Genomic DNA, 236570 nt, shown 5'->3' on the forward strand with positions numbered 1-236570 from the left:
TCAGACATTCTGCATTTCTCAAGAACTATTCTTATAAATCACTTTGTGCCATCATTGTTAACCACTTTGTATCCTCATATCACAGTCAACTAAAACTATCTATTATAAAGACTAAAACTAGTGTAAATAGATCACTAAAATACACTTCACGAATCCAGTGACCAGTTCTTCTGTGGTGTTGGCTGTCTGATAAAGGAACTGAACTAATCCAGTTCTGGATCCAAGGCCCGGGCATTTAATATACACTAATATAGAGACTTACTGGTACTACACCGGTTATCTAATAGCAACAGATATTACAAAAATTGATCAGGAATTTATATTTCAGAGTAACTTGAAGTGAGGCTTCAGTGAGTGTAAAGTTATATATATATATATATATATATATATATATATATATATATATATATATATATATATAACTTTGTTGTTGAACAGTTAAATATATATTTTTTTAGTGAATGTTAAAAATGTTCTGTTACTTCTATTTACAATTTTTTTTATTGTATATTATATTGTATATATTTTTTTGCCTTATTTCTTTATTTTATTTAGAAAATTTGTAATATCAGCCATTTATTGGCCATTGGTTATCTTTTTTTATATGAAAACTAAAAATTCATACCGAACAAAAATACTAACAAAATTAATATTTCCATTGCAGTTCATGTCAAAATTACAGCATATTTTTTTTAAACGGAGTACTAATTTTGTAATCCCGGTGTTGATCCATTAGTATCACTTCACATAATATTTGATATCACTTCATCTTTATTCATAATCATTTTCCTGATATTAATATAGCAGCATAACAATAGCCCTAAGGTCAAACTTTCAGTTTAGATTCTTCCGTTTCCCGCCTGGTTGATTTTTGGGATGGGCTCAGACCCATATCCTGTCCTGAGTGTTCGAGCTTTGCAGTCACGCAGAGCCATGTCTGAGGTTAAACGGTCAGCGCAGCCCGTGACTTTAAATATTTCTCGTCAGAAATGAATCACTGATTGAAATTTAGACTTGTACAGACCAACTACCCTAGGTAACATGTCACTTCCTGTCTACTGTATGTATCATTGCTAGTGGGAATCTAATAACAGCAAGTCATTTCTCTAATTCTTGTTTTAATTATATTCCCCAGTCCCCACTCATTAACTGTGTAGTTCTGCACTCGTTTTGTGTTTTCCTGCTGAAATGTGTTAGAAATCTTAACCTATTTTTATATTTATCTGGTTTGTTTACTCTTAGGAACCTGTTACCCATCAGCCACGTGTGTATAGAAGACGGTGAGAAGCCCATGGTCCTGTTGCCCTACATGAACTGGGGAAATCTTAAGCTTTTCCTGCGCCAATGTAAGCTTGCTGAGGCCAATAACCCACAGGTAAGACTTCCACAAATGTATTTTTTATTTTATTTTTAAGTGACATAACTGATTATAAGCTTGACCAAGTCTACCTAATCCATTTATGTTTGTATAATCAAAGAGTTTGATAGAGATCCTTCATTGCTCTGATATTAATTTAGTTGGAAAAAAAACAGCACACTTATTTTACTGGTTGTTTTAACATGCAACATTTAAACTGCACCGACATTGCACAGGGTGATTTTTGAACAGTGTGAATTCAGCTAATGCTACGTAGCACAATGACACTCCTCCTGCTGTCAGCTATAAATCAGTCTGAGGCAGGTGTTTATATTAGAGACCCTCCAGCAGAACACCTGGAGTGTTCAGATTATCCTGATTTAATTGCCTTCTTCTAAACAGTGAATTCATTGTGCAGATCCTCTGTCAACATCGAGTGCACTTTCTATGATAGGTGCTTTACAGTAGTTCACTGTTCACAATCGAGCCTTTGTGATGTTAACCCTTGGCGCCCTTTCATTTAGCTGCCACTGAACCCTCTTCAAAGACAAGATTACATATATTGGATCAGTCAGACCAGTGTATTTTTAAAATTGTTAAGCTGTCAATTTTTCCTCTTCAAGACCAAGCTTGTTGTGACAGTGTTGTTAGACTTCTTGCCTCAATGCACAATTGTCTTTTTTCTGGAAAAGCATAAATCATGTAAAATACCATGCTATATTTAATACCCTGCATTTTGGCAGTGAAAGTGGGTGATTTATTTGAGTATTTACTGCCAAATTTTCACCTCTCACCTGAACTTAATCTTAGATATATGTCTGTGCAAAACTACATACTTTGAAAATGGCTCTGTCTGAATGACTAGTCAGTCTTAAGGTAGCACTGTACTATTAGGCTGGTTAAGGGTCTTGTACCCTGTCCACCAGATGCTGATCAAACATCTGGACAGAGACAGACTGAATGGAGCAGTATGCAAGAACCCAGAGAACTGTTTTTATGTTAACGCCCTAGGAAAGTGCAACATTGTGTTCTATTTGCATGACTGCACATAGACCAGAATTTAATAAATAAATTTTTTTCTTTTGTTTTTTATCCGCCATCTGTTATCTAGCTTTCTTTTTTTTATTCTAATTATTATTTTGCAAGTAAAGAATGTCACAACGATTACAAGTGCCAAATACAAATCACTTGGACAAGTGAACATATAAACTGATAGCTAACATTTAAAGATAATTCTGATAACTCCTGTATATGTATTTTTGTAAGTGTTAGTATGTGTGTGTGGTCATTGTTTCTAGGTGTGTGAGGAAGCATACAAATCATTGCACATATTAGAGGTTTTGTCCTGTTCTCAAAACAGACTGTTTACATCAATTTCGTATCATAAAAGTAGATGCAGGTGCATTTCACCATAGCCACGAGCTTCAGGACAATCAAGAGTGTCAGTATGTGAGTTGCATGCATCTTATTTGTACTGCACTCCAAACGGCATAAATCAGGGTTTTTCCTTCATTGAAAATTTTTTGGCGGCCGCCAAAACTATTTTTTGTCCCGCCGAAGCCTTATTTGATCTGTAATTGGGTTTTGAGAGTGAAGCTGGCTACTGACTGAGTGATGGAGAGAATGAGCACAGCGCCCCTCCCCCGTGTGTGCACTCTCCGTCTTCAGTTCTGTCTTTGCTTACTCCTCGCATCAAAATCTACTCATCCTAAGGTCGGAAGACCGAATCCATGTTTCACGTGGTGCATTCGAAAATATTTTTGGCTGAATTACCGCTGGGTCTGAATTGCAGTCAAAAGAAAAGTTGCCTTATCTTCTCTTACAACTTGAGACAAGCATTGCGCACATGCAGCTGACATAACTTTAAATAAACGCAAAAAATAATGAAATTAGAAAGTGTGCGTGCTTACCCCCATTTAGCAAGAGTGTTTAGTAAAATTTAGCCTTAATAATCCTCAGTATGTATAGGCCTAAGACAATGTGCAGTTAGGTACCTATAAAACCATTTAGTTTAAAGAGCCACACAGATGGGAAATCAAAAATTACCTGTATTACAGTGTATGATGTAGCTGTCCATCAGTGTAAACAATGAGCAAAGTAATTAAACCAAAAAGTACACGATTTATAAAATTATTGGCTTCTAAAGTAAGGAGTCGACTCTGAATCGCTGAAACGAGTCGTTATAGATTTCAAATCTTTTGCCCATCTCTATGAACGTCACTAGAACACTTTGCATAATAATCTCCGCCTACTGTCTTGGGAGAAACAAAACTCTGACCTGCCCCACCCCCCACACAGACGCTCTGGTTGGTGTGATAGCATCATGTTGAGGAGACAGTGTGTTTTTAATTGTAAAGGCAAGTTTGTTTTATTTTCACTGCCAAAGAATGAAGATCAGAAGAACCAATGGCTAAAATTCATTTTCACCACAATACCAGAGCAGTACAACAAATCCCTTTTGTTCTGTTCACAACATTTCACTGATGACTGCTTTTCTAATCTCGGTGAGTACAAGGCGGGATTTTCAAAGCATTTGGCCATAAAAGAGGGTTCATTACCAACTTTATTTAGACCAACGAGCATCTCCAAATCACAACACGAAGTATGATTATGAAGTTATGTGTTTGTTTTCTCCCTAGCGTCTCATCAGTATGTGTGCTGTCTGCAGCCTTTGTTTGCACTGCTGATCTTTATTTACAAACACGTCATTAAAATGAAGTGTAACAGGTGCTGCTAACAGATATTCTGTGATAAAGAAATTCATATGAAAACAACGCGATGTCCGTTTTTCATGTCTCCCTTCATTATATCTAATGTAACCACGCCCCCGCGCTGAACGTGCTATTCAGATTCAAACTGAAGCGCGCGGCTTGAATACACCCACACAGAAGAAAAAGCAGCGAGACTGTTCAAGCTTTTTATTTTACTGTTAGCTTCGCGATGAGAGGAATAAGACATAATTCACCCCAAAAAGATGCTAACGCATTGTTTACCATGAAGTTGTGTGCGGAACAACCAATCAAAACTGACTATGTCAGTTGACCAATCAGAACACAGTATGCTACCGAAAGGTGGGGTTTAAGGAAACTGAATCTTTTGAACAGCTTCGCGCGAACCGTTTGGGGATCTCTGAGAATTGAGGTAATTTTTAGGGGTGTGCCGGTTTCAGAATTGGTGATGACGGTTATGACGTGAGTCAAAAGTGACGGTCCATAACATAACCGTCGGGGGGGGGTGATTAGTGGATCTGCCGTAGAGTCAATTGGTTGTTCTTGGAGATAGCGGGTTAACTCCGTATCAGCGCCACTCTGATCGGTAAAGCGGCAGAGATTTCAGACCTCCGTTTATTAAGGAGATCTGTCACAAAATTCATCATCCGCACCAACGTTTTTTGAGCAAATTTCAAAGCCGCACCCGCCCCCCATCCACTGATTGTTTTGCGATGCAATGCTTTCCTGATGCGAGCTGCAAAAAAAGCCATTGTCTGTTTTAGAAAGGATGCAGCAAAGATATTTAATGCTAATGTATGAGGCATAGGCCTACGCTGAGTTTCATTTACGATGAGATGTGCTCTAGTTCACAGTGCAGTGCAAGTGAACGCGGCGGGCTGCTGCTTCCATGTCACGGTTATCATTGTCTGCTATATTTGCTTTTTATTTATCAAAATACATGCAATTGGTTGATGAAACATTTATTAAAATTAAGATAAAATTTGTACAAAACGAAATTCGTTTTTAAGAAAGGTTTTCTACAAAGCAAAATTTTATGAAGTGGTAAATATCATGTCTGACGATTTACAAAACTTCATTAAGTGATAAAAACCATGTCTCCCAATATATTGTGCATCTTATGATCCTATCTAAAAAATGAAAATAATTTTTGATAAAAAATGTTTGTAAAAAATATTTTAATGACACGGTTTTGGCGGTTATAGAGTTCTAATGACGGTGTTCAACTATAACCGCCGGTTTCACGGTTATATACTAACCGTCACACCCCTAGTAATTTTAAAATGATATTTTGACAAAATGACAATGTTTTTTAACCTTGGATGGATTTAAACCTATTGTACAGGACTTATAAACAGTGATAGGAACAGGGTCGGCGCCACGAGGGGGCCCCAGGGGGCCTGGCCCGGCCACCTAGGTTACTGTGCCCCCTCACCTCTAGTCAGCACACCACCCTGATTCGGAGCGCGATTTCAGCCGTTGAGACTCATGCTGTGTCTGAAATCGCTCACTCATTCACTCATTCACTAATCCCTATATAGTGTATGGCAGTTGAGTTCACTATATGCTACCGTTCGGACATTCTAGCTTACTGCTCTGCGCTTTGCTTCTTATTTCTGTACTTTTCTCAGATTTTTCTAAGATTTTTACTTCAGCAGATCAGCACAGTGCTCAAACAACAGATTTTTGGCACAAACGCTAAAACTAAAAACACTGGGACTGGAATAATACTACAAAAAGAAGACTTTGTCTCCCACTGCGAACAGCTTACATTCCAGAGACGGGAAAACAACTGCCTACATTCAAACAGAAGAGAGAGAAAATGCCTCCTGTTGGATCTACTTGTTGCATGAACTGCTGCAAACTTCTACAAAGGATTGTGATTCTTTAAACAAAGTTACTTTCTGGACTTCCAAAACAGACGGAACACTTAGCAGACCATCGTCATGGACCCCCTCAGCAAACAGCCGGTGAGTCCCATGAATCTTCTGAATCTCAACAGTTTATACCAAGTGTAGAGGAACAAGCCGTATTTGATCACCACACTAATCGTTGGCACAAACAGGGAGCAAGACCCAAAGGAACACGAGACATCAGATTGTCACGAGTTTCTCGTATTGCTGCCATAGCTTCCTCTACCCCAGATTCGACTATGACAAGGCTTGTAAATACTGGTATTCTACCACCCCCTATACATCTGGAAAACAGATTTCAAGCATTAATAAATGTGGGTGAGGAATTCCCAAATGTATTTAAACATGGATCTGATCAGCCAGCAGCAAATTGCTACTAACAGGCGCTCAAGGACGAGCAGACAGCGGCTTTCAGCTCAGAGCGCAGCCGAGCCAAGGACTCTGATAGTGGGTGACTCTGTTATCAGAAACATCCGTAGCAGGACTACAACAACATGCTGCCTTCCTCAAGCAACGGTCTCTGATGTGAACAAGGAACTTCAGAACATTCTGATGAAGCACAAGACTGCAAATCAAATCATCATCCATGTGGGGAAGAATGATATTCGGAAAGAGCAGTCAGAACTCCTTAAGAAGGACTTCGTTGAACTCTTTGAAACACTTCAAAGACTCGAAGTTCAGTCGTTCATCAGTGGACCACTCCCAGCAAGGGGAACAAATATGTTTTCACGGTTGCTTGGGCTGAACACATGGCTACAAAGGAGTAAATTTCATCGACAACTTCAATATTTTCTGGGGCCATAGACAATTGTTTAAACCGGATGGCCTCCACCCAAACAAACTTGGTGCAAGAGTGTTTAAGGACAATATCTACTTCTCCCTTCGTCATCCTTCAGCAGAGTGTGTCAATCCATTCAGCACACACACACCGGGTCTGAGTCATCATGTGGGGTTGACATATCACACAAGGACACTGATAACACCACGCAGCCAAAACAAGCACTGCTGATAGACACCATCCCTGCTGAGCCCTGCCCACAGAGCTCCTCACAGACAGACTGTGATGTATCAAAACAGCTACAAGATTCACCACCCAAGTAAGACTTTCTGGAAAACAGCCAGGGAAGCCAGGACAACACATCACAGCCACCGGAAACACCAGAGACACAGCCCATCTCACCAGACACATTATCACTCTCTCCAGCATCTCCACTTCTGTGCTTCTCACAGAAAATGGAGGAATTGGTTTATGTTGGGACTAAACTCCCACTCATTCGCTGCTAGCCCGCAGATATCAACTAAAAAACGGCGGGCCCCCCCAACCACCAAAGCCTGTGGGCCCTGTTCCTATGAGAGCTCTCCGACCGCTGCCACAAGCCAGGGCCCAAACCCTCTATCTGCTGAAGGTGAACCAAAAACAACTGATAGCAGCTCTCAGTGATATGTGTCGAGTCCCCGCTATAATAGCAGCAACATTGACAAATGCCTACTGAACAAGCGGGAACCCAGTGTGCCTGTAGCTTTCTCTATTTCAGTTTTATCACGTGATAGAAAGTCTAAGGCCTTCTCAAGCCGAAGGGCAAACTCATCTAATCTGCGGCCTATTATGCATCAAACTAAGATTGATGTAAAGACACAAAGCACTGCCATCAAGCTAGCACTTTTAAACATTCGCTCACTAAAAAATAAATCATTTCTAATCAATGACTTTATAACCACAAACAATCTGGATTTTATGATTCTAAATGAAACATGGCTAGAAGACAGCTGCAGTGCAACAATCCTAAATGAAGCAGCCCCTCCTAACTTCACTTACATGAGTGTTTGCAGGACTGTTAGGAGAGGTGGGGGTGTAGCTGCTCTATTTAAAGATGTCTATCAATGCAAGCAAGTGTCATTTGGTCAGTACTTGTCTTTCGAATATCTAGGGATTGTGCTGAAAGGTGCTCCACGCATTCTGTTTATTATTATTTACAGGCCTCCAAAATACTCTCCAGCCTTTGTTGAAGAGGTCACAGAAATGTTATCAATAATTTCCTCAGAGTTTGACTGTTTTGCAATTGCAGGGGATTTTAATATTCACATAGATAATGCAGAAAAACAAAACTACAAAAGAAATGATAACGGTTCTAAACACCTTTGACCTGATTCAGCATGTGCATGGACCCACACACAAAGGTGGACACACTCTGGATCTAATCATCAGTAGGGGTCTAAACATTTCATCCATTGTTATTAAGGACGTAGCACTATCTGATCACTTCTGTATTTTCTTTGATATATTGATCTCTGCTACCACTGAATCTAGATCTGCCTATGTCAGAAGGAGATGCATAAATGAGAACACAAGTGTACTATTTATCGAGGCTATATCTTTAACACCAAGCATTTCTGCAGACTCTGTTGATATCCTCCTTGATTCCTTCAACTCAAAAGTTAAGAATGTTATTGATGATATTGCACCAATAATAGTCAGTAAGAAAACAAACAGACAGAAATCAGTTTGGAGAAGATCAACAGCAGTTCAGACTATGAAAAGACAATGCAGAAAAGCCGAGCGGATGTGGAGGAAGACGAAACTTGAAATTCACTATAGCATCTATAAAGACATCCTTCATGCTTTTAATGTGAAACTAGCCACAGCTAGACAGAACTTCTTCTCAAACCTTATAAACAGTAACTTAAATAACACTCGTACTCTTTTTGCCACTGTTGAGAGACTGACAAACCCCCCAAGTCAGATTCCCACTGATATGCTATCAGACAGCAAATGCAATAAGTTTGCTTCTTTCTTTTCTGAGAAGATCATCAATATCAGGAAGGTGATTAGTACATCATCAAGTAATGCAGAGATCAGACAGATTCGGCCAAAATATCAAAAAGATACTATGTCTATTTTTGAAAAAATTGATAGCAAAATTCTGGAAGACATAGTGCAGCAACTAAAATCATCAACCTGTTGTCTTGACACACTTCCCACATCTTTTTTCAAAAGTGTGCTTGACTGCTTAAAAGCAGATCTCTTAGAAGTGGTGAATGCCTCACTTCTTTCTGGGACATTTCCAAACTCCCTAAAAACTGCAGTTGTAAAGCCCCTCCTGAAAAGGACCAATCTTGAGAACACAATTTTGAGCAATTTTAGACCAATATCTAATCTTCCTTATAGAAAAGGTAGTTTTTAATCAGCTGAACAAATACTTAAACTCAAATGGATACCTGGACAATTTTCAATCTGGTTTCCGACCACATCACAGCACAGAGACAGCACTCATTAAGATAATAAATGGTATTCGCTTAAATTGTGACTCTGACAAAATATCGGTGCTGGTATTGCTAGATCTCAGTGCTGCGTTTGACACTGTCGATCATAACATACTACTAGAGAGACTGGAAAACTGGGTCGGGCTTTCTGGGATGGTACTCAAATGGTTCAGATCATACTTAGAAGGGAGAGGCTATTATGTGAGTCTAGGAGAGCATAAGTCTAAGTGGACGTCCATTGCATGTGGAGTCCCACAAGGGTCAATTCTTGCACCGCTCTTGTTTAGCCTGTATATGCTTCCACTGAGTCAAATAATGAGAAAGAACCAAATTGCCTATCACAGCTATGCTGATGATACCCAGATTTACCTAGCCTTATCTCCAAATGACTACAGCCCCATTGACTCCCTCTGCCAATGCATTGATGAAATTAATAATTGGATGTGCCAGAACTTTCTTCAGTTAAACAAGGAAAAAACTGAAGTCACTGCATTTGGAAACAAAGATGAAGTGTTCAAGGTGAATGCATACCTTGACTCTAGGGGTCAAACAACTAAAAATAAGGTCAGGAATCTTGGTGTGATTCTGGAGACAGACCTTAGTTTCAGTAGTCATGTCAAAGCAGTAACTAAATCAGCATACTATCATTTAAAAAACATCGCAAGAATTAGATGTTTTGTTTCCAGTTAAGACTTGGAGAAACTTGTTCATGCCTTTATCACCAGCAGGGTGGACTATCGTAATGGGCTCCTCACTGGCCTTCCCAAAAAGACCATTAGACAGCTGCAGCTCATCCAGAACGCTGCTGCCAGGATTCTGACTAGAACCAGAAAATCTGAGCATATCACACCAGTCCTCAGGTCCTTACACTGGCTTCCAGTTACATTTAGGACTGATTTTAAAGTACTTTTACTCGTATATAAGTCACTAAATGACCTAGGACCGAAATATATTGCAGATATGTTCACTGAATATAAACCTAACAGAGCACTCAGATCATTAGGATCAAGTAAGTTAGAAATACCAAGGGTTCACACAAAACAAAGGGAGTCTGCCTTTAGTTACTATGCTGCCCGCAGTTGGAATCAGCTTCCAAAAGAGATCAGATGTGCTAAAACACTAGTCACATTTAAATCTAGACTCAAAACGCATCTTTTCAGCTGTGCATTTGTTGAATGAGCACTGTGCAATGTCCGAACTGATTGCGCTATATTTTCACTGTTTTATGTTTTATTATTATTTTTATGTAAAATCATTTTCTAACTGTTTTTAAATGTTTTAATCATTTTAAAAGTTTTAAAAATTACTTGTTTTATTTTTGTTATTATTTTTCTTCATGATTATTTTACTTTCTTTTATGTAAAGCCCTTTGAATTACCATTATGTACGAAATGTGCTATATAAATAAACTTGCCTTGCCTTGCCTTGCCTATATTAGGAGGGAGTGAACAAATAAATAAGTGAACAGATTTGGACAGTAACGTATAGCCTACACTGCGAGTGAGACTTGGAGCTGTTGCAAAAACACTGCCATATGTACTTTTATCTAACATGTACCTAATTTTAGACAATAATAGTAGTGGACAAATGTAGGGAATGAAATAGTTCACTCAGAATTCGTACAGCACTACAAAATGGCTGACACCCCATATAGTGCACTATATAGTGGAAAGGGAGTGGTTACCCTTGCAGAAAATTTAGCGCTAGAAGTGCTACACAGATCAAGATCGGGCAGCCGCAGAGCGGGACTAGGCTTGATCTAAACTAAATGGTCCATTCCCTTTTTGCTTAATATAAAAATGCTCAAGTTTTTACAAATTATTTCATAATATGAATAATGTGTAAGGATTATTCAATTCAATTTGATGACATTTTACTATAGCCATAATCTACATCTTTAAACTTGAAAGGGATTTTTTAAAAAGGCAATTAAAACAGTTCGACTAAAGAGTCGTAATATGGGTTTAAATAGCCTGGTTTTATTTAGACCTATTTTTATTTTTTTTAAATGTCAAAAAAAGAAAAAAAAGACAAACAGCTTTAATTTTGAGATAGGCCTATCATTCAATGTTCAATTTTAAGTTAACGCAACCTTTAATTAAATCGTTGCCACCCTAGGTTATTTTTTTGCTCAATCCTGCCAATATCACTCTGCAAGGAGAGGATACAGACCTTTTAACTGAGATGAAACTTGTATCTTCACCTGCCGAATGTGTGCGCAATCTCCGCAGCGAAAGTGAATTCTGCATTCTCTGTGACAGTTACTGCAATCACTAAAAATACACCTGTTTCAACAAAACGGAGGCAACAGGTAAACAAGAACCTGACTGAATGTAGTTGAAAAAACAACTGGAGCCAACATCATTGATAAAGTGGAGCTACGCAGGCTGTACTTCAGTGCTTTGGATCAGTGGCGTAGCCACCTAAAAATAGATACAGAATTATTTTTTATAGTCTCAATAAAAAATGTTTAATTAACTTGGATTCATGATTGTCACGTGACACACTGCAGCCACAATCACTAACAGATGTATCGCTATTCGTTTAATTTAGTTTTTCATTTTTTATTAAAATATATATATATATGCGAACTTGCTTACCATGTCAACTATCTGATATTCCGATTCTTCTTTATAAATTATCTTGATCTATAACTAAATGAGCGCTGCAGTTCAGAGTCCTGTCAGCCGGATTTAACGTACAACACTTGAATTCCCCAGTTTCTCCCGAAATACATGAAAGTAAGTGGCTGTTGAACTGGACTAAGAATAGAGTAAACTGTATTGTTCTGCTATGTGTCTGATATGAATAAAACACGTCGGCTAATTACATTTGATTAGATAGTTTTTGCTGCTTCCATAGACATCAGTGTGTATTTTACAAACTACCAATGTATTGTTTTTCTAGTGATTATGTATATTTAAATGTATGAAACCAAAATAAACATTATGTGGTTGAAAACACTGCATATAAATTGTGATCTACGACAAGCGCTGAGCGCGTCCGTCTCTGGCTCAGTGCCAGCCAACGCGCGAAAGCTGTTTGAATCTGGCAGTTCTGTGGCGCCACTGAACATTCTAAATCATACTCTCAGGGGCACAGAAATAAGAATCCAATATATGGTGCAATAATGCTAAAAATGTTAAAATGTAATTTACATTTTAAGTTATTTTTGTTAAAATATATCTGCCGTGGAGGTATGGCCCCCTCGTTTCGTATGTCCTGCTAATTTTATTAAATTTTATATGGTAAAAAATAACACTATTACACCTTTTAACGCTACGTTTTCAATTGATATGATTATACTAAAATAATTATCAGGTCTATCAAAAAATGATTTTATCTTTCTAAACTATGGAAGCCAGTCATGGAAAAAATCGCAGCTTTTTTTTGTAAAGAGGGCAATAAAAGGATGACAATAATAATTTTTCATGAATAAATAGGATAAAAAAACTGTTGCTTTTAGTTTTTTTTTTTTTTTTTTTTTTTTAACCGAACCATTTGGTTCACCACACATGGCTCGTGCTGGTACCGCGTTTCAATTTAAATTTGACAAAGCATCTGTAATATGGTTTGCTATAAATAGCACGTAAAACAAACTGGGTTAAACTAATATATGTTTCTGTTGATGGATGCGCATTCTGGATTCCCAGACATTACAACAATAGTGATGAGAAAAAAAAACTAGAAACATAAAAACCCTGTATTCACTCTTGATCAATGTGAATTACTGCTGGAATATGAACAGTCATTTATTCCATAATCACCCGGGTGCTGACAGCGCGCAAGCACAGATGAGATCTGAACAGCACATGTTAATGTGTTTAAACTAAACTCATTTAAGCTTTGTCAGTTTAAACATTTAAGAGCCAAAGGACGTGAGCTCGCGCGCGCAGTGAGAAGAATTGTGCATGTGCTCCGTGCAAATATTAAGATCCCTCTGAAGTAACTATTGCGTTTAAATGGACAAATTCACACAAAAAATAATGTCAAAATGCCCATCTTGGTAAGTATCTTACAGCAGATATCGCTGGCTGAACGTATGCCTGTTGTATCAGTGCATTCTCTTAAAGTGACAGTCTTTATATAAATCGAACAGCAACAACAAATAAATCACTCACTGTTCTTGATTAAAAAGCTTTTATAACTTTAATAAAGAACAATATTTAATTTATACAGTCCAATATGCAATGCTGTTTTACATTTGATTACTTTATTCAATTTCTGTTCCTAAAAACTTATGCTAGACCTGCCCAAAAAAAAAAAAATGTAAATCACTGTTTGTATCTTTACTCTATTGTATTTATTTGTGCTGTTGCTTGTAGTAGAATATATATATATATTTTTATTATTATTAGAAAGTATAGTTTTTCCATAAACATAGCACATACCGAACTGTACTGAAAACCGTGAAACAAACCGAACCGTGAAAAAGTTGAACCGTGCCACCCCTAGTTTCTTTGTATTTATTTTAAATTTAACATGTATTGTCAATATTGGGCTTGCGGATCATGTGGGTACTAGGGTACTCTTTGCTGTGTGTGGATCACCATGTCGGTCAGCCACCATCGAAGATCAATTCTGACCCAGGAAAAACCCTGATAAATGAAAGCATATCTAAAGTAAAAGACTCAAATATGTGTCTCACAGCGCATATTATGTGCAATGAGGCTTGCCGTGTTTGTCTCTAGCACACACAAGTGACATATGCAGAAAAAGCTCTGATTTAGAAATAGAGAGTGCTTGAAGCAATTTAGAAGTGCCATAGAATGTAAAGATTTACTTTTATAATGTGTTTGAACACAGTTGTGTGTCCGCAGTATTTGAAAACGGCCTATAATGGAAAAAATCCACCACTCATTTTTAGAATCCCAGTAAATCATAAAAATCTCTCAAAATGAGCTTTTCCAGATTTCTCCCTATTATGACATCATACTCTGGAAAGCTCCCCCCCATTAGCATAGACACTGCCCTGAGTGAATAGCAGCAGTCTGCCATTACTGTTTCCTTGCTGTAGCTGCTGGAGGTACAATGTCAGTGAAAAAGTGGCATTACAAGTGTTGGGATGCACTAACGAACATAGTCTCCATAGACCGCTGGTTAACTATCATTTTCCTGGGGGTACATTTTTTTTTTTTTGGTCCTATATGATTGTGCTTATCTTTTTTTTTTTACGCTGGACTGCCTCACAAACAAGTTGTGCAAAGGTTGCATATGAAAGAGGGATTAATACCAACACTTTGTGCACATACGTCCAGACTACAGACAAAGCATCATGCATCATATTTTGTTTTCCAAAAGATCTTCTTGGCTCTCTGTAAGGCTAATGTTGCTAAAGCTACCACTGTCTCTGCCTGTTTTCACTGATGCTGCCTTCTCATGCTACCAGAATGATCGTAAATAGGAATGTAGTAGTTAAAATTGCTTTTCGAACCAATATGAATTTGGTAACATGGCCACACCCAGTTAAACTGTAATACACAGGTATGCCAGAGCATGAGCTCTTGAAGCTCCGCACTTTTCTGAAAAGTGAGGTGGGAGCACCAGCTCATTTGCATTTAAAGGGACAAAAACATACCCTAAAAGTGCCAATTGCAACAAGATATAAAAAATGATCTGTTGGTATTTTGAGATCAAACCTCACATACACACTCTGGAGACATTAGAGACTTATTTTACATCTTGTAAAAGGGCATATTAGGTCATAATATGGCATCCTTTTAACAGCATTTAGTTATTTTTTTAACACTGTAATATTGGATATTTATAATTATCAGCTAAACCTAAATCATTTCTCTTGAGTGATTTGCAAATGGGAATAAATTACAATCTTGACATTTCAAAGAGGGTTTAGCATGTTGACAGAAACAAACTTGCTGTCAACTACTGGCACATTAAAGCACACCCTCTCAGAGAAGTTACGTGTCTAAATCAATCCCCCTTAAGGCATGACAGCTTTAAAAGAAAAGGTTGAGATTTACAAAGCAACTCTCATTGACCCATCCCTACTTCTACATGTACGACATGTATTCTCTCTTGAGTAAACATTTCAGTCTAATCACTCTAACCAGATTCGCACTGAACAAACAGGAATGAGCATGCACCATCGAACTCATCTGACACCTGAGTTTGTCATGCACTGCAATTATTTTGTTCTAAAGCCTTGGGTATAGTTCATCTTAAAGGCCACTCATCATGATATGTCCTTGTCAGTTAGCACCCAGGGTTTCTTGTTGTGTCTAACTGAAGATAGATTATACAAGGATGCCTGCAGTTGAGCCACTCCCTCTAAAGGGTTTATGTTTAGTGAGGTAACTGTCATTACATCAGGCTTCAGACTCTTCCAACCAAATGAGATTCAGCAGAGGAACTTGTTGCTCCAATCAAGTCTGGTTTCCTAAGAGGTGAACCATAACCACAAGCATCTGTTTACCCACTTGTCATGCGTCTCACTTTTTGTGTCTTTTGGTTTCTCTTGTTGGACCTCTCTTATTAAAATGTACTACAAATTTAGTCCACTCTCTCTCTCTTGTGTTACCCACACAGGCAATCTCTCAACAAGACCTGGTCCACATGGCAATACAGATTTCATGTGGGATGAGCTATCTGGCACGGAGAGAGGTTATTCACAAAGACCTGGCTGCCAGAAACTGTGTGTAAGTTCCATTTTTACCAAATTTTCTCCCGCAATTTACCATTTTACATCAACTGCCCTCAAATGTCAGTATGAAGCTGCACCAAGTTTTACATATTGGTATTGGCTATAAAAAAAGGAAAAAAAGAATATATATTAAATTTTTTTTAGATGTCTTGTTTTTATTTTTAATTCTATACTTATTTTTGTAGAATTGATAACAGTATGCAGGTGAAGATCACAGACAATGCACTGGCCCGTGATCTCTTTCCTATGGACTATCACTGCCTCGGGGACAATGAGAACCGGCCCGTTCGCTGGATGGCTTTGGAGAGTTTGCTTAACAATGACTTCTCTAGTGCCAGTGATGTGGTAAGAATCACTGCTTCTTTATGACTTTTTTGAAACAGAGTCTTTACATGCACTCACATAATATTTTGCTTCATACCAGCAACGGGTGTTCTCTGTTTTTCTTTTTCCTTCCTTTGGATAATTTGCCTTTTAAAAGCATTTTGTACCCTTTTAGTATTGTCTTATGGCACTGGTAATATCTTTATTATTTTTAAGATACGTGACTGTGTCCCAGATCCTGGTAACAGATTTAAAATTGCATAACTTCTTTGACGTCATACGGTCTGCTCCATCATGCATTGTTACTGCTGACAATTACAGTAATCATGCTTTAGGTGCCCATAAACTTGTTGAGGCCTGTATTGTCAGCTGCATTCAGCAATATCACAGTGAACACACATTTGAATTTCCCTAATATGTTTATATTCAGAATAATAGTCCTGTAATAGGTGTACAATCACATTTCTGAGAATTTGGCAAGCATATGCACGCAGTGCAAGGTAAATGGAGAGTTCACTCAAGTGAAATTACCACCATTTACTTATTCTGTTGTTCCAAACTCCAAAGACTTTAGTTTATCTATGAAACAAATGAAATGTTTTCTGTATCTTTGTTGAAAGAACATTAAATCAGAAAGTTAATGCTTCACAGAGTTCATAAAGACATTGTAAAAAAAAAAGAAAAAAAAAGAATAATGCTTATGAATTGACACTTTATATGGTAAACTGATTTAATTTAGGCTTTTATTCACACATAAATATGGAATTATGGATCAATGCACATACATGGACCACATCAAATATGATAACGAAAACTTAATATGCATTCTTGATGCATGAGAAGCAATGATGATTATTCTTATGTATGATGCAAAAACCAGTAAGCTTTTGCATCAAGCAAATACGGATTAAACCACTCTATTACCATCAGTTGCTAATATATATTGTTTTGTTGATGCTTATAAAGAATCAAAATTTGGTGTAATGGACTTTCAGTGCAGGGACAGTAATGTCTCAAAAAAAAAAAAAAAAAAGTGTGGTGTCAAACCAATATAAAAGTGAGTAAATGAGGACTGAATTTAGGGTGATCTATCCTTTTAACCAAACTCAACCCTGGCACATTTTTGTATTTGTGGGAAAAGGGAATGGAGGAGAAAACTTTGCTTGCCTGGCAACACACTGTACGTTCCCGTCTGTCTCACTCAAAGTGCCAAGGAAACAACCCACCCTAGACAGTCAGGAAGGACTGAACGCCGCCTGGCTGCCTCATAAATGACATACCAGACCAAAACCTGTCAGTGATCTGACCTCTGCATCCTTTCAATCTAACAGAACAATAGTAGCTGGTGCTCCCCTTATGCCAGGAACAATTATTAAAGCGCTGTTTATTAGAATACAATAGGAGTTGGTGATGAGCAGTGCCCTGGTATGGAAATTTACTCATTTACTAGGATATGCAGGAGATTTGTTTACCGTAAGGGCCGGTAGTGCAGGATACCACCCACCCATTGAGACTTAAGCCAAAATGCTAGATCACCAGTGGATGTCAACTTTGATCTGCGCCCAATTTTACCTTCTCATAGCCTCTCAACAACCAACACACAAAAAACACATTAAGTGTGGAAGACAACATCCTTTTATATGTAAAGAAGCCTGTCTGTTTTTAAATGTCTAGAAAGAAAAGATGGGCATGATTGTCTTTTAACGAATAGGGAGAATTTATTTCAAGTGCGTTCTGCAGTCAAGTGTGTGTTGCCCTCAAGCGCAAACATGATTTTTTTTACAGTACTTTTACTGTTTAGCATTTTCCAACACCTCTCCCTGAAGGGCATACACGTATAGAACTGTTTGTAAAGTAATGCAGCTTTTTTTATTCATTGCTTTTTGTATCCAAGATTATTGACTGCCATCGAATCAGCTTGATTGACTTGAACATTATTTATAATAAGAGCTGTAATTACACTAATTTGCAGTTTGTTTCATAGCTAATGATGTAGAACAAAAATCTTTATGCATGTTAAATGGGCATGGCGGCTTATTTATTAGATGTGAAGTGTCTTAAATGTCTCCGTGAACAAGCTGAGATTGTGTCCATGGAAAGAATCCACATTTCCTTCTTTTGTTTTAGTGGAATGCTTTGTTTCCAGAAAACTTCCAGTGGCCCTAAAACGGCCTAACGGGGCCCTCATGGCCCAAACAAATCCAGATAGGGGCACTTTTTTTCTCTAATATTTATATGCATTTCTGCAGTTACATAATTTGTCATTATTCTCTGTTTAAAGGAATGCTCTGATATTTAAAATTCTGACGGATGCAGATAAGCCAATAATTATTTATTCGATCAGTTTTATATTAAATTTTAGATGAAATATAAATGGATAATAATAAGAAAACCACTTAAAATCGTCATTTTTATTATATAAGGATTATATTTTGAAATATTAATGTTTTGATTTAAAAATGATTAAAGCACTAATTGTTCTTAAAGATGTTGTGAACATGAAATCTTTAAAAACAGCATTTTAAAAAACAAATGATTGTTATTTATTAATTTATATATGAAGATTGGGGAATTCGTGGCTTAGTGGTTAGAGAGTTTTACTCCTAACCCTAGGGTTGTGGGTTCGAATCTCGGGCTGACAATACCACAACTTGGGTGTCCTTGAGCAAGGCACTGAACCCCCAAACTGCTCCCCGGGTGCCGCAGCATAAATGGCTGCCCACTGCTCCAGGTTTGTGTTCACGGTTTGTGTGTGTTCACTGCTCTGTGTGTGTGCACTTTGGATGGGTTAAATGCAGAGCACGAATTCTGAGTATGGGTCACCATACTTGGCTGAATGTCATGTCACTTTCAAGATTCTAATAGAAATTTCTTACTGCCTTCAAATACTGATCTGTCAAAACTATTTGTTTGTTTACTAAATGTCCAGTGATCTCATTACTTGTCGAAAGGGAGGGATCATCTTTCGGTTTTAATAATTGTGCATCACTCAGCCTGCTCTGAGCTCTTGTGTGTTGCTTCCTTGCAGTGGGCTTTTGGGGTTACTCTCTGGGAGCTGATGACCTTGGGACAGACTCCTTATGTTGACATCGACCCCTTCGAGATGGCTGCCTATCTGAAGGATGGCTACAGAATAGCACAACCCATCAACTGCCCCGATGAACTGTGAGTTTGTTCAAACATTTTACTTCTGTATTTGAATCAATTAAAGAATAACGTGCAGAGTTAATATTGCAAAATAAATAAACTCTAATGAACTTGTGTTACTGAGTGACTGGCAGGGCTCCTAAAGTATCAGTAACAACTGCTTTCTTAAATCTTGATTAATTTGTAAGGAAACCTTTAGAAAATGTATTGGACAGTTTGATCCGAATACAACAAGTCCATACAATCTGAAACTTATCGGCATCCTGCAATAGCCAGGGAACCGGAGCCGCGGTGAGCGGACCAGCCAGGAATTACAAAGCAACAAGCGTTGTTGACCATGTCAGTGACCCAAACACAGCAAGATTAATTGTCTTGCGTGCACTCGCCGGAAAACAGTTCAGAGAAGGCAGGAAAAGCTAATCAGTATTGGATCACAGTTTTGCACTCTTTCCCTCCAGAGAATAAGTGATGAATATATATTCTGGGGCTTGCCTTGTGTGTTGGAAAGCCTGAATAGCAACTGAGAGATAAGGCGATTTTATACTTTCACTCAAGCCCTTTTCGAACGTTGAAGCTGTCAAATGTAATCTAGACCAATAAGACTCCTCAAGACCAGCTTTTTCTTCTTTGATCCATCTGCTACGGCTTCAATCAGTCACCGATCTGATAAAAGTAAATGTTTTGTTCAATTGAAGGTGTTCTCTCTTTCAGATTTGCAGTGATGGCCTGTTGCTGGGCCTTGGATCCTGAGGAGAGACCAAAATTCCAACAGCTCGTCCAGTGCCTCACTGAGTTCCACGCAGCTTTAGGGGCCTACGTTTAAACTCGCTCAAACCAGCCGAGTTGTTGAACAGCACTATTCCAGAGAGTGAAAGTGAATGCAGTGCCTTACTTAATAAGAAAACCATTACTAACTTTTGTGTTTCATGCGATATGGAATGTGGCTTGGTTTGGAGGTCCGTATCTTTTGTATATCACACCTGCGTGAATATTGAGGACTATTTCTGATTCTCATGAATATCATCCAATCTTCTTTGGAATGCTGGTATTAGGGTGTCCACAGGAAGCTGCTGTTCTCTTTGTTTCACGAAGAAGCTTTTTTTCTTTTTCATAATAATAGAAATTACAAGACACTGACCTAAAGGTCTGGTAATTTCCTTTTGGATATTTTAAATATTGCTTGGAGTAATCTGTACATAGATTTTCAAAGACTTCAGTGAGAGAAGCTTTATCTCCACTGCATTTGGTCTTGCATTTATTTGTTTTAAAAAGAGAGGACGGGTCTCCACTGCATTAAATGTGCAGAACAAATGCCTCATCCTGGGCACGGCAATTGGTACGTAAACTAGATTCAGAAAAAGGCAGGTTTTTTATCCTTTTAGGACTAAAGATCATGGAGCCCTACAGCTGACCATAAGCTTTACCTCCTTAAATTATGAGGTGGTCATGGAGGTTTGAAGCAGCATGTTGGGATCCTGCAAGTCAAACTGGACTTTGGTACAGGGTTTTTTCAAATTCCTAAAGCTTTTGATGTTTGACTGTTCTGTGTCAGAACAATGCCTTCCTTGTATGTTTAAAATCTGTATGAATACATGGACAAGAAAAGAAACATGAGTCACTGTGAATATTTGAAGTGTATGGTCTAGACTCCATTTTCAAATCCTTTGTTCTCCATCTATAGGCTCTTCTTTCTATCCTTGTGATCACTGCATGTTGACTTTTTTTTTTAAGGGTTTTGTGTAAACTGAATTCATACCTATCAATTAAACGAGGCCTCTAAATAAAATGAGATCTCAGTTTTAGTGTTGGTGTTTGTTGCCTTTTATGTATGATTTGATCTGGAGGATGGTTTTAAACCTATATGCAAACTTTTTTCGACCCCTCTTAATACTTCATACAATAGATGCATCTATTTTTAGTGATAAGAGCTGTTGTGAACTATTCTGAATGGAAAGATTTAGCAATAGTTCCCCCTACTCTGGTGTCATAAGTGTTATGCATTTAATATTTAATAACATTGTGCAAATGTTTATCTTGAGAGAGCAGCCAACAGGCTATCAGTAATTTGTGGGCTGGCAGACTACATATTTGTGCAATCTTTATTTTTATTTTATTTTTTGAAGCTTAACTACTGATTCTATCAGTACACTATCTTTTTCATAGCTGAAAATGTTTTTATTAAATGCATGATGGTACGTTTCATTGCATTTCTATTGACATTTTAATATTAAAGTACACATTGTATATACAATTTTAAAGAAATATTAGCATTTTCTAAAGCTATGATATAACTTGTTTTTTTATTGTTTTTGATGTCATGCAAAGAATGACATTTTTTTTAGAATGCTGAATATGCTTAGACTTAAATTGGAGTAGTGGCTTAGAAAAAAATTATCACACACTAGACAGAGTTTTTTTCTGGTTCTTACGTGCTTTATTCTGTATAATATACAGCTTAATCTTTGCTAATGGCAAAAAATATTCAACAAATGTGTTTTAAACTTAAATGCATGCACACCTATCTACATACAACTTAAGCACAACATGCTCATACATCACTGTAAATGTAGCAATATAAAAGGTTAAATAATGTTTCCTTATATATATATATATATATATATATATATATATATATATATATATGTGTGTGTATGTATGTATATGTATGTATGTATATGTATGTATCTTGTATAACTGACCTGTATTTTCATAACCACTCCTTTTCCATGTTGAGATTTCAAAAGAAGGCACTGTGGGGAGTGTTTACCTTTTGTTCAGGTACCTTACAATAAGCTTTTTAAAAAAATGATCAATTGTGTTTTAAGTAGATCTCTTTGTCTGCTTGTTCTAGAATTTCTATTCTTTATCCTATGATACCAGTTTCACAGCATTATTTCTGGTATAGCATTTCATTTTAATGGAGCTCTACAATTACACTACAATGACTCCATTGTTGAACGAAAAATCATGAATCTGTCTTTTACACCTTTGTGTCATTCCAAACTCAAAGCTTTTGTTTTTCTTTAAAACACTTTTTTAATGATTTTTTTTTTTTTTATGAAAACAGATTTCTGTCTCTTCATTAAAACACCATTCCACCAAAACATTCAGTCTTTTAAAGGTCACATATTGTACACCTTTCTGGAGTTTTATTTTAGGTCTTGATGTCCTTAAGAATATATATCTGTGGTATAAGTACCTAAAACAATCTCAATATATTTTTACAGTTCCTTTCTCAGGAGGTCTGCTAAAAACAGGTTGGTTTTGGACGGTCTAATTAATATTCATGAGTGACGCTCAGCCAGGCCAACCACAGGTAACTAGGGTCAGCCAGTCACAGCGCTAGCTGGAGGCAGCAAAACAAAGGGGAAACTGGAGGCGGCCCATTCAAGCCAGCGCAGATTCGACTACGCAAGAAACTTAAAATATCACATTATGATGTTGGGTGCCTGAATCTATGTAATACAACCTCAAATTAGAAATTTGATCACATATCTGCTACCACTGACAAAAAAACAGCTGTTGTTAAACACAATAAAACAAGCAGACTGGACAGAAATGATCGTCAAAAAGCTTGTGTTTGCAGCGCACAATTATTAGAAAAGGTAGTTCTGACGTTAACTTTTTACGGAAGTCAACGGTTCATGAAAAATCACAGCTACTTTATGCAGGCTGTGCATTTTTAATGTGGACTGACTGTTTTGAAACTTATATGGTAGTTAAATAGCCCCTAGACTTCAGTTATCGTGAAAAAAGCCAGGAAATTTCAGTTTTGACAATATGGGACCTTTAAACGTTCATAATGAGATTGTACAAGAAATTCAAGTTAAACAAAACTTCATTGGTTCTTGGACATCATGCAAGTACAATCAATCTTATGTTTGCCATATTTTGTCAGTGAGGAAAATGTTTCCTTTTCGATACTACACTCATACTGCGCCTTGCTAGATGCATATGGGGAAAGCCTTTTTTCTCCTGAACTGAAGTCTTTTTTATTCATGCAGTGAAACAGCAATTGGTTCCATTGGTTCATGCAGTGTATTAAAAATGAACCAATAGCTAGGCAGCAGGGCTGCACAAGCCTATAGCAACAAAGCCCGCAAAGCGGGGCATCTGGCTATATAGACGGGCATTTGCCACAGGATTCTCAGATTTCTTCTTCAGCGACGACTCTACGTCTCTATGCTGATCTGAAGCCGCTCGCTGTAGATACGCCTTCGCAGCTGGAATTGAGACCTCTTAGCACAGATGACCTGTTTTACCGCTGCTTCGTGACACAATGGTTCTTTTTAGCTCTTGCTGGACGTGACTACCCTTCAGCTGGACAGGCGGCTCTGGTACTTCTTTCTATGGTGGTCTTCCAGGTCTTCCAAGCCGAGATCATGGTCGAGGGATTTGCCGAGCACTTCATGGAGGCACAGAAATCACCTCAAGCTATGCAGCATTTCCTGCCCAAGCGCTCCAGGTCCGCTGCTGCCTCTGCTCGCCTTAAGTGTGTGCCGACTCAGCAGCCAGTAAAGCCAGCGCCTGCAGCCCCCACTATTCAGCCCTCTGGCTTCGAGCCTTCCGGAGTGAGTCATAAACACAATTTCAGAGGCTAGAACCCAGTCTAAAAGACGCCTCTATGCCTTGAAATTGTCTCTTTTTTTCCGCTTGGTGTCTAAACCGTAGCAAAGACCCTCATACTTCTGATTTGACAGAGGAATTGTCATTTTTTGCAAAAGCTGCTGGATAAGGTACGATCCCTATCCACGCTCAAAATCTATGTGGCAGCTACAGTGGCCTCTCATGCCCCTATTGCGGGCCAGTCAGTGGGCAGAAACCGATTTCTAAGTGGTGCCAAGGGGCTGAATCCACCTAGTCCCCCTACAGTCCCTTCATAGGATCTCCCCATTGTGCTGATGGCCCTAAAAGGCCCAGCTTCAAGCCGCTACAGTCTGCCAACATTGGATCGCTATCGCTGAAGACTGCTCTGCTTCTAGCACTGGCATCAGTAAAGCAATTAGTAGACCTGCAAGTGCTCTCCATTAGCCCTGCCTGCCTGGAATCCGGGCCTGATGACACTAAGGTCGTCCAGAAACCAAGGCACGTTTATGTACCTAAGGTTCTCTCTACTATGTTCAGAGCATAGGTCATTACTCTCTCCGCGCTTTCTCCCTCTGAAGAGGACAGAGTTATCTCTGCTCTTCCCAATCAGAGCTCTGAGAATCTACCCGTATAGGTGGTAGGAACAACTCTTTGTCTACTTCAGTAACCACACCAAAGGACTTCCGATGATGAATCAAAGACTTTCTAGATGGATAGTAGACGTCATCTCACTACCGTACTCTTCTTTGGGCCTTCAATGCACCAATGGAGAGCAATCCTACTCGACTAGAGGCATCACCTTGTCCTGGGCATTTTACAGTGGTGTGTCCATAGTGGCTATTTATGAGCCGACCAGCTGGGCCTCACCATCCATAATTGCAAGATTTAATAACCTGAAAGTTCCAGCCTTGTATGCCTGGGTCTTTTCCACTTGAAAAGACACATGCTGCGTAAACCGATCTGGCAGAGAGTCCTTGGCCATATCACACTCAAGCTCTCTAATATTAGTTCACCTGTTAGCTCTCGATGTTACAGGAGTTCTCTGGGACGATTAACCAGGCTTGGTGTGACTCCAGAAAGCTTTGCCAGTCTTTGCCTTGAGTTGTTGTTGTTCTTGTTAACTTCTCTATGGGCATTGGATGCTTATGGAAGTTTGATACTTTGTCGTTCCACTACATAAGCACAGCATGATTGTACTGTGTTCCTATATGCGTCTAGAAAGACGCAGTACGAGTGTAGTTTCAAAAGTGAAAGAACTCTGTTACTAAACGTAACCTCGGTTCCCTGATATATGAGAACGAGTACTGTGTTGATATCCATGCTATGTAGCTGCACAAATCAGTTGTCGCTTCAGTCGAAGTAAACGGAGAATCCTGTGGAAAATGCCTGCTTATATAAACAGATGACCTGCCCATTCTGGTGGGATTTGGCAGGCTTCGTCGCCATAGGCTCCCTAGCCATTGATTCATTTTTAATAGACTTCACAAACCAGTAACTGTGCAGTTTCACTGTATCTCCGGGAACTGAGGTTACATTTAGTACAAGAGTACGTTTTAAAGGGGGGGTGATATGCTATTTCATGCATACTGAGTTTTTTACACTGTTAAAGAGTTGGATTCCCATGCTAAACATGGACAAAGTTTCAAAAATTAAGTTGTACATTTGAAGGAGTATTTTTGTTCCCAAAATACTCCTTCCGGTTTGTCACAAGTTTCGGAAAGTTTTTTTTTAGAGTATGGCTCTGTGTGACGTTAGATGGAGCGGAATTTCCTTATATGGGTCCTAAGGCACTTCTGCCGGAAGAGTGCGCGCTCCCGTACAGCGAGGCTGAGCAGCACAGACATTTCACTGATCAGAGCGATTCACTGATCAGAGCGAGAGCATCGCGAAAAGTCACAAAAGAAGTGTGTTTTTGGTTGCCAGGGCAAGACAACCCTGCACAGATTACCAAAAAAAAAACAGCATTAAGGGACCAGTGGATGGAGTTTATTTTTACAGAGCATCAACGGAGTTGTGCAAGTGTTTTTGTTTGTTCCCTGCATTTCGAAGATGCTTGTTTTACAAACAAGGCCCAGTTTGACGACGGATTTGCGTATCATTTATTTCTTAAGAATGATGCAATCCCAACGAAAAAGGGTCACGATCGTGTGTTGGAACCGCAGTCGGTGAGTAAAACTGCTTCAAATATCTCTGCCTCCTTGTTAGTGCATCCCCTCCCATGCCGGAGACCCGGGTTCGAGCCCCGCTCGGAGCGAGTCGTTGCTGCTGCTGCTTTCGTTCAGTTTCAGCCTCTGGATCTGATTCTGGATCATAAATAAACGGCTGAATCTGACTGTAAGCCATGGTTTGTTTTGGATGATGGGTTTTCCCTCACTGTAATGTCACAGCTTCCACATGCTCTCAACGCAAAAGCTTTTTGTTGTTGTTGTTGTTTTTGAGCAAAACATAATGACTATCATTCTTTTTTTTTTTAACCATGATATTCACCCACTAAAATGCCAGTGTAATTTTATATATATATATATATATATATATATATATATATATATATGTATATATATATATATATATATATATATATATGTATATATATATACCTTGATAGGCATATTTAGAACAATAATAATTTAATGACTTGTTAAAAGACTATTTAAGGTTAACAGATCAGTCTCAGAATATTAACTTACTCATATTAAATTTTACATTTTATCACTATCCTTCAAACCACTAGGTTTTACCCATTTGTCAAGCAAGTGAGGTTTTGTAAGGAAATTAAATTCTTTTATATATTTTAGGAATACAGGTCAAAATAAATGTTTCATTTTTATATAATGTTATGCTGAAATGTGTTTTTTTTTTTTTTTTTGAAAGTATATTGTTATTGTAATATTTTTGGTATTCTATATAAGTGATCCTCAAATCTGGCTCGCGAGATCCACTTTCCTGCAGCGTTTAGCTCTAAACCTAATCAAACACACCTGAGTTTGCTAATCAATGTCTTCGGGATTATAAGAAAATCACAGGTAGGTTTGTTTGATTAGGGTTGGAGCTAAACTCTGCAGGAAAGTGGATCTGGCGAGCCAGAATTAAGGATCACTGCTCTATATCATTTAATTATTTTTAATAATATTGCTGAATAAATTACAGAAAAAGCAGATGTTGAGAAATTACAAGCATTTTATTGTACTGCTCTGATGCTCCCTTCCATGCTTGTTTAGTTTGCCACTTCGCATTTGACATACTTGGGCTCAAAAATAACTGCTTGCTGTTCTCTGTTTGCCAATATGACTTTATTGGGATGGGTATTTTGGGTGGATAGTCCCCTCAATGGCCCTGTTCAAAAATGGTAGTAAGCTGCTAATGACAACTACAATCCAAGTTTGTTTCCCTATTGCTCTAGCTACTGGATCTTTGGTGGTGCCTAGCAACTCTAATAACAATAACATAAAAAAGCATCAAAACAATATCTATACGATGAATTCTATATCAGAATTTGTTACTGAATAACTTCAGCCTATACTGCAGGCTATCAATCAGTCACCTACATAAAAACATCAGCTTGACAATTACAGTTAAAAACTATTTCACTTCTTAATGTTATCTCAATTTAAGAACAATAAACTCGCTCTGCTGCAGCACTGTAGTTAAATCTGTTCCATCATTTAGAGTGGTGGTGTCTTTTCAGAAGAGTTGAATTAAACTTTCATTAAATGGATTTCTTTTACTGTGTTTTATGAACTTTTTGAAGCATTAAACTTTTAGGGGGATTGACTGAACCAAGAGACAAAAATCTTAGGTTTAATTAAAATATCTTTAAGATAAACCTGAGGGTGAGCAATTGATGATGACAACATTTTCTTTTTTGAGTGAAATCCATTTTTTTCTTCCTACAGGACACAAAATATATCCAAAGAAGTCCAAAAACATGGGCCCCACTGACTTTTGTTTTATTGTGCTCCGCCGAAGAAAAGAAGTCACAGGTTTGCAACAAAGTGTAATAAATGACTAGAAGTAAATGACAACATTTTATTTTGGGGTAAACTACCCCTTGAAGAGAATAGGTCCGTCATAATGGCAGTCTAATTGCGTCTTGGAAACTTGTCAGAAAAAGAACAATGTTACAACAATGAATTTCAATGAGATGTAGCAGTGATGTAACATTTATGGCCACATCAGTGAGATCTCTTGTGCCAAATCTTACTCATTTCCAAGGTTTCACTTTACTTTACTACACAACAAGTACATTAGCACAATGAAGACATGAGGCCCAGGGGAAGGCCATTAGAAAATGTGAAACCTCTAAAGGTAAAATTAAAGAACCTTTTTCAATATACATTGCCATTAAGAAAATGTCTCATGCTTGTTTCAGGTTGTAGGACTGCAGTGATGGACAGAGACTCACATGGGCTTCGGTCATAAACGTCAGTATGACACAGCAAGCATTAGAGTAGGAGTATTGGACTTGGGTTTGGTCATAATTCCAATGCAGTTTCTGTTCCGCATAATTTTTCTATTCAGCGTAATGCATCCAAGCCTTAATTGTGCCTTGGAATGTCATTGTAAATAACTCCTGCTCCAAAAACTATTGAAGATTTGCTACTTTGAGAGCAGAGGAGAAAAAATCACTGACGCACAGATCACTTCATTTTAAAACTCACAAAGAGAGCTTCTATGTAATTATTAATACCAAGTCCTTGTGAAAGAACTAAATGATTGTAGCATGCATATAGCAACAATTTGTCTTAACTCCCTTAATAAAAAAGTGATTTGGATTTCAAATAGATAATGCAGGATAAGGTTTTGGGATTTATATTGCAGGTGTTGTATTAGCCTATATTAATACCATTATTTGGGTCAGTTTTGCCACGTGTATGTTTTATTTGAATTAACATAATGTATAGCCTACACAGAGTAAACAAAAAGTTGTAGGCTTACTACTGTTTAATAAGCATTATTATACTTCAATAATGCTTATAGCATATAATTAATGTACCGTATTCAGACATAAAGAAAAGCTCATTTACAATAGCTTTATCAGTGTAATACAATTTTTACACATTTTAATGTGTTCACAGATCACTTGTTTAAACTTATCTGCTACCCTTTAACTTCATCATTTTCATATTTTCGTCGTATTATTATTAAATGCGTATTATTTTATAAAAACTCATGTCAAATAGGCCGATCATTATTACAAATGTTAGTGAAATAACGCCATGCTTACAAACAGAAAAGCTAAAGTGTTCTACTCCTGTTCTCCTCCGGCGTCATTAAACTGTTAAATCCAGTTAAATGATTTACAGATTTCTTACCGAGTGTGTAATAAGTCCATTGAAAAGGAGGAAATGAAATCCGTTTCTGATATGTGGAGAGATTGGGGTAGCTATCACCAAAACAATCGCGCGTGGGGGCAGTGGGCGGAGTCTGTGAACACTGGGCGGAGCTCGTGACATCACTGATAATGGTCATATAATCCCCCATAGACGATCACCGATGTGGAAACGTGTCTAGTTCATCCTTGTCGAAACAAGCCTAACAACCAACTTCACCTTTTATAGGAAAACATGGACATATACGCCAAAGACATAAAGAAACCCAAGCCAGCGTTGTTTTGTAACATAAAGGTAATTTGTTGTCATTCTTTTATGGTTATTGCTGAATATTATTAGTTTATAATGATTATCCAATATTCATACTACAATAATTGTAAGTATAATATATTAATTTAATATTAATTATTATTTTTGTTTAATGTCATTTAGTATAAGCTTATTTTTCTCTCTTTATATATATTTTAACTAGACATTTTAAAAAGCAATTTGCAGTGCACTTGCTGTTGTTGCTCTGTTGATAGTGACGTGACAGTGGAGGTACATTATATTATTATTTATGCTATCGTGACTTTTATTGTCTTTGGACTTGGAACCTGAACTTATAAAACTTATAAATCCAACCACCAAGACAAAGCGTGCTCATCTTTAAGGTTATAAAGTTTTGATGGTTCCAATCCTGTAATTTCTTTTTATCTTCATTTTGAATATAGTATACAGTTCCCTGGAGCTAATTCATAATTCATTATTTCATGCTGGTGAATTTTCTGTCTTTCATTTGTAAAGCCCAGTTTGTTGGAAGCCCTGGATGTTTAATTCAAGGTGTTTGACAGCTGAAACCGGTTTTGCTGATTGAGACTGTCAGTGCAGATAGACTTCTGTCATCTTGAGGCAGCTGTGGAGGGGTTAGCAGTTTAGGATGAGGACCTCAGCACAGGGTGCAGTACTGTATATCAGATGGCTTGCCAGAAGCGATGCTTAGTTGAAGTATAGCATTTACCGCATTCAGTCCCATTTACTCTCAAACCAGTGTCTGTGGAATGTAGGGGATATTAGACAAAAAAATATGGTTCTTTCATCTCTCACATTATGTCTTCTGTGATTACATTGTTTAATTATGATGTTTTTGTGTTTGGAAATTGTTTGGATAAAGATCTCCCTGACCACAGACTGTTGTGGTGTCAAAACTATTTCATCTTGGCTTTGCCAGAGAATCATGGATTTATTTGTAATTGATATCTGTTCATTTTCCCAAGGAGTATTTCTTTTGTTTTTGTTTTTTTACCACGATACACAGATCTTGACCAACATGAATTATGTTTACATGCACCCAAATGATCCATTAGTAATTGGACTCATGCCTCAGTAGGACAGAAAAGCCTTCATGTAAACATCTAAATCAATTTGACTGCGCTGAATCTAAATTCAATTTTAATTGGATTGAAAAGGGTGTTGTAGACCTAAAACAATCCTATAATTAGGAAAAAACTATGCATGTAAATGCTTGAATATAACTATCTTCTCAATCAGATTCACACTTACCTTGCACGCCTGCATGATTCACGTGTTTAAAAGAGCCCTTTAATTAAATAATCTGTTTACATATGGTTCACTACTTACACATGTGCATATCTTTATTTACATCTTATGAACCGATCAGTAAAGGAGACTGATTTTGCTAGATATTGCTTATAAAGAACTCTTATCAAAAATAATACTCATGGTAGGTTCAGTGGCATTGTTGCAGCTTTGTTCACAATGCACGTATATTGCACATGTAAACCAAACTATGAACCGGATTGCAGAATCTGAAATGGAAAGTTAGTGCATGTAAACATACCTGTTTTTTGCTTGTTGCACTTCAAATTCATGGTGATCAGGTGACTTTGCAATTAGACATTATAGAAAATTCCAGAAAGTTTGTCTGGAATTGCATTAATCCTTAAGACTCATACCTGCTCATTCCTCCACCTAAAGGAATTGTCTGCGAATCACCTCTGACAAACCAGCCCAAAGGTTGTTGGTCATATTAGACGAGAAGAAAAAGTGTTTTTTCACACCTAGTTCAGATCTGTTTTATGTAATGAAAATTGTTGGCACGGTACAACAACCTTAAGCAGAAACGATTCCACTGAAGATGGTTGTTCGGAATCACAAAAGACAGTTTGACATGACACAGATGCAGAAGTGTCTGCATAGTTTTCTTTTCTCCATTCTATGGAATTCCTTTTCCCCCTCTTATTAGGAGCTATCTGTTGTTGTGGACATTTATTATAAGTGAATGAAAGTACAAAGAGAGAGAAGCTTCATACACTCTCTAAAATCAAACTTCTGCTTCTCTGTGAAACTCCGCTTTTATGTAGACTTTATATATTTGCATTAAAGCTGTGAGAGTTTACAGGTATGTCTAAATGGATTGAGTTTGTGTCTGTGTGACCAATGAGGCATAACTGCACATATCTGAAATGGACAGGTTTTGCATATGTTTATTTTGTTCATCTGGGTGAGTCAGGCGGTGATGACGTATGTTGAAAGAAGGTGTAGAACACGCTGTTCTGTGTACTTGGCCTGTGTTTACAATCCTTACAATCCCCTTTTAGATTTAAACTGATTTAAAACTGACAGGTAGTGCTGATATATGACATGCAGTAATTTGACTTTTTAGCTCTTTTTTTTTTTTTTTCAAATGTTCTGTATTAGCAGGTTACATTACAGAAACATCTTAGCTGCTAGGCCGCCATATTTCATTTAAATGCAGGATAGGTTTTCAAAAGAACAATTTCTGTAGAGCCCGTCATTAGAAATTGCAGAGAGGGAGTGTTGTTTATTTGGGCTACGGGTCATTGTAAGATTGCAGCTGTTGAAATAAGTCAAGTATTAAATAAAACTGTCACATTTATCTTGCATTTTTGCTTTTATTCTACCAATCAATTGATTCGCTCTTGGCAGTATGCACAATGCAAAGGTTCATTTACTCTTTACTAGGAAAAAGATTGGTCGAATCTGTGTTGCATTAGGGTGAACCAGCTTGTTTCACTTGATTTCATTAAATCGTTGCTGACAACCTTGAGTGTACCATTAGCAAGCTTTTCTTTGAAGCCATTCAACGTGAAAATCTGTGAATGTAGACATAGCTAGCAAGTTCATTGTTTTCTCAAACCTGGACTTGAGAGATATGATTATTTGTAGCCATTATTAAATTATGCTTGTCATCACTAAATGTTTTCTTGTAAAATGAATAGAATATAGAAATGGGTTGTGCTAATTTCAACCCAAAGTGAAAAGGCGTCTGAATGTCGTGTTATTTTTGTGGCCGTGGTGCACAGGGTGGGCAAAAATGATTGAAACATTGGGATTGTACTTTTCGACTGTTTAAGATTTATATCCTGAGGAAATCCGAAAATGTCTGCTTAATGGCTCCTGTAACATGTGATAGCAGAGCAGAGATGCATGTAAAACATCAAACTTCAAAGTCTATTTTCCCTTGATTCTCTTTACTCAGCAGGACTCTTCATGCAGCACAATGGCTGCTGAGGAGGGGGAAAAATCCAGGTCTGGACAGACAACAGGAACTACTTTTCAGCACGTTCACTGAATCTTTCACCACTGGTTTTCGATCTATGAATCTTTGAATCCCTCACTGTTTCCTTATAACATTACGCCGGGTTTATGATGTCAATGCACTGATGATTCAGAACTAATGACATTCTATCGAAGTCCCCTAAAGGCGCGTAATTAAGTTCACTCGGCGGTCATCTTGCTCTTTCTGTTTTGGCAATAGACAAACAATTTCCTATTTTCTTGAATAGGGAAATGAAAATTTGAGTTGACCACAGTCTCTAAATCTGTTTGACATGATTACAATTAAATAATATAATGCAGACAACAAAAGTATAATATATTTGGCTTCTTAAAGGAATAGTACTTGCAAAAAGGAAAATGTTTTCATCATTTATGTCGTTCCAAACCTGTGGAAGTTTTTTTTTTATGCTGAACATAAAAGTAGATATTCTGAAGAGCCAAACTATCGTTGGTCCCCATTTACTTCCATAGTAGGGAAAGAAATACTATTGAAGTCAGTCCGGACCTACAACTGTTTGATTATTAGCTTTCTTCAAAATATCTTCTTTTATGTTTAACATAATAAAGAAACTCATGTAGATTTGGAATGACATGAGGGTGAGTAAATGCTAACAGAATTTTAATTTTGGGGTGAACTATTCCTTTAAATCATGCTTGTGAAACTATATTTTCCAGCACTTGATCTTAACCTAGGGCCTGGTTTTTTATCAAAAAAAAAAAAAAACTTTCAATCAAGATGTAAACTAAATATGTATTTTAATGCATTTTTTAATGCATAGTTTTATTTAAAATAAAAAGAAAAGAAAAGAAAAAAAAACATGCAATTCTTGAAACTTCAACAATATTTGTGGTTAATCTCATACTGTATATTGACCCTGTTTTTGTTAATATTTTTAGAATATATTATATAATAATTTTAATATCTGAGAACCACTGTTTTACGGACAAATGCGATAAAGAGTAAATGAAAAAGCATTTGATTCTTCCCCCCCCCTGATTTCCTAGAACGCGTAAAGCAGCCTGCCAGGGCTTAAATGCTTGAGTTAACAGTATGACAAATGTCTGACAATAATTTTCTCTCACACATGGCAGGATTGTTTTATATTTGAATTATTCTTCCAAAATTCCAAAAACAATTCGCACATTGCTTCAATACAAAACAAATATTTCAGCATGCTTGTGCTTACCCAAGGCTACGTTGTAATAGTTATTCACGACGCAGTGACTGATCAAATGCGTGCCAGCTCTGCAAAAGATTTATGACTGCTTGTGGAGAATTACACATCAATGGACCTGCCAGCTGTAATTTGTGTAGGAACGTGTCAAATTATTCCGTGCATATGCTGTTGCTTGCACTTTTGTTAAGACCTATTATCCTGCAATACAGGTCTGATCATAGTACACCTACTGTACCTCAGGGACACTTCTTGAGTAATAGCCTCTGGAGACAGATTGCTCATAGTGTAGTGTTAGTTTATCAGAGAGCCTTGAGAAAACAATAAAAAGAGCAATCTGCTTGAGCTGCCCTGTAACTTTATACAGTATGTGAAAGGTTCCAGACGTGGCTAAAGCATGTCGAATAATTCGAACAGAACTGAATGTGGAACTGGCACTGGGGCAGAAAGAGGCACAGAGCTGCCATTCAAACGTCTAACAAAGGCATTTAGTTGGGCTGCTTGAGTGGGCACAGCCTATCAAAATATTTCCATAATTAAAAGCCCATTCGCTGAAACACAAGAAAGAAATCGTAGCAACTGTGTCAAAAGCAGCTATTATGTGTGCTAACAAACCATAAAGCTGAAGATTTAATGGGAGCATTAGCTGTTCTAGAAGCTGTGAATAAGCATAGTGCATTGGCCTGCAATGGTTGAGAGCTGAGGAGTGGAGGAGAGGGATTTATGTCTTGTGTTTGTTTAGGAAATCCAGTCCAAATCTCTACATGCCCCATCAGATTGCTTCATGCCTCTGAGACCTCTGCGAACGTTCCTCCGCTTGTCTTCATGACGTCTTGGGCACAAAAAAAGGATTATATCGTATGGGAGCAGCTGCCTCACTCTCATACACAAACAGGGAAATGTTCCAATTTATGAGCTTTTATCTCCACTGCATTTGGCTTGTCGCCAAGAGCCTCTCTCTTGAGAGAGAGGTGAACAAACGCTGCTAACTCTCTAAACAAACATTACTATCAGTGCATTTGCCAACCAGTACAAGTAAACATGGCTATCTCTATGCTTTTTATGCTGGGTTATGCATACTGTGCATCTCAAAAAAAAAAAAAAAAAAAAAAAAAATGAAGGAATTCTTCAAAGTTTAAGAGTCATGGGTGATTTTCAAAACATTAGCTGGGAGGATTGTTAATACATTTTACACGTATTTCAACAGAGTTGGACATTGTGATTTATCGCTATATAAATTAGGTGTTTATTTAAAATATAGATACTATGTACAAAAAAGGACAGGTACTGTAGTGTACTGTGAAAAAATTATAATAAAGAATACTGAGATTAGTTATACAAACAAAACAAAAAAAATTTAGTTTATGGGGGTTATGATGGATATTAAGGTTGCAATTCCCCTTTTGTTGCCAGTAGTTGGACGGAAATGACACATTTCAATTAACTTCAATAAGTTTTGTTGTGGAGTTTCATTTTGCGTTGGAGTATTTGGCTGCTCATAACCAGTCTTAAAGGGTTAGGTCACCCCAGAACGGAAATTCTGTCATTAATTACTCACCCTCATGTCATTCCAAACCCGTAAGACCCTAGTTTTCAGAACACAAATTAAGAATTTTATAAAAAAAACTGAGAGCTCTCTGACCCTCCATAGACAGCAATGCAACTGCAATGTTCCCAGGTCCCGAAAGGTAGTAAGAACATCTGTAAAATAGTCCATGTGGCAGCAGTTGTTCGCTATGAGAATACTTTTTGTGTGCAAAGAAAACAATAATAACATAATTTCTTAAACAGTTCTTCTCCGCCATACTGTCTTCTACCATTTTGGAGAGTAGACCTACCCCAGAACGTAATCAGCATCGTTTATATTCAGCATGTGCACACTTTCTACTGAAAGTAAACAATGGACTTATTTTCCGATGTCCTTGCTACGTTTCTGGACCTGGGAACATTGCAGTTACATCATCATGATCATTACATTATCAAAAAAGGTTGTTGGTTGGATTTTGAAATTTGAGAGTTGTGCTAAAAATGCCACAAAAAATGATTTGAGGTTGTAGTAAATTGTAAAAGGGTGGGGTTTAATTTGTGTAAATCAGTGGTTCCCAACCATGATCCTGGAGCCACCCCAAAAATGCACATTATTCATGTTTCCTTAACCAAAAACATGCAAGATGTGCAGTGTTGTGGGGACTCCAGGAATGTGGTTAAGAGCCACTGGACTAAATGTTTAGAGAAGTGTAATTTTCACTGGAAGTTTGGTTTGACATTTTAATTGCATAAAAAAAAGAATAATAATAAAAGTGTCACTTACTAATGGAAAGCAGAGACACCACTGCTCCACATTTTCTTTGTTTTATCACTTATTTGCACAATAAGGAGCTTTTGGGGCGATGGCTGCTTATTGATAGCCGGATGAAGACAACTGTGTAAATCTTGAAGGTGTTTTTAGGAGGAGCTGTACGGTCTGAATTAAACTGTACTGTCTTTTCCATGTGTTTTTTTTTTTTGGTGATTAGGGACATGTAACAAACCAAACACAAGTGAATTTAGATATATTTTGAAATCAGTGTGGTTAACCTTCATGTGTTGAGGTGAGGCAGTGTAGATCAAAATCCCAGGTCTCACTGTCTGTAGAGATATACTGTAGTAGGGAGCTCTAATTTTTAGAAAGTTGTTCAGCTCCAAATGTGCCTTAACTCCCTTTTGAAACAGTAGCAACAAACTGAGTAATGTTCCTGTTTAGATTTTAGAACATCAAGTTCCTTAAATCACTTGAGAACTTTTAGTACATTTGAAAAATGTAATTATTACGCTGTAATCGTAACCCTTATGTAGACTTTGTTGCTCTCTCTTCCTGCAGTTCTTTGTGTTGTGTCATGGCCTGCTCCAGCTCACTCAGCTCTTATATAGCTCTTACTTCAAGAGCACCATCACCACGATCGAGAGACGCTATGGCCTGGACAGCGTCTCGTCCGGAACCATCTCTTCCCTCCACGAGGTACAGCTCACATCACAGACAGTCGTCCAGAGTCATCTGAACTTAAATGAAATTTTCATTTTTCTGTTCTTCTCAGTTAACTTGTTGTTGAATATCAGTTAGTGTAGTCTATTGCTGTATTGTTTTAGGGTGACATGGTGTGTAAGGGTGCACAATATTAACATTCTGGCTGATATTGATAAGCTGATAATTCATGTTTATGTTTATGACCGATAACCGATAGCTTAAAAGCTAAAAAAAGATTAAAAAAAAAAATACTAAAAGCTAAAATTAGTCTCTAAAGCTACATTAGATTAGTTAAATTGGGCATCACAGCTTCATTAGTGCAGTATGAACACAAAGAAGATATTTATTTTAAAACTATATAATATTTTTTTAACTAATTTTAGGTGAGAGTTAAATGACAGCAAAGGTAATATAAATGGGGTACCTACAACATAATATCCTATCCACAGGTATCTAATATTGGCTAATTAACCAATATGGTACCATTATTATGTGCATTCTTAATTATGTCATATACTGTACAAGGAAAGGGCTGAATACTGTATATTAGGTACAGTATATACATATAATACCAAATGTATGTGTTTTTTTTCTTTTCTTTTTTGTTTGTTAGGTAGGGAACACAGTACTTATAACGTTTGTTAGTTACATGGGTAGTAGGGTTCACCGACCTCGCTTAATTGGACTGGGCGGCCTGCTAATGTCCATCAGTGCCATGATCTTAGCTCTACCTCACTTCCTGTCCCAGGCCTACACCTTCGACTCTGTCCTGCATGGTAAGTGTCATTCCAACCATTAGCATCCCTGTTCATCTCGATAGAACCATATGAAACCAATTAATGTGAATGTATTTGGAAATCTTACATGCCTCTTGGAATGAGCTCTGCATTCTTTTTCTCTTCATTTTCTGTCTTAGTTTGTTTTTTCTGCATGTTAATATTGTTTCATGCCCCAGAGTAAAGGATCTTAGACTCTAAGTTCATCAAAATGATAATATGACTATATTAATTTAAAAAGGCTAAGGACACTTTGAAGAAAACCAGACACAACAAAGAGGGGATCTAAAATAACACAGCTGGATGATAAACATCAGCTTAGACATAACAGGGTAGGCAGGTCTACAGGAAGTTGCAGCGGAGAGACTCCATTTTGATCTTAGTCTCCCTTCTTAGACAGGGTTTAGCATTAGTTTGAGAAAAAAAAATCATGAAGAAATAAAAGGATTGAAGTTGAAAAGGGAATGGATGGAGAGAAAAAGGGAAAGAGATGAGGACAAAGTAACAGGCAGATCCTGTTAAGATAAAGCTGGCTGATTTCTCTCTGAAGAGAAAATCAACCGGAATTTACTCCAAGAGATAACCGTTATCTCCCTTGACTTCCTTGGGCCTTTAATTTTTGCTTTATTCTCTCACTTCCCCTGCTTCTTCCTGCAGATACTGTCATTTGGCCATACACTTTGCAATGCTATGAAAAGCTTAAATGAAATATGCAGCCACTTACGTACATGTAAGACCTTCAATGCATACCTCACTCGTGTTTTTATCTTTTACTCATTTTCATGACGCTCCAAACCAATTTTGACAAAAACAAAACGAGTTGTATCATAGACGTTCCAAGCTTCTTAATTGCATACAATTAAAGTGAATGCTGTCTTGTCTGTTTATGGTCTACATCCACTTTGTTGTATGGATAAGAGTAGTGCTATCAAATGATTAATCACAATTAATCACATCCCAAATATATATATATATATATATATATATATATATATATATATATATATATATATATATATATACAGTACACATATACTGTGTATTATATTAAACACAAACTTATATTTAATCATGATTAATTGTTTGAGAGCATTAGATTTGGGCAAAATACCTAACAATATACTCCATTTGTGTTCATAAAAGTTTGAAACATTATGAGGTGAGTAAATGTTGAAAAATTTACCGTCAGGAGCACCTTCACCCCTCAAGTTCACACTTAAAATGCAGAATGTTTAGTTTTTCAGTATTCCAGTAAATGAAAATTTCTAAACACAGATATTTGGACGGATGATGTGAACTGGTGGTTAGGATGACTATGGTGTATTTCTTTGTCTCAATCCCACAGCGAGCAAACAGGACATGTGTTATTTGCGTGCGAATGCAACTTGTGGTCAGGAGGATTCACGGAAGCTTGGGGACACCAGTAAATTCTGGGTGTTAATGGCTACAGCCCAGCTGCTGTTTGGAATCGGTTCTGTCCCCATCCAACCTTTCGGAATATCTTATATAGATGACTTTGCAGGAGTTGGGAATTCTGCTCTCTATATTGGTAAAAAAAGATCATTTTTTTCATAATGTTATTTGAACTTTAAAGAACCATAAAGATTAATGAGGTTCCTGCTGTTGCATGTCGCAGCTATTCTCTTTGCTGTGTCGGTGTTTGGGCCGTCCTTTGGATACCTCCTGGGCTCTGTGGTTTTGCGGATTTATGTGGATGTGGACAGAGCCAGCACAGGTTGGTTTACCTTTTAAGTCACAGCAAGAACTTAGTCCTTTTCTTTATGTTATTGTTCAGTGTAGTCAGCTGCGGTGTTACATATTATGTTGTTTCTTTCATCTAGGGGCGGCATTAGAGTTGACCCCTACTGACCCTCGATGGGTCGGTGCATGGTGGATGGGTCTGCTCATCACTTCTGGAGGTCTTGCTCTCACCTCAATCCCTTACTTCTTCTTTCCCAGAGCACTTCATGAAGAGAAGGTTAATCACACTTTTGAACATTTCTTATTTTTTACCAGTGTTTAAATAGAAATAATAAATATTATATTTTAGATATGGGGGGTGTAATCTTTAATGAACTGAAAGTTCAAAAGAACAACTTTTCCTGTTCTTTGTTTGGCATTACTGTCACGTTTGATTAATTTAATGCAGTATAAGTATACAGTACGTGTAGTATACCTCTTTTATAAGATTTTACAGCTGTACTCTATTCCTACTTTTTGTAAAGAAGATAAAATGGGCCCTAATCTTAAAATCGTCTGTGTCACAACCATTATATCTCCGTCGATCAAACTCTAAAAAGATGTTTGGGAACTTTAGGTAATTTCCCAAATCTAAATCATATCTGAGCTACCCACAGCAGAAAAAAAATGTGCATGATGAGCAAAATGTGTGTATTATGTCAACACTATCAGTGTGACAGATCTTCTGTCTGACAGTGGTTGTAGTTCATTAGGTGCAATAAATCCATTCATTAATCCAGTCCAATCCATTCCAATAAAGTTCTATTTTTGCTTTTCTTTTAGCATTTTTGTCCACTGTGCTTAATAATTACAGATAGTTATTTTGTATTTTCTTTATTCTGTATTCTGAAAGTTTTTAGGGAGAAATCCCAATAATGCCTCCAGCTGGCATCCAGTCACGATCAATTTAGATAATCTGTGTTTGACAGTATGAAACTAGTGCACGGTGCATTTTTTTTTTCTACATTCTCAGTGAGAATCTGAGATTGTTACCATATTCCTGAAATCTCATCACAATATGCCATCTTCTTTGAAAAAAAAAAAAAAAAGTGGTAGAATAGGTGGCAAAAAATTTTTAATAAATAAAATAAAACGTTCTTAGTTCAAAATATAAGCAGATGAATAATTAATCACTGTAAAAATATTTTTATTTATTTATTTACAAAACAAACGGACCAATTCTTCTTTTGCAGCCTTTTGTATTGTCAAGTGACATCTTGAAAGAAGACCCCAAGAAGTCAGAGGGCTCCCTGCTGGATTTCTTTAAAAGTGAGTCCACTCTAATTTCTTAATTATTAGATTTACCCATTAGAATAAGTATAGTTAGGCCATTTATTTGTATAGTAATAGCCATATTTTACCTACAAGTAAGAAATAAAGTTGACTAGGGCGATTAAACTTTCTGCACTCCTGTGCCATACGTGTGCTGTTTGTCAATGTCTTGTCTCTTGAGTCATACATCATGCTCCGTTTGTTAACGTAACAGGATCTGACTCGTTCTTATGAAAATACAGACCTCCAGGGCATGATTTGTAAGCAGCTGGTTTATGCATGATCATGTCCTCATTCATGTGTATTCAAGGCAAAATTGATTTCCTGTTTCAAAATAGTTGCTCACTTGGACAATCTACTTTTATTTTTGTGAGTGTTTAGATTTGAGTTCACACACACACACACACACACACACACACACACACACACACACACACTGGTTTCTGTGTTTTATGAGGACATTCCATAAACGGACATTAAGGGAAGTCGTGGCCTAATGGTTAGAGAGTCGGACTGGCAATCGAAAGGTTAAGAGTTCTAGTCTCGGTCCGGCAGGAATTGTGGGTGGGGGGAGTGCATGTACAGTTTTCTCTCCACCTTCAATACCACGACTGAGGTGCCCTTGTGCAAGGCATCGAACCCCCAACTGCTCCCTGGGCGCTGCAAGAAGAAATGGATGCCCACTGCTCCGGGTGTGTGTTCACAGTGTGTGTGTGTTCACTGCTCTGTGTTTGTGCACTTCGGATGGGTTAAATGCAGAGCACAAATTCTGAGTATGGGTCACCATACTTGGCTGAATGTCACGTCACTTTCACTTCACTTTTTTTATTTTAAGGTCCAGTTTTTGCTATTAACAAACCTTTTTGGCCAAAACTATAACTTTTGCCTCAAACTAATTTGCTGCTTATTAATAGTCAGTTAAGTATTTTCAAGGTATTGGGTATGATCTGGAATGTAGAATATGGTCATTGAAAATATGTGCTAATATGTGATAATTGGTCCATATACTAAAGTGTTACCAAAAGGTTAAATTGGCATTGTGTTTTTGCAGTGTTCCCTAAGATGTTTGTTAGGCTGCTGCTGACTCCTGTCTTCATGCTGCTGGTTCTGACCCAATGCTGTTTCTCCTCCGTGATCGCTGGACTTGCCACCTTCCTCAACAAATTTCTTGAGCGCCAGTACAGTGCCTCTGCGGCCTACAGCAGCCTTCTGATTGGTCAGTCAACATAATTGAATAGAATACATTATATATTGACTACAGGTTTCAGAGAAAAGTGGCAATAGTCTCAGACATTCAGGTGTACAGTATTGTATTTGGAATAGATGTTTTCGTACTGAGGAAGATCCCTCATCTGTGAATAAATCTTTGTTTTCTCTCAGGTGCTTTAAACCTGCCATTCATTGCTGTGGGGATGGTGCTCGGGGGTCTGATCATGAAACGTTGGGGGTTGTCGTTCAGAGCCATTCCACGCTTCTCTGTTGTAATGCTCACCATCTCCATCTTCTGCTGTTTACCCCTCTTCTTCATGGGCTGCCCCACACAGGATGTTGCTGGTGTTTATCCCATTAAAGGGTGAGTTTAACACCATGTTCTTTTGATTTAGCTGACTCTTGTACATTTGTATTTATTTATTTATTTTGACATTCCTAGATAGAGTTAAATAAATAAATAAGTCTTGTCTGGCACGGGTAGGTGAGAAACCTCAAAACAGAATGTTCTCATTTGTTTGATTGCTTCCATGTTTTTGGAATATTCTCTGTCTAAATAATTAACTCTCGGAAGACTGATTGCACAGACAGTCCATCTGGAGAAACTTGAACTTAACTGTCTTGCTTAAAGGCATTGTGATAAGTACATTTTTGGCAATTTCCCTCATCTGTTAGATATGCATTTGGCTGACACATCCAAAGCACCTTACATTGCCTTCGAAGTATACATTTTATTGAATCATGTATCCCCTTAGAATCAAACCCATGAGTGTGGTAAGCCACATGCTCTATAGTTTGACAGACAGACACAGAGAGAGAGAGAGAGAGAGTAAACCCATTGAGAAAAGAGCCATCAAATTTTGTAAAAACACTAAAAATTAGCGACCCCAACTCCTACCATTTTAAAGCCATTAAAAACCATGAAGTCAACCCTGAAAAAAGTCCTCTGATTGGTCCTGAAGCTGCAGAAACAAACTAACATGACTAAAAACAGCCAGCATCAGGACTCTTGAAATCATCATCTTCAAAATTCAGCCCAAACCAATTATAAAAGCACAAAAATATAATTATTTTAACATATTGGAAAGAAAAACAAAGTAAACTTGAATGTTATTTGGCCCTAAAAAGAGACTACACAACTGCAGATTATCTGATAACAGTGAAAGACTGTAAATTAAGAAGACAAATGACGAGGTACAGACTGAGCAATCATACTCTGACTACAGAGACGGACAGATATCGACAATATTGGCTGCCCAAAGAGAGCTTACTGTAATCATGGGGAAGCAGAAACAGAGCAGCACTTTCTCACCAGCTGCCCCAACGATGAAGACATTAGAAAGATATTCTATCCCAAATTTGAAACACTTCGCCCTGACTTCAAAACGTTAAACAAGAAAACACAACTTTATTATTTATTATGTGAAAAATAAGACTGTATCTTACTAGCAGCAAGACACATTGATGCCTGTCACAAAAGGAGGAAGGACTCAACAAATCAGTGATGCAGCCACAAACACACACACAAACACACACTCACACACACACACTTTTGTTTTCGTGAAAAGTGGGGACATCCCGCAGGCGTAATGGTTTTTATACTGTACAAACTGTATATTATATGGTCCTACACCAACCCTACACCTAACCCTCACAGGAAACTTTGTGCATTTTTAATTTTACTCAAAAAAAATCATTCTGTATGATTTATAAGTGTTTTGAAAAATGGGGACATGGGTTATGTTCTCATAAGTCACCCTCTCCTTGTATTACCTGTGTTATACCCATGTCATTATACAGAGTTGTGTCCTGATATGTCACAAAAACAAGAGCACACACACACCACATTGAATTTTAAGTTTTTCATACAATTCTGAAATGTTGATTCGTTCTATTTTTAAGTGTATACATGCATGTTTTTGCTGTATATATATCTGTTCTAGATTCAATGTAAAAACTATGCTTTGGCAATATATTGTAACAACTGTCATGCCAATAAAGCACGAGTTGAGTTGACAGACAGACAGACAGACAGATAGATCTTTATATTAGTATCTATCAATAGGGTATGTAAAAGACAACCGGTTCTCACAGACCCTTTAACACTGTTAAGCTAAGCCTGTTCTTTGTCTTCTGTCAGTGTTTGGATTCAGACCATTGTGTTCTAGTGAGTGTTTGTATCTTCAGGTCCAGTGAAATACTGTAATCAGTTGAGCGACCACACAGGGGTGAAACGGCATGGGGCACAAGTCATTGAGAACAGCGCTTGTACTCTGAGCTTGAGTTCAGATCATCGTATAAAATGCTGTGTGTGTCCTATAGTACATATCTGAACACTTTTACTGTGCCAGCTGGGAGGAAAGGACATAATCTTTTTCTCTAGAACACTGTGTGTTCAAAATGGGGAACTCTAGTGACTTGATTATGTGCCATGAACTTTATGAACATACTCCTATTATTATGTCATTATTGTGTGAGAACAGTTACACAATTACATAAACTCTGTAAAGTTTACTCGGTTAAATGGTCTACATCCTGAACCCTGACCAATGTTCTTATCAGACTTGACTGTGTCTGGTTGTTAAAGGAACAGTCCATTGTTTTTTTTTGCTCTCATGTTGTCACAAACATTTAATAATTCTTCAATGGAACACAAAAGATGAAATATTAATATTGTGCTTGTTGATTATTCCAGTGATATACATAAACACAGTAGTCCATACCACTTGTGTACTGTATATTCCAGTCTCTTGGAGCTGCACAATTATGTTACGTAATGAACAATATGACATTTTCATTACTGACTGATAATCTTCCAGTCCAGTGAGACGTTACCTAATATAAATGGATCATTGAATTTGAGAACTGAATCAGTTTGATTCATAAACAAATCATTCAGACAAGGTTTATGAACTCACTCACCTAATTCATTGAAACAATATTTTAATCACTTTCTCATTAACATGCAAAGGACAACTATATTTTTCAGTTTATAAAGACTTATAAGACTAAAAATATAGTCATGTGGACCATGTTTATAGTGCAATTTTTGTAATTTTTAAGCTTTACATCCCCAGTCCCTATTTATTTTATATTAAAAGGACTGACCAATATTTCTCTTTTAGTGTTCTATACAAAAAAAAAAAAAAGTACTGTCATAATTTTTGAGTTCAAACTACTTCTTTAAGATTACAAATTTATAAAATGTTTCTGTCTTCTGCAAGTAGAAGCTACATTGTGTCATTCTTCCCGGCAGGTCTCAACCGTCCTGTGATGCCAATTGCTCCTGTCCCAAAAGCGCCTTTAACCCAGTGTGTGGGGTAAACAACGTTGAATACATCTCACCCTGCCATGCTGGCTGCACAAACTTCACCATGGATCCCAAAAACGCATATAGAGTCCAGGTAAATAGATCTGACAACCAAAACAGAAATTGGTCATGAAATTTCCATACCATTATCTCAAAGCAGAGCAGAGCCTCTGCATAGATCTTTCCATCTAGACCTTTATTTCGCTCATTACTGAAGCTGGATAGCGGCTCAATGTGAGTCTCTGCTGTACTAGCAACACTGAGCAAATGACTGGTCATGGTCTCTTAAAAAATCAATGGGCTGAGTCCAATCAATCTCTAATTAGTAATACTTCCTGAAGGAAGTGCTTTGGGGACTCGGAACAACTCTAATGTGTTAAAGCTTCTGTATAATTGCCCAGCAAGAGACTTATAGGAGTAATAGCTGATTATAAATTATTCTATATGACACAGCACATATCAAGGTATTTATAGTGAGAAATAGACTTGGGCCTGGACTCCCTTGCTTGTTGAATTTAACAAAACAGGCAATTGAGGACACTGTGTCATTGGAAGACAACAGTTAGTTGTTGTTCTCTTTATAATAATAGTATCCTTTAGCGATCACTTGTAATAATGTTTGTAATGAATGAATGTAAGCACTAATGCAGGGTTTTTTTTTCCAGCTGGTTTTGTTAGTGTTAGTTTGTTAGTGAAATGTATTTTTTATTGGATTATTAGTTTCTTATATTATTATGCAACAAAACATGTTTGCCCTTGTTACATGAGAACCTTTATTTACTGAAGTCTGAGTCAGATTTCCTTTTACCTTGTGTAGGTTTTGACATCACGCTATTTTGTGACAGGTGAATTTGTGTAATATGTTGTATGTTAATACATAGCCTTTTACATTAAAAAAAAAAAACAATCTGGAAAGCATTTTCCCATGAAAAGCCTTTTTTTTTTCCTTTTTTTTTCCTTATAAATTAATTGGTCAGTTTTCGATTCCTATTTTATTTTTCCTGCTCTCTGTGACTTAAGCAGACCTGTGGATTTGTGTGTGTTTCTCAACAAGAAATAATTATGGTGACCAATATTTTTCATTCAATCAGATTTTTGTGCCTGGATGTTTGTTCTACTTATAAATGCCAAAATCTTCTAAATGTCATATTGTAATGACATCCAATATCCCTCCACACACAGACTTACAGTAACTGTCAGTGTATTCCTGGTGTGGCCACAGCCAAGCCTGGCCCTTGTGCCAACAGCTGCCCTCACTATCTCCTGCCTGTAATGCTCCTTATATCTCTGGCCGGACTTATTGCCAGCCTAACACACAACCCCATCTACATGATGGTGCTCAGGTGAGAAACAAACATGCATGCCAACATACAAACATCTAGTGTGAGAACTTAATATACTGTATAAGAAATCTCCAGATAGAGCTTTTATTTTATTATTTTATTTTTATTAATCTTATTTTACCCCATCTTTATCTACAGGTCAGTTCCTTCAGAAGAGAAGTCCTTTGCCATTGGGGTTCAGTTTCTGCTTCTGAGGGTTCTGAGTAAGTAAAATACCAAAACACACTTTTTTGTTGTTTTACTTTTATGAATTAATTTATTGTGAAATGCAATTGAAATGATAAGTGCAGACTGCAGTAAGTATCCTGAAAAATCCTCGAAACAAGATAAGTGCTAATACACAGAGACGAATCGAGATCAGTGCTCAGTGTAAATCACATTTTAAATGAGTCTCAGATGAGGAGACATTTCTGTGCAATTGCTGTAAGTACTATAGCGCCCCCTTCTGGCGATATAAGTGCATAGCTACTGTGTTAGGGATATAATTAAATAATCAATCTCGTACAGTTTCTAAATCTGAGAATATTGTTACTAACTATCGATGCCTTTTTTGGTATTTTAGCATATAGTTTATACATTTGTTTACATTTGTACTAAAATTACGATTTTGTTTCTCTCTCTTTGCTTAGCCTGGCTCCCAGCTCCTGTTCTGTTCGGGATGACCATAGACTCCACGTGTATCAAGTGGAAAGTTGCTTGTGAGAAAAGGCAAGGATGTGGTTACTATGACAACAACCTCCTTAGAAACAGGTAAGAATATGTTCTATTTTCTATTTCTATTCAAAGCATCAGGAAGGTACATTTGCGTCAAATATCTGTCGCTTTTTAATGAAGTGAGTTTAAACAAACGTACACTCTGCATATATTTGGCCAAACTATGCTAATTAGGGTTGATTAACTGATTAGTAGCACTGATGATGATCATGATGATCTGTTGCAGGTATCTAGGACTGCAGGTGGGGTATAAGACATTAGGCATTGCGCTCCTGGCATTCATTGGCTGGAAGATGCAGCGGACCAGAGAGTACAGCTTCGAGAATAAGCTGCTAGAGGGACCCCTGTGATGCCTCGACTCTGCTAAACCCATCCCAGCTCACTTCTGAGAACCCTCTCAGTGAGTTGAGCCCCTGGATATTTCTTGTCCGAGACCCCTCCTTCTAACACCTGGCTGGAAACGTGATGAATTCAGCTTGGACATTCTCAAGTTGTACACTAACTTCTTGGGCATTTATTTCCACCTGCATGTAAGTGGGGCCACAACTGGACAGATTCAGGGATTTTCCACCTTCACACTTATTTTGGTAGTAATAATTAACTACATATAGCGCATAAAACAATTTATCATACTTATAGCCACAGTGCTAATCAACAGATTATTTAGGATTGTGGCACCTTTAGGGAGGTCACAAAACAAGAGGAATGTCTATATATTGTCCTTATCTTTGGTTATTACACAATTTGATAATGATTTAAAAAAAAAAATCTTTTTTATTTTTTTGAAGACTACAGTATGTGAAGGATGTGGGTCGCTCTTTAACCTAATGCACACAGATACACGAGTGTGTCGAATATCAAAGTGTGTGTGAGTAGAGGTGTGTAGCTTCAAATAATGATAGTTGCCTGAGCAGATTTAAAATGTTACTTTCAGATGTGAAGACATTTTGAAAATAGGCATCAGATGTTTGTAAAATATATTTTTATACCTGATATTGTTGTTTTATTATACACTTTGTGCATACTTTTTTTTTTGTGCCACGGTTCTAAATACATTGGATAACATAATGAATGAGTAATAAAAAAAGACTTTCTGATAAGTCTTTATTATTCAATATGTAACATGTATTTACCAATGTATAAGTTATTTCAAATATAACATTTGTTCACAATTTGTTGCTTTTTTACTTTGCCATTTGGCTGATCTTTAGTGAAAGTCCATTTCTGCCACATAAGATATATATATACATATATAGAGAGAGAGACGATAAATATATATATATATATATATACACACACACACATATATGCGTGTAGACTTTTAAGTATAGACTTTTTATCTAATCATTATGACTTAATGACATTTTGTCATAATTTACTTTTTAATCTCATAATTTCAGCTTTTAGTCATAATTGACTTTTTCTTGCAATTTTGACACTTCATCTCATGATGATGACTTAATATCTCATAATGTCAACCTTTATCTCATAAATATGATTTTTTTAATGTAAATTGTGAAAAGTCGCAATTGTGATTTGCTAACCCATGATTTCAGTGCATGATGTTTCGACTAAATAACACTATGGCACAGCTCTCTTTTCTTTACATATATGGACAAATTTATGAAGCTTACAATGTAGTAAATACAGAAGAAAAAAAGTATTTTAGGATATGCACACATTGCATTTGGTGATTGTCCAATTTCATCTGATATTATACTAGATATTATTTATCATTAATGTTATTAAAGTTGCTAAGTTATGTAAACAAATTTGCACAATTCTAAATTATTCGTAATTGGTTAGTTATTGTAATCTATTAATTTTCTCTTTTATTAGGAAAATGGGAATTCTTTCCGAGTACCCCCTGGTTGGGAATTACTGATCACATAAGCAGATTTTAGATTACCAGCCCTGAGATTTACCACCTACTCAACCCCAAGCACTAACCAATAAACAAATAAATCAAGCAAAGTCAAGATATGCCAGTAATAGCATAGATAGATGGTCTATCAAAAGCAGACTCTCCAGAGCTTACGGTGGGCGATACAGCATGACGTCATGTGCTTTTGCTGATATAGCATGACGTCACGCTCCGTGGGTTGATACAGCATCACGTCTTGTATGTGCGCGCGAGAGAGAGAGAGAGAGAGAGAGCGGGAGAGGTGAGGCCGCGCATGCGCAGCAGCTACACAGCCTGACAGCGGATCCAGTGCAGCATTCCCGTTTCCAAACGCACAGGAGCGCCGCTTTTTCCATCGCGCTGCCCCATCCAGACGTTCACACCGGTGGGAACACGCTGTTAAAAAACAAGCCCTCAAACATGTCTGTGAGTAATGACTTTGGAAACCCTTTAAGGAAATTCAAACTCGTCTTTCTTGGAGAGCAAAGCGGTGAGTGTCATATTGGGAAGTTTGAAGCATTATTATTGATTATTTACAGGCGTCTGTATACACCTGCTCGACTTGAACATGATGATGACATTTTCTTAAACATCAGATTCATAGGCCAGTGGATCTAGTGTGGCTTGTTATTTGATCTGTTATGGGATTCAAATATTTAATTTAATTAAAGTAAAACAATTTCGGGCAAATAACCAATCAGTTATTAAATTATCAGCCTTCCTGTGGTTTTGTATTTGTTTCCTTCAGATATTTATTGCTTAAATGGCAAATTGGCCATTTATTTAAATGTATTAAGCGTCACTTCAGCTGATTATCAAGTTTAAAGCTATTTAATTAATTTTTATTTCATAATATTATGTTTTTTATGTACAAATATAAACTATTGATGGAGAAAACTGAATTTCATGAATTTAAACCGTAATGGGTTATGTACTGCAGTCAAACATCTAAAGTCTTTGTTGTTTTTAAAAATGTGCAAGCAAGATAGCATAAAAGTTTCATAAAGGTCCATTTGATTGCATTGAGATACTCCAGCATTGTGTAAAATGTAGCTTGTGCACTTACAGAACAGAATTAATAAATAAATAAATATTCTGGATGTTGAGACACACCCAGTGTGTGCCATTGAGAGAACTTGAGTAGCTGCAGCCTGCAGGCTCTGCGTGGTATTGTTTCTCTGTGATGACAGTGATGACTAGGTCAGTTATCCATTGGGATGGTTAAATGCGTCCTAGCATTGTGAGTGATGTGAGGAGCTAGGTAAGTTAATGTTTAGCAGGGCAACTCGGCTCTGATTTCCCCTGGCATCCTGCCCCCTGTCGTCATTCAGAACCTCCTACCAGATGAATTAAGCCACCAGAATGTCTTAGCTGTCCTCAGATCTGTGGGACTTAAGTCTGGGATTGCTCTGCAGAGAGTATGATTCACACTGTGCGAGTAAACAATGGATGCTGCCATGGTACGGAGGCACTGCTTCTCTCCAGGGATTCTGATCCCGGCTTTATTTGCTTGTCTCCATCTGAAGCCTTTCAGAGATGTTGTGAAGTAGCAAAAAGACCCTCCTCACAGCTTTGTGTGGATTTCTCTTGTTGATCCATGCAGAATGTGTATCAGCTTGTGGATCGGTTCCAGACGTTACTTCCATAAACTCTCAACTTGTTAGGCTGTGGCTGCAGAGATTTATCAGTAAAACTAGAGAGAATGTTTACATATGTACACTGTACTGTTTAAAAAGTTAATTATTTTTTAAATGATGTCTTTCATGCTCATGCATCACAAATACAGTAAAAAATTTTTTTAAATGACTATTCTATTTGAATATATTTTAAAATGTCCTTTATTCCTGAAGCTGATTTTTTTGGTAGCCGTTGGTAGTGTTGGGTAAGTTACTTTCAAAAAGTGATTAATTACTATTACTAATTATATAATCGGTATTGTTTACAGATTACTCTGTCTGAAAAGTAACTTAGTTATTCAATAAGTAACTTAATTATTCAAATTGCTTATTGGGCTACATCTTCAAATCCATATAAACCTTAATAGAAATTAAACTCTTTATTCTTTCAGTTTGAGTCAAACATAGAATAATTTAGCCTTTTAGCTTTAAAACAACTGTAATACTTTTTTATTATCATTATTTAACCTTCTTTGCTTAACAAATAGAATTACCCTGAATAACAACATATCTGAAGAAAAAAAAATTCAGAAAAGTTAAACAATCATTTCAGATACGGGACTGTACCTCACTTTAGTTTCATACAGATTACATAGTCAGAGCATATTTGTTTTCAATTTGAATTTGTTCATTTAAAAGCAGACCCAAGCTTTCTATAGACATATTTCTCATGTCTCTGTGTCAAATATTCACTGAGTATGTGATGTGTAGAGAGTTGCTCACAGGGACCTAGATGGCAGAAAGTGCACCCTGTTTGTTTTGTTTAATTTGCAAAAGCACAATGTTTTGTTATTGTCAGTATACACAATAAAATTGGGCACTTTTTAGATTTGATAGATTTTAATCTTATCTGTATCTGAGTATTTAAGGTTTCTCGGTGAATCAGGAAATGCTGAAAGTGAATGCACAGGCATGAAGAGGGTTAAAGGCACAGCATTCAATTTTATCTTTAGACAGTCTATTTATATATTTTTATATTTCATGATCGGCATACAAAAAAAGTGCTGCTTATGTTATATATTGTCACCAAATATTGGATTCAATCTTTTTATCAGTTTGTTTTGTTTCTTGTTTTAATTTCTTATTTTATTAGCACGTTTTGTATTTCTTTTTGTAAATGACTGATTGTAGTCCTCATTGATCTGAGCTTATGCACATATCAGTTTTTGAGACAATATTATCAAAATTATTTGCAAATCCATTTTTTTCTCACTCAAAAATGTGTTTAATCCCAGACCAATGACTGATATCTGACCAGTCAGTACCCCCGCCCCCATAAATGAATAAAATAAAAAAATAAACCACTATGCTAATTGAAAGAAAAAAAAATTGCCAAAAAGACTAAATGCAAGATTTGGTGATAATATATCATAATGAGATTTACCAGCAGTTTTTAAGAGGCCAGCCATTTTTTACTATGTACACCAAATTAGGTAAAGTATTTTCGGTACAGCATAGACCCTAACAACCTTTTGTCTGTCAATCATGACATGCTTAAACACAGGCCTTTTTAAACAGCTGATGTGCTGGCTTATAGTTCGAGCCATCTAGCTTTAGAAAGCCTGCAAGACAGCTGCAATTACTGCCAAAAGGCTTTAATGTGTTACCTGTGACTTAAGGGAGAGATAAGCTGAGAGGATTTGTATTGACCAGCACAGTCAGTGAAGTGTGTGTTAGCCAGTATCACTGATAACAACAGTAAACTACAGTGTACTTTTACTCTGTCTGACAATATCAGCCATGTTGCTAATTCATTGGTTTGCATCTCTGTCACTGATTTAGGCGGAGGTAGTCTCTGATTACAACCTTTGCCAGTAAACAGTATGTCAATAATAATATGTTGTTGATGTTGAGGAAGGGCAGCAATGTTTCATTCCACATGTTCTTTCTCTCTGCCTCTTATTTCCTTTAGAGACACTTAATGCAACCATTTATGGAGCAATTTGAGACATGGTATTGATTTTTCTCTTCAACTCTTTTTGCCCTTTCTATGTACATCAGCACACATCTGAACAAAGATAAGAGAAGTTGTCATTAGAAGGTTAATGCATAATTGAAACGTACATACACCACACATTACTGGATTCCAGTTTGGAGCTTGCTGTACGATCTAGTTCAGTATTTTGCTGCTTTAAAATGAAGTTATTTACTCATCCTCATGTCATTCCAAGCTTGTGTGTTCCACAGTGTTTTTTTTGGGCAAACAATGGCAAAGGGGTTTAATGATGTTTTGGATCTCATTGACTTTCATTATGTGGATTTTTGACTTCCCCATAAATTTTCCTTAAATGGATTTAAAAACAAAAATGTTCCTTTGTGTTCCACTTTAGAAAAAAGTTTATTAAACATTATTTCAGAATTTCAGTTGTGTGTGTGTGTGTGTGTGTGTGTATATGAGAGAGAGAGAGAGAGAGAGAGATACCTTTCCCTTTTAGGAATCTTGATTTAGTTAATTTATTGATTGATCCTTCTGTGTAAAACATCTGTAATACAAATTTGCATAAATCTTTCTCATATAGGGATATTTAATTGTGACAGTCGGAGGTCAATATCAACATAGCACCATACAGGTAGTCCATATGACTGGACTGCACAATATGTTCTTTTGTCTTTTGATCAAAGAATGCATTTCATCTTATTCTTCACCTCCACTGCAGCCTTTGAACCAAATATGGCTCCTATGATTCAAAAGTAGAACATATTTGCACATCACTATGCATTAGACTAATTCCATAGGGTCTGATGCCAGTGCACACAAACACTGCAAGCTGAATGCTGTTGAGTGCACATTTCACCTATCTGCCAAATGTGTCTAAACATATATTCCTTTGAGTGTAAAGCATAATGTTTTCAGGCTCAAGCCTGCTAATGTCAGCGTATTTCTTAATTACCACACACATTGCAAATGCATAGTCATTACCAGCAATCAGTGCTTGAAATATATGCAAGTCCTATCTGGACTTTGAGTGGCCAGTTTGCACAGACAGCATTTTGTTAAGCAGGTGTGGGTTATACACGATTGAGATTTTTAAAGTGAAGGGAAGTAAATGTGGTGCGTGGATGGATGCAATATGGAAACAAATATAGTGTTGGGACTGCATGTGAATGAAGATAATCCAAAGTGTGGAAAGGAGAATGCTGCCACTCATGGATCTTATTTAAATGGCTCTGGATTGGGAAGGCTTTGTGAGAAGCTGTCCAAGGTGCTGAATAACCCTCTTCCCCCCAACCCCCCACCACCCATCCCAACTCCCTCTTCAGGACACATGAGAGCTGTTCTGACTTTAGCTTCCTGGTTGGGGTCGTAGAGAAAGGAGGGCTCTGAACTGATCTCCAGTCATTATGAGGAAGATAGTGGAGCGTTATCAGGCTGCAGCACACACTTCGCCATTTCTGAAATCTTTCATGTCTCGTTTTTTAATGTCCTCCTTGTTCCTGACATGTTTAAGCTGGGCAAATGCAGCTAGTTTGACTGGCTCCATGTTGGTTCACTTGCTGCATGTTGAATATAATTGCAGTCGTGAAACCTGGCTGATCAGAGGCTATCATTTATTAATGGGAAGGGCACAGGGCCGAGGGAAGCTGAAATAGCAGAGAGAGAGAAAAAAAACAGTCACTATTCACCATGTTTCAGCCCACAGAGCTCTGTTACAGCTGTCTGAAGGAGTGTCATGTGGGAGTTCTGTATTGTGTTGGTGGCATTAAGAATCCCAGTGGTGCTTGTCGTCTTCACACAATGGAGTATGGGAGTCTTTACCACCAGTCTGAAAGATATGAACAGCAAGAATGCAGTCTGAATAGAGATTAAGCTGTATAAAAAAAGTGTATTTTTCATAATTATAATAAAAAACTAATACTACTTGGTGTGTGTGTATATATATATATGTATATTAGAGATTAGACTTTAAAGGGGGGTGAAATGCTCATTTTCACTCAATCTCCTGTTAATCTTGAGTACCTATAGAGTAGTACTGCATCCTTCATATCTCCAAAAAGTCTTTAGTTTTATTATATTTATAAGAGAAAAATAGTCTGTGCCGATTTTTTTTTCGGAAAAACACGAGCCGCTGGAGGCGTGACTTGTGGCCACTTGTGACAAACCGGAAGGAGTATTTTTGTAACAAAAATACTCCTTCAAACGTACAACTTATTTTTTGAAACTTTGTCCATGTTTAGCATGGGAATCCAACATTAACAGTGTAAAAAAACTCAGTATGCATGAAATAGCATTTCACCCCCCCTTTAATGTATTCTTGCTGGATAAAAGTATTAATTTATTTCATCGACAACAAAAATAATATTAACCCCTACATTTTAGTCTACTTGGCACATAGAAAATAATAGAGGAGATAATATTCATAATGTATTGAATGAGTGCAGAATGAATCGGTCTATATATCTCATTGGCCACATTGACATTGAGAAATCAACATATTTACTTAAATACCTTTTGGGTACTGGATTAATTCGGCAAGTCCGATTTTGTAATTCTGTGGTCTGTGCACATCGAGGAAGTGATCTCTTGCCAACTTCCAGTCTCAGAATAATGAAACAGACTATTGTGAGAGCGTGTCACACTGATTACTCACATTTATTCATAGTTGTCTTACCAGGAGGCAGCCTGCAGTTTGTTATCCCACATACATCCTTCCAAAATATCAGCTGTTTATTGGTTTGGATTATAAATCAACACTCACTGGTTGACTGGCTTGAGTTGATTATAGTACAGACCACAGTAAATGATGCTAAAATGTTTCCCACTTAACTTTGCTGACTCACTGAGGCAGTAGCACAGGCTTGGATCGGCTCAAACACGTCAATCATCATGTCTCCAGGCAACTGTGTTCAGAGAAAATGAAACAGTACACTCACACAGCAGGCCAGGGTTAGTCTAATTTATTCTTTCTATTGATTCACTCTGACGTTTGCTCAAGAATTTTAAGATAAACGCACCGAGTTAAACCTAACCTTCCTGAATTTCTTTCTTCAGATGTGGTGAAGGCAACATATTAACAAAATCAGCTTCTTGTTTTCCACTGTGTTGGAGAACATTCAAACTAATAAACTCAAATGTTGGTGTACTGTATGTAACCAGCTGTTTGATGTCAGAACTTCTGGTTCAGACGGTTTAAAGTCCTGCCACTCATTGCATTATCTACCAAACTGGCAGTTAGCCTTAGTTTTATTTGCATGATATAACAGTTTAAAACTTCCCTTGGTGTTTTTAGCAGTGCCAGAGCTCCCACATTCATGCTAAAATGTCAAGATTATCACAAAGACTATGAATTGTGTTCGACTCAAGGTTCTAAAGGACATCTTTTGAATGGATTATGATTACGTTTATCTTATTAATTCCACTTTATAGTCATATTAGTTTTCCCCATCTCCCTCCAGAGCTCTTTATGCAATGTGGTAATAACTAAAACATATACTCTACTGTTAAGTTCTTAAGTTAAGTGAATATTTTTCAGCAAAGATTCATGAAAGCGATCAAAAGAAACAATAGAGATATGTATAATGTTACAAAAGATTTCTCTCTCAAATAAATTGACTTCGTTTGAAATGTATATTTATATAAGAAATCCTGGGGGAAAATGTAGCATGGTTTTCAACATTGATAATAATAAGTAATGTTTCTTGAGCACCGAATTAGCATATTAGAATGATTTCTGAAGTATCAAGTGACACTGAAGACTGGAGTAATGGCTATAAATTATATTTTAAAATATATTCAAATTTAAAAAGTTATTTTGAATCGTAATAATGTTTCACAATATTACTATTTTTACTGTATTTTCTATATAAATAAATGCAACCTTGATAAGCAAGAGATTTCTTATAAAAACATTCAAAAAGCAAGTTTCTGACCCCCACATTTTGAAGGATGGTGTACAGTGGATGCAGTAATCTGAGAAAAATCTGGGATTTATTGATTGATTCATTGAAAGAATGAAATATTTTTTTTTAAATTAAAAAAGAACTCATTTGTATTTAAAATCAGGATTTCTTTTGTTTCTCTTTTAGCACAATATGATCGTTGGAACACTCTCAACTCATGCTGAATAATTTAAACATTTAATTTGTTATGATAATAATATGTAATTCCAAATTTCATTATTTATTAAAATAATTATCATAAAATAAATAGTCAAAAAAATAAAAAAGCTTTTTAACTAGTGGTCTCCTTTATATCTGTGGAGCTCACCATGCATGCAGAGAAGCAAACTTTTCAAATCATCACTTACAAAATTCCATGTTCTCACTGATCTTTGATCCTTGTTTCATCTTCCCATCATATCTTTAGGTTTTCTTTTTTTAATTAATTAATTTATTTATTTTTTGCATCTTCTCAACCATGTGCACAAATTATAAATCACCTCTTGGTGATGGGTTAGCTTTACAAGATCCACAAGCGCTCTCTCTCTCTCTCTCTCTCTCTCTCTCTCTCTCTCTCTCTCACACACACACACACACACACACACACACACACACACACTCTCTTTAATGTTCATAGATGCCCTCTTGCATCCTAATGAGATTCACAAGCAAGTTTTCTTTGTCTCTTCTGCTCTCTTTCTGTTGTTCACTGTTTCTTCCTTTCTTTTTGTGCTCTTACTTTCCCTTGAATATTTTTTCTCTCTGCCTCATTTTGTTATTTAATGCTATGAATTATTTGAGAAAATGGCCTCTAAAAAAAGTATTCCTTATTTTTTATGTCTGTCTAGGATCAATATGGCTTTGTTGACTTGTATTCAGCTAAATCTGATAATGAATTATAAATGTACATTTACTATATGCTTTATGCCACCAGAAATGATATAATGTAAAAATGAAAAATGTCCCTCCTATTATTGCTGATTAGAAATATAATAATGACATAATCTTTACAGATTTCTATAGACAATAGCTGTTCAGGGTACTGCCCATCGAGTGAACTGACTTGCCTGAACATCGATGTTTATGAGTTATTCCAACATTTTATTTTTCAGCATCTATATTGAAAATCTTTTTTACAGCACAGTAACAAATAGCCTTACACGTAGCACAGAAAAGAGATGAAAAGCAAAGGCATTTTTTTCTTTCACCTCGTAAGATATAATCTAAAATGGAATGCATCAAAATCTATTTCGCAGCATTGTACTCCCTCATGTTTTTTATCCTTGATAAGGTCAGCTTGACCTTAAACACATTCCGTTGCTTCTCCCTTCCATGCTCAGAACAAAAACAGTCATTTATATTTCAAAGAAGAGGCGATCACTAAGTAGAGGCGATGAGCTCCATAAATTTATGATTACAGTTTTTTTTTTATAGGATCTTGATGAGTTATCTTACGTGGAAAGATGTCAAGACATGCAGACGCCTCGCTGGGCTTCTTCCTGTGTGCAGGATTGATGTTACTGGATGCCATCCCTCTGCCCAGTATTCCACAGAAAAATATTTATACACACCTGTTAGTCAAGCTTATCTGAGATTATACAGAGTTATGGAATTTACACAAGCCTGGTTGAACTAAGTGCACTTCTGGAGATTTTCTTTTGCAGCCTTACATCACAAGGAGAGAATGGCAGTGCATTAGCCTTTCTTGTCTCATTGGCAGCTGAACCCAAGCTCTGGCACTTGTTAATTTTGCAGATGGCAAATATACCCAATTAAGTCATACTTCAGCACCATGCATAATGAATAATAATGGGTTTAGTAATGAGTTTTGAATGTGCTGCGTTTGATGTGTGTGGTGTGGTCATGTCCACATTTAGTCTGAGGTGCTACTTTGTTTCCTATACAATGTGGACGGATGCTGTCAAGCTTCAAAAATGATGTAAAACAGCTTGTCTTCTGAAGCTTTATGTAAATAAAAAGAGCATCTTTCTTTGATAATCTGCTAAACTTCTCCTTATTTGCTTCTCAGAAGAAAAGAAAAAGTCATATGGATGTGGGTGAGTAAATGATGGCACAATGTTTTGGTTGAACTGTTCCTTTAAAGCCAGTTGCTGACCAAGCCCATTGTGGAGCAGTGTATTGATCCTGAGATTGGGGTCAGGGACTGAATAACCAGGGTGAGGCTTTCTGTGGAGGCGTCCTGAGGCTGTAAATTTTGAGGTAAATGTTATTGGCGAGAAGGGGTGGGTAGTCTAGCCTATCTATTTTTTCCTAGCAGGATCAGTCAATTTTTTTATATTTGGAGCTGTACTAAATTGATGTGGATAACCAATATACAGATTTACCTTCTTATTCTCATTATGTAGATGAACTAACCTTTTGTGTGCGTGTGTGTGTGTGTGTTGTTTTAGCATTTATAGTCCAGTCCACATATTATTCATAAAGATTTTTATTGGTCAAATATTGATGAAATACCATGCCTTAGTAATAAGGAGTGGTACAGAGACTGATTTGAGGTTTGTTATTTCTGGTACCTGAAATAAGTAACTAGTGTTGGTTTATATAAGGTAAGGTTAATTAATATAAATGCATGAAATTCGTATAGGTTTTTTTTTTTGCACAAGATATTTATATTTGCTACCACTGTTAAGTTTGTACTGCTTGGTAAAATGCACAAATATGAATTCAGTTATTCATTTAGACTGGAATTAGATTCTATTCTATTCTATTCTCTTCTATTTGGTTCTATTCTTTTGTTTTTATTTGAAATAAATTAATGCTTTTATTCACCAAGGATGGATTCAGTTGATAACAAAGACGTCTATAATATTAGAAAAGGATTTCTTTTTCAAAAAAATACTATTATTATTATTTTTAATGGACGGATGGATTTTTATGTACCTACCTACCCATTTACCTACCGTAGAATAAACTCTGTTTGTCATTGAAAGTCAAATTCATTAACAGAGCAGGGGCTTGTCATTTTTGCAAAGTGCTTTGGACTTTCTTTTTTCTTCTTTTGCATTCACTTCACTCATGAAGTCAGAAGTTTTTAGGCCTGGAGCAATGCAGTCGAGACTTCTATTCAAGCCATGTGACAAACTCCCCCCAAACTCAGTGATACATTATGGGGTCAGTCTGTAAGTCCTATCAGGTGCCCTAGAGACACAGCTCGAGTTGTGCTGATAAAGCAGCACAGCGCTGCTGGACTGTTAGCCTGAACAGGAAGAAGTCCCAGCTCACTGCCGGCAATAACTCACCAACCTGCTTCTTAACATTTAAATGACTGTGTCTGCAAGGGCACAGAGTGTTGAGAATTTGTATGTTGGGCAGGAGGAGAACAGAGGGTTGGACCTGCGAATCCTCATGCATCTGTTTTTTATTCTTTTCGAGTCTTTTGTTGTTTTATATAATTTTTTTGCAACACTGAATAATCCTGGCAGTGCAAATACATTTGTTGCTGTATGTCAAGTAAAGCTCATTTTATTCTGAATAGAGCTCTGACATTTCACTCTGCAGTAGAGACAGGCCAGGTTAGCGAGATGCCGAGTTAAAAGAGCCATTCCATCTTCAATACAAAGGCATTCATAAACCTGCATTGTGAAAGTGTTCTTGGCTTGTGAAAGTGAAGGGAATGCATGTGTGCATTTATTTCTTTTAGTGGCATGGGAAGCTAAAAACTGCTAGAAGGCCAGGATTCACACTGGCTGGATCTAGAGATAACCCTGTCTTCTTCATTTCACATCTCATTGCTCCATCCGTTGTCTTCCTGTCTGATGGATTGGAGGAAGCGGATACCTGGCAGCTTTGATCTGCTATTGATTGACTCAGCTGCCAAGTAACGGCCAGTAATTGATTGCAAGCTACACCTCTCTTTTTTTTCTCGTACGCCACAGTGCTGGTGCTGCCGTCTAGAGACAGATGTTATACGACTCTTATATGGTCTTGTACACACCACCAAAAAAAGGCACTGTTGATTTTTATGTCTTTACTGTGTAGTTTTAAAACCTAAGACGTTCTAAAAAAATGTATTCAGAATATGGATGAAGAAACATTAATGTTTGATGAAATCTCGTAGTATTACATTTAGATAAAGTCAGCAATAAGAGCTGGAATAAAATCTGTTGATTTAACACATGTGGGTTCATCGTTTAAGACTGATACGCAAGCATTTATTAAAATCTTTGCTGGAAAGCTTGATATTGGAGTGTGCTGGGGATCATAAATCTCTCTCTGCATAATGTAATTGCAGGAATGTACAATATAGGAAGAGGCGAGTGAATTTATGAAACATAATTAAAATGAGCCGCCATATGCCTGTGTGCAAATCAGTGAATGTGATGGTTTAACCTCTTTTCCTCACTGTTAGTGGATTTCATGAGCACCGAGTGTTTCCAGGATGGTCCAAGGTTTTTTAATCAAAAGTCTTGTTTTGATGATCTCAAACTCATTTTTGTTAATTTTAATAAACTTAAATTTTATTAAACTTTAGTCAAGAGCTCCAGTTTTACTGTGCTTCTGTGTAGTACATATAAATTGTTTGTTTGTTCGTTTGTTCATTCTCCACTTCTGTTGTCTGAAGGGCCGCATTCTATTGATTTTAGGCCTTAGGCAACATTCTATTGATTTTAGGCCTTAGGCAACATTCTATTGATTTTATGGAACCAATTCAGTATGACTGCATAAAAATAACAACAACAACAATGATAATAGTTATAATTGTTAATCAACAGTTTATTGTATTAATTTATGGACAATAAAACAAATCTATGAAGAAAACATTAGCATTGGGCTGTAAAATAATAAAATGAGTATATCATAATAATAATAATAATCATTGTCTGTTGTAATTTCTTTGCTTTCAAATGTTAAACCATAGCACTTTTCTTTTTGGCAGAAATCCATAGGGAGACCTTAAAAGCGTTTATTTTTTCACAACAGATTTATAAACAATTTTTATTACAAGTTTGGGAAGTTGGTGAGTGGTTGTTGTGTATTCAAATGCACATTATAAACTGACATTGACACTGAAAGCACCAGACTGTGAGCTGCGCTCGTGTAGAAGAACACAGTGCCGCGCTTCACTCTGAAACACATGTTGATGGTGCTATAAGCTCATGCAGTGATGACAGAAGTATTCAAATTACGTATTTAAGAACACATTCAAAAGTTTTTTTTTGTGTTTTTTTTTTTATTTAACTGTAATTTTGTAATTGTAATACAGTCACCCCCACCAAGATTTTCTCAGAATTTTTTATTTCTCAGGATGAAATCTGTTTAAATACAGAAAAAACCCACCCCTCTGCAACTGCAACACAGTTTTAATGCTTTTTACACTAATAGCAAATGCATTTTAAAAGCAGGTTCTCTCTTGGGATATTTTGAGGGATTTTTAGAAAGAGGCAAAGTAATAAAGCAACATAAAATGTTTTTGTTATTTGAAAATAAAACAAACCAAAATATAACTTTGACAAAATGGACAGAATTTTAGCCATTACTGACAAGCTTTTGGACAGGCGTCATCAAAATGAGAACTATTCAGATGGCTGAGCAGTATCCCAGAGCTGCTGTCATTGTTGAGGAAAAGTGTGATTTTCCCAGCATGGAGCTCTGTCTCACGCCAGTGAATCTAGCAGGATGCTGATGTTTAGTTTCTCGTTCTTCTGGCTTCTCTAGATCAGCCCTCCATCAGTAAGTCAGCAGGGCCTACCCTTTGCTCACCTCCTTTGTTTTCTTTCTCTGATGCTCCAGACAGTCTGATGAACTCTCTTTTCCTCACTCCAGGCACAGTGAGGTGCAGTGCAACTCTGAGTCTCCAACCGGTAACTACATTTCCACCACAGAAATAAGAGATGTGTTGCGAGAAAATAGTTGTTTACTAATCTATCATGACTATTTGTATTCCATAGAAAAGAAAAAACATGAAAAGGGTGATGTTTTTAAAGATGTCTTGGTTAATATATTAAACTTGAAACCCCAAATTCTAAAGTCTGTAGCCAGGAAGACAGTTTCAAACAAATGAATACTTTTATTCACCAAGGATGCATTGAATTGATCAAAGGCAACAGTAAATGCTTTTACATTGTTGTGAAACAAGTTATATCACATATCATTTCTGTTCTTTTAAACTTATATTTTAATAAATGTTCTATTTTCGTATGTCTGTTGTTTTTACGGAATGTCAACATTTGTCTTAGTAGTGTCTATTTCTATTTTAGGAAAACATCCAAGGCAAAGTTAATACCTAAATGAACCGCAATTTAGAATTCCTCTGGGAATTTTTAAACTGTGGTAAGAAAAAAATAATCTGTGTACAAGAAAGGGGAACACATCCTCTATTCATCGCCCCATTCTGTGTCGGTACTCACTGTCGGATGCACCTCATAAAGGTGTGTGTGTGTGTGTGTATGTGTGTGTGATTGAGTCACAGCTGTGCTAAACTGCCTTGATGGCTCAGATTGACTCGATGGGTAATTAACACGCTCTAAAACCAACTGGGACTGTTAGCAAGGAATCAACTAGAGACAACTGCAAAGAATGTTTATTATTTCTCCACATGAAGCTCAATATCAGAGCACGCACCCACAGTCTCCCTCAGCCTTCATTTTCCTTCCTTTTTATCCATGATAATGCATTCAGTGCAAGGTTTCCCTTAGAGGAGCGGGCAGTCTTGTTTTTTTTTTCATGGTTAACTGGGGTTTTCTTGTCTTTTTATTTGCCTTATCTTCCACAGGCCTAATGAAGAAAGACCTGAAAGGCAGCTGTAATGTGTTTTCCCCTCATTCATTATTAGTGAGGCTAATAGACCAGCTATCATTCTTTCACTGTACTCAAATATGTAATTGAATTCCCTGGATCAGCATGCTGGTCATCTATAACTTTTAGGGTACTCTTCAGCTTTAATGTACCTCAATGACAAATTGTGTGCTCACGCACCAGTGGCATAGACTGATGTGCTTTTCAGTGAGCTGCTTTTTAGCAGTGACCCACACGATAGAAATCCGTGTGCAAATTTTCTTTTGAAAGTTTCATTTTGAAATGTATTTTTAAACCAGTCTTGACACAAAAGTGGTCGAACTGAAATAGATCTCATCACATCAGAGAAGTTAGTGAAATTTTTAACATTTGTGGGGGTTATTGACATCTATTTTCTATTGAAGCGACATGTATTAAAGGGAAGTTCACTTAAAAATGTTAATTTTGTCATTAATTAATTAACCTTCATGTCATTCCAAACCCTTAAGGCCCTCATCTTTGGAACACAAATTGAGATATTTTTGATAAAGTCTGAGAGCTCTCTGACCCTCCCATAGACAGCAAGGTTTCTACCACAACTGAGGTCCAGAAACGTAGTAACGACATCGATAAAATAGTCCAAGTGACATCAAGGGTTCAATCATAACTTTACAAAGCTACGAGAATACTTGGTGTGTTTAAATAAAAAAAAAATAACGTCTTTATACCTTCTGTAGCGACGCACCGCCATTGTGGAGAGAATCAAGCATTTTTTTCTTCCCGCACAAAAAGTATTCTCATAGCTTTCCTAAAAATTATGGTTGAATCCCTGATGTCACAAGGACTATTTTACTGATGTCCCTTTTCCTGTTCCTGGACCTTGATCAGAGAGCTCTCGGATTTGATCAGAAATATCTTAATTTGTGTTCAGAAGATGAACAAAGTGTCACATATTAGTAATCACCTCAATGTGGGGCAAAATTTTATTTGTTTCATGTGTTTGTAATTGTTTTATGGTGAAACTTTTTGTGCTGAAGAAGAGATTTTGCATCTCAATGGGACTATCCTGGTAAAATAAAGGATAAATAGAGAAATTTAAAATGCATTAGGTTTGTGTTTACACAGCAAAAGAAACTAAGCAGGGTCATAAAGAAAAGATATAATGACCTTTCCATAGAATATATATATATATATATATATATATATATATATATATATATATATATATATATATATATATATATATATATATATATATATTTTTTTTTTTTTTTTTTTTTTTACAAGCAGGTGTTTTTTAAAATTATCCAAACGGACTGTATTTTAGCCCAGACCCTGCATAATGAATTAAAATGCTACCTGGATGATTTCCATCTCAAACTGGGATCTGTGCGATGGCAGAAGTTGGCAGCCTTGTCAGTCAGTACTCCGAGGGTTTCTGGTTCTCGGAGCAGCAGTCATTAGACACGTACACATGATTAATGTGAGGCGTGACTCGGCTTCTTCTGCTGCCTGCTGATATTGACGGGCCTCTGACACCAATTACAGCCGAATAATTAGTTGATTGACTTGCTGTTTGGGAATTCTGTTGCACATAGCACAACCAGTGCACTTCACTTGAGGCCTGAACACAAGATGGTGATCATCCTGTGTTGAGGAGTGTTTTGGACCAACTAATCCAGGTGAACACCAGACTGGCTTTGCTGGGAGACCACCTAGACTGGCTTAATGGAGAAAAAAAGGGTATAAGCCATTCTAAGATGGTTTTCCTGGTCAGGCTGGTCTGGTTTGCTGAAGTTAGAACAACTGGTAGATCAGTTTAAAAAGCTATCTATGAACCACTCTTAAGGGTATGATATGAATATTCAAAATAAAGTACTACCTGCAGCCTGTGTGAATTTATTGATTTAAATGCATTTGTACAATATTTTTATATCGAAAAAGAAAAAGAAAAACTTTTTATAATATGAACCATTATAATAAAAACCTTTATAATTTGATCTTCCTGGTCAGGGCAGTTTGATTTGCTGAATGTAGACAAACTGGGATAACATCTAAATTATTATTATTATAAACCACTCTTAAACTGCTCTAATATTATGAATATGATCTGAATAATGTATATGGCCTGCTGTGTGTAAATGTATTTAAATAAAAACACGTTTGTACAATATTTTAATAGCATTAAATGAAACAAAGTACTATTATTGCAACACACTAAACTACACCCACTATTATTATAATAACAACAAAATAAAATAATAATTTATTATATCTATTATTATAATATTATTAATATCAATAAATGCACTAACATGTTGTTGGTGTTAATAATATTAATAATTCACAAAACCTATTCACAAGCAAAAAATAAAAAATACGGTTGTGTCCAATGCTAACATATTACAAATGATCTTTTATTATTATTATTATTATTATTATTTGAGTATAACAAATATTCATGAAAAAGTATTGTGTGTATTGATAGCCTGCCTTGTATACATTTTTAAATAAATGTTTGAATAGTAAAAAAAAAAAAGAAAAGAAAAAAAGAAATACAAATTAATTACTGCTAACCAACAATTCTCCAGTGAATAATTTGCTTAGAGTAATGATTTGTTGACACAAACCATTTGAAAGTAGTGCTCAGTGCTCAAGTATTATTAATGATAGTCACTCTTAAAGTGTTCTGACTGACCTTCATCCACCTTGTTACCTTGATAATGAGCTGTAGATGGTGTGCCCCGGTCAGAGAGCAGGAGATGGGTTCAGCACAGATGGGGAGGCTCCACTAGGGGCGAGGAGGCCACCGCTACACAAGGAGGCCATTTACACGGTCTTGGCTGCAGGGTTGATTCTAACAGATGGAGCTTAGTTCAACAGCAGTGATTCTCTGCATAAACTAGACACAAACTAGACAAGACTAGAGTTAGCTCTAGAGAGTCAGGGAAGAGAGCTCGAAGAAGAAAACAAAAAGGAAGAGACAGAGATGCAATATTCAGCACCGCTGCACTGAACGGGACGTCACTTTCTATGACGCATGGACTCCAGAGATATGGAGGAGGGCTTTAATCGCACCGCAGAGCTCTCCGTATAATTACCACCCTGTCTGGGATGCATCCTGTAATTTGATTCATGTCAAAATCCTGACAGATATTTTTGCTGTCGTCAGTTTGAGTTGAATGAAAAAGGACATGACGATTTTGGGTCTTATTAGAAAGAAAAGAAAAATGACTTTCATATCTAATCCTTCCTGTGTCATGCCCTTGGAATGTGTCCTTTATGCATGACACACTCAGCAGGGTTGTGCTGTGTGCAGTTTAGGTGTTCTTTTGCTCGAACCTCAGTTTGCCCTTGTTAATTAAATGTGTGGCCACTTCTGCTGCCAAATTTAAAATGAGGGAAGATCATTAATTCAGCTTCAGTGGGAGTAGAAATGCTCCTCTGCCCTCTCTCTGCATCTCTTTAGAAAAGGTAAACATTCATGCATGTCTGTTTAATGAGAGTGTTGTGTCATAAATGATAGAATACCTATATATTTATAATACTGGCACTTTCATTTATCTCAATGATAGTTATTCAGTTGGTACACTCTTAAATCTCATTTGAGAGTGCTGATATGGTATGACCTTTTGCTGTTAGTTCAGTATCACATTTGTTTAGTGATTTCTTTCTTTTTTTTAAAGATATTCTTAAATGGAGGTTACATTGTTAAACCAGTTGGTGGCAATAACTGAATCATTCACAAATGATTTGTTCAAAACCTTACTGTGGCGAGTGGGGCGGGGCCGAGAGGCGTGGGAACGAGGAGTGAGGCCAGGTGTAGTGATTGAAGATGAGCTGCACCTGCGCCCCACCCCTCGTTCCCACGCCTCTCGGCCCCGCCCCACTCGCCACACTTACAAATTAACAGGGTCCCTATGCATTGTACAGTGCACAATTCTCTGTTAATGGGATATCTGTTGAAGTTCATTTCATTTGGCAAAATGCATTTGTTCAGAACACGCAACGTGCAGCGTCATCTGTATGATGACATAAAAACGTAATAAAACAATAATACATGTAATATCAATGACCATACTTTTAATTAATATACATCTTTATAAAACAAACCCATGTATTAATATAAACATTAAGTCATTATTAATTGAATTCATTTAAAATATTATGTTTGAGAGCACTAAACTAGTGATAAATGTCTGTTGTGATGTTTTAATGAGAAAGAATAAGCATAATTTGGTTATATTTATCTTACTTAACTGTAATAATGATAGTTGCACTGTAACTGTCACATCTTGTGCACTTTCACTGCAAACAGCTATGTATAAACCTCATAAGGGACTAATTAAACTCACAACAATAAAAAATCACAGTCTCAAAAAGTGTTTACTTCAAGTGTTTATTATAGTCAAATTTCTTGCTGTACTGGGGTGATATGCAATAAATGGCGGGTAAATTTCCCTCTCCCCTTCATGCAAAGTGATGTACTGGTGTTCCCTTATTCCCAATGCCATTTGCAGTGCCCTTTCAAACTGAATGTGTGCTCCCTTCGGATTACAATCTCACTTAATGACGGAATACCCTGTGAAGTCCAGTTCACACTTGTGTGACACGCTCTGGAAACTGGTTTGGTTTCATTGGGAACTGTTTTGTTGAAAAATATCACAAAGACTTTAATAAAAAAAAAATGGAATAACCTAGAATGGGAAAAAAAGTTACAATTACTATTAGTTCTACCAAATTAGTCATTGATAAAGTCATTAATGACCTAAATGTTTGCTATTTCTATTGCAAATCTATGATTTTTATCTCGCATTCAGAGTTATTCGGTGACAGTTTTCTTTTTATTTTCTTTTTTTGCTTGTTTCATATTTGGGCTTTTTTGTACATTATTTTTTTGTGTCAAAAATAAACAAATATTGTGTCTAAAATGAAAGTTACACAATATTAAATTGTTGTTTATAGAACGCTTGCCTATACAGTATGTATTTCTATATTCAAACTGTATTCATACAATTTATCTTCTATGTCTGAGAAGCCATCAATGGAGAATATGAAGTTACCCCATTTACCTTCCACACATTCTGAATTAACTGCTAAAACCAGAAGCTAGAATAGCACAACATGAGACATGTGATTTGAAAGACTAGTTTCTGTGTATTCTTGCAGAATTTTCCTTATTTTAGTTGTTGAGTTTTACCATCAGAACTTGGGTTTCATCATTTACATTTGTAAAGTAATGGATGTTGTGTTCCAGACAGTGATACACTGACTTGTGCTGTTTGTTGTTTTTTTATCTAAGCTTTGCATGTTGCGGCCACTTTGCTTTATCAGAGCGCCGCTGGTGTCAGCAGGAAAGTTTCATGCTCACCTGATCTCATTGGACACGCTTCAAGGGTTAGGCTTTACCGAGTCTTTCAGTTTTCAGTCAGGCAGTCACCGTGGTTGAAGGGAATCTAATTTAAACATTGAAACATTAAGCCAGCCTCTTCTGGCTGACTGGTCTCAAATGGCAGACATATGACTCCCATCTTCACTCTCAAGGCAATCACAACCCCCTCTGGAGTCATATATTTCAACTCCGTTGTCACTGCTTTGGTTTGTGTTTGTAGAGGTGCACAGTGCCCTTATACCATGGAGGTAAAACACTTCATTAGACTGTGCTTGTGGAGAGTGAATGGTTCAGCTGAGAGTCGTTTGCAGTAGAGTAAAGGGTCCTGATCTCATCTTTATTTATTTAGTGGGAAATATGCAATGTTTGCCCTTTACAATGGCCAGTGTCTGGCATCTGTTGTATATACAATATTGACCTGTAACTTGAATGGCAGTATATTGTTGGAGATGCACAAATAAGCTGTAGAGAAGTAAAGATTAAGAAAAATATACTTGGGTAACGGTCGCAAATTTTGAGTCGCGCCGTATGCTGGGTTGCTGGTCTTAGGTGGTCAGCAGAGTTGGGCAAAAATTGGACTAGATCAGATCGCTATTGGTGACTGTTAACAATTGTTATATAGTAATTTTCATATAAAATAAGCATTTTATGAATTTTACAGGAAGTGACTCTTCTAAAGAGGAGTGTCTTCAGGCTTCATTTGATTTATCTGAGAACCATTAAGGGGCATAGATGGAGAAATGTCTGACTCGTTCCATTCATTCCTTTTGCAGAAAGAGGATTACATATAGTAGTCCTCCAAATCCTGCTCAAGGATACCCTCACAGTACATCAAAGAGGCTGGAAATCTGGGATTATTTCTAGGACAAAGGGAATTCGGTGATGGGACTAAAGTCCAGAAAGCAAGTAGGGTTGGACTTCTATTATAAGTTGGGAAGGAAACAGAACAGTGATTCATAATCTACTTATGAAAAAGCTAAGTGTGTGATTACTGTGCCACAAGCATCACCAAATGGAATTGAATTTCTTAAATACTGACCCATCCAATAAACATTGCAGACAATGCTGGCCTGTTTTGAATAGCACTCTTCACTTTTAATCTCTATAAAAGAAGCTGAAAATTGATGCTTATATACAAAATGCTTTTCTCCGAAAAGAATAGGGAAAAGCTGATTGTCTGTTGCTCTTTGTGACTGGATGGTAAGATAATACTTTCAGAAGAACATACTCTGAGCTTCCTGATTATTGATTTAATTATGCAAACATGACTTGCTAGAGCTTTTAAGAGCAAACCCGCTGCACTGCCGGAACATAATCTAATGTCTTTTCTCTTCTTCGCCTCTCCCTAATGAATGTGTGCTGTCTTTACGGACAGTACATTTTTCTTTGGAGGATATTGAGTCGTCTCAGTGGCAAGCCAGTGAAGGTGAATGGGTGCACAATAGTTGCCCTCTGACTGGCTGAGTTTCGGGGTGGCTTAAAATGAACCCTCTAAAAGCTGCTATCATGAATTCTGTTTGAGCTACACTATTGAAATCTTTACTCATTTTCATTTACATTCAAGGTTTATATTCATTCTACCAATTTGTTGAACAGTGCTGATTGATTCAGGAAAAACACAAGTGTGATTATTAATGATTGAGTCACTGAATTTAACATGCATACATAATTTAGAATTTGGTGTTTGATAACTTTATTCCTACTTGCTGAAGGGCACAGATAGCTAAATATACATGTATTATGATGGGTTTATGTGAAGAGTATTTTAAGTTAACTTAAATTAGAAGCTGTTCATTATTAAAGTCTAAAATTATATTTATACTGTAATGTTGAATGGCTATAATCAGTGGCCAGTTTCATAGCGACATCAGAATTGATATCAGTGATACTCTCCTTCAGTCATAAAAAGATACCACTAAACATATATATATATATATATATATATATATATATATATAAACAGACTATCTTTATGTTTTTTGTACATTAATTTGAAGATTGCATGTGAAATTATTGCAATATAAAAAAAATATTTAACAATTTTAATGTTAGGTGAGATTAATTGAGATTATTGGCAATTCATTTCAGAAAAAAAACCTATATATATATATATATATATATATATATATATATATATATATATATATATATATATATATATATATAGTCGTTTTAAGGTAAGCAGATCTGCTTGGTAGTCTCTGCACATTCACAGCCTTCAAGTCAACACCAGACAACACCAGACACAACAAACATCCATATCTACCATCTCGACCGACATCCCACTTTCACTCCCTCTGCTTCTCTTAGCCCCATCACTCTTCTCCTCCTCTCCTCTCCTGTTCTCTCTAATGAATTTTTGATGCTGTATGTTTCTTTCCGGTGTGTTAGGCTCACGTCCCAGTGTCGTGTGGATGAGGCTGGGCCAAGACGGCCGCCCGGCTGTCGTTTATTTTTATCCATCTCTTGGCAAGCGGGAAGCAGTCCCAGGGCGTGGCGCAGGGCTCTGATTGGCTCTCGGACTCAGTGAGATTGCATGATGGCAATGCCCCAGAGGGTAAAGCAGGAGCCTTTTCTCTTTGGCACACTGTAGTGAGGGATCACTGCTGAGAGATATCATTGTTTTGGAAATGGTAAGCGCCACCTTCAGAGAGAACGTGCATCTGTTCATGCTGGACGGGCCAAATCGGCTATGCTTTTTCATCAGAAACTAGCTTGCAGACTGATTATGGCTCTATTCTTTTATGAGTCAATAATGTAAATAAAAATGTAATGAAATTGCTGAATTTCTAATTCATGATATTTGAAAAAACAACAAAAAAACTCTTTACCCTGTAAAAATACATTTAAACACTAATTGGAAAATAATCATTACAATGCACAGCTTATTCAAATTTTAAGGAGTTATGAATTATTTTTATATTACCACCATATGACATTTTTAGAGGCATTAAAAAAAGAAATATACAAAAGTTTTAACCATATGAAACCATCATGAATACAGAAAATACATTTTGATTAAAAAAAAATATATATATATATATATATATTTTTTTTTTAATAGGCACTCTTACCCAGTCCACTTTTCCATTGAGCCCGTTGACCTAAAAATAATTCTCTAATGTTATTGGCCATTGCTATGTGTATAACTGTCTTTTAGTTTGTTAGATTTGAGTAGCACTTTATTTTAAGGTGTCCTTGTTACACGTTACATGTACTTACTATAATAACAACAATAAATTATGCATAATTACATGCAAGTAATCATAAGCCAAACGCTAATCCTATTGGAAGCAATGTAAGTGTAATAAAGTATTATTTACCACTACTTAAATGTATAATTACACTGTGTCAAAGAACCTTAAAAAATTTTGAGACACCTGCATTATGTTCCATTCATCCATTTCTAGCTGATTTTGAATTCAAGAACATGTCCTGTGTGAATAACCTCTTAAATGCACAGCAACAGCCTTGCTGTACTAAAAGCTTATCTTTTGATAAGTTGTAAGCATGTAAAGCTGGAGCTCTGACCTCTTAATAGGTCAGTATGCTTCAAAATAGACGTTGATAAGAACACTGGTCCAGTTCAGTATGATGTACTTTACTATAATAGCTTTGAAGTTAACATATGAAAAAAGGTAATATTTAGCTAATTTTAAGATCACTTGAAGTTAATGAATTAGAGGAAGAAGTTTTGACAGAAGTCTTCATGGATAAAATTAATTAAAGCCATCCTTTCAGGTGCCATATGTGCAGAAGATTTTAATTAGCATCTCCAATTATCTTCACCATTAATCTGTCTGCTAATGAATAGTTGCAGGATCTTATTTAATAGCCAAAAAGAAAACTTATTAGGTTTTTTTCCAGAAGGCCACAGTAAAAATGTGTGGGCTGATGCTGTTCAGCAAGTCATTTTCAACCAAACAGCCTGAAACTCTGAAGAAATAACCCAGGCAGACTTTTTATTAGTCAACAACCCTTCTTTAATTAGGCACAAATTCTTAGTCCTGTTTTTTTTTTCTTGGTAATATTGGAATTTGAATTCTAAAAGCAAAAGGTCCAAAGACATGAAACTCTTCAATTTAAAATGAAATTAAAATACAATCATTGTTCACTATAAGGCCATGCAGGGAAAAACAAAAACAAACTGTATCATATAGACGACATCTACAGATCTTCATGATTATGTCAAGTCTCTTAAAATATCACATTTATTCTAACATGGCAAGGTTAGTTAAGATTGTATAATGTCACGTGGTGTGACTCTAAAGACAATGATATTTATAAATAATTATATACAAATCAATCAATTATAAAAAGACATTTGAAGTAATTTATCAAATAAAAAAGTTCTACTTTTTGTAAACATCATAACATCTTGTATGGAAATATGTTAATACGTTTTACTTGGTTGAGGCTTAAAAATTAAACCTTTCCTGAAAACGATTGGATTGTTTTTATTTATGTATTTTGTGTGTGTGTGTGTGTGTGTGTGTGTGTGTTAACATTCTTATTTTTAATTGACCCAAAAACATCATTACGGTAATTAAAAATCCCATAAAGGGATTTGTATTTTTTTTCTCTGAAGCGTATTAGTGTTCTCTCTGTGTGGCTGCTTGTCCAGAAGGTATAAGTTTGACCTTTAGCATGAGGTTTCTGTTCCTTTCCATCTCTTCATTTGAGCCGCACTGTGCAAGACTTTAATCTGGCAGTCTGGAAGTGTGTGGCCCTGCAGGTTAAGATCCCTAGTAACAGCATTTTAGAGGCAGCAGATGTTCATAGACCGGTTTTAATTGGGCCTCATGATGGCAACCCCCCACCGCAGTGCCTTTGAACGGACAGATAGGGGGCACTCCTGATTAAAGGAGAAACCTGTTAATTGCTCGATTGTGTGACTTCAAGCACTGCACTTGTGCATATTAAGCTGTCTTTGACAACACTGTATAATTGATAGCTAGTGACCTCCCAGGGGTGTTTGGATCAGATGCAGTGCATCCAGCAAAAGCTTCTCGTAGTGCCTATTAAAGTGTGTTTTTGTTGTTGTTGCATACAAAGGACATTCAGCTAACCTGAATTTTAACATGTGCACCTTGAGATAAGAACCCCTCGCACAAACAGAGAAGCTTCTGCAGTCAAACTCACAAAAAAAAGAGTTACCTCTAGAGAGGCTTTAGATCAAGGTAATTACTGCACCCCGTATTGTTGCTAAATCTGGCTTGTAACATAAGCAAATTAGAACTTGATCCACCGGTCTTTATGGTCGACGTTTAAAAGTGGGGGATTAGAATCATGCATTATTATGCTGTACTGTGAAAACCAGCAAATCACAGTAAACAATGCCTAACCTCATTGTGGCAACACCCAAGCCTAATTAATGGAGTTCCATGGGAGAAACATTTACATATGCAAATTTCATGGCCATGTTAGCAAGCATTAGATGCGAGCAGCTTTGATGCTGGCTTTTTACAACTAAGGATTTGTACAGAGCAGGGTTAGATGAGCCAGTGACTGGGGCTTCTACTGAGCTTCATGTAGGGGCTGGTATCCAGGGAGAAGTGTTCAAAGGGCCGCTCTTTATTCTCAGTGTCTGAGGGAGACCAGTGCACCTCTCCACATTAATTAGAGTTTAATGGCAATCGATAGGTCTCAGGCCCTGAAGAAAAAAAAAATTGATTTGTCCAAATGTCATGATGAAACAGTTTTGCGCTAAAGGCGGGTGGAAGCTGGGCTGAATAGGGATCATGGAGAGCGAAGGTTAGATGCTTTTTGGGGACATTGATCACCACAATCGGGAGGCCTTCATATGCTATGTATAAAACACATGTGACACTGTGTTAGCAGAAAACTGGAAACTGGCACCAACACACTCACACAACATAAAGCAAGGAGACCAGGGATTGTTGTAATATGTAGTGAGTTAAAACACAACATTTGGCCATCCTTAAAAATATTTTGGTTTGCAGAAACAGTAAATTAAAAAAAAAAAAGTAGGTAGGTAGGTCTATATTTTTTTTTCTAGTTTCAATGTAAAAAAAAAAAAAGTACAATTATGGTGATGGTGATTACATAGGTATGAATTTAAACAAATTAACATATCGTGACATCACTGATTGGGTCTTCAACTTGTGCCTTCGGTTGCATCATTGCAAACCTCATTTTGATGCAGGCTATATAGACCACAAACAAATTGATTTATGTGTTTACGATTAGAAATATCAACAACGACAAAAAAATCGCATACGTAGGCGATTCTAGCCCGAATCTGTTTTTGTATGCATGAGACTGTCTGAATACCGGCAGAATTCACATTTCTGTTGTAAATGGAGAAACACTGTGAAGAAGTATTATTTGCTGTTATGCGTGTGTGTCCGAAGCTGCAGTTGCTGTTTGATGCGTGTTCCAAAAAAAAAAAAAAACCTGTACGTGCTCCGAGAGAAGGTCGTTAAAATCAATTTCCTATTTTCGTTTTCGAAACTTGTGTTGGTTGGTCCAATCGATTCGTGCAATAGATTTTTGAACATAAAGGTGACAGTCGACACGTTCACGGTTTTAGACTAGATGGGAGAAGGGATGTGAAAAGATCTGGGCACAGTTTTTCCAGAACTTCGTGCCGAGTTAAAGCGGTGTCGAGCTGTTTTATTGATTTGTATAGATGTATTATGGTGCCAGAACACGTATGACTTTGAACAGTGATCGCGAACATTTTGTTTACTGCAGCCGCAGCCATCATTACCAAGCGCGAACCATTGACTATGACAATGAATGAGAGTATGACACGAAGCGAACGCACAGGCCATAGTGTGACATCCGTGTAAACAGATGACGTCACAGGTTTTTTTTTTTTTTTAAAGAAAGAACGTAGTCTTCGTTTGTATGTAGGCCTAGGAAATTAATATATTTACAATACTTACTAAAATATAATTAATATTATTTTATTGCTTTTTTATTAGTTGTTTGAAGAGTAAAGAAAAATAAAAATTCGTCGGTCTTAACGCAAATGTACAACCGGCAAGTCGGTCGGACTAAAAGCAGAAAAATAATAACAAAAATTGAGTCGGTCCTAAATTGACATGGTTGGTCGGGTTACAGCAAACAAGAATATTTTTAAGGATGGTCTTTCTAACCATTTAGAAATTAGCTGAAGGGATAAAATTATACTATACAGTTATACTTGTTGGCCACCCTTCTGAGCTGAGAGTGTAAGTTTGTAAGGCTATGTGTACAAATATCATAGACATACACGGGGAAAAAAGAATATTTAGAATATTTAAAAAAAGAACGAAAACTTACAGGATTTCACTTCTAGGTTATAACTAGCATTTAGACTAATGAACACTAAATGACACTGAAGTCATCAGATTCGTTTAATATATTTGATACTGGTATTGGTTTGGTCAGCTGTTCAATTTCAATGGTATTTAAAATGCTGGTATCGGATCTACCTTATTTTCAGCAAAAGTATCTATGCTGTGATATATATCATTATATATTATAACTTTATACACCATTTTCCATGAAAATGCTCAAACCCATCCTGGGTGATTTGAAGCAGAAAAATGCATTAACGTGACAAATCATGGATAAAATCACTGTGTTGGAGAAGTTACTGCAAGAAGTGTTACAGCCATCCCTGGTCTTCCCTATATATAACCTATGAATTATGGATCTTCCTATCTGAACATGACCATACATGGTATATTTTTTTCATTTGATTCATGAGCCTCCAGCACAAATCTGCTGAAAGCCCGTTTCTCCAGACATTCATTAAAAACAAACATGCAGAATTTGAGATATTTAATGAGAGCTGTGCCACAGATTCCTTTCCGGCAAGACTCACAGCACTGACGATACTCTCACTTTTTAGGACTGTTACGAACAAAACCAAGGGGCAAGAGTTTGACTGGATAACATGACCCCTTTGGCCCCTACTGTTAGATGGTAGAAGCTCTAACAGAAGTTTTTTTCCTAGTGTATTTTTCCATATATATCTATATACAGTATGTTCGAAATATACTGTAGCATTATACTGTATATCCTCATGGACAAAATCTCTGTTATAATTTTTTTTTCCTTTCCTCATTGAATATCCCATTTTACTTAAACATGCTACAATACAGAAGTGGAAATGGATTGGGAAGAGGGAGGAATTTAGACAGACTTTGGCAATAGTTCCCCCAAATTATGAATATTCCGCCGTTTTACTCAACCACAGGAAGTTATACATGGCTCAGAGCAGGCATGGAGGCCACCAGTATCTGCCATGCCAATTAGAAAATTCATGTTTGTGAACCAGTAATACAGAGATGAGCACACAGAAAGAGACTTGATGACGTTGTCAGTAGATCATGCTGTACTCCTCCATTCTCTTTTAAAGCCTCGTACCCTGTGCTGTTAATTACAGGCTGAACAGCCTCTCTGGCTAATGGCTCTCTAATTGTTCTCCATGTGTTTTTATGCACCTTCAGTCTGTGCTGAGAGGGATGTTTCAAAGAATTTGCAGCAAAACATGAGCTTTCCTGGGATGAAAGAACAGCATGCATCTGACAGACAGACAGAGACGCAATAGGAGAGATGAGCAAGCGTCATTATAGCCACATCAGCAATTTTTTTGCTGTTTGTTTGCTTTCTGCTGCACTTCTGCACAATGTCCTTTGTCACTATGTAGTTCGATTTTATTATATTACTGTAGTGTGATGGTGTAAACAGATAAAACATGGACGGAATCATGGAAGGCACTCATAAAAATAGAATTCACTGTGTAATGCAGAATGTCACAGAATTTTGCGAATACATCAAAAGTAGGGCTACAAAATTAATCAAATTCATATCCCGATACTGTCTGTGTGATATGTCAGTGTGTATCTATGTGAGTGAGTGGAACAGTTTTTTTCCTGCTTCATGTTCTTGAGTGTGCATAATGTTCTTTGGATGGGCTCATGAGATTTTACCATGAAATCTGAAGAACTATTGTTAAATACATTCAGAGAAGTTCAAACATCTTCACTACCACACGTCAAAATAAAAGTTTTGTTTAACATAGATATATTACCATTGTATAGTAAAATGTGTACTTATGTGTTGTAAAGGGATTGTTATAGTATATTGTCGTTTGATTTAGAATTTAGGGAAAATGTTTATCATTTATTTGTATTTCATTAATTATATTGATTAGATGCGATTTTTAAGATTAAAATAGATTCTTGAAAAAAAACTGATTTTGGAAAAAATAAGAGATTTCAAAGGGCCCCTGTTTTTTCAGCCATGCTAAGATGCTGCTGAATAATGCATGCTAATTATCTGAAGCACTAATTACGGTTAAATCATTCCTGCATGATAAGATACAAAAAAGTGCCTAAAATAAAGTTCATTAGCCAGACTGATAAGCATAACTTTCATAATTGATATTGCTGATAGATTGTCTGTGGCATTTTACATAGTTCAGACTGTTTCTCTCCAGAAACGCGGTTTCACAACATTAGTACTGAGGATTTTTATCAGCATACATGAGTGGATTTGTCATAAATATGTAATAGTGATGAAATAAAGCCATTTTAAATTCAATTCTTGGAGTTCTTGGTCTGTCTGCTCACATTTATCAGGCAGTGCCTCGAGTGTGCATTAAAGAGATATCAAAGACCGGAATCTCTGCACCAGAAGCCTCTGCTGTCGGTTGCGTTCATGTTTTATCAGTATAGTACTCTAATAAAATTTAGATTTAGAAGAAGCAGAGATTATGAATATTTCTCAGGGTGGGCTTATTTTTGAAAGTCAATTTCGATACAAGAATGTTCAATATTGTGTTAGAAAAAAAAAAAAAAAAGCTACTGATGTGTTATTTCTGCTGCACAGGAAATGAGATACAGTTCATTAAACACATTGACCTTTGTGGCACATTGTCAGTATAGTATTGTTAGAGTAGGTTGTCCTGCCATTAAATAGCCCATAAGGAGTAGTTAATTCAGAAATAATTAAAAATGATTTTATTGCAACCCCATAAGGTGTTCTAGAGATAAAAATAGGTGAAAATTGCCCATTTATCATGGTTCTATATTCTTAATTTCATATTAAAATGGAAATTCGGAGATTATACACACTTGTTATTTTGCATTATTAACTATATTTGATAAAAAATACAGTAAAACAGTAATATTGTGAAATATTGTTACAATTGAAAAAAAAAAGTTTTCTGTTTTAATATATTTTAATATGTAATTCATTGGATGCAGAGCTGAAGCAACTTGAGCCCAAACATTTGAATGGTAGTGTAATTTCTATGATTTCTCTGTGCTGCACTGAACATTTTTATGTAATGTAATGTACCGTTAACAGTATAGGTGGTTTAAAGAAACAAGACAACATTTTATTTCTAATCTATTCTATCTGCAGCTTCTCCCATTAAACAGCCAGCTTCCCCTTACATTTTTCAACATACTTTAGTTTCTTTAGTCTCTTCCTTATCCTGTTTCCATTATCTGATTGTGCCTCTAATGGGCGCTCTTAGTGGAGTCAAAGCACCAAATCCAATCTATCACAGTAAAGTCTAAGCGCTAAGCCCTATGTCCAGCTATTGCTCTGCTGTCTGGAATAGGTGATTAACTGAAAAATGGTGGATGCCCTCTGCTGCACTAAATGACTTGATATTAAATATTTAACAGGACTAAAATTAGACATCCACCGCTCTGTCTAATAGGAACAGAGTTTGAGTATTTCGTTTGGTGGATTCTGAAGAGACAGAATATAGAAAGGGAAGGATTATTTGCCGTTAACTGGAACGTTGATCTGTTTTTCTTAAATCTCTGATTTGGCTTCAAACTACGCTACTGTTAAAAATGTTTAGGGTCAGTTTTTAAAATGAATACATCTTCAGCAAGTATTCAATTGATCTAAAGACTTCAAATAAATGCTGTTCTTTTGATATCAAAGAATTCTGAAAAAATATTAAGCAGAGCAAATGTTTTCATCATAGATGATAATAATGTTTAATGAGTATCAAATCAGCATATTAGAATGATTTCTGAGGAACATGTGACACTAAAAACTAATGATGCTGAAAATGAATTTACATTTCATAATATATTAACCAGAAAACAGTTTTAAATTACTTATTTTTCTTTATATTTGATTAAATAAATGTAGCCTTAATGAGCTAAAAGGCTTCTTTAAGTAACATGAAAGAAATCTTACCGACCCCCAAACTGTTGTACAGTATTTTCTAGAGAAAATACCATTTTAAAAAGAAATCCAATGACCAGTTTTTCTAAATAAATTTGTTGCTTTAGCAAAGCAAATGTAAGTGGATGTTCTATTCCCACTGGTCTTGATGCAGTAGGAGCTGATATATGCTAGCGTCTGTCTCTCAGCGTCAGCCATAGCATGGAAGACTGGCTCTCTCTCCTCTAGCACTTCCAATTTGTACAAACGTCTTCCATCCAGCGGCTTCGTCTGCTTTCAATAATCATGGTTCGTTTGATGGGGAAGGAAGGGGCCATTGCCCAAACCATAATTCAGTATTTACTCAAAAGCATTAGATAAAGCCTTATGAGCCCCATTAATTTAGATCCTCCTCACTTTTTAACTGAGACAGATCAGTGTCTCAGGGAAAATTAGCATTTAAATGACTTGTGACCTGCAGCCTCCAGTCAACTCGCTGTGAAGTCTTCTCAGCCATGAGAAATCCTGCTCTCCTTTATTTGATCTGTAGCTCGGAGTTATTTTCTCTGTGTGGATGTGTGGGTAAATTCATCCATTTATCTACACAGGTATATTTTCTTGGGGTTTTTTTCCCCCTCAGGGGAATCTCAGGTCAGCAGGGCAGAAGAAGTTGTGCTGATGTTTTTACTGCAGTCTCATATCTGAGTTGAGGTTCTGTGATGCTATTACTGGGATATTTTAAACTGTTTTCTGCCCTAGATTTAATAAACCTCCCTCAAAAGAAGTGAAATCTAAATAATATACCTTTTTAATACTTCTTTATTGCTTGCATGAAGGAGCTTCACCATATTACCATTCATAAAATATAGATGTGAAAATAAAACACTGTTACGTGCTGCTCTGTAAGATGTAGCAATTTCTGTGTCTCATATGACAGCTGATGACAAATTGAGTCTATTCTTACCACAAAAGAAATCCTTTTTGATCTTTAAATCAGAGATAGTTCAGGTTCTCTATTGCTACATGTTGTTCTATAAAAAAACATCAATAGAACCTTTTTATCAAACAAAAGAAAAACTTTATTTTATTGCATTTTTTAAATGTCCTTTACACTATGAAAAGAAAAAATAGGAACTGTTCACTGAAATGTATATTTGGCAACCAAAAATGGTTCTTTCTATGGCGTCACTGCAAGAACCCCTTTTGGACCCTTTATTTTAAAAACTGTACCCCTATGCAATAATTTTTTTATGGTTCCATAACGTCACTGACGACCTTCTGGGTTAGTCTACGATTGAAAGATTAGATCTCTTGGCAGAGGTTTCAGTTAGCGCAGCCGGCAGCCCCCAGCTTGCAAATCAATCCAGTAAGCCCAGGCAGGCATCACTGGCTTCCTCGGTCGACGTCTGCTTTCAAATGGCTTCTATTTTAATGTTTCTATTCTCTTTGTTCTTTTACAGTGGGGAAGACTTCCCTGATCACACGCTTCATGTACGACAGCTTTGACAACACGTATCAGGTAGGCAGCTGGCGGGCCGCTTGACATCCTTGTCATTCTGTCACTCAAAGTGTCCCTCCCCTTATTGTGCAGCATCAAAGAATCATTTCGAAAACATAATGGGCCGAATTCAGTCTTTCAATTGTGAAGACAGTTCTTCCAAATTGATTATAAATGTTCAACATGATTGTGTGGTTATTAAATCACAGAAACACATTTGATAAATGTAATTATTCATCCTATATTCACCTCCAATCTCATCTGAATTAGCAACAGCAGAGGTGAATATATATGTATGGTGAAAAGTTTCATCCCATAGGTGTAATGGTTTTTATACTGTATAACTGTATATTCTATGGCCCTACAGCAACCCTACACCTAACCCTAACCCTCACAGGAAACTTTTTTTACTTTCTCAAAATAGCTAATTCTGTATGGTTTATAAGCATTTTGAAAAATGGGCACATGGGTTATGTCCTCATAAGTCACCCTCTCCTTGTAATACCTGTGTCATACCCATGTCATTATACAGAGTTGTGTCCTGATATGTCACAAAAACAAGAACACACACACACACGCATATATATATATATATATATATATATATATATATATATATATATATATATATATATATATATATATATATATATATGAAGAGTTCAGATGCAAAAGCCTCTAAATGCCATCAGTTATTTCACTTTAATAGCCTGGAAAAGGACCTGCACATTGCCATTAATGTAAAATGACTCAACCTAAGCATAGGCGCTTGATAAAAATCCTAATTTTAGATGAAAATTTCAGATGTCATTTAGAGGTTTTTGCATCTGAACTCTTCATATATATATATATATATATATATATATATATATATATATATATATATATATATATATATATATGAAGAGTTCTCCATGAAGTGTCAATAGAACATTTCTTCTAAAATTAGTATTTTTCTCAGGATCCTATGTTTATGTTCTACATACATTGTATATAAAGTAATAACATGTAAACACACACACACACTGCATATTCTTCACTGTGTAAATTAAGTATATATATATATATATATGTCTTCTGAATAAAGTTATAAAAGTGATTTAGTCCAGAGCCGTGAGAGATTTTCTCTCTTTTGTTGTTTGATTAACATGAATGACAAGACAGCAGGAATATTAGAATGCTTTCATTTTAAGAGCTGCTCGGAAACAATTTACAGTTACATGTGTTTTCTTTCTTAGCTGTTTGTTTTCACTTAAGACCTAAATTACTGTTTACGGGGGAACTTGAAAAATACTGATATTTTGACACATACAACTGTGTGTATTTAACAGTTTAATGCCTATAAAGCAGTACAAATAACTGTCAATACTGTCGTGCTCTGTGAGCACCATCTTCATGTACTCACGCCTCTCTTCCAGTGCTCAGAAACAGTCTGTCAGACAACACACATATAGAGATATGAGATCTTTTTTATACGATAAGTTTTCATTACTGCATAGCACAGCAACGTCACGTTAGCATGTAACCACAATAGAGACAATAATCGAACACTGTGTTATAACACAGTCTTCCAGTGAAAACAAACAATGTATGCTGTAAACCCACCATTATACAAAACAGACCACACCTCATACTCGTTTTGAGTGTAACACAGACATCTTAAAAATCCAACCAACAACCAATGGATGAAACCATGCTACTACCCAACTTTAGCACAAATTCCAGCATCAGTGAGGTGTGGCCTGTGGAACTGCAATATAATCGCAGTAAAATTATGTGAGAAGAAAACAAAACAATGATTGTAGTTTTAAAAGATAGTTTGTGATCGTTGTATTATTTTAAGACTACCTATAATTGTTATTTCATAATATTCTAGAACATAATCAGGTTAATTTAGCCAGAAACGCTCTTATTCAGCAGTCACTGGTAGGAGTGAGTGCTAATAGATGTACTGTGTTTGTAAGTGAAGATAAACTGTTAGCACTGTAAACAATAAAACTCTCTTTTCATTTCTAGTTTTTAATTTATTTTTATTTTTTATTACTAATAAAACAAAACTACTGTTTTATTAATAAAAATTAAAATTAAATGTATGCATTTAGCTTTTATGCTTTTATCCAAAGCGACTTACAGTGCATTCAGCCTATCAGTTTTTACCTAACATGTGTTCCCGGGGAATCGAACCCCCAACCTTACCCTTGATAGCGCAATGCTCTACCAATTGAGCCACAAGAACAATAACCTTATTATAAATAACCTGTTATACACCATTACTGCCTTGTGGTGTGATACTCATTCTGACTTCCTCAGATCATTATCATATCAATTAATTTGCTATTATTATGTACAGTTTGCAATTTCAATACTCCTGAATCAAGAATCAATACTCATGTCATTATTCACACCAAACTTTTTGGAGGACAGTTCACTTTTTTTCACAAAGTAATCAAAGTACTTCAAGTAGTTAAAAGTTCAGCAGTGTGTATTTGTCTGTGTTCTGTCAAAGAACTGATATGTCCAAGTGTCTTAAGACTTTTGTATTAGACTTGAATGTTTCTGTTCAACTTATCTGCATGATTTATAACCCATAAAACCTGAAGGACGGTGAAATGATGCAAATGGCTAATGTTTTTCAGACTGGAATGCTCTGTAGGCATGTGTCTATTTAGATGTCATTGTGTTTGAGCTGAGTCACAGCTTTAGTGCACTACAGGTTCTAACTGTCACAATAGTCCATCCGTCTCAGACATACCCATGCCAGCTCTCTGAAGTCTCTCTGGCCTTGATCTTGCCTTTTTTTTCTTTATATCCTCCCCATTCTTCTGCACTAACACTGTGTCCACAAATTACTTCATACTTCAGTAAATTTAATTTAAAAATTTGGAGTACATTCATTTCTGTACCAAATGGAAATCTAATAACGAATGTTATGTATTCACTATATTGTTAATACGAAAGTGCATAGTAGCTTAATATTTAACAAAATGCCAGAATATAGAGTTAATCTCTAACCATCCCTCTGATCTGTACTCTCACAATGTTTGTAACGATAAGACTATGTTTGTTTCATTAACAAAATTAAGCATGCTGTAGCGCTATAGTGTCGAGCTGTAATAAGATTACATGCGTGCTTTGTGAACAGACCGTGTTGTGCTTTCTGACGAGATGATAGATTCTGGAATCTCAAATTCAGAGTGCTGTTTTGCACCCTGTGTTCATTCTTAGTAAAATGCTTTTAGGGATATTAGGGATGTCTCCCTGTCACTCCTGCATCTGCCTTTATCAGGGTGTTAGCCCCTAACCACTCTCATTCCTCTTAAGCCACAGCCAATAGCTGGGTATCTCTGCCTCTTCCTCCAGCTCCTTCTGCCTTCCACAGGTTGGCCCCCACCATGCCAGACTCACAGAGTACTTGCACCATTGCTCTACTGACCATCGGCATCCGACCTCCAGAGGGTAAACCTAAGCATTCCAGCCTGCCTCCTGGCACTCTGCTGCCAACACGAAATATTTTAGATGTTTCCTTTCATGGGCTCTGTGATGTTTTCTTCCCATGTGATAGTCAGCTCAAAGATGAAGACTTTCTTATCCTCAACTGACCATACGAGAATGTCTGGCCGGGGGGTAGTTGTTGTTATTTCTCTTGGGAATATATCCTCTTGGGAAGGCTCCTTCTTGAGGTCCACCAACATTTGCCACTCACTCCCGGGTTTATAGAAGGTGTTTCTTTTTCCCGATAATCAGTGGATGTCATCTGGTCTGACAAAAGAAGCCAGTGTCAACTTTGGAATCTCAGGCATGCTGCTACCCTTTCCTTGTCCAGGACTTCAGCCAACTTGGCCAGCACTTGATCATGCCGCCACCTTAATTATCCCTGTGTCAATGCAACCTTGCATCCTGAGAGGATATGCTGCAGGCTTGCCCTGGTGTTACCACACAGGGAGCAGCCAACCTTGTACCCAAACCACTGAGTCAGGTTTAAGGGGCATAGGATGGTATTATATAGTTCTCCAGATGTCTGCCCAGCTGATGTGCCTAATCGCTGTAGGGTCCCACTGGTTCCAGGCGCCCTGCTTGCCCAGGGAGACTCAACCCTGGTAAATTCCTCCACCACCATAGACTTCTGCTGTTTTTTTTTTAAAGCTTTTGTCCAAAACTTTTGTAGTGTTACCCAGCCTAAGCCGGCCCGCCCAATCTGGACCAACCCCATGACCTCTCTATGCTACAGACTGGAGACAGCCTGATGTACCTCTTCCAGCACCTTCCGTTTATGGTCTGTCCGGATGGGGATTTTGGAACTACTTACCAAGGGGTCCAGGGAGTCCTTCACCTCCAGAAGGGCACATGCTTTCTTGCTTATACCCTAGTGAGATGGACTCCATAGGGAGCTTAAACATATTCATGCCAAAAAGATTAGCATCTGAGAAGCAACAAGGCAGGCCCAGCCACTTCCGGATGTAGTTGTTGGCTGAAACCAAACAGTTTCTTGCTTCATCTGCATATGAATAGAATATACTGCCTCATCAGTGTCACCTTTGAGAAGTAAAAGGCATCTTAATGAGCTGTTGCTCTCTATAGCTACACTGGAGAGAGGAAGGGACACCAGCACTTTTCTAATTTACATATTCTTGAATAAACTCAAATCAAGCTGCTTCTCGATGTTGAGATTGACCTTAAGATGTCTGGCAGTAGGCTTTCATGATAGCATATGCCAGAAGAGCAGAGTGCATCACCCTGACTCCTATCATCTGTCAGTCTGCTCCTCTATGCAAAATGGGAGAGGCACATCTGCATATTTATGACTTTCCATCTGATGTAGATTCATCGCTGTCTGAGTCTGTATTACATCAAAATTTAGAGATAAATTTGAGTAGAAAACGACCATTTAGAACATTTAGCCACTTATGTTTATTTCAGTGGCACTTGCTTGGCTGGTACATACAGCTTCTGAAGTAAAGCAACCTGGATGCTGCCATCTTGGATTCATGGGAACCGATGCTTCTTCCAAGTACATCTACAGTATAAGTACATCGAACCACATTCTTTTACTCAGAGGAGCGCAGCCGAAGCACAAGCAAATCAATATTTCTCTACAAAACACATGCAGTTTTATTTTTTAACCACTCAAAATTGCAAATGACTATGAATTGAGAAACAGTTAGGTACAGGATCTAAGCAGCCAAACATTGAACCTCTAGTGTTAATGTAGTTTGCAGTGAATGTATGACTCTATGTATGTTTTTACAGTTTTAATTCCAAATTCCAAATTCTATGAGCTCTATGTTGTTTGATCGAGTGAGGTGCAGCGCAGAAGGGGGTTTCAGGTCTTCTCTCTTTTAGTGGGGCTCTTGAGACCTTCGCTCTTCATTAGAAGGGGCTGAGCAGTCAGCTGTATTAAACACACGCTTCATGTTTCACTGGGGCTTTAAGTCATCCAGAAAATGCCGCAATGACACTTTCTGCCCTAGTTCTAGCATAGTTCCTCAATTTTAAGTGGGCAGAGGGAATAAGGAACATCATCAAACTTGGCAACTTCATCGTATAATTGATTTAAATACAGATAAAGTGAGGCTAAGAAACAGACCAATGAATTTAGAAGAAATGAAAGCGAATGAAAAGGAAGAGCAGAGACTGACTGCCTGTCAGATATTCAGCTTGATTTGCTGAGTTTGTGGTTGTTTTGCTGTGATGGCCGTTTGGCTTCAGATAGAGTGAGATTTGGACACATTTCTCATGGTCCAGGGGGAGAGCTGTGCTGCGCTGCCTGACTGAGCTGCCACTCAACACGGGGCACTGGAGTGTGACTGTTTTCTGCTTAGCACAACTAGGGAGCAGAGAAGACACAGAGGCTCTGGTTCAAAAACTAGTGAGCTGCCTCTGTAAACAGCATCATAGGCAAACTCTTGACATGAAGGCTACTCCAAGAAAGTAAGCAGCTATCTCTTAATATACCTTGTTTTGTTCAAATTCTAACATTACTTTTATAGAGAATGCAGTCTCATAATGCATTTCAACAAGCTTGTGAGAAAAAAAAAGTTGATCATAAAAATTTTGCAAATCTTATTTACTTTTTTTCTATTTTTTTACAGTTTCTTGTTAAGAAATACGGGCATGTAAACATGATCGAGGGAAAGTCGGCTCCTTAGGCTGTTAACAATAAGGTCGGGCGCGGAGAAAACGCGCTCTTACGGCACAGACGTTGTCGGGACATACAAATAATGGTGTGCTAAGCGAAAAAGTTTTGTGAAGCGCTTCTTGTTTTCGTTTCACCACTGAATGGGATCCACATCTGGTGGAATACATGGGTCCAGCAAGAACTGTTCCCACTCGTCTCGGCTGGACTTTCTGTAATCATCGCTCAGCCTTTTCCGACGAGTGGGCATTGCATTCTTTTCATCGTTGGCGGCGGCGGCGGCTGCATCCGCACCACTCGCATCAAGGAAAATGTTCTGATAATTTTCAAAAAAGGTTTTTTTTTTCTTACTTCTCTCATGTTTTCATCGAGAAACCTGAGATGTTTGGCTGAAGGTCTAGGGCAGACGCAAGAAGAGAAGTTTTCACTGCATCCTCCAAGTTAGCGGTGTTTATTCATTGCTTGAGAGATGCCGCAACAATGCTCTTGAATTCGGCCACTTTCTGTGACTCTCCACGGAATATTTGAAGTACTGAAGAAGGCCGCAGTTCTTATTCATTCATTGATTATTTTTTGCTTGCTTACTTCTTCAAATATGCCGTGGAGAATCACAGAAAGTGACCAAATTAGTTTTATTGTGAATTCTATTTTTTTTTTTTTTTTTTTTGCAAAATTCAAATATCATTTTTATTTATCCAATAATTAGAGCAGAACGAATATTCGAATGTTCGACTATCTGTGCACACCCCTAATACTGACTCACCCTCATGTCGTTCCAAACCTCATCTTTGGAACACAAATTTAGATATCTTGTGCCGCGTTTCCACCGAAATTACCCGGAAACTTTGTACCAGGAACTTTTTTCCCAGGAACTTTTTCCCCTCCAGACCTGTTGTTTTCTGTGTTTCCACCGTGGTGTAAAGTATCAGGAAGATATACTTGATAACTTCAGTCAGCTCGCTTTGGCTACTGTAATATCAAATACCACTGCCTCCTTTCGTTTTCATTTAACCATAGTGAATGAGCTGCAGAAATGTACTTTGTTCAGGGATATCGTCCCCTTGGAATTGTAAGGTTCTATCTGACATTTTTGTCAAAATTGAGTTATTCACATATTGTTATTCTGTGACAATTTATTTACATTATGTCATGTTTTATTTTAAGTTGTGTACATTTTGGGATTTTTTATTGTAAAAACAAAAAGGTTCTATCTACAGAAGTCTATGGAACACAAAAACTTTAACGTTCAATATCTCAAAACTACTCAGAACGTAGATAGAACCTTATAATTCCAAGGGGATATGTGTGTGTGTGTGTGTGTGTGTGTGTGTGTGTGTGTGTGTGTGTGTGTGTGTGTGTGTGTGTGTGTGTGTGTGTATATATATATATATATATATATATATATATATATATATATATATATATATATATATATATATACAGCCATTACAATGAAACGAAATATTATATAAATTTGCCTTTTTTATTTTCATTTTAACATATACATAAATTGAATACAGACCAAAGATAACCTGTTAGATTTAGCCAAAACGAATGATATGTTATGTTTAACCACTAAAGAGACATTAAAGCCAGCGGCACATATCAGAAGGTCTAGCCGAGGTAAGGCTGCTCTCTGCGGATACATAAGCACTGAGCTCCCGCTGATCGCGTGTAGCTCACTGTCTCCGAGATCGGAGAAACACATTTTAAAAAATAGGCGCTGTCTTTATAAATAAACCACAGATTTGAGTTTTAAACAACTACATTCTCGCCTGAAATACTTTTAAAATTGCATTTCAGGACACAATAACAGTAATATTTTGAAAATTATCCGAATAAATGGTGGTTAACCCAAACAATGCTGCGTGAACTCATCCAATCAGGATGTTTAGCGCCCAAGTCCCACCCCTGAAAGTTCCGGAACTTTGAAAAAGTACCACCTCGCCAGCAGGGACTTTCTGAGGGACATTTTTTTTTTACCCGGAACTTTATTTAGTTCCTGGTTCCTGCGGTGGAAACACACCAAGTACCAGTCCAAAGTCCCTAGTTCCTGGGTAAAGTTCCTGCGGTGGAAACGCGGCATTGGATGAAATCTGAGAGCTTTCTGTCCCTCTAAAGACAGCAACACAACTATCATGTTCAAGGCCCAGAAAGGTAGTGAGGACATTATTAGAATATTCCATGTGACATCAGGGGTTCAACCTTAATTTTGTGAAGCTCTGAGAATACTTTTTGTGCATCGTGGTACTCTCATGTACGCACATAGAGGACTGAAATGGAAGAGATGAAATACTTGAATAAAATCTTCTTTTTTTTTTTTTTTTTATTCTTTGAGAATAAAAAGTATTCTCACAGCTTCATAAAATAACCAAGTCATAAGAGTCGGTCTTTAGTAAATCAGACTATACAGATCACACTATCATTTGAGAACAACTTTATAGAATAGCTGTGCAGGAATTCCTGCAGTAAAAAACTCATTTGGCAAATGCTCATAAATTCAGACATCTTATCTAGTAAGTAAAGTACTAGTAACATAACACATAAATTTAAACTTAAATATACTGAGATTTACAATAAGATGCAGGCAAGATTAATTCAGTAGCATCTGTTTTTGCTTTATTGAAGATGTCTTCAATAAATAGATAAACAAGCCCAGATGCTTCTTCTTACCTGACATTCTATGACTTGCAGCACTGAAAAACCATCTTAAACATCTTGTCTTTGTCTTGCCAGGAAGATGATTAATGGTTAGTGCACATTTTATTTCCGCCTCTTCTCTAAGTAGCCTTGAGAATCCTGTCACATGTTAAAGTAAGTGAATGTAGTTTTATAATGTAAACACGTTAATGTCTTCCTGATATTGACCAGATGCCCCAACATTAGCCCACCGATCTCATAATGTGTATCTCAGATTGTTCATCAGGTCTACTGAGTGACGTCATCCCTTCAGGTCCTGCATTGAGCTGTTACATTCCAGTCAATATGCCTTAATGAAACGCTGTAGACCATTGCATGTCATTTGTCTCCAGGGTACAGAGCTATCGATGCCAAAAAGGCATCTTGCCAAGGTCTAAAACTACAGATTAATACCAACTCAGTAATAGGCCCAGATTTGATTCTGTAGAATTTGACGAATGTTCATCTACAGGTCAGCTTTCCGTTCTTCATAATGTGATTTGAAGGCTCTGACTGTACAATCACAGTCAGGCAGGCACTTTGTATGCAGCTAAGCTCCCAGCATGCCTTGAGTCTGCTCACCTGGGGCAAGTGCATTCTTAAATGTATGCTTTGATTAAAGGCAAATAGAAAGATAAACAGATAAACAGGATATGGCCTGACGTTCACTCAAGGTGGTGCTTTGTGAAGCAGATTAGTGTGGCTAATTTCTCTTCTGGTGGAGTTTTAATTGGCGTTCGATTCCAATCAAACTCCTGCCACCCTCCCTAGGGGTCCTGGCAACTGGTGTACTTTGTCTAAAGGACATGTGTGCCATCTCCTGTGCGATATCGGCTGTGATGGATGCTTTTTTTATGTTTTAGATTTGTATGTTCATTATAGTCTATATTCATGCTAATATTCTCAATTGGCATAATCCAGGTCACTGACTGTACGACAGTATTGTCTGAGCAGTGTATTGGAGGCCTAAATAAAGACTTATAATTAGCTGCTTCCTCATTTGATACCTCAAGCAACAACCTTTGTTTGTGTGCCTGTCACAGTTTTATTTGACAATTACACTTTATTTACAGGCATTTTAGTAGCTACAGGAATTCGATTTCCCTTTTCTTATCTGAACACCTTTTCCTCTGAGGCTTTTGCTGGAAACCACACTCTGTGTTTTAAAGCTGATGTGTGTGAAGCTTAATAATTAAAATGTTTATGAATAATTCATTCCGGATCTCTTTGTGCGAGCACTCCTCTAGCTGTGCAAGTTTCTATATTTAACACCGGCGTCACTTTTTCTCTCTCTCTTTCTCGCCTCCTTTGCTTGAAGAGCTCAACACCTTTGGGTTTTCATCTTGACACTGTTTAACACGGGAGGTTTCTTTTTTATTTTTGTCACAGAAATCCCTTTTCTTATGTATGTTTTGAAGCCTGCACTAAGCCATAGACCAGAATTTTTGTTTTTCCAGAATTTTTACATAAATGAAGATATTTAAATAAACGTTAGAGTCCAAATAATATGGGACCCCACTTTTATTGTATTTAAAAAAAAAACAATTTATATTAAGGTTTTGTTGTTAAAGTGTAATTATACTTTTAAGAACTGAGTAAACTGAGTTAACTTCATGTACTTACTATATGGTTCCGGTTACTAAGGTTTAGGGTTACTTGTGTGTAATTATGCATAAATAAGTGTTATTATTATAGTATGTACATGTTACATGTAACAAGGACACATTAAAACAAAGTGTTACCAAGCTGTTTTTCAGAATAAATAAATTTGTACATTTGTAAGTCTTTTTTGACCGATTTCTTTCAATAACTAGTTCATATGAGTCACTGGTTAATGAATCAAACTCTAATGAAAAGCTTCATTTTATTTTGCATTACCCAGCTCTTTTCATCTCTCCTTACATTCAATTTTGACTGAAAGCAATTTGAGTAAAATATAATTTATTTTCACTTTAAGCTAAGAAAAACATTACATGTCTCAAGTGTAATATAAAAAATATTGTCTGAAACGTTAGATTAAAATGTGATACAATAAATTGAAAGTTATTTTTAATTCACTATGATTTATTACCTCTTTCATGTTCCAAAAGTAGAGCAAAAGAGAGAGAGAAAGAAAGAAAGAAAGAAAGAAAGAAAGAAAGAAAGAAAGAAAGAAAGAAAGAAAGAAAGAAAGAAAGAAAGAAAGAAAGAGAAAAGGGGGTTGGGGAGGGAGGAGCGGGTTTGGAAAAGCTAGATCAACCCACAATGAAACTTAAAACCAAAGAAAAAACCAGAGTGGCAGGGTGAAAGAGGTCACTGCTCCTGTTTTGAAGACAGCACAGTGGGCTGGCATTGCTACAGAAACGGATGCGTGATCAAGATGCTGATGACAAGTGCATTGCAAGACAAACTGGAGTCTCACATGTCATAAGCTGTTAATTTCCAAACACATGATTTTGTGTTTTATGCAACTGTCAATATGAAACATGCCATAGTCCAGATACTAGACTAACCAGGATTTAACGTGGCATTTATATATTATTGCTCTTTTGTTGGTTTGATTGCTTCTATTGTCCTCATTCACTTTGTATAAAAGCGTCTGTTAAATGATTGAATGTAGAATGATGAGCCTTAGTCAACCAGCAACTTGTGCTTAACTGATCATGGATAAAAACGTGACTCCATTTTGAAAAAACAACCATTTTTAATGGTGATTTCACATTTATTACATCTAAATCACAAACAAAATAAAACATTCAATTTCAGCTACTCTATTATAGTTTTAGAGTTTTTATTTATTTATTATTTAATAAAAACAAATATACGGTATGCATTTAAAAATGGTATTGTGGTGCAAAACGTCTGCTTGCTGCAAGCAAATTAAAATATGCATATTTTATTTGTTGATTTCATACTATCCATAATATTGGTCAAACTGCCTTGAGGGGCTTGTTGCATTGTGAGGGTATGAATGACCTTATGAAAATCTAAAAATACTACTCATTCAAGCATGTCAAGAGTAATAAGTTTCAAAATTCTCAATAGCACAGCAAATGCATTTTATTGTCTATGTAGTACTGACCTGAATAAGATATTTCACATAATTTTTATTTTATTTTATTATAATAAAATAATTTTTACTCTTATTTTGGTAAAATAATTAACATTTTATAGATTCTGAAAGAGGGATTTAAACCTTTGATCTCAACTGTAGCAAATCTGCAAAACTGCTTGATTGTTATATTTTCAAAAAAAAAAAATCTATATTATCACCCAGTGATATATTAAGGTTGGACTTTCTAAAGGCTCGGCTCTTCAGTGGTGACTAGGTCCTTATCTGCTCTTTTGTGCCATAAAAATGTTATACTTATCACAATCAAACTGAATCACACACAGAAAGGGCAATCCTCTGTACTGCAGACATCCGTGATGTTTTCCTCAGATCCCACTGATCTGTGGACCCCTATAGATCCAGCAGCAGCCCACTGGGAGCTACAGCTGAGGAGACCAGGGGCCATCCGGATAAAAGCAGACACAAAACGCCTCTGTAAAATGAATCTGGATTACTTGGCATAATAGTGTACATACAATTATGCAAATGGTATTGCCATTTCTTTTTTTTTTTTTGCAACTGCCAGAAATTGAACAGAGGATTTTAAAAACGTAGCCTACTGCATGTTGTATTCAACAGACACACTCAAAGGGCAATTTTCAGCAATCGCTGGTTTTACAAATGTAATCGACACAATCGACTGCACTCTTATTGCAATAAAAGCACCAGTGGAGAATGAATTAGCTTTCTACGACAGAAGGCACTTTCATTATGTCAGTGTTCAAGTAATCTCACCAATGCAGATGTGAGGTGGTCTGAGCTAATGCATCATTTTATCTTACAGTAATGTTGGCAACCCATCTCTGCATTTAAAATCTATGTGGTGATTGGTTGAGAATTTCAAATAACACAAATATTCTAGTAACAGCATTCTGCAAATCAGAGGGTCTGTTGTGGGATTTATTCAGAATTTGCCTACTTATGTTTTTCATGTAGGTTTTTTATTCCTACAATATTAAGTTATTAGCAGAATGTTGAATACCAAAAATAACAAAATACTTAATATTTTTATACCTTATCATTTTTCAATATGGTTTGTGTGTACATACACACACACACACACACACACACACACACACACAGACACATTTTTGAATGAGACAAAAATGTTTAATCAACCATTTAACATGCTACGAGATTTAGAATAAGAGATTTAAGCAACAAAAATGACAATCTACAGGTTTAAAGTATAAAAAATATATTAAGATTTAATTTTCATTGAAGTGTCATTAAGTTTTTAAAAATAAACCTAAAGGGATCATTAGATAATGGCAAAAGTATAAATAAATACGGGAAAATAAGGGAAATAAACATTCAGAATTGTTGTTAATATACAACATTGGCCAATTCTGTGTAATATGGACTAAAAGTGAAATACTTTATATTGGCAGATAACAACTATGGTACAGCGAACAGACATAAATTAAACTCGTTATTCACTGAAATTCATTGTCAGAGATTTTCTTTTTTAATACATGCATTGTTTTCTGAATTTATAGTCGGGAGCCACACTCTGTAGTATGTGTATATAATATATCATAAAGAGAGGCAGGTCCCAGAACAGAGTGATCATGTATAGCAGTCATTACCATCATCAAACTGACATGCAGAACGTAACGGCTGTCTGTTTTAATTAGACAGCATCTTCTGATTCCCAGGATGATATCTAGAATGCCTTTAGATTTGCCATGCACAAAAACAGACACATTTCCACTCAATTCGGGCATCTGATTTCATTTTGTTCTTACATAATGTTTTCCTTCTGTCATAACAGGCAACAATTGGAATCGACTTCCTGTCAAAAACCATGTATTTGGAGGACAGAACGGTAGGCAGTCTATCATGTTCTAATGCAGCAGTAAATCAAATGAACTCCTCTGTTTTCTATTCCATGTCAAAAGAGAAGAGTTTTAATGAAACCATATTGAATCTCCAAAGCTATTTTATTATACCAGCTGGATTTCTGACAGTTTTAGTATATGGCTGGAAGCTCATGGATCAAGAAAACAGATCGTATCCTCTAGAGATGTCTGGAGTTTATAACCCACAAATGATTCCATGACCTTCAGCAGAGCAGTTTACTGTGGTTTTATAATGTCATATTGATCCAGCTCTTAGCTCGGCTCTGCACGTGTTTATGTAATTGTGTCTGTATGTGTTTGAGAGGCTGAATAATTTGACTGTTCAGTTGGGGGTCTCTGACTTGCAGGTTCGGTTACAGTTATGGGACACGGCAGGCCAGGAACGTTTCAGGAGCCTCATTCCGAGCTATATAAGAGACTCCACCGTAGCTGTGGTGGTGTATGACATCACAAGTGAGCATAACACACACACACTTTAATGATCAAACCTCCTTTAGCTCTGAAATACATTACCAAGAGCCAAAAAAATCAAAGCAGTTTTTTTTCCGATTTGTCAATTTTAGATGTGATCGGTGATTATTTTTGTCAGTAAAGTGTGTTACAGGTCTAGCCTTGTTTAACACTATAACCAGATAGATTCAACCCCAAAGATGTAAGAAGCAGCTATAGTTTATTTTGATTATATAGTTCATTTTTCAAAAAGGTGACAGTTTTATTATCCTAGGCACCACTGTGACTTTTAGAGACAGAGTTGGCAGTGCACACAGCTCTGCTGGTATGAACAGAAAACACAAAGCTTGATTTTAGAGGTAAAGCAGCCAAAGTCAGTTTCACCTTGAAGCAGAAGCAGGTTCACTGATGTCAGGCTGCACATATACCAATAAATGCCATAATAAAACCTTATTGAATATTTCAATAATATGACAATAGCACACAGTGGAGTACCATAGCTGCAATATATTCACTGCATTTTGTAAAGATAAGAAATTATAAGCTCAACTACCATAAACATTTAATAAAATTTAAACAAATTTAGATTAAATTAAATGTATGCATTTAGCAGACGCTTTTATCCAAAGCGACTTACAGTGCATTCAGGCTATCAATTTTTACCTATTATATGTTCCCGGGGAATCAAACCCCCAACATTGCGCTTGATAGCGCAATGCTTTACCAATTGAGCTACAGGAACACTAATAATAATAAAAAATCTAAATAATAATAATAAAACAATTATATTAATATATTCATATTAATAATATTCAGGTGAACTAAAAAACTTGACAATATTCAGCTGGGTACATGTGGACCATCTTCGGTCGGCACACAAATAATTAATACATTAAGCCAATATTAATAATTTATTTTTAACACATAAGACCAATATTAATAGAAGAATCCAAAGTCTAGACTATTTTAGTTTTTGCCCAACAAAGTAATTACCACCTTCTGTCTTTGTTTTTCTTTGTATAGATGTGAATTCATTCCAGCAAACTTCCAAATGGATCGATGATGTGAGAACGGAGAGAGGAAGTGATGTCATCATCATGCTGGTTGGCAATAAAACCGATCTGGCAGATAAGAGGCGAGTTGTCTCACTCTCGGTCTTTCTCACACGCTTTTATTATTAAGCTGCTTAACACGGCTGTTTCACTCATCAGTGTGTGAATCGAAGCTGACAGTCTCATTAAAGGGATTCTCTGAAAAAGGAAAAGGAAGCCTTATTCTCATTTTAGATTTCTGGGGAATGCAGGATGAGGGATAATTTGAGAACAAACCCTATATTTGTGTGAAAGATAAGAGGTAAAGGAAGCAATGCAAAAATAACACATTGTTTAGGGAAGGTTTGCCCTGTGAGTCAAATTTTACTACACTAACTAGTATTAACTTACAATTAAGTTTTAAAAAACAATGTACTTTTCCCTCAACCTGTTACAATATATTCAGGCAAAATGCTGCATTACTGTTAAATATTTGTGCACATGGCTGAGAAAGTTGAGGTAATATTCAATAACTAATTTGATCCTGTCATTGTATATGTACTTAAAGTTTCATCTAATTGCATCTGTTATCATATGAGGAATTTGCATAGTAATGCATGTGGTCAAGAGTGGATTTCTTTAAAGCTTAAATGTGTCTCTTTGTAATGCATATGTTTCGCAATATATTTTTTGTTCATGGTGTCAGAGAGTAAACATGACACTTATCAGGAAATTCATTTTTGAAAGAAACACTGATTGTTTGTAAGAAGTTACCATGGTGATAAATAGCCCATGCTGAGAATAGAGCTGAACTCTTTGTGTTTTAATATGAGCGTTATGCAGGATTTGTTTCCCTGACGACTGTGAAGGAATGTGGCAGGTGGAGGTGGCTGCAGGAACAGAGTAACAGGCTGATAATGGAGGCAGTTACAGTAGTTCTGTGCTAACACGAAACACCCATCAACTCTAATTATCTCAGTCTGTACATTTAGTTCATTTTTTAAATTGAGTTTAGCATGGTCTGATTGACATGTCATTGCCTCTCAAGAATTAGGTTAATTTGGTTCAAAGGTGGCATTAGTTTTTTTTATTTTTTTATGCAACATCAGTGTAGCGTTTCGTCTTGAGTTCTCTGACGGGCAGCTATTGTCCAGCCCAATCACATTGTCTCTCACTGCTCTCTAACACAGACTGAGACACAGTCTGCACAGCCCGTTTCTGAGTTACCAAACAAGACACTTTCTAACAGTTTTTGCATTTTAAAGGGAAAGTTACCCTAGAAACTAAAAAATCTTTATCAGTGATTTGTGCCCATATTTGTTTTGGTTTTTAAACCTTAAGACTTATTCTTTCTATAGACTTTGAAATTCTGGTAACACTTTAGTATAGGGACCAATTCTCACTGTCAAGTGCTTATTAGCATACCTATTATATAGCATATTGGCTGTTTATTAGCACTTATAAAGCACATATTCTGCTTGATCATATTCTACATCCCTAATCCTACCCAAAACCTAAACTTTACAACTACCTTACTTACTATTAATAAGCAGCAAATTAGGAGTTTGAGGCAAAAGTCATAGTTAATGGTTTGTTAATATCGAGAATTGTACCTTAAAATAATGTGTCACCAAAATGTTTAATATAAAGAAATGATAAGGCATAAAATAAATAGTATTTAAGATTCTGCACGATTTCTTCATCACTAATCAAATGTAGGCAAATGTGACATGATCATATGATCTTTTTTGTAAAAGATCAGATTTTCCTTCCACTGAAACAGAATAGAATAGAATAGAATAGAATAGAATAGAATATATAAAGATAAAATAATATAAAAAAGTATCTGTAAGTTAAAAAAAAAACTAAATTTAGCACAGTAAATATTTTTACATTGTTGTTACCAATAATTTTAAATGTTTTCATTTTGAACTTTCTATTAATTAAATAACTTTTCACCTGTGACCATATAAATAGTTAATTGAGCACAAAATCAACATGTTAGAATGACTTCTGAAGGATCACGTGACACTGAGCACTAGAGTAGTGATTGATGAAAGGACAATTTTATCAAAAAATATAGTTTTTATTATTTCATAGATTTGCATTGTGTAAAAATTTTTAGAATGCCCAGGAATAAATGTGTAAAATATATTAAAATGGAAGAAAATTATTTTAAACGGTGATCCTATTTCCCAATGTTTCTGTTTTTTATACATTTTGTGCATAAGAGATTTAAAAAACATTAACGTTTTTCACCCATTTCTAAACATTTCCAAGTCTTCTGAATACAAAACTAGGTTAATGATAAAGATCTAAAATGATCTAATGATCTAAAGCTGTGAGTTTAGACAGTCTCGTGATTTTAGACAACACTCCTTCTGTTGTAACATAGTTGAATATTGCCTGTTGATTCAAATGAGAGTAGATTTAGGCTGTTTGACAACAGTAGATAAGACTGGCTTTAGAGCAGGAGATGATACTGAATTAGTTGTTGTGAAGACAGACACTGTGGGATTTGTACAACGGTGGCACGATGCCCTGGAGAGGATTAAAGTGTTTGTGCCCAGCAGAAAGTACCATGTAGTTTTTGTGCAAGAGGAAGTGAAAGGTTAAGCAGCTCCTGGCATCTTGGACAGTAGTTCTGTTAAATATGAACCTAATGACATTAGACATACTGTACTACTACTGGTGACAATGTTCTGTAAGCTTCACATGCACCTTATCCTGCCAACTGCTCCTATTGTGACTAGATCTGCAATCGTGATTGGACAACTGAGACAGCAGTTACATGATTGGAGGAGGATCCTCTGCCACAGTGTAGTCAGTGAGTATCTCCGTGCACAGGAAAGATATTAAAAACCTTGGGTCAGACTGTTGCCATGGCACCCAGTAATAAGTCAGGAGTGAGCAACCTGTCAGAACATTTGCTGCGGTATGTGTGTATAAATAATTGTTTATATATATATATATATATATATACATACAATATATGCACACATAAAAAACAATTATCACATACTGTATTTAGTATATGTATATAATTAATTAATTCTGGAAATTAGTTTTATTTTTGACAATAAATGAAATGCTATGACAAAATATGAATAGTTTAGACTGCAAAATCTCTAGGTCACTAATCAAATATAAGGAAGTTAGTGTTGACCATGTTAACTGCAAAAAGTAAGATTTGCTTATTTGCAATTAATATGTAAATTGTAATATAATTGAATGTAATAAACTAAAGCATATATTACTTGAATTATCTTTTTATCAAATTAGGCAAAACTGATTTTTTGACAGAATTGAGGATAGGTATATAAAGTGTATGTACACATACAGTGAGTGTATATACATACACTCACTGACCACTTTATTAGGTACACCTGTTCAATTGCTTGCTAACAAAAATTTCTAATCAGCTAATCACATGGCAGCAACTCAATGTATTTAAGCATCTATACGTGGTGAAGAAGACTTGCTGAAGTTCAAACCGAGCATCAGAATGGGGGAGAAAGGGGATTTAAGTGACTTTGAACATGGAATGGTTGTTGGTTGTTGCAAGACGGGCTGATCTGAGTATTTCAAAAACTGCTGATCTACTGGGATTTTCACACACAACCATCTCTAGGGTTTACAGAGAATGGTCAAAAAAAAAAAAAAAAAATCCAGTAAGCGGCAGTTGTGTGGACGAAAATGCCGTTGATGTCAGAGGTCAGAGGAGAATGGACAGACTGGTTAGAGATGATAGAAAGGTGACAGTAACTCAAAAAACCAGTTGTTATAACAAAGGTATGCAGAAAGCACAACACATCGAACCCTGAAGCAGATGGGCTACAGCAGCAGAAGACCACACTGGGTACATCTACTGTCAGCTAAGAACAGGAAACAGGAAGCTACAATTCACATAGGGCTCACCACAGTTGGACAATAGAAGTTTGGAAAAACGTTGCCCAGTCTGATGAGTCTCAATTTCTGCTGTGACATTCAGATGGCAGGGTCAGAATTTGGCATAAAAAAAACATGAAAGCATGGATCTATCCTGCCTTGTCTAAATGGTTCAGGCTGCTGGTGGTGGTGTAATGTTGTGGGGGATATTTTCTTGGCAAACTTTGGGCCCCTTAGTACCAATTGAGCATCGTTTAAATGGCCTACCTGAGTGTTGTTGCTGACCTTGTCCATCCCTTTTATGACTACAGTGTACCCATCTTCTGATGGCCACTTCCAGCAGAATAATGCACCATGTTGCAAAGCTCAAATCATTTCAGACTGGTTTCTTGAACATGACAATGAGTTCACTTTACTCAAATGGCCTCCACAGTCACCAGATCTCTATCCAATAGAGCAGCTTTGGGATGTGGTGGAACGGGAGATTCGCATCATGGATGTGCAGCTGTCAAGTCTGCAGTAACTGCGTGATGATATCATGTCAATATGAACCAAAATCTCTGAGGAATGTTTCAAACACCTTGATGAATCTATGCCACAATGAGTTAAGGCAGTTCTGAAGGCAAAAGGGGGTCCAACCCGATACTAGAAATAATAAAGTGGCCAGTGAGTGAGTGAATATATATATATATATATATATGTGTGTGTGTGTGTGTGTGTGTGTGTGTGTGTGTGTGTGTGTGTGTGTGTGTGTGTGTGTGTGTGTGTGTGTGTGTAAGAGATAATGTACATCCAGCCGGTTGTTATCTCAGAATAAACCCAGAAAGGGCGATTAAGCTTGTATCAGCCTGAAGGGGTTTATTCTGAGACAACAACGGGCTGGATGTACATTATCCCGCTTATTACAGGGTTAAAAATATTTATTTTTACCGTATATGTTGAAATCAATGCTGAAGCCTTCCATTGTAAGACAAGTTAGTTAAGTGTTTTCAGTCACAAGATGGCACCAGACATTCAATGATAGCAGAGTGACTCATTGAGCATATAAGTAGTAACAGTCAAGATAACTCGTAGTACCTGGATGAGCGGTTTGTTATTCAATTTGGCCATTGTTATCTGGGAATAACATACTGCTGGATGGCGTGAGTGACCAATCAGAATCAAGTATTGCACAGAGCCGTTTAACTACTTCTGGCACTGGCCGGACTGGTCTTATGGTGACGGTGAGGAATTCCCTTCTGAGGAACCAACCTCCGAGGGTTCCTCCTTCTGCCGGCACTTTGCAGCCAGTGGAGCTGCCGAGAGAACAGGCTGGACCCTCCTGTGGGTTACCACTTGTTTCTTTCAGTCCTCCCCCTGATGACTGGATGTCGATCGCTGCATCTGAGGGTGAGCCAGACCTTTCTGGAGAGGATGATACAGCAGCGGTGCTGGATTCAGATCCGGAAATGATGGCTGTTCTTTCCCGAACATGTCGGGCTTGAGTGGAAACCTCCACCACGTACCGTACCCTAAATGCTTTATGATTGGTTTCTTGGGGTGGCTCACTCTGGTTCTCAGGGCCCCATTCTTCTTGCCATTCTTCCCGGAGGTGCATGATAAGCTCACTGTGCGAGCGTCATTTGCGATGCAATTGTGTCGAAATATCGCTGTCACCTGCCGGGGCAAGCTGTTGCTCCCCTCCTGGGCCTTTAAGTACTTGTCGGCCCTGACCAGCAGTTCTTATGCGGCCTGTGAAGAACCTGCCTCTGCCGTACATGCAATGGTGTTGTTACAGGTTCATTAGGCCAAGGCACTGAAGGACCTGCATGAGGGTGGTCACAACCTAAAAGTTCTCAAAGAATTCCGTACCACTACTGACCTTGCACTATGAGTGACGAAGTTCACGGTGCAATCTCTGGGCTGTGCAATATCCAGTATGGTGGTCCAGTAGCGCCATCTCAGGCTGTGTCTGGCTGACATGAGGGAAATTGATGAGACTCGATTTTTAAACGTCCCCATGTCTCAGACCAGCATCTTTGGTGACGCAGTAGAGAACATTGCCCAGCAGTTCTCCGCCGCACAGAGGCTATCAAACAAATCCCATTCAGTTGCTGCCCCCACCCGGCAAATGAGCTGTCAGGAGCTGCGCTCCCGGGAGAATGGAGACTCCATTCCCAGATGCTCCAGCTGATTTGACCGAGACCGGGGGAACACTCACCAAGGACGCATTGGCATATACCTGTCCACAGGGCCTTTTGCAAATATGTGTTTCCCCCAGTGAGCCTCAGGGAGGACGTGGAGCAGGTCCTGCTCGTGGTGCCTTCCTGGCCCACTCGGACTAGGTTCCCGGAACTGATGCTCCTCTTGACATCCCCTCCTTGGCAGATTCCTTTTGTAGGGATCCCAAATAGTCAGTTATCTAATGTGACGTTGAGAGTGACTGAATGAAAGGGAACTTCTTTGTTATGTATTGTAGCCCTCATTCCCTGAAAGAGGGAATGGAGACGTCACGTCCTGTCGCTTCAGCTTCTTTACCACCACTGAGTGGTCAGTTGACCGGCTTGGCTCCTCAGCGAATATCTGAATATACACTGCACATGCTGTCTACTTATACTCGCGTTGTGATCAGTTTACACTGCGGATTGGTCCCTCTAAGTGAGATTCCAATTCGTCGTCATCTAACCTAACGTCTCCATTCCCTCCTTTAGGGAACGAAGGTTACAATGTGTAACTCAGACGCTTCCTATTTTAATATATTTAAAAATATAATTTTAAACATTTTAATCAGCAATTTCTCTAGTCTCCAGAGTCACATGATCCTTCAAAAATCATTCTAATATGCTGATTTATTATCAGTGTTGAAAATTGAGTTGTTTATATTTTTTGGTATATTCTTTGGCTCTTTTATGAACATGAAATTTTGAAGTAGAAAGTCTGAAAGAGTGTTATCTTTTAAAAAATAATCCAATAATCTTTGTTTTATTTACTTCAATTTGATTTTTACATAGCATACTACATAGCTATATTTAAAAACAATAGAAGTGTGTGCGTGTGTGTGTGTGTGTGTGTGTGTGTGTGTGTGTGACAAATGTTAGAGACAATTTTTACAACAAAACATCTTATATTTAAGGCTGTAATATTATTGTAATAACAGATTTAAAGTCAGTCTGGGTGTAATGCATGAATTTCTGTCCAGAGGATGTTTGTTTTCTCAAAGAAACAGATGGTACTGTTCTCTTCCAGACACCCTACTTGATGTCAGCTGAGATTACCTACCCTTGAGCCAATACCAAATGAAAAGAAACATGTTCAGCCCAACCTAGTACTGTACATCAATTTAGAGTGTCAAACAAAATCAATTTACTATACACTTGAAAAAAATGTTGTTGCATGGGTTTTGACAGCCTGCAGGACATTAATCAACAATTTCAAGGTCAAGATAACTGTATGTACAAACAGCAGTGATGAATGCTTTTTCGCCATTTTGTAGAGTTTGTAATAAAAAGGAATGAGTTAGTGAAGAATTGAGGACTCCTCAATGTAATAACAACAACTTTTTGAACAACTCAGTGACAAATGCATGCTAAACCTGTGTGTGCTGTTTCTGTAAGCCTAAGAGAGCACCGGTTAAAACATTTATGACCGGAAGATTCAGAGAAGGCAGGAAATTAAGGCTGACACGACATTCTGCTCCATCAGCATTTATAACTTGTGCTACACGTCCTCTTATCCCATCTTTCTTTTTGTGGCATGAATATCAAAATATTTAGCTTGTGGCTACTGAGGGACTTCAAAAGCACTGTCATCAGCCAGAGACAGACTTCAGGGTCAGGTTTGGAGTCCTTGCATTGGTTTTCTAAAGTCACTTACTTTATTTAGATGTAAAAAAAAAAAGTCTCTTATATTTTAGCAGTTTTTCTCCTGTCACTCTTTGCCTTCCCTGAGGGTTTTGATTGAAAAATCAAAAACATATCTGCACTGTTTGGAGGGACTTTGATCATGAAACAAAAGCACATCAAACCACATCTGATGTTCATATCCATCAAGTTCTTTAATTGCCACAGTAGCTTTGAAGGAAGAACACTACCTCCATAGTTCTGCCTTTGATGAATAGTGGACTGCACCTCTGAAGAGACCGTAGGGCATTTCGCACTGCTTTAGTTCCAGAACTAAATGTACAGTACTAAAGTTCTGAGACGATTTTGTGCGAACTATTTCCATGTACCATTTAAAGGGTTGCTTTCGCAACGACAGTGTGTACTAGGGGATGTCTTAATCCGGTCAACAGTGATGCCATTTGTGCGCGGCGTTCAACAATGTTAACCACAGGAGGATGGAGGACGCTGTGATCGGAGCCATCTCTTTGTTGTGTCTTGCGGGTTTCAAATGGACATGGAACATCGACATATAAGTAAATCGATTGAAAGAACAAAAAAATTGGGGGAAGGTGGGGGAGTCGACTAAGAATCTCCAATGAGAACTGGCAGTGCTACATTTGCTACAAGTGCCTTCTGTTCATCTATCACTTGTCATCATACTTGCGAAAAATAAATTGACAATATATACAGTTTTTTAAATCATGGCGGGTGAGGACGTTTTCAAATGCATCTGTCCAATCAATGTATACTTACGTCATGGGTAATACCAGTTGTGCTGGTTAGACCCTGCTCCAGAGTAGGAGCTAACTTGGTTCTGAAAAAAGCAGTCTGGTACTGAAATTGCACCTAGTTCCGGCGGTGTGAAAACGACCAAAAGTGGGTAGTTCCACAAATAGTTCTGGTACTATGAAAAGGTTCCGGCAGTGCGAAAGGCCCTAATGTTATCTCTGAGACAGAAGTAAGTCAAGGTCCTTATCCTTAATGATCCAACTACTATAGCTGGTAATATTAGAAATTACTGAGTAATGGATAACATAAACAGAAGGCATATTGACACTTGTTCTGTGCATTAATGAGAAAAGAGTTAAAACTTTCTCATTGTGTCACATTCAGTTATGTCAGTTATAAAGTAATTCCCAATATTAAGATTAGGGTTCAACAAATATCAGTTGTCATGTGGTTGTTTCTTCAACTATTACCTAAATACTGTTTGTAGTCTAATCCAGTAAAGCAGATATAGTTATTTATTATTCCTAAAGTGGTTCATTTTAAATTCTGTAACTGTTCTTCTAATTTGAAAAAAAAAAATAATAATAAAATGTGTATTTATTTGTGTATATATTCATGGTTCATGGTTTTAATTATTTCTCATTATGACTTTTCTAATTTAACACAATTATGACTTAAAATTATCTTTTGGGGTAATTTCTCAGCCAGAGTTGACATGCAATTAATTAATTAATCGCCACATTGTGTCATTAATAATATATATACTGCATGTAAGAATCAACTATTGAAAACCATATTTGTTTAAAGTACCATTTTTGAAAGTATCTTATGCTAACCAAGGCTGCACTTTTATCCTAAATTCAATTTTTAAAAAAATACTCAACTATTCAGTGTCACACAGTTCTTTAGAAATCAATCTAATATGCAGATTTGGTGCATCTAATGTGCTGATTTCTTTCTTTAAAAAAGGGTTTTCGGGATTCTTTGATAATTTGTTAAACATTTTGTAACATTAACATATTTACTGATAAGTTTAATGTATCAAAAAAGAGGTATTAATTCAAAAATAAATAAATAAATGAATACATAAATAAAAATCAATCAATCAAACAAAAAAATCAATCAATCAATCTTACTGCCCTAAACGTTTGAATGGTGGTGTGTTTCACTGCATATTGCATATATTTATATAATTTTAAAGGGGAACAGAAATTGAATGAAAAAGCATTTAAAAAAAAAAAACACTGCATAGACAGTCAATAAAGGTTTTTTTTTTTTTTAGATTATTATTATTTTTTTACAATTAAAATGTTATTTTCAGCAGGGTTATGCAAATGATAAGATGTTTTTTAGTTTTGTAATTTACAGTACTTAAATGTAATTCTATTTAGAGTGTGTTTCAATCAAATTATGTAATTTAGTTCAGTATCACAGTAATTATATCAATAGCAAGTCTTGGGGCCACAACTGGCACCATTTACAGAGAATGAGCTGTATACTTTGAGACGCAGCGAGCCCAGAATGCAATTCATGAGTTAAGTAAACTCACAAATGCCTCTGAGCTCCTGTCTGTGAGGAGAACAAAAGAGTTTGGGTGGTTACATCACGGTTGTCCCAGCAGACAGGGCTCAGTGGTTTAAAACAGCATGTCCTATTCACGTCCCACTGCTCTGAGATACAGCTAGTCTCTTCAGCCTACTAATTTCTCTCAGCCACCCCCCCCAAACTATGTCACATTTATACATAAACAAGCTCCATAGTCACAGACATAGATTAATGCCACAAGTGTGTCATACAAATGAGGCTTAATTAATGAGCCTTCCCTTTGTGCAATTAATCAGTTTCAACATCAATTAATTAGAGTTAGCAGAGATGAGGGTGGGGAGGCAATGACTGATGCCATTGTCTCAGTCTCAGTCTCAGCCTGTGCAGTCTGATAATACTCCAGTCATAATCTGTGACCCACTAACCACTTTATCAAAAACCACATTTCCATTATTGCTGTTTTCATTTATCTTGTTGGACTACTGTGAAGGCTGGGCAGTTTCGTGATAGTGGTCACCATTACTGACAGAATGATTATTCATGTGTAGTCCTGGTAATGTGGTCTCTCTTTGCCATTATTCTTAATGGAATCCCTCCTGCCAAGACCAGTATTCAGTAGCTGCTCACCAGCATGTTTTGTGTTTTTGATGTTGGTATGTTTGTCTCTTGACCAAGGAGGTCTGGTAAAACTATTCTTCAGCCCATTGCCATTCATCTAAATGTCTGTTGCTCAGCTGGTGCACAAAGTCGGAGATAAATCTGCCATCTTTGTGCTCTTTTTCTGGATGCAATTGTTTTTGAGCCAATTATCTGAGCTGTTAATGCCATGTTTAAATATACCCATCTTGATGCTTTTGAAATTATTCTTAAAAATATTTCCCCCAAATATCTCTCTCTTTTAAAACATATGTGTTACACTGGTTCTCAACCAGGTGCCCCCTACTAAGGGGACTCAGCAAATATCCAAGGGGACCTTTATATAGGTGAATATAATACTGTATAATATATATATATAAAAAAGATTAAAACAAGCCCAAACAACTAAAAAGAAATATTATTTTTAATGCTCTCAAACAACATTTTTTTTTTCTTTAAAGAAAGTTTTGTCCACGGTCTAAAATTATATAATTAAGTTTTTTTTTTTTTATGTATACATTTTCTATCCTCTAAAACTATAATTGAGTGGAAAATGTAAGTATAATATATCTACTGGAGGGGAAAATGTTACATGGAATATTACATGGAATAGATAGACAGACAGAGCGACAGACAGACAGATAGATAGATAGGGCTATGTTGGTGATCAGCATGGCTGTGTTGGTCCAGTATCCAGACCACCACTAAACCAGAGTGGAAATTCATGGTTTTTCAGAAGGGGTCATCACAGTTTAATAATATTTTATAAATAAACTCAAGAATAAACCCTTTTCACAGGCAAATCACGATTGAAGAAGGCGAGCAGCGGGCCAAGGAGCTGAGTGTGATGTTTATCGAGACCAGTGCCAAGACAGGCTACAATGTGAAACAGGTGAGTTTTACCTAAACACCTCGCTCTGTCAGTGGAAAGAGCGGCCACAGCATGTAGGTGTGAGAAATGCTCTGTGTTCGTTCTGATTTCTCTTCTGAGGTGCAAATATATATATATATATATATATATATATATATATATATATATATATATATATATATATACTATTATTATTAATAAAACTATATTAATACTTCCCATTAATAAAGAATGTGTCAGGTTTATTGTACTCCATTTTACCATTACCATTTGAAACATTCACAAAATGCATGAGGCTTATAGTATTGAGGAGCTGTATTATTGTGCATTGTTCCATCAGCTGTACTGGACACTAAGCCTTTATTCTTCTCAAAGCCACGTATCACTGTTTCATAGGAGCTTAACACTGACAGTACAAGACAACACTATAAGACTGTAAATCTCTGACACAACATATTATTGTCACCAGACGTGGAGCCTATTTGTTCTGGTCTCCATTACAAACTAAGATGATTTCCAAGCCTTTACATTGTTGCACATGTATGTGTGTGTGGTTGACTGAAGCATGTGCTTGCTTGCAGACTTGTGTTGTCTGGAGCAGGGAACTGGATTCCTCTGAGATTACGATCAGTACTGAAAATGTCTTATTTGTTTCTCCAATAACAGCAACATTAGTTAAACTGATTACCTCGCAGAGGTAATTGCAAAATAATGACTCAAACATTGACTGAAGAACTGTAGGGTGTCAGATCCTTTCCAGGATAAAATTGAATTCTTGTGTAAATAATGCATGCTCAACAAGTTTTGATGAAGATGATGATAATAATAGTCATTTGTTGTATAGCAGTGTTTCATTGCTGATAATATTAAGTTTCATTATAGATGCATAGCAAGAACGTGGTTTATTTTCAGTTTTGAAAAAGTCCATACTTTAGTATAATATAATAAAGTGATTCATTTTCTTCTCAGTCTTAATTTGAATGCAGTGAAGTGTGTTTACTTGTGTGGGGCTACTTAACCATATTTCAAGAACATATGTGTACCCATAAGTGAGCTAAAACTAACAAACCTCCCAAAACATTATTTTGGGGACACCATAATTTTAACAGTACAAAACATTAAGGAAATAAGTTTTATTTTTATTTTTTGTAAAAATTTAGCAAGTTTTGTATTAGGGTTTTAATCTCTATATAAAACAGATTTTCCTCCATTTAGTATCCCCAAGAAAACACAAATGTTGTATTGAAGAAGAGGCAACTAATTAGAGACAAAAAGATGAATGAGAAAGAACATAAAATTGCAAACAGTTGTTGTACATATATATGTTAGCTAACAATTACACAGTTGTGTTGTGCTAACAGCTTATTTGTAAAATGAAAAATGTGACACTGTATGCCATGGGCGCATGGGCCTGTCTGTGTTTTCCTTAAGTGGAATGGTTCCGAGTTCTTTTGTTTTTGTCCGAGCTAGATTATGACTCTCTTTGTCTTTTCTGTCAAAAACAATGACCTTGAGGTAGTTAACAAAATGAGCCTTTTTTCTGACCCGTTCTGCTTAATGGTCCAGTGTGTCCCATTTCCCTGTGGCTCATCCACTGTGATTGATGGCATGAAATGAGAGGGGTGGTGCTGGCTACATAAGCTAACTGCCCTGTTTGATATGATTGGGAGTGAGTGGGGCTATATATCATTGTAGTATAGCCTCATATAGCTTCTGGGAGTAACCCTTTATAGAGGATGGCTGTAATGGAGGTGTGTGGTGGGCCATTAATTGCTCTGCTAGGAGCGGTATGCTAGCAATGCATTGCAAGTTTCAGAAAGCAGAGCCGGACTAAGTGCTTTTTGCGGTCCCTTTATCATCTTCTACACAGAGTCTACTTTAAAGGTCAGCAGGTGTTTTAGTCTGTGACATTTATGATTCTGAAAAGAAGTAGTTGCATGAGATCTTCATTTCTATTACTATATATAACAGAGCAGGTCTGCTTCAATGCACCAGAGAAAGTCCACTTTGCTACAAATCACTTTTTTACAGGTTTAAAAATGGTTCAGCTCATGGTTGCTGCTAGAAGGCTGCACAGTGTGACACAGGGCCGTTGCAAGACTATTCCAAGTATTTTTGACTCTATGTAAAGTATACCACATAAAGGAAATAACCAAGAAAATATTGAATACTGCTGATATTTACTTACATATTATATTTCAAAGCAAGCAGTGGTCTGTTGGTCTTCATGGTCAACTCAGCAAATTCATGTGACCAGATGAACCTGTTACACAATTTGTGTGGACATTTTTCGCCCTCATGACAATACCCAATACTTTGTCCAATTGCATAATTTCTTCTAAAATGACTTTTAAAATGGTTGCAGAGCATATCCCGCTACCCACTGACTTTAAAGACAAAATTTTTGTATGAAGTGTTCTGGTTACTGTCACAGCTGAAGTCTCTAACAGCATTCTCTCTTTTCTCCCGCAGCTGTTTCGACGTGTGGCAGCTGCTCTTCCAGGAATGGAGAGCATGCAGGAGACAAGCAAAGAAGGCAGTATCCTTTCAGTGAGCTCAAAACCAAAACGATTCAACAATTCAGATCCAGTGTCTAAATGTAGAGCACTACTGTATGTAATCAGGTTACTCTGCTGCACTCTACATTTAATAATATATAAATCAGCAACAACTGACTGAATTTCAGTTCTCTTACATATGACCTCTAGCACATTGTACTTTTTTATTGTTATTTTATCTCATACAGGGTTTTATGTAGCATTTTTACCAAAGGGGTCATATGACGATGCTTAAAGTACCATTATTTTGTGTATTTGGTGTAATTCAATGTGTGCACGTGGTTTAAGGTAAAAAAAAAAAAACATTATTTTACATGTACCGTACATTATTGTTGTTCCTCTCTGCCCCATCTTTCCAAAATGTGTCAATTTTTACAAAGCTCATTGTTCTAAAAAGTGTGGTGTGCTCTGATTTGCCAGCTATCCCATGCGTTTTGATTGGCCGAATACCTCAAGCATGTGACCGAAATGTTACACCCCTTACCATATTTGGAAACCCACATCGGCGGCAACAATACTACAGGGAGAATAAAAATGATGACTTCTTTCATTATGTATAAATTTGGGCGTTGTTATGCATATCTACCAACAGTGACGTAGATTTGTGGGGGCGTTTGAATAAAGCGTTTTAAGAATACATGGATAAGTTTTAACTTTTGTTAAGAATATCTCTTTGTATTTGAGACTTTCATCTTTGCGACTTTACGGATCTTATATATCCATTTCATACATTCCAGAGAGAAATGAAAACAGGAAATCGCTTCATATGACCCCTTTAATCTTTTAAAAGTCACAAAAGTAGTTGATATAACATGTTTCAAAAAGAGGGCATGCTACACACGATGACGTCTATGTCATAAAATATTTTTACCTGGGAGTTTTAAGCATTGTTACTGATCAAGGCACAATATACACAGGTAGAAGTTGAAGTGAGGCTCATCATATTATAAGAACAGCTGCTTCTTGTTCTGGCACAGATGCAAAATGAGTATCAAATGCAAATCACAAGTAGGAGTGGCTTTCAACTGGCTTTGCTTCAGGACACACATTTTTCCACTGAATATTTCATTGAAGTAAACAACAACAACAAAAAAAAAAATCAAAACATTCAACTTTCATTCAAATTAATTATTTTAATATTCAGTGTATAATTTAACATACCGGCAATAAAATAACATGCAGGACATATTTTGGCACAATCCAAACATTGCATGTGAACCCAAACATTCCCTTAACATTAACATAGGTTCCTAACATTCTAGGAATATTCTTTTTAGGTTTTTTATTTTATTATCAAAAATTAACATTTCTAGAATGAGTTGGCCAAAAATGAGTTTTTGCTTGCATAGTTTTGTTAATGATTTTTGAGGATCAGGTTCTGTCACATGACCCATGTTTGCATCAGTCTAATTTCTAGATTTGTCTAGGCAAGGCAAGGCAAGTTTATTTATATAGCACATTTCATACACAATGGTAATTCAAGGTGCTTAACATAAAAGAAAGTAAAAAATCATGAACAAAAATAATATATTTCGGTCCTAGGTCATTTAGTGATTTATAGACGAGTAAAAGTACTTTAAAATCAATCCTAAATGTAACTGGAAGCCAGTGTAAGGACCTGAGGACTGGTGTGATATGCTCAGATTTTCTAGTTCTAGTCAGTATCCTGGCAGCAGCGTTCTGGATGAGCTACAGCTGTTTAATTGTCTTTTTGGGAAGGTCGGTGAGGAGTCCATTACAATAGTCCACGCTGCTGGTGATAAAGGCATGAACAAGTTTCTCCAAGTCTTGACTGGAAACAAAACATCTAATTCATGCAATGTTTTTTTAGATGATAGTATGCTGATTTATTTACTGCTTTGACATGACTACTGAAACTAAGGTCTGTCTCCAGAATCACACCAAGATTCCTGACTTGATTTTTAGTTGTTTGACCCTTAGAGTCAAGGTATTCACCTTGAAAACTTCATCTTTGTTTCCAAATGCAATAACTTCAGTTTTTTTCCTTGTTTAACTGAAGAAAGTTCTGGCACATCCAACTATTAATTTCACCCTATACATTGGCAGAGGGAGTCAATGGGGCTGTAGTCATTTGGAGATAAGGCTAGGTAAATCTGGGTATAATCAGCATAGCTGTGATTGGCAATTTGGTTCTTTCTCATTATTTGACTTAGTGGAAGCATATACAAGCTAAACAAGAGCGGTGCAAGAATTGACCCTTGTGGGACTCCACATGTCATGGACGTCCACTTAGACTTATGGTCTCATAGACTAACATAATAGCCTCTCCCTTCTAAGTATGACCTGAACCATTTGATTACCATCACAGAAAGCCCGACCCAGTTTTCCAGTCTCTCTAGTAGTATGTTATAATCGACAGTGTCAAACCCAGCACTGAGATCAACAATACCAGCACTGATATTTTGCCAGAGTCAGAATTTGAGCGAATATGATGCGATCGGAAACCAGATTGAAAATTGTCCAGGTATCCATTTGAGTTTAAGTATTTGTTTAGCTGACTAACAACTACCTTTTCTATCATTTTACCTATAAAAGGAAGATTAGATATTGGTCTATAATTGCTCAAAATGGTGTTATCAAGATTGCTCTTTTTCAGGATGGGCTTAATACCTGCAGTTTTCAGGGAGTTTGGAAATGTCCCAGAAAGAAATGAGGCGTTCACCACTTCTAAGAGATCTGCTTCTAAACAGTTAAGCACACTTTTGAAAAAAGATGTAGGAAGTGTGTCAAGATAGCAGGTTGACGATTTTAGGTGCTGCACTATTTCTTCCAAATTTTTGCTATCAATTGCTTCAAAAGTAGACATAGTATCTTTTTGATATTGTGGCCAAATCTGTCTGACCCCTGCATTGCTTGAGGATGTGCCAATCGCCTTCCTGATATTGATGATCTTCTCAGGAAGCAAACTCATTGCATTTGCTGTCTGAGAGCATTTCACTGGGAATCTGACTTGGGGGGTTTGTCAGTCTCTCAACAGCGGCAAAAAGAGTTTGAGTGTTGTTTAAGTTACTGTTTATAAGGTCTGAGAAGATGAGAAAATGGCTAGTTTCACATTAAAAGCATGAAGGCTGTCTTTATAGATGCTATAGTGAATTTCAAGTTTTGTCTTCTGCCACATCCGCTCGGCTTTTCTGCATTGTCTTTTCATAGTCTGAACTGCTGTTGATCTTCTCCAAATTGATTTCTGTCTGTTTTCTTACTGACTATTATTGGAGCAATATCATCAATAACATTCTTAACTTTTGAGTTGAAGGAATCAAGGAGAATATCAACCGAGTCTGCAGAAATGCTTGGTGTTAAAGATATAGCCCCCATAAATAGTACACTTGTGTTCTCGTTAATGCATCTCCTTCTGACAGAGACAGATCTAGATTCAGTGGTAGCAGAGATCAATATATCAAAGAGAATGCAGAAGTGATCAGAAAGTGCTACGTCCTTAATAACAATGGATGAAATGTTTAGACCCCTACTGATGATTAAATCTAGAGTGTGTCCACCTTTATGTGTGGGTCCATGCACATGCTGAATCAGGTCAAAGGTATTTGGAACCGTTATAATTTTTTTTGTAGTTTTGTTTTCTTCATTATCTATGTGAAGATAAAATCCGCTGCAATAGCAAAACAGTCAAAATCTGAGGAAATCATTGATAACATTTCTGTGACCTCTTCAGCAAAGGCTGGAGAGTATTTTGGAGGCCTGTAAATAATAATAAACAGAATGTGTGGAGCACCTTTCAGCACAATCCCTAGATATTCAGAAGACAAGTACTGACCAAATGACACTTGCTTGCATTGATAGACATCTTTAAATAGAGCAGCTACACCCCCACCTCTCCTAACAGTCCTGCAAACACTCATGTAAGTGAAGTTAGGAGGGGCTGCTTTGTTGAGGATTGTTGCACTGCAACTGTATTCTGGCCATGTTTCGTTTAGAAACATAAAATCCAGATTGTTTGTGGTTATCATTGGTTATCAAAGTCATTGATTAGAAATGATTTATTTTTTAGTGAGCGAATGTTTAAAAATGCTAACTTGATGGCAGTGCTTTGTGTCTTTACATCGATATTAGTTAGATGCATAATAGGCCGCAGATTAGATGAGTTTGCCCTTCGGCTTGAAAAGGCCTTAGACTTTCTATCACATGATAAAACTGAAATAGAGAAAGCTACAGGCACACTGGGTTCCCGCTTGTTCTGTAAACATCTGTGAATGTTGCTGCTATTATAGCGGGTCCATGACACATATCACTAAGAGCTGATATCAGTTGTTTTTGGTTCACCTTCAGCAGATAGAGGGTTTGGGCCCTGGCGTTGTGGCAGTGGTCGGAGAGCTCTCACAGAAGCAGAGCCCACGGGCTTTGTTGGTTGGGGGGCCTGCCGTTTTTTTGTTGATATCTGCGGGCTTACAACAAATGCATGTGGGAGTTTAGTCCCAGCATACACCAATTCCTCCATTTTCTGTGAGAAGCACAGAAGTGAAGATGCTGGAGAGAGGGATAATGTGTCTGGTGACGTAGGCTGTGTCTCTGGTGTTTCCGGTGGCTGTGATATGTTGTCCTGGCTTCCCTTGCTGTTTTCCAGGAAGTCATCCTTGGGTGCTGAGTCTTGTAGGTGTTTTGATACATCACAGTCTGTCTGTGAGGAGCTCTGTGGGAGGGCTCAGCCGGGATGGTGTCCATCAGCAGTGCTTGTCGTGTCTGCATGGTGTTATCAGTGTCCTTGTGGGATGTGTCAACCACATGATGACTCTTCCCAGGTGTGTGTGTGCTGAATGGATTGACACACTCTGCTGAAGGATGTCAGAGGGAAAAGTAGCTATTTTCTTTAAACACTCTAGCACCAAGTTTTTTTGGGTGAAGGCCATCTGGTTTAAACAGTTGTCTATGGCCCCAGAAAAGATTGAAGTTGTCGATGAAATTAAAAAATCGGTATTGGAATCGGCCATGAAAAATTCCCCTCCCTTCTGTGACCCTATGCCACACATTTTTGGATCAAAACAACCCACTAGCTGAGAATCACTGATATAGACACAATGCAGTGTGCAAGGAATTGAGGTGCATGTGCAGGCAGCATGAGGTTACAGTTTTGTGTTGTATTGCAAGAGTTTCCCATCATCCCTCAGGCTTTAGAGCTCTGGCTCATATCAGTCGAGTCAGACTCCAGATACCCACACAAGGTCAGCCTATGTCATAAAACTGTTTACTTACATTTGCTGTTTCACAGACCTTTGTAATGTTCCATTTTACTTTCCTTTTAGATTTGTTATGAGTAATGCAACACTTAAATATTAGGATATCAGTAGGATACAGCAGATTGTCATAAGTCATAAGCCTCCATAAGTATCCAACTCTGATTACTGTTTTGTTGTCCAGTATCTTGACCAAGCGGCAACTTTCCAGTCTGTCTCGTGAAACCATCACAGAAGTGACTAAAACTGCAATTAATTGACTGGCCGCTGGAGGCTGGCTCCCCATGTTAAAACAAAATATGTTTACATTCTTGTACAAAAAGTGGTTTCAGTCTATATAGCTAATTTTGCCCTTCATGACAACTGTGAAGGGGGGGGGGGGGGGGGGGGGTTGATCTTTTATTATAACTCATCCGTTTAAATTATATTATACCTTAAAGTTATACGTAATTGAGGGCATGGCCACTTGAGTGACAGGTGGATTGCTGCTGCTATCACCACCAATGAGCTGGGTGGGTGTGGTTTCAGCAATCAGCCGGGTCCACCCACTTTAGGCTTAAACAAACGCTCTTCAGAAACCTACGGTGACTTTACAGACACTACGTCCATGTTTGTATACAGCCTATGATCTTGACTCAAGTTCTTATGTCCTTGAGACATCCTTTAAAACTAGACAAATTGGTGACACCCACAATAAGGTCCCATTAGTTAATGCATTGGAGAAATTTAGCATTAAATCACTTGCTTGGATCTACTGCAGAGAATGTGTTCCATCAGAATGAGAGTCCAAACAGCTGATAACATAACAATAATCCACAAGTAATCCACCCCAGTCCATCAGTTAACATCTTGTCAAATGAAAAGCTGTAATAAACAAATTCATCAAGTTTTTTTTTTTACTTCAAACTGTTGCTTCCGGCTACAAGTCCTCTATACATAATATTAATTTCTCCATTCAAAAAGTTGTCTTTTCTGAATCAGTGGAGAAATATGCACAGACCAAGCACCACTGTTTACAAGCAAAAACAGTCCAAAACATGTAAAATATGTTGGTGGATTTTGATGTGAGGATGACAGTGGGGTGTACTTTTTCATTGGAGGAAGCATTGTTATGAATTATGGACTGGTATTTTTGCCAGAAGTGAACAGGTTTGAAATTAAATGCCTTCCATTCCTTTCCTAAAACAGTGTTTCATTTCGGTTCGGTACGCGGTACGCATTATGTATACCGAACGGTTCGTTGGAGTAATTAATTATATTTGGAAAAAAAAAAAAAAAAAGAGAGAGATAGAAATATAATGATATGCGTTCAACAAGGTAGCCCAATAACCCAAACAACGTAACAGGCAACGTCCCTGACACTCCCGAAGAAGAAAAAAACACCATCTTATATGTTTATGTTAGGCTACTCAGCAGGCGCTCGCTCACTCAGTACGCGCTGAAGGCTCGTTGCAAAATAGCCAATGCGTTTAACAGACTAGAAATGAGAAGATCCCCCAATAACCAACAGGTCTGGTGTTTGGGTGCTATTTGGATTCCCTTTAAGCTATAATGGTGATGGCAAGAGAGTGGTGGATAAAAAAACAACGGTATGTCGCATCTGCAACATGACAGGGTACACCAGCGGGATTACAAAAAAAAAAAAAAAAAAAAAAAGGAATAATATAAAGCGGGAATATCTGGGATATATGCGTCAGTACTATCTGGGAAAAGACGAAAAAAGGAGAAACATGCACGCAGCAAACTATCCCTGCAGCATTTAGACACTATAGCTTACAGGGAATCCAACCCAAACACCAGACCTGTTGGTTATTTTAGGATCTTATATTTCTGGTCTGTTAAATGCATTAGACATTTTGCAACGAGCCTTCAGCGCGTGCTGAGTGAGCGAGCGCCTTAGGGGCCGTTCACATATCGCTCCTAAAAACGCGTGGAAAACGCTAAGCGCGTCTTTCTCCTCCTTTCCAAAGCGCTCGGGCAGAAGCGCTCATGAGGCGTCTGTCTTTGCTAAGCAACAATGACGTGCTCTCTCCATGAGACGCGGAAATTTCAGCGAAGGATAAATGGATTTGCAGCTCTAAAAATCGCTTGCAGTAGCTCTGCTACTAAATTTATTTCAAAATTGCAATCCATATACAACTATGATCAGCTGTTCCTTCATCTTGGCTGAGCTCTCAACCTTGTTACGGGAAAGGATGAAGCTGATTGGTTGGTTCTTGTCACATGACCCGCGGTGCGCTTGCGGCATTCTGAAAAGTTGAGATGTTTTTACATTTTGCTGTATCTAAAACGTATCGAACCGAACCGAACCGAACCGTGACATCAGTGTATCGTATCGAACCGAACCGTGAATTTTGTGAACCGTTACACCCCTAATATATATATATATATATATATATATATATATATATATATATATATATATATATATATATATATATATATATATTAAATAAAAACTACAATTTTTTATACTAATCGCAGCAGCTAATACTTCACCACATATAACACATGGTGATTGTCAGTAACCGCTTTTATCTTTGTTACAAAGTAGACAACTTTTACTGTAGCTGGATGGGATGCACACCCTTTGACATTAACAGGTGTTTTTCTTTTAAAGTTGTATTGACCTTAGAATCTTCCAAAGTACATAAAGTATGCCGTATTCATTGTACGGCAGCTGTGTATCAGCATAGAGCTGGACTATTCTAAGTGATCATATAGATCAGTAGTGCACAGTTGTGTCGGTTGATATCTAATATTTATTTTGTTTAATTCATTTGACAGAGTAAAGTCTCATTTACAAAGGTGAGGTTTTGATGGCTATACTTCCCGATTACTCATTCATGTTATTTCCACCATGAAATTCAAATATTGGCCTTGGTCCACTCTGAGGCCAATTTATTTTCCTCTCATTACGTTTTCTGTCACATTCAGTCACTTGTTATAAGTGGCAGTGGAAAGTCTATTGCCATGGTAACAAGAAACATTTCTCTCTTCATTATCTGTGTGAATATTTTTTGCAGCAGAATAGGATACCTTTCCAATCCAGTAAGATCGAATGACAAGGATTGTTTGTTTTTGGGCCTGTTGCAGGTGCAGAGTGTGTATAATTGTGTTCTGTGCGTGGGGTGTATGTTTGCATGTGTGCAGTCATAATAGCAAAGAGCTATAGAGATATTAAGGCACTGAGTATCCATACAGACATGAAGAACAAAGTAGAGGCAGAAAATGTGGGTCCTCTTGTGTGTAGTAGAGGTACTTTAGGTAATTTCATAATAAATACAGTTATGTCCAGAAGTATAATTTGAAGAGAATGTTACAGCTTTAAATGCAATCCGATCATGTGTCCTGATGCTGGTAAGACAACTTTAAAATGCAGTATCCAAACCATTCATTCCCAGTTGGTTGCCTGAAGGTTTAACTCTGTTTGGAAGCACAATAAAACGAAGTTAAAATTGATCCAGTATGATATGATGTATCCGTATATAGAAAATATAGTGTTGTGAAACATGGTTTCTGCTAGAGCTAAACTTATTAGGTTGTACAAGCCGGTCATTAAAGGGATACTCCATCCCAAAATGAAAATTTTGTCATTAATCACTTACTCCCATGTCATTCCAAACCCACAAAAGCTTCGTTCGTCTTTGGAACACACTTTAAGATATTTTAGATAAAAACTACTAGGTTTGAGATTGTCCTATAGACTGCCAAATAAATACCAGTGTCAAGGTCCAGGAAAGTATGAAAAGTGTCTTCAGAATAGTCCATCTGCCATCAGTGGTTCAACCGTGACGTTATGAAGTGACGACAATACCTTTTGTACATGAAGAAAACAAAAAATAATGACATTATTCAACAATTCCTCTCCTCTGTGTCTCTCCAAATCAGCATAGCGCCAATTATTGCACATCTGAGCTGTATGCAGATGGTGTACGCTCTTTTGTATCAGCCGAGCCACAAGGATACGTTTTTTACATGTATTTACGCTTTGGTTTGAAAGCAAACAACCCTTCAGCGCAGTTCGGAGCATACGCCATCTGTGTATAGCTCAGATTTGCCAAAATGGAGTCACGTGACAAAAGAACGAACGATAGGGTACAGCCTTTTATACAGTCTTTTTTTTACTTTTTTTTTTATTAAACTCTATAAACATTGAAACATTAAGGCAGTACACTTCAAATCATAAAGACAAAAAGAATAAACAAGAATGCACACAAATTTGTTGCCAGCTTCTGGCATTTGTTGTTTTTGCTTCTACTCAAAATAGGAATTTTCAAAATGATATAATAAATTACCTGTGGGGTATTTTGAGCTGAAACTTCTCTGGGGACACCTGAGCCTCATACGTTATCTTGTAAAAAGGGGCATAATAGTTAATTTACACATTTTCCTGAATTTAGTTTAGTCAGATTAGGCTACTCGTTGTTTAGGAGCACTTCTGCCTTTGAGTTACAAACTTCACAACTGAAGTTGAACATTTTTAGAACAAACCAAAGGGTTAGTTCAGTGTGCTCGGGTCTTACATGTCAAGCAGATACACACAGATTAAGCTTTTTTGAGGTGGCAAAGTTTTGCCTGCGTGGACTTGCAATCCAGAAGCAGAAATCTCAATGGTTTCATTGAAAATTATTTATTTGTGTTACGAGGACTCATTAATTATTGTGAATAGTGAAGTGACATTCAGCCAAGTATGGTGACCCATACTCAGAATTTGTGCTCTGCATTTAACCCATCCGAAATGCACACACACAGAGCAGTGAACACACACACACACTGTGAGCACACACCCGGAGCAGTGGGCATCCATTTATGCTGCGGCGCCCGGGGAGCAGTTGGGGGTTCGATGCCTTGCTCAAGGGCACCCAAGTCGTGGTATTGAAGGTGGAGAGAGAGCTGTTCATGCACTCCCCCCACCCACAATTCCGTCCGGCCCGAGACTAGAACCCACAACCCTTCGATTGGGAGTCGTGGGTTCTAGTCTCGGGCCAGACGGAATTGTTAATTATTAATTATTATGGGAATAATTAATAATTTATTACATTTCATGTCCAGAAAGGTAATAAAAACATCATCAAAGTAGTCCATGTGACATCAGATGGTCAGTTAGAATATGTTGAAACATCGAAAATACATTTTGGTCCAAAAATAACAACTTTATTCTGCGTTGTGAGTGTGTTGACGGTGAAATGTATTTTCGATGCTTCAACAAATTCTAACTGACCCTCTGATGTCACATGGACTACTTTGATGATGTTTTTCTAACCTTTCTGGACATGGATAGTAGTCTGTGCAGAGTTTCAATGGAGGGACAGAAAGCTCTCTGACTAAATCTAAAATATCTTAAACTGTGTTCCGAAGATGAACAGAGGTCTTACGGGTTTGGAACAACATGAGGGTGAGTCATTAATGACATAATTAAAATTTTTGAGTGAACTAACCCTTTAAGATATTTAGGATGAAAACTGGGAGGCTTGTGACTGTCCCACTGACTGCCAAGTAAATTACACTATAATTTAAAAATTACAAAAAGTATGAAAGACAACGTCAGAATAGTCCATCTGCCATCAGTGGTTCAATTATTTATTAGCATTATTTTTAGCAACATCTTATGACCCCTTTAATATTAATAAATTGATGTGACGTTTTGATACTGGCTGAAACATTTTGGGGTGTTTGCTAATTAATTCAACATGTAAACGAAACCTACAATGGAGAAAGTCATGACTAATGAATTATGTTACTTGCTCTCAGGAGGTTACAGAGCACCGTCTGTGTGACCCAATTAATATTCATACAGTATACCTTAATTGCACTTTGGGGAAATGAAACACAGTAGAACCCAGTGTAGACAGCGAGCCTTTAACGCATTTCAAACACATCTCTGACAGACACATAACACGCTATCCTCACTGTTTAAAGCTCTGATTTGGTTTCATATGATAAAAGTATATGGATGAAGCTTAATGCGACAGATTTAGATTAATTAAACAAATCATTTTACGCGGACGCCATTAACCAAACTAACTTACACTCGCAGACATCAGACCACTCACCACTTCGCTATTTGTTCATGAATTCAAACATTACATTTCTGCAAGTCAGCGTAACAGGAGCAGCTGGAATGCCTGAACAAGTATAAGACCCCCACTAAACCCACATACCTCTCAGGAACACCAATTTACATTCCTTGGAAATTCGTCTGTTTGTAAGGAAAGACACTTCACAAGAAATGCTCCAAGCGTTATCTTGCGTTTCGGATGATGACCACTAGATGGCACTCGTTCCCTTTGCTGGCAGACATCACCACACAATAACGAAAATGAATAAAAGTGTATAAAAAATAAATACTGACATAATATTCAGCTCTTATCTGCTAATATGCCAAAACAATGTTTTCTGTGTTATGTTATGCTGTGTATAAAGCCTTCCGTAGATATAAAGGTGCCAAAAATATCAAATACAGAAGCATTTATGGCTGGAATTCTCCTAATGTCGGGAGAGGTCAAAAGCCTACTCTTTATATTCGTTTTATAATTGATCATTAAATGTAATATTAAAAGTCTTCCACAAAAAAGAATAAAAATAAAGGATCATTAACATTATATCTCTTTTGCTTATAGCTGATTTTTTTTCTCACCTTTTATGTTCACATTCGTTCTCTGATGTAAATTCTTGATGTATTGAAGTGTTTATTCCTTAACAGCAATCTCCAGTGATTGACATTAAATTGGACAAACCACAGGAGCCTCCAACTACCGAGGGCGGATGTTCCTGTTAATCGCTCACATCTGATTTACAGCATCATCTACACCACATGCTTGTTGTGTTGCTTCCTCTTGGTTAGCCTCCAGTTGTGCTTTCAGATTGGATATTTGGCCTTCCCATCTGACTTTAGTAACTGGTTGGAATCAGTGTTACATCAATTTCAATTGTAAAATAGTATACTTTAGTTACAAAATTGCCAAAAATCCTAAAAATTCGAAAAGTAAAGGGCAAGAATCAACAAAAATGTAGACTATGTCCAACATTATACTTTTTGAAAATGTAGAGAGTTAGATTCTTTTCTTTGTTTTGTATTTTTGTATACAAGGATGAGCACTGAAACAGATGCATACAGAAAAAATTCTATAATTTTGCCATAAAATAAGCAGGATTTCAAAGGAAAGAGGGCAATCCAAACAACTAATAACCCACAGAATATGGAAAACATGCATGTTAGCCATTTTAAAAAGTATCATCTCAATCCTGCTGTCTACTGTGCACAAGATTATGTGAATCTCGATGCATTTCATGAAATCAACTTATTTTAGCCTTTTTTTCTTGCTGTGACAAAACTTGAAATTTTAAGTTCGTGTAAATGTGTCATTTCAGATCCCTTAAAACCTTTCCAAATTATGTGTGATTTTTTTGCTATGTTTATGTACAGTTTGTGTCCTAATTACACGGTTTATTGAATGTTTACAACATATTTTTTCTTTAGAATTTCCTGTTCGGAATGAAAGCAAACAGCTTGTGCAAACAACCTGATATCAAGAGAGGTGGAATGTTTCTTATTCTTTAAGTAAATTAGCTCATTTAGTGTATTGCAGATAGTCGGAAGACTAAAAACATGACAGAAGCAAATCATGCATCTAAACTAGGCCATTCATTTTTCATTGATTAGAATAATTCATTTGCACGCTAGCAGTTTCCACACTGATTCATCAAACAGTCCAGTTCTATTGTAAATATATCAGCTGTCGTTTTCAAACAGGCTTTAATATCAGAAATGCAAAGATAGGACATTCCTTCAAAAAATAACTGTAGTTCACTTTTAAGAATTAGCATTATGCAGCATTATAGTGTTTGCCTTGTGTAGGAACCCACTCATGTCCACAGCTGCTCTTTGGGCCAGTAAATTGTAGTGAACTGACCAGGGGGACACAGATTGTGTAGTATATTAATTTATCTGAAATGTATTTAGTGTGAATCCTTAATGCACTTTTTCAAGAAAGGAAGATGTAAATGTTTCAAAATTGCTGTCAAACGTCTCTGTCCTTGAAACCACTTTAGAGTTCAAACTGTAGCGTTCTTCTCTTGTGAAAGTCTCCCGAGGGTCGCTGTACAGATAAATTATTTGTAAAGTTGCTTCACATAACCCAGATACGAGTCGCGACTAGCTATTTGTGACGTCAAGGAATTGTGAGTAGGAACACATGACGTTAGCGCCCCCAAAATGTAGAAATGCCACAATTTTCTTACTAAATCCAGCAGATTTTAGTTGGAATGGAAGGTAAACTCCACTGAATTGCAGCACAGTTTAACCCTTTTGCTTTCTATTTTTGGATCGTTTGAAACATTAAAGGGAAAATGAGATCTGTCTGTGCCAATGCTTACTCACATCACCCAGAGCTTCGGAAAAAAGATGTCACTTAACGGAAGCTGGATGGGGTTATTTATTGGTTTTGTTTACATTTCGTTTTCTGTCTTCTGAAAAGAGGTTCTCATTTGAATTTAATAGGGTGCAGATGTATGAAATCATATAGTCAGTGTACCTGTACTACCGGAAGTCATTGTGATTGACACCACGCTACATCAGCCTTGGGTGAATGTCTGTGCGTGAATTATGCTTTTAAGGGTGCAGCCATTCCCTGTGTATATGTTTTAGCTCAGCGGAGCCAGCCTGATTGATTCAGAGCTAGCTTTACCATTCACACTGTATAGAAGTCTAGCATGTTGGTCCAAATCAGTAAAATCAATAAAAGTGTCTTATTACCAAAAAAAAAATTGTATTGACTATTCTTACTTTACTTTTTAAATTATTTTCTACTTAATATACTGTGTATGATCAATGTTTGGAATAAGAATTGGCATTTTCTATATATTTTTAAAAGTCTCAACATTTCTTTGATGAAACACAGTAAAAAGAGTAAGATTGTAAGTAATATTGTTATTGTAGTAATATTTCACAATATGACCTTTTTATGTTTCATCAAATAAATGCATGCAGGCATCGTGATATCACTATACACACACAAACGTACAGGAAGCTATTTTTATTAGGTTGTCTTCTCAAGAATAGTAAACATCAGGAAAGAGCCTTAAATTATAGCTGTCCAATTAAGCTGTATATTTTTACACGTGAAACCTTTGCGGGACTTGTCAAAACAAGTCAAAGCTTAATCCAATACATCTCAAAACAGATTTAGATAGGTGTATAGGTTAAACCAGTTCACGCTCATTATTGAAACTGAGAACATTTTCTGTTTGACTTCTGATCAATGTTAGTGAGACTCATAAATCAGCAGTTGTCTGTTGGACCTGTGTTACAGGAACCTGTGAAGCAACAGCACAGACAGAGACTGCTGAATGGCCTCATGGATAGTCATTTTTATAGCACATGGTTCTTTGATTCTACCACATTCAGTAGTAGAAGGATCTGTTGTCGGAATATGATAACAGCTTAATGGTTGTTTTACAACTTTGTTTTGGCTGTGCGATCTGCACGTGAAGCCTTCTGAGGAAATATAAAGATAGGCCTACAGTTTGTTATTCTTTCACTTTCCAGGAATTCACATCAAGAATTCCTATGAAATGTTTTGAGTTTTTGTTTTTGTTTATTTCTGTATCATTCTTTAGAGTTAGCAAATTGCTATTTAAGATTTTCTCAGAAAATGGCACGTGCAGGTGCGTTTATAGAGACACATCTTTTGCTAATTGTAATATGGGAAACTTTGGTAAAGCAAAATAGTCAAAACATAAAAGAAGGCAAGTGTTTAATGAAAAGCTTATATAATCCATTGACAAAAAAGCGTTGTATTTTTGTTCTTTTGCCGACTCACTACAGGGAATATCACCATATGTCACAAGCATGAAATATACTTCTGTATTTTGTATGTAATCAACATGTTTATCTAGCTGAAGATGGAAGCTGTTTTATTTAAATCACTTACCCTATGACCTCAATCATCATCAAGTCACTAAATGCTCATTAAATGATCTTAAAAAAACCTGCTTTGTAAAATGAGCTCAAACTAATGAAATTTAAGGATTTTTATTTTGGAATACATTTCTTTTGTATTTATAAAATGCTAATTGAATTTAATTTCATATAATTTTTCTTAGTAAAAGTCTAGGTATTGCATTTATTTTATTCTTTGAAAACAACATTTTCTTTATAATGACATTAATCTCACAAATGTGTCTTTATATAAAAAGTGAGACCGTCTGAAGCACCCTGCTCTATATAGCCTTGTAAAACAGGATGTCAACATTTGCTGTTTAAGAAGAAACCAACGACATTTAACAATCAGAATTTTTTATTTACAAGCATTTATAAATTATATAAATAACAAAGTTTATAATAACTTAAAAGAGTCCATTTGAGACATGGGGGAGATGTTTCAAGGGGAAGATGCCATCTGAGACCCTCTCTCTCTCGGGACAGCTGAAACAAGCCCGGCCTCAGCCGCTGGGACGGATTAAAGGTGGAATACCTAATGAGAACTTCCCCTCAGATGGAGGAGCGGGATTCAGACTTGTGGCTATTCAATTGGAAAATTCAGTCACAGAAGCACATGGAGGGGATTGGGTTCATTTAAACAACCTTTTCCAGGACCGACTGTTGCTCCAGCTCTTTCAGTATGCCAGGCGTAATTAGAACATGGCATACACTTTTAACGACAGCAGCAAAACATACGGAAAGTCTAGTGTTTCTATTGTTAATCCTTTGTTTATGGTCCATTCCACTTTTCAAATAATCTCTTCTGATGAAAGCCTTCGCCATGACATCATCTGTCTGTGTCGAGAGACAAAGGTAAAAGTGAGTGTGACTGAAAAATGCTCAATCGTTAACATTATTCAATCCCAATAATGTTACAATATTTGTGTACATGATAGTATTCCGATCCCTGAATAATTATTTTTATGCCATTAAAGTGACAGTTCACCCCAAAAAATGAAATTTCAGGCATTTACTTACCCTCAGGTTGCTCAGCTGAAATAAAATGTAACAACATATAGGTAAGTAAATGACAGAATTTCCATTTTTTGGGGAACTATCTTTTTAATCTTTCACACTGCTTATAAAATGCAGTTTCGAACTGCTGTTGATCAATGCAGAAGGATGAAGTCTCACATATTGCAGGTGGGAACAATCCTCTCTTCAGGATGGCTGGACAAATTCATTCTCTTAAGGAAAGCTGGGAGTCGGAATTTGGATCCGCAGTGTTTTGGCACTTGACTAAAACCAGAGACAAGAGGAAGTTAGGTATGAATGGGAACACAAATGCATTCATTCTTATGCTCAGGATTATTTTCTAGCTACTGCTACAGACACTCTAAGGTTTCTCTTTAAGTATAAAATGTGATCGGGGATTCGAGACTGAATGCTCTACTAACAGAATCACACATAACAACAGGTGCACATTTTCTGATAGTATTCTAATTAGTTCATTGTTGTAATAAGACTTTTCCTTAATTATATCATCAGGTTGCATCCACCTTTTCTTTATTAAATTCCCTTAAAAGTATCGAATCAATCAATCAATCAATCAATCAATAAAATTAAAGTGACCCACTCACCATTCAGCCTGGGATGAGGGCAGCGCCTGCATATTAGTGTTTTTCCCCTCTTTCTCCTTTTCCTGCTCTCTCTCGTCCTCTTCCTCCTCTTGCTCTTCACAAATGTTGTCCCACAGTTGGCTGTTAACAAAAAGAGCCTCCTGCAAGCTGAGCCCTTGGCCCACACATGTCACCTGGCGACAGAAGGGACAGCGAATGGTGCGCAGGCCGCTGCTGTGCTGCCCCATTGCCTCCAGACAGGGGGTGCAGAATGTGTGGTTGCAGTGGAGGGTTCTGGGAACGCGGTCGATGCGGGAGTAATGCAGGTAACAGACCCCACATTCCTGATCCTCCATGACTAAAAACTGAAAACTGTTTCGCGTAATCTGCAAAAACAAGAAAATAATATGCAACTTTCAAACCCATTCCATTCATATTCCAGTGTTGTTTGTTCGTTTTTGTAATGCCTTATTATTAGAAATGATGACAGAACTTTCAGATTTGTGTGAACTGTCCCTTTAAGCTCAGAAAAGTGACATTTAAAATCTTGAAGCAGATGGCAAAGCCATCGCCAGATCGACCCCCACTGACTATTCATCTCATGCTGCAGACCACCTGTTAGTCCAGAATATAATATTAATTTAGTTTGACCTCCTTCGACCTCTGAGTACCAATGCATTGCAGACAAAACAATACTGCAATGAATGACAAGATCTCTGGTTTCTGCTACCATGAGAACATCTACAAATTCAGTTTACCAATACAATATTCAATTGATAGAATATTTCAGAACAAAGCATAATTTGACATAATGTTATATGTGTAGTTGGTTTTGTTGTCTTTTTAGTGATAGCCAAGTAAAAGATTATATGAGAACATCCTTAGTCAAAGTGTAACTTGACTTGTGTTGACAAACCATCTAAACAGTGTGTTCTATCTTTATCATCTTAAACAGCACACTGCAAAATCACTCAACTAGTTTTAGTCCAAATCAGAATCAGTTTTGAAAGAAAGAAATCAAGAAATATACTTACAGAAGAATAACTCGTAAATCCTCGCAGATCTTTGTCAGGAGATGAGCTCTGATTGAGAATGACTGGTGTGTGAATGAGAGCAAGCTGCCTCTGTTGTCAGTGTGAATAACCGCCTCGTGTTTTAAAGCGGCTGTGGAGTCGTGGGGGAGGTGATACATGTCTTTCTCCTCCCCTATTGCCAGACAAAGCAAATCTCACTAGTTCTTCAGAAATCTGTCTACATGCTATCATTGCAGAGAATCATTAAGATTTCCTGTGAGTTCAGAAATTCCATGTTTAAAGGAAATGCCAAGGAAAAACTTGCGAAGACATAAAGAAAACCCCTGAGGGAGTAATGTCTTCTGTAGCACATAAAGAAATGCAATGAATAAAATGAGATAATGTAATAATTATAATATCTGTAATCTGATCAAATGTGACCCTGGACCACAAAACCAGTCATAAGTAGCATGGGTATATTTGTAGCAATAGCCAACAATATGTATGGGTCAAAATTATAGATTTTTCTTTTATACCCAAAATCATTAGGATATTAATTAAAGATCATGTTACATGAAGATATACGGTAAATTTCTTATACAGCAAATATATCTTAATTTACTAAAAAAAAATTATTAATAAAATTCATTGCTAAGAACTTTTAAGGCAATTTTCTAAATATTTAGATTTTTTGCACTCTCAGACTCAGATTTTCCGATGGATTTATCTCAAATACTGTCATATTCGAACAAACCATAAATCAATGGAAAGATTATTAATTCAGCAGACCCTTATGATTGGTTTTGTGGTCCAGGGTCACATATGCCTTTCTAATTACAATTACATTCAATATGACTCCACCAAATAGTCTTCTGTATTTTGCTTATATACTAGTATCTATACTTTCCAGTATAATAACCAAGAACTATTAACAAATATTCTCACAAAAACACCTAAAAAAAACAGGGCTCGTCCGGGATTTGAACCCGGGACCTCTCGCACCCAAAGCGAGAATCATACCCCTAGACCAACGAGCCACCTGGAGGATGGACTGTGTTCATGACATCTAAACATTCCTAAAACATTGACAATAGTTTTCCACAAATATTTATGCATTTTAATTATAATGCTGTGTCGAAGTTATTCTGATTAACTAAATTATTCGTTGATATTAGACGCAAATATTGTTGTTAGTACTCTGCATAAGAATCTACACGCGTCAGTCAGGGACGTTGTCACTAATGCTACGTACTTATGCTGCCTTCACATGCTATCGGGAATTTCATATTTCCCATTTAGGAAGTAGTGATTACGAGCTTGTAATCAAGTGCTTTGATGTCGAAAAGAACAAAATATAGCATCGCACTGGTTGACTATCATAAACATTCACCGAGCTAACGTTACACATGCAGTTTGCTTACAATTTTGAAATTTCGGTCAAATACATGCGTATTTCAATGTTTGTACAACAAACAATATGCTTCGGATGTTCGTTCACATCTAGCATATAACTATACTAACGTTACTTTGGCGACAAGACAAAGCACTGGCACCGGAAAAAGGTTGTCCCCTCCACCGTGTTTAAAGATTATGACCCGTCCACCTCGGAATCTCTGGTATCAAAATTATTTCCGTTTTCCCCAGTAGTAAATGCGACTTGAGAGGCGTTCGAGTATAATTTCCGATCATGAAACTCGTTTTTACGGTAATTCCGAAAGCACGAGAAGGTAGCATCAGTCATTTTCACAAGAAACACCGCTAAGGTAGACGACATTCTATTTTATTACTCTAAGTAGACAGACAATTAAAAAAATGGGCTCGTCCGGGATTTGAACCCGGGACCTCTCGCACCCGAAGCGAGAATCATACCCCTAGACCAACGAGCCTCGTGCAAAACATATTATGACCCGAGACAATACATACCTACATAGTCACAGTTGCTTACCATTAGTCAATTTCTTTTTTTGCTATATTTAAGTTACGCTATATCTACGCATATCAAATTTACTCTACTGAGCAGCATCAAAACAACAATTACCGATTCTTATGAGCCTCGCAAGACGCAAGAGCTGGTTGAGCTCTTCCCACATTTCAGAATGTAAGTTACACGACAAACTTAAAAGTACATTTTAAATGAACGTTACAGTAACATAATGGCAATTGTGTGTAAATATAAATTACAGGAAAATCCGCATACTTTGTATCCATATCTACTTATCTAACGTTAACTACTTAACGTTACCAAAAACATGCGTATTGTAAACACTCTTGTATTAATAAAGCTGAAGTTTATTATATTATTGTTTGCTGTAACCTAATCACCTTGGTATCCGTATGCAATAATCGGTGGGTGAACTAATATTTTGAAGCTCTCGCATTCTCTACTAAAGCTTACTCTGTTGATCCATCATAAGATGTCAACACACCTCATGGTCGAATAAATTACCCACAGTCCTTTGCGGACTGCTCTTCCTGTGCCCGTCAGGCAGTCAGCAAAAAGATTAGTTATGTTATATGTACATTACACCTTCGTGTAAAATAATCTTTTAAACCAAATGTATAAATACAACAAGTGCGTAAAAACACATACAACAAATAAATATAGTTATTTTTGCTTCTGTGACAACTAAATACAGTCTGTTATATTCAATAAGTTTTACATTTAAAAAGCATTTAATTGCACTATCCCAAATTCTAAGCAAATTAATCAGGGTATGTTGAATACTATTAAATACAATATAAATACATTATTAAAATACCATAGACTGTATAAGAAAAATACATAGAAAAATAAATCCTTGAAAGGGACTTTGATACTGTACAAACACGTCCAATGAGAAGCCGTACTGTGAAGCACGTGACACCGCGGAAGCTCAGGCAGAGTGGCTGTTCTGTTCTCTTATGTTGTGATGTTCTTGGTTGTTTGCGTTCAACTGTTGTGTTTCTGTCACCTCTACAACCCCAGCTGACAAACATGATGTCAAGTGTCTCAGAAATTGTAAGTGAGGTTTGTATTTAAAAAAAATAAACTTAAACAAATTTATCTCGAGTTCAAAGATTGTAGTGCACATTCACTTTCTGTGCAAACACAGTAAAGTAAATGTACGTACTATTTCTCCACTCTTAGGCAATTGTTAACCAAGTTAGTTAACGTTAGTGATTTATTAGTAACAAACCAAAAAAAAAAAAAAAAAAAACGTAAGACCTGGTGTGAAAAAATAACAAAAATCAATTTTCAACCTAATTATATCACATTGTATTCAGTTTCTAATAATAGCTCAGCACTCAATACCTCGTTATTATTAGAACACCACCGACTCATTCTATTTCTGTTAATATATTTTACCAATTAAATACATTTATGGCTGATTCTGAAGTCTCAGTAAGTCAGAAATCAACTTGAAATATAAACTCAATGATATCAGTGCACACCAATGGAATTTGTTATAGTTGTAGGTCTCCTTTGAAACTAATCTCTATGCAGACACATTTTTTGTCAGAATGCTTACACCCATCATGTCTGATCATGTTTTTTTTTTTCTCAGGCATGCTGTACTGATCTTTTGTAATTAAGTATGTACACAGAAGATCACTGAGAAATGATGGAGGAATTTCTGAGCATGCTCCGTGATCATGATGTCAGGTACATGGCAGAATTCAAATTCTGAGCAATCCACATATTCACTTGTGTTATTGCATTTGCATACAGCATCCACTATTTGCTCTACTTGGGTTTACACTTTCCCCCTGCCGTTCATCTCCTCAGTTCTGTCCTGTCATCCTTCTAGCTGGAATTACAGGATCTGATGCGGCAGATTGACATCGCGGTGGGGCACATGCAGCATGAATGGGAGGCAGAGGTTCGAGCCATGGAGCTGCGTGTGCAGAATACGCAGGAGGAACTCCAGTCACCAGAGCTCTGCTCGACAAGAGGAGCTCAGAGGTGGTGTATTGTCTCTTGTTCATCGCCCCTGGCAGACCCTTAGGGAGAGGGAGGTGATGATGCTGCTGGAGCTCCAGAGGGGTGGTTTCCAAATGCTGAAATTGTTAGTGGAAAAGGGGTTGCAGCAGGTGAACTGCATAGACTACTAGAGTAGACTAGACTGAATGCTTCTGTGTGAGCATTGTTATGAGCATGAGCTATGTGACATATTAGATAGGAGAGGACTATTGTTGGTAAAGCTACATTGATTATTTTGATTGACTGCTATGTCAGTATTTCTTGCATAGGATTCTGTGATGACATATCAAGATCTTGACACTATTACCATAATACAGTAGTCAACATTTGAAGCCGATCGAAAATGTTCAAATGTTGACTAGTGTATATCGTTTAGGTATTGTTTTCATTTTGTTAGATCAGCCAGACATGACACGTATCAGAATAACTGACTGAATATTAGATAAAAATGCAGACAATTACATGCTTTTAATGTTGTCTTAAATTAACATAATATCATATTAAATTGGCAAATTCTGTATCACATTAAATTGTTAAAAGAATATTAATGTTATTAATAGTTAATTACTTAATGGGTCTACAATGTAAATGTAATTATTCCAGAAATCTGATATCATGTTGAAAATATGCGCTTCACCATCTAATTACAAAATAAAATAATGAAATATCAGTATAACTGACTAATAAATGCATTAGATTAAAATGTAGATACAAATAATGTTGCCTTAAATTGTATGATATTATATAAATTCAGTAATGTTATATCTCATATCATTATAATGTAATTACTGCATGGGTTTCAAAAGTCTGATATTATGTTGAAAGTTCATGTGTTAATATCAAATTTTAAAATTGAAAAAAAAACATTTTGAAAAATCTGAAATAAACATTATCAAATTGTTTTGGATATTCCAAATACTAAATTGTTAATATTACATTTTTAAATTTGTCTTTGCACTTAAATTATTAAGCTGATAAAAAAAAAAAAAAACATTTAATTCTGGAAAAAATATTTATTTGATCTCAGACTTTTGAATCACTATATATACAGTACAGACAAAAGTTTGGACACATCTTCTCATTCAAAGAGTTTTCTTTATTTATCATGACTATGAAAATTGTACAGTCACACCGAAGGCATCAAGGGCTATTTGACCAAGAAGGAGAGTGATGGGGTGCTGCGCCAGATGACCTGGCCTCCACAGTCACCGGACCTGAACCCAATCCAGATGGTTTAGGGGTGAGCTGGACCGCAGACAGAAGGCAAAAGGGCCAACAAGTGCTAAGCATCTCTCGGGGAACTCCTTCAAGACTGTTGGAAGACCATTTCAGTTGACGACCTCTTGAAGCTCATCAAGAGAATGCCAAGAGTGTACAAAGCAGTAATCAAAGCAAAAGGTGGCTACTTTGAAGAACCTAAAATATGACATATTTTCAGTTGTTTCACACTTTTTTGTTATGTATATAATTCCATATATAATTCCACGTGTTAATTCATAGTTTTAATGCCTTCAGTGTGAATCTACAATTTTCATATTCATGAAAATAAAGAAAACTCTTTGAATGAGAAGGTGTGTCCAAACTTTTGGTCTGTACTTTGTATATATATATTTGCGTCTTGACCGCATCATGCAGATACCATGTCTTAAGTCATTGTCTATGTTGTAAGGAGATTGCATTCCACTAGGTGTCATGCTTGAGTTACTTTTCACACTAGCTGTGATAAGCATGGTCTTATGTTCTGGGGCAACAACTAGACGAGATGCAAGCAGGAAAACAAGAGAGCTGATCGTGAAGTATGAAGAACAGCTGGAGCGTGTAAAAGATGTACCATTAGCTTGTATTACTATAATATATATACGTATATATATATATATATATATATATATATATATATATATATATATATATATATATATATATACGTATATATATATATATATATACGTATATATATATATACGTATATATATATATATATATATATATATATATATATATATATATATATATATATATATAGCAGCAGTACTGTATATTTTATTGTTATACTCACAGTATTTATCTGAAACACACTGTAGGATGTGATGTGATGTGATGTGAAACACAGCTATGAAAAGCTGCAGTGTAAGCATCTGAAAGAGGCAGGAGAAGGAGCTCTGAGCAGAGAGGAGGACAGGACTGAACTGTCCTGCCCCAAAAACAAGTTAGTGATACAGAGACTGGCTGACAATTAAGTTGACTTCATTTTTGTTTATTTAGCATTAAAGTTCATTGAACATTTATTTGTGAATGCAGGATTTTCTTTAGCTATCGGCAGATTATTTATATAACCAAAATTTACGATGAAATTCTGAACCCTTATGAAACAAAAATATATTGCAGTATATTGTAAAATATCATGTAATATATTAGGCATATATTCGTATATATATTTATTTTTTCCAATATATTGCAATATATTGAAAGCGGCAATCATTTGTATATTTTGCAACATATTATATAATATATGTATCATCAATATATTATTAAATGTATTCAAATATATAATATATTAGAAAATTAAAAGGGAAAATAATATATTACAATATATCACAATATATTTTAAGAAATATATTGGTAAATATATTTTCCTTTCGTAAGGGAAAGCTTGTCAGAATTCTATAGTTTGATGCATTTTATTACTTTGAAAACTGTATATAAATATGAATTAGGAATCTTTCAATAACAATTTATTAACATTTTAGAACAATGCAATACTGTAATGATTGAGATGTACAAATAAATCAAAACTAAAAAAAAACTGATGGATTTTCTATTTGATTCTCACATTTAAAAAAAAAATATTTATGGATAATCAAATAATCTGCAAAGTTTTGGTCATGTTGATAATTTGTGAGCTTTAAATATTTGTGTATCAGATATGATGCTGTAGACTTTGTATGGTTAAAAGGGTTTTATTTCAGGACTGATAACTGAATAAAGCGTGACATTTAAAAAAAAAAACTGGTTAAAGTAGCTCATACATAGCTATGAGCTCACAACTGTTTTTTTTTTTCAAGTTTTTTTTTTAATATTAATATGTGAGAAATGTCTCAGGGTGTAGGTCAGACACCGGAGCAGGGGGAACTGCAGCGGCTGCGCTCTCAGCTGCAGAGGGCTCAGGACAGCCTACAGACACAAGAACTGGAACTGGAGAGACTTCGGCTGCTTCAGGATGAGCTGGGAGACTCCCTCAGGGAACAGCAGAATAGTAGAGGTGGACTTTAGAACATAGTGCAGAGTGTGGTGTTTAGAACACAGAGAGCACAGTGTGGTGTGGCATGAGAAACAAAAGGAAGAGGAGGTATATGCTACCTGGGGAGATCCCACCTGAGAGCTTAAAGGGTTAGTTCACCCAAAAATGACATTTCTGTCATTATTTCTTAATTTTTATGTTGTCACAAAACCCATCTTTTGTTCATTTTCAGAACACAAATGAAAATACTTTTAAATATTCACTCATCATTTTTGAGTGAGAGTCCAAAAAGTACATAAAGGCTTTGTAAAAGTGATCCATATGAATCAAGAAGTTCAGTCTTCTTAAGAGATATGTTCACTTTATGTAATATATATGTAATTAAGTTGATCTATGCACATATATAGAACAAAGGAACATGCTTCCTTGACGCACAAGAACTAATGTTTACCATATTTCAATGTTTATATGCATGTCCATATGCTGTCCAATGTTTACATAAAAGCCTAAAATAAATCTTTTCATCAATTAAAGCAATCATGTTTCTTTTGAGGACTTGGATTAAACTGCTCAATACATATTGATTACTTATCCATGTCTTTATGAATCTAATAAATGTAATAATTACTCATGAATCAGGTTGATACAGGTGCACAGTTTCCAGTTAACAGTCCATTGAAGGGAAATGTTATTACGGCAGTGGGTAATCTTCAGAGCCGGACAGTAACGGAGTACATATACTTGAGTACAGTACTTAGGTACAATTTTGAGGGATCTGTACTTTACTCGAGTATCATTTTTGGGGAGTACTCATGACTTTACTCAAGTACATTTGAGAGGCAAATATTGTACTCTTTACTCTGCTACATTTCTATCCATAACCATAATCTTTCTGTACATAAATGTAAGCACTGTGGCAGTAGTAATGCAATATTTAGAAAATGTTCTCTTGATACTCAAGTACTTTTAAAAACAAGTACTTCAGTACTTTTACTTAAGTAGACATCTGACTGCAGTACTTTTACTTGAGCTTGAGTAAAATTTAGCAAGGGGTATTTGTACTTTTACTCAAGTAATGAAGCTGTGTACTCTGTCTGCCTCTGGTAATCTTACATTTTGGGGTTGTTTCTCACACAAAATAAACCTTCAGACTTTAGTTATACAAAAAATATAGTGCAAAAGTTGTATTGATCGCTTTTTTGTTTTTTGTAATTTTTGCTTTTCATTTTATTTTAAGAATATAAATATTCCAACATCACTTTAAGGCAGCATTAGATGCTGGTTTAATAGCTGAAGCATTATTAGTTGAGCAAAGCACTAAATGCTATTTTATATCAAATAATTGAATAATGTTAACAATATTCTCTGCAGGTTTTGATGAGCTGAAGGCCACACTGCATGCCCAGGATCAGATTGTACATAGTACAGGAATCCAGCAGCAGAATTATGATGGGAAGTGACCCGAATTAACCAAACTCTGCAAGCAAAAGAAGAAGTCATTAGGTATATTTTCATCTGCCTTTTTTAAATATCAATGTACGATATATCATTTGACTATGGTCCAAAAGTAACTTGCTAGGTATCAATGTCAGTATGCAACCATGCTTAACAAATCACTTATCTCTTTGTATAGGTCTCTAGAGGAATGTTTAGCATCACATGGTTTATCTCCAAACTTGGCCTCCCTTAGACAAGATCTGGAGAAAGTCACAGCCAAGTTAAACAGTTCGCAGACGTGTGAGAATCACCTGAAAGCTGAGGTCATCAGACTTTGAGAGAAGTGAGATGTTTTTGAAATGTCTCTTCATGACAATATACAGCAGCAGCAACTAATAATAGAAAGCTTATTCTGGAATATTAACCTTGAACTCTATTTTGTTTTGTCAGGTTGGAGAGCATGAGAAAGCATAAAGCAGAGATGAGCAGATGAGAAAATGAATGGAAACAGATGGAGGAGGAACACGTTCTCTGTACAGCTGAAATCAAACGTGTACGCACAATAAGCAATATGCTTTTTACAGTTTGAGGTTTAATGTATTATCAGAGCGAAATGAGATTGACAATGAGAGTTATTAGATTTATAAATACTGTATGTACAAATTACTGATGACCATATGGGGTCAAATTGAACTCTTTAAACTCCATAACTCCATAGTGAAGTGCAGAGCTTGAAAGGGCCGAACAGACTCTTGTGGGGAATTGGAGGGAATGAGGATGGAGGTGTCTCAGTTAACCAGCGAACTTCATCAGCATGACATCACCATTGCCATGCTCACTGGCTCCGCCTCCAGTATTGAGCGACAGTTATGGACAGAAGTGGAGCGAGCAGAGCGGGGGGCATCAAAACTCAAGGTTCAACCTGTCCAGATTAGTATCACCTGCTATTTATTCCCCAAAAGTGCTTGTTTATTATATCATGAATAAACTGAATGTTGGTTTTTGTAGGTGACACAGGTCCATCTTGAAACTCTACAGCTTGAGAATCAGCATCTTCATCTTCTTCAGAGAGTCGAGTCATTCTTTTGCTCTGTAACCCTTAATTTACTTTAAACGTGTACATTTAAATAATGTTCAGTGCATCTGCATTAACATCATTTGAAAAAATTATTGGTCCCTCTGTTTGTAACAGCAGTGGTTCTCAATATTTTTAACTAAAAGGCCTCCTGCTGTCCAGTATTCAACGGCCTCATGATTTCTGCTAGTATAATGAATATACTGTGTGTTTTCAAAGAGCTTGTTTCATGAACAGATCTGACCATGTCAATAATTTAAATTAATGAACCAGAACAAGAACTGAATGTTATTTAATAGAAATAAAGAATTTATTTTAAGACTTTTTAATCATGCTGAGGCCCTTGAAGGTTTGCTGAGCCCCCCTGGGTGTTTTAGGCGGCTGAGTTTATGAGTGATGAGATGCTTTAAAACTTGGACAAAGTACTTCGTAGACAATATTGTCTGACTGTGTTTTTGAATCAGTTGTGTGATTGTGTATTTTAACCTTTAACAATGCTTGCAATGCGTAGACTTACTATAAACATGGTTTTTGTTACTTTTTGCAAACTGAGAGATGAAGTTATGATGCAAGGAAGATTATTTGTTTCCATACTTGAATTTTACAAGCTTCATCATGGCTCATTACATTTTCTCTTTGTTTGTATGTCAGAAGGGTGATGGAGAACTGTTCAGTAGTGTTAAACATTTAGGATCAGTATTTTGATGCACTATGGCTGAATTCATTTGATCAAAAATACAGTAAAACAGTAACACTGTGAAAAATTATTACTGTTAAAGGGCTGTTTTCTTTTTAATATATTCTAAAATGTAATTTATTCCTGTAATGGCAAAGCTATGTTTTTAGCATCCTTTATTTCAGTCTTCATTGTCGCATGATCCTTAATAAATCAATGTAACATGCAGATAAAGAAATGGTTTTTTTTATTATCAATGCTAAAAATGGTTGTGCTGCTTCCCCTCAGAATTCTATGATCAATAGAAAGTTGAACAGCATTTATTTAAAATAAAAAAACACAAAACATTTATGTTACAAACATTATATAAATGACTTTACTGTTGCTTTTGATCAATTTAATGCAAAATGTAAAATGCGTAATGCAAGAACAAAGTCACTTTACACAACATTTTGAATGGTAGTGTACTGTATGTAAGTGCATTATGTTGTTGTGTTTGTTGTGTGATGTCATAGATCTGATGAGGATCTACAGCGCAGACACTGGGAGGTGCTGCAGGCCATGGAGACTATGAGGATCAAATACAGATGCTTCTCAAACAGCTTGAGAATCTGTCACGAACTGGCCAATCACAAGAGAGCAGGATGGCAGGTTCCCCGGCCCACTCTTCTGCATCGTCTGCCTCATCTTCATCTTCAAGCTGTAAAGCCCACAGAATGGCAGCTCTTCTCAGCGCGGTGGTTAATGGAGAGGAAGCTCAAGCTTCCAGCTCAGTAGACAACTTTCTGCCTTTGGTCAGTAATAGAGATATGGGTCAGTGACATGATGTCTCCATCTGTTCATTTCAAAAAAATGTCTAAGTATCACAATGAAGAAAAAAACACTTGTTTACTTGTCAAACTTTTTATTTTATTTGTTAGGAAACAAGCATGAATGTTTATTTATAAGACTTTGGGACATGCTTTAAACAATATTTTTTCAATATTTTGTGGACACTGTTACTTGCCATTAACCCATATACACAATATACTCCAGATGGGCCCCAAGAATGGGAATACTATAGTATACTATTTTTTTATTTATTTTTTTGACACACTGCTTTTATAAGAATGCTTGCCCACGGTAGCATTTGCACAACATCCTTAATGGTCGTTTCCTCCCTCTTCCTCCAGGACTCCACTGGATCTCCAAATAGCTCAGTGACTACACGGTTTGTGGAGGAGGAAACGCTAAGGTCTCAAAAGCTGCTTCAGAGACTGGACGCTCACATTCAGACCATGAAGCAGGAAAACGCCAGCACCGTCTCCGAATACCTGGGCAAGGACTGCAGCCCCCAAATAGCCACTGAGGGCCTTGATCTGAACTTGCAGAGATATGTACAGGTGATGATCTTTCTCTATGGCCATTTCTATTTGAGAAGAAGAATGTCTTCTGGCAGCTAGTCGGGATTCATAGAAGCTGCAACATGATTGGAAACGATCAGTGCAGCAAAAATGACACCAAAGCAGTGCCAAACAACTTTTGTCCCAAAAGTGCTGAATACCTCTATGATTATGTCACCAATGAAGAAATGACCACATATACACTCCCTATTCCCTTGACCTTTGACCTTGACCTTTGACCTTTCATATGGCCTCTTGCGTCCACCACCATTATCTTTTTGAGCACTTGAGACATCCATACTGCTTTGCTGTGCCTTTTTGAAATTTTCCTTTCTTATGCAATCAATATTTATGTACACAGTAACCTAACATATATATAAAAAAACATATTTTTTGTAAACCTACTGATATGATTGTGTTGTAAGGGTTGAATTAAAAGAGCTCGAGTTTGTGTGAATGGTTTAATTTCCTCGACACTTTGTGCTTTGGGGAAAAGGCTGTTTGGACATGTGATGGGATCAGATCGTGTTCCACAGCGGAGATGTAAAGTTGACGTCAAACACACAAGCTTTCTCTCAAGTCTCCACCTATGTGGCCTATCATAGCTTTCTTTAATGATTCAGTACAGTTTCACCCCAAGAATGCACAGATTGTGCCAGGACTGACCGTTTACAGCACACACTCACAAACACATACTACAGCAACGCACACGTTCAACATGAGAAACTGATGGAATGTTAATGTCATCCATGTGGGATCCTGCACATGGAAATAGCCAAAGGCTGTTATTGAGCACAGACTCATATATTACCAACGGAGTGATACTGAGTGGGAGACATGTGCTCCCTCGCTTTGAGAAATGGAGGGAATAGGAATATCCTAAATCTAATTTGTTTTGGAATGTGTCTCTTTTTTTTTCTCTCTCACTCCTTCTTCCCTTCCTCAGATTAGCAAGTGCTGGAAATATGTTTTGCCGGGCTCCGGTCCAGCGGTTTTGCGATCAAAATTCCGTAACCCTGGATACTAGGCCTGCAAAGCTCAACAAACAGCACTGAGGAATTTGGCAATGTGGACGTTTACTCTTTCGCTTGCGGAGGAAAAGCATTTTTGATTGCAAGTATCTTATGAATCTTGGGGCCCTGGACTAAGTCAAGGGCAAACTGACAGATTAATCAACACTCGACTTGCTTAATGGTTGAACTGTGGCCAAGAATGCACCTGATAATTTTGTTTTGAACAGTTAAAACTGTTGCTTTAAAAGGTCATAACTTTCCGAATGTAATTCTTTTGCGCTGAATGGACTTCTTGTAAGATGGAAATCAGTCATAAAGCTCTTGAAAGTCTCGCTCTAAACATAAAGGCGTAGTTCAACCCAAAATGTAAACTTTTATCCTTTACTCATTTACACTTCATTTAGCTTCATGTTCTTCTAATTCTGTAAATAATAATTATTTTCTGTGGAATACACACGTATAAATATATTAAAAATCTCTATTTTTTTCCCTCCATACAGTGAAAGTCAATGGAGTTCAATGTTGTTTGGACCCTGAACGTTCTGCAGGTTTTGAACGACATGACGGTGAGTAAATGATAAATTACCTTTACAACCCAATAGAGGGCGCAATCATTATTCCCAGTGGATTTACTGTATTAACTCACTCGGAATTTCTTCTTGTTCTGTACATTTGAAATTAATATATATATTTATATATTAAAAACAATTCGATAAAATGGTAACACAATCACTTGTTATAAAATTAATCTCTTTCGTTCTTTACCACGAGACCGTAATAGTGGCTTTGATTCAATGTGAAGTGGATGTTTCGGTTATAATTCATGGCACCAGGTGACTTGTGCTTCTATCCACTACTTTAAATAACATAAACACTAACAATTTCCATTGACCGCTTCCAAAATGACACAGTCTCACAGCAAACACTCACACAGACACTGGCTCGAGGTAAACAAGCATCCACAGTGCAAACCACACATTAACGTCTCAAATGGCATTTTAAAGTGTGAAATAGTTTTGTTTTTAACATTAACATTTCATTTGAGTAATTGTAGTTTTGTTAGAACATGAGGTTATGTTGTGTTAAAGGCATAGTTCACCCAAAAATAAAGGTTTCATTTCTCTACGTAACACCGAAGAAGATACTTTGGTGAAAGTTCTGTCTTTTTTTCCCAGAAGGAAGGAAACATTTATTTTCTCAGGAGAAATACATACAGCTTTGGAACGACATGAAAGTAAATCGATTTTGGCTGAGCTGCATCATATTGCACCAACCATTATTAATCGGGTTTGTGAAGAGCAGTGTGTATGAAACGATGCTCTGTGGAGCAGTGCCTTGAATGTTCCAACCAATTGCATGTCCCACTAAGCTATGAGATCAGTTGAAGTCATGTGGCCTCACAGGCAGAAGTATCGCAAACATGACTTGACCCTCAGCAAGAAAATGTTCCACTACATAGCTTCCCATTGACAAACATGCGCAAATGTGAGGTGTAACCATAGGCTTGTGAAACTGCAGAGGTGAAGTCATGGCTGGCCTTTAAAATGCACACAGCCTAATGCCAGAGAAGCATTAGTTATGGTAAAAGAACTGCAGCCAAAGCAAATAGACAAACATCACTGACCAGGAGCTTGCAGCATCTCCATTTCAAGTGCTTAGAACTGTGACGTCTTTATCTCATGCCTGTGAATGCAGCTCGCTTGCATATTTGAGCTTCTAATGTGACTCTAGCAGGTGTGTGTGTGTGTGTGTGTGTGTTGTATCTTTACACATACATCACATTCCGTACATTTAGTGTAATAAATAGCTTCCAATAAAGAATGAAAATCCATTTCTGTCTGCACAGGAATTGGGGCTGCATTGTTACTTCAGACATGAAAAGGATCACAGCAACTTAGTACTGACTGAGTTCAGTAACACCATGTATTGTGAGCTGTTTTGTACAGCTAATAAAATAGGATGACCATACATCCTCTTTTTCCTGAACATGTCCTGGCTAGGATTTCTAAATAGTCTGTGCCTTTGGCTTTGTTTTCCTATTGTTTTCCATACTTGCTAATAATGGTAGTGACTTCTGCCAATTAGTTTGGCTGATATCATGCAGACTGTCACGGTTTCGGGTGCATCACTGGCTCTCCCTGCTGTCTGTTGTCCCGTCACTTTGGTCAGATCGTGACCTGGGCATTCAGTGCTGATCTTCTTGCAGCAGAGGTGCACAGATCTCCCTCACCTGTCACTCATTCCCTTCTTCCTTCATAACCTCTGCTTTCTTGTCCTTCCCTGTGAGTAGTTTGTTTGGTGTGTTCAAATAGTTATCAGTGCTTTTATTCAAGCACTTCCCATGTTTCACTGTACCTCCTAGTGAGGAGAGACGCCCGCTAGTTGGTCGCCTGTTCTGTGCAAACAGTGGGTCTGGGACAGTTTTCACAGCCCGTGAGGTCTGCATTACTCTGCCAGCTGGCTCTTGAGTCCCCATGGGCTAGTTCGCTGTTTTCGACTGTAGCAAGTCTGCACTGTAAACAAGTAATTATTATTTACTTAGGCCCACAGATTGCGTTAAGTGTTACTTGAATAACTTTTTTAGCTGGCTTAGCCTTTACTGAACTAGTTTTGTAGTCCATTCAGCTAAAAAGTTTTAACTGGTTGAACGTTTAGAAAGCTACAGCAAATATTGCCAGTTAAAATTTGCCCATTCACTCCATGTGTTTCATATGTTACCTTAACTAAGATTTATTATTTGGGCATCGAAAGAAAGAACATTTTTTAACAAAAATACATACTAGCCTTTATTCAATAAAAACTTGCATTTATAACATTTGTCATACAGAATAAACATACATGCTGAAATGGAGGAAATGGAAACTTGCTGTTAATTCACTTACTCTCAGGCCATCCAAGATGTTGGTGACTTTTGTTCAGTAGAAAAGTAAAGTTTTTTTTTTTTTTTTTTGGTGAAACCATTGACAGACAAGACCAGATTAATACCAGTGGCTTCTGATAATACATTGAGGTCTTATGAAGTGGAACAATCAGTTTGTGTAAAAAACTGAAGATTATTTACAACATTATTATATTTTATCCACAGCCTGGGCAAACAGTTCTCTGCATTCTCAGGTCTTTTCAGGTCATTTAAAAATCCCACCCAGCACATGTCTGGGAAAAAGGGGACGTATGGTCCCCCTAAATGAATGAAGTTGTTACAGTCCATTATGGTGTGTGCTTAAGCTTGTATATTTGTCTATGGGGTATGTTGTGCCTTGAGTGGGCAGTCATTTTTAGCCATCTGAGTGTGCTGTTATAGACACATTGACTGATAACCTTTGACCTTTACCCATAATTCTCTTTTCCTTATATGCTATCTGCTTCTGCTATATTTCATTCAAAGAGATCCATATAGAAAAAAATGAATTAATAAATAATAATAATAATTGCATTAAAAAGTACTTTCATGCATGAAGTACATGGATAGAAATAGGCCTAAATTAATAAATACAATAAGGAAATATAATACAAATGAATAGTTTAAATGTAAAAGAATGTTTGCATTCTTATAAAAGTTATGTAAATTTGAGTGCTTTTTATTATTATAATTTTTTACAATAAAGATGTGCATGTATGCTTAAAACATGTGTGTTTTATTGCTGTCCTTTTTTTATCATGCCAACAAAGACCTTAGATTCTGATCAAATCTGTAATACTTCCTAATCCGGGAGAGATAACATTTTATTACAGTATATTCATTTATAACTTCCGCAACTGTTATACTTGAATTTGCTTTTACAAAATAATAATTTTTAAATATCATAACATGAATGATTATATGGCGTTTTGAAGTTGTAAGAAAACATTGACGTATCACAGAATTAAAATGTTCTATATTTTAGAGTATATTTTGTTATTTTTATACTTCCTTTGCTATTTAATATTTCATACACTAAAGGGTTTATCCATTCAAAAAGAAAAGCAAATAAGGATTAATAAAGCGGCTTTATTCTATTCATGCACATATATTTCAGGAGGAAGTGCACTACCAAAGAGTCAAATGAAACCAAACAATTTCACTTATGAAAGACTATAATCTCTCTTCGTTGTTTGCTTTTGTTCTTGGAAATAACCTTCCAAGTACAACAATTGCTAGCAAAAGGAAAATTCTTTCTTCCTTTTACACTTCAGGAAGCATCTGTTGCTTTTGAAACCCTTTGCATAAAGCCACTCTTAGATAGCTTGCATTCCTTGACGAGATAAGAGGAGTAAGAGACACTTTCCCACGATTGCTGTTGGTGACCGTACAACGCTTACGCCTTTATCTCACATTCCAGAGCCTGGCAAAACCTCCGGGGCGCAGCGTGCCTCACTTCCAGCCCACAGTTTGTGTGTTTATGTACATGATTGTGCATGGAGGAGCTCATTGTCCATTTCTGAACGGGGAATAAGGGCCTGGCTGGCAAGAGCTCACATCAGACCACTCCAGACGCCCTCAGGATTCTCTAAATGTCTCACAGACAGATGTGGGGTGGGTTTATCAGCATGATTCAGTGTGTGAGGAACAATGCCAGAGATCCTCCACACAAATAGCTTGCTTATGAGCACCTCCATTCAAACATTCATTTGCCATGGTCAGTTCATCCTAGACTAGTATCCTTTGCCCTGAATATAGCAATATTTCCTTATCAGTTTGTCCATGGGGAAGTTATTCAGCACTGACTCCTCACCCTTATCTGGGTTCAGCGTGTAACAGAGATTGTAAATCTCTTCTATTACACATTTCACGAAGCAGTCAATGGACAAAACCATCCATCAGCCGTTTTAGCCACATTTAAAACATGCCTATTTAGCAGTGGAAACAGGCCATGGCTTGTGTATCTGAATTGCAGTGTATGAGGAAGGAAGAAATGTGGTTATTTTGACGCCTTCGCATAATGATCATGGCAATGACATTTGTATGTGTGACCAGGGGAATCATGCAACTTTGCTTTATTTATTTATTTGAACGTCTGTTCATTTAAAATATAAGGGGCCATGTATTCAGTTTGTGATTTAATATATTTGTATTAAGTATTAAACTCGTAATACATTTCTAATCGAACTTGGCCGAACAAAAATTTGGTTTCACATAAAGCTGACAGTTAAATTGATATTTTATTAATCTAATTAATACTAAAACTCATGAGCTTTGAGTTGCTAAATTCATCATGTTTTAAATGTTTGGATGCTGTCCCTGAACTACCAATATTAATATTAATATTATTATGCATGACATTTCTGTGTGGGACCTTAGGTAAACTTAAACTTAAACTTAAAAACCACCACAAATCAGTAGCAGAACAATCCAGAAAATGCCATTTCTATTAACTCCGAGATAAGTATAAGGCAGGATATTTTCTGTCCTACATTCTGTTTTTAGGTGGGACTGTGATGGAGGCTCACCATAAGCCTGTCATTGTGGCTGGCCGTAACCTCTGTTATGTAAAACTGTATTGTGTCACAGCCTCTTTGAGTTTTAATGAGGGCAGCCAGTTGGAAACTGGTCATAATTAGATTTGGTTACCCTGTGAGGGCAGCATTCAATCCCTGCTTTGCCCATCTCTGAGCCATACAGCTCTGCGATCTTATGTAATAGAGTGGACACACACCCCAGGGTGTGTGAGAATGCATTTTGGGTGTAATTCTGTTGTGTTTGTAGCAATATACTTGATTTTGTGTGTGTGTGTGTGTGTGTGTGTGTGTGTGTGTCTGAGACCTTTGCCTTGTTTTTAAGAATGACAAAGGCAGAAGATGAGAATGAGAACACCTTCATTTGTGAATCAATGGCAGCTTTAGGGCCATATTTAAACCTTCTCATAACTGCTGCCTTTCCAGGAAGAAGTCTAACTTCAAATGCTTGGGCCTGTTATTTTATTTTATTGGGTTTAAGTCATATTTTGGTAAATGGCTTTACTGTGAAGTCCAAGAATTCAAGTTAGGTGTTTCAGTCCTGAAGATTGTTTGCTTTGTTCCAAAACAGGACTTAAATTGTTACAGTGGTTACATGTTACATGTGAGTAAAACTGTTCATATTTTCAATCGGGCCAAGATCATCTTGTTCAGGCGATGTTGGACTTCACAGCAGAACCATTTATGGTCCTAAAATGAACCATTCTCTTTAAAGAACCATCTCTCTTACCTTTTTTTTTTTTTTTTTTTTTTTTAGAACCGGAAGAACCTAATTTCTCCACAAAGAACCTTTTGTGAAACAGAAAGTTTCTTCAAAGATATTAAAGGTTCTTCATGGAACCATTTAAACAGAAAAGGTTCTTCTATGGCATCGTGAAGCAGCTTTATTTTTTAAAGTGATGGATTTATTTAAAAAATGGCTGTTCACACTTGATATAGTCACATCTAGTCTATTAGTATTCCAAAACCACAATGTGGGGTTAACACTACAAAAGCTCCCGAGCAGGATTTCATAACCGCAAGTAAAACTCATGGCCAAACTAAAGTACAAGATATTCCTTTATCCAGAATCAAAAGCAGGTTTTTGAATGATTATAACCTGGGGTTAAGTGCTATGCTAAAAGCCCTAATAATAAAAAAAATAAATAAATAAAAAAATTTCGAAATTTTATAAACTACTTCTATTTTTGTAAACTCCCATTGTAATTGCATGGAAAAGAGCAACCACAAAATTCTTCGAAATATCTCATTAGTGGTGCTTCAAGGAAGAAAGTCATTTTGGAATGAAATGAAGGTGAGTAAATAATGGACGAATTTTCAACTATTGCTTTAATTCATGTGTGTTGGTGTGTCGCATGAATGAGAAATATTCATCATTCCTAAATTCTTGCACCACAATAGCTTATGGCCTCTAAGTGATATCTGTCTTCTGCATATAACTGTATTTCACCTTTTTTTCAAAGCCTTTTCCTGTAGAGAATTCATCTTCAGGTATTTGTCCAAATATACATTTTTACCTCTTAATGGTTTACATTATTATGCAGTAGTGGCTTAGTACTTCTTATCTGGACCTACCAACATAAGCTGACATTCCTTTTGGCTGTTGAATGTGCTGGATTCTCGTTTGCTGTTTTCCTAGAATTGCAGAGGTGGAGGGGAAGTGTGATTGTTTGAGGAATGTGAAATGTGCAGGGAGAGGGTGTGCCAACTTTGGAGGGTCATAACCGAGGCACGTTGTACGTACAGGAGTCTGATTTCTCCATACGGTCTTGGTGCACTGCAGATAGGGTCTTACAGGAGGGATCGCCTGTTTACATTCTTACTTGCAGGACTGACGCAAACTCAAAAAATGTTTTGGTTTTTGAAGTCCCCTTAAAAATGTGGAGGGGGTCAATTTGTGGATTTGCTTCAGTGTGTGAGAAAAGGACTGATCTAGAGTTGTTCTTATTTGGGCCTGTGGTGTAGACTTGGCTCCACAAGGCAGTCAGAGGGTGTTGTGTAAACAACTGGCCTTTTTTTGTTTGTTTCCTTGTGCCAACTTGTTTTCTCTGTATATTGGAGACCTGGGCTAGTTGTCACAGAGTCTGTAGCCCTCAGTATATTGAGTTTTATGAGTTCTGTCCTCCAAATAATTTTCCAGAATCATCATATTTTCAAAAATATGACAGATGTGACCGATTGTGTTTCAAATGTTATAAATGAATTCATATTTATAGGTTGATCTTTTACATTTTTTGATTTTTCATGAATTGTTTTGTATATTCGTGAAACGATTCCAACTTCAGACAAAAGTGGCTTAACTGTCAACATGAAGAGCAATAATCGCATAGAATCTGATGGATTTGGCACAAAAATTATATCAGATTTTTGCATGCAATTTGTCTGTTTAGACCAATGCATTAAATTCGCCATACAAAGAAGAAAGGTAGTTAAACGGTATTTATATGTTTTCCAACAGCCGTATATGCAACATCAGTTCTTTTGTACTTGAGATGGTGTTTCTTAAAGAATACCAAATACACAAGATTACAGAGACTGCTGTTCACTGTCATTTAGCAAAATCCTCGGTTACTGCCACCAAGTTGTGGTTTTGTGCTACAGCAGCATTGATTACTGGCATATGACCAGATGACCAGTTTTCCTCACAATGAAATGGAAAAAAAAGATTATAACATTTCACTGAAAATAATTATGTTGCAAAATCCTGATGCAAATCTTTGTGTCTGCCTGAACAGATCCAATAACAGCTGTTCATTTAGATGAATGTTTATTAAATTTCTCCGCCAAATACCCATCTAAGTGATTACAGGCCTTCAGTCTGAATACTGGTATCAGAAATTGTGCTACTTTTACGTCACTCGTGACTTTCATTCGTCACAATTACGCACTGGCAGAGGCTGACCAAAGATTTGACATACCTGTAGTTCTTTGGTTAATATGGAAGACAGCTGCAAACCTAGTCAGTGTTGGGACAGTGAGATTTAATTCATAAGCAAAGCCATGGAGGCCAAGTTCCATTACATCAGCAATTTGCCCAGCCAACATTATAATGATGGTTCTCATTTTAGTGTTCAGTTAAAGCCATCGTGTTGAGAGTAAAAGAAATCTCAAGAGAATTTTATATTGCAGATAGAGTAATCTTTGTTAAAACGGAATCATTCTTTTGATTCACAGTTCAACTAATCTCACTTAAATCCCCTTAAATGTTGTTGTTACAGAAACACAAGAAGTTGTGCATACACATTATGTAGATGTTTATTTAAGGTGGAGACTGCGATGTTACTTACTATCATCAGAACAGCAGACTGAGCTATGATCAGCCCTGCTGACCAGTGTTTTATTGCTGTCAAACCTGGCATGTGGTTAATCACAGTTGCAGCTGATATTTTCAAGTTCTTGGATTAGGGAGGATACTGTTGCTTATGCTGAATTATAGTTGATGGTCCCCCGAGAGAACATGGAATGCAAAAAAAATAAATAAAGCTGGAATAAAAAAATGTTCCCTGTTCTGTTTTGGGCCTGGGAATGTCTCCTTCTATACTTATGGTCAGGCCTTCACAGAATCTGCTCCGCAAAATTCTCTATTCCTCCTTACCGCATATATAGAAAAATATTTTGGATGCTTTGAAAATAGATTTAGCTAGGAATAGCTCCATTCAACTCGTCTAACCATATTTAATTACAGTTCACAGAACTCCACAGATTTCGCTCTGCAGTCTAGGCAGAAAATGTGCAGTGAAAAGGAAAAAATGTGTCCAGGATTCACGTTGGTCTACTGATGGGTAAAGGAACCAGGAATGTTGCCGATTACCGTGCATCCCAAAGCACATCTGCTCTCAGATCTGAGTCATGCGCCTCATTAATTACATCGTTATGATGGAAAAGAGGTCAGGGGGGACAGGAGGAGAGCGGGTCCATTTAGGAGGTCACACATACTCTTATCTCATCCATCTAAAAGCAGGAAATGATAGCACACAGCCTCCGTGGATCCACAGGGAGAAATGGAGGCATTTGTGGAATCCAGCACGACAGCAGGAGGCCATACAATAGGAGTGAAAATGTTAATGTGTGCTTACAGGCATGGAGCAAAGCCTGTGAACTCCCACTGAGTTAATGGCCAATCAGATTCTCTTTTTATTCAGTCCTGTTTGATCTTTTATAATGCAGCAACAGATGGGGTCATTTGAATTTATGCAGTGTTTTTCATGCCATCTTGGTAATTATATCCACATACCATTCACAGTTTTGAAATTCAGAGAGCTCATTGTAGAACAGCAGTGGGGTGAAGTACATTCCTTTGTGGAGACAGAGATGTGTTTTTCATCATATTTGAGGCCCTTCTCCAAAATTGCCTCATTCCTGACATGTTTTGTTCCATCTTTTCCTCTGTTTTTGTATCTTTTTCCCCCCTTCAATTTTAGTGTGCTATATTTAAATGAAGAAAGCTGTAAATTTGTATTGTCATAGCATTTGGTGCATAGCTGAGTATAATGGCAAACTGTCCAATGTGAAGTACCAGTAACATTACTACACATAAACAAGTGATATTAACAAATATCTACAATTTGCACCAAGTATGCATCTGTCTGCTTTATAACAAAACTATTATTTTTATTTAGGGTGCTATATATATATATATATATATATATATATATATATATATATATATATATAACATATCAAGGAATGCTGTAATATTGTAAAATAATATAACAGTTTAACAACTATTATATATATATATATATATATATATATATATATATATATATATATATATATATATATATATATATATATATATATATATATATATATATATATATATATATATATATATGTATGTATACTGTAGTCAACATTTGAAGTGGATCAAAACCTTTCATCAAAGTTGTCCTAAAACCAAAATGCATGCGATAGGACAATTTTGGTGAACTTTTTTTATCCACTTCAAATGTTGACTACTGTATTTAAAAAAGTAATTTATTTTTTATTATGTGTTTATTTCTTTTCTGCAGGCATTACCTCATTTTTGTCACTTGATCCTTCAGAAATCATTCTAAAATGCTGATTTGGTGCTGAAGTACTTCATATTTATTACTTCATATTTTCACAGTAGAAAAAAAACAGTTGTGCTGCTCAATATTTAGTGAAAACCATGAAACATTTTTTTTAAATGTTTGTTTAATAAAGAGTTCAAAATATCTTATTTGCAGTTGATTTTAGTGTCACTTTTGGTAAATGTAATGCATGCTTGGTGAATAAAAGTGCAATTTATTTCAAGAAATAAAAAAATAACAGTAAAATAAACTTCTAAACAGTAGGATAACATTGAAGTAACAGTACAGATTAAACTAAGAGAGTAGCCATTGAAAAATGTCCAAAAATGGTTTAAATTTCTTTATTGTTACAATTAAGTACATTAAGATAAAGATGAAGAATAAAAGAGAGTTTTCAAAAACACTGATGGAGATTCAGTCTTTCTCGTGTTGGATGAGCAGGTATAAGGTCAGTCTTATCTGGTCTGCTCTCATCCATGTCCTGAGAAAGCTCCGGGCCTGTGCATGACATCAACCGCTCCATTGCACGCCTGATGCGGGCTATCTGCAGGTCAAACGTCCCTCCTGCGTTTACTGATCAACACACACACTTTCATGCACACAAACAATGGGAGGATGTAACAGGTCCAGCCCTACCAGGAGTCCTCTTACCTTACTGGCATTTTGGTTCTTACTGTGCATGTGTGTGTGTGTGCATTTGTTAAGGATTTCCTCATTCCGATCACTGACCGCCCATCTGTAGTGTCTTTCTGGTATGTCATCTTTAGCTCCACTGGAAGTGTGGTGATGTGGGTCAGTCGCTGCATTCCTGTGGTCAGTAGTAAGATGTTTGTTCAGTTGGCTCATGTGTTCTCAGGCTGTAACCTATGGCTATGCTGGTCTCTTCAGAAAAAGAGGTGGCTTATAAGAGACTAGCAAACAAAAGTAACAAAATATTGCAATGATCAAACCCAAAGATGGAAATCATCTACCATACAGAAATAGTTTTTTTTATTTTTGTAAAAATAAACAACAATCAATCTCGAAAATTTAAAATGTAATTTATTTTTTATTGAATGTGATTGCCCATTCTGCCCATGCCATCTGCCGTTCACCTTGACACCTTCACTTAAGCCTATACTTTTTAACATTTTTGTATAATTTCATCATTGCTTTTTACTGTGATGAAGTCAGTAATTTAAGTGTATATCTGCGCAGCTGTATTTACTAAATTAACTGAGTTAGAGATACTGTATATAGAACCCTTATTTTCACTTAAAGCATAAATGAGGATTATGTAATTTTTATTAGATCTTACATTGTTTATAGACTTGTTTGATTAAGTGTTTGAGTGTATGCCATTGAGTTCATGTGTGGAAAGGAATGTTGATCATGTAAAGACAAATGTACTGCATGCTGCTTTGCCCCGGAGCAGAAGCCACGACTGGGTGGTAAACAAACAGTCCTCTTGTCTAAAACTCCAGACTTCCCTCTTTAGCCTCTATGATGCATCACTGGAATTCTGGGAAATGCAGAAATAGTCTGAGGAAAATCACATATAATCTAAGAGTTTCTATCTTTATTTTATGCTTATCTCTCTCTCTTTTACTTATTCTTTTTGTCTCTTTCTGTTTCACATAGACACATTAACTGAGAAAAACAATCCAGGGCAATGTCAGCTCCACTCAAGTCTCAATTTACACACTAGATCAGCCAAAGTTGAAGAGCAACAGATATTTGCCAAGATAAGAATGTGGAAATTCAGGTTTGGATGGAGGAAGTCCAGACAGTGGATCAGAGATCTTCATGTTGGCCAGAATCAGTCCATCACCTGTATAGTTGCAAAGAGTACTTCGGAATTGTTTTGGAAAATATATTTACAAAGTCAAAATGTGGGCGCTAATGAATAATATGAATACATTTTACGTAATTCGTTTTTCTACTATTGTTCCAAATTAACCTGGTTTTAACATTTATAATAAAAAGAAATATATTTGAATTTCAGTTTTGCCATAACAGGAATAAGTGAAATGTTAAAATATATTAAAAATATAAATCAGCTATGTAGAATAATAATAATAATATTTCACAATATTCTTTTTTTGCCTAAAGCATAAGAAACTTCTTTCTATTTATTTTTTAAATTTAAAAAAATCATTTTTGAATGATAGCATATATTGGTAACACTTTAGAATAGGGAACAGTTTACCCTCAATAAACTCCTAATTTGCTGTTTATTAATAGTAAGGTATTTTTTAAGTTTAGGTATGGGGTAGGATTGAGGGTTCTAAAATATGGTCCTGCAGAATAAGGCTTCAATATGTGCTTTCTAATTACTAATAAACAGCCATTGTGTAATATGCATGCAAATATGCAGATAGTTAATAGTGAGAATTGTGAAATATATGGTTATTGGACTTTAGTATTACATATATACCATTGGATTCACTTTCTAAAAATCTCCAAATGTTCAAAATTGTAAAGCTTTATATTTATTTTCAGGTCAAAATGGCTATAATCCCGGATCTTTCATGTGGTCTCCTGTTATTTATGGATGTGTATTGTGGTCTGGATGAAAGCCTTTCAGCATACTGGAATGGACATGACTTCTGATTCCAACTCATGTTTCTGTGCCCCTTTCTGTTCTTTCTTTCCCACACATTTCCTCCCACTCTCTTTGTGTCTTTGGTAGCACATTGTTCTGAATGGCAGTAGGAGTGAGCTGAGGTCTCAGGTAACTGAGTGGAAGTGAAGGCCTTGTGGAGTCCTTCCAGTCCGGCTGCTGTATGTGGAGCCATTACGCTCCTTCTCTTGTTCCCCTTTTTGGTTTTATGTGGTTTTGGCTGGGGTATTTTAACACGCCCTCTGGGTATGGAGCCCCATTTCCTCTTGCCCAGTCAAATGGTAATTACACTGTTTAATGTTAAAAGGTGAGTCGGCTTTCATTCTTTAACTTTTGTGATGTGGTAATAATGGAAGGAAGTGAAGGAGGGCTATTTAAGGGGTCTGTGTATCTCATGTTACTTTTGGAGACAGGTGTTACGTATTTCACATCTGTATTGTCATATTCACACACAATAAACAAGTTGGATGACTAGGATTCTGCGATCCAAACATTCAAAAATAATTACACAACTCGCAGTTGACGCGCCATCATTTTTCTTGCATTAGCGTATAAATGTAAATGTAAAAACACAATTTCACACCCTCCGCTACCATGAGGTTTCAGGCACGTACATTGTTGCCATGAGCCCCCCCGATGTCCTCTTTTTAGAAGGCGTCTGCTTTACTTCCAGCGACAGGGTTTCAGGGGTCAGGCTGTTGTGTGTTAAATGCATGTATAGCCGGAAGCACTCGCTCCAGACGCCTGGCTTGGAAAATAGCAGGAATTGCATTCTGAAACATCCGTAATTTCTGCCCACATTCCTTTGCAGTTGACTGAGCTCTCTCTCCCCAAGCACCTCCCATCAGGAAGTGTCTGACAATGGGAGCAGAGTGCCAGAAACAAGTAGACGGACAGGCTGGACAGAGCTGGGGGCAGCCAGGGGTGTCCAAAGTCCATTCCCCTTGCCCTCCTACCCTAATTCAACAATCGAATGCTTATATAACACACAGGCAATGGGGGTTACTGACAAGCGAGACCAAAACTTTGTCTTGTGTTAGGATTACGTTGATAATGTGATCAGTAATGAAACATTACAAAAAAACACTAAATTATTAAAAATATATGACCCAAAGGGGTCTTTTATGGCAACAAACTTAACCAAACTGATCAGACTTATGTGTTTAAATATGTTTAATCTATTTCTAAAAAAAAAAAAAAAAAAATGTATTTTTACTCAAACAGTTAACTTCAAATCGCTCTTAGTAATTTAAAGTCAGTAGTGTGATTCAGAAATATGGAACTTGGTTGGAAACAATCTGTTGTTGATTCAAGTCCTAATATTGAATCATTATAATGCTGCAACTTTTTTGATTTGTAGATCTCATTCAGATGCCCACATTCTGCTGTACAATGATCTGATGCAGCTCAGAGTTCATTGATCGCTGAATGACTGCAAGCTGTTCACTGCCTGAAGCTACAAAGCAGTCATCGTCTTTGCTTTACGTTTGTTACTGTCAATTGTACGCAGTGTTCATTTTCCATACAGTCTTTTGTTGCTCAAAAGATCAAACTTATCAGTTTCACATGTAATGTCACATGCGTTTGAGTGCATTTGTCAGTACTGTTTTCAATCTTTAGGACTCACAAATGAATTTTAAGGTTTGGCTAATATTTGCTGTATGAACTGGTTCTCTGACTTTTACATGAGGACACGTGCTTGGTGTATTTGCTATCGGTCAACTATTTTGGAGTTTTCTGAACATGCAAAACCAACAGTGCAAGAACAGTTACCTTTTTCTAATGAACCTCAAATGAATCAACAATATATTACAGTTTAATAAATATGGCAATACAAAACATACCATTGATGATCAATTAATGAAGTGAAAATGTATTCAACTTGATTTTACCATAAGATCACATTTTTGGATTGATATGTATCTAATATATATATATATATATATATATATATATATATATATATATATATATATATATATATATATATATATATATATATATATATATATATATATATATAGATAGATAGATAGATATAAAAAGAGGCATCAGTCATGGAAAACATATTTGCATCTTTCAGTTTTTAATAAGCATTCAGAATTATTAAGGAAATAGCGTTTGAAGCCAAATTATGGGAAGAACTTCCTCAGGCTCCATATGCAGACAAAGAGAGAAGCAGAAGGCGCCACAACAATCATGTTTCAACAATACTGTGAGATTCCAGTCAGCAGCTGGGCAGTGAGATACACAGCCCCATCCGGCCCTATTCCTTCACCACCTGACCTATGTGTGTCTCCATATGTGTGCAAGTCTTGTCACTAGGCTTCAGGCTCAGAAGCATCCATCTAATTTCAATGGTTGATGAGACAACCCATGAATCCCCAGTCAGAATGACCTAGAGAGACAACTTTATCTGAGCTGTGGGGGAGGTTTCCAGACCATCTGCTCTTGTACCAGTGCGTCCTGGTGGACTTGTGACCCGATCCTTTTTGATTGTTATCACATAGTGAAGAAAATTCTAGATGCTGTATCAGATATGTGCACTAAGTTGAGTATCTGATTGTTATTTGTCTCATATGAGCAGTGAAATTAATTAAATATCAGTAAAGGTCGCTGAAAGTGTCTGTGCTCACCAGATATACACTGCTGTTCAAAAGTTTGGGATCAGCAAGATATTCAATGTTTTTAAAGAAGTTTATTATGCTTATCAAGGCTTTTTTTGATCAGAAATGTAGAACAATATTGTGATTTTGTGTAATATTATTGCAATAATAAAAAAAAAGTTTCTATTTTAATATACTTAAAAATATAATTTATTCCTGTAAAGCAAAGCTGATTTTTCAGCATAATTACTCCAGTCTTCAATATCACATGATTCTTCAGAAATCATTCATGCTGATTTATAATCAGTGTTGGAAACAGTTGTGCTTAATATTTTTGGGACCTGTTATCCCTTTTCCAGAATTATTTGATTAATAAAAAGTTCAAATTATACATTTTGTGTAACAATATACATGACTATTGAAACGTTTGGGGTAGGTAAACCTTTTCTTTTCTTTTTTAAAGAAATATTTTTATTCAGCAAGGATGTTTTAAATGGACAAAAAGTGATGAAAATATTTTATTTTGAATGAATTCTGTTCTTTTAAACTTTTTATTCATCAAAGAATCAAAGAACATATCACAGGTTCCAAAAAAAATTAAACAAAAATAAATAAGCAGCATATTAGTTTCAGCACTGATAGTAAATCAGGATATTAGAATGATTTCTGAAGAATCATGACACTGAAGACTGGAGTTATGGCGTCTTAAGCACCCTAATTTGGTGCTCAAGAAGCATTCTTCTTATCGTTTTTAAAATAGTTATGCTGCATCATATTTTTGTGGAATATATTTAATTTTATTTTTCCAAAGTAAAACAGCATTTATTTGAAATAGAGATCTTTTGTAACATTATCAATTTATTTTCTTTCACTTTTGATTAATTTAATGTGTCCTTAATATTAATTTCTTTAAAAGAAAATCTTACTAACCTCAGGCTGTTATTTGGTAGTACACATACACATACACACACACGCATATATTATATGGTCCAGGTTTAAATGGTTCTTTATGATGATTCCCCCTTGTGATGGCTGAAAGACTCTCCTGATGTGAAACTGAAACCTTATCCAGCCCAGACTCTTTTACACCTGCTCTCGTCATAATAGCCATGTGGAATGCGGAGAGAAAGTGAGAGAAGACCTCTTATTCATAAAGCTGCTCTGAGGAGGACAGGTGCTGTCAAGGGGGGGCCGTTCAGAGCTACATGGGGGACTGTTGGTAAACACATTAAGGGCAGGGGGAGTTTGGAACAGAAGTGGCTCAGATGTTTGCTTGACTGGGCACGAACAATTCCTCACCATCAAAAGAAGTGCTTGAAAAAAAGTGTGTTTAAACTCTGTTTTGTTGATGTTAACCTTTAATTCTGAATTGTGTCTGGGCACAATGTAGAAACATATACATAACATTGAATTAGTGTGTTGAAATTCGGAAATTTGCTTCAAACCTCTTCCATGAAAGATTTGGCAGTAATCCGAAAGACACCATAACATGTGACTAAATGTGTATTTTCAAAGATTTTTTTTTTCATTTAAATTTATTTAGAGCATAACTTGTGCACAATGCACATTTCTTAATATTAAGCCTAAAATGTATTTTAATGTCACTATTAGTGAGGATTGCATGATCTTTGAATAATATCGGTCTTAAAATGTACCTAAAGTATACTTGCAATAGTTCCATTTTAGCACAAACAAATATACTTCAGTGTATCATTAGTTGGACTTCAGCACTACTTCTGCAAAATTCTGTTTAGCAGACATTAATATACCAGTTTAGTGTACTAAAAGAAGAATTGCAGGCTATTTTATTAAGTACATCTAAATGTATTTGTAGTATACTTTTTTAACATGAAGGTTAATAGTGATCTGTAGTCTGTTTCAATAATTTTTCTGTTTCAAAGAATTGTTTTCCTAGTTATGAAGAGATTGAGAAGAGTGTTTCCCTGTATGTGCATGTGTATGTGTGAAGCAGAGTGAATCTAATGCTCTGCTTTCCAGACGTGCCATATGGTGTTCATGTGACAGGTGCATCTGCTACTGAGTTCCTCCGGCTTTGTTTACATAAAACAACAGCAAAATCAACCAGAAATCTTATTTCGTCAGACATTTACTGAATTGTATATCTACATATATATTTACAAATATAGCCATATAGTTGCACTTTTTAAATGTTTATACAATAATTTGCACTTTTATGATATTGTATTAATGGCATGATTAACTGATATACTCTTTCTGGTCCATAAAACTTTTAAAGATAAGTAAATGGCCACATGTTTACTAAATAGTGTATGATGAGGGTAAAATATTGTCAGCAAAAATGGAGAGCTGGAATCTGGCGCATGCTAAAGAGATTGTGTTTGTGGTATAAACAAGGGCTGTTTATCTGTTGAGTGCCGCTAACAGAGGAATTGGTTGCATAGAAAATTGGAATAGTTTTCCGCAACAGTGATATCAAGGAATGTCTGACCCTCTGTTAGGCACAAGGGCAGGTTTTCACACAGCTATTTCCAACCTAGTTTGTTTCACTGTAAATATTCTGAAGGGGGAACTTAACATAGACTTTGAAACCATACATCAAGTATCTTAAGGCTATTATTTTATAAAGACACACGTTGTTTAATGGTGGTTGTAGCTTGTGAGTGTTTTGGGTGTAAATGTCAGGTTTTTATTGTAGTCCAGTGCTCTAGGCACATGAACAGCCCTTTGTTCTTTGTGTGGACTCTGACGTGCTGGCCAAAGCTTTCGTTGTGTTCTGTGAAGTACAGAAGAAACTTGCAACATGCCTTTGAAGGCCACTGTCAGTGAGACATTTAAAGCTCAAAGGAGCGTTCAAAGAGCAGACGTCACAAGCGTGTGACAGTGTCCTGGGTTGAGACCCCCAATATTACACCACACGCACACCTGGATACCTAAAACTGATTCTTTTCAATGCAAGTTATGGAGCATTTAGTCACCAAATACCAAAAAGATCCATTCCCTGATTTCTACACCATCGACAATATACCTCCCTTTGAAAGAAAGCTCTGTCTCTTCGCTTGACGAGGGGAAGATTTAGATGACGCCCAGAGGGCTGAGACAAGAGCCCTCAGTATGCCTGGCCTCACCTGTCACAGATGATACCGCAGTGGTCATGGACAACTACACATTTTCAACAGTAATTTTAAAATGTGAGCAGCTGTCTTTGCATTAGGAAAGGATTTTTTGAAAGGGGTCGACAGGTCATTAGTGGACTAAACTGGCCCTCAGGCCAGGATGGACTTGGTTAGTCACATGAAAGGCCAAAAGGACTGGTTGAAATATGGCTGATATGGTGATGAGAGAAGTAGAGATCACTGCCCCAGCAGCTGCGCTCTGACACCAGATGGACCCTGATAATCTAATCTAAAATAACTGTCGAAAACCAACATTTAGTCAGACACCCTCAATATTTCTTACATTATATCACAGTTTATTCGCTATAGTTTAGAAAATGGTAATAAAATAAGACAAGAACTCACTACAAAAAAACACTACAGCAAAACATGGTCGGTTCAAAACTTTATAAACCATAATCTCTAGCTACAGCTAACTGTCATATGAACATTCATCGTTCCAGCAGATGACGGAGGATGTAGGCATAGCATAAGCTGCAGAAGAGAGAGCAAAAATGAGGATACAAATCACATACTATCATAAGCATGTTTATTAGCTTCATGTTTTGTTCGCATTCGCGAAAGAGAATACAGACTGAGACAGTGCTATAAGCGGCTAATGCTAATGAATAGAAATTATAATTCTGTCTGAAGAACTATGAAGTAAACAAGTTAATATATCAATATTTCTTCAGGTATGCACACCTTTGGACTATAAGCCCTTGTTGACGCTGTTCAGTGCAGCTATGTATGTGAACACAAATAAACCACAGCAGGCCTGACTGAATATGAATGCATGTTGTTACTCTATTCAAAACAACATACATTATCGATTGATTATTTTGCACTTTTGACTTCAAGGAAATTACTGTCCCTGCAACTTAGTTTTATAGAATAAAAAGTGGTCAAATGTCAAAGCTGGAGTCTTTGATCTTTCTAATGATGCACAATTTGTCCAAATTGTGAGTGTGAGTGTGATGTGAAACAACTAACAACTAATCTGAGGCCGCCAGCTATCTTTTTTGTGTGTGTGTTAAGAGGTTAGAAGTACAAAACGAGCATTTGTAAAGAATAGTGTTCTTATGCTTCACTTACGTCCTACATCATCTGCTGACAGTTAGCGGAAGTTTTAAATATACTTTTTACTTCAGAAGGCATTTATTAACCCCTGGAGCCTTGTGGAGCATTTTTTTTATGATGGTTGGATGCACTTTATTTTGCTTTAAAATCTCAACACCCATTCACTGCCATTTTAAAGCTTGGAAGAGCAAGGGCATTTTTTAATATAACTCTAATTGTATTCATCATATACACCTAGGATGACTTCAGGGTGAGTAAATCATGGGGTAATTTTCATCTTTGGGTGAACTATCCCTATAACTTTGATGCCATGTGCAGGATTTATGCTGTAGACAAGTGCGTTTAGGGGTCTGTAAATGCAATTATAGACCTGTCTTTCTGTCATTGTCTTGGAATTTTACTGTGCACATATCTATTACATTTTTACACAAATTAGGAAATGAAGAACCCAGGACTGTTATGTAATCTTGATTACTTGTTCAAAGTCTAAAAATGCACTCACTCACACACACACACACACACACACAGAGCTCCCACTGTCTTGCATACATGCAGTAGCTCATGCATGTAGACGTGTTGTTTTTAAAGAAAAGCCTAATTAAGTAGAAAACTCTCCTCAACCCACTTTTCCCACCCATAATGGCCGCCACACTGGCCCCAATGCACATGCTAATGTGTGGAATGCGGCCACTTCCTCCCTCTCTAGGAAGACAAAGAGAATCAACGGCGAGACAATCTTCCCCCCTTTCCTTAACCTTCAGTCTTGTTCTTTCTGAAGAAAAATGTCTCTCTAGATATCACACGTTCACCTTTATGCTAGAAAAGCAATGCTAATATTTAAATCCTAATTACATAATTGGAGAAGAAACTAATAGTTTACATGGAAAGCCCACATTGGCAGCTATTGAGACATCTTATTGGTAATTTGTTTATGACTGAAATGTGTGTGTGTGTGTGTGTGTGTGTGTGTGTGTATATATATATATATATATATATATATATATATATATATATATATATATATATATATATATATATATATATATATATATATATAGTGAGAAAATCAAATTTATAGCTGTCCAAATGAAATTAATCAAGAATCAAGTTTTGATATGAACTATTTTTTTATCTATATATATATATATATATATATATATATATATATATATATAAATAGAAAATAATGGAAATAATAATGAACAATAGGATATTAATATCAAAATTGGTGAATAGGCAAATGTAAAAAATAGCATAACCTACTGTTTTTGAAACTGCATGCAAATGAACTATTTTTACCATTCTAAATTAAAAGCGTGTTTATCTCTTTGCATATTTCATAAAAAGAGAAACACACCTTTGCATGTGAAATGAATGGTGTCCAACTGTCTACTCAACAAGTGCAGGCTTGATTTTTACACACAGCTGCCATTCACAAAATGCAGGGACTTTCTAACTTTCCAATGTGTCTTTTCCAGAGCAGGTGTTGGTGTATTCAACATGTATTTGCAAAACATATTTAGGCGTGATTTTAAAAATCATGTTTTGTGGCATATCATTCTTTTGGATTACAGAGTTTTAACCTCAACTAATAAACTTAATTTTGAAACCAAATGAATTATAATATAAATAAATAAATGAAAGTAAGTAATAGGATTTATGAAATTGTACAAATAAACCAAATGTGTTTGGAATATACGCAATAACCAGGTTTATATATTTATCACCAATAAATTACATCTATTACAGTCTCATATATTTTGAATTAGATCTTGCTTGTTCCACAGACATAACTTTTTAACTGATTAAATGTAATTGCTTTCACAATTAACAGATTAATCTGGCTCTATGTTATGTTTTGGTGATTTTAATGATTTGTTTATTCTGTTTTAATCAATTTTATTGTTAGAAAATGCAGATACACATGGCACATTATTAGTACATCAGAAACCAGAGAGTTAAAAACAGAAAAACATTGTTAATATTTTGCTAATCTCACGCAAACCTTAAACTTTATGTTTCTTTATGAACGTAACTGTCATCTACAGCATTATGGCTTTCTACGTTTTCTCATTTTGTCATTATATCTCTTTGTAAACCAAAATTGGAGCTACTATGAATAAATGTGTCATATGTGTGGAATGTTGTGTGATAAAATGAGGGTGTGTGTTGTGTGAGACGGGGTCAGGCGTGTGTGTTTGTGAATAGAGTGTTTGTGTAAAGTGTGTAAGGGAGGTGTAGGGTATACGAGCAGATGGTAGACCTCTCCCCTGTAATGTCTGCTTCAGAGAGAACAATACGTCTCTCTTTCTGAGGCATGATTAAGGGGTGGAAGAGGATTGCTCTCCATGGACAGCTGGTTGGCAGCATGCCTCAAACGCACATACAGACACCCCCACCTCATCATCCACACAGACACACTAAGCAATTAACTGGCACGGGCCACGGCTTAAATATTCACCAGCCCAGAGCAAACAAAAGACCTTCAAAACCATTCTCACATGGCTCATGGCATATTTCTCTTATGAATTTTCTGTTTTGTTCTTCTACTTGTCATATATGTGACCCTGGACCACAAAACCAATCATAAGGGTTTTTTTTTTTTTTTTATTGAAATGTATACATCATATGAAAGCTGAATAAATAAGCTTTCCATTGATGTATGGTTTAATAGGGCAATATTTAGCTGAGATATAACTATTTGAAAATCTGGAATCTGAGGGTTCAATATATATATATATATATATATATATATATATATATATATATATATAGAGAGAGAGAGAGAGAGAGAGAGAGAGAGAGAGAGAGAGAGATAATCTAATTTAAAGCTGTCCAAATGAAGTCCTTAGCAATGCATATTATTAATCTTATTTTTATTTTTTTATTTTTTTCATTGTGTTTTCCAATTACTCTCAATCAAACTGCATTTGGTTTTTTTTGATTATGTAAAAAATACTGCCAACTAATACAATAACAACATTAAAAAAACAACTAACAGACAAATTGATTTTTGAAAGTTATCTGTTTTTGCAAATAAACTTTTCAAATATTTATGATATATGACATTTACAAAATTGCTTCATGGAACATGATCTTTACTTAATATAGATTTTTTTTATTTATTTTTTTTGGCATAAAATAAGAAAAACAAATCTAATTTTGACCCATACAGTGTATTGTTGGCTATTGCTAATATATTGGTGCTACTTATGACTGTATCTGTGCTCCAGGGTCACATATTTTTAGCACATATACTTCACAACACTTCTCATTTGGTGTGCCTTAGAAGAATAGTTCACCCAAAAATTTGAAACTCATCCTAATGTTGTTCCAAACCTGTATGGATTTCTTCAAAAAAATAAAAAATAAAAAGATTCACAGTATCTCTTTCTTTACAGCTTTTTCCCCCCTTACAAAATGGTGACTTAGGCTAGTCCCTAAAAAAAATTGCCCAACGTCTTTTATGTTCCATAGATGAAAGTCATGCTTAAAACAACTTGAGGCTCCTATTCAATATCATTATAGTCTTATGTATTTATTTATTTTAAGAGACCTATCCCTTTAAGATTTGCAAATCAGCCAAGTATAACAATATTGAAAGACCCAGTAAAATTAAAAATCACCAAATGTCAAAGTAACACATTCATAAAAGTACAAATTCTCCATGATATTCTGTGTACATAAATCAAGTGGAATTAATGAGTACACTGAAACATCAAAAGAACGCGAAGTAAAACAGAACAACAGAGGTTACAGATCTCGGCGACTTTTATTGCATTCCTCTCATCGTTACAAACAAAAACGCCTTCAAGAAGCTGGACAAATGCGCACGGGTCTGAGAGTGAATGCAGTTCCGCTTGTCTCCCCCTTCAGCAGCGCGCTCCGCTTGGGGGCGAGCGGTTCTCCCTGCGCGCGCCGAGAGGAGGCGGGGCCGAGCGACAAGCGGAACTGCTTTTGATCCCCGAGGGACTCGCAGCTTTCACATTCCGCGCATTCCGGGCGCCGTGAACAATCGGAGCTCGGTCATTTATTAGCAGAGCCCCTCCCCTCCTGAGCTCAGTCTGCTGGAGGAGCTCTCCAGACGCGCACGCAGCTCAAACATACGCATGGAAATAAAAGCCGTACCCAACGAATTTCCTTAAGGATTATATCGTTAAACATATAAAAGAGTACAGAAAGTCGTCCGTAACTTTTGGGCGTGATGCGATTGTGATTTGGTGAGTTTTTAAAAACGTTTTAAAGTAGCTTATGGTCCTTTTTTATGACACATTGCTTGGTGTCTACCAGTGAACTATGCTTTTATTTAATACACTGTATTTGTGCAATAGGATTTTATTATTGATATATTTATTATTATTTTTTTTGTGAGCTATATGATAAGTCCAACGTTTTTGACTTAAATGTTTTTTTGAAAGACACAACATCTTTGGTGCCACTTTCAGGTTTACCTACAATAAAGAAAGATAATGTGAATCTTGTCTTGTTTGTAATGCTCCATTTGACATATTTCAATGTATTATAACCGTTGTTATTGTAAAACAAGGGTGATACGCTAAATAGGAATTTTTCTTTGTAGTAGGAAATCATTTTTCAACTTTGGAATGTTATTGAATCCTACCCAGTTTTCCTTTACTTTTAATTCTATTAAAAATGTGTAGACTTAAGAGGAACCCCAGTGCATGTTGGGGGTTGTAGGATGGTGCCAGTGGTATTTTGAGAAAACGTGGTGTTGCTATGGGCAAAGGCTAGAAGTATGTGGAGTGAGGCACCACTCACTGGTGTTTGCTGTTGTAGAGTGTTGCAATATAGATGAGCAATAGCAAGGGTTTTGTTTGAAATCATTAGTTAATTATATATTTTTTCAAACCAGATTCACAGTCCAGCCTAAAAAATCTACTACAACAATATCATTAATTACTATCTGCAAAACAAAGACTGAAATGAGAACGGCAGAGGATTCGTCAGGCACGGTGCTGCACCGACTGATTCAAGAGCAGCTCCGTTATGGAAACCCTACTGATCCCACTCTGTTGGCCATCCAGCAGCAGGCTCTGCGTGGAGGCAGCAGCGGTGGAGGAGCAGGAAGCCCTCGTTCGTCCCTGGAAAGCCTAACGCAAGAGGAATCGCTTTCTCCCCAGTTGTCCACCCGGCAAGAGCCCCAGGGCCAAGAGCATCAGGGGGACTACCAGCATTCAGAGAGTCCCATCTGCCACCTTTATCAGCTCCACACAGAGGAGCTGCCTACTTATGAGGAAGCAAAGGCTCACTCACAGTACCTGGCCTACCAGAGAGGTGAGGTAGGGCTTCAGCACGGCAGCCTGGAGACCCCTGGTATGGTTGGAGGAGCCGAGCAGGAAGAGAGAGTGTGGGATATGAAGCGAGAACATGCTCGCTCACTCAGCGAACACTTCATGCAGCTCTCGCTGGAGAGGAACTGTACCCATGACGGGAATCCCATGAGCTCATCGCATAGCTACCCCCAGCTCTCCAATAACCACGCTGGTCTTGTTGTAAACGAGAGGTCGATGCATGAGCCAGACCAACGTGGTCCACCACCGGAATACCCCTTCATGGTCAGATCCCCTGGATATATGCTTAGTCATTCACAGGAACATGGGCACTATTACAAAGAGCCTCCCCCTGCTTTCCATTCACAGCATCACAGGTCCGTTCAACTGACATTTTGATTATTTATATTAGGTATAGGTACACTGTGGGTGGTTTGGCATACTAATTCTTTTTATTTTTCTCTATCAGGTTATTTCCAACCCAATCACAAATGCCCCACCATAGCGGCCTGCCCACGTTGACCCCTGCTGGTCAGGATGTCATTGTTGGAGGATACAGCATCCCGGTGAGCAACTGCCAAGTAGAGCAGCTCATTAAAGAGAACGAAAGACTGAGAGGAGAAGTGGAGAGCTACAACGAGAAGGCAACAAGGCTACAGAAGGTAAGAGAGGGCTTTTTGTTTCTTCTTAGAAACCTCCCAAAACTGTTATATTCTTGGTATGAATTCCACATTTTGTCACTGATGCAAAAAAGGCAGCCGTGCTCTTTGATTTTGATCTCAGAATAAAGAACCTTGTGGAAACAAGAAATGTTGGTGTCTTCTAGCTGCATAAGGAGATTAGCCCTCTCGCTGAGTAGGAATCCACGCAAGGGAGAAGATCACAAGGAGTTCAATTTAATTTGAAAAGCACTCCTTTCCTAGTGACTGAGTTCAAATTCCCAGTAACTAATTTAGCATGTGAAACAACACTGAATTTACCCATTCCTGCAATGCCAAGCATTTTTCTGTAATGTGATAATAGCATCACTTAAATTCCAGAGTGTCATACCAGAACAAGGGGAAAAAACGGGTTTATTTTGTTTGCGCGTTTGTTTTGGAAATGTTTCCTTGCATGTGTCATTCAGTGGCGTAACATAGATTGAATTTCAGTTTAGTTTCCACATAGTTCTTGAAACCAGAACAACTGTATTCTAACAACTGTATACAGTGGATCATGAAGATGAAGTCGCGGCAAATCGTAAATCAGACAACGCCAAAGGGGGAGGCCTCCCTGTGTTGTTCTGTAGCCCTCTTTGTTAGGATTCCAATGGGATGCCAATAGGAGCAGATGTCTTCGCTCATCTACGTGTCCGTCAATGAAGAACGGGCTTTGCGTAGCCCACAGCTGATGGACTGAACTGCAGAGAGCAACAACCAGACCCCACAGCTGTGGATTCCCCGACTGAATGGCCCTTTTCACCTTCACTCTTCAACAGAACCCCACATGGCACCCAGGATCATGCTTAAGAATTTAACTACCTAGATGAAATGAATATAGTGTTGTTAGAGTACAAATTTGAACTGTGATATTTCTGTAATGACCGTTTAAATCGTTATGGAAAAATGTGCTCTTTCATGAGCCATATTCTGCGTCACAAATGCCATACAGGTGCATATAGTGTGAAGTACTGTCCTCGTCTCTGAATGGTGTGCCTTCAACACGCACTTTTCCTTTGTTCCCCACGTTTGCCTTTGGCATCCCGCCCTGTAGGGAGATGAATGTGCAGACACCTGGGACTCATAAGTGTTCTTTCTGGAATGTTGATTCAATTCCCAGTCGCTGAAGAGCTCTGTGAGAGTGATTCACTTGTGGGCAAGCACCAGGAAGAGCTCAGCCAAGCACATTCTTCTCTCTTTTCCTTTATTGTCCGAATTGTTTTTGCCTATCTGTCATTCTTGCTCTCTGATCGTTGTTGTATAATGTTAAGGTGTATGAAACACAGTATAGTTGACGAAAAAATGGAAATCCTTTTGTATACTCGCCCTCATGTTGTTTCAAATCCTTATGACATCCATCCTTCCAGGGAACACAAAAGGAGATACTTAGTATAATGGCCAACTTGTTCTTTCCCATACACTGAAAGTAAACGAGAACCAGAAACTGATGAGTTCCTTTAGGTTAAAGAGATTAAAATGCCTTGCCCCTCTCTTTCAGCTTGAACTGGAGATTCAGAGGATATCGGAGGCCTATGAGACTCTTATGAAGGGATCTGCAAAGAGAGAAGCCCTTGAGAAAACCATGAGGAACAAGCTTGAGAGTGAAATCAAGCGACTTCATGACTTCAACAGAGATCTCCGGGGTAAGATGATTCACATAGCGGAGTAATTGTCTTAAATATGAGCTACATGCTTGGGTATGAGGTGATAAATACTAATTGTGACTCTTATATCAGACCGCCTGGAAACAGCCAGCAAACAGAGAGCAGCCATGGAAGTTGAAGACAAGAGTCGGCATGCCTTCGCCAAACTGGTTGAGCAAAGTAAGAATTCCCCTTTGCTTCACCATAACTGATCTTTCTCCCAATGTGTGGACCGTGCGGGCAACCATTCGAGCAGCCCCAGCTGTTCCCACTGACTTTTTATGTTTATGTTGTAGGCATAACAATGCATTCCTCTAACAATAATGTACTGCGTGGTTATCATTGATGTGATTCCTGACAAAGTGTTTGGTTTTAAATATTTCTTGCTAAGCTGAAATGTTCCATTACAAAAAAAAACATTTTTATAATCCATTTTAAGTGCCTAGGGTTCAGTAAATAGCTTGTTAGGTACACGCTGTATTCTGCATTTCAGATAGTTGCTTTTAGAATTCGACCACCAACCATCATTAACACTGGAAGTAAATGTGACCTGGATTCCTGAAATATTTTCAGGTATTTTGGGATATTCCGTCCTCCTGGAATGCTTTCCAGCAGCCCCCACCACTAGTTCAGCTTCTGAGGCCCTAAGCACCCCTTCCGATGGCCTATGCACTGGCTCTCCATTTTTGGGCATATTAGTGCTAAAGAATTTAGAGCGGTGTTAGGGTAAATTAGATTTGTTTTGCTAATCCTAATAGGGATTGTTGTTGTTGTCGTTCAGCATTTGATTTGACCATATTGGAATGGTCTTTTTTTTTTTGTTCCCCAAGATTTGATTATCTATGAAGTTATCTTTCATATTTGTGTATTAAAATTAGTTTTGCTCCAAGTCTGAAACAGAACCAAACACAAACAAAAAGCCTGGATGTTTAAATGTTCCTTGTGAGCCAACACATAAGCATGTCCAAGCCACGATTCAGTACGATGATGTATAAGTTAACATTTATGACCTTGTGGAGCTATTTGCTTTCCATGTTTACTGCCTGCCTCAGAGGCATTCCAGAGATTCAGTTGGTACAAAGACGTGCCTGTGTGCGTAAGGGGATAAGAAGTCTGCATTCCATCCAATGGCATTTGTTTTGGGTTGTATAATCAGAGTAGTAGCAGAAAGGAAGACTAATTGCTGTCTAATTTGTTTTCCATCTCACAAGGCATTCAAAGTGACCCAGAAACAAGGGAGCTGGGCTTAAGTGTGAGCCAAGTCATCGTAGAGCATTTTGGAATTCAGCATCCCAAATGGGAATTCACTGAATTGCTTTTGTAATCTGGGAATTCTAAAGCAGTCTGCAGTGCAGGTCAAAGGACACGCGGAAACTCGGCCACTCCCCTGCAAACCCAGACAGACATGTGTAAATCAAGCTTGCCTCTTTTGTTCCAGACTTTTGTGGGAAGCTTATCCCCTGAGAATTGGTTAGAATGAGACTACAGCCCAGAGAATGCTCTGGACACACCCCAGTCCTACAGCGCGGTCATTCATTTTGTGGCCTGTGTGACTGCTAGGCATGATGAGTGATCAGCAAGCATTGCTTGTACCCTTACTGAAGTAAGTTGTCGTGCTACATGGTTCTCACAATGTTTGTCTCTTTCTCGCCATAGATGAGGATCACCTTAGAGAGCGGGAACGTCTGGAAAAAGAGCTGCAGCATCTGCACGTCTCAGGAGAAGAATGGAAGAGGCGCAGAGAAGCCTTGGAGCAAGCGCTGATGTCCGCTCAGACACGAAATAGGCAGCTGGAAGAAGAGTTACGCAGGAAAAGAGCTTATGTTGAGAAGGTGGAGAGAATGCAGAGCGCCCTGGCACAGTTGCAGGCAGCATGTGAGAAGAGGGAGGCGCTGGAGTTACGACTGAGGACCAGACTGGAGCAAGAGCTAAAGAGCCTGAGAGCACAACAGGTAAAACACAAAAAAAGGCAATCTTTTGTGCACCAAACTGGTGAGAAAATTATGTTTTGGGCTCGACAAGTAAACCTTTCCTTTCTCTTTCAGTGGCAGTCTCAAGCCCAGCAAACAAGTCCTGGGTCCTATTCGGACCTTAACGTGTCATCTCTGCATCAGCAGCTGAGGGAGCGAGAGGAGCAGGTTCTGGCCCTGGAGGCTGACATAACCCGCTGGGAGCAGAAGTATCTTGAGGAGAGCACAATGCGTCAGTTTGCCATGGATGCCGCTGCTACTGCTGCAGCTCAGAGGTGAGTCTAAGTGATAGAAGCCCTGCCTAACAGGACAAGAAATTAAAATAAAACTTCTCTATAACTGTAATGCTCTTCTCAGGGATACAACAATCATCAACCATTCACCTCGCCATTCACCCAATAGCAGCTTCAATGAGGACCTGCCGTCCCCTAACCACAGACATCAGGAGATGGAAAACCGGTATGTCCACTTACAGTTACATTTCTCTATCCAAAACTGGAAAGTCAATCAAAATTTGTTATAAAAATTCCCAGTAGTCTCCATGCGCTGTTTCTCAAAGAAGTCTGTTCAATCAGGATTCGGGCACTTTATGCTCAACTTTTGGAGAAGGATGCCGTTATAAAGGTCATGCAGCAGCGGTCAAGGCGGGATCAAGGCCGACCTGAGTCGCAAGGCCTGCGACCTGCTCAATCTGTTCCCTCCATCAACACGGTTGTCCCAGCCAGCAGCACCCAAACAAAAGGTGAGCATAGTAGCTATAGCCAGTGGTTTCCAGTGGAACCTACCTGCCTGAAAGTTTCTAGCAATCCTGAAAACCTTCATTAGATGGTTCAAGTGTGTTTAATTAGGGTTGCAACTGACCCTCCAGGAGCAGGATTGGACACCCCTGCTATATGTCTGTAACACATCTGAACCAAAAATTAAATACACTTTCAACTGGACAACTGGCAGCTTCTTTACTTAGCGTCTATGTAATGTCGCCAAGAAAGAATGTGCCAACCGAAATAAAATGAGTGCGGCGACTAGCCGGTGTTCTTGAAATAGTACACATCTTGTGAAACGGAATGCATTTCGCTGTTCTCTAGAATAGATTCTCCAGAATAGTAAAGGGAGTTTACAGGATGGCAAATGTTTGCATGGTGGAATGCCTATGTTGGAACCAGTAATTAAACTGCTTCCTTTTCTGTCTGCGATTTTAGGGAAAAGCCTCTCAGATGACCAGACAGCAGCCGCATCATTGCCCCCCTTGCCCCATCTGCTAGCCAAAACCCAGTGTAGAGACCGCAGCACCCAGTGTGAAGAACCTTCAGATGAGACCAACCCTAAAACAGAACCTGCTCCACGATCTTCCATTGCTTTCAGTTCTGGTGTGTAAACTTGTGCATAAACCCATCTTTATTTGTGTCACTTACTGTATTTATTTGGTATTTCTGGAGTAGTTCGATAAGTTCTGTTGACTGTCTTACAATGTGATAAATCTGTTATGTAGGATCAGATGACAGACAGTGCTTGATGGTTAGAACTTTTTTAATGATGGTGCATACTTGCCCTTTTGAACCAGAGTGGTTAAAGAGTAACCCGAGCACAGTCAAAGCAGCGATTGGGGAGTGAACTCAAACAAAACATAGTCAAAGTTTTGTAAAACTTCCCGCCTTGTTTGCTCTCCAGGCATTAGCCAACAAAGCTGAAGATCTTGTATTTCATTGCAGATTCCACTGCACTCAACGCAAACCAGATCAACAGCGCTGTTGAAAACGACATGGTGGAGATTCTCATCTGAGATGAATGGTGTTCAGCTTGATGCTGCCTGATGTTCTTACACACAGAAGATTCTCACTGGATGTCCATTTGAGGACCAACCATATCAAGAGAATCCTGTGCTTGCTATGAGAAGAGCTCGCCATTGAAGCACCAGACAGAAAGAAGAAAGAATAGTGGGAGTAACCTACAACTGATCTTTGGTGAAGGAGAGCTGAGCTCTCCTGACAGTTCCTTCACACATTGAAGGACAGTGTTCATTCTCAGCTGGTGGCATTCAACCTGGACTATGAGATGTATGGTCTGAATGTGAGGTACTTGGACAGTACTCTAAAGAGCTCCAAAAAGCTACCACAAGACTTCTTAAATGCTTATAAACACATTGTACATGTTCTTTTGTATTTATGAATATTGCTGCTGACTGTGTGACAGAATGGAGAAATAGCGCAAGAAATATCCCGCTGTTGTGAAACTTTTGTTTTTACATTTGCTTTTCATTTGAGGAACAACCAAGGGCAGTGTTGTTGTTTTACCATCTAAGTATACCGACCCATGTAAGACTATAGCCCACGTTCCTAGATAAAAGCACAGACAAATATATATCTAACTTCATGTGCTCCATGTATAGTAGATGTACCATCGCAACTGCTTCATCCTTAAATATCAAGAAAAGAATAGTTTGGATTGTAGGAGGTCAAATACAGCTTGAACCTGGAGGCCTGGGATTAGACAATTAACCAGAATAGTTGGGTAAATACCTTCACTAGCACTCCCTTTGACTAAATTATCATTACAGTTGGCGTTCTTACTATAACTGACTGACAGCGGGTGCTTCTCGCTCCCAGATTTAAGTAGAGGAATGGGAAGCCTCCTTTTGGGGACAGTGGATGAGTAAATGCTCTATTAGTGACCCTTAGGGAAGTGTTACCCTTAGGAGGGACAGGGGGCTGATGTTTCAGATGCCATATTATTAATATTTTGTGCCCAGAACTGCAACCACCACACATGCCACTCCCTCGCAGACAAGCCGGAGCTAATCTTCCCACAATCCTCCTTGGCGAAATGCCCTTGCAAAGAGGAAAAAAAAGGCTATCTGCAGTCTGACCTTTAGCCTTGTTCAGACGACTGGCATTTATACTACCATCCTCTTTTTGGATCTATTTATTTGTGTAGTGCTGCCGTAGCTGGTTTGGTTTCCTGACTCAAAGGTTCTTCAATGTAGCGACTGTGACTAGCCTTGATTTCTGAGACAGAGACGTTTCTCCCTGTTCGCAATCAAGACTACACTTGCATTATAGTGGGATTATGATATAAAAGGTTACCGTGAAAACAAACCGTCTTATCTATGTGGGTAATAAGTATCATACCATGTTAATTTAACCTTTCACGCTATCATTAAATGCTACTTTTATTTTCCTATTGGCTCTGAAGCGACGCAATTGCTGGTCAATGCTTTGTAGCGGAGTCATGCTTGTTTTGTTCACTACTTGGACTGTTTACAGAAAGGGCTGTTTTAAAACGAGAGAATTTTAATATATTTTGCCTATTATTTTACTTTTTGGTGTTTTTAGTAATGTGGACATGCCAAAGATTTGCATTACGATTAAGTTATATAATAAAATATGAGCATTAGCGACGTGAAATGTAGATAACGCAGTTCAAACTGGTTGACCCATATTTGGATGTTGCTGTGAACTTCAAGAATGGGGAATTGTTTTGTATGTCACTTAACATTTCAGTAATTTGAATAAAACTTTAATATATATCTTTACAAAGACAGTGTGTCATCTGGTTTGTGTCTCAACGGTAAAGACAGCTGCGTTTAGACGGAGGTATGAGTGATTGAGTCCTTCTGAGATGTTTCACATGTGCAAGTCTACACAAGCTGCTCTTATCGGTGTCCTTCTTTGGCATGAATGACATCTTTCTTTTCAAAGCACAAGGGAGTCTTATTCACAACAGCAAAACAAATCTGCCACCTGCTTCACTGTTGGCAAGCAGTCTTCATGAAGAGAGCCCACATTCCAGCTTTGCTCTCAAAGCCGCAAAAAGAACATTCCTCTCATCAACCGCGCAAATGTTAAAGTGGAAGACGAGGAAAAAATGTGCAACACAGACCAAACTGCTATAAATACATAATGAGAGCACAATGATTAACTAAATGCTTAGAATACAATTCTGGAAATATCCAGTTCTCTTTTGTTGTTTTGCAAATTAAGACCTAATTTTAGCCTTTGTGAGCTCACTTTCAACTCGAGAGGTGCATCCGAAATTGCTCACTGAGTAGGTACTACGATTTGAGGTGAAACAAACCATTTTTGAAGCAATCTCAGTGGAAGTATTAGGACATCTGGGTACTCTCCTACTGTGAATCCGGTATTCTCTTCATATACTGTTTTTCACTTATACTAGTAGGAAAATAGACATATTCAGATGCAGGGTAGGGCATTTTACTGCCTTAGGCAAATTAGAGCAAAACAGACAAGAGTCTAAACAGTTTGGAATGCTTCGTAATGGCTCATATTCAATAGCTCAACATCAAGAGGAATTTGCCCCCTGGTAGAGTAAAACATGTTAGTGCATTCCATTCCAAACGGGGAAGAAGAGAGATTTCTGACATGTCAGATAAGAAGTAGAGCTGACATGCTTTTCTTTTTTTCAGCACCCAGAGGAAAATTCTATACCTCTGATATTGATCTTTCATAGCTCAGGAGGCATAGTGGAATTTTCAGTTCAGTTATATATATATATATATATATATATACGATTGTCGAGAATTAGAACCAGCCAAATGAGAATGCTTAGAAGATTAAAGAGTATAGCGATATTAAAAAGTTACTAACACAGCTAGACAATTTAATTCAAATTTTTCATACTAAAAACCTGCAAATCTCAAGGTTTAAATCTCCAACACAGTTTCAGACAATATTGCAAGGTTTCTCAACTTCTCACTCGTCATGGTCCTGCAGAATTTTTTAACTCCAAAATCACCTGCCTGTAATTTTACAGTAATCCTGAAGACCTTGATTAGCATGTTCAGGTGTGTTTGATCAGGTTTGGAGCTTAACTCCAGGATCTTCAGAGCCAGAGATGAGAAACCATGCATCATTTGAGATCTAATTTAAAACCTCATGAGCAAAGTTTCTCAAATCTGGCCCTGCTCTGCAAAGTTTTGCCCCAACTCTAATTAAAGACACCAGAGCAAGCTAATCAGTGTCTTCAGAGTTACTTGAAAAGTACAGTTCAGGACTTCAGAGAATTTTAAAAAGATAGGAGCCTAGAGATGGGCAGATGAAGCCTTGTGAAACTTTTAAGGTATTTTCCTGATTGGACAAAAAAAAAAAAAAAAAAAACGGATTCAAAACTTCATAGCCTCAAAGGCAGGCCATACAAGTGACATCTAGTGGTCAACGGCGATTATAGCAGCCACTTTCAAATATTTCCCACATTTTGTTAATTCTAGTTTTAACACAAAAGCAATACTCCGCAATAGCCACTTTGTCTTCATTCTGAGAATAACTGTCGACACATGAAAGTGTTAATATGAACAGGGAGGGAACACCAAGAATTTTGTGCCTCCTTATAATGCATGAAGCCGCACCAAAGATTCGAATCGGTCTCCTCACTTCAGGTGTTTCATTGTGACATATGAAGGCTCAAACGCCATCGATCACGAAGATTTGATAACACAAGCCTCGACACACTCTTTTGAACCAGTCTGCTTCGATAGATGACAACAACAGGCTTCGGAGCCTCAGTGTCAAACATCTGCAGGAGCCTCATGCAGTCACACTTTTTTCATATTTATTCTCATTGCGAGTGGGTGTTTATAAGGCACAAACCTATATGAAAAATGTGCCTTGTAGAGTTTCACCTTTCCTCCCTGCTCTGTCAGCAGCATTAATCTCTTAAGAACTTTGACTCCCAAGTTCTGTTCATCAGCTGCATTTTTCAGATGGTTTTCTAAAGAACGCAGACACATGAATCACTATAAGAGCAGCCAGTCTGCCAACTCTATGCAATCATGTTTCAGTATAAACTACTTTGTAGTACCCTATGCATTAATACGATGATCGTCACACACCCTGAGCAACATGGTTACTTAAAAGCTACCTAACAATGTTAAATAAGAAATGTTTATTGAGAAGAGGACTGCGTGTGTGTTCTTCAGTCAGTTTCTGTTTTCAGAATAAATATTTTGCCTCATATGCCTCCCTCGGTAGGTGTGAGCTGGCATTCCACAAATGCTTTGCGAGATACCTGGCCAATGTGTTTACTTGTGACAGATCAGTGTGAGTTTTCTCAGCTGAAGGAGTAAAGATGTAAGGAATGCTCCTGCTGGAATGTCTCACTTCTCAGGGGGCTCCAGTACACTTCAAGGTCAACCAATGGCTTGGTGTGCTAGCAGCCACCTCCTTCCACTACCAGAATCATCACTGTCCTTGCGCAATAGCATAAATCATTTGTATACCACTGTGTCTTCATGTAACTGAGCGCTTTTCTTGTCTCACTTGAACGATCGTGTTCATTTCTGGTGTTCTGTCTAGGTGAGGGGTCAGATTGGTGGACTAAGAGCTTCAACATCTGTTAGTGTGTATACGCAGATCTCACGCTGTTCCATGGGGAATGTCATTCTTGGCACTCTGCTTGTTTTAGCAGGCTTCCCAGGCTCCCCAAATTGCAGTGGAACCATCAGGGATTTGGTCCATTCCAGAAACATCTGCAATTTAAAAATGTTTAAGACTTAAAGACATCTGCAGTTTCTTCAGATGAACGTGTGGTGCAATCCTATTGCTATATAGGTTAAAGTGATAGTAATTGTCATAGTGATTTGTCAGCAGATAAGTGACAGTTCACCCCAAAAAATTTAAATTCTGTTGTTCACTTATGACTTCTGTGGAACATATTCTAAGAAATCTCGTTTTTCTATAGACGGAGTCAGTACGCTCCAACGCTGTTTAGTTCCAGACATTGTTCAAAATATCATCTTTTGTGTCCTGCAAAAGAACAAAATGCATTCATGCTTTATCTTTACATGATTAAGTATGATAACCATCATGTTCCCACCAGTGTTCAGAATAGTATTTCCCAGTGATGTCCTCACTGACTCAGCAAATGAAAAGCACATTGTTAAAACTGGCCTTTACAGATGTTCCAGAGATCTTAGTAACATGTTCTTGGTCAAGGACCTTAGTAACACATACCTAGAAAAACAATACAATAAGTCAAATGTTGTGTTTTCCATCAGTTCCCAAGGAGACTCGCTGAGATTCCAAAACCTCCAGGAGTGTGGATGGAATAAATTTCCCTCACCAACTCTTTCCCCTTTCCTTTCCAAAGACAGTCACGGCCGTCTAATTTTAAAGACATCATATAATGCCTCTTTTACAAGATGTAATGCAAGTCTCAGGTGAGCCCAGAAAATGTCTGCGGCGTTTCAGCTCATAATACCCCACAGATCATTTATTATAGCCTACCAATCTGGAACAGAGCAAAAGGTCTTTTTTGGTGTGCGTTGTTTGCTGCGACTCTTATTGGCGGAATTTCTATACAGCACCATATAGTTCTTCACCGTGTTTCTACTACTAAGTGTGAACTTAGTATTATTAAAAAAATGAGTTAATTATTAAAAAATGAGTTAAAGGGGTCATATGATTGATCACATATGAACATTATTTTGTGTATTTGGTGTAATGCTATGTGTTTGTGGTTTGTTTATAAAAAAAAAAACTTATTTTCCACATACTGTACATTATCGTTGCTCCTCTTTGCCCTCTATTTCTGAAACATAGATTTTTACAAAGCTCATCGGTCTGGAAAGTGAGGTGTGCTCTGATTGGCCAGCTATCCAGTGCCCTGGGATTTGCTGAATCTCTCAAGTGTGTGATGGAAATGTTACGCCCCTTTCCATACTGTGATGCAGTGTCCCGGTGACAAAAACTAAATCCACTGTCCCCAAAAACTGCCATTACAAATGAGGTAATTATTGCATTCATTGGAGACCTAAAAGTGGATTATTATAGCTTGTGTTTTTACACGTTGTTGCGTAGTGTGTCACGCCACGTAAACACAAAACCATTTGTGATCTGAGAAATGACAAAAAAGAAGTGCTACACATTGATCAAAACTCACATTTGAATCCTCAGTGGCAAATTCTTTAAATATGAAAGCATACTTACAGGTTGTGAGTCAGAAAAGCCTGCATTGTAGGTTCAGGAAACAATCCGTTGCACGGACACAAACTAATATTTGGTTTGAACTGTTATGGAACCGTGTTGTAAATGTTATTTCTGGTTGTGTCCTCCTTTGGAAGACCAAAGAAAAAAGTTTCGCTTTCACAACGGATCCCACAGCATCTCCACGACACGGCGGCGGTAGCAAGCAAGAATCAAAGTAACTCCTTTCTTTGAGTGAACACTTGGGGGAGTTATGTCAGTTTTTCCACATAGTGACATAGACATGTGGGGGGCGTGTTTAAGTGAGGTGTTTTTAAGTGAGGTGTAACTTTCTAAAGAATATCTTTTGGGGTTTGAGACTATAGTCTTTGCAACTTTAGGGATCTTATCTGTGCACGAACAGCTTGTAAGAGAAAGAAAAAATCTTGTAATCGCATCATAGGACCCCTTTAAATTTAATGTGAACAGATGAGCTCACAAGCATATATAATTGGTTAACAAAGTTCAAAATCAGTTCCCCATGGAGAAAATGAATGGAATTTACTCCCAGACCCAGAATGTTGTTGTGCTCTATACCTCATTCTCTATATAGCAACAACAAACAAAACAATCTTTATATATTAGTTTGCAGTGTGTAAGGGAAATTACTTGGTTATATAAATAATAAATTATTTTGGTTTAATTTATAATCTAAACTCAGGCCATTTTGTATTGGTTTTTAAAAGTAATTTGTTTAAAATGACGTTGATAGAGACATATATGGAATAAAATTGCAGACTCCTATGAATAATTTATTGTAAATATCATAAACATTTAAAAATGTTCGTATTGCACAGCTTTATTGGAAATGGTTCACCATATTCTCATTACTCAAGTGATGTTAACCCAGATTTGGTCTTTTTCAAACATCACATTTTGCAGAATAAGCTCTTCTCTCCAGCATGTTCTTAAATGACAGATTGACAAAGACGAGTCATTATGTAGACTGGAATCAAGTCTAGATGAGGCAAATTCTATTCTCTGTCACTGTGACTCTATTCTAAAGATAGCCTAATTATGATCAGTTATTGTGTCTAGAGAACATCCAGTGACTTGCATCAAGAGCTCCACAGGAAGGTCAGACATGCCTGAAGAAGTGTTCAAATTACCTGGCAAAAGACTCAAAGCGTCTATGTTGCAGCATTGCAAATATGAACTGGTCATCGCGAAGCACGCCTCCTGTATTTATGTCCATGTCTGTGTGTTATGAAGTGGCTTGTGAAATAGCAATTGGTTTTCAAATGTTTTCATGTTTATCAGAAACCTCTTCAAAATTCCATGCTTTCACTGAAACCTGTTTATTCACAGATACGGTTCGATTTCCCCAGCATGTGATGATTTTTCCCCAGTAACGGCATACCATGTTAGCCCAGATAAGGTCCTTGCACTGCTATGTAATGCACGCTGTAAACAGGAATGTCCACAATGTTGTTTCACAAGAGCTCAATCCCAGTCACACACTGACAGGTGAGGATGGACAGTGTCACTTATTTAGTAGCACACATGTTCTCGCCTCATGTTTGCACACGGCATAGAGAGAAAATGTGGAGAAATGGCTGTTTTTAACTGCCCTCTCAGCTTAACCATTGGTACAGTGCACAATAGAGGCCTAATGCACATGATTGCAGGAGTTGGATGGATATTTATGTCTTGTTGCCAATTTGCTGCAGAAGAATCTAGAATGCTCTGCTGGCAAGGAAAAAAAACAAAAGGTTTTCCAGGCCCTTCAAATGCCAATTACTATACACAACAAACTATTTAGGCAATGTCTGTAAGAAATTCTCTGCAGTTTCAATTCCTTTATAGCAGTACTTTTTTGACACATTTATACAATACTTTTAATGAGTTTTGGCTGTTAATTTACATGACAATAATTTAGGGGGGCTGGAAATGCAAACTTCTGAAAACGGGTTTCAAAGTGCAAACAAAAACACCTCATAAGAACACAAACTATTATGAAAACACTGATGTCAGGTGCATGTGTATTACATTTTCATGCATGTATGTAGTTTTTCTTTACAAAGGCCCAGACATCGCCAACTACTGGCCTGGCATGCATAATACAGCAATTTTACTAATTTTCATGGATTCAACAAGAAATACGCATTGTTGTCAATATACAAAACTACGTTTGCAAAAATGCAAAAGAAAATCTTTTCCATTTTAAGTGTACTTTGTTGTGTAAACATACCCTCAGTGGCTTAAAACTTAAAGGGATAGTTCACCCAAAAATGAAAATTCTGTCATTTACTCACCCTCATGTCATTCCAAACATGTATTAGTTACATTCTTATGTTGAACATAAAAGATGATATTTTGAAGATTGCTGGTAATCAATCTTGTACCATTCTGATTAAAATTAAAATAATAATTTTACTGCCTAAATTAAAATAATAAAATTACTGCCTGAAATGCCCATGGACTACCAGAGGCCTAATGTAGTAAATAACTAAGTAATACAAGTAAATGTTTTTGAAGTAAAAAAAAAAAAAAAAAACATTTGGTCACGCATGCTTGTCTTGTTTTCTGCAGCTGCCAGACTTATCTACATCTCTGAACTAAAGAACAAACACCGAAACAAAGATTGAGAGTGATATCAACTCTTTTCTTACACTGATTTTGAATGCTTGTCCAGTGTAAACAGATGAGAAACCCTGAGCTTAATTATAATTTCTCTTGACAGGGCATTTATGGTTCCCTACAACATCTGCTTTCTAAGATCAGACATACTCTGTTTTCGTCCCAGGGTTACGTATATTTGAAACCTGTCACAAAATAAATGATTTTACTCTTGCATAACCTCTGGAGAGTTTGCACTCTAGCATGTGTAATGCATAACCTAACCCCGAGTCCTCACCCCATGCTTGCACATTTTAGGTTGTGCTTTCTGCCCTCTCCAGGCCTCTACCACAGTTTAGAAAATTGTATTGAATTCATTAATCCAATACTTTCACCTTTGAGACCAACAGGGCAAATGAAGTCATGAATTTAACTGATTATTGTGCAGATCTTAGTGGATTTTTAATATGCAATCATGCATTGCACAAAATAAAGACATTAAGCAACACTACCAGCAGGAGTTTAGATAATAATTAATTCATTGTTGCTTAAATACAGCTATTAAAAGAAGGGCAAAGCATCAATCCCCTCCCTTTGCAGCTTTAATGTAAAAGAGAACCATTCATGGAAAAATCCAGAGATTTCACACTGGTGGGCAACAGTACAGTGACCAATCAATGCTCCAATCAGAATGTGAAGGAGGTTGTTTAGTTTTAAATGACAAATCACATCAGTATTGTGTTCTTGACTTTAACTTTACCTGTAATACAGTAAGCTGTATGATTAAAAATTAAAGACACTTCTTCTTTTTTTTAGATTAAGAGAATGTGATTCCATTTATCCCAATAGTATCACATGCCTGAGCTTTTGCAAAAGACACCTTACTTGACTGACAGAAATAGCCTCACTCTCATCCAGGAAAACAGTTTTGACTCATGAGAGCATAGCATTGTTGCCAAACATCCTGGGTATCCTGTGATGTAATGCCCCGTATGTGTGCTAGTAACATGAAGCTAAAGCCATGGGATTGTTATCCATGCACTGGGACTTTTCAGGTCTAAAACAGTCTGTTATTATGCAGGCTTATGCAGACTGTATTGCCTCCTTTGTAAGGAGGATAAAATAACACGACAAGAACATGAGATATTGCTTCAGTCCCAGACAAATATAAAATGTTATAGCATGAACATTTCAAAGGGAGCAGGCAGCTTTAACAGCAGAACAAATAGTAACTGTTAAACTGTGTGTAGTAAGTTCAACAAAAATATGAAAATTTGTTGGGTTCTATAAGTCCATAAACTTAACAGAAAATGTCCTGGCAGACAATTACCAACACCTTTATTCGTTTTTCTTTGGCATGTCATATAGGCAAAGAGCAAGAACATGTAATTGCTAAATATCTGCTCTGTTTTGAAGTTTTGAATACTGAGGTCTATTGAATGAGGGATAATCATAATAAGCAATTACATAAGCCATTTAGAAAACAGTATTTAAATAACAGTGACTACTTTCAAATAAATCAAACAATGAGTGTGTGATGCTGTTTGCTTTGAAGCACCAGTCTTTTTAGGAATGAAATGAATTGAGAATGACTGGCATGGCTTTATTCTGAAAATCTTGGGCCAGACAGGAAACCTAAAGCACTTGTTTGCCTGCTCCAAATCACCAATCAACTTTGGAACATTGCTACAGTACTGACATGCCAAGTTCAGGGGAAAAAACTCCAACTTAAAACGGAGGTTAATTTTATGGAGTAGCAAGTCTAAAATAAAATGTCTTTCAAGTGAGTTATATACTGTACTTTCTCGCACAATAATTCTGAACCTCTTTCTGTACCTAGGTTCTGCCTATCTTCAATGGGTGGCAGGTCCTTTTCCGTTATTGCACCCAAACTTTGGAATTCACTTCCCCTGGCACTCAGAACAGTCACCTCCTGTAGTGAATTTAAGTCAAAACTTGGAACTTATTTGTTTAATCAACACTATCACTAATTTACATGTGTATTTGTCCATTTGGTTTTCCACTTTAATGTCTTGACTACATAATCTGTGTTATATGCTACTGCATTATTTGCAGTATTTGCATTGGGCAAATGTCCCATGAACTTGTTCATTGTTATTAATTTTTGTTGCTTTGGTATACATATATATATATATATATATATATATATATATATATATATATATATATATATATATATATATATATATATATATATATATATATATATGGTATATGTAGGGTATATGGATCTATTTAAAGGAACTTGATGTTGTAGTATGAAGGTATTTTTGAGTAAAAATACCTTCACATTGTAGGTGTTGAATGTAGCGCTGAGTAATGTTTAATTTGGTTTAGTTGTGCCATCTGGTGGACAGAAAATGCCTTTCCACAAATAGAGTAAAAATATGGACTTTAAAATGGAGCCTAAATCTACATAATCTGTATTTCTGCTATAAAAGTTACATGTGCCACATGGATTTGATTTATCATATTTTGTGATGCCATTTGTTTTATAATATAAATGTATAATATAATTCATAATTGAACTACTGGTTTTCGTCTGGTCAGAGGAGAACTGACCCCCCAACTGAGCCTGGTTTCTCCCAAGGTTTTTTTCTCCATTCTGTCACCGATGGAGTTTCGGTTCCTTGCCGCTGTCGCCTCTGGTTTGCTTAGTTGGGGTCACTTTATCTACAGCGATATCATTGACTTGATTGCAAATAAAAACAGACACTATTTCAACTGAACAGAGATGACATAACTGAATTCAATGATGAACTGCCTTTAACTATCATTTTGCATTATTGAGACACTGTTTTCCAAATGAATGTTGTTCAGTGCTTTGACGCAATGTATTTTGTTTAAAGCACTATATAAATAAAGGTGATTGATTGATTGATAATATGTATGGGGATTATATTTGATTGTAAACTGTGTTTTAGCATTTCTGTAATAATGTCAGTCAACCATGGAAATAAAAGGATACTCATTCAACATGCTCAGACCTCCAAATTTTATTTGTACCAAACAACTTCATTCTCTTTCCTGTGTTATTAAAAGCCCTTCATTTAACTTGTAAGTAAATAGTTAGACACTCACACATAGGCAACACATTTACTTAAATATTTTATTTTATTTTGCACAAACGTAATAACAAATTTAATAAATTATATATATATATATATATATATATATATATATATATATATATATATATATATATATATATATATATATATATATGCTTTGGATTGAGTTTGATACTGATAATGTAAATACAGTATATTTGTATGTTTAGTGTTTGTTTATTTTGATTATTAGACTGGCACTTCAGATTGTTTTTAGTAGACCGACCATGAGATGGTTCTCAAGGTAATGCTCACACATCACTCTCTTCTCTTTTCCTTTTTTTGCTCTTTGAAGTTAATTTTGTCATGTTCTCTTTCTCTCTGCAGAGTGTGGCTCTCTGTATCGGTGGTCCTCCTGCTATCCGATTGGTGTTTGATGTCAGTACGGCTCGGCAGGGGTCTGTACCTCTGAACAAAAGGGTCTTCAGCTATTTAAATCCTGACCCAGTTACTGTCTGCTTCAGACCAACTCAATCTGGCTCTGTACTCTAGACTAAACTCTAGACTCCAGACATTTTGACCTCAAAGTACACTGGTATGATTTGTCATTATAACCTATGCAAAAAGCTGGTGACGCCCTGTGTTCAATCGTGCACATGCAGTGCTCAAGTCAAGCAAGAGGAGTCACAGGGAATTAAATGAGAAGCACACCTCTGGAGTTATCAGAATCTTAAAGTATTATCTTAATTGATTGGAAGCATATGTTCATTTATGCTCAAGCAGTGCATGATCTGTTGTTTTCAGTGTATCAGGGTGGCTCAATTCACAAATGCTGCTTCATCTCTGCAAGTGCTGTGATTATGGGTTACTTATAACTTTCACATGAACACGCACCAAGTATCAACTTATCAAATTTGTTATGAGATACAAAAGATTGACTTTTAATAAATAAATGTTGTAAAATTACGAGCAGGTAAAGCATTTATATATATCCTATAGGCCCATAACCTTACAGTGCCATGAAAAGAGTTTTGCCCCTTGCATTTTTTGTTTTTTCTTTTGCATATTTGTCACACTTTAAAGATTCAGATCATCAAACACATTTTAATATCACACAAAGATAATGCAAGCAAATACAAAATGCTGTTTTTGAATGATGATTTCATTTATTAAGGGAAAAATCTGTCCAAACCCACCTTTCCCTACAATGAATTGCCCCCTCCTCTTAAATCATGAATGAACTGTGATTAACCACATTGTTTTGGAAAGCTGAGTTAAATCTCCCTAACCAGGCCTGATTACTGCCAGAACTGTTGAATCTAGACATCATGTAAATAGAACCTGCCTGAAAAAGTGCAGCATGCTTAAAGAGCAACACATCATGAGGTGATCTAAAGAAATTCAAGAACAGATGAAAAGCAAAATATGAGTCTAGAAAGGTTTATAAAGCCATTTCCAAACCATGGTCAAAGACATTATCAACAAATAGCAAAAAGCTTTTGGGCAAATATTCTGTGGACTGATGAGACAAAAGTTTAACTTTTTGGAAGTTGTGTATCCCATTAGATCTGGCGTAAAACCAACACAGCATTCCATGATAAGAACATCATACCAACAGTCAAAGATGGTGGTGGTTGTAGTGGTAGTGTGATGGTCTGGGGCTGCTTTGCATCTTCAGGACCTGGATGACTTGCAATAATGGAACCATGAATTCTGTACTCTATCAGAAAATCCTGAAGGAGAATATCTGGCCATCAGTTCGTCCCTTACGAAAAATAACCATGGTTTTATTATAGTAAAACTGTAGTAACCCATGGTTTTTTGGCGTGTTGACTACCAGTTGTATAACCACAGATTTACTACAAATACCATGGTTATACTATGGTTAAGTTAGCAAAACCATGGTTAATTTGTGGTTACCATGGATTAACTATAGTAACTATGGTTTTTTGGTTTATTTGTAGTAAAACCATGGTTAATTTTCGTAAGGGGTGACCTCAAGCTCAAGTGCACTTAGGTTTTGCAGCAGGACAATGATCCCAAACACACCAGCAAGTCCACCTCTGAATGGCTCAAGAAAAACAAAATTAAGGTTTTGGAGTGGCCACATCAAAGTCCAGACTTGAATCAGGATGTTTTCATTGTGGCCAGCAACCAGTCTGGGGTGGCACAGAAATCTTCTTTATTTCAATAAAAAATGTGTTTGTAAATGTGTATTGCTACTAGATCTTACATTTCAAAGTACAGCTGTGCAATAAAGGTGTTCTATCCTATAAATTCAGTATAATGAAAGGGTGTAACATATTTAACTGATACAGTAATTGTCAGGTAGAATACTAATTGATGATCTACTTAAAATGCCCCACATACCAAAACAAGTGGTTAGCGTGATATCAAAGGACATTTAAACCATCTCTGATTTTTATTATATCGTGTTGTATTGTTATTGGACATACTGTAACTATGCCTGTGATTGTTAAAAAAATGTGTTCTTTATCCCCGCGATGAATACGCGGGAGTGAGCCATATTGGATAGTCTACTACAGTATATAATGTTCCAGATATAATTGTTTGCGCTCTGCTTTAACACTGGGTTTTGTTATAGGCATAAACCATAAATATTTGACTGAAATACTTGTCTATTAAAATCTGTTTGCATGAACTTTAACTTTTAAATATTTAAATGTTGCCCCGCCTTCTACTTCTCAAACCTTGTATTTTCTATGATATAGCGCTTAGAAAAGACGGAGGAACTTTGTGCTTGGCGAGTTACCCATCGTGTCCAGTCTGTGAAGTGCATCGATCGTAGTTTGCTGTTGGTTTTAAACATGAACTATCATACATGTGCCATTCTGAACTCTAGAGCTGGAGTCTCAAACCCTAACGTTACTCCGGTATGGGGACACCATTGTGCATTGTACATCCAGACCTAGTTAGAAACGCACTATAATCATGATTTCTAAATCTCTGGGGTTGCTTGAAGAGTACACATTAGAGAAAAATAATAATTGTATTTTACATTACAATTGAAAAATTGCAAGAATAATATTTACCATTGTGTTGCAGTAGGCAGTGAAGACAGCAGCTGTGAAGTGGATCACTCTCAGGATCCTCCGGCTGGCAGCAGCAGTGGCAGTGCAGGTGAAATTTCATTGTTCCGTGATGATAAGCAGGAGACTGTGGTGGTCAGGCCCTACCCGCAGGTCCAAGCTCTAGGCCAGCCTCCTGCTCTGCTCCAGCATGTGTCTGTCCAGCCCAGCCCAGCCCAGCCCAGCCTAGCCTTCCTTTAACTGTGGCCGCCCCATCAGTCCAACTACTGCAGGGCCAGCAGTCCAGTGTCAGCGAGGGATCAGTGAAGGTAACTTCATATCACTTTCTTTGCTCCTGTGATTTTTATCAAAATGTATTTTACATCAACTTCATTTGGACACATCTATCTCTCTCTATATCTATCTACACACACACACACACTTTTTTATTTTGGATTCTTTAAATGATAGTTTTGAATCACCATAACTTTAAGGCAACTTGGACTCACAAATGATTTTTTATTTTTATTTTATAAGTCACCGGCTCCAGCCATTAGCCATAGTCATATACCTGTTCCAGTGTCTGGACATATCACAGTTCCCCTTGAGAGCAGCATTGCTCCAGCATCTATACCAGTGGTAGGGGCACTATCACAATGATTAACTACTTCTGGACGACAGGTTTCTTTAGATAACACACAGTATGCTTATTGCAACAAACATTTTGTGATTAAATGATGTTTCTCCAGGGACAGAGTAACTTGCATCAACTAATGGCCACTAACATGCAGATCTTCAGGAGCAGTGGTCCTGCGCTACAGATCGCATCGCCTGCTCCTTCCCACACTTTCACCTCCCATCTGCCCAGAGGTCAGTAATTTCATTCATACAAATCTGACATGATTGCATAAAGGGATAGTTCACCCAAAATGAAACTTGGTTCATTATTTACTCCCACTTTTGTCGTTTCAAATGTGTATTTACTTACTTTTTTGATATGATATCTGAGTGCACAACTGATGCTTGCGCGCTTGGTAAATCACTTCCGCGAGAGGAAAACTAAATCGTACGTGAGGAAACGGGAGCCCGCGAGCTCAATTCAAACTTCCGCGCGCGCGTGACATGTCAATTGCACTATTGGCATCGATTTGACGCCATACTTTTTTTTGTAGACAAATTTTTGTTGATATTTTAAGAAATGTCTCTGTGTTTATTTAGTTTTAATATAAAATGAAAGTAATGGTCACCAAAGCTGTTCCAGAATCCAGCAGGGTGAACATGATTTCATCCTTGTAGATCCTGGAACAACATTTCAATCAACCAGGGAGAACTGAGGGAGAAGTTAAAAGGAAATGTAAATTTTAGTCCTCCAACCAGAGTTAGGTGCTTCTGCACCTTTGTTATGTCGTATCATTTCCCTCTCATTTTAGGGAAAAATTATGGGTAGGGTTAGGTTTAAGGATAGGGATAGGGTTAGTTCTATGTTTTTGCACAATACTGTTGACCCAGGATCAACATTTTGTTTACATTTTACTTATACATTATTAATATTTTTATGCTCAAATCATGAAATAAAATGTATTGTTATTTTAAGCAATACAGTTACTAAATATAAAACATTCAATTCACTCACCAAGAGAGAACGAGAGAGTGAAGATACATGGAACATATTACAATGTAAAGATCATTATTGTAAAATGATCAAAATGCATGGCAAACAAGTACATGACCTGTTTTTCAACTGTATTTAGCACTGAAATTGGTTTTTGGAATAACATTGTGTATTTACACACTGGATTTGTTACTTTTACAGAAGTTAGCTAGTCTATCACAAAATTTATTTTAAAACATCAATGAAATTAGGTGTTAATATACACCCTTGTGCTGAATTGTATAATAATGTCACAAGTAGCTTCATGCTAAAATAGACTGTTTATTGTTTAGAGGGTTTGTTTGTTTGACATGAACTGTAACTTACTGTAATAGTGTAATATTTGTGCTTGTGTTTGGTGTTTCAGGTGCAACTGCTGCAGCTGTTATGTCTAGCACTAAAGGCTCTACTGTTCTCAGACCAGCCGGAGGAGGAAACACAGGGCCTAGCCAACCTGCAGCTGTGCAGCACATTATACATCAGCCTATTCTGGTGCAGAGGCTTCGCAACTTGCTGATCGCATACAACTAGACACAGCAGTCTGTTCGGATCTAAACAGCACTTAAAGTAAATGTCATGTTTAGAGCCTTGACCTTTTTGTGGCAATGTCCACCATATTCATAGACCACTATGACATTTCCAGTTGTTCATGATTTATTTATTTATTTTTCGTGCAATGTTTACGTAAAGAAGAAAGGCGTAACTTTTATTCTCGCTGTAGTATTGTTGCTGCTGTCATGTCATGGAGATGCTGTGCATTTCCAAATATGTTAAGGGGTGTAACATTTCGTTCACACGATTGAGGTATTTGGCCAATCACAATGCATTGGAGAGATGGCCAATCAGAGCACACCTCGCTTTTCAGAATGAAGAGCTTTATAAAAATCGCTGCATTTTAGAAAGGCAGGTGTAACGGAAACAGGTCAATTTAGCTCAAAGGGAATCATTTAATAATGTAAAGGGAATTTGAACAGAATCACTGTTTCACGGCTGGTCACTTAGACGCCCTGCGATTCAGTGAACGAGCCGTTTAACATCAAATCTGCGCTGGATACTAATATCCAAACTATAGTGAAACACTATCAATTAGCACAGTAACAAGATCGGCAGTTTAACACATTAACTTGTAAGCACAAAACACAAGATACTTCTCTTTTCAATATGAATAAGGCTTTATTAGATAAATCTAAGACATATAAACTAATCTAACACATAAACGCACGCACTCACACATTCACACAAGTTGCAGGAAGATCGAAAGTTAGGAAAAGATGAGTTTAAGAGAATGGAAATATGGAATCCCAAGTTTACAGCAATACGTTAAATTGCATAGACATGAACAACCATCAATCAAGTAATTAGCCCTCTCATTGAGTTCCTCAATGGGGTTAAAATTATATTAGATACACCAGCACAACAAATATCTGGGGATACATTGCCTTCGTTTGCTGTGAAAGGGACTCCCGTTGAAAGGGGTATCCCGGTGTCGCTGATTGGCTGGAAGTTCAGTAGTGGCTGAAGTGACGTCTTGGGAAGTCCGTGGTTGTTGGGCGTTGGCTGAAGGTGCAGAGTCGTGTGCGCTGGTTGAAGTTGAACGGGCACCCGAGGTCAGGCATCAGAGACTCGACGTTACAAAACTTAACTCAGAACACGAAACTCTCAAACGGAAAAGAAAAGAAATAAAGTTTGACGTGACTAGGTTGTGTTCCTTCTCATCGTGGCTAAGTAGCAGCAGGCGTGCAGACTGAAGCACGCAGAACCACGCTCAAAGAACAATGATGACTAAACAGCATGGCTAGAAGCTAAAAGCTAAAGTTAGGTAGAAAAGCTACAAGCTAAAAGCTAAGAGCAAGCATGGCTAATAGCAGAGACTAAAAAGCCAGAGACTAAAAGCAAGATTTCATGGTGCCCAAAGTATTTAAAGTGGCCTGTTGGCCACACCTCAAACGTTGTCTTGACCAATCAGATATTGTCTTGGCTCGGGGGTATCATAAATCATTTGTTTATCTTACCAAGCATGTGGTCCGAATTTTCCTGCCTTGCAGGGTCTAATTTTGGACATGATTCCTATTACCAGGTTATGATATATTTTACAAATAAATGATTGTCAGGACAATATCAAGCAAGAAAATTCAATCACACACATACCAAATGGCTATGTATCCTTCAGCTATCCCATAGTTATTAAAAAAGAACATACACAATAAGTGATTATAACATGATAGTCAAATGTGTGGGTTACATATAAATGAATATGGAATTAAGCGATGGACTGATTCATTTATAAGTCTTTTTGAGTTCATTCTGGTCCATATATATGTACAAAAGCAGTTTCTTTGCCATTCTCATGACAAAGACTTTTCTTTGAAGACAGAGGTTTAGGAATTTCAGTCTGGTTCTGCTAGGTGGGGGGAAGTCAATGGAAGTGTTTAACTCATGGGTTTCCATGTGATGTCCAGCGTTGCATTTCAATTATGAACAACAAATTTGACAATCTATTCTGCAAATTAAAATTGTAAATAATTGTTCTAGTGGTGTTAATGTTGGAAGCTGTTGTGTGCACAAGTTGGTTGGTCATCTTGCTTGGTTCTTGTGGCACTAGAACTGATTTATGACTTCCTGAGGAATTCGGCTCGTGTTCCAAACAGCTTTGATAGACTCTTTAATTTGTCTGGTTCGACTCATTTCTGTTACACAGGGCAGAAATGAACATCAATAATGTATGGTATGTGGAAAATAATGTGTTTTTTTACCTTAACCCACGTAAACACATTGCATTACACCAAATAATGTTCTTTTTTAGCATTGCCATGTGATCCCTTTAATCATAGGAAATTTGCAAACAACAGTGTTCAGTACAACAGAGCTAACCGTATGTATATATTTGCAAGCCATAAAAACACATGCATAAGCAGGCCCAGTTGTGTAGTAGATTTGCTGTTGCTGTCTGTTTGCACAGTTGTGAAAGGGATTTTCAAAAACTCTGGTTCATAGATCTGCAACATCTTTCTTTAGTTCTTGAAAGTTCTTTATATTTACCCACGGTGTCTATATTCACAGTCTTGACCTTTAGTAACCCCCTCGACTGCTGTTCTGCCTACGATGGTGGCTCCCATCCCAGCTTCTAGAACCCAGTCCCCGGTGATCAACACCCCTGTCACTGTCACACATGTTGCAGAGATGGTCCATGGGTAAATGATTGTATCTCTTTGCTCTTCTAACTGATAATATCATTATATTGTCAAAATATTGTTCTGTGTTTTTCCAATTTGCATTTTTAGGCGACCAGTAACCATTCACTCTCCACCAACCACCATCAACATCCAGCATCCCCCCATTCCGCCTCACACAATCACACAGGTCAGTCCTACTATGAGCCTATAGATCTAAAGTTATTTATGTAAAGAAAGGGTTTTCCAACTTTTTAAAGCTAAGGCCTCCAAATATTAATATCCTCTTCAAGGCAACCTCTTCCTAAAATACAAAGGCAGGTACTTAATGGGCCTTGTGTACAGATGTTTTTTTTATACTGTATTAGAAAATATATAAGGCATCATATTATTAAGACGGTGTGTTGTTTATAAAATCAGGTCTTAAAAAGTCTTAAATTTAGTTGTATAAAATTTAAGGCCTTATAAAGTCTTGTACTAGAAAGTCTTAATTATTTCAAGAGGTCTTAAATTTGGGGACGAAAAGACTAGAATTGTGATATGGCTGAATGTGACGATTAAACTTTAAAAGGCTAACATTATGATTTCATTGAATTAACACGAGCGCTGCTCATTCAAAGTACAGTGCTGTGCTGATTTGTGTTCTGCTGTTACCAGGGAAAGTTATATTTCTACCAAACGCTACACCTGCTGGCAGAGAATTAATGAACATATTCAATAGAACTGTTGTTTTGTTCAGAGTTCAGAGCAATGTGAAAATCGACAGATGTTTTTACCCTGCAAACACGCAGAGCTTTAAATGTGAACTGGTGGATCGATAAGAAGACGGTGGTATTTGTATTTGTAGTTTTAATGATGTGCGATTTGATATTATGAGTATATCGCAAAAAGCGAACACAAAACACCTACAAAGTGCACGCATACATTCAGTGATTCATAGTTGATTATTTGATAGTTTGCTTGATAAACAGACTGATAGTTTGCTTGATGGATGGCTCGGTAGTTTGTTTTGATTGATTGATTCATTCTATGTAAATTGATTCAGTTTAAGACCACTTTTGGGGTGTATTTCTAGGGCAGTGCATAAAAGTGTGATCCCAGGGCAGCCAAGTGAGCATAACGCTGGCCGAGTGGATAGTGGCATAAAGCTCTCGGGATCCCCTTTACCCAGCGAGGTAAGCCCTGCCTGAAGATCCTTTGTTATCCTAATAAAAATAGGACCAAAGACAATGTTTCTAACACAGGGTTCCCACAGTCCTGGATGAGTGTGATTTCCAGGCCTGAGAATGAGAAAATTCATCCTATTTATTTTTCAAATGCATGTTATGATTTTATTGTTAATGATTAATCTATGTATATTTTTGTTATAACTTATATTTAATCCGCTTAAACCTTGTCCTTGCAAACATGCATTCCTTTGCCTCCATTTTTAAATGCTACAACCCACGCTAATGAAAAATCCAAAAAGTTCCAACCTACACCCCCCACCCCTTTTCCATTTAAGCTCTTTTTAGTTAAAAATGTTTTGAAATCAATTTTTGAGTAAGTACATAACCAGAACTATTCAGAACTATTCAGTTCTATTCTGTTCAGAACTATTTAGCCCGATTCACAACGCTTAGCTTATAATAATGTTTTCTATTTTGAGTGGTGAAAGGTTTTGTGGGAAATCCGAGCATGTCGACATCATCATGTCACATCTGAAAACGCAAATAAGTCATCCCGCTAGTACACTACATCGCATGTGAGGATATGCACCATGCAACAAAGTCACAAAACTGATTTTCATTAATGTCAGAAACATTAAAATAGCTGATTATGTAAAATTGCACTAAACAGGTAATTTTTTTCTGATGAATGAAACACAAGTGTAAGTAATCATGATTAATTGCACCTAACAGTAAAAGAATTTTGCAATAAAATGTGTAAATATATTTTCATATTGAATATCAAAAATAAATAGGACTCATTGTTTCCTTCGAAAGTCTTACTTTCAGTAGATAGTATTTTATTTATTGCATGTTATTTTTATTGTTTTTTTTTTTTTTTTTTTGATTTCCGTTGCGTCCATTGCTGGAGCGGTTTGTTTTATGTATTCAAATAATCAGACATGCTTAAACAGAATTTGGTAACAATAAAAAATATGGTGAGAAAAATAAAACATTTCATAGGGCCCTAAACATGTATTTTTTTGTTAAACTTTTATTAAATTGATGTGAAAATGTATAAGCTTCATGATTTTAATTAATTAGACTTGTTTTATGATTAATAATCTTTAATTTAACTAGTAAAAAGGAGAGGAGAAAATAAATAATAAATAAAAACGGAATTTAGGAAAGAATTAAACAGATTTCATAGGGCCCTATTAGAGTGATAATTTTAACTTATACTGTTATTATTATTATTATTATTATTACTACTACCACTACTAGTATGGTTTAGTCCTTTTTTTGTAAATAAAGGACTATTTTAGTTTTTGTTCAGTATCCATTTTAAAAACTATCGGTTAATTAATCGGTATTGGCCAGTGTGGTCCAACCTAGCTATTGGTATCGGCAAAATCCAAAATCGGTCCACCTCTAGTTTTGTGTGTTAAACACTATCTACTAAATATAGATAAATTAATTTTAAAGAAAAATAAATTAAATACTATATTTAATTATAATCTATGAAAAAAAATACTATTAAAAACTAGGATAGTGGAAAATTCAGCAGCAAAGGTTATTCTAGAAAAATCAGCTAGAAAAAATCAGTGCACAATAATTAATGAAATCTAAACATTTAGTGAAATAACTATTTAGTGGGGAACAAATAAAAAGTGAATAAGTGTAGGACTGAATCTGGTAAAGTTACACATTGCTCTTTGTACTGTTGTAAAATACATTCATGATAAACAAGAAAATGTGTTTAAATATAAATATATACTATAAAATTAAAAGACATTCCTTTTAAATGTATAGCACAGTAATGGAGGCAGCAACCTATGATAGAATTAATAGCCTTTCTTGTTCTGTCCTCTTTCATTTCGCCAAAGTATTATAATACAAAAGGTTCCAGTACAGAGCAACACAAACCGATCATGCACATGACGTGCACAGTGATGCGCTTGAAGCAACATGGAGTCATAGCACTCGGCTTAGAAACGTTGAAAGCACAAAATGAAGAGATATTGATACATAGTGTTTTAAATCTGTGTGGTAGTTTGCGCCTTTTCTTTTAACAGTTTTAAATTTCAGTTACTGTGCTCTTGGAGAGAGTTTCGTCGTCTTGGCTGTCGTAACGAAACGCGGCACACAGTTAGGTGAATGGAGGATGACAGACAGCTGCAGCGGAGAGAGGAGTTTACGTGAACTTGATTTAAATATACACTATGTAACGGCTTCAGAACACTTGAAATATAGTGCTTGAAAAGTTTATGGTGCTTTATAATGTTTTCATGGAGATTAACAATTACAAAGAATACTATACACGCAATATCAGGTTTGGATAGGTCTTGTCTGATTGATACCTAATCTGCCAGAAAGTGACGATATCGGAGCCGATACTGAGTATTGGATCGGTGCATCCCTATTTAAAATATGATTATAATATCAGATATGGTCATATTATATTAAGCAAAACCATCTCACTACTGTCTCCTCAGAGGAGAAGAAAGGAAGCCTTCAGGACATGGCCAGTCAGAGAGGAGTAGCATGTTGAGCTCAGGGCTGGAAAGTGCACCTGTGTGCCGCACAGCTGCTACAGCTGGTGGGTTCTGCAGCTGTATTTCAGTGTTCTTTCCACCAGAAGTCTCTACAATGGCTTAATCAAAGTTTCACTGTGTTATATATATATATATATATATATATATTATGCTAACAGTCTGTTATTGATGCAGTAAATATAGATAGCATTTTAATGAATTCCTTTCTTGTTTGATCTCAGACTAACTTGGAGCATGACGTGTACAGCCGGCTGACCACCCTGCAGGAAGGCCTTATCCCAAAGAAGAGAGCTGGAGCTGACTATGACCTGTATCAGTGAGCTCATACAGGTTAGAATCTCAACATTACCTATCTATGGTGGCCTAGTTGTGCACAATACAACATCTCCACAACACAATGGATGCAAGCCACAACAAAGTGGGATAGTTGGGATAGTTTTGAGGAGCAAGTGGGCAGGATTTGTTTTCAAAACCTGGCAACCCTGCCCTGAACACACGTGCTGGAGATGTACTTCTAATCACAGGAGCGCCTTTACTGACGAGATGCGCATGAAAATCGCATTCGATTTTTTGCACAGCTCTAATGCTTTGTGCTGTGGCGATTTCATTGTTTTGTGGAAATTTCATTGTGTTGTGCACTATTGGACCACTGTACCAACCCAACTTGAAAGAGAATCAAGATTTAGCACCTAAAATATACATTTCCTCTTATGCATTCATATTTTTTTTTTAAACCTGAAAACAAAATGCTACAGAACATAAGGGTCTTAAATTTAAAATATAAAAATATTTATAACATTATTACATAATTTTTTAATTATTATTTTCAACACTTAAAATTTAAGGGGTCAAATGACGTTGATAATTTTTTTTTTTCTGTATTTGGTTTAATGCAATGTGTTCATGTGGTTTAAGGTTCATAAAACACATTATTTTCTCTATGCCCTGTGTTTCTAAAATGCATCGATTTTTTTCAAGGCTCATTGTTCTGAAAAGCGAGGTCTACTCTAATTTGTGTAATGTAAATGTCTTTGAGAATGACTTAATATACATTTAAATCCACAACCAATGGGAAAAAATGTATCATAATTATTGAATAAATATTAATTAGTACAATGAAATTCTCTCAAAATACAAAATAAAAAAAAATATTGAAGAAAATATTGAATTTGCATCATATGACCCTTTTAAGCCATTATTTACTCACCCTAGTCCAGTTCTAACTTTACACCACCTTATTACATCCTTCAGACCACAAAAGAAGAATCTTTGAAACATGTAATGCTTTAGCTCATTTATTAAATGTGACTGATGACCAACATTAACCTTTTTAAGAAAGACTAAAAGTACCTAATAATTGTCACATGCAACACATGGAACATGGGGCAAACAAAATTTGACACAGATATTTAACAACTTTCCCAAAACCCATTACAACTTTACTGTAAATGCATTTTTGACCTTTTGACCTGACTCTGTCCAGGGCAACATCCTGCACTGCAAGCTTGTGATGGATCAGGTTTCTGAAGCTCGGGACACCATGATAAAAGTACTGGACCATCCTGAAGCTCTCAACAAGAATGGAACTCCCAAGAAGAGCTCCAAATTAAAGCGCAAGGAGCGGGCATAGATGCCACTCCATGGTTTTAATCTTTGTCCTTCAGCATAGTCGAACACAGGAAAGCTATTCAAAAGCCGGACCTATCATGGTTTATCAGGTTGATGTGCACAATCATCTACTTACTTTTACAGTCTCAAAGAGAGAGAAAGACGGTCGTAAACCATCAAACTGTTTTTACAGGCACTGCTGCTTACTTTGGACTGTCAGACTGTCCAATGGGTATGAGGCAACCTGGTTAACCAGGTAAACCCCCTAAAAGAGACTGTTTTTCCTTTAATGGATTTTAAAGATTTTAAAGCTCATGTTTGCTAAATGTGACTTTTGTATTTAGTTTGAATCACAGCAAGTACACACTGCACACATTCTCACTGGAGTGTGCTAGCTTTCCATGTTTTGGTGCCTTGCGACATGGGTGAAACTGTGGGATTTTGTTTTTTTTTCTTTGTGTGTGTTTAATACAAAAGTTAAAATTAATCGCCTCCAGATTAGCCAGAAATTAAGTCCGCAATTAAAATATAAGAGTCTTGTAATGACCAAATATGATGCCCTCTAACCTCTCTAGTTTCTTCCATCACAGTAAACATTCAAGCTCTAAAGTGACTGATTATAGTACAAAGGTGTGAAATGTGTACTTGAAAGAATCAATATAATTATGTGAATTTATATCATAAGAATATTTGGATTGTTTTATGTTTCAGAGTAAGAAAATTGTGCTTAATGGAAGTGACGAGGCTTTTTGTGCTGTCTTACAGATATAATGTTGTTCTGGGTTTGAATAATAATTTGGATGTTTTGTAAAAAAAAAAAATGTCATTCTATTATTTTTCTTTGTCTACAGGATTATTTTTTCTCTTTTCTTTTTTTACGCAACCAATGAAACGTCAGATATGCAGCAGGAAAACTGGCCTGCTCTTTCAGTAATACTGTTTTCATTATTGTTAGAACATTTTCCACATTTATCAAATATATTATACTGAAGATAGTAGTACAATTTTCATCATTTTAACATTTTCACCATTCAAAAATGACTTGGTAGACTTAATGAATTACAGTAAATCAAGGATGTTAGTAGACAAATGTTATGTTTCAAACTAGCTTAAAAAAACTAATTATTATTTTAATTTTGTTAATAGTATATCCTACAGTGTGTAATAAATCAATGACCTACACGGTCTGAAAAAAAAAAAAAAAAGAAAAAAAAAAATATATATATATATAACAGTAAGCATTGCGTTGATTGTGAGAGTCCAACAATTTTCTCACCTTATTTTTTTCTGTAGGTTAAGGTCAAATATGTTTTTAGCTGATAAGGATTTACCTTTTTTTATAATTCTCTATAAGGTTTATTCTGTTTATTTCTTTATACTGTACATGGTTCGTTCTACTGAATCTGTTTAAAAAACCTGTTTTATAAGCTTCCTGTGACCTTAAAACACCACACCACTTAAACTCTAATCCCTGAACGTTCTTGCAATGAAGTTTAGTATTGGCCGATGGAAATATGACTTTCCAGAATGGCTCCACCTTGGGTAACTATGATACTATGCTATTTACAGCTTGATTGCCCTCTTATGAGCAGAGCTCAGCCCTCCGTATGTTGTCACACGGGTCCAAAGGTTCTGCACTTTACTGTTAAAAAGAAAAAAGCATTATGTAAAACTGAAAAGGTTCAGATTAGTAATATTGTATTTATTTCTTCAATTGCCTTCATTTTGTTCTGTAGATTGATATTTACAATCACGAGTGGGTCTATGCAGGTCCACACTGCCTTTCTGTTGCAATTTTACTACCGTTTCCTGTGAAAGACATTTTCTCTTGAAGCTTTATTTTGTTAGTATTCTTTAGTGCACTTTGTGGTATTTATACCATCTTCTAATAATCTGATTTGGAGTACAGAGCTTCCTTGTGTTCATCATTATGGATGTGTTAGTCAGGGTGCAAAGTCAAAGTATCATAAACACCTGTTGTTCCCGAGCAGGCCCCTGAGGTCATTTCTTTTGGCTGAACACTCACACTGTGGGGATCTGTTCTGGATTCACTGAAGAGCAACAAAAAATACTGCTAGATCAGGAGACTTCATCAAATACCCACCAGTAAAGGTAGCTCACATTGGATTTATTTTTGTTTCAATGGTTTGGTTTTGTTATTTTGTTCTACATAAATAGCTGAAACTATTGTATTGTACTTTAGGTAATGTGTACGTGTATGTTAGACGCCATTTTGTCTTTCTTCCTAATCTCCACTACTGCATTTTACTTGGCGATATTTGATTCTAAAATGTAGCCTTTGTTCTATTATTTAGGCTGGGGGACAAAAGGACTCCGTCATGGTGGTGTTAAGGAAGGTAAATTATGTGAAGTATCTGGATACGGAAATTACAGTGGCGTTACCATGATACTTTTTATTCTGAGTTCATTTTATATTAAATTATAGTTAATATAAATACAAATGAAGAATAAAAATTGTATTCAGTAAACATACATGCAGTTTTACAGATTAGAGATGATTAGATGTTTTATATATATATATATATATATATATATATATATATATATATATATATATATATATATATATATTTTTTTTTTTTATTTTTTTTTTTTATTATTATTATATGTAAACCTGGACTGTATGGAATATAATGCCATAGATTTATCTAATCATGATTTGTGCTTTAGTTTAGGGTTGAGCGAATATCGAAGTACAGGTACACACAATGCTGATGGTACCAATATCTCAATGCATGTATAAATAAAATGGTATAGCATAATTACTGTAATCATACCATGGTACATGGTATTCCAAGTTAGGAAAATATGGTATTACCATGGTCTATGTTCAGAAAGTCAGCATAGTATGAACATTTTGTCTTAAAGATGTTTTAAGGTAAAGTATACTATTTTCAGTTCCTTTGTCTTTATTAAGCATACACAGTTATTAATGTCAACGGTATAATTTAAAATATCGATCTACCACTTTAGGGAGACTATGTGTGGGTGGACTGCAGTGATGGGGTCCAAATTGGAGCTGAAGTCAGACTTTCAGACACTGGGCATCTTCAGCTCATTGACGATGAGGGAAAGGTAATATAAATGGAGGCAGTCTTAGTTAAGTGCTGCTTTTGTCTGTAGAAGTGTATCTGATGTCTTTGATGGCATAATTTGCAGGAGCACAAGATTAAAAAGGACAACTCCCTGAAGCCCATGCATCCCACCTCAGTGAACGGTGTGGATGATATGATAAGGCTGGGTGACCTAAATGAGGCTGGACTGTTACGGAACCTTCTTGTGCGCTACAAAGAAGGAGCAATCTATGTGAGTTTTTAACCGCCACTTTAGATTAATCATGCATACATTTAAATATATGATTTATAATACTAGTTTTCAAGACCTGTGAACCTAAAATGACCAAAATAGGGATTAAATTATCCACTTAATTCACCAACTTCAGTTCATTCACCAACAGTTATTTGCTCTTCCTGTTTTAATAACAAGATTGTATCTATAGAAACAGCCAGTTCCAAGTTTGATGAGCAGATCATATTGTTTTACAACACTGACGTACCCATTATACACTAAATCCAACATTCTGCCCTGAAGTCTATATTCTTTTTAAAAGACCTTGAAACAACTTGTTTGTTTGTTTTGTACAGACATACACAGGGTCAATTCTGGTGGCAGTGAACCCTTACCAGCTGCTGCCAATCTACACTCCAGAGCAGGTGGAGCAGTACACAGACCGGCGGTTGGGTGATCTCCCCCCACATGTCTTTGCCATCGCAGACAGCTGTTTCTTCAACATGCGACGGAACCGCAAAGACCAGTGCTGCATCATTAGGTCTTTCAGTCATTCATACTTGGGAGAAACCAACATTTTGTAGCTAGGGTTAGGTTAAGATTTTCTGAGTTTTAAACTTTTGGTTGTGAACAAAAATGGTAATGTAATTGCAAACCCATTTAACTTTTTTCATCCTTGTCTTAATTTAACAATTTATTTTTGTTAATGGTTTAATTCACACCTTAAAATATTGATCAACCATTTTTAGGCTCCTTCAGTCATTCATACTTGGTTCAAGTGTGAACTTTCTTTATCTGACTTTCTTTATCCTTATTTTGAATTGACAGTTCTTTTACATTTACATTTACATTTGCATTTATTCATTTGGCAGACATTTTTATTCAAAGCAACTTACAATTGGGGAATACATCAAGCAATTCATCTTAAGGAGTCAAAAAGACACTGGAAGTGCTCATCATACCAAGTTTCAAACATTGTTCAAATAAGTACAAGATAGACAGAGAAAGATGAAAGAAAATAGATAGTGATGAAAGAGTTTTCAGCTCTTGAATCAGCATTCCGGATAGGGGTTGGAAGATCATTTTACCAGTCAGGAATGGTGAATGAAATGTTCTGGAATGTGATTGTGTGCGATTTTACCATGAGGCATCGCTCATTAGTGAATCTCAGACTTCTGGAGGGGATGTAGACTCGTAAGAGTGAGTGGAAGTAGGCGGGTGTTGAGTCTGAGGCTGTTCTATTTGCAAACATCAGTGTCTTGAACTTGATGTGAGCCTTAACCGGCAGCTAGTACAGGAAGATAAACAGAGCTGTGATGTGGGCAATTTTGGGCTCGTTAAAAACCAGTCATGCCACTTTATTCTGAATCTTTTGTAAATGTATGATTGTGCTTGATGGAAGTCCAGCCAGAAGAGCATTGCAGTAGTCCAGCCTAGAAATGACTAGGGCCTGAACAAGACATTGTGCAGCATGCTCCATTAGGAAGGGCCTGCTGTTGTGCAATGCAAACCTGCAAGATCTAGCAGTTTTTGCAATGTTGTCTTTGAAAGTCAGCTGGTCATCAAAGATTACAGCAGGATTTCTGACCGAATGTGATGGGGTAATTGTTTTGTCTGTAGGCAGTCTGAGATCCATGCAGTTACTGTTGGATCATCTGGTTGAAATGAGAGATAGAGCTGTGTATCATCATCATCATCATCATCATAGCAATGGTAGGAGAAACCATGTGCCTGTATAATGGGTCCCAGTGATGTTGTGTATATGGAGAAGAGGAGAGGTCCAAGAACTGATCCCTGAGGAACCCCAGTGACCAGTTGATGTGCTTTTGATACCTCCCCACCCCAGGCCACCATGAAAGACCTACCAGTGCAATAGGATTCAAACCAGTGTGGTGGAATCCCTGTTTTGCCTAATGATGAGAGGTTGGACAGGAGGATCTGATGATTCACTGTGTCATTAATGTTAATGGTTTAATTCACAACATTCAGTAAAATGTTGTAAAAGGATATTCTGTATAAAGCATCACAAATGATAAAAAGTACGATAAAATTATTACAAAATAGTCCATATGGCACTAAACGCTTTTGTAGGCCATTTCAAAACATCTCTATATGCAAACATTATCAGTGAATAAACACCTAAATTTCTCCTTCTTAACATTTCAAACACTTTTTATGACACTTCTTTTGCTCTTTGTTGCATTTTTGAATGCTCCGGTCCTCAAATTCATTATATTTGAAAAGTGGCCTGAAAATTCTTAAAAAGTGTACCTTTTGAAGGGTTTGAAACCAACAGAGTATTTGTTGTGAACTGTTTAAGTTCATAGCAGTATTATACTGTAAACTGCAGGTTTTATATATTATAGGCCGCTGTACAAACACCCAGAACAAACTGGACCTGTATGTTGGCAACTCCAACATCTGTCATATATTCTGTTAGTTATTTGCTTAATGAGCATTAATGTGTTCTGAGAGTGTCTGTATGTGTTGTGTTTGTCAGTGGGGAGTCCGGAGCAGGAAAAACAGAGAGTACCAAACTCATGCTGCAATTTCTTGCGGCAGTGAGTGGGCAGCGCTCCTGGATTGAGCAGCAGATTCTAGAAGCCAACCCTATCTTAGAAGGTATGGATGTTTATAAAGAAACTTATAAGATGCTCCTGGATCACTCAACTTTGTAATTCTTCAGATAAACAAGTCACTATTTACATCGTCTTATTTTGTAGCTTTTGGTAATGCAAAAACCATCCGCAATGACAACTCCAGCCGCTTTGGAAAATATATTGACATCCACTTTAATAAAAATGGTGCTATCGAGGGGGCCCGCTTTGAACAATACCTACTCGAGAAATCACGTGTTTGTCGACAGGTAAACCATCCTCAAAATTGATTACAATTAGACTGTATAATGTGAAATCTTTCAGGTAAAGATACAGCAAAACAAATGTAAAACTGCTTATTTGCATATTTTTGGCACAGGCCCCACAAGAGAGAAACTACCACATCTTTTACTGCATGCTCATGGGAATGCCTCCTGACCAAAAGAAGATCCTGTCTTTGGGGAATGCTGCAGAATACAGCTATCTCACAATGGTACTGATCATCATAGACTCCATGCTCCAACTTTTCTATGTGTATTTTACATTTGTTACAATAAAGTTATTTTGGAGTGAGAATGAACAGGTAGGATAAATTAACATTAAAGTGATAGTTGTAAAACACAAAGAAGATATTTTAAATTCTGCTTCAGTGCTGTTGTAATTTAAAATCGGTGTGGTTTGGACCCTTAGTTTTTTTTGTGTGTGTGTGTTCCTTAAAAGAAACTCAGTTATGGAATGAAATGATGAATAAATAAAAATTTTCATTTTCATTTTTGGGTGAACTATCCTTCTAAGCATTGTTAAATTATTCATGATTATGTTTGCTAATAGGGTCAGTGCACTACATGCGAAGGACGGGACGACATAAAAGAGTATGCCAGCTTCCGTTCAGCAATGAAGATCTTGGCATTCACAGAGAATGACACGTGGGAAATTAACAAGCTTCTTGCTGCCATCCTACACCTGGGGAATGTAGACTTTGAAGGTGAGTAGTAATAAAGAGAAATAAACTAGAGCAAAACTTTCTGTTCTTTTGAGAGAACGCTTATTTGAGCTTTATTTCCATTTTCAATATTTAAGAAACCATTATGAACAACCTTGAGAGCTGTGATGTTCTCTCTTCTACACATTTCAAAATGGCTGCACAGTTATTAGAGGTAATTGTAAATCTATATTTATCTTAGAAACCAATTTTGTATGCAAGCAGCACACTCAAGCCCCTGATTTTTTTTGCAGGTGGCCCCAAATGCCCTGGATGTAAGCTTGACACAACGCTCTTTGATGACTAACAGGGAGAGTGTGTCTAAACCTCTGAATTCGGCACAAGCAGTGGATGGCAGAAATGCCTTTGTAAAGGTTGTGCAACTGAATGTAGTTTAAATTTAAAATCTATTATACTCAAGTATAAAGTTCTCATCTTCTCTCTGTGTGCAGGCCATCTATGGAAGGCTGTTTGTGTGGATTGTGGAGAAAATCAACAGTGCCATTTACAAACCTCCTCCTGATGACCCCAAACACATCCGACTCTCGATTGGTTTGTTGGACATTTTTGGCTTTGAAAACTTCAACAACAACAGGTTTGTCATATATGCATGTCATATTTCATGTCATTACAAAACTTCTATGGAACACAAAACGTGGATATTTAAAGACTAAAATCTAAACTGCTCTTTTCCATTAAATGAAAATGAATAGAGGCTCAGGCTATTAAAGGCTTAGTTCACCCAAAAAGGGTGACTTACCCTCATTTTTTTGCAAACCCGTAAGACCTCTGTTCATCTTCGGAACACAGTTGAAGATATTTTAGATTAGGGCTGCACGATATTGGGAAAAAATGACATTGTGATATTTCATTTTTCTGCGATATATATTGTGATATTTTTTCTTACAAACAAAAATGGGGTGAGCACACTTACATTCTCATTTTAAATGATTTAAATATCGACACCATCGTGTCAATTGATTAATATGCGTGAGGGAGAGAGAGCAAGACAGCGCTCGTGTTGTTTGAAGATGGCTCGCTCTCTCTCGCGCGCTCTCTGTCTCTCTCACGTGCTCTCTCTCTCTGTCTCTCTCTCGCGCGCTCTCTGTCTCTCTCACGTGCTCTCTCTCGCACGCGCTCTCTCTGTCTCTCTCGCACGCGCTCTCTCTGTCTCTCTCACGCTCCCTCTCTCTGCCCTGTTAAACTTGCATGTGGTTTTCACTCCTGTCAATGATAAACTTTCACTCTATGATGGTTAAGCTGTGCAATTAATCCGCAAATCACATTCGTCAAGGGCCGGGGAGAAGCTGGCCCGTACAGTTAATGAATAACGGATCAACTACGACAGCCTACATCGCACATCCCGCGATGTGACTATCGTGGATTCGTACATAGCGATATCGATGCTTTAACGACACATCGTGCAGCCCTATTATAGATTTAGTCAGAAAGCTTTCTGTCCCTCCATTGAAACTGTGTGTACAGAATACTGTCCATGACCAGAGTCTTTTAGAATTTTTGACCATCGAAAATACGAAGGAATCACTCGATGTAACCGGATCTTCTTGAAACCAGTTCACCAAAATCGAACTGAATCGTTTGAAATGTTTCGTGTCTCCAATAAGCATTAATCCACAAATAACTTAAGCTGTTAACTTTTATTTATATGGCTGACACTCCCTCTGAATTAAAACAAACCAATATCTCGGAGTAATTCATTTCCTCAAACAGTACACTTACTAAACTGATGTGAAGAGAGAACTGAAGATGAACACGAGCCGAGCCAGATAACGAACAAAAGTTTGTTCTCGAGTCAAGATCCGGTTGCATTGGTTTTTGGATCACCAGTAGTGATGGGAAGTTCGGTTCTTTTCCACGAACCGGTTATTTCGGACAGTTCGATTCAATAAACTGGTTGAAGAAAACAGTTCTCCGGTTCTTTTGAGCTCAAAGTAATGACGTCATTGCCGATTATTGCCCTTGATTCAAGCCTTCGGTTTACCCGCGCTCATAACATTAGCACAGAATCAGTTCAGAATCAATCACCAAAGGAACCAGTTCAGTTCAGACTCCCTTTGTGTCAGTCTGCTTCACGCTGAACCATGCATGCACAGTATCATCAGCTCCTCGGTTCTCGAATCGGATGCGTCTGACAGAAACGGTTCTTGACTTGAGAATGAGTCAATCTTTCATTCGTTATCTGGTTCGGCTCTGTGTTCATCTTCAGTTCTCTCTTCACAGCAGTTCAGAAAGTGTACTGTTTGAGTAAATGAATTATTCCGGGATATTGGTATCATATACCGACTAAACGCCGTCGGTGTATGAATGAGTTCAATTTGTAAAGTGCTTTGGATGGCCATGGGTCTTTTGAAAGCGCTATATAAATACAGTCCATTTACCATTTACCATTTGGTTTGTTTTAACTCAGAGGGAGTGTCAGCCACATTAAAAAAGTTAACAGTTTAAGTCATTTGTGGATTAATGCTTATGCAATTCAGTTCAGTTCAGTGAACTGGTTCAAAAAGATCCGGTTACATCGCATGATTCGTTCGCGAACTGGATATCAGTACACTTCTGTGTTTTGAAATCTCACAACAGACCGGAAGAGAAGACAGTGCTGAACAAAGTCGTAGTTTTTGCTATTTTTGGACCAAAATGTATTTTCGATGCTTCAAAAAATTCTAACTGACCCTCTGATGTCCAGTGTTGGTCATGTTACTTGAAAATTAGTTACAGTTACAAATTACTTCTCCCAAAATGTAATTGAGTTAGTAACTCAGTTACCACATTGTATAAGTAATTAGTTACTCAGCAACTGAGTAAGTTTTTTAGAAAATGTATTTATGTATTGCAGCCTGCCATATGATATGCATAGAAATAAAAACATATAAAAAATGTATATTGAAAATAAAATTCAAGTACAAAAGTAACACAAACAAATTTAAACTTGGGTAAAAAGAAACAAAGGGAAACCTGGCCATTAGTGCAAATCTGTCAAAACTGTATATTAGGCCTAAAGTTATTGCACAATAAACAGAATACAATCCAACTCTTATGGTGCATTCACATAAGACGCGAATAGAGCGTCTGCTGCGAGGAGATGGCGCGAGTGATTTCAATGTTAAGTCAATGCAAAGACGCGAATAGACAACCTCCGAAAATAAACCGCATATTTGAGTTTAAAACAACTACATTCTCGCTTGAAATACTTTTAAAACTACATTTCATGACACGATAACCGTAATATTTAAAAAACTATCTGAATAAAAATGGTGGTAATCAACTGGCAGTAGACCCTCCATGCCTCGAATTTGCATCTGTTGTGAAGTTAATTTCATGTGCGAATGAAGCGTATTAACTCAAAATGTTCAAGCGTCCAACTACACGCGAATAGCGCGAGTTATTCGCACAAGTTACGTCTGGTTGAATACAGCATTAAATATTCAGTACAGTAACATGTTAGCATGTGTTGATGTGAGGTGGTTCATATAAGTTGCTTGAGGCAGACGTGGATAAAGTCTTTTTTCCTGGGCATACCGTGCATGTTACAGAAACTCACCTTTAATTTCTGGTACTTCCAGTTCGAGAACACAATTATCGCTGACCCGTCTTGTGTGTAGTGGTTGTCAGAGTGTGCAGTGAGACAGCGTGGGCAGGGCACCGCCCACCCAGCCAATCATCATCGCATTTGCAACGGTGTCAGGCAGCTGATGTGTAGCCACTAGCCAAAGCATGACACCTCACGCTTTATTCAACCAAACTGTAGTATCGAGACACTTTACATTCTCAGTAAAGATAACGGCATTGCAACGATGGGAAAAGTAATTAATTAAAATAACTCCGTTACTGAAAATTAAACTCCGTTAGTAATGCCATTATACTTAAACGCTGTTACTCCCAACACTGCTGATGTCACATGGACTACTTTGATGATATTTTTCTTACCTTTCTGGACATGGACAGTATACCGTTCACACAGTTTCAATGGAGGGACTGAGAGCTCTCGGACTAAATCTAAAATATCTTAAACTGTGTTCCGAAGATGAACGGCGGTCTCATGGGTTTGGAACGACATGAGGCTGAGTCATTAATTACATAATTTAACTAACCCTTTAAGCTCAAAAATCAAAAACACATCATAAATGTATAAAAATTAGGTTTACAGTCTTCTGTTGCCATTTGAGGTGGAAAGTCCAGGAAAGTAAAAGTCATCCTTAGTATTTTTTTTCCCAAAGCACAGTTTTTCATCCAAGAGGTAGAACTACGTTAATCAGTAAAATCAGCTGGCTGTGTTCATGAGCGGAATAAACATATATCAGGACTTTTACTTTCTGACCCCTAGACTTTCCACCTCTGGCCATATGATAGTGATGTGAAGAACAGACCAAAATAAAAGTTGTTGTTCTCTGAATATATTACCAAAGTCTATCTTAATCTTGTCTGTGATTCCTGCAGCTTTGAACAGCTCTGCATTAACTTTGCCAATGAGCAGCTTCAGCAGTTCTTTGTGAAACATGTCTTCAAGCTTGAACAACAGGAATACGTACGTGAAGACATCGTCTGGAACAACATTAAATTTAACGACAACCAGCGTACCCTTGATGTTCTGGCCATAAAGCCTCTCAACGTTCTCGCTCTTATTGATGAAGAGAGTCTCTTTCCTAAGGTTCTAAAATATATTTGCTTTTATTTACATTATAGGCTTATAATCTTTGATAATTAATAGTCAGGCAATGTGTGAATGCATCATATCTTTAATTACAATCTATAAATATTTATACACCATTATGAACAATTGTAATTTTCTCTAGGGCACAGATGCTACAATGCTTAACAAAATGAATCAGGTTCATGGGAAGGGTGACATCTACATGCCCCCAAAAAACAATCACGACACGCAGTTTGGAATCCACCATTTTGCTGGAGTTGTCTACTATGACTGCAAAGGTAACACATGCTTTCAAAGTTCCACACAATGCACCTTCACATTAGTTTTTTGGCTTTAAAAATATCTAAAAAATTTTATGAAATTTACTGTGCATATAGGTTTCCTTGAGAAGAACAGAGATACTCTGAGTAATGATGTCCTCCAGCTGATACACACATCATCCAGTAAGCTACTAAAGCAGATATTTCACCGTGAGCTAAGAACCACAGAGGCAAGAACTAGTTCCAACCATACTATCATCACCCCAATAAACTCACTTCGGGTATGTTAACACCAGCTAAAGGCAAATAGTGTACAAACATGTGATGGCATTCAGCTAATCAATACAAAATTTTCATTTGCTTTACCTTTGATTTTTCTATTCCTTCAGCAAACAACAGACACAAAGAAACGTGTGCCTACATTATGTGGGCAGTTCCGTCAGTCGCTGGACTCTTTAATGAAGACTCTAACTTCCTGCCAGCCTTTGTTTATTCGCTGTATTAAACCCAATGACTTCAAGAAGCCTATGGTAAGCTCAAATCATTTTCTCTGTCGATTGACTCACTTTTCTGTCAGTGATCCACTTTTCCATCTTTGTTTCAGCTCTTTGACAGGGAGCTGTGTATCCGTCAACTTCGTTACTCTGGAATGATGGAGACTATCCGCATTAGGAAGGCCGGCTATCCCATCCGTCACACATTTGATGAGTTTCTGGAGCGTTACCGTGTGCTGCTCAAGTCCAGTGTTTGTGACCCCAAAACTGTGAGATGTGATCTGTGTTGTTTGACATGAATTAAGTGTTACAGTGGTTTCTGTAAAAATACATTGGAACAGGTTTTGAAGGTTCTGTAAGCGATCTTAGCCATTTTGCTTATTTTTTACACTGAATTAGAACAGCAACATTGATAAACACCAAATCCCCATCCCTTAAAATGAATAAAACCTATTAAAGCACTTTTAAATGTATGCCAGTGTATTTTTCCATAAGACAAAATACATTTGTATTAAAGAATATTAAATATATGTTCTTCTACATTAAGGCTAAATATTTTGTTTCAGTATTTTGTTATATGCAAAATGAGTTAAAAAATGCTAATTAAATGCATTATTGCACCCATTAATTTTAATATTTACTGTAATATTAAAGGAGAGTGCCAAGAAATGCTGTGAAAGCATCTGTGAGAATGTTCTGACTGAAGAGGAGTGGAAGATCGGCAAGACTAAAGTGTTTCTGAAGGTACTGGAGTGAATTTTACAGGTACCATTTTTGAAGTTGATCCATTCTAACGTGATTCTTTTTTTGCATCAGGATTTCCATGATACTGTTTTGGAACTGGCACGAGACAGCGCTCTCAATGAGAAGGCACTTATTATTCAGAAAGTCTTGAGAGGATATAAACACAGGTAAAAGAATGAGGATATTCTCCTATGTTTGTAGAGAAAATGTTCACACATTGGTTCATCAGTTGCCATTTTGTTTTCTTGCAGGAAAGTGTTCCTGAGAAAGAGAAGAGCAGCTGTGAGCATACAGAAAACCTGGCGAGGACACAAAGTCAGAAAACTTTACAGAGTGGTATGTTGTCCTCTTAACTGCAGACTGAAATATGTTGATAGTCATTGCTTGTGCATGTAGAGTGTCACTTGCCTTTCTGCAGGTCCAGTTGGGTTTTGCACGTCTACGTGCTCAAGTACGCTCTCGTCAGTTGGCCTGGCAGTATAAACGGAAGCGACAAGCAACTATTCTGCTTCAGGCTCAGACTCGTGGCCTCCTGATGAGGAAGGAGTGGAAACGAAAGAGAGGGGCAGTGATACTCCTGCAGGCCTACACCAGAGGAACTCTAGCCAGAAAAGCTGTCAAGAAGATGAAGAGAGATGTAGGAAGTTTTCTGATGGATTGAATTTTCATGTTTAGAAGACTGTTTGCTAAATATCCCAGGCTACGTATCATCTTTATCTTTTGCTGTCTCTGTTGTTTGCAGGCTTACCTCTCACTTAAGGAACGTAGAGCAGAAGAACTTGCTGCTCTAGAGAGGCAAAGGAGGCTTGATGAAATTCTGCGGCAGAAAAAAGAAAGAGAGGCGGCTAAACAGTTAGAACCTTCCACAGACCAGGAAATGGTGGATGATATCTTTGGCTTCCTGCCTAGTATGGTTGGCGGACAGGAGGGCCAGGCACCAGTGGGCTTTGAGGTGAGAGATCAAACTTCTCAAAAAAGCATGATGTTAATGTTCGGATAACAGTCAAATTAAAACCAAAACCTGCATGGGAACGTTGTGTTTTTAGGACTTTGAGGGAAAGCGAGTGGTGCTTGAAGAGGTGGATCTGGATGATGCTCCATTGATGGAGATTCCAGAGGAAGACTTTGATGATTTGGATGAGTACTCGTTCTCCAAGTTTGCTTCCATGTACTTCCAGGGTGCTGCCACACCCACACACATTCGCCAGAGAATACGTCAGCCTCTGCTCTACCATGAGGATGAGAATGATGTCCTAGTAAAGCCACCTTTGACTTTGACCAGCTTTTGATAGATTAAGGATGTTCTTCTGATGTCAGATTAACAATAGGAGCTTACTACTGCATTTATCTTCTTATCCACAGGCTTCACTAACGGTTTGGTGGATGATCTTGAGATTTATGGGTGATCTTCCTGAACCAAAAGCTCAGGGGGTCTCTAGGAATGGACTAGCCTTTGCAGAAGGCTCTCTTCAGAAGGATGTGGCCTCCAGACAGGATAGACGCCTCAGCCATATGGTGGGCTTGGACCAGGTGAGGAAGCTCCTTTATATTATATATTTTACATCTGAAAAACAAAAAAACAGCGGGTCAGACTGGCTGGCTGGCCAGCTAAAAACCAGTTTGGACATGTTGAGAGACCTGCTAAGACCAGCAATACAGGTCTTTTAGCAACTCAAATTAAAGTGAAAGAGTTGTTGTCTCATTTTTTCAGAGAATGAAAAATACAAGAAACTCTCCGAACAGGAAACTCAGTACAGTTCCAGAAGACGCTTCCCGCAACAGAAAGTCTTCAACTTTTACAGACATACTGGCCCGGAACAAAAAATCTGTCCAAGATGAAGGTGTTCCAAGCCGCAAACTATCTGCCATACCAGAGCAGGGTCCGAAAAATCGAAAGACTTCAACTTTCACTGATGTAATGTCCCGAAACAAAAGGATCTCCACAGCACCTGAGGGGACTCAATCCAACAGAACCGGTAGAAAACCATCTGCTATAGCAGAAGAGGTGAGATTTATACTATTTCTTACATTTATTCTTATAAAACATCAAATAATTTGACCTGTTTAAGACAAGACAAGATTATTTCAGGTTGTAAAATGTCATAAAAAAAGTCAGGAATTTATATCAGTTGATAATTGTTAAAGGGGGGGTGAAATGCTATTTCATGCATATTGAGTTTTTTACACTGTTAAAGAGTTGGATTCCCATGCTAAACATGGACAAAGTTTCAAAAATTAAGTTGTACGTTTGAAGGAGTATTTTTGTTCCAAAAAAACCTCTTCCGGTTTGTCACAAGTTTCGGAAAGTTTTTTCGAGTATGGCTCTGTGTGACGTTAAATGGAGCGGAATTTCCTTATATGGGTCCTAAGGAACTTCTTCCGGAAGAGCGCACGTTCCCGTATAGCAGAGCACTGAGAGGCTGAGCACAGCCTGATCAGAGCGAGAGCGTCGCGAAAAGTCACAAAAGAAGTGTGTTTTTGGTTGCAAGGGCAAGACAACCCTGCACAGATTACCAAAAGAGAAACAGCATTAAGGGACCAGTGGATGGAGTTTATTTTTACAGAGCATTAACGGAGTTGTGCAAGTGTTGTTGTTAGTACCCTGCATTTCGGATTGCACATCGTTTATTTCTTAAGGATAATTCAGTCCCAACGAAAAAGGGTCACGATCGTGTGTTGGAACCGCATGCGGTGAGTAAAACTGCTTCAAATATCTCTGTGTTGTTAACTTAGCTATCGGCGCGTAAGCACATCAAATAAACAACATGCGATGTTGTCATCAAACTGCACTTTCCACATGTACAGCTTAAAATAAAAAGACGACATAAAGTGGAACTTAGTCATTTTCCAAAACCGCTAAGCAAATATATAAGGTTTCAGTACATACCACATAGAGACGCATTTGCTGATGGTGCTCTCGTTAAATTTCAGCCTCTGGATCTGTGTCACAGCAACCTAAAAGCCTACTCGCGCTCGTGATTTTTTAGCTCCGCCCACACATCGCGCCTCTAGGCGCTCCTGTTTTTCCAGGGAAAATCGGTACAGACTATTTCTCTCTTATAAAAATAATAAAAATAAAGACTTTTTGGAGTTATGAAGGATGCAGTACTACTCTATAGGTACTCAAGATTAACAGGATATTGAGTGAAAACGAGCATTTCACCCCCCCTTTAAAAACGTTTTAACTTGAAAATAGTTATCAAAGTATGTACAGTCACATGTATTTAGGTGTTATTATTAAAAAAAAAAAAAAAAAAAAAAAAAACCTTTTAGAGTATTGAGATTGTTGAAGCTATTCTTGAAAATCGTACGGAAGTTTTTCAGAACCATATGAAACCAACATAAATACATTTCTAAGAACCTTTCACATGCGTTTGAAATACAGTTTTCATGAGTCTTTATTCCTTTTATTATCGGTCAAAATAAAAGCAATATTAAAACAATTACTCAAAGCTAATGCATTACTGTATTATTCATATATGTTAAATCCTCACCTTCCAGTGAAAACTCACTCGTCACTTACGAGATTTGTGAAGATCCAATGAGAAAGTGTTTTTGGTGGTGGTGGTGGTGGTGGGAGGGTCTTTTTACAGTACCATTAGTACCAATTCATATCTGTACACGCTTGTAGTCAACCACTTTTAAACTCTTTTTTTGTGTTTTTGTTTGCATGCTCTGGTTTCGAATGACAAAACCACAAGTTAATTTCCTTGTTTTTGCTGTTTTGAGTATTGCAGCCAATCACAAGCATCTCTGTTGAAAGCAATGGCCAGTCAGAGGTGTTTTCTATAGGTTAATCAGAAGAATACCCTCTGAACTAATTTTTGTTTTCATAAGTTTACAGAGTTCTACACTCTTTCAGATCTACCTAATATAATCAGAGAGGGAAAAAAGGCATGCGCACGATGTAAATAATAGATTGTGTAGTTAGTAATTGATTTATCAGGAGCTTTTGCTTGGGTAAGCATTTCTCTAGAATCTTTACATAATCCATTGAAATTTGAAGAAATGTTTTGTTTGTCTAAGAATTGTTTGACTGAATGTCCATGTATACTGTTTCAAGAGTGACAAACATGAGTGTAAAAAATTAACGAGTGAATCCACTAAATTGTTCCGTCAGTCATTGCTATGATGGACAGTGATAAATGCTCTGGGCAGAATGATATATCTGACAGACTGATGTCAAAAATAGACCTGTGCATTAAGTGATGCAGAGTAAATTCAGAGTAACAAAACTACAAGAGCAACAAGTCTGTGTTGGCTGAATTTATTTAGCAGCTTCTACAGTAAAACACTCTTTTTGATGTGTCCTAAAGGCAATGTTTAAAAAATCTCAAATCTAAAAATACTTCAAAATATTTAATGCATTATTATTTAATTGTACTTGCTATATACAACTACAGTACAGTACTAAAAAAATAATAATAATAATTTTGGGGATTGCATGTCTTCGTCACTTTTTTCACCCATGATGAGTTTGCATCCCTTATTATTACAACATATCTTAAATGCAACAAACAGATGAATTATTTATAATCTTTATAATACCATTAACTCTTCATGTATAGGCAAAGGATGGGACTGAAGTTTCCAAACAACCCACTGTGCAAACTATTAGCGAAGAAGATGAAATGAATGCAGACAGACTCACCCTGGACCGGCCAATGACATCTCTTGAAAAGTTGCATATCATTGTTGGATATGCCATTGTCAGACGTGACCTCAGGTTGTGAATTATTTAAAACCATAAGTCATCTATTGCTTAGTGGTCAGATGTTTCTGTTTCTAAGTCTTTAATATCTTTCATTGTTAGGGATGAAATCTACTGCCAGATCTGTAAGCAGCTCCAAGAGAACTCAAACCGTGGTAGCTACTTCCGTGGCTGGATCCTCCTGTGCATCTGTTTGGGAATTTTTCCTCCTACCGAGCGCTTCATCAAGGTAAATAAAAGACTGTCTTCCTTATTAAACTCTTTGATGCATGATTTCACTATTTCTTTATGGGGTCATGCATTTGCAGTTGTCTCCACATTGCGTTGTCCTGAATGTTTCTCATCTCCTCACAGTACCTCCAAAGTTTTCTTCGTTTTGGTCCTGTGGGATACGCGCCTTACTGCGCCGACCGGCTGAGGCGCACTGTTGCCAATGGAGTGCGTGGAGAGCCTCCCAGCTGGCTGGAGCTCCAGGTAAAGTCATTTATGCCCAATACAGTGTTTTTGGACTGAACAACTTGCCATAGCTTTTCAAAATCGTTGCTGCTAAAAATGAGATATCAGTTTGGACAAGGAATCAGTTTTCTTCCTGTTTAAAAAGAAAGGTAAATGATTTGTAAATAAAGCATTCAGGAGATGGACCATGTGTGTTCCAGTGTCTCCAATGCTGCTGCTCATTTAGATCAAATGAAACGCTTCTGAATATTGTCATAATGATGGGCAGCTCGTTGAAAGTAATGACTTCTGTTGCATTGTTGCTGTAAATTGCTTTACATGTGAAACCCTTTAGGTCTTAATTCTCCTATGGTCAAGTAACAAACACCTGACATAGATTTGAAGCTTTAATTCATGCCATCACTGTTTAATCACAGGCCACCAAGTCCAAGAAACCCATTGCCATATCAGTAACTATGATGGATGGCAGGACTATCAGTTTGCCTGTAGATTCTGCATCCACATCTAAAGAGGTCTGCCAGATGCTTTCACAGAAAGTCAAACTTCAGGACACATTTGGCTTCTCACTTTACGTAGCTTTATATGACAAGGTATGAAGCCTTTGCACTGAAATTGAGTTTGAATCAGATTTTCTGTATTATTAGAATTTAAGGTATTGTGCTCCCTCTTTTTAGGTGTGGTCCCTAGGTAGTGGCAGTGAGCATGTGATGGATGCCATCTCTCAGTGTGAGCAGGAAGTGAAGAGGAAGGGTGGGCAGGAGCAACATGCCCCTTGGCGTCTCTTCTTCCGTAAAGAGATCTTCACACCTTGGCATGACTGCAGCGAGGATAACGTCAGCACAGACATTATCTACAGACAGGTCATCAGAGGCCTGAAATCTGGAGAATACCAGTGTGAGAAGGTGTGCTTCAGATCATTTTTAGTATCAGTTGACCCAAATTGTATATTCTGTCATCATTTACTCCCCCTCATCATGTCATTCAAAACTTGTATGACTTTCTTTCTTCTGTAGAACACAAAAGAAGGTATTTTGAAGATTGTTGTCAACCATACGATTTCGGGTCCCATTGACTTCTATTGATTTATTGACTCAAGAGAAAAACACTATGGAAGTCAATAGGACCTGAAACTGTTTGGTTACCAATATTCTTCAAAATACCTTATTTTGTGTTCCACAGAAGAAACAAAGTCATACAGGTTTGGAATGACTTGAGGGATAGTAAATGTTGACAGAATTTTCATTTTGGTTGGACTGTGCCTTTAATTTATTTATTTGTACTTCATGCATTCAGTGAATTTTCATGTTGTGCTTATTAAAACGGCAGTCATCATGGACTTTCTAGCAGTGTGAATTTAGCATCAAGCCAATTTAATAGCCCATATGAAACAAAAATTTATTGCAGTATATTGGAAAATATCATGTAATATATTAGGCATATATTCTTATATATATTTATTTTTTCCAATATATTGCAATATATTGAAAGCGGCAATCATTTGTATATTTTGCAATATATTATATAATATATGTGTCATCAATTTATTATTAAATGTATTCAAATATATAAAATATTAGAAATAAAAAGGGAACATAATATATTACAATATATCACAATATATTTTAAGAACTATATTGGTAAATATATTTTCCTTTCGTAAGGGAGTTTCCAGTTACCATTGCCATTGTAGAATTGCCACACAGTAGGGGACCACATCGTGACATTTATTTGATGTAATTTCACCTTTGTGTTTATATCAGGAGGAAGACACTGTTGCGCTTGTAGCAAAGCACTTCTATGTGCAGTTTGGATCAGACATGAGTATGGAGAATACTAGGACTGTAGTTAAAGAGTGCATTAACTCCAAACTTCTGGAGGCCAAGTCAGAAGAAAAGTGGACCCAGATGGTCAATACAGCACATGCGCAGGTACAGATGTTTCTATTATTGCTCATGGTAAAATAAATGTAATAAAGCTTTCCACCTGTTTGAAAGTCAAAGCATTTTACAAGCATTTGTTTCTTTTTGTTAGGGCCCACTAATAAACACTCAGACCAAGTCTGATAAAGTCAAAGCAGATGTGGTTGACTATGCTCGTCAAAAGTGGCCAATGTTCTTCTCCAAGTTTTTTGAAGTTGCCAAGTTATCTGGTATGTACTATATGCTAAGAGGAGTATTACACTGCTGTTAAAAATTTCAGTTCAGTTAGATTTTTAAAATAAACTAATACTAGTAAAAAATTACATGAGACAATTATAATGTTACAAAATGTTTTTATAAAAGATCTCTAAATAAATTTTTATTTGAACTTTCTATTCATCAAAGAATCCTGAAAAAATGGTTTCCACAAAGTAGCGTATTTGTTTTCAGCATTTATAATAATACAATGTTTCATATTAGAAAAATTACTGAAGTATCATGTGACACTGAAGACTGGAATAATGGCTGCTGAGAAGTAGCTTTGCCATGACCGGAATAAATTACATTTTACAATAAATTAAAATATCAAAGTTATTTTAAAGACAAAGTAAAAAACAAAATGAAAATTGTCATTAATTACTCACCCTCATGTTGTTCCAAACATGTAAGAGCATTCACATACACAAAATGTATTCTTGTAGCTTTAGAAAATTACGGTTGAACCACTGATGTCACATGGACTATTTTAACGATGTCCTTACTACCTGTGTGGGATTTTTGGGTTAACTATCCCTTTAAATTGTAATAGTATTTCACAATGTTACTGTCAAATCAAATATCAGATGCAGGCTTGATGAGGAAAAGAGAACTCCAAATTTTCTGAACAGTAATGTACATTGCAAATTGCATCATTTCCACATCTAATGCAGGAGAATATGAGCAAAAACTTTTAAAAAATAATATAAACAAGATTACGTTTGTCATTTCAATATTCAGGTCCTCCTCTACCAAAGAGCAAGTTTATCTTTGCCATTAATTCAAAGGGAATAACATTCCTAGATGAACGAGAAAAGACTCTCCTGGCGCTGTCTTACCCAGAGCTCACCGGGGTCAACGCTATCAGGTGAGTTGGACACCATTTAATGTTTGTCGGCCTTGTATGTTGTCTTGACAGTCACATGATTAAAAAATAACATGTTTGAATTAAATAAATATCATTGATACCCTATCAAAAATATGTAAATTCCCTAAATTCTCCCTGCATCGTCTCCTCCAGAGAAAGGAAATGTGTTTGTTTGCTGACTCTGAAAGGAGACTTCACACTGAATGCAATCACGGCCACTGACATCTCAGATCTGGTAGCCATGTTCCTGGCAGGCCTGACACAACGTTCACAATATGCTGTGACCCTACAGGAGGTTAACAGACAAGGTCAGAAGAGGAAATACGCTTTATGCCTTTTAAATTCGATGGTTCATGGTCTATGATTTGATTCGTTTTTGTCTAATGAAAAATGGTTTGGATGTCTTTCAAGATGATAAAACATTTCTAAGCTTCAAGAAGGCAGAGCTCATCTACCTCATTAAGGATGATGAGTTTCCTGTTGCCCGCGGCTGGTTGAAGGGTAAGAATGAGCGGACAGGAGAAATAGGCGCAGTCCCTGCAGATGCTGTCTTGATTCTTCCAACTCTTACAAAGCCAACAAATGAAGTCCTGGTGAGAACTTGAAAAGTTTTTTTTTTTTATTTGTGCTTTACTATGGAGTTCCTTAGATCTGTAAAGGTCTATATATTATGGAACGTTTGTCATAGTTGTGTTGATAGCTAATGCATTCTGACTTTTTGCTCTTTTTTTTTTTAGAGCCTGATCAGCTTGTCCCCAGATCAAAGAAAGACCATCATAGACAACACTGTAAAAGGAACCATCACTGAAAGAGTGGCTCCTTCAACTCTAAAAGATTTCTCGGTTGAATATTTCAGGTATTGCAGCAACTGTTTGACCACATTATTATTGCTCCTATTTAAAACATACTAAAATTCTTAAAGGGGTCATCGGATGCCCATTTTTCACAAGTTGATATGATTCTTCAGGCTCTTAATGAAAAGTCTTTAACATAGTTTGGTTAAAATTTCTCAATGGTAGTGTAGAACAACACCCTTTTTACCCTGTCAAAAACAGCTCTTTTCAGAGCAAGCCTTTTTGTAGCATTTTCCTTTAAATGTTAATGAGCTCTGCTGACCCCACCCCACCCTTCTGAGGCGCTCTCCGAGGGACTGTTTACTGTAGCCACATTTATTGTGAAACTCGCTAATTAGCACATTATTAAGAAAGGCGATTTGCAAAGATTCGTTAAAAAACTTTATACTCACTGTTTCTGTTGGTAAAGCTTGATCACAAATTATTTGTGTGAACATAGACACATTTAGGTAGATCGGGGGCACATTCCCTTCAAAAACAAACATAATCCAACGGCTGTGTCTTCAGCAGCTCAGATGTCAGGAGTAAATGACGACTGCTATTACATCCAACTGCAATGTAGCATCTGATGACCCCTTTAAGCATTTCAGAAGCAAACATGAATGACCCGTTGTTTTTGTCATTGTCACAGGCAGCCCATCAAAGATGTGAACAGACAGGTGATCTCTAAGAATGCAGCACCTGAGAAGCTGTGGGCCAACTCCAGAGAACCCATCAGACAGCCCCTGCTGAAGAGACTGGTGGGCAATCCAGATTTCAGCCCACTAGCCTGCAATGCCTTCACTGATATCCTTTGCCATACATATTTAAGATTTTATCATTTATTGCACTCATATCTTTGAACATTGCTTATTGCCACAGAAGCAGTTGAGCCCTTTTGTTTACCCAATTCATATCTAAATGTAGTAATGCATAAAGCTGTAGAACATGGCAGCTGTTGGGTTACATAAGCACTGATCCATAAGTAAGCAGCTAACCTGGTTATCCAGGTAGGATACAACCCAGAAAAGTGCTGATTCCTTGACTAAATGGTGTGCACCTATTCTGAAGTACATGGGTGACTACCCCACTAGACAGGTCCAGAGCCCCCTCGAACTCACAGACCAGATCTTTGGCCCACCTACAGAAAATGAAGAGCTCAGAGATGAGATCTACTGTCAGATCATGAAACAAATGACCAGCAATAACAACCGGTAAAGAGCATTACATGCTCAAAGTCAGTACTGCGTTGCCTATTCAATGCCTGTACACTACTACAAAATACAAAATGTAAAATAGTTAATGTTTTTGAAAGAAGACTCTTATGCTCACCAAGGCTGCATTTATTAAACAGGAATCCAGTTGGAAAAATATATTAATGTCACTCCAGTCTTCAGTATCACGTGATTCTTCAGAATCATTATAATATGCTGATTTGGTTTTTAAAAAACATATTTTTTATATAGATGCATTTTTCAGGATTCTTCGATGAATAGGAAGTTAAAAAAAACAGCGTTATTTGAAATACTAATCTCTTATAACTAACATTATATACTATGCAAGATATGTTTTATTCATATTTTATTAACATTATACATTCTTTACAGTCACTATTGATTAATTTAATGCATTTTTGTGGAATAGAAGTATGAATTATAAAAAAATGTAATCTGACCCCAGACTTTTGAATCGTAATGCACATGCAAGCAATAAATAAGAGTAATATCTAATGATTAACTGTGATTAATCATATAAAAAAAAAAAATGTTTTTGTTTACTATATATATAAAAACTTAACATTATTTTCTTTAATATATACAGGCATGTGTGTTTATTTATATATTCATAATACATATACACAGTACACACACATATTATGTAAACAAAAACTTTTATTTTGTAATATATTGTAGTTGCACCAAAGTCAGCTTGCCCTTAATAACAGTGAGGGGAAACTATGCAACCTTGAACCTTTTTATCCATCATTGTTCTTTTTTTATTTTTATAAGCTTTATTATTATTTTTTTATTCTTATTAAACCAGCTTATAGGTCTAGAAGCTTTAGATCACTGGTATACAGTTAGTTTCAAGGCATTCAGTCTTTAAATTTCCTTTTCAGCACAGGACCAAACAGTAATACTTTACAGAGTTTCACGTGGCAATATGTTTTATCATCATGAAATCAGATAAGCAATGGGCATTTCAGAAAAAAAAAAAAAAAACAACATTGTAAATTTTCATGTTAGAAACCATATAAAACTGAGAAGAGACTACATAGAATTAATAAGGCAAATAATTCAGCGATTCCTCTGTAGAGAGGAGTCAACAAGCAGCAGATCATTCTCATTTAGACATTAGATAGTTTTTGGCGTATATGCCATTTAACATGCTATGTTTATAATAACATTAGTTTCTAATAAATAAATAACTGTTATGTAATTATAATAAGTCAACATGTATAAATGTTCTTTCTCAATCAGATACAGCGTGGAGCAGGGCTGGCAGCTGCTATGGCTGTGCTGTGGTCTCTTCCCTCCCAGTAACTCTCTGCTGAAACATGCTCAGCGTTTCATTGAGACACGCAAACGAGAGCCATTGGCCACAGACTGCCTCCAGAGACTGCAAGGGGCTCGGAGGTGTGTCCAGTATTTCACAACATATGTTGAAGCGTATTTTCTTTCACCTTACTTTTATCATTACTAATGAAGTCACATTGCTTTATGGGTATAACAACAGGAAGAAATGCTACTAATGAACAGACTTTCTGAATTGATCATACATTGCTAAGCTTTACTATCATGTATGTTATAGAATCACTAAAAGCTAATGTTTAAGTCATTGTATAAAAGCTTCTGAGAATACATGCATTTACATTTATTCATTTAGCAGACGCTTTTATCATTACAAATATATACATATATATACATATATTTATATTTATTTATATATAGAATAAAGTTTGTATTTTTTTTACTCTTTGGATTTGGCTGTCTTACGTGATAACCTATCTCAAACAGCATGTGTGTTATATTCCTGGACTGATACACTGTAAAACATGACTAGATAAACACCCTGTTAGCAGACGATAACAGTTTAACATGTTAAAACAAGCTTGGCTTATTTACATGCTCTAAAACAACTTTGCATATGATAGCCATTTAACACAGTTTCTTTGATATTTAATATAATTGAATCAAAAATGATTGTTTCTTGGTACTTGTAATTCAGTCTTCAGTCTAAAATCTGGACTGGACCAGACTGGTGCAAATGCCAGGAAAGTGCCAGCACTGAGTGATGGGATAGTACAGAATTTACAGCGGCTTCATCTGCTACTGCAACTGGTCAAAGACTTCCACATTTGGGAAACAGTACTGTAGCACTATAGTTGAAATGAGTCCACAAGCTGGGTCACAGATGATGAGAACTGCATTGCTGATTTGGTGTGATAGCATGTTTACTGTGTGTAAGATGACATTTGTCATTGTTTTTGTGCTAGAATGGAGCCCAGAAAGCTTCCACCTCACCAGGTAGAGGTTGATGCGATTCAGCAGAACAGCACTCAGATCTTCCACAAAATTCAATTCCCCAATGACACTCAAGAGGTAATGCAACCACGCAGTACATGGATCAACCATTTTTTTTTCTTTTCCCTGTCAGTTACTGGTGCAGCATCATATTTTGCACCTCAATAACTTTTTATAATGTTCAAAATGTTAAAAATAATAGCAGTTGAATAAACATAAAATCTACAGTTAATTTGTTGCCAATTCAAGTCATGTATTTTATTCTTGGAATGTGAATCTAGTGAGCCTGAAAAAAAAAATTTTCTCGCCCTCCTGGACAGAATTTTGAGGTGACATCCAACACCAAGATAAAAGACCTGGTCCGGACCATTGCTAATAAAGTCATGTTGTCCTCAGCTGAAGGTTTCAGCCTCTTTGTGAAAACTCCTGATAAGGTTTGTACCCGGGTTACCGTGATTTATATTTAACAGCCACTCTTTCAGGATCTTAAACCAATAGATTAAGAAGTGACTTATTGTATTATATCTTAGTCTGATTATTTGGAGGGAAATTGCCTCCTCAATGTCTACAGCGGTTACAACTCATGTCTTTTCATTTTTTAGTGATTATTTTTACATAACCTTTGTCTTTGCATTAATCTAGGATTTTGTTTCTGTCAGGTTCTGAGTCTGAATGAAACTGACTACTTCTTTGACAGCCTGAGACAGATTACTGACTGGTCCAGGAGAGCAAAGAGGGTGAATCAGGGTAAGATTTTGATAACTTTATTAGGTGTTATTAAAGAGCCAGTAAGATGAACATTCTAAGCTTCCTATCACTGTTTATAAGTCCTGTACAATAGGTTTAAATCCATCCAAGGTTAAAAAACATTGTCATTTTGTCAAAATATCATTTTAAAATGACCTCAATTCTCAGAGATCCCCAAACGGTTCACACAAAGCTGTTCAAAAGATTCAGTTTCCTTAAGCCCCACCTTTCGGTAGCATACTGTGTTCTGATTGGTCAACTAACATAGTTTTGATTGGTTGTTCGGCACACAATCTCACGGTAAACAATGCTTTAGCATCTTTTTGGGGTGAATTATGTCTTATTCCTCTCATCGCGAAGCAAACAGTAAAATAAAAAGCTTGAACAGTCTCGCTGCTTTTTCTTCTGTGTGGGTGTATTCAAGCCGCGCGCTTCAGTTTGAATCTGAATAGCGCGTTCAGCACGGGGGCGTGGTCACATTAGATATAATGAAGGCAGACGTGAAAAACGGACATCGCGTTGTTTTCATATGGATTACTTTCACAGAATATCTGTTAGCAGCACTTGTTACACTTCATTTTAATGACGTGTTTGTAAATAAAGATCAGCAGTGCATACAAAGGCTGCAGCTAGCACACATACTGATAAGACGCTCAGGAGAAAACAAACACATAACTTCATAATCATACTTCGCGTTGTGATTCGGAGATGCTTGTTGGTCTAAATAAAGTTGGAAAAATGAACCCTCTTTCACGGCCAAACGCTTTGAAAATCCCGCCTTGAACTCACCGAGATTAGAAAAGCAGTCATCAGTGAAATGTTGTGAACACAACAAAAGGGATTTGTTGTACTGCTCTGGTATTGTGGTTAAAATGAATTTTAGCCATTGGTTCTTCTGATCTTCATTCTTTGGCAGTGAAAATAAAACAAACTTGCCTTTACAATTAAAAACACACTGTCTCCTCGACATGATGCTATCACACCAACCAGAGCGTCTGTGTGGAGGGTGGGGCAGGTCAGAGTTTTGTTTCTCCCAAGACGGTAGGCGGAGATTATTATGCAAAGTGTTCTAGTGACGTACATAGAGATGGGCAAAAGATTTGAAATCTATAACGACTCGTTTCAGTGATTCAGAGTCGACTCCTTATTTAGAAGCCAATAACTTTATAAATCGTGTACTGTTTGGTTTAATTACTTTGCACATTGTTTACACTGATGGACAGCTACATCATACACTGTAATACAGGTAATTTTTGATTTCCCATCTGTGTGGCTCTTTAAGCTTTAGATCACTGATTGAAGGGTTGTTTACATTACACCATTTTCAGTTTCAAACATTTGTTTGCGTTTTCCCTGTTCATGTACACAACAGTGATGTTTTGGGGGTTCCTGTTATAGTCTCTGTGTAAACTTAAACAAAAAAAAATGAATTTGTGAAAATGGTGACATGTTTAGTCTATATGTATGTGTGCAGGCTTGTGGTGTTTCTTTACAAAGTTACATCGCCCACTACTGGCCTGGCATGCATCATACAGCATTTGTAAAAATTTGTGTTGCTCTGTGTGAGCTGGGATTGTTTGGACAACATTGTTGTCTGTAGCTTTTAGTACATTGTTTTCGTGCAAACGTATCCTAAAAGGAACAAGTTTGAGTCTGTCACCATTTTTACATACTGTAATTAAGTCAAATTCAAAACAAATCCTGTTGCTTTTACTGTTTTAAACAGCGGGTGGTCCAGTGAATGTGTCCTACACGGTCTTCTTTATGAGGAAACTGTGGTTCAGCATTATCCCTGGTAGAGATGTGGAGGCAGATCTCATCTTCCATTATCCACAGGTACTGGCAATCTGTGCCACATTATTAAAAAGGTTTGGAAGATTTTCCATATAGCTTTCCTGAAAGCACTGAAGAAAATATTTTTCCATATTTCTCATACTATCTAGGAGTTGCCAAAGTACTTGAGAGGTTATCATCGTTGTACCAAAGAAGAAATGGTGATGCTGGGCGCTCTACTCTTCAGGGTGAAAGTGGACAATGATAAAACTCAGTTTCCCATGATTCCTAGGATGCTGAAAGACCTGGTGCCTAATGACCAGCTTAAAGCCATGTCTGCCGATGAATGGAAAAAGGTCAGTTCCAGTGCACTGCGTTCTGTGCAAGTAATATAATGCTTCTGAAGTGTTTCTTATTCATAACCATTTTTCAACAGCACATTTTTGCCGAGTACAACAAGCAAACTGGCACGACTGTGGAACAGGCAATGATTGGCTTTTTAAAGATCGTCTACAAATGGCCTACATTTGGCTGTGCCTTTTTTGACGTGAAAGTAAGCAATTCGAGTCTGCAGCACAATAATATATTTGCTAATTTTACCTTAAAAAATATATTGATATTCCTCTTGATATTACAGCAAACATCAGAGCCCAATTTCCCTGACATTGTGAGGATTGCCATTAGCAAACAGGGCGTTACTGTCATTCACCCCAAAACAAAGGTATCATTCATTGATATATCATAACTGCTTATCATGTGTTTCCCTATGCAACATTTGTATAACACCTCAGATGAGTGTTCCTGTTAGCTTGAATGTAAAAATCATGTACTGTACCGTAACTCTGTTACACTGTTTGAAGGACATTCTGGCAGTGCATCCATATAACAAAATTGCAAACTGGTGCAGTGGAAGCACATACTTCCACATGACTGTAGGAAACCTTGTCAGAGGGAACAAGATCCTGTGTGAAACCTCCCTGGTAAGTGACTCCGATGTGACGTTTCTTATTATTATCAATGATTTTGCTCCATGCAATTTTTGTGGAAACCATGATACACTACACTACAAAATTTGATTTGGCAGCAAAACCTGTTTACAATATTGAATTGGCACATTACAATGATTTCTGAAGCATCATGTGACACTGAAGACTGGAGTCATGGAGCCTGATAATTCAGCTTTGCCTTCACAAGAACAGATGACATTTATAATAAAATATATTAAAATAGAAATTTTATTTAATTGTAACAATATACAGTACCAGTAGTTTGTGTTAATTATTGTATAATGTTATATATTTCATATATAATATGATCTTAAAATAATATAAATTTTTCCTGTGTTCATAAGGGCTATAAAATTGACGACCTGCTGACTTCCTACGTCAACATGCATCTTACTGAGAAGAAAGGACAAAGACGGAATCAACACTTTGCCTAAAAATAACTAACCAGCAACCACTTTATTGTGCCTTTCTTTTAAAGACACATTCACATATAAAACCACAACCAATGAGAAATGATTAAAATAACATGAAGTTATCCAACTAAATAATGGAGTGGATTTATTGTTCAATGTGATATGCTATATATACTGCAAAATGTGTGATGCCAACTGTTTGAAAGCTGTTTTTCCTCAGTATGTTGCCAGAATGTGAAGACTGTAATTTCAGTCAGTTTAGTGGTTGACTAATATTTAATGATATAAATGAATCATTACAGTCAGTGGATCATATTATTTGTGCAAATAAATGAGGTGTAACTCGCAGCATTGTACATTGTGATTATTTACCATAGAGCTCAAAGCTTTCTGCGTGTTTTCAAAAATGGAATTCCATAAGCCTTATGCTTGTGTTGTTTTGTCCTGTTTAAAAGCAAACTGTTTTAGCTCTTGAATCTGACAGAAGATGAGTTTATCTCTGGTTAACAGTCATGTTACTCTATGCTTTGCCCCCAGGGCAACAAAGTCTTGAGGGGCAGCATATAATGAAGCTTGGAGACATCCCATTTAAGACTTGGCACTGTATTATTCAGCCTATTCTGATAAAATAGAGTCAACTAGATAGTGGGCTCATTCAGTAAAGCGAACTATATTAGCATATCACTGAAGACTGGCCTAGACAGAAGAAGAAGAGATGATGTATGTCCTACACAGCTGTGATCTTCCAGAATGAAAGACAGATTATAGCTCTTGCTGTTCGCTTGGGGCTCCACATCTGTCTGAGGATCACGTGCCCTTATTTTTGCCTTCGGCTGCTCCAATGTATGATGCCCAACAGTTCACAGCAGGGACCCAAGAAACAAGGACCCCAGTCTGTTATTCTCTGTCCTACTCGCCCTTGTGATTTCAACACAAATTTCTTCTCACTCATTCTCTGAGTTCCTAGGGGCCTCGTCTGTCTGGCTTTCCACAGTCTACAATGGGTTATCTCTAGTCTTTATTCATAAACTGCCCCATTAAATGCTCAGTTCATCTTCTGTTTATTGATATGGTTGAAGGAGGGGGTACTGGAGTGGTGGTGGGGTTTATAACCTAAAGGCACGCTAGTCCCCATTGCTATGATCCCCCACTGGCTCCTAATTGTGAGCAAGGCATGCCATTATTTTCCCCCTGTTGAAATGTGCTGCTTCTTCTGACTCGGGTTATTGTGGAGCGCACAAGTGGCCCTCAGAAGAAAATAGCATTGCAAAGAAAGGCTCAGGGCAAGGGTCACCTTAGAGCCTTCCCATCGCGAAAGCATTTTTGTGATCAAATTTGTTGGTGACACAAAAAGAGCCTCAGTATCGTATCTGAAACACAGCTCAGCCTGAGAGAGAGTAGTCACTCCACTGCTGCTTTTCAGGCAGCTGTAAGAAAGCACTCTCTCTCCTCTGCTCAACCCCTTCACTACTGCACGGACTGTTGAGGGATCAACACTTTGGTGAGTCTCTCATTGACTTCATTTACGTTCTCTCAGTGTCTGCTCTCTGGCTCCATTTAAACTTGTTGGCATTTTGAATTATTTATATTTGTATAGACACATTTGAACAGAATGGTTTTCCTAGTTTAAGTGCAATGCATTTATTTTATGTACTTTTATTTTTTGATTGAAATGTTTTTTTTTTTTTTTATATAAAATGACTGCATTGTTTTTCTTGTTTACTTGCATGTCATTTAAACCATCTTATGCACTTTTTTCTGTACTGTTTTTATTCAGTGATGCCTTCAAAAAGAAACAAATTATGCACTTTTCTTGGCTTTTCTGCAAAATGTAAAGCAACTATGTAACTAAACCCTTTTTTTTAATGATCATGTTGTGTTTCCCTAGTTTATGTGCATGTCATTTTCATTTAATGCACTTTTTATAGCATATATATTTTATGAGGTGAGTTTATTGGTTAGAGGAGAAAGTCTTTAAAAGGTCATTTCAGAACTGCATTATAAAGTAAAAGGTTTAGGATTAGTTGGGCAAGATTTGCTTTGCTTGAATGAGCAAGCAAGTCAAAATCACTTCAGGGAATATATAAAACATTTAATAAATGTCAATTTTACTCTGCGTTTGTATTCATGTGATCATATCTATTGCTATGATTTTATCTATTTGTGTATTAATGTAAATAAAGAGAAGGGGTTTCCTATGGCTGTGTTTCACCTTAAGTTCTGGAAGCATGTAGTTTATCCCTGAGCTTCAGTTCAGCTTTGGTTAATGTGCCTCACGCCTGCGATTACTTCTGCTTCTTTGTGTAATGTGGTATAGGAGCATTAGTGTCACACTGCAACCCAAGCTTGACCCCCACTTATTTCTTTAACACAAAAGTGATTTTGTAGTGTTGCCAGCCTGTGGAGAAGCCTTGTTCTTCAAGACTTTTGGGGTTGGAGCATGTTTTCCCAAGTTGACTACGGAACAATAGGACTTGTGCTGCTGGATTATAGTTTTCCATTTGAAATTCTCATATGTGACCCAGAACCACAAAACCAAGTGTCATTTTTTCAAAACTGAGATTTATGCATCATCTGAAAGCTGAATAAATAAGCTTTCCATTGATGTATGGTTTATTATGCTGGTGTTCCAGTGGCTCAGTGGTAGGTGCAGCATTGTGTTTGCAGCGCAAAAGGTCGTGGGTTGAATTCCCACGGAGCACACATGCTGGTAAAAAATGTATAGCCTGAATGCATTGTAAGTCGCTTTGGATAAAAGCATCTCCTTAATGCATAAATGTATTAGGATCTGACAATATATGGCTGAGATACAACTACTTCAAAATCTGGAATCTGAAGGTGCAAAAAAATCAAAATACTTTGAAGTTGTCCAAATGAATTCTTAGCAATGCATACTACTGATCAAAAATTAAGTTCTGATATATTTATGGTTGGAAATTTACAAAATATTTTCATGGAACATGATCTTTACTTCATATCCTATTGCTAAAAATATACCCCAGCGACTTAAGACAGGTTTTGTGGTCCAGGGTCACATATATTGTCAGATTAAAATGTTTTTTTTTTTTTTTTTTTTTTCGGGAACACACAATATAGTTTCATTCCACACACCAGAGAACCACCACAACCTTTTGTAAACATATTTCTCACTTGGTACTTTTTTTCTCTAAGCACAGTTAAGGGGAGCTTTTTGTTTTGCAATTCTCCTCTTTTATCTGTTTAATTTACTGAAGGGTTTGGCATGTTCTGGGACTTGAAGATTGTCCTCCCCCTCACATGGCAAGGTCTTGAGACACTCCTTTGTACACGCCCACTTTGTGTTTGTCTGTAGTGTTCACAAATTATTGATAAAGAGGCTCCTTATTATTGCAACTCCAGTGAGAGGTTATTGTGAAATGTTTTGGTAGCATATTTTAAGCGTGAAGACTCTTAGTGCTTAAAACAAACGGAAAAAAGAAGTATTCCAAAGGGTGCATTTGGACTATCTGACAAATAAGTAAGTAATATTTTCCTTAATACTTATTCCTTGAATACATGTGAGTTTATAAAAAAAAATTCTAAAAATAATATAAATGTATTCTTCAGTATTTATTTACTCGAAAATTGTGATTTATAAAATTATAAATACCATTATGTTTTGTGCGCGCCACATGAAACATTACATAAACATTTCATAAAACAAGTTTACCAAAAAAGCCTGGTTTATTTCAGTTAGTCTGACATATTGTCAGTTGATTTGGTTCAAAATAAATCTGACTAACTGAAATAAACTTTTTGGTAAACTTGTGTAATGAAACAGACCCCTGAACAACCCTTGGGTTCTCTCTTTTTCATGATTATGTATATTTCTTCATGTTAGTTGCACCACATGAATATTATTTGGCAGACACAGGTGTGTTTTCATATTAACTATTAATCATTTATTTTAAAAATCATTATTTATTTAATAATAATAATATTTATTCTGCAAGTATTTAAAATATTAATATAATATTCATAGTTATTCATAGTCCCCCAATGAATTTTAATTAGGTAACCAAAAAATAAAAATAAAACAGCCTGGCATGATGTATTGTCATTGACTATTCATAAAAATAAAAAAAATGTGTATATATATATATATATATATATATATATATGTGTGTGTGTGTGTGTGTGTGTGTGTGTGTGTGTGTGTGTGTGTGTGTGTGTGTGTGTGTGTGTGTGTATAAACGAATAGATCATGACAATACATCATGCCATTAAAATAATTTTGAAATGTATAGAAATGACAACCTTCTATTATGCCATATTCATAATTATGTTTTTAAAATATCACACACACACAAGTGTCAGTTACAGCTCTAGTAGTAACAGGTGAACTTCTCCCCTGCTTTGAACCATTCTTAAAAAGGTCTTGAGCTTATCCCTGCAGATGCTTCATTTGGCCTGATTATTAATAGAGCAACTGTTATTGGATGGCAGGCTAGAATGAATGCCTCTTCCAAACAGAGTTTGCTCACTGAATCTGAGACAGGCTGCCCTGTGCACGCGCCAATGATTTGACAAAGCAGAATGCCACGAGGACAGCTGGCCCAGCAGACTGTAAGCAGATAGCCAGGAGTGGCTCTGGTGTGGCCACCGGATGCACCAGCTCCTTCATTGAGCGTTGCGTGTTTGGAGGTGCGATGAGTGTGTAGTCAACTGCTCCACAGGGACATTTGCTCAGACTCCTGAGACACTCAAATATCTAAGCATCTGAATTGCTGCCAAACACAGAGACAGCTGTAACACTCCCCGCCTCACTACTCAAAGAGAGGAAAACATTTACTCATGCTGGAGTAAAAAGTGTTACTTGATGCATCACTGCTGTGTCCTTTGCTCCTTTTGTGTAAACATGTTTTGACAATGGTCAAATTTGGAAACATATTCCCAAAAACGAGTGCAATCTTTCTGGTGAACATCTTTTGGGTTCTATCAAATGAACCTGAAGGAATTGTGTGCCAAACATGGACATTTTTTGGATCAATTTTTTATGTAAATATATATAGTCCTATCAATTTTCATCCATCCTAAAACCATCCTAAAATAATATTTCTTAAAAAAACTCTCTACATTAATGTATGTGTATGTTATATCTATTTCAACGTGATGTGGACCCTTGAATTTTTGAATGAATAAATGCGTTTTTGCTTGCCGTTTAATTGTTGTATAGTTTGTTAGGATAAGACAAAATTTGGCCGAGATACAACCATATGAAAATCTGGAAGATAAGGGTCCAAAAAAAAATCTAAATATTTGAGGAAATTGCTTTTAAAGTTGTCCACATTAAGTTCTAAGCAATGCATATTACTAATCAAAAATGAATCTATACTTAATATCCTTCTGATTTTTTGCACAAAAGCATATCATTGCTCTCTGCTAAATGACTAAATGTTGATGTAATTGCAAAAGAAAAATACAAAAGCCTTTATGACAGCTTCATGACGTCTCCAGTATGGAGAAACTAGTCGCATGCATTGCTCAGGTGTGAGTTTTGCCCATTCTTCCACTCTTCAAGTCTTCAAATCTTGAGGGTTCTGTGGGCCTCTTCTATGAACTCTGATCTGTAGTTCTTCCCATAGATTTTCTATTGGATTCAAGTCATGTGATTGGCTGGGCCATTCTAGCAGCTTTCCTTTCTTTCCCTGAAACCAATTAAGAGTTTCCTTGGCTGTGTTTGGGATCATTGTCTCGCTGAAATGTCCACCTTCATTTTAACTTTTTCATCCTGGTAGATGGCAGTAGATATTTATCAAGAATGTCTCGTTACATTTTTCCATTCATCCTTCCTTCAATTGTATGAATTTTGCCAGTGCTACACAATGATGTTTTGGGGTGATGTGCAGTGCCATGACCTCCAAACGTGGTGTGTATTATGGCATCCAAAGAGTTTAATTTTGGTTTAATCTGACCAGACTATATTCTCCCAGTATTTCACTGGCTTGTCTAAATGTTGTGCAACAAACTTTAAATTAACTTCAACATGCTTTTTCTTCAGCGATGGAGTCTTGTGTGGTGAGCATGTATACAGGCCACGGCGGCTGAGTGCATTACTTATTGTTTTCTTTCAAACAATTATCCATGGTAAATTCCAGGTCTTTCTGAAAATCTCCACAGTAAGCGATTCTTGGTTCTTAGACAAATCTTCTGATAATATTTTTCACTCCTCTGTCAAATATATTGCGAGGAGCACCTGGTTGTGGCTGGTTTATGATGAAATTATGTTTTTCCACGGTCGGATTATGACCCCAACAGTGCCCACTGGAACATTCAGAAGTATACCAATACCAATAACCAATGTCATCAGGAGCCTATGTTTTGCAACAGTAAGGCTATCCAGGTTTTAAAAGAGCTATTTGCTTTTACCCATCATGAAATGTTTCCTGTGTGACACATTGGTAATAAGACACCTTCAGTTGATACTGAATCAGCTAATAATAATATCCACTGACTAGAGGCAGGATTGTTTTCTAATTACTGATCGATTTCAGCTGGTGTCTTGGCTTTCCATGCCTTTTTGCACCAACCTTTCCTTGTGTGTCCAATACTTTTTCCCTGTGTCATTCTACTTTATTACACAGAACTTATTTTCTGAGCTTATTTGTTTTGTTTTCTTTGTATATATATGTTACTTGGGAACATATAGAAATATATTTATAGAGAAAAATTGTGACATGTCTGATTATATATATATATATATAATGTTTGTGTGTATGTTTATATGGTTTACATGCATTAATTGAATATTTACATAAGTTCATAAATTCAAAAATAAAATGGATAGAATTATTTTAAATTAGTATTTATATTATCAGTTAAATTTAAATGAATTGAAACAATTAATAAAAATGTTTTTCTTTGCAGATACAAAAATGGAGTCCCCCCTGACAGAACTTCCCCCCTTGCTGTCCAATCAGTCCATGGAGAGCTGTCCACCTGTGGACAATACGGTGGAGAACATGATTTTTGGATTCTACTACATCATAGTTTTCCTCCTGGCACTGAATGGCAATAGCCTTGCCCTGTGGATCTTCGCCCGCCAGAGAGGCAACGCATCTCCAGCCAATGTCTTTCTGCTTCATCTCGCTGTGGCCGACCTGTTTTACGTCTTTGTTTTACCCCTCAGAGCCACTTATCATTTAACCGGAGGACACTGGCCATTTGGTGAAATCCCCTGCCGTCTCGCGGGCTTCTTCTTTTATGTCAACATGTACGCCAGCTTGTACTTCCTGGCCTGTGTTGCAGGCGATAGATACCTTGCTGTAGTACACGCTGTCCGTTCCCTCAAGGTCAGGCGCCCTCGTTACGCTCACATAGCCAGTTTTGCACTATGGGCTTTGGTGATAGTGTCTATGGCGCCCCTGCTGGTCACCAAGCAGACTGCAGAAGTCAATGGCTCTACTGTGTGCTTGCAGCTGTACAGAGAAAAAGCTTCACAGCGTGCTCTCATCTCTCTCGTCGTAGCCTTCACACCACCTTTTATTGCCACACTGTCTTGCTACCTGCTGATAGTGAACAGTCTGCGGAAAGGTTCAAGGCTGGAGCCGGCACTGAAACTCCGAGCTCTCCGCACAATTGGTCTGGTCATGCTCATTTACATAGTGTGTTTTTTGCCATATCACTTAAGCCGTGCAACCTTCATCCTGGGATATACGCACCCAGACCTATCCTGCCAAATCAAAAGAGGACTAGCCCTGGCTAACCGACTTACTTCCTCTCTAACCTGTCTAAACGGAGCTTTGGATCCCCTGGTCTACCTGTTTGCGGCTGAGAAGTTCAGAGGAAGCGTCCGCAGGATTTTCTGCAGGGACAGGTCGGGTGGGTCCGCCCCTACAAGCGGGGACCTGAAAGGCACACACGAGAGCTCTGTCAGCGCAAAGTCTGAGTTATAAGAAAGTGCTTTAAATATTTTTCATTGGTTTTAGTGATTCGGCCTACACTTTCTGATAGCAGGGTCAGGTGAAGATGAGAAAGCCTTATGAATAAACAACCATGTGAATTGGACATATTAAAACAACTGTATGTAAGTTTAAAGATCAGTTTCAAAATCACTTTGATGGAACACTGATTTCTAATAAGGTGAATAGCTTCTGTTTTTCCCCTAACTTCTGTTCTAGGAGTACATAAAGTTTGGTGAGTGGGAACAAAGGCCGGATTGCTTTATAAATGCATGTGCACTGCTATCTGCTGTAATTACCACAGTGATAGGTTTATGAATTTATCTCAATTATAGTGGATTCATACAAGTAAGAATCTTCAGGTAATAATCACTTTTTTATTGCCAATGTGTAAACAGCTTGTAAAGGCACTTAAAAAAAGAGACGTTCCCCGACTTCCTAGGTTGTCTATAAAAGCCTGTGGACTGATTTTTATGTAAGGTCTCAGTATGTTTTTTTTACCGGAAATTAAAAGCATGTGTCATTTATGTGCACTTCCTAAAAAAAAAAAAAATATATATATATATATATATATATATATATATATATATATATATATATATATATATATATATATATATATATATATATATATATATATATATATATATTATTATTATTATTATTTTTTTTTTTATTCATTGACACATTAAAAAAAGATTATTAATTACAATACCTGACATTATGTTTAGGTAGTGATGGAAGGGAGCTATTCTGTACTGTTATGTCAATGTATCATACAGAAAAGGGATTAATTCAAAGCTAGTCTAAGTCTAGTCTTGTTTTTAATTTATGTTCCGTAAGCAATTTTTATTGTTATTGAGAGGAAAGGCAAAGCACTCCATAACATATTCATCGCTCGCAGCATGATCCGCATCTGGATGTTCGCTGCAAAGGTATTTATGACGATTTTTGTTTGTTTTTGTCTGCAGTTTCACCGAATTCTACATACAGCCTCTTTAATTGTAGGGGGCGCCAAATTAAAAAAAAAAAATACACAAAACTACATACAGTTGCTTTAAAGTGAAAGTTATTCAGGACAGTAATATTCAAGTGGCTGTTGTGTATATCAGTCAGTTGCCAGAATACAGTGGTCGGGGACTAGAGACTCCATCAAGGATCAAGAAGGCATAAATTGTGTATAAAACGGTGTGCTGCCTTTTAAAAATTAATGTTGTGTTTTTATTAGCATATTACCTGTTTGCTAATGACTTTGTTAACTTTGTGA

The 236570-nt window shown here is 37.0% G+C and overlaps 7 protein-coding genes, 2 non-coding genes and 2 pseudogenes across 13 annotated transcripts in view; 8 read left to right on the plus strand and 3 right to left on the minus strand.

Annotated features, from left to right (window-relative positions):
- Nucleotides 1–21199, plus strand: part of ryk (receptor like tyrosine kinase) — a 61190-nt gene extending 39991 nt beyond the window's left edge. For both annotated transcript variants that reach the window (XM_026263990.1, XM_026263994.1), the window contains 5 exons: nucleotides 1243–1375; nucleotides 15807–15916; nucleotides 16107–16266; nucleotides 19274–19410; nucleotides 20104–21199. In XM_026263990.1, coding sequence (XP_026119775.1) covers nucleotides 1243–1375; nucleotides 15807–15916; nucleotides 16107–16266; nucleotides 19274–19410; nucleotides 20104–20215 — 652 coding nt within the window. In that variant the 3' untranslated portion in view covers nucleotides 20216–21199. The remainder of the gene's footprint in view (nucleotides 1–1242; nucleotides 1376–15806; nucleotides 15917–16106; nucleotides 16267–19273; nucleotides 19411–20103) is intronic.
- An 8270-nt stretch (nucleotides 21200–29469) lies between these two features.
- On the plus strand, nucleotides 29470–48534 carry slco2a1 (solute carrier organic anion transporter family, member 2A1). The gene is made up of 14 exons (XM_026264003.1): nucleotides 29470–29603; nucleotides 36927–37064; nucleotides 37684–37846; nucleotides 39192–39395; nucleotides 39483–39581; nucleotides 39688–39824; nucleotides 40780–40855; nucleotides 41910–42074; nucleotides 42239–42431; nucleotides 45324–45471; nucleotides 46560–46720; nucleotides 46859–46923; nucleotides 47350–47470; nucleotides 47661–48534. The coding sequence occupies exons 1-14, from the start codon at nucleotides 29544–29546 to the stop codon at nucleotides 47782–47784; spliced, it is 1854 nt and encodes a 617-aa protein (XP_026119788.1). The 5' UTR covers nucleotides 29470–29543; the 3' UTR covers nucleotides 47785–48534.
- A 1066-nt stretch (nucleotides 48535–49600) lies between these two features.
- On the plus strand, nucleotides 49601–124975 carry rab6ba (RAB6B, member RAS oncogene family a). The gene is made up of 8 exons (XM_026264014.1): nucleotides 49601–49827; nucleotides 81629–81687; nucleotides 95344–95397; nucleotides 95779–95884; nucleotides 96905–97016; nucleotides 108369–108462; nucleotides 110914–110980; nucleotides 122923–124975. Exons 1-8 carry the CDS (start codon nucleotides 49758–49760, stop codon nucleotides 122985–122987), a joined length of 627 nt encoding a protein of 208 aa, XP_026119799.1. The 5' UTR covers nucleotides 49601–49757; the 3' UTR covers nucleotides 122988–124975.
- A 1514-nt stretch (nucleotides 124976–126489) lies between these two features.
- LOC113098982 (E3 ubiquitin-protein ligase rnf168-like) lies at nucleotides 126490–131175 on the minus strand. 3 transcript variants are annotated; one of them, XM_026264043.1, is made up of 5 exons: nucleotides 131086–131175; nucleotides 128785–128956; nucleotides 127772–128136; nucleotides 127326–127430; nucleotides 126490–126986 (listed from the first exon to the last, which is right to left on the minus strand). In XM_026264043.1, exons 3-5 carry the CDS (start codon nucleotides 128104–128106, stop codon nucleotides 126941–126943), a joined length of 486 nt encoding a protein of 161 aa, XP_026119828.1. In that variant the 5' UTR covers nucleotides 128107–128136; nucleotides 128785–128956; nucleotides 131086–131175; the 3' UTR covers nucleotides 126490–126940. The 3 variants fall into 3 exon arrangements, with proteins under 3 accessions (XP_026119828.1, XP_026119836.1, XP_026119822.1); XM_026264051.1 differs by lacking the exon at nucleotides 131086–131175 and adding an exon at nucleotides 127170–127184 and having other exon boundaries at nucleotides 128785–130855; XM_026264037.1 differs by lacking the exon at nucleotides 131086–131175 and having other exon boundaries at nucleotides 128785–129411.
- Nucleotides 129729–129800, minus strand: trnap-ugg (transfer RNA proline (anticodon UGG)). The gene has a single exon. It is a non-coding gene; the product is annotated as a tRNA-Pro (tRNA).
- Nucleotides 130451–141898, plus strand: LOC113105169 (centrosomal protein of 63 kDa-like; annotated as a pseudogene).
- Nucleotides 130578–130649, minus strand: trnap-cgg (transfer RNA proline (anticodon CGG)). Its single transcript has one exon. It is a non-coding gene; the product is annotated as a tRNA-Pro (tRNA).
- A 23560-nt stretch (nucleotides 141899–165458) lies between the features above and the next one.
- amotl2a (angiomotin like 2a) lies at nucleotides 165459–174594 on the plus strand. Its single transcript, XM_026264025.1, has 11 exons — nucleotides 165459–165677; nucleotides 166331–167125; nucleotides 167218–167410; nucleotides 168945–169089; nucleotides 169183–169269; nucleotides 170746–171041; nucleotides 171135–171334; nucleotides 171417–171518; nucleotides 171635–171801; nucleotides 172259–172426; nucleotides 172769–174594. The coding sequence occupies exons 2-11, from the start codon at nucleotides 166401–166403 to the stop codon at nucleotides 172837–172839; spliced, it is 2154 nt and encodes a 717-aa protein (XP_026119810.1). The 5' UTR covers nucleotides 165459–165677; nucleotides 166331–166400; the 3' UTR covers nucleotides 172840–174594.
- Nucleotides 174595–184954: 10360 nt separating this feature from the next.
- Nucleotides 184955–198072, plus strand: LOC113105170 (histone deacetylase complex subunit SAP130-like; annotated as a pseudogene).
- Nucleotides 198073–199793: 1721 nt separating this feature from the next.
- Nucleotides 199794–227732, plus strand: LOC113099004 (unconventional myosin-VIIa-like). The gene is made up of 48 exons (XM_026264062.1): nucleotides 199794–199935; nucleotides 200139–200180; nucleotides 200818–200919; nucleotides 201004–201150; nucleotides 201489–201673; nucleotides 203633–203754; nucleotides 203856–203998; nucleotides 204109–204222; nucleotides 204561–204714; nucleotides 204810–204886; nucleotides 204966–205085; nucleotides 205164–205306; nucleotides 209167–209377; nucleotides 209523–209658; nucleotides 209758–209921; nucleotides 210030–210170; nucleotides 210245–210403; nucleotides 210789–210878; nucleotides 210951–211045; nucleotides 211130–211214; nucleotides 211297–211515; nucleotides 211621–211830; nucleotides 211925–212134; nucleotides 212241–212408; nucleotides 212590–212883; nucleotides 215447–215604; nucleotides 215692–215818; nucleotides 215944–216063; nucleotides 216462–216635; nucleotides 216720–216947; nucleotides 217806–217973; nucleotides 218077–218194; nucleotides 218961–219087; nucleotides 219241–219395; nucleotides 219499–219680; nucleotides 219825–219943; nucleotides 220573–220727; nucleotides 220981–221134; nucleotides 222401–222556; nucleotides 223417–223522; nucleotides 223765–223878; nucleotides 224104–224191; nucleotides 225918–226027; nucleotides 226135–226320; nucleotides 226401–226517; nucleotides 226602–226685; nucleotides 226825–226944; nucleotides 227316–227732. The coding sequence occupies exons 2-48, from the start codon at nucleotides 200163–200165 to the stop codon at nucleotides 227403–227405; spliced, it is 6663 nt and encodes a 2220-aa protein (XP_026119847.1). The 5' UTR covers nucleotides 199794–199935; nucleotides 200139–200162; the 3' UTR covers nucleotides 227406–227732.
- A 780-nt stretch (nucleotides 227733–228512) lies between these two features.
- Nucleotides 228513–235838, plus strand: LOC113099012 (uracil nucleotide/cysteinyl leukotriene receptor-like). Of its 2 annotated transcripts, none has more exons than XM_026264073.1 (2): nucleotides 228513–228885; nucleotides 234270–235838. In XM_026264073.1, exon 2 carries the CDS (start codon nucleotides 234278–234280, stop codon nucleotides 235295–235297), a length of 1020 nt encoding a protein of 339 aa, XP_026119858.1. In that variant the 5' UTR covers nucleotides 228513–228885; nucleotides 234270–234277; the 3' UTR covers nucleotides 235298–235838. The 2 variants fall into 2 exon arrangements, with proteins under 2 accessions (XP_026119858.1, XP_026119853.1); XM_026264068.1 differs by lacking the exon at nucleotides 228513–228885 and adding an exon at nucleotides 230687–230880.
- Nucleotides 235839–236570: the final 732 nt, after the last annotated feature.

This window comes from Carassius auratus, chromosome 6 (genome assembly GCF_003368295.1).
Source record: "Carassius auratus strain Wakin chromosome 6, ASM336829v1, whole genome shotgun sequence".
Taxonomy (NCBI): Eukaryota; Metazoa; Chordata; class Actinopteri; order Cypriniformes; family Cyprinidae; genus Carassius; species Carassius auratus.

Coding starts and splice junctions, on each gene's coding strand:
- slco2a1 (XM_026264003.1), top strand. CDS start 29,544: ATGGACATATACGCCAAAGACATAAAGAAACCCAAGCCAGCGTTGTTT. Junction 29,604..36,926: donor CGTTGTTTTGTAACATAAAG/GTAATTTGTTGT, acceptor CTCTTCCTGCAG/TTCTTTGTGTTGTGTCATGG. Junction 39,825..40,779: donor GAGCACTTCATGAAGAGAAG/GTTAATCACACT, acceptor CTTCTTTTGCAG/CCTTTTGTATTGTCAAGTGA.
- rab6ba (XM_026264014.1), top strand. CDS start 49,758: ATGTCTGTGAGTAATGACTTTGGAAACCCTTTAAGGAAATTCAAACTC. Junction 49,828..81,628: donor CTTTCTTGGAGAGCAAAGCG/GTGAGTGTCATA, acceptor GTTCTTTTACAG/TGGGGAAGACTTCCCTGATC. Junction 81,688..95,343: donor GCTTTGACAACACGTATCAG/GTAGGCAGCTGG, acceptor CTGTCATAACAG/GCAACAATTGGAATCGACTT.
- LOC113098982 (XM_026264043.1), bottom strand. CDS start 128,106: ATGGAGGATCAGGAATGTGGGGTCTGTTACCTGCATTACTCCCGCATC. Junction 127,431..127,771: donor CCCTCATCCCAGGCTGAATG/GTGAGTGGGTCA, acceptor CTCTGGTTTTAG/TCAAGTGCCAAAACACTGCG. Junction 126,987..127,325: donor ATTGTTCCCACCTGCAATAT/GTGAGACTTCAT, acceptor CTCTCGACACAG/ACAGATGATGTCATGGCGAA.
- amotl2a (XM_026264025.1), top strand. CDS start 166,401: ATGAGAACGGCAGAGGATTCGTCAGGCACGGTGCTGCACCGACTGATT. Junction 167,411..168,944: donor AGGCAACAAGGCTACAGAAG/GTAAGAGAGGGC, acceptor CCTCTCTTTCAG/CTTGAACTGGAGATTCAGAG. Junction 171,042..171,134: donor AGAGCCTGAGAGCACAACAG/GTAAAACACAAA, acceptor TTTCTCTTTCAG/TGGCAGTCTCAAGCCCAGCA.
- LOC113099004 (XM_026264062.1), top strand. Junction 215,605..215,691: donor ATTGTCAGACGTGACCTCAG/GTTGTGAATTAT, acceptor TTTCATTGTTAG/GGATGAAATCTACTGCCAGA. Junction 219,088..219,240: donor ACCGGGGTCAACGCTATCAG/GTGAGTTGGACA, acceptor CGTCTCCTCCAG/AGAAAGGAAATGTGTTTGTT.
- LOC113099012 (XM_026264073.1), top strand. CDS start 234,278: ATGGAGTCCCCCCTGACAGAACTTCCCCCCTTGCTGTCCAATCAGTCC.